The 264,927-nt window shown below is 44.9% G+C and overlaps 2 protein-coding genes across 4 annotated transcripts; one reads left to right on the top strand and one right to left on the bottom strand.

Annotated features, from left to right (window-relative positions):
• The first annotated feature begins 1,312 nt into the window (after positions 1 to 1,312).
• On the top strand, positions 1,313 to 4,557 carry LOC115098139. Its single transcript, XM_029614502.1, has 2 exons — positions 1,313 to 1,673; positions 3,892 to 4,557. The coding sequence occupies exons 1-2, from the start codon at positions 1,445 to 1,447 to the stop codon at positions 4,359 to 4,361; spliced, it is 699 nt and encodes a 232-aa protein (XP_029470362.1). The 5' UTR covers positions 1,313 to 1,444; the 3' UTR covers positions 4,362 to 4,557.
• Positions 4,558 to 37,773: 33,216 nt separating this feature from the next.
• Positions 37,774 to 260,256, bottom strand: SUSD1 (sushi domain containing 1). 3 transcript variants are annotated; one of them, XM_029614437.1, is made up of 20 exons: positions 259,842 to 260,255; positions 247,973 to 248,086; positions 240,043 to 240,165; positions 233,914 to 234,069; positions 231,570 to 231,722; positions 230,576 to 230,755; positions 222,330 to 222,506; positions 221,047 to 221,223; positions 217,484 to 217,663; positions 203,183 to 203,356; positions 171,392 to 171,492; positions 147,433 to 147,622; positions 132,084 to 132,175; positions 126,901 to 127,087; positions 117,480 to 117,573; positions 114,986 to 115,241; positions 93,740 to 93,779; positions 83,019 to 83,112; positions 77,781 to 77,848; positions 37,774 to 38,119 (listed from the first exon to the last, which is right to left on the bottom strand). In XM_029614437.1, exons 1-19 carry the CDS (start codon positions 259,927 to 259,929, stop codon positions 77,830 to 77,832), a joined length of 2,595 nt encoding a protein of 864 aa, XP_029470297.1. In that variant the 5' UTR covers positions 259,930 to 260,255; the 3' UTR covers positions 37,774 to 38,119; positions 77,781 to 77,829. The 3 variants fall into 3 exon arrangements, with proteins under 3 accessions (XP_029470297.1, XP_029470311.1, XP_029470305.1); XM_029614451.1 differs by lacking the exon at positions 230,576 to 230,755 and having other exon boundaries at positions 259,842 to 260,256; XM_029614445.1 differs by lacking the exon at positions 247,973 to 248,086 and having other exon boundaries at positions 259,842 to 260,254.
• Positions 260,257 to 264,927: the final 4,671 nt, after the last annotated feature.

Below are 264,927 nucleotides of genomic sequence, written 5' to 3'. Positions count from 1 at the left end.
GAAACTCGGTGCAAAGTCTACAGGCAAAATGTACTTTGCCCCAAAGCAGAGTTTGAAAATTGGCTCCTAAAACTGTTTGCCATTGTCTGATATAGTTGAATGGATTTTGCTGTTCCTTGCTATTTTTTCAGACCGGGCTCCACAGTCAGAGCCTGAAGAATGTAGAATCCTGACAAAAAGACAGCAGCGCCAGCACGTCTGGTGCTGCGACTATAACATGGGGGAATCGGCATGACAGGCGCAGTTAGTAAGCAGGGGGGGGGGGGGGGTGGTGGTGGGTTGCTCAGGCGAGGCGGGAATCACCAGCCAATCAAAATTGGACACGGCTGCCAAGACAGCATTCAAATTTAGCCAGCAGAGGGTGTTTTAGCCACTAGCCAGATAGCAGCAAGGTTAGCAGGGGCCTGACTTGTTGTGGCCGGTGGCGGTTCGGTTACTCGAGCGATATAGCCAGTGAATCCTGTTAAGGTGCATATCCCAGCGGTCTGGTCATGCCGAGGGGAAAGGAAAAGGGGGCTAGTGCAGCCCCAGTGCAAATTTTTCCTAAAAAAGGGCAAAGGGGGTCAGACGCTTTAAAGTATATGGAGCACCCCCAGACCACGGTGGCGTGAGCACCCTTAGGCCCAGCACACCACTGCGGGCAGATGTTAGTTCGGGGGGAAAGCGGGCCTGAGGTCTACCTGCCTGAGGAAATTGAGGCGGGCCAAAAGTCCAGCGGGGGTCCGGAACGACCTCCTGCAGTCAATTCGTGTTGCCGTACGGCCGGCGCCATTTTGCAGGAGTTCGTTCCGGACCCCCGCTGGACTTTTGGCAAGTCTTGTGGGGGTCAGGAGGCCCCCCCAAGCTGGCCAAAAGTCCCTGGGGGTCCAGCGGGGGTCCGGAACGACCTCCTGCAGCCGAATCGTTTTTCCTTACGGAAAAACGATTCGCGGTAGGAGATCGTTCCGGACCCCCGCTGGACTTTTGGCAAGTCTTGTGGGGGTCAGCAGGCCCCCCCAAGCTGGCCAAAAGTCCCTGGGGGTCCAGCGGGGGTCCGGGAGCGATCTCCTACGCTCCTGACGTCGGGGGACAAAAAAACAAAATGGCGCCTGCGCTACCTTTGACCTGTCATATGACAGGTCAAAGGTAGCGCCGGCGCCATTTCTACAATGCACGGAGGTCCGAGAGTAAAAGATCACACCGGGACCCTTCCTCTGGACCCCAGGTAATTTAAGGCATTTTGGGGGGGTTCGGGAGGGTGGGGGATTTATTTTAAAGGGTTGGGGTGGGTTTTAGGGTTGTTTTAGTGTGCCGGTTTTCCCGCCCTCCCCCTTCCCCTCCCCCTTCCCCCGATTTACGATATTTTGACGATAAATCGGTGGAATTGTTATTGTATCGCGGCTCTAATGATTTTTGACGATTTAAAATATATCGGACGATATTTTCAGCAGGGTGGGTTTCCCAAATGGAATACAGGAGCCAGTCCGAGAGAGCTGGGTCCGGACGAGATACTGCTGCTGTTCCTTCTGTTTTTTCAGGATACGAGGATGAGGAGATGCCACACACATCACGTATGGAGAGTTGGAGAAGTCAAGCCGAAGGGAGCCTCGGGGCCAGGACGGCACAGACGGGAGAGCCATGGGAAAAGGGAGCAGGAGAACCCATTTTGGGAGCATTGCGTAGAGCAGGAGAAGGTAACGATGGTGCTGGACCTTGCCCGAATATAATTACCAAGCACAGGAAGAGTGAGAGGAGTCACAAAGATAGTTCCACGGCTAGTTCAGACTCATCCACCATGTCCTCTTCAGACAGCAGTGCCTTGGGAAAGATTAATCGTTCCTCGGGAGCGGGTCCCAGTCAGGATAGGGTCACCCAGCACTAGCGTCTTTGACGGAACTATGGGAGGGAGTACCTAGGTGTGTGTGTCACAGAATAAAGAAAAGAAGATAAGTTAATATCTTCCGCTTATTAGCAGGCAGACAAGGGGACAAGAAAGAATGCAGAAAGAGTAAGAAGAATAAAAGTGGAGAATACACGGAGCCCAAAGTTGCCAAGAACATAATTAACTGGGTGAGAGGTTTCTTTAGGATAGCGAGCGTGGTCAGCCATTACCAGCCAGATCAGCATGGGGCATTACTAGCTTATGGGGATAGCATTCTGGGTCCATACAAGGATTACGAAGGTAGGGATTAGCTCAACTGTGATGAAAGGTTCAGGGAAAAAATGGCAGGGTATAGGTTCATGTCATGGAGAACACAGGACATAAACCTGTGGCTCACGCAAATGACAAACAAAAGTGCAGGGGCAAGCAAGTTCGACCAGGGCACTACAGGAGGTAGCGGGAGTGCGGGTGTAGCAGGCAGTGGGAAATTAGGTGTGGTACGGGGCCCAGTTTCCACAGTGAAGAGGCATGAAGTCAGAGTTGCCCTGAGCAGATTTGACATATGCTGGCGTTTCAACAGGGCAACTTGTTTATTCCCTAAGTGTAAATTCAGGCATGCGTGTTCCTCCTGCAGCGGGGCGCATCCAGTGTCCAAGTGTAATCTGGCCACACAGTCAGCAGTTTCGAAAGGAGTTAGCCAGGTAAAGCACCCGCAGTAAAGATTAGCGACGCGCTAAGCACAAAAAAAAAAATGTTTTTAAATTATATATATATATATATATATATATATATATATATATAAAACTAACAGGGGTGCACATATTCTGAGGGTGAGGTATCAGGGTTTCAAAGGGAATGGTATAAGTTCAGGGAGTTACTAGGGGAAGTGGGATAGATGGGGGAGAGGGGAAACGAAGGGAGGGGGTACACTGCAATTCTCGTTCTAATGATGTTCCGGCAGAGCGCTACATGAGGAGGTCATATGGAGAGGGATACTCGGGATATGGCAAGACACGAGGGGAGGAAGAGGAAGGGGAGATGATTCACAGCTCGGTCGTGCCATCAACTTGGAAGGCTTACACCACAGGACTAGTGGCAGTGTCAGGTTTCTTGCGAACTAAGGGGTTGAGCGAAAGGGAGGCGTTGGAGCACAAGATTATCCAGTTCATATTAGAAGCCAAATCCAAGGGATATTCGATAGCTACAGTACGGTCGCATTTGGCTGGTTTTACCTTTTTCCAAAAGTTGGGAGGGAGGACTAATCCCTTGAGCAGTTTCCAAGTGAGGAAAGTTCTGGGTGGCTGGCAGCGTGGGACTGGGTCCCCAGGGGATACCTGACGGCCAATTTGTTACTGTGATTTGGCGCAACTAGTTGAAATTTTGCTGCTAGTATGTTGATCTGCCTTCGAGGTAGTTTTGATTCGGGTGGCCTTTTTGTGGGTATTCTTTGGTGCCATGAGAATCAGTAAGCTAGTAGCCAAGTCGAGACAGGACGACGGAAATGGTGGATTAACCAAGCAGTGTGTACAAATTTTTGATTCTATGGTTAGATTGTTTATTCCTCGATCCAAAGTGGACCAGACAGGGAAGGGGGCTTTCGTTACCTTAATGTGGACAGATAGGATGACGACATGTCCAGTCCAGCTGGCTCAGGAGTACATTGTCTTGCAGCCGGCAATGAATGGAACGTTCTTGGTTCACGAGGACACCACACCTCTGACACGTTACTAGTTTGCGAAAGTCCTGAGTTTGGCGGTCAGAAAGGCAGGTGGTGATCCAAGTTATTATAGTTTGCATTCATTCCGGATCGGGGCAGCTACCTCAGCAGCCGAGGCAGGCATGTCAGATGTAGGCATAAAAGGGCTGGGGCGTTGGAAGTCCAATGCTTTTCAATTGTATTTTCAGCATTAGCATATCCATGGATAAGGGAGTTATCCCGGATGGGTTGCGGAAGGTATGGAGCCCTGGGAACAAAGGGGGAGTGGGGGGTGGCAGGTGAATCTTGCTAATTTTGTATATTTCTGTTGCAGAGCGCGTGGGGGTACGGCATTTCCAAGGATGTGCCTGGATTAGTGGGTCATTCTTACATTCATCGAGCGCAGAGAAGAGCGCTGAAGCATCCATACGGGAACATTTGGACACTGATCGGGCGGGATGGTGCCTATCATGGTTCAGCATGGGTTGGGATGAACTCTTGCCTTTTCTGTCAGAGAGAATCCAGATGTGGGGGGAACTGAATATACTAATCATTCACTTGGGAGGCAATGATATCGGTTCTAAATCATGTAAGGAGCTTCTTACTTGCATGAAAAAGGACCTTTCCCAAGTAATGATTAGATGGCCACAAATCTTATTAGGATGGTCTGATATGATTGTGCTCTTAAGAAACACAGATGAGATGATCTGGAAATCGGGGTTCAAAAAACTCAATAGGCAGCTGGGAAAATGGATGGGATGGAGGGGGATTTTGGATTCCGCAGCCTTGGTCCCGGGCGGGTGAACCAGGGTTATTTAGTGGGGTTGGAATCCACCTATCAGAAGTAGGAATGGATCTATTCAATAACTCCGTAGAGGAAGGGTTGGAGAGGGCAATTGGAAGTGGTAGGAGGCCGCAGTTTTTTTTGAGGGAAATAGCTGATAAATCAGCTTGCCTGTGGCGGTAAACCCGAGCCCAAAGAATCTGTGGAAAGGGGCAGGGATATGGTGGTGGGGGATGGGGGGATCCTCATGTAGTTGGGGGGGCTGCTCCATGGGAGGACCGGGGAACTATGGGGCCAAAGTTCTCGGTTTGAGCTTACTCTCGCTGTTTTGAGGCGGAGTAGGCGGGGTTGGGGGAGGGGAAGTTCTACTTCACCACTGGGGGACAAGGTGGTGGAGACACGGAGGGTGGAAATTGGGTGGGGGGAGCGTTTGGGGTTGTTATGGTCGTAAGGGCTCGGGTTAAAGTTGTTGCAATAAACTGCGGCCAATTTAAATGCCAAAAGGTTTCTTGTGTTTATTGGGGGATGGGATCGCAGGGTCACGCAGTATTCATCCCTATGTTAAACATCTGCATGCATGCCTGTAAAGGCAACTTGTTTTGGAGTACTTCTTCTACCTCCTGGCTCCCGCCTAGGTACACCGACTAGGTCACAATAGGAAGTCACGTTAAAAACGTTATTACACAGCTCCCGTCTTCATTGCTATCCTGGGAGACTCATCCGTTATCCCTCAAAGGAAATACCTAATCCTCTATAGAATTTATATCACCTGAATTTAAACTGCTGTAGAAGTCTTTGAAGTCTTTATCAGGGGCTGTCTCAGTGCTGTCAACCTTCTGTGATGTCTTCAGCCCTCAGCACTTCCTGTTGCGATCTTCCTGGTTTGGACTCTTGTGCTCATAGTTTTGTACATGATTGTAACCCTTTGCAGGGTGTTTAATGTCCCAGGGCACACAAACTACTTTATACTTCTTCGGGGCTGCTCCAGCTAGCATTTCTCCCATGTCTTGAGCTCTCTATCCCAGAGGTGGCTTCTTTTTATAGGGGGAGCCTCTCGTCTATGGTCTAGACAGTGGTGTGAACATCCTGTGTGTGTTGAATAGCTGTGGCATCCCCTGGTGGTAGGAGCACAAGATGGTGGTAGGAGCACCAGATGGCTCCGGCCGTCCATTGCTCCTACCATGTGACGAGGGCCGACCAATGGCACCGGTAGCCTCTGTGACATAGTAAGGGCAAAGGCTATTGGCGCCATTTTGAATACCGGCAGCTGGCGGCCCGAGTGCAGGAGATCGCTCCAGGACCCCCGCTGGACCACCAGGGATTTTTGGTAAGTCTTGGGGGGGGGGGGTCAGGAGGGTGGGGGGTTGTAGTTAATTAAATTTAAAGGGTTGGGATGGGTTTTTTTTCCAACTTTAATGGGAAACGAATACCATATGTAACTAATGGACGAATCGGGGTCCCCTGAAAACGGATGCAACGGATTTGGGTCCCAACGAATACGAATACCGAATCGGACGAATCCATTCCTGCTGCACATCCCTAGGACTCACTGGTCTTCAGTCCTGGAGTGGGAGTTTGGCAAAAAAGACCTTCCTCACTGCAACTAAACACTGAGAAACCCTCTAGCAGGGTGTGTACAGAGCGGGTTCCCTTCAAAAAAGCGAAAACCTGATGAGGCAGGGAGGCCTCATCAGGGAGGGAGAAAACAAACATCCTTCCTGTTCTGTGTCTCTCCTGAACTAACTGAAGCCACAACTTAAAATATAAAATGGCTGGGTTATAAATCCCAGAGCAACCAATCCCAGCATTCCAAGGGGGAGGAGGGCAAGGGGGACTGGAAACTAATGAGCTGTTAACTAACTGGAATGGAAGTAAGGGCATATAGTGGCGGGCTGAAGGGTCCTGCCACATGAACATTATGGGTATCTGTCTCATAAGTGGCAGGTGACTGGTATTAAGCATCTCTCTTCGGTTAGCAATGTCAGAGACACCTGTTTGACTGGCATCTTATGGCCAGGCCTTTCAGATAAGGGATTGAATATGACTGTCACACTGTGATTGATTCCTTCCGACCAAGGGGACACCTTGCTTCTCAGAGGTCATTGTAAGTTGGATAGAGTTAAATTTCAAGACTAGATGGCAAAGACATTTTGCTTACAGAGTCAGTTCAGTGTCAGACCATATGTGATCTTTATGGCCATTGTTCAGCATCTGCGATTAATTGTTCAGATGTCTTCTTGCAAAGTGCTGAGCTCGGTCTACCAAAGGTCCAGCCCCTCATTGTGGCGACTCACATCCTGCTTTAATATTTTGGTATGACATTTTAAAGCCCGTACTGCTCCTACATTCTCCCCTTTCACCAGACTCTTCCTGCTCTGGTTTCTAACTTTTGCAAAGACAGGAAATGACTATTTGCTGCTAGAAACAAAAAGAAAGAGAAAAACACCACTGACTTTTGTGGTTTAAATTCTACATGAAAAGTGGCTAAAATATCTAAGACTGACTGCTATTAACTATTAAAATGCCTACATGTGGAAATTGCCATAGAACAGTGATTCAGGCTGGGCATGAATTGTAGAAGTACCCCAAATGGGAAAGGAAATGTGTAAGTGATAATATCTACAAAGTAGGAAATAGTCTGTTAGCCTAGGACCAAGGTGTTTAGTGTGAGTAATATGGGGAATGTAAAACACCATGCTGTGAAAAAAACAATTTTTAAAATGGCCTTACTGTGAGGTGATCAAATTTGCAGACAACACAAAATTATTCAGAGTAGATAAATCACATGTAGATTGTATTAAATTGCAGGAGGACATCACGAGACTGGAAGACTGGGCATCCAAATGTCAGATGAAAATTAATGTGGACAAGTGCAAGGTGTTGCATATAGGGAAAAATAAGCCACGCTGTAATTACATGATGTTAGGTTTCATATTAGGAGTTTCCACCCAGGAAAGAGATCTAAGCATCATAGTGGATAATACATTGAAATTGTCGGCTCAGTGTGCTGCAGCTGTCAAGAAAGCAAACAGAATGTTAGGAATTATTAGAAAGGGAATGGTGAATAAAACAGAGAATATCATAATGTCTCTGTATCGCTCCATGGTGAGACCTCATCTTGATCCTTGAATGCTGTGTGTAATTCTGGCTACCGGACATCAAAAAAGATATGGTTATACTGGGGAAGGTACAGAGAAAGGCAACCAAAATGATAAAAGGCATGGAACGGCTCCCCTGTGAGGAAAGACTAAAGAGGTTAGGGCTGCTCAGCTTGGAGAAGAGACGGTTGAGGGGGGAAATGAAAGAAGTCTCTAAGAGCATCAAAGGACTTGAACAGGTAAATATGAATTGGTTATTTATTCTTTCTGATAATACAAGGACTTGGGGGCACTCCATGAAGTTACCAAGTATCACAAAACAAATCGGAGAAAATTCTTTTTCACTCAACACGCAATTAAGCTCTGGCATTCATTACCAGAGGCTGTGGTTAAGGCAGTTAGTGCAGCTGGGTTTGAAAAACATTTGGATACATCCCTGGAGGAAAAGTCTATAAATTGCTATTAATCAAGCTGACTTGGGGAATAGCCACTGCTTATTACTGCCTTTAATAGAATGGGATCTATTTAATGTTTGGTTATTTGTCAGGTACATGTAACCTGGATTGGCCATTGTTAGAAACAGGATGCTGGGCTTGATGGACCCTTGGTCTGATCCAGTATAGCAACTTCTTATGTTTTTATAATATGCATTAATATCAAAGCAAAACTAGGCAAGTCATTTTGCTTTGATTATTACCCCCGGAAAAATTACGTGCAGAGATTTGCACCAGTTTTTCTCTGTGGGAAATGTTTGGATTTTTTAAATCAGAAACAATGCACATAGTTTTGATCTTTGCAACACTATGCATGCTGTGACATAGCCTGCCCTCAGGAATGCCTCAGAACAATGCAAGCAAAATGACCTGCGTTGTGGAACAATATGGGTAATTTTGCCCACATTTAGACAAGCAATTTTCAAAACTCCATTTGCGCGTGCCAATTTTTAATTAAATTTAATTTACATATTTATATTCCACTTTACATCACCTCCAGGGCACATCAAAGTGGATTACAATATAATAAAAAGCATAAAAATGCTTTTTTACTCACAGAAATGGTTTTGAATATTGCCCTCCCTGAGTCCACTAGCTTTATTTATTTATTTACAATATTTTTGTGTCAACTTATCTGGATGTCTTAAAAGAAGAAAAAGAAGAGAAAAGCAAAGAATGGAGATGTTTTAACTCCTCTGCCCCCCCATCACCACCCCACCAAACAAAAAATTCACTTGCCTAGGCTAGTGTGAACCTGTGCCTCTTTACTGTATTTCTGAAGATAGTAAGGGAATTTGCTTTTTTTTTATGCATAAAAATGAGACGTCTTTATTGTTTTTGAAAACTCTGCCTCAGCCACTCCCACCATGATAAAGCAGAATAAATCAGGATACTGCTGCACTGAGCCTCATAACTTTGGCACAAATTGACAGGGTCATTCATCAAAATGCATGAATGGCATGATTGTACTTAGTGCCTACTCCTCTTCTGTCAACCTTCCCTCAACCTTTACCTTGCCATGTTGTTGACTGTATAATCTGGCATGTTTGTATATAGTGCCTACTCTTCCACCCTTAACCCCCAACCCTACCCTCCCTCTTCCCTCCCCTTTTCCCTCCCTCTTTTTCACCTGTATGCACCTCTGTAGCATTGTATATATTTCTCCTTCCCCCTGCCCTAGTCCCCTTACCTCCTTTGACTGCATAATTTGCAATGTTGTATATAGTGCTTATCAGACGGCTCATTCATCTCTGTACCTGTTCCCTGCCAGGTACTGTTCCTATATTATTTCCATCTGTCCTTTTTTCACCCCTTTACTCGGTCCTTCTCTCTTCCTAGCTGCTCCCCTCTCCCCTCCCTGTTTTCTGTATTTTCCTCCTTCAGTTATATGTAAACCGGCATGATGTACCCACGAATGTCGGTATAAAAAGCTAATAAATAAAAATAAATAAAATAAATAATGCCATAACACATGCGTTATTGTTCATAAGATGGCGCGAATGCAAATTTTTTGGAGGGGTGGGATCAGGGAGGAGTTTGGGCGGGATTACCATCAAGCTAGGGTGAGAGAACATAGTACAACATGTCATCTTTGTGACACTTTCCTCACTCCAAATGTTGTCAAATCTTCACCAAGGTGTACTGTGCTGTTCGTACGTCTCATTCTACATGCAAAACTGGCCCCTAAACCAACACCTCACTTCCACCTACTATGAGGGCCTTATAGATAGGTGCGCTCTCTCTCTGTTACACCCGGTTGCAGACAGCTTGCGACCACTAATGCTCACCTCTTTCTTTGCTGCTTTGTCATTTCTTGGAAGAATGGCGGCCTCCGCCAGCCACTGCCGACCTGCCTGGCGTTCCCGGGATGGCGTGGGCGCTGCCGACCGCCATTTTGATTCAGGAATTACCTAGTCGCGCGCACACATGGGCCACCCTTTGTATACGTCATGGAACCTCGGGGGTGTCCCCTCCGGATGACATCATTTATCTGCTGTACTTAAGCTGGCTGGCCCTATGCTTTGACGAGTTAGCAAGGAGTTCCCTCGTTGCTGAATTCCGCTCCATTCTAGGACTTCTGGTTCCGGACTCTACACTTGGCGTGAGATGCTCCGTCTCTGGCTATCCACTCCTCAGAGGGTCTTCTGCCTTGGACTTCTTTCTATCCCGCTCCCCGGGATCTCTCCTGGAACTGTCTACTGTGAGTACCTTACTGCTACGAACTTCAACTATACCAAGCCTCATTGAGGGATCTTCTGTGTACCCCGTGCCTTGGGCCACTACCGCATCATCCCTAGTAGGAACCACTCCAGTATAGCCTGCGCTGCAGGCCATTACCGCACCATCACTACAGGATCCTCTTTGGGGTTCCTGCACCTCAGACTACCATCTCATTACTACTGCTACGGTAGTGGCTTGCAGCGTACCCCACTCTGCAAGCCACTACCGGATCTACACGTCTGAGCTACAGCTTCACTACTGAGAGACTTCCCGGCGCACCCTGCTCCACGGGCCACTACCGGATCTTCACATTGGAGGGATCATCCCTGGGGTATACCCCTCTGCTCTGAACTGTACTTACTGCACCTCCCGCTCTGCAGGTTGTGCCTTTCCTCTTTCTTAATAAAGACTCTATTCCACAGCTGTGTCTGACACCATTGAGACCACACCTACCAACGGTGAGGCTCACAGGACTCCCTCCCTGTGGGCGGAGACACCTCTCACCTCGGCCCAGGGTTCACACTCTTACAAGTTATAACACTCTCTCTCTGCAAGATATGAAAAATAGAGATTATTGTAGGGTGCGCTAAGTTCACCACACAATACTAACCAATGCGAAGTGGTAAGTTACTGCATTATGCAGTAATTCTAAAATTTCCCTAAACATGCCCCTTTTTCTTAAAAGCGAGCATTATTGACACATTTTGATGAATCTAGGGGTAAGTTATGCTTCATGGTGAATACTTTCTGCTAATAGAGAGCACAAGGCATAAATGTGATCCCTGTTCCACTGGCTACTAGAACTGTGGGGCACATTCAGCATTGATGAGACAAGCAGACACACCTTGCTTCCTTGGTGGGGGGGGGATTTATTTATTTATTTATTTTTAATTTTTATATACCGAAGTTCTTGTGAGAACTACAATCTTTTCGAAACCTTGGGCTCTTTGGGGGTCTTCTGTAAGAGTAACAGACTACCTCATGGTCTAGTTTTTAAAAATAAATTATTTACTGGAATAATGTATGCACATGAATAAAATTAGTAGGGAATATCAAGGAACATAGTGCAATCCATACAGAAAAGAATGGTCCAAACACTTACAGTCACTTCAAATATTCACACACTAAAGATTTTCTTTCTCTACTGTCCATTAGCTCTGAGGTGTTCCTAGGAGATTGGTATCCTCCCTGGGCTTTCCCCTTCATGGTACCTACCTGGGTCCAGGGTGCAGAACTCTGCAGTCCAATAACTTGAAGAGAACAGACTTCTGAACAGATGAACTTCTACCCAACTCCCGACAAGCAGCAATTCTTAAAGTCGATCTTTCAGTCTGGCAGTCCTCGCTCTGACTCCGTCCAAAAATGTATTCTGCAGACCTTAAGGCAAAGCAGCGAAATGCAAAGAACATGGGACTAACTCCTTTTTCATTATTCTTCACATCTTTGGTTCTCGCAATCTCAGGATCTTCCTTTTCCAGGAAAGCCTAAGGGCACCAACCCTGAGCCTCAGCTACCACACCAGGATGGAAGAACATGAGCCACATTGGGCTTATATTCTGTGAAATCACACCCTTTGGCAAGACACCTCCTAAAAGACAGGAAACAGAGAGTAGGATTAAATGGACAATTTTCTCAGTGGAAGGGAGTGGACAGTGGAGTGCCTCAGGGATCTGTATTGGGACCCTTACTGTTCAATATATTTATAAATGATCTGGAAAGAAATACGAGTGAGGTAATCAAATTTGCAGATGATACAAAATTATTCAGAGTAGTTAAATCACAAGCGGATTGTGATAAATTGCAGGAAGACCTTGTGAGACTGGAAAATTGGGCATCCAAATGGCAGATGAAATTTAATGTGGATAAGTGCTAGGGATGTGTATTCATTGTGAATGAATGCGCAATCCGCAACGTATAGGTCCCTATTCGTTGCATTCGTGGGTTTGCGAAACATATGGCGAACCCCCACGAATGCAACAAATCCTGAACGAATAAGCCCCCCCACCCTCCTGACCCCCCCCCCAAAGACTTGCCTAAAGTCCCTGGTAGTCCAGCGGGGGTCCTGGATCACCTCATGCACTCGTGCCATCGGCTGCCGGTATTCAAAATTGCGCCGATAGCCTTTGACCTTACTATGTCACAGGGGCTACCGGTGCCATTGGTTGGCCCCTGTCACATGGTAGGAGCAATGGACGGCTGGCGCATTCTGGTGCTCCTACCATGTGACAGGGGCTGACCAATGGCACCGGTATCCCCTGTGACATAATACGGGCAAAGGCTATCGGTGCCATTTTGAATACCGGCAGCCAACGGCGTGAGTGCAGGAGATGATCCAGGACCCCCGTTGGCCCACCAGGGACTTTAGGCAAGTCTTGGGGGGGGGGGGGGGTTGTAGTTAATTAAATTTAAAGGGAACGAATGCCGAATTCAACGTGTTAATGGATTGGGCTTTCCCCCCCTTGACCGAATGCAACGTACCTGGGCCCCGACAAATACATATCCCGAATCCAACGTATACATTCCAGATGCACATCCCTAATAAGTGCAAGGTGATGCATACAGGGAAAAATAACCCATGCAATAGTTACACAATGTTAGGTTCCATATTAGGAGCTACCACCCAAGAAAGATCTAGGCGTCATTAAAATCATCAGTTCAGTGTGCTGCGGCAGTCAAAAAAGCAAACAGAATGTTGGGAATTATTAGAAAGGAAATGGTGAATAAAACGAAAAATGTGAGGGGGCCAAGATGGCGGCGTGTGCAGTCGCATAGAAAGACGCTCCCAATTTGTTCCTACCTTGATTGAAGATGCTGGCGAAAAGAAAAGGCAAGGTGCGGGTATTCCCCTCTGACCCTCCTTTGCCTGAAGCTCAGAAGCGGATTACTGACTTTGCGACTGCAGTAGTGGTGAAAACGGGTGACGAAGTCCCCGCTGCGGCGTTTGGAGAGGGAGCTCCAGCGCTGCCTGGGGAGGTCAGCCTCAGTCCCCCGGATTATCGACCTCCACCGGCGCCTGTGCAATGGGCAGATCCCCAGCATGAGGCGCCCTTTGATGATATCATCCACTCGCTGGAGGGGGGGACGCCAAGTAGATGAAGTGGTGTTACCCTCGAGACTCTCTTCTAGCCTGCTGGGAGCAGCAGCTATGCTGGGTCTGGAAGATCCGGAGCCATCAATGTCTCCAGTTGACCCGAGTGAAGAGGAGAAGAGCCTGCTGGAGGTTTTATCGGTGGGAATTTCAGCGTCATCGATGGAACGGGAAAGGGGTGACTTTCTAATTCCCCCTAAACAGGCTACGGTGACCCTGGACTTGCTGTGGGACTTGATGGCCAATATTGGCCAGTTTGTTAAAGAAGCAGATGATAGATATAAGAAAGTGGATGCAGAAATGCAAGCCTTGAATCTTAAGGCGGAGGGCCACTTTAAAGATTTTGGGAAAAGGCTGAAAGAAGTTGAGAAAACAACTGCACAAGCTCAAATGGTGAATGTCAAAATGATTAAAGATCTGGGATCCCAGTCCAAAAGACTGGAGTCATTGGAAAATTACAGCAGACATTTGAACTTGAGATTCTTGAACTTTCCACGTGCTTTAGGGGAAGATATCCAAAGCACATTAAAAAAGTTTTTCCTAGAGAATTTAAAGTTTGAAGAATCTAAATTGCCAGTTATGAATAAAGCTTATTTCCTGACTAAGATGGATAGGAGAATCGTAGGAAATCAATTGGGAATGTTAGAGAATCTTACTCAGTTTATAGAAAGTTCGGCGATTGAGATATTGGGCAGGGGTACTCTGTTAGTATCCTTTGTCATAGAAAAAGATATTAGCAATGTGATGAGGGTGTACTTTCAAAATTCGTCTGAAAATTTCTATGGTCAATTGGTTAAGATTTTCCCAGACTTTGCTAGACCCACTCAATTAAGAAGACAGGAATTTATTAAATTAAGATCTCAAGTGGTGGCTTTAGGCTACACTTTGTATTAAGATATCCTTGTAGATGTCTTATTAAAGGAAAAGGAGAAAATTTTGCATTTACTGCTGTAGAACAACTTAAATCCACAACAAGAAAATTTAGGTAATCATTAAAAGTACAACACTTCTACAACGTTAAGCCAGTTATACCTTGTTAGTTTTTTGCAAATACTCCCTTTGGATTCTGGCCTCACTCCAATAATTTTTGTTTCCTAAAATGGTATATATGTGCTTAGATGTAATTTTTTCAAGGTGTAGAAATGAATCTTTAATTTCTTATGCTTTTCTGTATTATTTTCCTGTAAAGTATGATTTATAAATACTTTATGAAAAAATTAATAAATTGTGAATTGAAAAAACGAAAAATGTCATAATGCCTCTGTATCGCTCCATGGTGAGACCGCACCTTGAATACTGTGTACAATTCTGGTTGCCGCATCTCAAAAAAGATATAGTTGCGATGGAGAAGATACAGAGAAGGGCGACCAAAATGATAAGAGGAATGGAACAGCTCCCCTATGAGGAAAGACTAAAGAAGTTAGGACTTTTCAGCTTGGAGAAGAGACGGCTGAGGGGGGATATGATAGAGGTGTTTAAAACCATGAGCGGTCTAGAACGGGTAAATGTGAATCGGTTATTTACTCTTTCGGATAATAGAAAGACTAGGGGGCACTCCATGAAGTTAGCATGTGGCACATTTAAAACTAATCGGAGAAAGTTCTTTTTTACTCAATGCACAATTAAACTCTGGAATTTGTTGCCAGGGGATGTGGTTAGTGCAGTTAGTGTAGCTGCGTTTAAAAAAAGGTTTAGATTAGTTCTTGGAGGAGAAGTCCATTACCTGCTATTAATTAAGTTGACTTAGAGAAAAGCCACTGCTATTACTAGGAGCAGTAAATGGGATAGCCTTAGTTTTTGGGTACTTGCCAGGTTTGGCCACTGTTGGAGACAGGATGCTGGGCTTGATGGACCCTTGGTCTGACCCAGTATGGCATGTTCTTATGTTCTTATAGTAAAGGACACGTTGGTGACATCTTTATATAAAATTTGTAGTAGGGCCCTATTGGATCCCTGTTAAGTTTTCTTTCTTACAAAGATCAGGCAAACAGTATAAGGATTAGAGGAGCATACCTCCTATTCCTCAGCTCCCCTTTCTGGGGCTGTTTCAGTGGTTGCTGCCTATTTCTATGAAGGACAAAGACTCCTAGTGAGGGTGTAGGATTTTGATTTGGCTTTGAAAGAAGAAGGAGGGTTGCTTTTGAGTTCTTTTCCCTTTTCCTTGTTATTTTCATTTTGGTCAAAGAACTTCTAAACCCTACACATTAGTGTCTAGAATGATTATGGAGAAAAGTAAAAAAGCTGTAAGTTTAATTTTCAAAACATTACACATATAAGTAGTCTCCATTCACAGATTCTGTATTATAAAAGTCCATAATATGCGCCTATGTTCACGTTTGCATGAACTTATATGCATGTAAAAACATGAGGCCAACAGTTACATGTACAAGTTGCTATTTTAAAAGGCAATTACACACATACATTTTCCAAATTACCTGTATATTTTTATACTTGCTAATTATCTGGCATAATATTAAACATGTTTATTTTGTAGTACTGATTGGGTGGAAGGTCTGGGTGAACTGATGGGAGTTCAGACTGAAGAACCAGCAGAGTCTTGATGAGCTGCAGAAGGACTGCGCAAACTGGTGGACTATTTTGTAAAAAATGGTAATTTAATTGATGCCTACATGTTATAAAATATACATACTTACACAAGATGTTTACTTTACTTTCACATGTAAAATGTACGCATGTATATTTTTAAAATAGGTGGTTAAAGTACATATGTTCAATACATTGATATATGTGGTTTCAATACATTGCATGCATTCATGCATAAGCCTACACACACATTTAAAGTCTGTTGCGGGGTAGAGATACGTGTATTTTATATATCATGTGTATATATCATAAGCACATTTTATAAAATACTATAGTAAATCTATGCACGGCCACATACACATGTATGTGCTGCCATGCACAGTTGTTTGAAAGTTATCCTCACTGTATATTGTTCCCCTTTTAGAGGAGGAAGGTATTTTCCACCTTTGGACTCAGCTGAAGGAAGTTTTCCTTTTCTTTAGAATTGTTTGACTGATTTTATGCAATTGTTTTATCTGAGCCTCTGCACATGAAAAAGTTCACCCACTCAGAGTGTGGAAGGAGGTCTGGACATCTATTCAGTCTCTAGAAAGAGAACATGGTTGAAGAATGGCATCCCACCAGGGTAGATTCCACTACAGATGTTTAAGCAGATATTGAGAAAAGGAATTGGAAGGTACCCTTCAGGTACAACAAGGAGGAACCACTGGGGTGTGAAACTTTAATACTGTACATCGAGAATTGATTTCGAGCCACCATCCTACAGTGGAGAAATCCCTTAGGAGGAAGCTCTAAAACTGCCCATAAGCAGGAAGGGATCCTAGTTGTAAAAATCCATTGTTGAAAGAAACTGCCGAGTCACAGATTTACAATCTCTACATTTGTGTTATGGATGCTATTGAGGAAGAACTTGTAAATAGTACTATATTTCACTTATTTATTTATAAAATTGACACCCTGCCCCTCCAAACCAATTGTTCAGGGTGGGTTACAGTACAACATTCATAAAATACAATACAAAGACAAATTACATAATCATAATCAATTAAAAGTATCTTGGAACAATATGGCTTTGTGACCCTTTCTAAACATTTTGATATCCTTATCTTTCTTCGGCTGCACTGGGAGTGCGTTCCATATTATGGGAGCAGCATATGAAAAAGCTCTTTTACTTATAAACTGTGAATAGTAGTCACGATTTGAAGGTAGTGCTAGCATTTCTGTTCCTTCAGATCTTAAGGAATGCTCTGGCACGTCCTGCCAGAATATATTTCCCAATATATGATTATCTGAATAAAGTAACCTATGCACGGTTATAAATAATTAGAATTGTGTCCGATACGTGACCAAAAGCCAGTGGGGATCTCGCATCACTGGAGAGATATGATCATACTTACTGACTCTATTAATGACCCATACTACAGCATATTGTATCAGTTGTAACGCATGAAAAACTGTTTCCGGTTATCCAGTTAGTAAACTATTGCAATAAACAATATGACTCAATACTAGAGCTTGTAACGGTTCTTTTTTTTTTATATATAATTTTTTATTTTAAGCATTTTCAAATATAACAACAAGAAACCACTTGTGGAAATACAGATAGGCTACAAAAATCTAAACAAATACAGATAATAATCAAATACAATATTTATCTGTAAATTAAGTAAATTGGAAGGAGGCAGATGCATACAGAGCAATATATAAAAAAGAAAACATTCACTTAAGGAAACTTAGAGAATCCACCAGATAAACATAATCATTCCCCCAAACCTAACATAGGATATCCTTGGGTATGAGTATCCAGAAAAACTCGGAGTTGTGTTGGCTCGAAGAAAACATAATTGAAATTGGAATGATTCACTATACACTTACAAGGATATTAAAAAAAAAACGTATCCCCTCTGGATAATACCTCTGGATGCATATTAAGAAATTTCTTCCTTCGGTCTTGAGACACTCTGGATATATCTGGATACATCCAAATTTTGTCACCGTGGAACAACAGTGAGTGATTGCGCATGAAATGTCATAGTATCAAATTTCTATCGGATGGAAAAGCGAAAGATACTAAGAGAGTTGCCCTTTTTGATATAATAGTCTCTATAGACGACTCTAAAAATCATGTCAAATTCGGTGAAACATCCACAGGTTGCTCCCCAGAACCAACTTCCTCCTTAGAAGGGAGATAGTATACCTTAGATATCACTGGTAACACTTCAGAAGATATTTTCAAATTATGTAAAAGATAGGCCTTGAACATCTCATAAGGTGATATCAACTTTCACATAAGGGAAGTTAAGAACACTTAAATTTAGAGATTTCAGGGAGTTCTCAATATTTTCCAGTTTTTTTACATGCACTGTTTCCGATTGAACAAATTAAGGCCTGGATTTATCAAAATGTACTAAGTATCGCATGTGATAGAAAAAGGGGCATGTTTTATGGTAATAGGCAGTTTATTGCAATTTCCTATATGAAGTGCTAAGAGATAAGTACCAGAATTGTGTTATTTCCTATATACAACCACTGGGGGGGAGATGTTTACTATGAGAGAGAGAGAGAGAGAGAGAGCGAGAGAGAAAGAGAGCACCTAGCTGTAATGCCCTAACCCTAGATAGGTATTTATATCTCTATGGGAGGCCCACCTAGTAACTCGAGGTGAGGTTTAGGTATTAATGTAGGGGTTAGGGGCCACTTTGACATTCAAAGTGAGACATACGAACAGAACAGTGCTCTCTTGTGAAGATTTGATGACCCTCGGAGTGAGGAATCTCACTCAAAGATGGAACATCAAGCTAGGTTGAGAGAACATTGCATAAATATCATCTTTGAGTGAGTTTCCTCACTCCGAGGGTCATCAAATCTTCATAAGAGAGCACTATCTTTTCGTACTTTGAATGTCAACGTGGCCCCTAACCCCTACACTATTACCTAAACCTCACCTCGAGTTACTAGGTGGGCCTCCCATAGAGATATAAATACCTATCTAGGGTTAGGGCATTAGGGCTAGTCTCTCTCTCTCTCTCCCTCCCTCCCTCCACACAGCTTATCAGTGCTGAAAAAGGTATAGTTAAAGCCATGCAATAGGGCTACAGTAAACTCCTCCTCTTTTTCAGATTTGCATCGCACTATACATTATGGTGCTATCGCATGCATTAACGGCACTTTTCGAATGCAATAAGCCCTCAACACATGCGAAAACACCTTATAGCATTTTAATAAATGACCCTATTAGGTTGAAAAGATTCTAAAGTTGAAACTCGAGATTCCAAATGTTCCAGCTTTGTAGAATGAGAAATAATTGTACTTTCAGTAGTAAGAACATGGTGATTTGTATCCAAAGTAATCTTAGTCAAATTAGATTTTGTGGATTCCAAAGATATCAGATCAGTCCAAAGCTATTACCGCAGGCTTTACCAGGGGGAAGAAACAACCGGCCCTATCCTGGGCTCTACATAACCCACTCCTATCTGGCTCGTACCTCTCTTCTCGGGACCAATGGCTCCAGTTAAGGAAGAAGGGTCTCCTGGTTGTATAGGGGAAATAGACTTCAACTGCAGCGGGAGCATGGCACTCCCTACTGCGCCTACCTCGCTTCTCTCACTGGCGTTTTCGGTCTGCCGCTCTTCAGTCTCCTCAACTCGGAGTCCAAGGCAGGCTGCTTGTGTGATCAAGAAAGCAGCACGAGGAGGAGAGGGAGTTTTTGGGGCACTGGGACTTAAAGATATCCCTTCAGCCAGCAGTGACACCTGCTCCGTGTCAGTGTCTACAGCGGCCCTCTCTACCGGTGCAGATTCTGGTGTTGCTGCGAAGAATGACTCAATTCTTGGCAGATGGCATTCCGGTAAGGGAGAAGAGGTGGAAATCTCCCTCAATCTAGCTTTACATTTGGTACGAGGCATTTTCTTTCAAGAAAGTAATTAGGAAAAGTGCAGTCGGAGAGAGCCTCTTCAGCGTGTGTCTCTAATGGCGGCCTTCTTGCCTCCCCTCTGTAACACAATTCTAAAACGTTATGATAGTATTAGTACTTTCAATGGTTTAAACAATTTAACTTTATAAAATGCAAGTTTAGAAACCTTCTTCACATGGGGAAACAGAGATATTTTTCAGTCTAAAAACACAACCAAATCATGAGCTTCCAATAGTATAGGCAAAGAAACCCCATCAAGATTAATCTGCAAGTCTTCCGTTGGGAATGATTTACCTAACCATAATAAGTTTGTCTTGGCTATGTTCAAAGCAAAACCCTTTTCCTCCAACCAGATCTTAATGTTGTTCATGCAATGATAAAACTGGGATATGGAGAAATTACTCATAATACAAGGAAAAATAATTGAACATCATCAGCATAGAAAAAATAAGATGATCCTAATTATTTAAAAAATGGACAAATCGAAGACAAATAAATATTACAAAGTGTTGAATAGAGCACTGTCCTGGGGGTCTCCTGACTGCAAATTGTGCCAAGAGGAATGTACTGCTCCCAACTGGACTCTTTGCTTCCTCCCATTTAAAAAGAGCCAAACCATTTTAAAACAGCTCCACCTATGCTGATTAAACTAAGCTGTTGCAGCAGTAGGTTATGTTCCACCGTATCAAAGGCCCGTTTAAATCAAGTTGTACTAAAATACCATTTTCACCCTGCTTTAGATATCTATGCAATTCATCCATCATCGCAAGCAATACAACTCCATGTTATTCTGCTTTGGAAAACCAAATTGGCGTTCATCCAATATACTTTCTGTTTTATATAATTATACAGCTGTAATAACAGGCTGGTTTTCAAGAATTTTATCCAAAATAGGCAAATTGGAAGCTGGGCGAAAGTTTAAACGATCATCTGAAAAGGAATTATCATTTTTTCTTACCAAGCTATCAGAAAAGTTATATTGGAACCTCACCATTGAATCTAGCATAATTATTGGGACCAACTTAATCTGGTAGATATCAATGTCCAGGGCTTAGGGCTTAGCTGTTTGACAAAGTCCCTCATGAGAGGCTTCTAAGAAAACTAAAAAAGTCATGAGATATGAGACGATGTCCTTTTGTGGATGACAGGAAACAGAGAGTAGGATTAAATGGTTAATTTTCTCAGTGGAAAAGGGTAAACAGTGGAGTGCCTCAGGGATCTGTACTTGGACTGGTGCTTTTCAATATATATATATATATATATAAATGATCTGGAAAGGACTATGATGGAGTGAGGTTATCAAATTTGCAGATGATACAAAATTATTCAGAGTAGTTAAATCGCAAGCGGATTGTGCTATGTTAAAGGAGGACCTTGCAAGACTGGAAGATTGGGCATTCAAATGGCAGATGAAATTTAATGTGGACAAGTGCAAGGTGTTGCATATAGGGACGTGCAAGGTGTTGCATATAGGGAAAAATAACCCTTGCTATAGTTACACGATGTTAGGTTCCATATTAGGAGCTACCACCCAGGAAAAAGATCTAGGCAAAGTAGTGAATAATACTTTAAAATCATCGGCTCAGTGTGCTGCAGCAGTCAAAAAAGCAAACAGAATTTTAGGAATTATTAGGAAGGAAATGGTTAATATAACACAAAATGTCATAATGCCTCTGTATCGCTCCATGGTGAGACTGCACCTTGAATACTGGGTACAATTCTGGTTGCCATATCTAAAAAAAGATATAGTTGCAATGGAGAAGGTACAGAGAAGCAGTGGCGTAGCCACGGGTGGGCCTGGGTGGGCAGCTGCCCACCCAATTTAGACCCAGGCCCACCCAACTGACACCAGAACTGCAAGGCTGTCGCGGGATCCCATCCCCGCGACAGTGAAGAGGGGAACCCATGCTTGGCGCACCATCACGGCACACGTGGGGAAGCGTCCTACAACCATATGGCCGACCGATCTTCCTGTTTGGGGGGGGGGGGGGGAGGAGAGCGGAAGTGCCGTGCACAGTTTCCGCTTCCTCCCCCCAGAGCAGGAAGATCAGCTGACCTCTCCTGCTGCCACTGGCCTCCTGCGTACAGCCGACCGATCTTCCTGTTAGGGGGGGGGGGGAGAAGAGCGGAAGCGCCGTGCACAGCTTCCGCTCCCCCCCAGCAGGAAGATCAGTCGGCCATACGGCCCGAAGATAGCAGGAGAGGTCAGCTGATCTTCCTGCTCTGGGGGGAGGAAGCGGAAACTGTGCGCGGCGCTTCCGCTCTCCTCCCCCCCCCCCCCAAACAGGAAGATCGGTCGGCCATACGGCCCGAAGATAGCAGGAGGCCAGTGGCAGCAGGAGAGGCCAGCTGATCTTCCTGCTCTAGGGGGAAGAAGCGGAAACTGTGCACAGGCTTGAATGTGTATGTGAGGATGAGAATGGGAGCCTTGTTGTGTGTGTGTGGGTGAAAATCGGACCCTGGGTGTGTATGGGAGTGAGAATGGAGTCTTGAATGTGTGTGGGTGATAATGGAAGCTTGAATATGTGGGTGAGGTTGGAAGCTTGAATATGTGGGTGAGGTTGGAAGCTTGAATGTGTGTATATATGGGTGAGGATGGAAGCTTGAATGTGTGTATATATGGGTGAGAATGGGAGCCTGGGTTTGTGTGTGTGGGTGAGAATGGAAGCTTGAATATGTGGGTAAGAATGGGTGCTTGAAAGTGTGTATGTGTGGGTGAGAATGGGACCTTAAATGTGTGTATGTGTGGGTGACAATGGGAGAATGGGTTTGTGTGTGTGGGTGAGAATGGGTGCCTGGATGTGCGTCTGTGTGTGCATAAGAATATAAGCCTGGGGAGGGGTGAGAAAGTGAGAGCTTGTATGTGTGTCTGCAGAGAATGTGAGCTGGGGGGGGGGGGGGAGGGGAGAGCATATGAGACTGAGAGCCTGAGTGTGTGAGGGAGTCTGTGAGAGAAAGCATTTATGTATATATGTGTGTGTGTATGGAAGGGAAGAAGACAGTAGTAGAAAAGACACTGAAGAGGAATTAGGAAATGAGCGACAAGGGAAAAAATGGGAAAGAGAGACCAGGACCAACTGATTAGAAAAATACAAAGATCAGACAACAAAGGTAAAAAAAAATATATATATAGAGAGAGAGAGAGAGAGAGGGAGATGTTAGCAATTTAAATATGTCATCTTTGGGAATGTGCATTCTTATATTTTTGTATTTTGCTCTTTCTTAAGTATTCCACTGTTCAAACATTTTAGTTTCTCAGGCTTTCTATTTTGGCTTTATCTACATGTTTCTGTTTCTAATTTATAGTCTCTTATTTCTATATTAGGTAAGGGTCGGTCTCAGTTTTGCCTGTTTGTGACAGAAATGAGTATTTCTAGCATATAGTTTCTCTGTAGTAGTAGTCCAGCCTGTTCTGTTATTCCTGTAGGTGATGTATTAATGTTCTAGGGCCTGGTGTAGTATTTGCATTGCTGCTTTTTCATAAGGTTGCTGTTTGAATCCTGAGAGTCAGTGCTGTGATTGTTTGGCAAGGTTCCAGATGCCTCTTTCTTTGCAAGAGTTTGTTACTTCACAAAATAGCAGTGGAGGGTTATTTTTTGCTGAGATTACACCAGAATTTGAATTTATTTTTTCATGTTACTTGTAATGTGAATTGCCCTAGCTCTGCGCTGCACCTGTTCTGATGATTAATTATATTTTATTGTATTTATGAAGATTTCTGGGTTTCTGCAAAGATGGTTCATGAAAGAATACATTAATTTTTGTTTTATTATATGATTGGATTTGATTGTTTTCTATACTTGAAATAATTGAAGTAAATTATTTTAAAGTTTCATACATGACACATAATGGCTGTTGCAAACTACTTAGAAAGCCATTCTAGGGTGCAGTATATGGCATTATTTATCAGTAAGAAAACAACTAGTAGACCTGCATGCCTTGTGCCCACCTATGTTAACCTTGTGCCCACCCAAAAAATCAATTCTGGCTACGCCACTGCAGAGAAGGGCAACCAAAATGAAAAAGGGGATGGAACAGCTCCCCTATGAGGAAAGGCTGAAGAGGTTAGGGCTGTTCAGCTTGGAGAAGAGACGGCTGAGGAGGGATATGATAGAGGTCTTTAAGATCATGAGAGGTCTTGAATGAGTAGATGTGAATCGGTTATTTACACTTTTGAATAATAGAAGGACTAGGGGGGCATTCCATGAAGTTAGCAATAAGCACATTTAAGACTAATCGGAGAAAATTCTTTTTCACTCAACGCACAATAATGCTCTGGAATTTATTGCCAGAGGATGTGGTTAGTGCAGTTAGTGTTGCTGGGTTCAAAAAAGGTTTAGATAAGTTCTTGAAGGAAAAGTCCATTAATGGCTATTAATCAAGTTTACTTAGGGAATAGCCACTGCTATTAATTGCATCAGTAGCATGGGAATCTTCTTAGTGTTTGGGTAATTGCCAGGTTCTTGTGGCCTGGTTTGGCCGCTGTTGGAAACAAGATGCTGGGCTTGATGGACCCTTGGACTGACCCAGCATGGCAATTTCTTATGTTCTTATATGGAAGGCAACATTCACCCCCATTATCCATGCCATTGGCCGTTCGCTCACTGGTGGCTCAACTAACTGCCCAGGAGCTCCAAGAACTCTGGGTACAAACTAATAACATGCTCCAAAGGGAGGCTGAAAGGGCAAAGAAAGCTACGGATAGGCATTGCAGACCAGCACCACAGTTCAAATTAGGGGACAAGGTCTGGCTCAGCATGTGGCACATCTGTCTCTGGATGCCTTCCATGCAGCTTGCGCCTAGATATATTGGACCATTCCTGATCCAACGCCAACTTGGTCCAGTAACATACCAAATACGCTTATCCGCTAGTCTTGGAATCCATAACGCATTCCATGTTTCATTTTTAAAACTTCTAAGCCTCACTTGGGGCTCCAGGAAGGTACCTGAGCCTCAAAAGGCATTCTCAAAAGATGATGTTACCCAGGGGCAGATTGGCCTTTCGGGGGATTGGGCATCCCCCGGTGGGCCGATCGCTCCAGTCACGTGGTCTGCCGTGCGCGGCCATGACGGAGCCATGCTCGGCAGACCACATGATGTGTCCTGGGCCGGCCTGGGCGGCGAATACCCGGGCCGGTCCGACATCGTGAATCCACCGCTGATGTTACCAATCAAGTAAAGGAAATTCTGGACATCAGATGATGAGCCAAAAGATGGGAGTACCTTATCTCATGAGAACAATATGGCCCGGCAGAAAATACATGGGAGTCTGCCTCTAATATTCTGGATAAAAACCTTTTGCGAGAATTCCATGCCACACACACCAGGAAAACTAAACCCTCAGGAGAGGATTTAGGGGAAGGAGTACAGTTGCGATCAGTGGTTCACAATCCCGTCCCATGGACCACCGCTCTTACCTCCAGCTTGGGCCTCCCTGGACGCTGCTCCAACATCACGGCCGTACTGCCCAGCCCAAGCATGTCAGGCCACCGCAGCGTGGCTAGGCCAACGCCATTGCTGCCTCTCTACCCAGCAGGAGCTCCTTAGGCATGCACATGCCCTTTCAAGGGTCTGCAGTGGGAACTCCTCCATGGTGCCCTCGGATGACATCGCTGAACCCACAGTATATGTAGCAGGCAGAACACCCCACCAACACCTCAGCAATAGGTCCTTAAAGAAGTGCATTGCCTCAGTGTTCCTGGTTCTTGACTTCTGTTCCTGGCTCCTGATTCCTGCTGTGTTCCTGAGTCTTGTTCTATTGGCAGTCTGGTTCATCTTGAGTTCTTGTCTTCCTGGTCAGTTTTCCCTCATATGTCTTCAGTGTCTCTTCCTGCTCCTGCGGTCCCTCATCTTTCTCTTCGTTCCTTTTCTCTATGGATTGCACTTCTGGCTTTGACCTCAGATCAGACTATGTGTGAGTGTGCTGTCCAGCTGTTCAGGAAAACAAAGAAAACTGTGACTGATGCCTGCCTCGGAGACCTTACATTGGAAATTTAACTTGAGGTTTCTGTCCAGAATGGATTCAGTTTGCATGATAACTTGCTTTCCAAACATTTCTCTTGCTATTAAAAATGTTTCCTGGGTATTTTAAAATGATTAACATGCACACAATTGGTTTTGCCATTTATTTTGCCTCATTTTGTATAAAAAATCCAGTGGCATTACTAGGAACATTCTCTTAATGCATGGAATATGTCTGGTCTGCACTTCTAAGATGGTATTTTTCAACAAAGTCCACACCTGTTGTACTTTTTTAACCTTTGCAGCTGCACCTTACATTTTTCTAATTATTTTCCTCATTTTATCAAAGTTTCACTTTTGAAAATGTAGTATTAGAGCTGTAGATTGACATATTGTCCCCCTTCCAGTCATTAGTTCAAATTTGATCATGTTATGATCACTCTTGCCAAGTGGCCCTACTACCATTATCTCTCTCACCAAATCCCGCATTCCACTAAGAATTAGATCTAAAATAGCTCCCTCTTTCTTCAGTTCCTGAACCAATTGCTCCATGAAGCAGTCATTTAGAATCAGCAGTGCAGGCCTGTACTGCGCCGGCGAAGGTAACATGGGAAGAGGGTGCGCAGGGGATCGGGCAAGAGGGTGGGGGAGGGGGGGTGTAAGGGGAGCACGGAAAAATTACGGGACGGTACGGGGGGGGGGGGGGGGAACCAGTGGCCAGAGGGACCTGGGGTTTGAATCCAGGTGCCTGATTGGCTGTGTCAGTCACCTACTGGTGCCGTACATGCTGCAGGCTCACTTGATGGGCGTTTGTAGAGGTGGTAGGGTGTGTGGGCTTTGGTGGCTGGGTTGGCGGGTTTTGGGAGAGTTTGCTCCTCATAGCTTTCAGCGCGGTCTCAGTTTTATTTTAAAAAAAACCAAAAGCTTCCTAACCCCCTCCCACCCATCTGGTCCCTGCCCTTCCGTGCAGGCAGTAGTTTGCCAGCCATGCTCCGATGCAGCAGGGAGCGTGTGTCCAGGCCTGGTCATGGTGCGAGCGCTTCCCAACCGGGCAGCAGATGACAAAGTGTCTGAGAGAGGATCAGCAGCCCTGGTGTCAGCAGTGGCAGAGGATCACGTGAGTGTATTGGGCCGGGGTTACTCCAGGGCCAGGTTCTGGAGAGAGCGGTCCCAAAGCGGAGTCCTTCTCCTGGTCCTCCCCTTACCCCCCGGGCTCTCTCTTTCAATTCACCTAGGGAGCTGCCAGTTTCTCCGGGTCCTGGGCCCAGGCCCATGCGTTCGGCAGTCAGGCAGCATGAGGATCGCAGGCCAGGAGGTGGCCTGGTCAGGGGTAAGGTCCTGATTGCACATCCCAGCCATCGTGGACGGGGTGCCCCTACACCTGTGGCAACGGGCCATAGAGTGGGTAGGGTGGCTGCTCGCAAGCATGAGTGGGTGGGCGGGTTGGGGGATCAGGATGGCAGGCGGTATGGATAACGTGGCTCGGGGTCATAGGGAGGTGGGGGAGGCGGGAGGGAATGCAGTACTAGGAGCCTCCTTGAGTGGCCTTTCCTCGGGGTTCGAAGGAAGGGGCAGGGCCCCTGTACGTCGATGGCCCAGCGACTTTGCTGGAGGGCGCCGCGTGGGCTGGCAGGGGAGAGGAGGATGGGGGGTGGTGCCAGCGGGAGCATGGATTTTGGGGGTTTGACGGCATGGGAGGACGAGGGTGGCATTCATGCGGCCTGTGACATGGGTATTGGAGGGGGGGTGACTACAGGGGGATAGGTGGAGCAGGAGTGATGGGGTGTGATCTCAGAGGAGGGGAGCAGTAGTCATGATAATAGGGGCAGTTTGGGTTACGGGCAGAAGGTTTTTCCTGGGGATTATGTTTTTGTCCCTGCAGAGCCGACGGCGAGTGACAGCCCCAGTACTTCGAGGCATGAAGCTTGGAGGGAGCGGCAAGAAGAGGAGCCGCTTGAACGGAAAATGGGACGTGGTTGGACTGTGGTGCACTCAGTGGAAGAAGGGGCTGGTCGCTCCATGGGGAGAATGGAACAGGGTGAGTGTGGATGGGAGGCAGGGGATAAGGAGGTGACGACTGTTAGTAAGAGAAAAAAGTCTCATTCCCACCGGGCAGGGTTGGATTCATCTTCATCCACGTCTTCCTCATCCAGTGAGTCTAGTGAGAGTAGGCTGGGACCTGGTGCTGAGCCAGTGCAGGATATGGGGCACCCGGCCCTTGCCTCGTTGACTGAGTTGTGGGAGGAGGTTCCCAGTCGGTTGAGAAGGAGGATCTACAAAAGGAAGTACGTGAATATATTTAAGCTATTGGAGGGCAAAAGGGGTGGTAGGAAGGACAAGAAGAGAGGTAAGAAGAAGCGGCGAGGGAGCGAAAAGGGGCCAAAAATTTCTAAGAACAACCTCAATTGAATGAGAGGGTTCATGCGGTTGGCTAGCATGGTTGGGCACTTCGAGCCCCCCCAATACGGGGCACTCCTGGCTTATGGAGACAGTATTTTAGGAGCATACCAGAATTATGAAGGTTGGGCTTGGCTCAACTATGACAAGAAATTCCGTGACAAAATGGAAGGTAATTGGTTTATGTCTTGGGGTACACATGACATCAATTTATGGTTGACTCAAATGACAAATAAAGGGACGGGGAATACTAAAAGGCTGGAAGGGGGGGCGGAAGGAGTGCAAGCAGGGTGGGCAGGAGCAGCTGGCTTGGGGGCCAATGGTAGCTCCTTTCAAGGAGCTGGGGCTAGTGGAAAGATCGGGCTTGGGGGCAAGGGGACGTGTGCTGGCGATATAAAAAAGCGACTTGCTTATTCCCTGATTGCAAATTTAGGCACACTTGCACCACTTGCAATGGGGCCCACCCAGCTAGCAAGTGTGGACAAAATCAAGGTGCAGTCCCCGCTAATGGGGGCAAACAATGATTTGCGGAAGAAAGTGGAATCGCCGATAGTGCTTCAGGAACTGCTCGAGTGGCTGGAACACTATCCACATTGGAATATGGCTCATTTCCTTGGTGCAGGTTTCCAGGAGGGTTTCCATATAGCATATGTGGGGCCTGGGAAGGGGGGAAGGGTAAGGAACACCAGGGTCTGTTGTCCAGTTAGCCCATATTGTGCAGGCAAAACTAGAGGTGGAATCAAAGGCAAGCAGAATTGCAGGCCCCTTCATCGAGCCTCCGTTTGCTGCGATGCACCTTTCGCCATTAGCGGTTATCCCCAAGAAAGAGCCGGGACGATTTCGATTGATACTTAATCTTTTGTACCCAAAAGGGGAATCCATGAACGACTTTATTCCACAGGAATGATGTGCTGTGCGATATGCATCTTTTGATGAGGCATTAGCCTTAGTGAGGGGAATTGGTCCGGGTACGTTGATGGCGAAGGCTGATATCGAATTCGTGTTCTGGTTGTTGCCGATACATCCGGATAGCATTCCGTTGCTGGGGTTTTCTTTCCAGGGTATGTATTATATTGATCGTTGTTTGCCGATGGGATGCGCCGTGCCCTGTGCTTTCTTCGAGGCATTTAGTTCGTTCTTGCAATGGGTCACAGAGCAGTACACGGGTTGTACACAAATGTTGCATTATTTGGATGATTTTGTTTTTGTGGGAGGGAGTGGTTCGGAGCTGTGGCAGGCGCAGTTGGACAGTTTTTGGAAATTTCCAGAAGGTTAGGGGTACCGATTGTGGCAGGCAAGACGGATGGGCCAGCTACCAGGATAACATTTTTAAGCATAGAATTGGATTCGGTAGCAATGGTTTCTCGGTTACCAGAAGACAAAGTAGGATTTAGTACAGGCGGTGGAGCAGTCCAGTAAATTGCGTCAAATGCAATCACTTATTGGCTCGTTGAACTTTACCTGCAGGGTTAGGTTATCTTTGTCCACAGTAGGTGTCAGGGCAGGTCATCATCATTTTAGGGTGACTCGTCGGATCATGGAGGAATTGCGGGTTTGGAAGATATTCCTGGACTCGTTTAATGGGGTGATGTTGATACCTGGGGATGATGCTTCCAACCAAGATTTGGAGCTTTTTTCGGATGTAGCGGGAGCTTCTGGTTTTGGGGTGTATTTCCAGGGCCAGTGGTGTGCGCAGCCATGGCCGGAGGATTGGGTGGAAAGCGGTTTGACCCGAAATATAACTTTTCTGGAATTATTCCCCATGGTGGTGGCTTTGTCATTATGGGAGGAGCAGTTACGTATCAGAAGGGTGTATTTTGGTGTGATAATCTGGGCGTGGATCAGGTGCTCAACTGGTTGTCCGCTCACTATCCTAGGGTTTCAGAGTTGTTAAGGGAACTGGTAGGTAGGTGTTTACAGGGGAATGTACATGTGCGGGCTAAGCATGTCCCAGGGTGCACAATGTTATAGCTGATGTCTTTCTCATTTCCAATGGAAGGTGTTCCTCGAAGTGGCGCCAGGAGCAAAGTGGGCAGCGGAACATTTTCCGGAGCACTTATGAAACCTTGGGAGAAGGAAGAATGGCGATTGATACAGCAGTCAGTGGCGCCGGCCACTTGGGCAGCATACACTGCGGGCCATAAACAGTTTTCGTGTACCTAACGGAGGCGGGATGGTGGGGAGGGCCTGCTGAGGAAGGGCTATTGGTTCAGTTCATACTTTGGGCAAAGCGTCATGGGTTTTCTGCGGCGTCTGTCAAGGCACAGGTTGCGGAGTTTTCCTTTTTTCAGAAGTTACGGGGTTGGGGGAACCCGATGGTAAGTTTCCTGGTGAAAAGGGTGTTGGGCGGGTGGCAGAGGGGTGGCATGGCAGTTGGTGACACTAGGAAGCCTATTCGATATGAGGATTTGATTGTCTTGACAGACCAACTACCGTCGGTCTGTTGGTCAAGTTATGAGGCTTTATTGTTCAGGACGGCTTTCTTGTTGGCCTTTTTCGGGGCACTGAGAGTCAGTGAATTAGTGGTCAAATCCAAGGTAGCAAAAGGTGATTGCGGGTTACAGGTTCAAAATGTGAGGGTGGGTAAGGGGAACGTGTCTTTATTCTTGCAGAAGTCTAAAACGGATCAGAAAGTTCATTACCCTGCTCCCGGCGGTGTGCCAGAAGGGTATGCCCAGTGCAGGCAACACGAGAGTATTGGTTTCAGCGACAGATAGTAGCGGGAGTGTTCTTAGTCCATGAGGCTGGGATACCATTAACCAGATTCCAATTTGTGCGAGTTTTACGCTTGGCGGTTAATAAATTGGGATGGGCGGTGAATGATTATAGTTCTCATTCTTTCCAGATAGGGGCGGCCACTTCTGCAGCAGAATATGGATATGGGCAGAAGGGATCCAGGGGATCGGGAGATGGAAATCTCGGGCGTTTCAGTCTTATGTGCGGACTTAGAGAGTCCGGGCTTCAAAAGTAAACAAAAAAAAAAGAAACAACCAACCTGGCAGGAGAAATTATCGGGAAAACGGACAGTGAAGGGACAGGGGGACGGAGGGAGGGTCTTTTCTGCGGGAAGTATTAACGATATTTTCTTGTTTTGCAGAATTATGGGGGGCCTTTACTGCTTGTGGGTGTGCCTGGATCATGGGCTACTCGTTCATACACTATGCGCAAAGGCGGGCGATGAGGCTGCCTTACAGAGAGCACTTGCAATTGGAACGATGGAACTGGACACTAGCCTGGTTCAGCAAAAGGGAGATGATGGGGATGATTTGGGATGAATTGTTGCCCTTCCTGCAGCAGCGTATTAGTCTGAGGGTGGGGGGGTGCCAAGGATCTTGTTAATACATTTGGGCAGAGACCATATTGGGAAAAGGTCCTGTAGAGAGTTGCTTACGTGTATTAAGAAAGACTTGGCGCAAGTAATGATCAGGTGGCCGAGCATACGGGTGGGATGGGCTGATATTATAGTACGATTAAACTGTAAGGAATTGGCGTTGTGGAAACGAGGGGTTAAAACGTTTAATAAGCAAACGGGGAAGTGGATGGGGTGGGAAGGGGGGGGTTTCCATATAGCATGACTGGGTTTGGGAAGTCAGGGAGGGGCTCTTTCGTGGGGACGGAGTGCATGTATCTGAAGTGGAGATGGACCTCTTTAATAATGTACTGCAGGAAGGTATCGAAAGAGAAATAGTGCAATTATAAACAACCGCAGTGGGGGAACAAGGACTAGCAGGCTGTCCTTGTTTTGTGGCAGAAACCCGAGCCCAAGATGTTATTGGTGAATACGTTAAGGTGGAGTGGGGGAGGGGGGGTTCGTGTAGTTTGGGGGGGCTGCTACACGGAAGGGCCAAACGTGCTGGGGGGGGGGGGGGGGGGGCTAATGCTCGAGGCCGAAGGTTGCCCTCGCTGGGAGCGAGGCGGGGTAAGCAAATAGGGAGGGAGCTAGATCGCTTTACCACTGGACCGAGGTGGTAGACGCATGGGGAGGGGGGGAAGGGGGGGATATAAGGGGAGGCGCTTGTTGGCTTTGTTAAAGGTTATCATGTGTTTTATTAAGAGTTCGGGTTAATTAATAAACTGCAGCCTGTTTATAATGCCATATATGTGTACTGGTTTATTTGGGGGGGCTAGGGAGAGCCAAGCGCAAGTTTCGCCTCCCTGTGTTAAGAATCGGCGGTGCAGGCCTGTACTGCACCAGCGAAGGTAACACGAGAAGAGGGCGCGCAGGGGATCGGGCAAGAGGATGGGGCAGTGTAAGGTGAGTGCGGGAAAATTCGGGATGGTATGGGAGGGACCAATGGCCAGAGGAACCTGGGGTTTGAATCCAGGTGCCTGATTGGCTGCGTCAGTCACCTACTGGCACCGTACATGCTGCAGGCTCACTTGATGGGTGTTTGCAGAGGTGGTAGGGTGCGCGGGCTTTCCCTCCCTCCCTCCCAGGTATTGTAGTTGTATTGTATTTGGAGGGGTGCATGAGTTGTCGCAGTGGTGGTGGAAACCCGAGCCCAAGATGTTATTGGTGAATATGTTAAGGTGGAGTAGGGGGTGGGGTGTTTTGAGTAGTTTTGGGGGGGGGGGGCTGCTACACGGAAGGGCCAAATGATCTGGGGGGGCTAATGCTCGAGACCGAAGCTTGCCCTTGCTTGGGGGCAAGGCGGCGTAAGCAAACAGGGAGGGAGCTAGATCCCTCCCTGGACAAAGGGGTAGAGGCACGAGGAGGGGAAGGGGAAAGGGGGGGATATAAGGGGAGGGGCCTGTTGGCTTTGTTAAAGGTTATCATGTGTTTTATTGTTGTGAGGGCTCGGGTTAATTAATAAACTGCGGCCTGTTTATAGTGCCATATATGTTTACTGGTTTATTTGGGGGGATAGGGAGAGCCAAGCGCAAGTCTCGCCTCCCTGTATTAATTCCATCCAGGAACTTTACGTCTCTAGTATGTCCTGATATTACATTTACCCAGTCAATCAGGCCGATACAGTACAGTGTGCTCCGATGGAGCGCACTGTACTGTATCGGCACCTAATAGTGCCCTCAACATGCAAATGCATGTTGATGGTCCTATTAGGTATGCGTGCGGGATACAGAAAGTAAAATGTACGGCCAAGCCGCACATTTAACTTTCAGAAATTAGCGCCGACCTTTGGGTCGGCGTTAATTTCTTCCGGCACCAGGAAAGTGCACAGAAAAGCAGTAAAAACTGCTTTTCTGTGCACCCTCCGACTTAATATCATAGTGATATATCATAGCGATATTAAGTCAGAGGTCCCGAAGAGTAAAAAAAAGTTAAAAAAAAAAAATTGAATTTGGCCCGCAGCTGTCGGGCCGAAAACCGGACGCTCAATTTTGCCGGCGTCCGGTTTCCGAGCCCGTGGCTGTCAGCGGGCTTGAGAACCGACGCCGGCAAAATTGAGCGTCGGCTGTCAAACCCGCTGACAGCCGCCGCTCCTGTCAAAAAGGAGGCGCTAGAGACGCGCTAGTGTCCCTAGCGCCTCCTTTTGCCCGGATCTACCGCCGGGCCTAATTTAAATACTGCATCGCGCGCACCAGCGAGTGGCCGGTGAGCGCGCCGGGAGAGCGGGCATTCGCCCGCTCTCCCGCAGACTTTACTGTATCGGCCCGAATGTTAGGGTAATTGAAATCTCCCATTATTACTGCACTACCAAATTGGTTGGCTTCCCTGATTTCTCTTAGCATTTCATCATCTGTCTGACCATTTTGGCCAGGTGGACGGTAGTATACTCCTATCACTATACTCTTCCCCCAACACACATGGGATTTCTATCCATATAGATTCTATTGAGCATTTAGTCTCTTGTATGATCTTTATCCTGTTGGACTCTATGCCCTCCTGGACATAAAACGCCACATCTATCCTCCCTATTATTGTAATCCTCTCTATCATTGTGTATAATTTGTATCCTGATATAGTACTGTCCCATTGGTTATCCTGTTTCCACCATGTCTCTGAGATGCCAATTAAGTCTATGTCATCATTCACTGCTAGTCACTCTAACTCTCCCATCTTACTTCTTAGACTTCTGCAATTAGCATACAAACATTCCAAAGTGTGTTTTTTGTTTGTATTAACATTCTGCTTTTCAGTTGACAGGGATAATTAGGAATCTTTTAGCTTAGGTGATTACTTATAGGCACATTCTTTACTTATAGGCACTTTTGCTTTTATTGGAACCTCTCTGTTGGAATGCCCTAACTCTAATGCATGATTAGTATCCTTCGAAGATATCTCCCTCCGAACCATGCATTGCTGGGTGATTGTTGGCTTTCCCCTTTATTCTAGTTTAAAAGTTGCTCTGTCTCCTTTATAAAGAGGAGTGCCAGCAGCCTGCTTCCACCCTGGTTAAGGTGGAGCCCATCCTTTCGGAAGAGACTCCCCCGTTCACCAAAAGGTTCCCCAGTTCCTAACAAAACTGAATCCCTCTTCCTTGACCATTGTCTCATCTGCGCCTTGAGACTCCGGAGCTCTGCTTGCCTCTGGGGACAAGTGTGTAGAACAGGGAGTATTTCAGAAAATGCTGCCCTTGAGGTTGTAGATTTCAGCTTTCTACTAATAGCGTAAATTTAGCTTCTAGAAACTTCTCCCCACATTTTCCTATGTTGTTGGTGCCCACATGTACTAACAGGTGCTTAAGAATCAGTGCTCTAAGCAAGATCACATTGGTGGCCAATTTCAGTGGGATCTGGTCAGTGAATGAAGGAGTTAGCCACCTGCATCCCATGGGATGAACATTTCATCCTGTTGAGTGAATAAATCTAGTTTCCCAATTTCATTAGGTAGCCGCATTTAGCCACTCAAAACCTAGCTAGCCAAGTAGGGAGGAAGGAAGACTTAGCTGGCTAGTGCTGATTTTTAGCCATAGCTAACTAAGCCTAGCTGCCTAACCCTGAGTGTGCAAATAGAAAGCCTGAATAGCTGGCTAGATTTAGCATCATTTTCGGTCACCAATTAGATGGCTACTTTGGAGCTGAAAATTTGCTTAACTTAATCAACTTAAACTTAGGTAAAATCAGGCACCCAGTATCCACCCCAATAGCCTTTAGTACCGATAAATTTACAATATAAAAAATACTAGGACAGCACATAATGCTAGAAAACAAGTGCATTCCTCATTAAACAGTGGCTAAGCCATAGCCGACTTAAACTTAATACAAAAAAAACAGAACTTCTTTTTCTGAGTGTCCTAGATGACTCTCCAAATGGTCCTCCTTCATTGATCACTCTGGGCAATGAGACAATTAAAGTTAAGAAAGTTACCCGCAATTTGGGAATTCAAATGAATACAAATCTATCTTTATCCTATCACGTTTCCAATCTGGTAAAAAATTCATTCTTTAAGCTGCATACTTTAAAAAGATTAAAACCTTTACTTTTCAAAAACGATTTTCAAACTGTACTTCAGTCTCTTCTGTTCTCGGGTTTAGACTACTGTAACAGTTTGTTTCTGGGTCTTCCAGACTCTGCGATAAAACCATTACAACAAATACAGAATTCAGCAGCTCGTCTCTTAGTAGGATTACCTATGAGACATCATATTTCCCCTATCTTGTATAAGCTTCATTGGCTCCCAATTAAATATCGAGTAAAATATAAGGTTCTCTCTATAATTCATTCATTGATTCATGATCATGATTCCACATGGCTTTGTACATCTCTACGGTTGTATAAACCAATGAGACACCTTCGATCAACATCTCAATATCTGCTCGATGTCCCCACAGTTAGAATAGCAAGACTTAATATGACCAGGGAGAGGGCCTTTTCAGTGGCAGGACCGCTGTTGAGGAATTCTCTCCCTAACACCTTAAGGCAAATTATTAGTCATAGTGAATTTAAGAAGGCAGTTAAAACTTATTTATTCAAGATTGCATATGCTCATCTTGAAAATTGACTATTTCACGTTTTAAGCCACATTTTTTGTAGCAATTTACTATTCGATTACACATTTTGAAGGAATATGGTTTATATGAGTTATATTTTTAGATTTACTATTTCCTTTCTATCTTTGACTATTTTTGTTAAAAAATTAGTATATTTATTTTATGAGTAGGGATTATGACAATACATTGTATTTTTATTCTTTCTATATCTTATCTACATTTTTTAAATTTGATGTTTTATTTTATTTTATTTTTAATTTTTATTTTCCTTTGGTTAATTGGCTCTATATAATTGAAATATGTAAACCGTCTTGATCAAACTAGTTTGAAAAGACGGTATAGAAATATTTTTAAATAAATAAATAAATAAATTATTTTTTTTTTTTTTTTTTACCTAAACAATAAAGGGCAACCAAAATTAATGTAATAAGTAAAAATAAAATTTCTTGTGATTTGTAAGTAGCCATATTTCTCTTTTATCCTGCAGAATTTTTTCTAACTTTCTTTATAACTCCCAAATATGTTTGAAAGCTGAGGTCGGCAACCCTTGGCACGTGTGCCACTTGTTGGCATGTAAGCTCATTTTTCTCGGCATGCCATTCACGGATGGGTGTAGATGCCAGCTCCATGAGCATTTTTTAAAAATTTGTTGGCCAGATGTGCTGATGTTCCAAGAATGAAAAATGCTGGTACGACAGTTAGGGACCAACGTGCTGAGTGGAGGTAGGATTCGTCTAGTCACAGCCTTCATTAAAGCACGTTTCCTTTATGTATTCATTTGTTTGAATTGGAGGGCGGTGATTTCTTCATTCTGCCAAAAACTATGCCAAACCCTGTTTTAAAGTAAATTAATTCAAAACCTGTTAGACCAGCAGAAATGATTCCATTATAAGATGGTATGAATTAAGAGGGTAAACTTACAAAAAAAAAAAAAGATCTGTACTAGGTATAAGGGGGTGCAGCTTGCTGTGGTAAGCATGCAATTTCTATTTTTTACTATAAACATTTTATTCAGAGGTTTGTAGGAATATTGAAATATTGTTGAATATTGAAATATTGCAATTGCTTTTCTCCAATCTCCCCCCATTTACTCTTCTTCTTTCTCTATCTGTCTTGCTCAGCATTAGGTTATTCCTTTCGTATCACTTTCCCTTCTAAGACATCCTTATTTGCTGAACAGAGTACAGCATCAGGCCTGGATAGGAATGGGTTAGATATGCCAGCAGCCCATACTGGGAAAGATCCTTTCTAAGCTGCACCAGCAATAGTATGGACGACTGTGAGAACAATGCAGGGTGCAATCAGACATTGAGAGCTTGGTAGATGATGAAAGATGTTTTAGGTGAAAAGTTGCATAGAAGAAAAGTTGAAATGGGAAGATATCAAGAGAGGACAGACAAGAGAAAAAGCAGAAAACAGAGTAAGAACAGTATAAGGAGGGGAAAAACTGTAGTCAACAAAGGTACATATATGATTTTTGAAAGGATTCCCTTGTTATATGTTGGATGAATTATTTGTTTCAATCATATGCTTGATTACCCATTTGTATTGTGTAAACACCCCCGGCCCCCTCTCACTTCTCAATCAAAGTTCTCCAGATGAAAATAGGGAGTTACAGGAAGAAGGAAAAAAAAATAACATCAAACAGCAACTTCCTTTCTGTTTACCAGGGTTCCTCATGCTGGAATTTGGCTGCATATTTCTGCACTTTTGAATAGGAAAACAAATTCAATTTCTCCTGTGTGCTTGCTACTACTGAGCATGCAATAATTAGGGCAGTTGGTAACAATCAACCATTCAATATAGTAAAGGAATTGCCACAAATAAGTTTTTACTGAAGCAATCGGATAAGAAAAAGTAACCTTCCCATCAGCATAAATATACATGAATTAACATAACCATTCACAAAATATAATGTAGAAAACTCTGCTAGCATTAGATTCTTTAAACTTTCAGTCCTGTAATATTGCCGAGGCCCAGTTCCTTGGCTCTGTAGGTGAATAACAGTTCAGATTGGGTATGTGTATATCTGCATAAGTTCTGGCAAATGCAGTCCTGCTGTCTCCAGATGGAATTGCTTCCTGCAGGGCTGAAACTTCAAACAGCAGGGGAGATGGGCATTTGCTCCTCTTGCAGCTTGCTTGCTTCTCAGCAACTCCAGGATTACCCCTTTTTTTCAAGCAAATAACAAGATTAGGGACCTTCCACAGTCTTTTAATCAGAGCTCAGTTAACTCTAGAAATGAGTTCCACTGCAGTTCCCTGCTATGCAACTCACTCTCTAGACATGCAAGTTAAATCATTTTACATTTTAATGTAACACACTATGCATTTCAACCCATATTTTACTTACAAAGAGCAATGCAAGGCAATACCAATAAAGAATTGCCAAAGTTTCAAATTACAGTTTAACAAAGCTTCATGTTACTTCAATGGAAAACATAGCAATGGAAAGAACCTCTACCACTGAAACCTAATCACAATAAATGCTCTTGATTGGTCGAGCAAGTACCATCAAGTCTTAATCTAAACTGCTCACCTTTTTTTTCAAACAAATAATATTAGGATCTTTCTCATGGTCTTTTATTCAGAGATCAGTTAGCTGTGGAAATGACTTCCACAGCAGTCCTTTGCTTGTCTTCTATGCAACTAACTCGAAGGCAGAGAAAGAGACCTCTAGTGATGACTTGTGTTGTATCGCGAGGGATTCTCCAGTTAGAGCGCTTTTAGTGATGCAACGTGACTGGTTCATGGAGTTCGTTTAATACGAGGCATGCCGCACGGCAACATCCAAAACCTGTCCCCCTGAAACCAATCCTTGGTGTTTTAAACTGCTAAATAGTACCACACCCACGACAAACCTGCTGAATTCTTCTGATGATTACCCTTTGTGCCACAATATCGTTTAAAACTACCTGAATGGAAGCTATATACTCCCTTCTGGATGGATGAAGTATACTGCTATTATAAATGATCCACCTCATCAACGAATTCGATGTCAAATAAATTACACCATTATAATAGGTGTCAACAAAGTAAATGTAATTAAACATTTCATCAATCTTCAGCCTTATATATAATCATAGGTCTATAGCAGTGTCCCAAATATTTTTCAGTATTTTTTGTTTTTTTGCAAATAAAATATATTTTTTAACCCAAAAGACTTATCTTAAAAAGTGTTGCACACAGCAGGAAATGCTTAACTATGCACTGAGTGAAAAATAATTTTCTTTGATTTGTTTTAAATGAGCTACTTGCTAACTCCATGGAGTGTCCCCTAGTCCTTCTATTATCTGAGAGAGCAAATAACTGATTTACTTTAACTTTTTCAAATCCTATCATGATTTTGTAGACCTCTATCATATCCCCCCCTCAGTCGTCTCTTCTCCAAACTGAACAGTCCTAACTTCTTTAGCCTTTCCATGCCCCTTATCATTTTGGTCACCCTTCTCTGCACTTTCTCCAGTGCAGCTATATTCTTTTTGAGATGCGGTGACTAGAACTGCACACAGGATTCAAGGTGCGGTCTCACCTTGGAGCAATACAGAGGCATTATGACATCCAGCATTTTATTTTCCATTCCCTTCTTAATAATTCCTAACATTCTGTTTGCTTTTTTGATCGCCATAGCACACTGGGCCGATGATTTCAATGTATTATTCACTATGACACCTAGATCTCTTTCCTGGGTGCTAACTCCTAAGATAGAACCTAACACCATGTAACTATAGCAGGATTATTTTTCCCTATATGCATCACTTTGCACTTGTCCACATTAAATTTCTTCTGCCATTTGGAAGCCCAATCATCCAGTCTCACAATGTCCTCCTGCAATTTATCACAATTCACTTCAGATTTAACTATTCTGCATAATTTTGTGTCATCTGCAAATTTGATCACCTCACTTGTCATACCCCTTTCTAGATCATTTATAAAGATATTAAAAAGCACTTGTCCAAGTACAGATCCCTAGGGCCCTCCACTTTTTACCTTTTTCCACTGTGAAAACTGACCATTTAATCTCCAACCTCTCTTTTCTTTTCTGGGCCTCTGGGTCCACATGCATCTCACAGACAGACCTTTTAAAGAGCATCAAAAGGCTAGAATTGGATATGGTGTAAAAGCAATATATCCTAAGGTATGCGAAGAATGGACAACCCAATGGCAGTATCCCAGTTTCTTTTATGTGACTGTACATCATGTCTATGTTTATACTAACATGACTTCCAAATTTACATTTAGCTATGCCCTGCCTCGTTTTCCTATCCACTTTGTCAACGAAATCCAGACTAATTCTCGCCATTTAGATATCCATCCCCAGTGTCGAATTAAAAGAGGTACACTGACTCTTTTGAATCAAAATGGATTCCATAAATTTATGTGCCACCTCATTCCAGGTCTTGGTGTGAATGAGCTTGAGACTTTTGTACTAAACGTATCCTCTATCATCAAGAATATTGGTATTGAAACTACTTTTGCCATTAAAATTCTACAGCCTGAGATTGCTTCATTATCTGGGGGAGTTATACAAAATTGTATGGCTCTTGATCTCTTATTCGCCAAAGAAGGAGTCTGTCACATTATTAATACTTCCTGCTGCATCTGTTATAACCTGGAGAGATGTGAACCCTTGTTATGGATTTTGAGTGACTGTGGTAGTTGAAGCTGATAGTACACCGCACCAATCCGACGGAGGATGGGAAATGGCCCAATGAACTGAGGAGCAAGTCACGCCAATGGTAATTTTAGCCGGATGAATTGTGTACTCAGCCATACCTTCTGACCGGTGGTCAGAATATTTCTTCGCCATTTGATTGGCTTTGAGCAGGGCATGCCAGGTGGAGATCCAGAGTCGATGTAGTTCATCCGTGGAGAGTTGGGCCACCGAGGATGTCACGGTAATAGGAACAGGCAGTAGCAGATGAGGTTGCTTCCCATAGACCAACTGGAATGGGGATGAACCGGTGGCGGTGGAAGGGTGCACTTTGAGGGCAAACTCGGCCCACGGGAGCAGGTTTGCCCAGTCATCTTGTTTATTATTGACGTAGATGCGAAGGAACTGCTTGAGCGTTTGATTTGTTCTCTCCGCCAGACCATTGGTTTGCGGATGGTATGCGGATGCATAATCCAGGGTAACATCGAATTTCTGGCAGAGTGCTCTCCAGAACCTCGCAGTAAATTGGGGTCCTCGGTCGGACAGGATGCTTTTGGGTAATCCATGGAGTTTGAAAATATGCTGGACAAGTAACTGGGCTAGCTGGAGTGCGGAAGGCAACCTTGGGAGTGGTAGAAAATGTGCCATTTTGCTGAATCGGTCGACGACTACCCAGATGACAGTATTGCCACAGGACGAGGGTAGGTCGACCTCGAAATTCGTCGAGATGTGAATCCAGGGTTCGGTAGGCACTGGCAGGGGCTGGAGCAGGCCTGGTGACGATCCTGGGGCTCTCTTATGATGGGCACACATGTGACATGATTCCACATATGATCGAACATCTTTATTGACCTTGGGCCACCAATAATATCGGCAAAGGGCGTTCAAGGTCTGCTGTTGTCGTGGATGACCCAAACAGCGGGAGTCATGGGCCCACGCCAGAACCTGTTTCCTCAGGTGAGGTGGTACAAAGATCTTTCCAGGGGGAATGGTCGTGGTAGCGGATAGCAGGACTCGCGATGGTTTGATTATGAATTGGGAGGAGTCAGGAGTATCCGCAGTCTCGAAGACTCGAGACAGTGTGTCGGCCTTTAGGTTCTTGGTGGCTGGCCGATAACGCAGGACGAAATTGAATCTAGTAAAGAATAGTGCCCATCGAGCCTGTCGAGGGTTGAGGCGTTGAGCCCGATGCAGATATTCTAGGTTTTTATGGTCTGTATAGACTGTGATCTGATGTTGGGCTCCTTCCAACCAAGGGTGCCATTCTTCGAAGGCCATTTTGATGGCCAGGAGCTCCTTATCACCGATGGCATAATTTCATTCTGCGGGGGAGAATTGGTGAGAGAGGAAGGAGCAAGGGTGTAACGTGTGATAGGCTGAGTTCTGACAAAAACGGCTCCTATGCCTTCGAAGGATGCATCCACCTCAATAATGAATGGGCGTTGAGGATCAGGATGATGAAGGCACGGCTGGTGAAGGAATGCCTCTTTAAGACGGAGGAAGGCGGCTACATCTCCGGGCGGCCAGTGCTTGGAGTCAGTGCCTTTCCAGGTTAAGGCCATTAGGGGTGCAACAATAGAAGCATAGTTGGAGATGAATGACCGGTAATAATTAGCGAAACCCAAAAATCACTGAAGCAGTTTCAAGCCAGATGGTTGGGGCCATTCTCAAATAGCCCTCAGTTTCTGGGGGCCCATGCTGAAACCCTTGCTGGAGACGATGTATCCCAAGAATGGGAGAGCTTCCCGCTCGAAGAGGCACTTCTCGAGCTTGGCGTAGAGTTGGTTTTCTCTTAATCGCTGTAGTACCTGGGTGACGTGTTGACGGTGAGCAGAGAGGGATTTGGAGAATATTATCGTCGAGGTACACAACCACACAGTGGTATAGCAAGTCTCGGAAGATTTCTTTCATGGTATTTTGGAACACCGCTGGGGCATTGCAGGTACACAACCACCGCTGGGGCATTGCAGGTACACAACCACACAGTGGTATAGCAAGTCTCGGAAGATTTCGTTCATGGTATTTTGGAACACCGCTGGGGCGTTGCAGAGCCCAAATGGCATCACTAGGTACTCGTAGTGGCCGTCTCTGGTATTGAAGGCCGTTTTCCATTCGCCCCCCTCCTTGATATGGATCAGGTTGTAGGCTCCCCAGAGGTCCAGTTTGGTGAATATTCTAGCGCCTTGAAGGCGGTCAAAAAGCTCAGAAATTAGGGGAAGTGGATACCGGTCCTTAACCATTATGGCATTCAGGCCCTGGTAGTCGATGCAAGGACGGAGGGTTCTATCCTTCTTTGCTACGAAGAAAAAGCCAGCCCCCGCTGGGATGTTGATTTGCGGATGAATCCCCTATCCAGATTTTCCTTGATGTAGCGAGACACGGCTTGAGTCTCCGAGGGTGAGAGGGCATAGGTGCGTCCCCGAGGGGGTTCTGCGCCGGGAAGGAGTTTAATGGCACAGTCAAAGGCCGATGAGGCGGGACCATCTCTGCCATTTGCTTGGAAAAGACATCAGTGTAAGTTGTGTAGGGCGTCGGCAGGCCCTGAAGGCTCGCGATGGTGGTCGAGCATTGCACCGGAACTACTGGTCGGAGACAAGTGCCTTGACAAGTCGGCTCCCATTGGGCCAGTTGTAAGGTTTTCCAGTCGAACTGGGGACAATGTTTTTGAAGCCAGGGGAGCCCCAGGATGATGGGGTGTATAGAACGTTCCAGAATGTGAAAGGAAATCCATTCAATGTGAAGAAGTCCGGTATGAACTTGGATGGCTTCAGTGAGGTGTGTCACCCGCCCCAGGAGGGGCTCGCCCTGGATGGACGAAAGGACCAATGGAGCCTGGGCGCAAAGGTGTGGAATCTTTAAATGGTCCACTAAACTCCTCATGATAAAATTTCCCCCGGCTCCCGAGTCCACCAGGGCTAAAGTGTGGAATTTGCGATCCCCTGACGTTAATGCGACTGGTAGAGTTAGTGGAGGTGCAGGTGATGTTAGGCCCAGGAAGAGTCCTCCTTCAGATCCTAGGCCCGGAAGTTTCCCGGCTGCATTGGGCATGTGGCTAGTCGGTGACCCGCAGTGCCGCAGTAGAGGCAGAGTCCATCCCTCATTCGTTTTCCTGGGTACTAAGTCCTAAGATAGAACATAACACCGTGTAACTATAGCATGGGTTATTTTTCCCTATATGCATCACTTTGCACTTGTCCACATTAAATTTCATCTGCCATTTGAAAGCCCAATCATCAAATCTTGCAAGATCCTCCTGCAATTCATCACAATCTGCTTGAAATTTAACTACTTTGCATAATTTTGTGTCATCTGCAAATTTGATCACCTCCAAGTCTCTATATAACTCCTTCTCCCTACTGGATAGCTTAAATCTCTGAGGTCTAGGCTCCTGAGTGTGAGGACAAACAATAGCTCTTATACCCTGCTTCTTTGCTATCAAGCCCTGTCTCTGTCCTTTACTTCACAGCTCCACCACACTGTCTTTGCATCCAATAAACACACAGGAGAAGAATGGTGGTTTCCAACTTCTTTACTGAGACTTTGATCAGATGACTGAATAATATTTACACTTCCTTATTTGATTGAGTAGCAACAATAAATAATACAGCAGACAGAATAAACTTGTGACTTCACATCTTCTAACAAAGTCTCTTAATCACTTTGAAAGCAAACCTTATTTACACTGTTATTTCTTCTTCTCCCAATTAATCAAATTTCTCAGATTATGTAGATTGAAATTTGTTCAATTCTCCTTCACCTCCCAATTTGATTCTTAAATCTTCCCACAGAAATTGGTTAGAAAGTACACAGTCCCAATATGTAATCAGAACTTAGTCCCAGATTTAATATCTTCCAAGAAATCCTTTAGACATCTTTTAATTCCTCAAACAGCACCAGAAGGGTACTTCACTCTTTCTTGAACTGTTAATTCTATAGGCATCGCCTGGTGGGCACTTCTCACCCCTTATGTAAAACTTCCCTCAATACAAACAAAGTTCTTGTTTCCTTTGTGTTGCATCTTTTATTTCTCCTGGTAATGCACTTTACTGAGATCCCTTCTTTTAGATGGAATCTAAAACACCTCTGCATCTTCTTGGATGAAAGACTTCCCTCTTCCAAAGGTTTGGTATACTGATTCCCAGGTACCATGGCAAAAAAAGGTATCATGGAAAAAATATTAGTTGAACCAAAAAGGGGAAAAATTAAGCAAGAAGCAGGAAGGGTGGAATAAAACTTCTATGCTGCCAACATAAGAGATAGCTCAAAACAGTTAATGCAAAAATATTCTTCTTCTGCAGCAGGTCACTCTCACTGTATATGCTCCTTAGGAGACATAGCACAAGCAGGTCTTCCTTACCCCACATCCAGCCTTGAATACAGGGATGCCCCAATCCACAGCGACAAGGGGTTTGGGCTCTCACAGGGAATCCTCACAAACAGGCTTAACAGAGTCCAAACCAATCTTTAAAGGTAGGAAGATGAGTCAACCGGCAGCTGACTCCTAAAAAGGGAACTTCCTTATTCCTTTCCCTTAAATTAGAAGAAACTACACAGCAGAAGCTCCTGACTGCTTGAAAGTCTAACTAAAAATCCACAAGGATAGCAGGTGTGTTGGAATGATAAACAGCTAGGCCACACCATCTCCATGTTGCCACAAGGGGGAGCAAAAAACAAACTTCTCTCAATTAGCTCTGCACAGAACTTCCCCAACTTAATAGTTGTTGCATTCGTGCCTATTCTCGCCCTTGCTCCACCCTTTCTACCTTTGTGGCGACTCCCTTCGGCTCTGATGGACAGATGCTGCCGCGGCTTCTCCCTGCCTCTGAGTCCTGAAGTCCCTGGGCTGGCTTGACGCTACAGATCCGCCATGTTCCTGATGACGTAAGGGCGCGCTCCAGACTTTTACCGGCAAGGGCGTGAACCTCGGGGGCGTTCCCCCGTAGTGACGTCATCTGCTTCCAACATAAAAGGTCTTTGCTTGCAACTACAAATCGAGTTAGCAATGAGGAATCTTTCTCCTCTGCTCTGCCTCTACAAACTTACCTAGGGGTACCCGCTCCTCGGGGGCCCCGCTCTCTCTCTTCTTGATTTCAGATACAGGACGGGATCCGGTACTCGCTCCACGAGGGCCTACGTTCCTGAAGACTCAGAAGACTCCTATTGCCTGGAAACGATTGCAGACGTGAACACTGTGAGTTCTATTCAGATAGGAACCGGTACTCGCTCCACGAGGGCCCTTGTTCCTAATCCCAAACACTCCTTTCTGTCTAAGACGTTATCGCAGGTACGGAGATTGTGAGTTATTGAAAATTGCAGATAGGAACCGGTACTCGCTCCACGAGGGCCCATGTTCCTAAAACTCTTCACAAACTCTCTTCTTTCTCAGAAGATATCGCATACCTATATCTTATGGATTGCTATTGCAGATAGGAACCGGTACTCGCTCCATGAGGGCCTATGTTCCTCAACTCTCCTCAACTCTCTTCTATTCCAGAAGCCATCTCATACACAGTTATTGTGAATTCCTATTTCAGACTGTTTACAGAAACCAGTACGCGCCTGTGGCTCCTGTTCCTGAATACTGAAGACTCTCTGTTGCATAAGAGGACCTTACAGACATCTACAATTGTGAGTATATCATCTACCACTGGTTATATGTCCAGCATACCCTGTCTACTCACTACCCATAGTCTCTCTCTACAGCTCAGCAACTCAGAAATCCAGTATCTGAAGGACTTCAGCCCTGCCGGGCACATCAGCTCACTACTGCTACCTCTGGTGGTTCTACTTCCAGTCTAATAAAGAACTATCTGTGTTTGTCTCAATGCTCCAGCCTAGCCAGTGGTTCCTATCAGGATCTCCTCTTGGGGGCGCTGTCATCTGCCTTCGGCCCAGGGATTCACCATTTTTACTAAGTGTTCATTCCTTACACTAATAGAGCGGTATTATATCATCTACCACTCTGTGGGAGCCAAACCACATTAGTTCACTATTCTGCCTACGGAGTATCATAACTGTTACTCCTTCTTCAAGGGAACAGATCCATAACAGATTGCTACTTCAGTAGAGAGATTATATTAAGTGCTAATTCCCTAGCAGATCTGTCTCAGATTGCTCAACTCCAAAGCAGAATTATAACAGAGTACTAACTCTTTCATTCTACGGGAACCAGCGCATACCAGGTTGCCAACTCTGCCCTCCTGCTGGGGTTAGCCATATCAGACTGCCAACTCCTCCCCTCGGAGGAGCTGGTCGATACAGACTGCTAACTCCACCCTCCTGGCAGGTTGAGCCACAACAGTTTGCTAACTTCTCCTCCCAGAGGAGCTGGAACCTAATAGATTGCTAACTCCGCCCTCCTGGCGGGGTGAGCATTAACAATAGTACACACCTTTAATAAGGGGAAACCAAAGGTCCCTTACAGGAGCAAAATTTATTAGACTGACAAACAGAGGAAAAATTATGGCTCCCAAATCTATTGAATTTTAGAGACTCCGGCTCCATTTTGGTGGAAGTAATTTTCAAAAGGATTTTTGTGCATAAATCCCAATTTATGCATGTACACTGAATTTTGAAAATTATCTGGTGGGTTGTGTGTGGGGAAACGCATGTGCATAACATGATTACATACATACACTCCCAGTAGGCATTCCAGGCGGTGGAGTTGGGACAGGGAAAGCACTTGCATGCATGCTTTCAATTTTCGAACACACTGGGGTAGATTTTCAGACCGCGCGAATAGGCGTACTTTTGCTGGCACATCAGGCGCAAGCAAAAGTACGCGGGATTTTAGTAGATACACGCGTAGCCGCGCGTATCCGCTAAAATCCTGGATCGGCGCGCGCAAGGCTATGGATTCTGTATGGCCGGCGCGCGCCGAGCCGCGCAGCCTACCCCCGTTCTCTCCGAGGCCGCTCCGAAATCGGAGCGGCCTCGGAGGGAACGGGGGTAGGCTGCGCGTTAGAGGCTGGCGTTAGAGGATTCCCTCCGAGGCCGCTCCGAAATCGGAGCGGCCTCGGAGGGAATCCTCTAACGCCCTCCCCTCACCTTCCCCTCCCTTCCTCTACTTAACCCACCCGCCCGGCCCTGTCTAAACCCCCTCCTTACCTTTGTCGGGGGATTTACGCCTCCCAGAGGGAGGCGTAAATCCCCATGCGCCAGCGGGCCGCTAGCGCGCCGGGACGCGACCTGGGGTGGGTCCGGAGGGCGCGGCCACGCCCCCGGACCGCCCCGGGCCGTAACCATGCCCCCGGGCCCGCCCCCGGAACGCTCCTGACACGCCCCGAAAACGCCACGCAGTTCGGGCCCGCCCCCCGACACGCCCCCGACATGCCCCCCTCAGAAAACCCCGGGACTTACGCGAGTCCCGGGGCTCTGCGCGCGCCGGTAGGCCTATGTAAAATAGGCTCACCGGCGCGCAGGGCCCTGCTCGCCTAAATCCGCCCGGATTTGGGCTGATTTAGGCGAGCAGGGCTCTTAAAATCCGCCCCCCTGTGTGCACATAAATGAATATGGAGCAAATTATAACTGCTTGGGAGCAGGTGTAACTTCCTGCGTGTATGTGTACTTATGTCCTAGGACAACGCGCAGATTTTCAAAGCTGAATTTAAGCAAATGCAGGCTGTTGAAAATTACCCTCAGTATGTCCAGGGACGTGCTAAGTGAAGTACAAAAATCCAAACAAAAATGTATATAATACAAAACATCATTCAACAGAATATATACAAACATAAAACACAATTCCAGCTAACCAATATAGTGACTATCAAACTCTGCCCAACATTTCCTGCTACACTGACAGCCCCAGATAGGTTTTACCAAAAACCTCTTTAAATAAATGGCATTTCAAATGCTTACAAAAATTAGGAATATCATCAATGGTGGGTAAAGACTCCAGCAGGGCATTCCAGAGTAGTCTGCTTGTGGGGATGGGGCGATGAATAGATGGTGTTGGTGGAGAGGAGTTTGGGAGTTAGGAGAGGCACTGCTGGGCAGGGTTTGGGGATGTGAGAGAGAGGGGGATGATAGACAAGGAGAGACGTAGAAACAGGAATGCTGCTGGGAAGGAGAGAAAGGGGATAAGAGAGGGGGGGGGGGGGGGGTGTCTCACACTGGTTTATTTTCCGCAGGCCCTGCCTCCCCCTAGGGTGAGTCTTGGACTGGAGGGAGAAGTGGTGGAAGGAGAGAAAACAAAAAATGGGGTGGAGGTGCAGGAGCTAGAGGAATTGGAGAGAAACCAAAAACTTGGTAAGGGAAGGAACTTAAACAGGGGAAAAGAAGAAGAAAAGAAGAGCTTGACTAAGGGAGGGTAAAAAATACGAATGCAAAAGATGGGAGGGGAGGGTAGGATCCTGAAAGGATGGACATATGATGAGAGAAGACGGTGGGACCCTGAGGGTGGCAAAGAACGTATGGGGCTGAGAGAAGGGCAAGGTAAAGGAAGAATAGAGACAGGTAGAGGGGCAGAAAGTGACTACCCTCCTCCAAAAGAAAACAACCCGCACCTATATTTTTCTTACAGTTTACACTCAGTTACAGCACTGCCACTTTTGGTGATAAATACAATAGTTCTGCTTTACAGTAAACTTTAAATATTCGAAACCAAAGTCATCTCACCCCTCAGATACCTGTCCTACAGTATTTATTTTTTAGGCAGTCGCATTCTTCTGTAACACGCCCTCTATTAAAAAGGTACATTTGCTGCCCTTGTCCATTAGCTAAACAAAGAACACTCTATGTCTGCTTTTATGCAATATGAATCAGAGTTTATTTCAAGATTAGACTACTGACAGTATCAGATTAAATTCAGAAGACAGAGTGTTAGAACTAGAGTTACCAGAAGGCTCAAGGTCATTAGGACAGGCTGTCCCTAGTTATCATTTTACTCTATTCCAGATACGGACCTGACACTAAAAGAGTTGACTTGGCTCAACTTTGCCACTTGAGACTTCAACCCTGGCTACAGGTGGGTAGGTGACTGTGATTGTCCAGCATTGGGAGGGAAGGAGGCACATTTTAAAATTTAAAACAATGGCTGAGGTGCTGACCTGGCGACTAGACTAAAAGCACAAGATTCATTCGTTACCACACTGATTCTGCTACAATCCTTATCCCCTTCTTATATACATTTCAAAACTTTTGAAATCCCTTTTTAGACTTTTTGACTCTCTGATTTAAAATAGAGTACTCCTGGCACACTCAGTCTCACAGGGGATCCCATTTTCTTGTATGTGTAGAGTTTCCTTTACAATTAGATATATTTTTTCAGATGATTGCCTTATGAATGTATGTGAAAGTTGCACAAATGGACAGTAGCCAGGGTTAAAGTCTTGATGATTGGCATGTCTGCTTACAAGTTTCAAACTTGTGCTAACTCAACACTATTTTGGGTCTAATACCTGTATATTATGAGGTACATTTTGAAAGCCCGGCGTGCACCAAAATCAGGAGATGCAAGTTCAAGTCAAGCTCATGAGCGCCCACCAAATTTTAAAAGCTGCCTAGATGCACGCATCTCCCGTTGCATGCACATCTCCCTCGATTTCAAAAAGGGGCGAGGTCTGGATGGAGGGTGGCGAAGAGTTGCGTACGTAAATACTTGCGCGCCCCGGCACGTGCGCAGAGCCACTGCCATGTAAGTTTATTTCTGCTATGGAGGAGGTGTAAGTTGTTTAAAAAAACCCAAAAAAACCCAGCCATTTTGGAGGGGTTTAAAAGGTCTGGAGTAACTGGGGGGCATGCAGGATATTAAACCAGGGTGGTTTGGAGGACATAGCTCAAGACTGGGCAAACAGGTGAATGAACCAGTGAAACTGGTCAAGGCCTGGATGCACACCGGTTTTAAAATACCCCGACTTACGTGGTAGAAACGGGATTTATGCGCCTAGGCGCACCCCCCCTTAAAATTAGGTCCACATGTGCAGACACTCATGCTATTTTATAACATGCATGCATATGTGTGCGCAAGTTATAAAATCACCGTGTCCTTGGGCGTGAGCCGCTTTGAAAGTTACTGTCCTTCTGTACAACGTGCATGCACACGTTTTCCTGTGTAACCATGGGCCTCCAATTCTGGTTTCTGTAAGAAAAGCACAACTAACAATCCATAAATGCAATGGCCCAAAAGCAGGAGTGACTCAGCCTGACTCAGACAGCATGACCTCACACGATCTTTTTCCTGTGATGAAAAATGAACAAAATACTGACATGCCCTTCACCTTTATTGTGGCCTTGTATCTGACTTACCCTAGCCATGTGCAATACAAAGGCATTGAGATAGTCTTTGAAGTGCCACAGTCAGGTGCAGTATCAGTTTTGATACCAGAAAAGACTGCATTTAATTTTATCATCAAGCCTTCAGTCAGTGAACTAAAGCAGCCTCTTAAAGGAGAGATGCAACTCCCATACGCTGGCGGGGGTGGGGTGGGGGGGATTTCCATGTGCAAATGATGTGCACCAGGATTTATTTATCAGCGAGTGCACTGTGATGATGTACCACAATTCAATGAACACATACCACCACTATAAACCAGCAGCAACGTCTGGCATGCATTAGGAGACTGCCAATCAAGTCTCTACTGCAGTAGGGAACTCTGAGGCTGATATTCTGCGCTGATTGCCCGGCTGAGTTTGGATTTAGTCAAACAAATGGCGGAAATTGACAATCCCAACACGCTGATAGGCAGATGGGGGCAGGATGGAGGTGTTCCGGGGCAGCTCGAGGGCAGGATGGAGGTGTTCCGGGGCAGTGCTGGCTATCCGTTCGTGGATTGCAAACTGGCTAAAAGACAGGAAACAGAGCATAGGACTAAATGGACAATTTTCTCAGTGGAAGGGAGTGGACAGTGGAGTGCCTCAGGGATCTGTATTGGGACCCTTACTTTTCAATATATTTATAAATGATCTGGAAAGAAATACGACAAGTGAGGTAATCAAATTTGCAGATGAATCAAAATTGTTCAGAGTAGTTAAATCACAAGCAGATTGTGATAAATTGCAGGAAGACCTTTGTAAGACTGGAAATTTGGGCATCCAAATGGCAGATGAAATTTAATGTGGATAAGTGCAAGGTGATGCATATAGGGAAAAATAACCCATGCTATAGTTACACATTGTTAGGTTCCATATTAGGTGCTACAACCCAAGAAAGAGATCTAGGTGTCATAGTGGATAACACATTGAAATTGTCGGTTCAGTGTGCTGCGGTAGTCAAAAAAAGCAAACAGAATGTTGGGAATTATTAGAAAGGGAATGGTGAATAAAACGGAAAATGTCATAATGCCTCTGTATCACTCCATAGTGAGACTGCACCTGGAATACTGTGTACAATTCTGGTCGCCGCATCTCAAAAAAGATATAATTGCGATGGAGAAGGTACAGAGAAGGGCAACCAAAATGATAAAGGGGATGGAACAGCTCCCCTATGAGGAAAGACTGAAGAGGTTAGGACTTTTCAGCTTGGAGAAGAGACGGCTGAGGTGGGATATGATAGAGGTGTTTAAAATCATGAGAGATCTAGAACGGGTAGATGTGAATCGGTTATTTACTCTTTCGGATAATAGAAAGACTAGGGAGCACTCCATGAAGTTAGCATGTGGCACATTTAAAACTAATCTGAGAAAGTTCTTTTTTACTCAACGCACAATTAAACTCTGGAATTTGTTGCCAGAGGATGTGGTTAGTGCAGTTAGTATAGCTGTGTTTAAAAAAGGATTGGATAAGTTCTTGGAGGAGAAGTCCATTACCTGCTATTAATTAAGTTGACTTAGAAAATAGCCACTGCTATTACTAGCAACAGTAACATGGAATAGACAGTTTTTGGGTACTTGCCAGGTTCTTATGGCCTGGATTGGCCACTGTTGGAAACAGGATGCTGGGCTTGATGGACCCTTGGTCTGACCCAGATTGGCATGTTCTTATCCAATGAAATTAAGGCAGCTAAACGCCAATTTTCAGCACTACCCGGCTAACATAGCTGGATAATGTCAGGTCTGCCAAATAGCAGTCCTAAATTTTGCTAGTAAATTTATCTGGCTAATGTTAAGACAGATGGACATATTCAGGGGTGCAGATGTGCCACTGAATATCCCGAAAGGGTTAGCCAGTTAAGTTTATCCAGTTAACTTTGCTGACCAGACAGCGACTGAAGATGGACTCACTGTGTCTTCAATCAAGAAATGACATCTAATCTTCTTAATAAAGTAAAACCAAAAACTCTCCCGTTTACAGCTGGGCAGCTGCTACAATAAACCAACAGAGAAACTGCAGCCCAACAGTACCACAAACCTCTGTGATAGGTCTCTTATGTAGGGAATCATGAAATCAGATGTTCCATTGAATATATTTATGGACTTGGCTATTGCACAGGAACTAGTTGCAAGCAATTTGAAATGCAGCAGGATAATAAATTGTATTAAAATGCAAGGGGTGCTCACAGCCAGGGCACTATGAAGGTAATAGGTAATTTTCAAAATAAATGGACTTTTGAAAACTGCTACTTTTGCACTCCGTAATTCACTCCATAGGGCTGAATTTTCATAAGGTTTTATGCATGATAATGGGCTTTTGAAAATTGCTAATGTAGCGGACCCTATGATCACGCTACAAGTAAGCCATGGGTGTTAAGATCAGCTAGTTAGTGTAGGATGGTTTTGTGGGGAGGTTCTATTCAGATGCATCCCCTCCCTTCTGTGGGGGTCTGGATTGGCCATCCCCCTGGGTAGGATATATATATAACCGATCCCTTGACAGAGATTGGGAGGCAGTCCCTTTTGGTTTGCACAAGTGTAGGAGGTAGATAGATAGAAAAAACAAGTGCAAATCTCTGTCTGTTTTCAAAGGGAAAGTGCATGTGCACTTTCCTCCTGAATATTGATGCAAAGCCTGTGGGTAAAAGTATTCAGAGACTTTTCAACAATTTGCAGTTTTGAACATTGCACCCTGAATGACAAGATTCATCATGAGCTGATGTGCCACCCTCACTCATAGGAATTGTTCTACAGGAAATGCGAACTTTGTGGGACAAAGATGTGGAGGAATGCACTTTTGAGTTACAGTACAATTAGGAATGAATTTTCAATGGAGTTAGGCACATTAGTGTAACCCCATTCCCGGGTGTGGATTGCTACCCGAAGAGACCATAAAAGTATTTGTATAATTCTTTGGGGCTGGTACCTTCCAAGGCTAGCTTGGCACAGTCTTATTTTCAAGGCCTGGATTATTTTTCAAGTGTGTGTGTGTGTGGGGGGGGGGGGGGGGGGGGGGGGGGGGGGGGGGGGGGGGGGGGGGGGAGGTAACTCCCAAGGCCCCGGGTGCTAAGGGTGACCCTGCTTGTCCTTTGTTCTTGTCCCAGGGGAAGAGGGTAGTCCTGAGTTCCAGTGTGTGTTGGAAGTGCCAAATAAAGTCAATGGAGCCACCGTGTCAGTGTCCAAATAAATCTTTACTGTTGCAAATGAGTGAAAATGACACAACACTGATTCACAGCACCACAGATTATGTTCCTTACAGTCTCTTCCTCAGTCTGTGAGGAAATATTGGCTGCCAGAGCCAGAAGAACTTCTATCCTCCAGGGTTTGGGGAAAATAGAGTTCCCAGGTGGGTGGGGCCTTTTCCGTACGGAAAAACGATTCGCGTGCAGGAAGTCGTTCCCGGACCCCCGCTGGACTTTTGGCAAGTCTTGTGGGGGGTCAGGAGGCCCCCCCAAGCTGGCCAAAAGTCCCTGGGGGTCCAGTGGGGGTCCGGGAACAATCTCCTACGCTCCTGACGTCGGGGGACAAAAAACAAAATGGCGCCGGCGCTACCTTTGACCTGTCATATGACAAGGCAAAGGTAGCGCCGGCGCCATTTCTACAACACACCCGGAGGTCCGAGAGTAAAAGATCACAACGGGACCCTTCCTCTGGACCCCAGGTAATTTAAGGCATTTTGGGGGGGTTCGGGAAGGTGGGGGATTTATTGTAAAGGGTCTGGGTGGGTTTTAGGTTTGTTTTACTGTGCCGGTTTTCCTGCCCTCCCCCTTCCCCTCCCCCCCACTGGACCCCAGGTAATTTAAGGCATTTTGGGGGGTTTGGGAGGGTGGGGGATTTATTTTAAAGGGTCGGGTGGGTTTTAGGGATGTTTTAGTGTGCCGGTTTTCGATTTACACGATTTACACGATATTTAAAAAACCCAAACTGCGACGATCCGATTCCCTCCCCCTCCCAGCCGAAATCGATCGTTAAGACGATCGATCACACGATTCACATCTCTAGAGCCTGGCATGCGGCCTGCTCCAAGAGGACCACCTCCACCTGCTCAAATGCAAGGTTCTCCACCTACTCAAGCCCCATTTCCTGGACCACATCACCCAGATCAAGCACGATATAGACCATACTATCAATGACATCCTATGTAACTTGAACATGGTATGCTATGGGGCTGGATACAGCTGCAGCTTCATGTGTAGCCCTATAGTCAGCCTTTTGAGTAATAAGTCCCTTTCCAAAAAGTTATTCAGCTTATATGTAACAGGGCATCAAATTCTGCCCTGTTACATTTTGGTCTCATTAGGTCACTGTTGTGTCCGTCGGTTCCCGATGCCCTCTCTTCAGCCTCCTTACGTCTTTGGCGCCTCCCTCTTCGCCCGCGGGAAGATTGGCTGCCGTGGCGGCCTTCTGCTGAAGGCCTCCGGCGTCCCCAGACCAGCTAGACGCTGCAACCCGCCATGTTTCCTGGAGGCCTAAGGGAGCGCGTGGCGCGGCCCCGACTGAAGTACCGGCGATGGCGCAAATCTCAGGGGCGTCCCCCTGAGATGACGTCACCCGCAACGGATATATAAGGTCTTAGAATTTGCTCACAGATTGAGTTAGCAAGGAACGGACTCGCTACGGTTTCCAAGCTACTCTGCCTCCTCGGACTTACCAGAGGTACCCGTTCTTCGGGGCCTCGCTCTCTCCTTTGTTTTTCAGGTGACAGTCTGGAACTGGTACTCGCTCCTCGAGGGCCCTCGTTCCCAGACTTGCTCCGTATTCTCTTCTGCCTGGAAGTCATCACTGCCAACTACATCAGTGAGTTACCATCGCTCTCTCAGAGCTTCCCCTGGAACCAGGTACTCACTCCTCGAGGGCCTATACATTCCAGCACCTGGGCTTCTATGAGACATTGTGTGAGTGTTACCATCAGGTTCGGTACATGAACTCTGCATACCCTGCCTACTCACTACATTTCAGTTTCTCTACAGCTTAGCCTCCAGGGATCGCTGTTCCAGTATCTGAGGGACTACAACCCAGCCGGGCATTCCAGCTCACTACTGCCACCTCTGATGGTTCAGTATACTGCCTAATAAAAGAACTAGTGTGTGTCTGTCTCCTAACTCTCGGGCCGATACAGTACAGTGTGCTCCGACGAAGCGCACTGTTAACCCTCTATTGGACGTGCGTTTTCGACGCGCTAGCATTACCCCTTCTTCAGTAAGGGGCCGAAAATGCGCGTCCAACCCTCCAAACCTAATAGCGCCCGCAACATGCAAATGCATGTTGTTGGCCCTATTAGGTATTCCTGCGCGATTCAGAAAACAAAATGTGCGGCCAAGCCGCACATTTTGCTTTCAGAAATTAGCACCTACCCAAAGGTAGGCGCTAATTTCTTCAGGCACCGGGAAAGTGCACAGAAAAGCAGTAAAAACTGCTTTTCTGTGCACACTCCAACTTAATATCATGGCGATTTTAAGTCGGAGGTCCCGAAAGTTACCAAAAGTAAAAAAAAAAAAAAAATTTGAAGTCGGCCCGCGGCTCGAAAACCGGACGCTCAATTTTGCCGGAATCCGGTTTTCGAACCCGTGGCTGTCAGCGGGCTCGAGAACCGATGCTGGCAAAATTGAGCATCGGCTGTCAAACCCGCTGACAGCCGCCGCTCCTGTCCAAAAGGAGGCGCTAGAGACGCGCTAGTGTCCCTAGCGCCTCCTTTTGCCTGTTTTTACCGCCGGGCCTAATTTGCATAGTGAATCGCGTGCACAGGAGAGTGGCCTGTGTGTTCACCCGCTCTCCCGCGGACTTTACTGTATTGGCCCATCTGAGCCTGACCGGTGATCCCTCTCGGGATCTTCCCCCGGGGGCATGGTCATCTGCCACCAATCCAAGGATCCACCCACAACTCTCCTAAATAACAACAGATTGCTAACTCCCTAGCAGACTGCTAATTCCGAACAGAACAGTAACCCTGCCTGCAGTATGAGTCAGAAGTCTACATCCAGACCCTGCCCCCTATGTGTGAGGTCAGAGTACTGTAGGTGTGTTGGTGTTGTGTACAATTTCCCATTGGGAAGGGTCTGTGTGTTAACAAAACTCCTGTGCCCATGTGACATAAGGAGAATCACAAATCAGCTTTAGCTCAGGGCTGAGGAAGCTGGTGTTTCTCCTCATGGAGAGCATCAGATGGGTCTTATCCCTCCACAGGATTTTGAGTACTGGAGTCCAATGGGAGTGGAGGAAGAGGATTTGAGGAGAGAAATTCCTGTTACGCATCCCGGCCGCAGTAGGCCCATGCCTGGGCCTACTCACCCCAGGAATCCAGCTGTCAGTCCTGGTTCACCTTCGCTCGCGGCGGTGAGCAGCCATCTCCGTCCCTGAGGGCCTGCATCCTCCTCTGCCGCTTCCGACTCCTCTGCGGTTCCTCCCTGCACCTGGCGGGCCTCCCCACGTGGGCCGCAGAGTGACACCACCATCCTGCTTCCTCCTGGCCCTGGCTTAGGTGCATGCGCGACCCTCGCACTCTTATAAAGGGGCCATGGCAGGAAAATAGCCTGTGGCTCCGGATGATGACATCACCGGGCCTCTTTATAAAAGACAGGGCCTAGCCACTCATTCCCTGCCTTGGCAACAGGTCTCCATGATTGCTTGTGTGCTTGTTGCTCCTCGCTCCTCATTCCTGGTTCCTGTCATCGTTCCTAGTTCCTGTTCCTGCTTGTTCCTTCGTCTCCTCCTTGCTCCCTTGGACTGATCCTCTGATTCTGATCCCTGCTTCATTTGGACTATGCTTGGAATGATCTTCTGGTACTGACTCCTGAGTCATTTGGACTACGCTTGGACTGATCCTCTGGTATTGACCCCTGCTTCTCTAGACTACGCTTGAACTGATCTCTTGGCTCTGACCCTTGCTCTGCTTCCTGGCACCTTGCTTGTTTGCTGTCTGCCCTGACTTCAGCTTGCCTTGAACTCTCCTTCAGTATCCTATGGACTTGGCCTCTCAGGCTTCAGCCTATCTTTACCTGGACGCCTTCTGCTCTTCTCCGTTCCTGTCGGCATCCGGGTCTCTGGAACCCTGCCCCATCTGGACCATCCTCAGTGCTCTGATACCTCTGCTGGTCCCTGGTGTACCCTTGTCAACACCAAATGGGAGTCGTCACATGGAGGCCTGCCTAAGATCAGCTGGCCCCGGCACCCAAGGGCTCAACCTGTGGGGAACGTGGGCTGGTATTGGCGAAGCTCCAGTCGGCCTCTGTCTCCTAGCCTGCTCCGCCTCCCGACGGTGAGGACCCATAAGGCTTGCCCTGTGGGTAGCGTCAACCCCACCTCTGGCCAAGGGTCCACCACCAGCACAACAGTTCCTGGAAGTCCTAAAGTGGGTTCTGAAAACTGGAGACAAGTGTTTTAGGAGATAGAAGAAGGACAGCCTGCCTGGGAAAATCTACCAGAGTGAAGCTGGGAGTCCTGAGGAGCTGAGGATTTCCCTGGAGACTAAGTAGACCAGTGTACTGGGAGGTGCCAGAGACTCATTCTGTCATAATCAGTCTGAAACTCACAGGAGAGAGAGGGAGAGCATGAAGGACTTTGAAGAAAAGATTACAACTATCAGATACTGGAAGGGCCCAGGGTGGATGTAATACCCCTCCCAAGAGCTGACCTGTTTTGGGGAAGAAGTGTGAAGGGGAGAAAGAGAATGTATTTTTTGTAACTATTTTCTGGATTGATTTGCTGCTCTGGTGCACTGCCCTAAGTATATCTATTTTTGGATTTTGTGATTTTTGGTTTTTTAAAGATTCTTATTTTGAACAACAGAGCTGGCGTGGACGTGGTCTTTGTGGAGTGTGTGACTGGTGTGCAGGAAGAGGCCCCCGTGGGCAAAAAAAAAACCCAAAAAAACCTTAAGGGCCTTGGTGAACTTCCCACCCTCTGCTGGAACCCCAAGAGATCATGCGGCTTTATATGGTCTGTGACCCTCCCCATGAGCCCAAGAGCTGACTGAGACAGGGATTATAATATAAACTATCAAATATACTTAGCTTAATGTCCTCTGACAACATTAAGCTAAGTTAAGTATATTTGATATTTCATTTACAATTTCACCAAAAGGGTTTGATATTTTTTGCCAATGGACATGAAAGGAGGATCTGCAGTTTTCTATTGTTTTGTTTTTTTTATTTAAGTTAGAGTTCTGACTCATAGGTCCTTTTTATGTTAATCGTTCTTATATGAAACCACCTATGAATCATATTTTCATTGCCAGGGTTATAATACAGCACCCTCTCGACTTTGTGTTTGAAGGTCTGACATTTCTTCTTTTTCAGGTTCTGGATACAAGTCTTTCAGTTATATAAAAAGGGATATATTTTGTACATGTAAACTATTATTAACATTATGATCTCATTGCTCAATCCATAAGTACTGCTGAAGTCAATGGAGCTCTTACCAAGCCACATGCACATATGTAAAGAGGAAAGTCAATATTTTCCTTGCCATTTTATTCAGACCTACTGACACAATGCTGCACTGTTGTATGAATAAACATTGTAAATAGTGATCATGCTGTACTTTATTAAACTGGTCAAAATATGCTTTGATGTAATCAGTAACTGGAAAGACAAAAAGGAAAAAAGGGACTAGTGTGAGTCACCAAACAGTCGAAAAAGTTCCATTGCCATGCACCATACTATGCTATAGAGGAAAGGACTTCAGTGCAGATTTTTAAACTAATTTGGGAACTACACTCTATAATTTGGGAACTACACTCTAAAGAGTCTTGTGATCTCAATAATGGGTCCAAAAACCTCCACCCTCCCTATTATTTTTTTAAATTGTATTTTTATCCAAATTTAATTTTTTTATTTTTTAAGGTTTCATTAAAAATTGCAAAACTGCATGTCCAGCTCAATGTCCATTCCTTATCATTAATATTGTAAAACCATTTAGCCCTCAATCTTCTAACAATCCAACTGACTCCTTCCACAGGTTTCCTGCTTTGAATGTATTTGAAAAACTTGCTATTTATGAGTTTTGGCTCCTACAAGAAGCTTCCTTTCAAATTCTCTTTTTGCTTGCCTCATTAATGTTTTGCATCTAACTTGTATTCCCTGCAACAATGGATACAATATGGAGCACTGATGATTTCAAAAGAATCTGGATAAGATTTGGAACCTTTGAAAATTGCTACAATATATACTATTGAATTGTTAAATAGGTTTTACACGCATTAAGGGCCTCATTTTCCAATATCGCATTAAGGGGCGTTTCCCATGCAAATGAGGCTTTTTTCGTGCAGCGGGGAAACTTCGCGTGCCGCGATGTTCGCAAACATCTTCGTGGTGCACGATAAAACAACCAAAGAATCATTGCATGAACAGCCTGAGAGAGAGAGAGACTTGCTATAATGTCTACTCCCTAGACAGGTATTTGTATCCCTATGAGAGGCCCATCTAGTAACTCGAGGTGGGGATTAGGTATGAGTGTAGGGGGTTGGGGGCCGCTTTCACATTCAACGTGAGACGTACGAACAGAACAGTGGTCTCTTGTGAAGATTTGATGGCCTTCGGAGTAAGGAAACTCACTCCAAGATGAGATTTGGGCAATGTTCTCTCAAACTAGCTTGTTGTGTCCATCAAGCTAGTTTGAGAGAACATTGCCCAAATCTCATCTTGGAGTGAGTTTCCTTACTCCGAAGGCCATCAAATCTTCACAAGAGACCACTGTTCTGTTCGTACGTCTCACGTTGAATGTGAAAGCGGCCCCCAACCCCCTACACTCATACCTAATCCCCACCTCGAGTTACTAGGTGAGCCTCTCATAGGGATACAAATACCTGTCTAGGGAGTAGACATTATAGCAAGTCTCTCTCTCTCTCTCTCTCTCTCTCTCTCTCTCTCTCTCTCTCTCTCTCTCTCTCTCTCTCTCTCTCTCTCTCTCTAACAGGCTGTCTGGAACTGTGATTAGTGCACAACATACCACACATGAAAGGGTTGTAGCTATTGGCCACGTTAACACTGCAGCTGTTTTGCCGCACACGATAACTCTTTCCTACTTTACAAATGCTCCACCCCAACTCCGCCCCTGAATACAAAATTAAAAAAATCACGAAATGACCCCCTAAGTGCACTAAACTCAGGTAAATGAGTTTTTGAAAATTGCTTTTATAGTATGTTACATTTATATTTTATTTTGAAAATTACGCTGTAAATGAATTCTTTCTTCATGGTTTATGGAGGAGGATGTTGGGGAGATACCCTTGCCCGAAATGGTGTTTAATGATGATGATTCAGAGGAACTGAAACAAATCATGGTAAACCTGGATAATGTAATAGGGCAAATTGACAAATTAAAGGCTAGCAAATCACGCAGACCAGATGGTATACATCCCAGAGTTCTGAAAGAACTAAAACATGAAATTGCAGACCTATTGCTAATAATTTACAACCTATCATTAAAATCATCTACTGTATCTGAAGATTGGAGGGTGGCCAATTTAATGCTGATCTTTAAAAAGAGTTCCAGGGGTGATTTGGGAAACTATAGACTGGTGGTCATGCCAGTACCAGGAAAAATCATAGAAACTATTCTAAAAAACAAAATTACAGAGCATATAGATAGGCATATTTCAATGGAACACAGCCAATATGGATTTACCAAGGGAAGTCTTGCATCACCAATCTGCTACATTTTTTAAGGGATTAATAAACATGTGGATAATGGTGAGCCTGTGGATATAGAATATTTGGATTTTCAAAATAAGACCCTGAAAAAATTTAAAAATCATGTGATAAGAGGCAATGTCCTGTTGTGGATTGCAAACTAGTTAAAAGACAGGAAACAGAGAGTAGGACTAACAGGTCAGTTTTCTCAATAGAAAAATGCAAATAGTGGAGTGCCCCAGGAATCTGCTCTGGGACTGGCACTTTTTAATATATTTATAAATAATCTGGAAAAGGGAACAAGTGAGGTTAACAAATTTGCAGATGACACAAAATGATTCCAAAGTTGTGAAATCAGAAGCAGACTGTGAAAAACTGCAGGAACAAAATATGAGACTGAGAGACTGGGCATCCAAATGGCAAATGAAATTTAATATGGGCAGATGCAAAGTGATTCACACAGGGAAAATGTTGCGCACTCCAGCCACGCCAGGGCCGCACCCGGGCCTGATCACCTTCTTCCTAGCTCCACGGGTTCTGGAATCACCTCCCCTGCTGCCGTGGCAAACCGGCTACATCCTTGGCCTCAGGCAGCGGCGTCCCCGGCTCTCTCCAGCGCTTCGGAGTCCCAGGCCTCGCTCTCCGCCCTACACCGGGGCTCGGCGTCCTCCGCTGCTTTGGCTCTGCCTCTAAGCGAGCGCGGACTGGCCAGCCCTTTAAAGGGCCAGGGGCGGGAAACCGCTCCGCGGCGCGTCCTGATGATGTCATGTAAACACAGTATTTAAGCGAGGGCCTGCACTTCAGTCCCTCGCCTTGGCAAACGGATCTTCACATTCGGTGTGAAGTTGCCGTCCTCATGCTTATTCCTGCGTACCTGTGCTTGTTCCAGTGTTCCTGCGTTCTCGTGCTTGTTCCCGTATTCCTAAGTTCCTTCATTGTTCCGGTGGCCCTTCCTGAGTTCCAGCGCCTGTTCCTGTGTTCCTTCGCTCCTGAGTTTTGTTCCACGTCCTGCAACCCTGATTGTACCTTCTCGGACTGATACCCGGTACTGACCTCGGTTTGTCTCTGACCTCGCTTGGACTGATACCTGGAACTGACCTCTGCTTGCCTTTAACCATGCTTGGACTGATACTTGGAACAGACCCTTGCTTTGGCTGACCATCCTCGGACGATACCCTGGCTTTGACCCTTGAGCTCCATTCGGATACTCTCTTCGCTTCTCCTGTGACCACCAGGCCCACCTGCCTTGACACTGTCTGGGTCCTTCCTTGAGCTAGACCACTAGGCGCTGCCTACCTGCCCGGAGGACCTTCAGTTCCTGCCTTGTACCAGTGGTCTCCGGGACTCTCTGTTCCGGTCTAGCTCCTCTGTTCACCATCAGCCACGTACCTCTACTCCTTGTGGGCACACCTCTCCACCATCTCTCCGGGAGATCCCCAGAGGCCCACCTAAGCCCAGGCAGCCCGGGAATCCAAGGGCTCAACCTGCGTAGCCCCCGGGCTGTGATTGGTGAAGCTCCAGCTTGCCTCTGTCTCGTAGTGTGCTCTGCCTCCTGGCGGCAGGCGCCCTCTGGGATCCCTCAGAGGGCCATACCAATCCTGTGCCAGGCCAAGGGTCCACCCTCCAGCGCAACAGGTTGCCAAGGCCATGGACTCGGCGGAGTCCTCTGCCTTGCAGGCTATTCCGGGCCTGGCTACACGTGTCCAGGAGCAGCAGCAATACCTCGAGGCATTGGCCACCTCGGTGGAAAATCTACTGTCACAACTTGAAGAGTCTGCCATGGCCAACCCTGGGACTCTTGCTAATAGCACTTCCTCTGGTTCATTGCCCTCATGGGCACTGCTAGCCCTCCCTGCTCCTCCCCGATTCAATAGGGACCCTCGTCTCTGCTGAGGCTTCATTAACCAGTGCTACATGCAATTTGTGCTACAACCATCTCTGTTTCTGGATGAAGTGACAAAAATCACTTTTATCCTCTTGCGTTTGGAGGGGAAGGCCCTGGCATGGGCCTCCTCGCTTTGGGAGCATTCTGACTCTTTACTACAACAGCTCCCTCACTTCATTTTTACGTTCCAACACACCTTTGATGACCCACACTGACAGGCGGTCGCCGGACACCATCTCCTCCACCTCCACCAGGGGTCCCATTCCCTCACAGAATACACCGTGGAATTCCGAATCCTGGCAACAGAATTGGGTTGGCAGGACGACTGCCTGCGGGCACTCTATCTTGAAGGACTGTCTTCCGGTCTAAAAGACGAACTGGCAGCCCGAGAGATTCCTGCATCGATGGAGGACCTCATCTCCTTGGTCGAGCAGATTGACCACCGTCTCCAGGAACGGCATCGGGAAGTAAGGTCCATACGACAAGCGGCCCTGGAACCACCTCTGTCCGCTAACCCCAGACCAAGGGCACCACCGGCGGTTTTTCCCATCAAAGGAAGAACCGATGCAGATCAACCGCGGTCTTCTTACTCCCGAGGAATGGCTAAGAAGGCGGAAGTCTGGTCTCTGCCTCTACTGTGGGGGTCCAGGCCACCATATCCAGACCTGTCTGGTGCATCCGGGAAACTCCAAAGCCTAAGCCCAGTGGGGTTCCCGAGCTTGGGCACTACTATTACAGGCCCTCAACTACTGCTTCCCGTCTCCCTCTTCAGGGAGACACATTCGTTTTCCACCATCGCCCTCGTGGATACTGGGGCCGGTGGGAATTTTATTCTTGAAGAGTTAGTCACATTTCTCCAGATTCCTACTCAACCCCTTGAGATTCCGCTGTGAATAGCCTCCATCCATGGAGAACCCTTACCCAACCATATCACCCATCGCACCCCAGCCATCCAACTGATTGTAGGGACTCTCCACAATGAAGAGATTCCTCTCTTGGTCCTGAAACGGTCAGTACACCCCATCATCTTCGGCCTACCCTGGCTACAACTACACTCCACACACTTCGACTGGGAGTCGCTCCAGCTCACCGAGTGGGGTCCTCGGTGCCAGATGCTTTGCGTACCTGTGTTAACGTCCACAACCCTTCCTGGGCTTCCTACGCCATACAAGCAACAAGCTGACATATTACCACTTCTCCGGAAGTTCAACTGCCCAATCGAGCTGTTACCCAGTACCACGCCTCCCAAAGGGAGAACATACCCACTCTCACTTCCCGAGACCCAGGCCATGTCAACCAACATCAAAGAGAACCTGGTCAAAGGATTCATCAGGCCCTCTACATCCCCTGCAGGCGCTGGATTCTTTTTCGCAAAAAAGGACGGTACTTTAAGGCCGTGTATTGACTATCGCAGCCTGCACACCATCACCCACAAGGATCAGTACCCACTTCTGCTCATCAGTGAGCTATTCGATCGGCTCCAAGGGGACTGGATTTTTACCAAGTTGGACCTGCATGGGGCCTATAAATTGGTCCACATTCAACCCGAAGACATCTGGAAGATGGCGTTCAATACGTGAGATGGACACTACGAGCACGTAGTGATGCCCTTTTAGGCTATGCAACGCCCCGGCCATCTTCCAGAGAATGATGATTGAGATCTTCCGAGACCTCCCATACTCCTTTGTCATAGTCTATTTGAATGACATCTTGATCTTTTCTAAAGACTTGGAATCCCATCGCTCTCATGTCTGGACCATCCTCCAGCAGCTTAGGGACCACCATCTCTACACCAAACATGAGAAATGCCTTTTTGAACAGTCCAGTCTCCCATTCCTGGGCTACATCATCTCCAGCCAGGGATTCACCATGGACCCAGACAAACTCCAAGATATTCGCGACTGGCCCCAGCCTGTTGGTCTACAGGCTCTGCAAAGTTTCTTGGGGTTCACGAACTATTACCATCATTTTATCGCAGACTACTTCACGCTAGCCGCTGCACTCACCACATGACTAGGAAAGGATGTAACCTCCGGGAGTGGAGTCCCAAAGCCCAGTCTGCATTCCAGGCCCTTATGGAGGCCTTCTGTACTGGCCCCTGTGTCCGCCATCCGGACCCGAACCACTCCTTCATCGTAGAGGTTGACGCATCCACCATTGGCACAGGGGTGGTCCTCAGCCAGTACTCCATGAAGGGAGCCCTAGTCCCGTGCTCCTTTTACTCCCACAAGTTCTCACCCACAGAACGCAATCATATTATTGGGGACCGCGAACTCCTGGCCGTGAAGCTGGCTCTCCAGGAGTGGCCCCTGGCTTGAGGAGGCTCAGAACAAGTTTACCATCTACACAGACCACAAAAATCTAGAACACCTTAAAGAAGCCCAGCTACTGAACGCACGGCAGGCCCGATGGGCCCTCTTCTTTGCGCGGTTCATGCAACCGCGCCGATGCACTCTCATGCTCGGTAGAGCCAGAGGATACCCCCGAAGGTCCGACCCACATCATTGATCCCGCATGCATTTCCCTCACATCTACTACTACGGTGCCACCCGATAAGACGGTGGTGCCTCGTCACCTCCGAGAGCGAGTATTAAGCTGGGCCCATGACTCCAGACTCACCGGCCATCCAGGTCAGACACAGACCCGGACCCTAGAGATGCTTTGTCGCCATTACTGGTGGCCTTCAATGGTCAATGACTCGCGTGATTACATCGGCTCCTGTCCCACCTGTGCCCAGCAGAAGCCATCCACAGGGCACCGGTGGGGTCTTCTGCAACCCTTACCAGCTCCTACCGAACTGTGGTCCCATTTGGCCACGGATTTCATAGTGGACCTGCCCCCTTCCAAGGGCAACACTGTCATATGGGTCATCATCGACAGTTTCTCAAAAATGGCCCATTTTGTCCCGCTACCAGGCCTACCTTCAGCACCAGAACTCGCCTGATTCTTCCTGCTGCACATCTTCTGTCTCCACGGCCTGCCCCAGGAGATTGTGTCTGACCAGGGCCCACAGTTCACCGCCTACTACTGGAAAGCATTATGTAAGAAGTTCAATATCTCGCATAACCTCACCTCAGCCTACCACCCTCAGACCAATGGGCAGGCTGTACGGACCAACCAGTCATTAAAGATGTTCCTTAGAGCTTATGTAAATGATCAACAAGATAATTGGGTGGACCTACTTCCGTGGGCTGAGTTTTCCCACAATAGTCATTTGTCAGCAGCTTGGGATAGTGTCTAACGATCTATAATGCAACAAAATAAATGAATAAACTCCCTGTGGATTGACTGTGTGTGTGTATACAAGGGTGCATGAGTATGTGTGTGTTGCGGGGGGGTGGGGGGGGGGAGGGATTGAAAAATTGTCTCATTTATTTTCCGTCTCTATCTCTCTCTGCCTGTGTAACTATAGAGAAAGTTCTGGAAGGGGGAGGAAGATAGGGTTGCCAACCGGTTTCAGATTTTCAGGACAGATTGATCCAGTCCTGGTTTTACCCAACTGTATGCATGAACTTGCAATCTTGATATTCTTACAGAATACAATGGGGGAACAAGAACTAATGGATCTAGTTGGAAACCCTACAAGGGGGTAGCATTAGCAATGGAGCACTGGTCAGCATTCTAACAGTTCAAACAGGGATATTTTTGCAGACTTGAGTCTGGTTTTTAAATTCACTTGAGATATTCACATACTGGTAAATGTTAAAAGAAACGCATGTATTACAATGCGCGCAAACATAACCCCTCATTTTATAAAGAATGCACGTAGCATTTAAAATACTCATAGCGCGAATATGCAAACAGCCTTTACACGCATATCTTACGCACTCGCACAAGGACAGAGATGTATAGGGCCAATCTGATACTCTATATATAGGGACCACTGAAAAGGGGCACTAATCGGGGTGGGTGGTGTTACAGATATTCTTTAGTGATGTCAATTTTACAATGAATACCTCTGAATGTGTCTGTAACACTACTCACCCTAACCCCAACCCACCTCCCAAAATCCCACCCTGATTCAAAGTGCCTCTATAGAGTGGTACCTATATACAGAGTATCAGACTGACCCTATAAAGAATGTGTGTGTGTCCCTCTCTCTCTCGATTCCTGTGCCTCATGAGAACCTGTAGCAAAGTTATGCAGGTAATATATGGACATTGCCTTTGCAAAATTCATGGTTACATGTGTCAGTCTTGGCCCTGCGCCTTTTCCACCTCCTTATTCTAGACACACGTACAGGCATGAACACACGTCCTTCCCAGCTTCTTAACATTTACATTGCTTGCGCGCGGTCCGCGTATGTGGCCGTTTTTGCAAAATCAACTCTTTAAAAATCTACCTCATATTCTTCTTGCATGATATATTTACTTAATTTCCATCCTTTTTTTTTTTTGGAGAGCTATTGTGCCTACGGCCAAATGGGCAGACCTACATCGAGCCCGTTCCCATAACTAATTCATTTTTTTACACTTGATTCCCGCCTCTTTATCAGAGACCCCAGAACAGTTTACAATAGATCATAGATATAAATGTTCATAAATACCACCCTCTTCACAGAATAAAACAATGCATCAATAACATCTTAATAGTATTCCAGTGCGATCCATCGCCTTCTCTCACCCTCCCGCCTCAAAAACTAACAAACATCTCAGCAACTCCATAAAAATAACACCATCCAACCACCTTGACCTTAACCCATCACCTCATCAACTAAAGTTCTTAGAACCCCACCCAAACAATATTCTTCAATCTCAAAATCTTGACCCACATTAAAATAACAGAGTGGCTGGTCATTAATCAACCAACCCAGCTTCATGTCAGACCCTTCTTCAACCTTTTCCAAAAACTTATTCAGACAACCAGGCCTTTGTTTCCAAAATGATAGATAATTAAATTAAGAACAGTCTCCGAGGGGATTGCATTCCATTAAAATTGAACCACAGCACGCAAAAGAATTCTGCTTAGTTAAGTAATCTCAACATACGGGGTATGTTGAGATTAACAAGAGAGACTATTGTGATGATTTCAGGGCTTTTGGGGGAATGTATTGATGCAACAGTTTAGTCAAATAATGTCTCAATGAAGACATCTGAAAACAGCAGAGAATTCCTTAAATTGGACACTGTCCCACTAGTAGTCTAAGCAAGCCTCAAAGAACAGGGGTAGTATGATTGTCAACTCTTTTCCTTTCAATCATCATTCTAGCATTCTGTATATTGGAAACATAAAAAGTCTTGTCACCTCACTTAACCTATTCGGCTATCTTTTATGCACTCGTGCCTTTGCCATTTGACTGCTTCCCCCATTTCTTTTACTTTTACTAGATATTCTCTCTGCTCCTCTTTCTAAGGTTCTTTGTATGCGCTGAATGTTAATATTTTTGCCCTTACTTTCTCATCCACCTCTTTTGAAAACCATTTCAGCCTCTATTTTCTCTTACTTTTATTTACTTTCCCAACATAAACATTTGTGGCTTTTTTTTTTTCTTTTAGATCTGCGCACTGCAATTCCACTTTACCTACATCCTCACACCCTGCCCACACCTTCTTAAGGTACTGCTCCATTTTACAAAAGTAGGCATTTTTTGAAATCCAGGACTTGGAATTTTGTGTGACGCCTCTCTGCCTTGCCCATTATATCACACCGCTCAATCTAATGATCACTGAGGCTCAGAAACGCTTTCTATGTTCATAAGCACCAGGTCCGGTATTGCCCCTTCCCCTCATGGGTTCTGTTACCATTTGTCCAAGGAGAGCCCCTTGAAGGGAGTCCAGGATCTCTCTATTTCTAACCGATTCTGCAGATAAAATATGCCAAGCCACATCCAGCAAGTCAAAGTCTCTCATCAACAACACCTCCCCTTTCACTTCCTCCTAAATATACATGCAACCATATATAAAATTAATCTAGGTTAGCCAAGTCCAAATAATCCTGATTTGTCAGCTTCAACATCATCTGACACCAGATGTGACAATCTTCTTTCGCAATGCTCTCGCATATCAAATGAATTTTTGTGTACACTGTAAAAGCTTCAACATGTCACTTAAATGTTTAACATCTATCATTAATGCTGGGTATTTCAGAAGCTATTCTCCTGCTGTAGGTAATGTTTCAGCTTTATAACTGGTATAAACAAATAAATGAAACGGCTATGTTCTCAAACAATTCTCTACTTTGACATTACTGTCAGGGCTGATTTTAGGCAAGCGTGAATGATTTAATTTCACCAGGCCCCACAGCTGGATGGAACCCATGGCAGTCAGGCAGTGCAGTCCTCAAGACGACCCTGCAGCACAAGTTTGGCAGGAGCCGAAGCGATATGGAAAAACTGGTTTGCATCTGGGACCAGCAGGAAGAGGGTCATGATGATGAATTAGCTCCCACGTGGGGCCGGCAGGAGGGTCACACTTAAGAACGAGTTCCCATGTGAAGTCATCAAAAGGAGGAGCAGTAGAAGAAAGAGAAGGAGAAAGGGAGGGTTGAGGAAAAAGAATGGAGAGGAGGAGGAGGAGGAAGGTAAGGGGAATAAGAGTTGAGAGAGGAAGGGAGGAGCACAGAGAGAGAGAGAGAGACAAGGGGAGGACAGGAGAAAGGGAAGGAAAAAAGGAAAGGTGGACAGAGGGAGGGAAGGGAGAGGACGTGAAGAAAAGGAGAGTCAGAAAGAGAAAAGATGAGTGGGGAAGAGAGAGAGAGAAAGGGATGGGAGGGAAGAGAAAAGATGAGGGGGAGAGAGAAGTGGTAAGTAGGTAGGGTAGAGATAAGGATGAAAGTGAGAGATGCTGGCAAAGATAGCAGGGGTAAGAATATGGAAAAAGAAGAACAAGACAAAAGCTATAAATGGGCCACAGGAATTGGCCATGTTGAGGGAGAAAAAGAGGTGTGAACGCCAAGAGCAAGAGGTAAAAAAAGAAAAAAAAAGGCAAATATAATTATGAAGAAAGAGGAGTCAAGACACTAGAGGAGCTAAAAATTTAGAAATAAAAGGAGAAAACAAAGAATGAACAGAAAAGCTGAAGAAATTTGAAAAAAGTACATCAAAGAATAGAGAAACAGAGGGAAAGATGGCATGAAAGGAGAGTGGACGAGGATAGCAGATGAAGAAGCTTAAAGCTTGGAACATACTGTAATTAACACATTAATGTGAGGGGACCTCCTATTGTGTTCCTTCCTCGTTTAGTGGTGCAAGATATTTAGGGTGGGAGAGACCCTGGGATTTGTCATTTTTTGAAGTGTTATGGAAAATGTTTGAATGTTTGAACCTGTGGTCCTGCTAAGTGTTCTCTGGATGGCATTTGGTTTGATAAGGGATCAGTGGGATGTGGTTTCTGGGATAATTTTAAGGCAACATAGTTTAAGGGGGTTTGTTGAACTTGTCCCCTTAAGAATAATGGGAGGACATGACTGGTGGGGATGTGACCCAAGAAGGTATAAATTCTGGGTCAAACTGGCAGGAGTTGCCCTTTCCAGGTTGGAGCTTGGGAAGAGAAGGACCTCCAGGATGTACTGGAGTAGCTGGTGAAGCCGGAGTGGGCCCTGCAGGGGCTCCCCCCCCCCCAAGAGAATAGGACCAATGCTGAGGACTGGCGAGCAGGCAAATCCTCTCCCTAAGGGAAAAAGCCTGGAGGAGGAGGAGGTGAAGGGATGGCCTATATGGAGGAGAGCCCAAGGAGAACCGGAGTGTGGAGGAAACTGGGGAAGCCCGCGCATTGCCAGAGGGCAAGAGGTGCAGGATGGAGAGATACAAGTGCCTGAGGTCGAAAGGTTGTGAGCAGCTCATGAGGTCGGATGTGAATGGCCTCAGGAGGTAATTGGGGGGGGATTTTAGCTCCATGTCCCCCAGAGAGAGAAAGTGAAGGAGAGACTTGGAGGATGAAAGGGGTGTCTGTGATAAGGAGAGTGGGTTGACAGATCTAAATTCTGTTCAAGTATTGTATTCCAAACCTTGGGTGTACTTGGTATGGTTTACTCCGATTGCATACCCCATGAACTCTGATAATTCAGTATAAGCTATTTACCCTCTCCTAAAATGTACCTAGTCGCTGGCTGCAAAGGTCAGAAAAATAAAGTTAGGAGTTTGATTAAGCCTGTGAGTGGTATGATTTTGTTCGTATGCCAGCACTAATTGAGAAAAGGGGAGGGGGGGGGGGGGGAGGGGAGGACCAGGTTCATGAAGGAGAAGATAAGCAATGCTGTCCCTGTACTAACCAGAAAAAAAAGTATTCTGCCGCACTGCGTCTAAACAGGGCCCACTTCACTATCTGCCTGACCCAGACTGTCGAACCCACAAAATAAATTAGGCAGATTGACCCGCAACATACAAGGATAGATTCTCTCAGTACTTTATATGTCCAGTTGGTGGGGGGTTATATTAACAATTGCCAATAAGATAGTATCATGAGCAAGTGACAGAGGAGGAGTGAAGCGAAGGACCAGGCAGAGATGGCTCTTCCATCAGGATGACTAGACGAACGCCCAGAGCACAGCGCTTTTGGGGATGGCACCAAGGGCTTTGTATGCATGAGCACAGAAGGCTCTGCCCAGTGACTCTACTGGCCAGTGCCCTAAATCTCGGGCAGCAGAGAGCAGCCCTCTGCTCCCTGCTCCTGTCCTCCCAGGCAGGGTGCAAAGAAAAGGAAGCTAGAATGGACAGAGCAGAAGGAGGAAGAGCCACTCCCCTCCCTAATCCAGCCCCCTCCCCTCCTGTAATTCCCCCTTCTCCTCACCCCTTCCCCTCTTTTTCAGGGAACAAGAGGGGAGGGGATGAGGTTAGAGTGCACAGAGCAGAGCAGGCTCAGATTGGTTTATCGGCATGACAATGTATACATGCCTTGCCAAAGCAATACATAGAGGACAATTTTCAATGTAATTTCCACAGTCAAAAGCAGAGCTTTATCCCTCAAGCAAACATTCACATGACCCTCAACTACCTTATCCCCCTTCGACCCCTCCCACCCTTCCCCTGCTGCCTGTACCCCGCTGCTACCCTCCCTCTTCCACCCACAGCTTCTACGTCTCGTCCACCCCCCCAATTTGACCCCCCTCAGCCCCTGTCCCACCCTATCTTCCCCCATTCCTGCGCCCTCCCTTCTCTTCCCCCCCCCCACCCTCGTACCTTCCAATTGTAAATATTCCACGAACCTCACCTGTAACACCTGTAACTATGTCATGTACATTTGACCTTATCCTATTACCTCTGTACATTTGTCATGTAGATTTGACTTTATCCAATTGTTAACTTTGAACTTATCCTATAGATAATCTTGACTTTGACTTTCCTTTAGTTAATTATGATTTTCCTTTAGTTAACTATGATTATAATTTTACCCATAGTTAATTCCTCCCCTTGCTCTTTTTCTTCTCGCATTTATATTATTATCCAATGTTCGATGTTTTTTGTAAAGCCTGTTGCTACATTACATTTTCTGTAAACCGATTAGATGTTCCAAACGATTATCGGTATATAAAAACTCTAAATAAATAAATGTGTAGCTCCACCTGTACATTGAAAAGGCATTCTCAGGACAGCGCTGGGGAGGGGTTTGCATTTATGCGCAAAATTTAGAAATTTCAAATGTATGTGCGTATTTCTTCTTATTTATTTATTTATTTATGGTTTTTATATACCGGAGTTCCTGTATACAATACATATCACTCCGGTTCACAGTAAACAGTAATAACTACTGCCGGGTGGCAGTTTACATGGAACAAATCTTGGAACAGAAAACAGAAAAATTTGGTCTAAGTAAATAAGAAAAAACAAACTAGCTAGGTTCAACTATAAACATATAAATAAGGCAATTTATAATCTTGGATAAATAAAGCATAAGGATAAATACATTAGAACAAAAGGACAGGGATTGTTTTGTTTTGGATCTTAGCTCTCTGGGAATGCTTGCAGGAAGAGCCAAGTCTTTAGTTTTGCCTTAAAAGTAGAATGGCACGGCTCAAGGCGGAGGTCTGGTGGAAGGGAATTCCAGAGGGACGGGCCCGCCGTTGATAGAGCGCGTTTTCTCAGGGAGGATTTTGCGGGTTGGGTAATCAATCTGTTTTGGTATGCTCTTCTAGTTGGTTTATCGGAAGTATGTAGTTGCAGCTTGAAGGTTAAGTTGAGTGGGGATATGCTATGAAGGGCCTTATGCATCATCATGCTGCTTTTGAACTGTATCCTGTATTTAATGGGAAGCCAATGAAGGTGCTGGAGGATCGGGGTGATGTGGTCTTTTTTTTTTGGCGTTGGTGAGAATTCTTGCTGTGGCATTTAGTACCATCTGGAGGGGTTTGGTGGAGCAGGCGGGAAGTCCCAGCAGAAGCGAATTACAATAGTCTAGTTTCGGGAGAATGATGGCTTGGAGCACTGTGCGGAAATCTCTGTAGCGAAGAAGTGGCTTTAGTTTCTTTAAGACTTGTAATTTAAAGAAGCATTCTTTAGTGGTATTGTTGATGAATTTATTGAGGCTGAATCTGTCGTCTAGTATAACACCCAGATCTCTGACTTGCGGTGAGGTGGTGAATCCTGAGGTGTCTGGAGACTTGCTGGAGGCCAGCAGGGTAGATTTTTCCGGTGCTATTATAAGGATTTCCGTTTTGTTGGTATTTAGAACCAGGTTGATGCTGGTTAGAAGGTCGTTGATGGTTGTGAGGCATTTATTCCAGAAGGCCGTGGTCTTGTGTAAGGTGTCCGTTATGGGGATGATGATTTGTATGTCATCTGCGTATAGGAAATGGGTAAGCTTGAGGTCGGTGAGAAGTTGACAGAGTGGGAGAAGATATATGTTGAAAAGGGTGGGGGAGAGTGAGGATCCTTGTGGTACCCCCATTTTGGCTTGGATGGGATGAGATTCCTTGTTATTTATTTTGACTCTGTATGTTCTGTTTTCTAGGAAGGATTTAAACCAGTTGAGCGCTGCTCCTGTGATGCCGATATCAGTGAGTCGTTGTAGTAAGCTAGTGTGATTCACGGTGTCAAACGCTGCTGACAGATCTAGGAGTGCGAGAAGGCAAGGATGTCCTTTTTCAAGATTGAAGATAATGGTGTCAGCTAGAGTAGCTAATAGTGATTCTTAGGGCAACTACTCGCACAATTTAGCAGGTGTGAATGTGAATGTGTGCAGGTAGGTTTCCTGGGTAATTTTCAAAATGAAAATACACATGGAATTTTATTTTGAAACTTAGTGTAAGGTCCACAGATAAAAGACACCCGGGGGACTTTGCACCAATGCGAGCAGTTACAAAATTACCCCCAAGGTGGTTAAAATAAAAGGGAAAACATTTACAAAATAGTGATCATAACAGTAAGATAAAACTACGGGACACTGAAAGTATAACAACAAGGACAATTTCCATGTTCTGTTGCTGGTCTATATTGACCCTGCTCAGATTACATTTGGGCCTGGTGGCAGGATACAACATATTTTGCAGCTAAAGTTCTTGCTTCTCCTATTATATAGAGCTTTTACTGCTCGCTCTTTTGTGGGAAGTCTGACTTTCTCTGTCAGCTTTGGGACAGAGAAATGTGCATCTCGAATAACTTTGTACTATATTTTGACAATATAGAAGGAAATACATTCCTGTTCCTATACCTTTGGTGTTGCGTTGCATCCAGTCTTTCTTCTTGGAGTTGCCAGTACAGTTTTGTCTGCATTTTTCTATTTATAGTTTGTGGTCTCTTACTCTGAGGGTCTGTGTGATGAGGGTGACATATTCTACTAGTGCAATGTTTTCCAAGCAGTCCTGCCTTCAGACCTGGTCAGGTGTGCCCTGGAAAAGTCTCCTGGCTCTGTGCTCAGCACCTCGCAGTAACACGAAGCACCAGCGGTGGAGCTTCATTGGGCAGGAGCTCCTGTCTGAGGACACGTGTAATCGGGCACGCCTCTTTTTCCTAGCCGCAGCATGCGCCCCAGAATGTGGTAATTAACAGGCAGCTTGCAGGGCAATGATAGCTGCGCTCTACTTTATTCAGCATGCACACCCTGCACACAGCACTTCCATCATCGTTTCCTTCCCAAACCTCCTCCCTTGAAGCCTTCCAGCCTTCCAAGCCTTCATGCTCCCCTCCTGTCACTCACCAGGCTGAGGGGAGCATGCATGGGGCAGCTGCAGTGGAGGAGCTCTGCAGCCACATGCAAGAGTTAAGGTAACTTAACTGTGCCCACACCACATTGATTTCTCCCTTCTCCTGCACTTGTATATAGAGGGAGCTGGCCCATTGTAATGGGTTCATGCGTATCTTCATCTTTCTTTCTCTTTGTTTTAAAATTTGGAAGAGACTGCTGGGGCTTTCAGTGCTTCCCTAGCTCTTCATTTGTCCAAAGGAGTCCTCTCCATGTCTGCACTGCCTGCTCCGTGGAGGCTGGCGTGCTACACAATATTTTCATTAACAAGAAGTGTGCCTTGGGCTTGAAAAGGTTGGGAAACGTTGCACTAGCGTGTAGTTTCTGCTTAGGGATCTGCAGTAGTCCAGCTTGTTCTGTTTTCTAACTTGCAATCCAATTTCTGAATCTTCATCCTCCCTTTCTCCCTCCCCTTCTCTCTCAAAACTCTTATCTCCCTTCCCTTTCTCTCTCCTCCCCAGCTTGTTCTGTTTTCCCAGTCAAGGTGTATTGCTAACGAACAAACATTAATTTTTAGCCAGCCTTTTCAAATAACACTCAAGGGAGCTTACAGCAGTTTTAGAATTCAGGTTCAATAAATCCCTGTCCCAAAGAGCTTACAATCTAAAAGGTGAAATTTAAAAGCCCGACACGCGCATCAATCAGGGGATGCGTGAATAAGTTGGGCTGGCACTCGACAAGTGGATTTTTAAAGGCGCCCAGATATGCCCTCATCTCCCGCTGCACGCACAAATGAAAAGTTTCCAGAAAGGGGCAAGGTGTGGGTGTGGTGTTGGCATCGTATTGGGCGTTCCGGGATTTTAACCTGAAATTTGCACGTAAATACTTATGCAACCCTGCACGCACCAGGGACGCTTGCTGCGTAACTTTGCTGCTGCCATGGATGACATGTAAGTTATGAAACAAAATTCTAGGCAGATCAGCGGGATTTAAAGGTTGGGGCTAACGAGGAGGAAGGAAGGCTATTAAACTGGGGGGGAGGGGGGGTTGGAAGACCTATTCCTTAACTGGACGAACTGGGATCAAACTGGGAAAACTAGCAATGGCGTCTGTGCGCGTTCCTATTAAAATGCCCCCACTTACGTGGTAGAACTGGGATTTGCACGCACAGGCGCACGCCCATTTAAAATTGAGTGCACATGTGCGCACGGCCAGGTAATTTTATAACATACGCGCATCTACGTGCATGTGTTAGCCGTGCCCCCTTGGCATGGGCCGATGAATGTGCGCACAGGTGCACCTGCTTGAAAAGTTAGCGTCCCTGTGGATACCTGAAGCAATGGCCAATAAAGCAGCTTACCCAAGGCCACAAGGAATGTCAGTGAGGGAAGCAGGATTTGAACCTGGGCTTCCCCAACTCTCAGTCCATTGCTTTTAACCACCAAGCCAGTTCTTTTCCCAGCTGGGAAGAATAGCAATGCTGTTTTAAGAAGCTGGTGTAATATTTGCAGTGCTGCTTTTTTTTTTTTTCTTTCTTGGTAGGGTTGTTGCTGTTTGAGTTCTGGAGTTAGTGCTGTTTTGTATGCGGGTTCTTTTCCCCATGGGCTTTGCACCAGTGCTTAATTTTAGACATTTTTAGGGTAAGCAATTTTCAAAACACCCTTTTACGCAGGTAAATTTATATTTACCCGCGTAAATGGCTTTTGAAAACTGTCCTAAGCACAGGAGTGTTTTGGGAGGGGTGGAGTGGAGTGATTGTGATTCTTGAAATTAATTATAAAAATCTAGAGATTTGAAAGTTAGTCGTGGGTGGGAAACTCAAAGCTGAAGGTTCACCTAGGTTGCCTAATACCCTTGCACTGGCCCTGGGACCAGAGGGTCACAGCTCTTGGGTTTCAGGGCATTTTGAGTGGCATGCGAGGATGGGGATGGATGAATGTGCTGAGAATTAAGAATCGGGCTTCAGTGAAATGGGTTTTAAACAAACAAAAAAAAAAAATCTAGGATAACTTCCTTTCCATATGGATTATTCTCACGTGTGTGTGTGTGCGCGCGCGTGTGCGTGTTTATATGTGTCTGTGTGTGAGAGAGAATGAATAAGTTGTCTTGCATTTCATTACCTCACCGAGCCCCACTCTAGCATAAACACAGCTCTGATTTCTACATACCTATCTAGCTGTTTTCTGAGCTGAACTCTGATGACCTAGGTGAGGCCATTAAATGAACAACAGTAACATAAACTACATTCCAGGACTAAATACTTTGAAAATAAACACCTATCTGTCCAGATGTCAGATCCAAATCTTTTAACAGAAACAAAAAGAGGACAAGACCAAATCTCATTTCTCTTTCTTCAGAACTTACTCTTTTGTTTGTCAGCGACCCAAGTGCCTCCACCTCCTTTGCTTTCATGTCACCTCCTCTTACAATACCTGCAAAACAAGATTTTTACTGGCACTGGCAGCTGATACAAGCCAATGAAAGAATCGAGAATGGACCAACGAGGTGAGAAATATGGTACGCCAGCCCCAGCGCCATGTCACAGGAGGGGGGGGGGGGGGGGGAGAAGAACCCATCGTGCAAGATACGGCACTTTGGGGCGCGAAGAGATGGACGTTGTGCTGAGCCCAAGCATTTCATTGGCCTGCTCCTGGAAGCCGATGCCTTCTCCTAGTGAGGCCTGGCGTCCCCGCCTCCACCCCCCTCCCGCCGATGTCACTATGGGCCGACTTTAAGCCAAAGCCTGCCACAGGGGAACGTCACCACTAGGCAGGTCACTTCCAAACGGATGAACCAAAATGGGGGTTGCTCTTTGGGGGGCTCTGTCGGGAACAACTGGGAGGCTTGGCTTTCAGGATAGGATATTGAGGGTTTTTTGGGGGTCTGTGACAGGATGTCCAATTCGGCCCCTTACTAGCAGTGATTGCCTTAATTATTTGGTATTAGTGACCTTATTAGGTCTGCTTGCCAGCAGTGTGGGTCAGAGGGCTCCACACAGACCCTGCCCCTGTGTGTGAGGTCAGTATAGTGAGGCATGTTAATGTAGTGTGCCACTCCCCACTGGGAGGGTTTTGAGTGTTAACAAAACTCCTGTATGCCCCAGTGACACGGGGGGAGTCGACAACCATCCTGAGCACAGGACTGAGGGAGCAGGCGTCACTCCTTGCAGCGGATACTTCCTGGGTCTGCCCCTCCACAGGGACCAGGCCTTATGGACTGAGAGCCATTTGGGCATAGGGGCACCTTAAAGGAGAAAGAAGTTCCCGGGTCCAGGAGAGGGAACTCCTGGGAGTCCAGAATTGCAGAAGAATAGCTCCTAAAAAGTATCAGATTCTGAGAAGACCCAAGAGAGAAGGGGGCTTCTGTAGAGTCCTGGATGAGTGTACCAGGGAGTTCTAAGAACAGACTGCCTGGGAAAATGCATGCAGGTGAATTGTCAAAGGAGCTATGCATGTAAATGTAACATACTATCGGAGCAACTTTCAAAAGCCACTTATGCAGTTACAGTGCACTTATGCAGGTAAATCATGGGGACAGTTCAATGGCATATGTTGTAGCAATTTTCAAAAGCCCACTTACACTGTGTGGGAAACCAAGTGGTGTTTCCCAGGCAGGAGGCACAAAGCCACACAGACTCCAGCCTTTTCAAAGCACTTCTTACTTTATTCAAGTTCACAGCACTTCAAAAATAATCAGGACTGCCTACGCTGCAGTACATTCCCCACTCCCTGGGGTCTGGGTCAGCATAAAACAGGAGCTGTCTCTCCTGGAGATAGCAGAGTTGCTTACCTGTAACAGGTGTTCTCCCAGGACAGCCAGTATGTTAGTCCTCACATACGGGTGACATCACCAGATGGAGCCCTGTCTCGGAACACTTTTGTCAAAGTTTCTAGAACTTTGACTGGCACACTGAGCATGCCCAGCATGCCACTAACCCTGTGGCCACATGGGGTCCCCCTTCAGTCTCGTTTGTAGCAAAACGTATGAGCGAAAACTAACATAAGGAAATGTAGGTGAACCCAACTCCGCGGGGTGGCGGGCGGGTTTCATGAGGACTAACATCCTGCTGTCCTGGAAGAACACCTGTTACAGGTAAGCAACTCTGCTTTCTCCCAGGACAAGCAGGATGGTAGTCCTCACATATGGGTGAATAGCGAGCTACAGGATGCCCGAAATAGAGTTAACCAAGCAGCACCGAAAATGTGCAACAGGCACAACAACAGGGGTGCTGTTGGGTATGGAGGGTAGCCTGAAATTCACAGTGGGCTGTAGGTAGGAAGAGTTGGGTTCCTAAACTGGAAACAAATTATACAGTACAGACTGGCCAAAGACGCTGTCCTGCCTGCCAGTTTTGTCCAGACAGTAATGAGCTGCGAAGATATGGAGAGAGCTCCAAGTTGCAGCTCTACAGATGTCGGCAATGGGGACCGAACGGAACTGGGCTATTGACGTTTCCATGGCTCTGACTGAATTCACTTTCACTCGTCCCTCTAGCGGAAGGGCTGCTTGCCGGAAGTAAAAGAAAATACACAGTCCGCTAACCAGGTGGACAGGGTCTGCTTGCCCACCGCAACTCCGAGTCTATTTTTATCAAAGGAGACAAAGAGTTGGATGGACTGCCTATGGGCTGCAGTGCGGTCTAAATAAAACGTGAGCACATGTTTACGTCCAAGGAATGAAGGGCCCGCTCACCAGGGTGTGAGTGAGGCCTCGCAAAAAAGATGGGCAGTATTTTGGATTGATTCAAGTGGAAAACAGACACTACCTTTGGCAAGAATTTAGGGTGAGTGTGAAGAACTACCCAGTCGTGGAGAAATCTTGTATAAGGTGGGTATGTCACTAGTGCCTGGAGCTCACTGACTCTGTGAGCTGATGTTATAGCCACTAGAAAAATAACTTTCCAAGTGAGATGTCGTAGCTCGCAGGAATGTAGGGGCTCGAACGGAGACCGCATGAGCCTCGCCAGGACTACATTCAGGTCCCAGGCTGCAACTGGGGGATGCAGTGGAGGCTTAATCTGTAGTAAGCCTCTCATAAAGCACCCTACTGTTATGATCCTGCCTGCGGACCCCATCCCACGGACAGGCCCCTCACCTTTCCTCCATGCAGCCGGTGTGCTGCAGCCTTCTCTGCAACCTGGACTGTCGCTGAGCTGCGCTCCCTTTGGCTTTTCGGCCTGCTGCCACTTCTCTCCTGCGCGGCTGGAGCCGCGTCGCCGAGTCCTAGTGAGGGAGAATCCCCTCGCCGGGATTCCCTCCTCCTCCGCGGCCCGTGTGCCGCCGGAGTCCTCTTCATCGGGGCCAGACTCTGCCCCAGCATGGCACCTCTTCAGCAGCAGAAGCTGCCTCGGCCTACTCACTCCTTCTCCATGTGGCAGGACACCACTATAGGCCTCGGCTCCATCCACCTGCCTTTGGGGCTTCCTCTAGGCGCGGGCGCGCACCTCTCTCCTCTTCTTAAAGGGCCAGAGACAGGAAGTACTCCTGTGTCCTCCAGATGACCCCTTCAGGGCTCTTCCTGGTCCTGCCCTATATAAAGGCACTGCTTCAGTTCCTCAGAGCCTTCGGATGGAGTTACACACTCCATGGAGCTTCTCCTTCATCCATGGAGTTCCACTGCTTCCATTCATGGTCCATCTTGCTGCTCCTGTCCGGAAGACTTCATGTTCCATGTCTTCTTGTTCCTGATGACTCCGTCCGACACTCCAGGTTTCATTCCCCGTCAGATCGTCCTTGTGGTATGTTCCAGCCCTTGGCTTCCCTTCTCATAAGCCTCGGGGTTCCTTGTCCGTACCTAGATGTCTCAGACATCCCTGACACCCAGTCTTGCTGCCATATCCCAGACTCTACACCTTGGGCATCTTTCTGTCACTCTGCCTTGCTTACATACCCTGGACTCTACACATTGAGGTGTTCTTGCCATTATGGGTGGCTGCTTTGCATCTCTCATGGTGCTTCATGCCACTCTTTGTGCTGCTTTGCCTCTCTGTCAATAACTGGCGTTATTTTCTGACACCTTTGCTGTTTTGTTCCTCCTTCAAGGTGCAGAGAAGGGCAACCAAAATGATAAAGGGAATGTAACGATGAGGAAAGGCTAAAGAAATTAGATCCCTTCAGCTTGGAGAAGAGATGACTGAAGGGAAACATGATAGAGGTCTATAAAATAATGAGTGGAGTAGAACAAGTATACGTGAATTGGTTGTTTACTCTTTCAAAAAGTACAAAGACACCATGAAGTTACTAAGGTGTACATTTAAAACTAATAAGAGAAAATATGTTTTTACTCAATGCAAAATTAAGCTATGGAGTTTGTTGCTAGAGGAAGTGGTGAACTCTATTAATGTAGCTTCATTTAAAAAAGGTGTGGCTAAGTTCCTGGAGGAAAAATCCATAAACCATTATTAAGATGGAGTTGCAGAAATCCACTGCTTATCCCTGGGATAAGCAGCATGGAATATATCTACCCTTTGGGATCCTGCCAGGTATTTGACCTGTACTAGCCACTGTTGGAAACAGGATACTGGGCTTGATGGACCTTTGAGCTGACCCAGTATGGCAATCTTCATTTCTATGTTCATGATGGCTTAGGATGTTCATGTCACTCTGAGAGCTTTTTTGCCCCTCTTGTGCTACCTTTGGGGGTTCATGCCACTGTTATTGGTGCCTTTTTTTGAAGCCTTGGGGTAGTCTTGCCATTCTTGATGCTTCTTTATCATCTGACAGTACCTTGTAGAACTCGTGCCACTGCTGGTAACCTTTTGCCTTAGGCTATTCATGCATTTTTTGGTGCCACTTTTCCCACAGTCTTAGTACCTTGGAGTTCTCTTCCCTTCTTCTGATGTCTACCCACTAGTTTCACTAGAACTAATTAGAAAATTCCAACAAAATTTTTTTTTTGTTTGAAATGAACCAAACGAATGGAGGTGATCTATGAAACATACAAACCAAAATTAACATTTTGTTTCTGCATATCCCAATAACATACCAGGCAGACTATGAGGATAGGACGAAATTGATTACAACATCTAATGATAACATGCAGAGAAGACTGAAATAATCTAAACATCAGGATTTAGAAATGATTTTAAAACCAAAGACAAGTGTCTATGGAAGTTATGCTGAGCAGTAAAAAAAAGCAGGTTGGACATTGCTTTATTGATTTACACCAACTAAAGAGGACAACAGCTTCTGGGCCCATCATATGACCCGTAAGCAGCGGTCATTGCTGAAAGGAGAATGGCAAAGCATCTGCTATGAGCAAAGCTAGGTTACTGTTGTGGCATCCCAATGACACAAAGATCAGTTGGCCTATTGAATACTCTTGGCCTTTCACTACTGACTACATGAAATCTGACAGTCTTTTAAAACTAGGTGCCAAGATATTTTTGATCCACTGAATTTAAACCAACCATAAATGCTGAAATATCCAGGTCCTACCCAGTCCGCTTGGACTGGAACAACACTGGATTACACTGGTGGCTTGATAGGACACCAGATAAAAGGTTAAACAAAGTTTAATAATACATTTTAAAAAATTCTTCTGATGCACAATGTATTACCGAAAGATAAACAATATTATTTTTAGTGTTTACCATTTACCTACCATGCAGCTGAGAAGGATAAAAATAGAAAAAAGCAGACGGCAGTAACTGATCCAAAGCCGACTGCAGTCGCCCACGACAGAGTTGGCGATAAACCTGAAAGAAAATGTCAACAATTATTATTCTGGACAGGTATCAAGTGGTGCAGCTCTCAGTTCCATAATTTAGCAGACAAAGTTGAAAAAGGTAGAACACTGACGGAAAAACCCTTGTATTGGATTTATTTTATATCATGCAGCTGTGCAGAGTGCCAGCCACATGGCAACAAATCAGAGATTGACGAACAAGAGTGTAGTTACTTAACAAATATCCGGCATTTCTATTGGGCAACTAGCTTTTTGGATATTCTACAGCCTCAAGGTCTTTTCTTTTTCTGTTTTATGACCTTTAGCCTTACATGTCAAATTATTATGGCCATAAAGCAATATGGCTGCAAAACAAGCTTTATGCCCATATTATTTCATCGGCGTAAAACATGGTACCAACCAGTGCCATTTTTAAAAAGGATCAAGCAGAGCAGGAGTGACTGGGGGAACACTTCTGCCCCTTTCAGCCTTCCCGCACCACTATGGAAGGGGTAAAAGGGGTGGCTGGGGCATTTGTTTTTTCTGTTTAATGTTATTTCTGTTCAGCAAATGAACCAAGCCAAAATAAACATTAAGCTAATCAAATCCCCCAAAACACTCCCCAACCAAAATGAAAATCTTGCCTTTGCACATCCCTATTGCATTTGGCACCACATTCTCAGAGAGGTTTCATATCCTGCTTTAAAATGTACTTGCAATGAAAAAAGCAGTGAAAACACAGGGCAGAAGATGGACAGGAAGCAGGCAGATATGAGCCTGGTCTTTTGAAGAACAGACTGAGAAAGAGAGAAGGTTTAGATGCCCAGCAGATCCATGGCCCTCAGGGTTGACCAGGGTAGGAGACAAGAATAGAAAGGATCAGTGAGAGGAGGAGACAGAAACAGAGAACAAAACAGCAAGAGAGAATCAGAGAAAAAGAAGGTAAGGGTGTCAAAGTAATACAGGAAGGAAAAAACTGAAAGAGTCTAGCAGGAAGAGAATTCCTTGGCATATATGAGCATGATGTACAGGACACAGAAGGCCAGAGTTAAGTTCCAGGAAAATCACCATGGAAGATACTTTCCTGGCCTAATGCTGAAATGGAACATCTTTGGGCAAAAGATGATATTTTCTACAAATTCAAAAAAGAGGGGGAAAAAAAGCATCTAGAGAAAAAACAAAATTTGCAAAATGCATTATGGAACTTTCGCTCCTTTGTTCAAATTGTACTGGATATCAAAGAAATTAATTAAATCCAAAGAAAACCTTCCCAAACAAAGCCAGTCTCAAACTGTTAGTATGTTTATGTTATCACTGTCCTTAAGAAGATCAGGGAGCATACAGCTGGCCACTATCCTAGAGTAAAACAAGCCCTACAATCTATGCAATTTGATAAATAAGCTGAGGCCAATATTTAAAAAAAGAAACCAAACAAACAAAAAAAGGATAACTGACCCGGCTAAAGTTAGCCAGATAAATTGTCTGGGATATTCATCGGGATAAACATTCTGTTGAGTATTGAAAACATTATCTGGGAACACATTCCTGGATAACTTTGAAACCTAACCTGCTGTCTTTGAATATTGCTGGTTAGATTTCAAAGTTATCCAGAAAAGTGTTCACTGATAACTTGACTTTACCAAGTATATTCAAAAGAGAGCTGGTTAAGCAACATTATGGGGAAAAAAATTCAAGTGACAGGGACTCCTGGCCCAATCACTCACCCCCCACCCCAGCGAAAACAAGGCCGGCCCACAATCCCCTCTCCCACCCCCCATGCTGCACCAAAAATTTAAGAATTGTTGGGCACCTATAAACTGAAAAGCTTCCCTCCCCACTCCCCCCTCCCCCCCCACCCACAATGCCAAAAATCAATAAATAAGATAAGCCAAAGTTCCCATCAGAAGTGCAGTAGAGCACCTTTCCCCTCCCCCCAACCCATTACCCCACTCCGATCCTTCTGCCACACCCCAGCTGATCTGAGTCCATGAGCTATGCTGGAGAGGCACCAGCGTCAACAGAAGCGGGTTACAACTCTGCTTTCCTGCCAGCTGGGCTGGGTCAAATTGGGCAGGGCTGTGGGAGAAGGGGAGAGAGTGTGATGCTAGCACTGGGGGGGGGGGGCATTGGGAAAGTCCACCCCATGATGGAAGAGGGGCCCCGGTTGCTAGATCCTTGCGGCCTCAGGCACGACTGAGAGAGTTCCTCCCAAGCCCCGAGGTGAGGTGAGCAGGCAGCAGTGGGAGCAGTCGGGATTGGCACCAGGCAGAAAGAGTACTAACAAACAGCTTTTATGCTTGCAGTTTTGAACTTGTGCCGGCAGCCAGCCCTGCCAGATAAGCTACAGCTAGGCTGGCAAATGCACTTCCTGTGCGGAACTCCTAAAATGAAGGCGATGACTGAGGTGAAGGGTGCAGCAAAGGCACAGGCAAGAATGGAAATTTGGACTTCATTAACCACATTATGATAACACTTTTGGATGTTGTACTGAAGAGTTATGGAGTGTAGGTAAAATCCATTTGAAGGCGTCATCATGCCAAGTCAGAAAGTCTGAGCTATTGCTTCCTTCCATTCCCTGACAAATAAACACGTTGAGACCCACACACCAGAGGCTCTCACACACATGCGCACAGACACCCAGCCAACACAATAAAATACTTTTCAAACCTTTTACATATGGTTCCTTTCATCTCTTTTTATTGTGTTTTCTCATCCCATTTCATTTTCCCTCTCCTTCCTTGCATTTCCTATTACTGTATTTTAAGTCCTCCATCGTTTTGTCACTCTTTAATTTTTCTCACTCTCCCATATTCACACTGCCTCCATATCTCTGTTGTTCTCCCTGTCTTTCCTTTCCCTGATCTTTTCCATTTGTCTCCATCTCGCCCCACTCTCTTCAAACCTTCTCCTCCAGTTCTCTTGCTTCCTACTATCTCCCCATCACTCCCAACTATCCCTATTCCAGGGGTAGATAACTTCCAGTCCTCATGGACATCAAACTGCTCGGGTTTTCAGGATAACCTTAAGGAATGTGCATGAGATAGGTCTGCATACAGCCGAAGCAGTGTGCATGCAAATCTATTTCATGCATATTCATTAGGGATATCCTGAAAATCGAAGCAGATTGGTGTCCATGGTGACCTGGAATTGCCTGCCACCCCCCCCCCCCCCTATATCTTGTGTCTTCCACCCCCTTCTTGCTGTATCTTCTCCCTATATCACCCCAAGATTCAGTCTGGTATCTTTCTTTAGTGTCGCCCCATCGACCAGTTGAATCTTTCCCTTATGTATCCACATCTCTCCTAGCAGTCTCTCACCTTACTATTTTCTTATCCCTCCTCCCAATGAGTTTCTCTCCTCTCCCTGTCCCCTCCCACATTATCCGCTTCTGTCCCTCATTCTCTACTTCTCAACTACCAACTGTGCTTTCCCCTCTTCTATGTATGCTCCTGTCTCTCTTCTCTCTCATACAAGCTGCAGCTTTTCTTTTGCACTGTGCAGGCTAATCATTGGCTTTCTCCTCTTGGGATCTACAGGTATAGAGGGAATGGGCAATATGTGAGATAATGTCTGTACTCCTCATCCCACTACCTATCAAGATCCACTCTCAAAATTATAATTCAGAGATCACTTTTTTTCTATGACCTTTGACCCACAGCAGAATTCAGTGAGAACTCAATTACAACCCACAAGTAGTTCTTTGATTGCACTTTTCTCCTAGTCAGAAATGTCAGAACAGTGAAAAACAAAAAAATAAAGAAGAAGAAAAAGGCCAATTCTGGCTCAGGAGTGACAATCATAGCTCTCATGAGAGAGAGGTGTGTTTTAATAGTGTATGTAGAACCCCAACGGGTTCCCTACTGAAATATAGCTTAGTAGCCCCACTTGGAAGATAGAGTAGTTTTAGAGGAACACACCGTTTATTATACAGAACCCTCTTGTGAGGTTGCTGTAGTGGTGGATGCCTGCTCCTATACAGGGGCAATTCCCTTTGTGGATTGTTAATTGGATATCAGACAGGAAATTGCGTTTTCTGCTGAGCTCCTGATTTTGGAGTTGAGAAAAAATCCTAGGCCCCAACGCTGTGGGTCTGAATTAGAAGAAGCACTGAAAGACTTCCTCTTTTGAGGAGGACAGACTTATTTATTCTGGACTTTCCAGCCTAAGACTGGATGAATCAAGCCCATAATGATGTCTATATATTGCACAGTTCACCAAATTCAATTCCATGATATTAATGTCTTGTATGCTCAAAAACACTTATGCTACTAAAAGAAAAAGTTCAAAATAAAGGGCCATAAAACTGTCCATGCTTATCATCATAATAGCATTTAGTAACATTCAGGAGATCCTCAATTGCTTTTCATATTTAAAAGGCAAGAAGTGTTTTGCTCCAGCCCCTCCCCATCAGGCAGCTGGCAGGGAAGAGGAGAGGAGGGGGTGAACCTGGAGCAGACAGAACACAGAACAAGCCACTCTGCTCGCTAATCCAGTGGACCACGTAAACTGCCACACAGGCTGCAGGAAATATTTTTTTCCCATTGACAGAGGCTACACTGGAACGCGCTGGGAGCGGGTAAGTGCCTATCTCACTCCTTGCAGGGTTTCCATGGCTCGGGGGGGGGGGGGGGTGCAAGCAAGGTGTGTGTGTGTGTGTGTGGGGGGGGGGTTAGACATGACACAACCAAATCTTATGAGTGTGGGGGGAAGGGGGAAGAGACAAGAGGCAAAAGGTTTTCTTTCTGTTTGTTTCGGAGAAGGGATTCGGGGGGGGGGGGGATGGAGTAGACGAAACTACATTTACAGAAGAAAATATATGGGAGGAGCTAGGCAAACTGAAAGTGGACAAGGGCATGAAAGAGCTCAGAGATGTGCAGGCGGATCCACTGAAGGACCTGTTCAGTAGATCCCTGGAAACGGGAGTGGTGCCACAGGCTTGGTGAAGAGCAGTGGTGGTCCCACTTTACAAGAATAGTAGCAGAGAGGAGGCTGGAAACTACAGGCCAGTTAGCCTCACCTCAATGATGGGAAAATTAATGGAGACTGCCGAAGGAAAGGATAGTGAACTATCTTCAATCCGGTGGGTTGCTGGAGCTGAGGCAGCATGGATTCACCAGGAGAAGGTCCTGTCAGACAAATCTGATTGATTTTTTTCTGGATCAAGAAGAGCACTCAATGTGATCTACTTGGATTGCAGCAAAGCTTTTTTTTACGGTCCCACATAGGAGGCTTGTGAATAAAATGAGAAGCTTGAGAATGAGAGCAGAGGTGATGGCATGGATTACAAACTGGTTAACTAATAGGAAACAGCATGTAATGGTAAATGGAATCTACTTTGAAGAGAGAACCTTGTTAAGTGGAGTGCCAAAGGGATTGGTGTTGGGACCAGTTCTGTTCAATATCTTTGTGAGTGACATTGCGGAAAGGATAGAAGGTATAGTTTGTCTATTTGTGGATGATACTAAGATCTCCAACAGAGTGGACATGCCTGAAGGAGTAGAGAAAATGAAAAGAGATTTAAGAAAGCTTGAAGAATGGGATTCAATACCAAGAAGTGCAGAGTCATGCATTTGGGGTGCAGTAATCCAAAAGAACTATATGTGTTGGGGGGTGAAAGACTGATGTGCACGGACCAAGAGAGGATCTTGGGGTAATAGTATCTGGAGATCTGAAGATGGCAAAGCAACGTGACAAGGCAATAGCTAAAGCCAGAAGAATGCTGGACTACATATTGAGAGGAATAACCATGAAAAAGGAGGTGATAATACCCTTGTATAGGTCCTTAGTGAGGCATCTCTTAGAGTACTGTGTTCAGTTCTGGAGTCCGTATCTCAAAAGAGATAGGGACAGGATGAAGGCGGTCCAGAGACGGTGACCAAAATGGTATGGGGTCTGTATAGGAAGACATATGAGGAGAGGCTGAAGGAAGTGCAGGGGTGATATGATATAGACCTTCAAATACCTTAAATGTTTTAATGACCTTTTCTGTTGGAAAGAAAACAATAGAACTAGGGGTCACAAACTGAAACTCCAGGGCGGATGACTCAGAATCAACGTCAGGAAATATTTCTTCATGGAGAGAGTGGTGGATACCTGGAATGCCCGTCCGGAGTAGGTAGTGAAGATGAAAACAATCAAACAATTCAAAGGAGCATGGGATAAACACTGTGGATCTCTAAAGGCTAAAGGACGGAAATGAGAAAAGCATGCAGAGTGGTAACTTGCTGGTGCGGTGATTACTAACCTTAACAGAAGGCATGGAGATCACTAATCCTTAACCAATATGCCTTGATGATTCTAATGCAACTGCAACATTGCTCCCCACTTTAACGGCAGGGGAAAAGGGGAATAGGATACAGACAACAACCAAGAGGGCCTGACTTCTACAGTCTGGGTAGTGATATGCAGACATAAGGGAAAAAGCACAGGACTGCTTCCATAGCCAAGTCCATAAACAAAGCTTGTTAATCAACCCTGTCTGATTTTTATTTATTTATTTAAAGGATTTATATACCGGAGGTTCCTGTATAATATACATATCACCCCGGTTTACAATGAACAGTAAATATCGCTTCAAGTTAGAGGCTTACAATGAACAATTTTTCAAGAAAGCTCATCACCCAGTAAAAAATCTTGCGAGCTGCAATTTTTATGGTTATCATAAGGTTTGGGGAGAACTCACAGGGCGACAGTTACTACCCTTAAGAGAAACATGGGAGTAACCTGCACAGAGTGGCAGTTACTACCTTAAGAAGCTTGCTGGGCAGACTGGATGGACCATTTGGTCCTTTTCTGCCATAATTTCTATTTTCTATGTTTGTATGTAAATAGCTTTTAAATATTGATCTCGCTGTTGTCATACTTTTATTCTGCAGTTTCCTTATTTGCTGTTATTCTGCTAACTGCCTGCACATTCTGCTATATTTAGTGCAGCTGGTTCTAAAGGATTAACCTCAGATTTGGAAGCATGGGTTCCTGGATGTTATTCCTTGTGGTTTTCAGTCAGCTCTGGTTAGCACTGGCGAGGGCTGTTTGATTCAACAGCTAATCTGGCAGTCTCTGCAGAATTATCCTTATTTTACCTATCTGTTTCTGTGGCCCAGATTACACTGGTCAATATTATCTCCAGTTTATACACAGTAAAACTCAATTTACTTGTTTGACCTGTTAATAAAGTTTTGGAATTGAAGAAGCTGCCTTCTCTGTCTACGAGTAAAGACCGAGGTAAGCTATCTGTTAAGCTGCACATAGGAAATGTGTAGCAGAGACAGAATAAAAGCAACTCAGCTCAAACTTAGAAACACAAAACCCAATTAAAAACAACACATTCCAAAACTATATAGAAATTTGCCGTACCAAAACACCACTATTTCCCAGGACTCAAACAGCAAAAATCCTACCTATGAAAGGCAGCAATGTGCACATTAAGCTAGGCACTAGGAGACCAATATGCTTCCTACTAGAAAAGCAGAAGTCAGACTGCCACAGATCCCTTCACAGAAACTAAATACTAATAAAATACCTCACTTCTGTCATATATGCAAAAGGACTCTCACCTAACATAGAATAAGGGACCACAAATTTAGAATTAGAAATATGTTAACAGAAACTGAACTGGAAACACCAAGAAGCCAGACTCTGCATGCAGTGCAACACTAGAGAAAGAGAGAAATGTACTTTTCTATTGTGCAAACTTCAAAGACATCAGAGTGGCACATTTCCCAAAGCTGTCATATTCCAATCAATAAACTTAAAATGTTTCTACCTTTGTTATCAGAGCATTTTCTTTTTCCTAATCAGGTTGGCCCTGGTCATTTCTTTCTATGTTCAGTGCCTTCTTCTCCTCCATTTTTATTTTCTAGTCTCCTTTCTCCTCCCATTTGCTTCACTTTCTCCTCTACTTCTGTCTGACATTTATCTTTTCCTTCCATCTCATTTCTTTGCTTCTCTGCTAACTCAAAGCTAACTTTCACCCCATTTCTCTCTCTCCAATTCTCTCTGCTACACTTTTCACTTCCTAATTCTCCCTTCCACTGCCCCTTCTCATCCCTCTGATTCTATTGTCCTTATCCCTAAGCTGTGCCTCCATTCTAGCTCTTTCAACCACTGCCAGCCCCAAGCTGAGTCTCTCCAGCCATCACCCTTCAAGCTCTTCAATATCCATCTCTTTCCTCTCTCTCTCTCCTTGCCATTTGTTTTGCATCATTTCTCATCTCTTATCTCCATTGCCCTCTCCAGTCCTCACAATCTCCCTGAGGTCCATATGCATTAGGCCTGTTAGTGGACAAGTTATCCGGCTAAAGTTAGCTGGATAACGTGCCCCATATATTCAGCGGGATACACTGAATGCACCAGCCTAAAGTTTTCTGGCTACATATAGCCGGATAGCTTAAAAAAAAAAACCTAACCAGCTTTGTTTGAATATAGATGGGTAGATTTTTAGTTATCTGGCCTTGTGCGGCCGGACAACATGCTACTTATCCAGATATCTTTAAAGATATCCAACTAAATTGCCCTGCTATCACTAAACAAAATAAAGAAAAGGATCAGCGGGCCAATCTCCTCCCTCCCCTCCCCCCAAAGGGTAATACAAATGGCCTGTCAGGCTGGGCTATCCTAACACCCCCCCCCCCCCCCCCCAAACCTTCTTAAAGACTTGCAAAGTGCCCAGCACTGTATGCCAGCCTCCACCCCGATTTTAACTTAAAAACATGATTGGCCTGCCACCCCCTTCCCCTCCCCACCTACTTTCAACAGTAAGGTTACACTTCCAGTGCTGCTTCTATCAGAGCAGCGCTGGAGGCGGCGGGAGCAGCACAGAGAGTCCCGGGGGGGGGGGATGGAGAGGCAGGCAGCTATAATTTAAATGGATATGTGGCTTAATATGCTACATTTGCCATTTAAATGGATACCTTTTGAGTTGTCCATATAAATGGCTTTTGAATATTGACCTCAATATGTTTATATCTATCACCTACCTCGAACTTATCTCAAAATTTCATCCCCTTTCCTAGCTATTTTTCTCCTCTCTCACACCTCCTCTCCATTTCCCTGTCCTCGCTCATTCCTCAGTCTCCTGATCCCCCAAATATTTCACCCACTTCCTAGTCCCACAATTCTACCCTCTGTACTCACCCCATCCCCAACCCTCATCAACTTTTTTCTGCCTCTCTGCCCCTCACCAGGTCAGTCTACTTCTCTTTCGTTTACCTTCTTCTCTGGCTCCAGCCATTTCTTCTGCATGCTGGGTCCCTCTTCATCTTCTTATCCCTAATCCCCTCTAGAGTTCCTTCCATTCCCACATCTTCACTCGTTCTATCTCTGTCCCTCATTCCTTCATAGATTTGGTCTGCCCCACCCTGACCCTCTCCCCCTACGAGGACGTGCTTCCCTTCTAGCTGCAAGCACAAACACATATGCATTGCTGTGCAATAAAACAGGGCCACAGCATTACTTGAGCTTTCAATCTTTCTTCCACCCAAATGTGGTCCTCTCTGTTCCATCAGTCTCAGTTCTGTCCACTCCTCTTTCCTTCCATTTGTGGTCCTTTCTCTCTCTTTCCTTCCCCATCTCTATCCTGGATTTTTTCTCCCACTTCATGGCTCCATCCAGAGTCCTCTTACCCTGTCCCCACCACACAATGTCCAGTCTCCCTTTCCCCCCTATTACTCCATAAAAGGTAAGTCTCTCATTCCATGCCAATTCCTGGTACTATCTCTCCCACCCCCCTGCGTCTGTATCCCCAGTTCTTCTCTGGGGATACAGACGCAGGGGGGTATCAGCACTCAATAGTGAGTGAGCTTCCTTTACCACAAGGGAACAGTCCCATGGTGGAGCTGCAAGATCCCATAATCTCATGGCTCGTAGCATGGCAGAAGAAGCTGGGGTTCTGTTAAGCGCCACTCCTCTTGCCAGCCATATACATGGGTGCCTATGACCATTTGGGCTACCCGGCATGCCAGTTGATCAGCCCAATGGGAAATGTTGGCAGTACCCAATGCATCCCTCATTTTAAGGTACCCCGGACGACTACTAAGCTCACTCTACCCCAAGGCCAACCCTGCTCCTGAACATCTCTTATGAATTATCAGAGGCCACATTCAGCTGCACATATTACAGTAATCCTCTGGTGCAGAAAGCAGAAGACAGACACAAAGGATTGATTCCATTCCCTTCAAACATGAATCATTAGGCGGAAGTGTGAATAAATCAAGCATTTCTCAAAGCATAAAGTGTTAAACTGTCAGTTATGGTTGCCATTGTGCTATGTCAAGCCATTCAAGTTGCCACAGCTATGCCTGACTTCAGAAGGGCCTGATGGGAACTTGCCAATAGACTGCATGCAGCAATTCTGACACTTCCTGAGGTAGGCACAGGATTGCGTTACATCGTACACCCAACCAACTGCACAATCACAAATCTGCATAAATGGCAGCACTGCATGAAAAAGTTAAATAGAAAAATAAAGATCTGGTATCAAAATTTAATCCAACATATTGCCCAGAAATGTTTAACTAAATAAAAATTTTCATAAGAAATTTCTGTTTCACTTATCCTTGTACATTTTCTCCGGTTTCACAAAATATAATTAAGCAAAGCAGGAATATCTGTTGTACAGTGCACCCACAGTAACCTTAGACATAACTCATTCTGCTTACCTTTTATCTGTGCCCAACTTACACAAGTCTGTGCTCTGACCTAAATAGAAAAACAAGACCAGTCAAGATCATTATTTGCCCAATATTCACCATACAAAACTACTCTGTAAAAAAAAGAAAGAAAGAAAGCTTTCACATATGAAAGACAGGAAATGATTTATTCTGTTTTCACAACCAGTGGTGAAGGTACATTCACTCTAAACTCACTGCTGCTTGTAGTCACCCTTGAAGGAGACTTAATCCCACCTAGGGAAGTATTTCACCTTTGTTATTCCAGGAATACCTAACGCTTGCCATATTTAATCCTGGATTACTTCCACATACCCTTGGCAGCCGGAGCACTTCCTCTCCCCTACGAGGACGTGCGTCCCTTCTAGCTGCAAGCACAAACACATATGCATTGCTGTGCAATAAAACAGGGCCACAGCATTACTTGAAACAAACATAGGGAAAGTAATATTCAAAGGCACAGCCGTGGCCCATGAAAATGGCTCGTTATAAAACGGTTTACAAGAAATTGTACATCAAATGCTTGTATGTATTAGAAAAATTTGATTAAGAGTAAAAAGACCTCAGAAATGCATTGATGCGTCGCCATACACAAAGGTGGTAGAGGCATATGCTCGTTTGCAATCGCCAGTCTGAAAGAACCTCCATCCAACCTATTCATTTTTGAAAAAACTTTCACTTATAAAAAAAACTGCCATGCCCTTAGCGCAGATTTCTTATATTTCTTCTGCTCACCAAGGACTGCTCGAGGTTTTTAATATATTTTATAATTTTTTAAATTTTCTTTTTCCTTTTTTTCTTTAAAACCTTGCTTGGTGCAAGGTTGTTATGAGGCAAGCCGATTGGTATAATCTGTTGTGAAACAAACAAATCTTCAGAATGAGGTTTCCCCCCTTCTTTGAGAATCGTTGCTGCTTTTTGCAAAAAACACAGAATGCCGCAACTTGTCTTATATGAGATTTACTTTCTTATATAATTAATCACTATTTCTTTATGTGATAAACAAGAGAATGACATGATTTGTCTTATAAGAAGTACAGCAAGTTTTGAGGCAAAATTGCTCTTCTCTTCTGTCACTGCTTCTTTAGTGGACCCCAAGATAACCTTTGGCGGACATCAAGAAAATGGAGGGTGGCCAGCGTTTTGCAATTGCGCTTCAGGGTGAAATAGCATTATACTTGTTCAAACTGTGTTAACATTCTGTCGGAGCAAACTGCTCAAAGTGGAAATCTGGTGTGAAACAGAGCAGTTTGCTCCACAAGTAGACACCTTTGATTTCCAGTCACCCTGAGACTGACATGGATTAAGGGGAATGGGGTGCACAAACTTTCTCCTCTCATATAGATATATATATATATATATATATATATATACACACACACTCATATGCTCACACACACACTGATGCTCCCTCTCTCACACACATGTTTGCACACACACACACACACACTGACACTCCTCTATTCACATGCTCACACACACACACATATACTCCTTCACTGATGCGCCCTCTCTCACATACTCACATATACACACACAGGCTCCCTCTCACACATACATGCTCACAATCACACAGACACTCCCGCTCACACACATGCCCACACGCACACACACAGGCGCCCCTCTCACTCACATGCTTGCACACACACACACACACACACACACACACACGTCTCCTCTTTCACACACATGCTCACACACACACACACACACACACACACACACACACACACACACACGTCTCCTCTTTCACACACATGCTCACACAGACACAGATGATCCCTCTTTCACACACATGCTCACACAAACACACTCCCCCTCACATACACTCACATGCTCACACACACACAAATGCTCCCTCACACATATGCTTACACACCCACACAACTGACACTCCCTCTCAGACACATGCTCACACACACAGATATACTCTCCCTATTTCACATACATGCTCGCACACATACATGCTCCCTCTCTCACACACATACAAGTTCCATCTCTTACATACATGCTCACACACACAGTCTTCATCTCTCAAACACATGTTCACACACACAGGCTCCCTTTTCTCTTTCAACACACAGGCTCCCTCTCTCACACACACATCCTCAGCATCTCCAGCTCTTCTTTGGTTGGGATCCATAGGCAGCCCTGGACCCTCCTCTTCACTTTGTCCACATGGCAGGTTGAGAACTGCCAGCTGGCTGCAGGCTCTCTCTCATCATGACTTCTGGCAGATTGGGGTCTATCAGGTGGCCTTGCAGCCTCCTCGGAACTTCAGCCACTGGCAGGTTGGGGTCCACCACATGACCCTGCCTTCTTCTTGGATCTTTAGCTACTAGTAGGTCAGGGTCTGCTGGGAGACCCTGCAGCCTCCTCGGATCTTCACTTGTTGGATCTTCCATGATGAAGGGGCTGGAGGGAGGCAACCAGCATGGCAGAGAAATGGCGAGTTTTCAGTGCCCTATTGGTTGGTGCCAGATGATTGCCCACTTGGCCCACCCCTTAATCCGGCCCTGCATATTTGCTGACTTTCTTGATGTGGCCTGTTACAATATTACTCTCTATGAGTACAATTGTTTTTTAACTATTTATAATCAAGTATTTGACATATAACCAGAAACACAATTTGGCGCTACCTTTGCCCTGTCATATGACAGGGCAAAGGTAGCGCCGGCGCCATTTTCTATCAATGCGCTTGACGCCTGAGAGTGGAAGATCACAATGGGACCCCCCCACTGGACCCCAGGTAATTTAATACATTTTGGGGGGGTTCGGGAGGGTGGGGGATTTATTTTAAAGGGTCAGGGTGGGTTTTAGGGATGTTTTAGTTTGCCGGTTTTCCCGCCCTCCCCCTTCCCCTCCCCCTTCCCCCGATTTACGATTTTTGACGATAAATCGGGGGAATTCCTATTAAATATCGCCTCTAATGATTTTTGACGATTTAAAATATATCGGACGATATTTTAAATCGTCAAAAAAACGATTCACATCCCTAGTATTTGAGGTGGAGGATCTGCCCTTCATAATGCCTGTTTGGTCACTCTGTACCAAAGCAGGCAAAAAGGAGCTTTAAGTGCAATTGCAGCACCTCAGTGAGAATTTTTGATGTCTGAATTCAATAGGGATATGGGACTATATGAACAATCCATTTCATCCCACCTTTTTTATGAATCAAAGAAATGACAGCAATTGCTATGTCTACCGATGAGGCTGCCCAGGCCCTGTCGTATGGAATAAATACAGAAGGAAGGGTGCCAGTGAAATCCATCTGGACCAGGGTTCTATGCTGCAGGCAGGGTTTTCTTCACATTTTGAATCTCAGACAACCTTACAGGATCAGCAAGGTTGTCTATCTGTGCATCCTGAAGGTATTTATTTATTTATTTATTTATTTATTTATTTAAATTCTTTTAATATACCGATTCTCAAGACGAGGTCTTATCGTACCGGTTTACAATGAACTAGGGGTAACCAGTTAACAAAGAAAGCAAAAAAGTTACATTAAAACAGGGAAAGTTGAACTAGGCTGTTAGAAGAGGATAGGTTAAACAATTTCTAACTGGAGAGAATGGCATATAAGCAGGAGAGATTGCTTACAAGGTAGTAATTATATACAAATTTACATTGTGTCTACGAATTAGTCAAATTTTATCAAAGTGCAATAAGGCGAAAAAACAGTTCCTTTGCGTTGCGGAAAGGGACGCAACCGTATGTGACTGTGTGGGTGACCCTGAGGCTTCTTCATGGGTATGCTTGGGCGAACAGCCAAGTTTTTAATTTTTTTCTGAAAGTGATATGGCAATGTTCCTGGCGGAGATCTGGCGGTAGAGAGTTCTAGTGATGTGGCCTGGCAGTTGAAATTGCTCGTTTTTGAATAGTGTTGTGCAGAACGGATTTTTTGGGGGGAACCTGGATGGAATCTCTGTATGCAGATCTGGTGGGTCTTGCAGAGGAATGTGGTTTGAGAGGTATAGTATTGTTTTATGTCTGAAAGATGGAATCTCTGTATGCAGATCTGGTGGGTCTTGCAGAGGAATGTGGTTTGAGAGGTATAGTATTGTTTTATGTCTGAAATAGGCCTAGTGTCCGGTCAAGAAAAGAGTTCAGAGAAGCAATTCACAAATGCCTTCTCAAATTCAAGAGGTTCACTAACAGTGTTACCCAACTTATTTTTAACCCTTAATATAGCAAATCTCCTTGCTCAACTGCTAATAGCCCTAGCTAAAAGTCCCATTGCTTGCTCCCATGTTCATAAAGTTTAGAATATTTCAGGGCCTTTTCAATATTAATAACTCCAAGGTCTTCAGCTCTTATGTGCTCTTTTCTAGCAAACCCAATGTGTGAGTTGAGCAGTCTTTTTTGTGCTGGCTCTCATGTTCTTTAATCCCGCACAACAGCATTTCAATTCTCTGTTTATGCTTTCTGTTCTTATAACTCACATATGAAATTATCCTATCTCTGAAATAAGCTTTTTATTATTATTTATTTATAGGTTTATTAAATTTACAACAAAGCAAAAGCTTTGTTCAGAAACACACATTGCTAAGGTTTAATTAATAACAATTAACACCTAGTTATGCATTAGTCCACATTATGGGGAGATTAAGATGCCACTAAAAAGAAACTAGCAGCAATTAAATAATTACAGATCACAATTATGATTCATGTCAGAGTACAAGTCAAGTTACATTCTGTTGATTTTCTCTATTTTGTAAAAAAAAACCTTCTAGTTGCACAGGATCACAAAATGCATATCTATTTCCTTGGAATTTAATTAAACATGTACATGGAAACTTCAGAAGAAACACTGCCCCAAGGGCAAGTACTCTCTGCTACTTCAAAAGAAAATTTCTGTGTCTCTAAGCTGGGTCTCTCTTACAACATCTGGAAAAACTGCAATTTTACGCTCTAGAAAAGGCACATCTTTGAGCCTAAAAAAAGAGTCTTAGTGTCATATGTTTATCATCTTCAGATTAACAAGAGTACCTCTATCATTAATGATGTACTGAGACAGTTCTATTTCTGAAATAATTAAACTTTTATTCAATGGCTCAGTTCTATCTATATTTTGGGAAACCATATTATCAGAAGGAAAAGGTAAATAATATACTTTAGAAAAAACTGATATATGTTCTTTAGGAATGTTCAAAAATTCTAAATAAATTTTTGTACCATCTCCAAAGGTGGAATTAAGGAACATCTTGGAAATTTTAAGAATCTCAAATTTAAATTGTTACCCAATTTTTCAATTTTTTGTGAAAGAACCTTATTTTCATTAATCTAAGATATCCGAGATTCATGTATGGTAGAACACCTAGCAGAAATCTCAATTAATTTGTCAGAATGTTCCTTCAAAGTCACAGTGTTCTGCTACTTAGGAAGATAAATTTCCAAGGGATGTGAGTACAGAATCTATATGAGAAGACAGTGAGTTTTCAGGACGAGTAATTGCTGACCAAACCATGTCAATCGTTACAGCAGAAGGTGGAACACTGTTGACACGTGATCTTAAGGGTGAACAAAATTGAGGCAATATCTTTTCTATTCCTGGAATTTCCCCCACTGGAGCTGAAACAGGTGTAGAGATTCGCATCAACCCAGTATCCCCTTGTGATCAGAAAATGTTATATCCGATGGCTGTAGCAGTTAAGGACCTTCTTGACTCAACAACTCAAGTGGATTGAGAGGAGTGGAGGAAAAACCTCCGTACTGAATTTTACACTGAAAATTGAACATCTCTACAGTGGGTAGAGAAGAAGGATTGGGCACTGAAGGTTCAATGGGGAAAGCTTGAAGATATCCTCTCCTCTTTTTCCCCCGTTCTTAGGGAAGGAAACTTGTGGGAAACACCAAAATTTCCTCTAAGGGGCGCGCCCCCTAGGTGCGCGGCTTTGGTGTGCTGGAGGCAGCACATCGAAGGGCATGGGCTTTTGAAGGGAATGGAGTCTCCTTCCAATGTTGTCCTCTGCCTCGGAGAAAGCTGTGGTGATATATTTGGTGTTAATGTGACTTCTATGTTCTCTTAATCTGATCTTGACTTGTCTGCTAGTACGTCCGATATATATCAGAGGACAAGAACATTGTATTATGTAAATCACATTGGTAGATGTACAATTGGTTATACTTCTTTTTTTATATATTTTTCCCGTGGTGGGATGTTGCCAATAGAGGCCAGTGATAGCTTGAGCACACATGTCGCATCCATCGCATTTGTTATGGGACCCTATGGTTCTGTCATCTCTTCTCAAATTAGATGTTGCATGTACTACCCGATCACGAAAATTTTTACCTCTCTTGTAAGAAATTAATGGTAAATCTGAGAAAATATTTTTATGTAGCTGTAAAACATGCCAATGTTGTCTAATACTTGTTGCAATTAAATGGGACTTGTCAGAATGTTGTAAAACGCAGACTTCTGTTGAAAGCTGTTGTTAGGTCTGATATTCTAATAATGCTGAACGGGGCGAATATTTTGCCCGCGAGCCTCCCAGCCCGATGCCCACCCTCCTTCTACACATGTTTGTGCTATCTCCCCCCTTGGAGGTCGCCACAAGCTGGCCCAAACCTTTTAAATTTGAAAAGTTTAAAAGTTTCATCTGACAATCATCAGCATGGGCCACCACACTCCCTCCCCATTAAAAATACTTTAATTGTTCCTCCTCTGTCCCCCCTCCCCTGGTCATCCCCTCTCCCCCATCCACCTGTTAACCTCCAAAACTGGTTCCTCTGTGCTGGGATCGCTGTTCTCAGCAATCCCGGCCACTTGTAGCGTAACGTCATCTATTTCCTACGCAACGCTGAAAGCATACAGTTTAGCATAAAAATATGCTTCCAGCTCAGGAGTTAAAGTGCCACATAGTATTAGAAGAAAACAACAAAATGGGGCACTGCAGAGCCAGTGCACACCTTCTGCACTCGAGTGTCACATGCAGCTGTTTCTGCTGCTTCTCTCCCAGGTCTCTGTACATTAAGAAAATAATTCTGCTGCTGCCTGATGCAGTGTAGTCAAGGAAGTATAGGGGATAATTGAGGTTGGGAGTGCACTGAGGGGGGACAGTTGAGGTCAGTGGGCAGTGAGAGGGATGACTGAAGTAGGAATGGACTTCCCTCTGGAGAGACCTGCTCTCAGTCCTGAGAAACCACGGTGCTAAGCACTCTGGGCATGTGCAAGCTCCCTTTTTGCTTTAAAAAAAAAAAAAAAAAAGAGTCTATTTTATCATTACAAAGACTGCTGCTCCACCATCAGGGCAACCACAGTAATAACAGCTTTGTGCCTGAGAAAGTGGGATGTTATGGGACAAAGTTTAACAAAGAGGATCATGTGCCCTTTTTATGATCTCACTGCTGAGTCAAGCGGGCAATGATTGCAGACCATGAGCCGTCCCCAGCGACCCCAATGATCTAAATCAAACTGCTGCAACAGACTCTCTCACGGGAAAGTCACACTGCGCACAACTGACTGACTGCGCTATCTCGGGGCACAGCTCACATGCTCGAGAAATGCACTGTGCAATGAAAAAAAAAAAAGCAAAGCCTTCTTAGGAGGAAGACTTTTGCCAGGAAGGAAACTAGCGTATTTAAAATAGGGTAAGATCTTTAATTGAAAATAAGGATTTTTCCTGATGTGGCTAAAGCCACTCAGAGGAAATGAAGATTATTTCTTCAGTTGAGGCCTAAAGTAGGAGAACCTGGAGCCTTTAATACACTACAATCTAGCTGGATAAGTGCCCCAGTATTCAAAAAGTTGTCATGTAGCCAGATAGCCTGTGAGTTATCCAGCTAAATGCCTTTGAATAATGGTCTCTAAAAGGTTAATAGAATTACTGTGTTAGATTTTGTAACACCCTCCGTTCCCTCTAACTGTGACCAATCTGCTATTTAGAGAGCCCAAATGCATTTCTTTTTTTTTTTTGTCAAAATACTTTTTACTAACAGGGAAAAGCATCACACATGTACATGTGAAAGTCAGTAGAGTAATAAAGGATAACAGCAACATAGTCTGTACTACAAGAAAAAAACTGACAGCAGGCAGAACTCCCGCAGTTGGTGCCGATCCCTGGCATTTATAATGTTTTAAAGCCCCCCCCCCCGCATCCCTCCCCCCGCCCAATCCGTACCACGGCAGCCCGCTAGTATGAATTCACTGTCATACCTCACACATACCTCATTCATACTCTACCCTTCCCCTTCTCCCCATGCCATTTAAGTAAATTGCAGCAGAACAAGAGAGGGAAATGCAGCTAGGTAACATGAGCCGCCAGCCCAGGAAAACCAGAGTGAGATTGAAAAGGTTGCCAGACCCCCCCTTACTCTGAAGGTGCTTAACAGGTCCATATCCAGACACAGGCCCGGCTAGCAAAGTTAGCCAGATAAACGTACCTGGCTAACTTTGGAGATATATTCAATAGTGAAATTGCACTATTGAATGTAGCCGGCTATCTTAAAGTTAGCTGGCTAACTATAGCTGCTTAACTTTAGGACAACTCTTTAGCTCGACCAGACCTGGCTGGCTAACGTATTTGGCTAACTCTGAATATCGGAGTTATCTGGCTATCTTACCAGCTCACTCAACTCCTCCTGATTATGCCCTGGAATGCTCCTAACTCCCACCAGCTAAATTCTAGCAGATTATCTTATTAACCAGCCAGAATTTAGCTGGATAAGTGCCCAAATATTCATTTAGCTGGCTAAATGCTTTTGAATATGAACCGCTAAATGACTATTGAATAGATGAGTCAGAGACTCAGGTAGGGCATTTGTATGTCACAAACCCCTTGACTACTACTACGGTAGTAACCTGTACTGAAACATCACTTTGTAAAAAAAAAAAAAAAAAAAAAAAAAGATGGCAAAATCCTAAATTACAGAACTTTGACTGAAGAACTCTTACATTGCAGAATTTTGATTGAGAGGGGGATTTGTGGGAGAAATGTACTGAAAAACAGTGCTAGGAAACAAACAGATTCTCACCCTGACTAACAAGGCGAGTCAGAACCCTTGGGTGTCTAGTTCTCAGACAACAGGAGAAAAGAGTGCAGACAAGCAAAATGTATGCAATGCCCCCATGACTGCTTACCTCGCAGGACCAACCTAGCAGGTGGCTCAGCCTAGAGAAGAAGGTGTTAGTGGGTGGGATTTCCCTCCCTTCACCCCAGGAAAACAAATAGGATTGTGAACAAGGCTGGCAGTATTTACAAATATCCACAGGTTTATTAAACTATATAATTATATACACTTTTACATGACTATTTATATCTCTAATAGGATATCAAGCAGCACACTTGTCCACTCATGGTTATTAGTCTCAGGCCATGCAACTATATACATTTCTACAAGATAGAAAGGACATTTAATGTTTGGCTATTTGGGGTTGTTGATCCCTACAGTATACCACCATACAGAATAGGAGGGATCTCTTGCGTTCCCACTTAAGTATTATTATTATCTTTCCTCTTTATCCCAAGTATCACCCATGTGAAAAGATACAACTTGGCTGGTGGACAGTGCTGATCTGGGGGGTTCCATTGTATCTAAACCACTGCCATCTCCTTTGTGCTACTTCACTCCGCTGACAGGTCTGTGCCCTCTTTAGCGGACTTGACTCTGCCTCCCGGTCCAACACTGGGGTCCCCACCCTCCTGGGGGACCCTACTCTGCCTCCTGGTTCATCACTGGGATCCCCTTCCTTGTGGAGAACCCAGGGTCACCTCCCAATCTGCTGCCTGGGGGTCCCCTTCCTGCTGTGGGATCTGGGGTCATCTCCCGATCCATTGTTAGGATCGGCTTCCTCCTGGGGAACCCAACTCTACCTCAGGAACTGCCTGTCCTTAGGTACTTCTTCCTTGGTAGTAAGGTTTCCCCTTATGTGGGTTTATAGCTCCACTAGGCTCATAGCTTACTTAGTGCTAACTGATGCAGGCCTTCAGCAATCTCAGCTTTTAGTGATTCTAGTTCAGCTAAGCTCATGAATAGTCATTTCCTGTTCCCCAGCCTGGAGGAATCACCTCCTCTCAGCCAAAAGGTTGAGACCCAGGCAGGACTATGGAAAGAGACTATGTGCAAGTGTAGCGACCGTCGCTGCTCGACATCTCCTCTCCGCCCTCCTTACCTCCTTGGCGACTCCCTCTTGCTCAAGTGGAAGGTTAGCTGCCACGGTGTCATTCTGCCGACTCCTCCCAGCATCCCCAGAGCAGCTCGACACTGCAATCCGCCATGATTCACAAGAGCCTAAGGGTGCGCGCACGGCGCGGCCCCAACTGATGTACCAGCAGTGGCGCGAACCTCTGAGGCGTCCCCCTGAGATGACGTCATCCGTACCAGATATATAAGATCTCAGAAATCACTAACTAATCGAGTTAGCAAAGGAAGGAGTTGGACCAAGGAGTTGGACCAGTTTCGCACTCTCCTAGCTACTCTGCCTCCTCGGACTTACCAGGGGTACCTGCTCCTCGGGGGCCTCGCTCTCTCTTTGTTTTTCAGGTCACAGTCAGGAACCGGTACTCGCTCCTCGAGGGCCCATGTTCCCGGACTGGTTGCTGAATACTTATTCTGCCTGGAAGTCATCGCTGCCTACTACACCAGTGAGTTACCATCTCTCTCTCAGAGCTTTCCCTGGAACCAGGTACTCGCTCCTCAAGGGCCTATACATTCCAACACCTGGACTACTTCTAGAGACTATTGTGTGAGTGTTACCATCAAGGTTCTGTTCCTGAACTCTGCATACCCTGCCTACTCACTATATTCAGTTTCTCTACAGCTCAGTTATCCAGGATCGCTGTTCCAGTACCTGAGGGACTACAGCCCTGCCGGGCACTTCCAGCTCACTACTGCCACCTCTGGTGGTTCAATAGACTGTTTAATAAAAGAACTAGTGTGTGTCTGTCCCCATACTCTGAGCCTAACCGGTGGTCCCTCTCGGGATCTTCCCCCAGGGGCGTGTTCATCTGCTACCAGCCCAAGGATCCACCCACAACTACCTCAAACACCAACAGATTGCTAACTCCATGGATCCAGCACAACTTAATGCCTTGCAGGCCATACCAGGCCTGGCCCAGCGCATTGTGGAGCAGCAAGATGCCTTGGAGAAACTTACTTCAGCGTTTCATCAGCTACACACACAGAAGGTTCAAGGCACGGCTTCGAACCAAGAAGGTCTGTTACCGGAGGTAACTTTAAAAACTGCTGTACCACTGGCGGCTCCAATTCGCTTTTCTGGTGAAATTCAGAAGGCCCGGGGCTTCTTAAACCAGTGCTGCATGCACTTTGCCTTATAGCCAACTTTATTTCCTACGGCTCTTTCCAAGACTACCTACATCCTTTCATACCTGGATGGTAGGGCCTTGTCTTGGGCATCTACCTTGAGGGAGCACAAGGACCCCATTTTGCAGGACATAGAAGGATTTATGGACTTGTTTAAATCCATTTTTAATGACCCTGCTCAAACTGCTGTAGCTGGTTCTGCTTTGGTGGAATTGAAGCAAGGCAGCAGATCATTGGCTGAATTTGCCATTGAGTTCAAAACTCTTGCGGCAGAACTTCGCTGGGACCCCAAATGTCTCAAGACACTCTTTTGCAGAGGCCTGGATACCCATTTAAAAGACGAGCTGGCTGCTCGCGAAACACCTGACTTGCTGGACGAATTAGTAGCCTTGGCTGCTCGGATTGATCACAGGCTCCGGGACAAGGTGAAGGAACTCCAGCCTAAGATGATACCGGGGTTAAAACAGGCTAGTTCTATATCCGCACCTCGGATGGTTCCAGTAATTCTTGCTGCTGATAAAGAGGAACCGATGCAACTTGGTCATGAACATTTATCTTCCAAAGGAAGAAATCTTCGGAAAAAGCACAGCCTTTGCATGTACAGTGGTCAGTCCGACCATAATGTCTCTACATGCCCCATTTGTCTAGAAAACGGATGGGCCCAAGTCCTGCAGGAGGACTGTTCTTAGGCCATACCGCACCCACTCCTCCGCTTTCTCTTCCAGTCTCTTTGACTCACGGACCGGTCACGGTTCAGACTCCTGCCCCGATGGACTCAGGGGCAGAAGGCAACTTCATTCTCAGACATCTAGTAGAAGACGTGAGGAGTCCCTCCATCAAGCTGGAAGATCCACTACTGTGTCATCTTTTGAAGTGGTCTATGGACATTCCCCAACACCGCCACTTCCACTGAAGCTCAGTGACGTCCCAGCAGCTCAATCCACTGCTGCTGACATACTTATACTCAGCGAATTTTCTTCCAAACCTCAAGATCCACTTGTCATCAATGCAGAAGACAACTTAGAATTCATGGTCGAAGAGGTCCTGGATGTTCGTAAAAGAGGCAATACTTTTGAATACCTTCTGAAGTGGAAGGTTTCAGCCCCAAAGAAGATCTTGGTAGCCTCAAGCCTATATCCTGGACAAGGAGATGCTTCATCAGTTCCACCTTGTGCATCCTTCAAGATCCAAGTCTGGTACCCAAAGAGGAAATCACCCTTTGAAGGGGGGTACTGTTGCGACTGTCGCTGCTCAACGTCTCCTCTCCACCCTCCTTACCTCCTTGGCAACTCCCTCTTGCTTAAGTGGAAGGTTGGCTGCCGCGGCGTCATTCTGCCGACTCCTCCCGGCGTCCCCGGAGCAGCTCGACACTGCAATCCGCCATGATTCACAAGAGCTTAAGGGCGCGCGCACGGCGCAGCCCCGACTGATGTACCAGCAGTGGCGCGAACCTCAGGGCGTCCCCCTGAGATGACATCATCCGTACCGGATATACAAGGTCTCAGAAATCGCTAACTAATCGAGTTAGCAAAGGAAGGAGTTGGACCAAGGAGTTGGACCAGTTTCACACTCTCCTAGCTACTCTGCCTCCTTGGACTTACCAGGGGTACTCGCTCCTCGAGGGCCCATGTTCCCGGACTGGTTGCTGAATACTTAGTCTGCCTGGAAGTCATCGCTGCCTACTACACTAGTGAGTTACCATCTCTCTCTCTCTCAGAGCTTTCCCTGGAACCAGGTACTCGCTCCTCTAGGGCAGACTGGCTAAACACAGCCTTACGAGTACACGTTCCACAAAGAAACCTCCGCTCAGCAAACAAAGCACTACTAACAATCCCTTCAATAAAGTCAGCAAAATTAACCCAAGTGAGAGAAAGGGCTTTATCATTGGCTGGGCCCATACTATGGAACACGATGCCACCCGAACTCAGATTACAGAATAATCTCAAAACTTTTAAGAAAAATCTAAAAACATGGCTCTTTAAAAAAGCCTTCACTAAAGAGTGTGGAGGGTAGAGAATGAAAGTACAAGGTAATGCAGATGAGAATGAATTTAATCAATCCTACTTTTAAGAAGTAATATTTCAAAGCGATAGTCACTCAATAATACACCTGGACTTGACCAACATTACTCAAATAATGATTTTATTTATGAAATTGTAACCGAACTTTATTGGCACCTGTTAGAATGTAAGATACCCTACATTTACTTACCTTAGTCTATGTGCCCATTTGTAAACCGTTGCGATGGTATATAACTTAGCGACGGTATAGAAAAGTTTTTAAATAAATAAATAAATAACTCATTCCAACACCTGGACTACTTCTAGAGACTATTGTGTCTCCTGAACTCTGCATACCCTGCCTACTCACTATATTCAGTTTCTCTACAGCTCAGTTATCCAGGATCGCTATTCCAGTACCTGAGGGACTACAGCCCTGCCGGGCACTTCCAGCTCACTACTGCCACCTCTGGTGGTTCAATAGACTGTTTAATAAAAGAACTAGTGTGTGTCTGTCTCCATACTCTGAGCCTAACCGGTGGTCCCTCTTGGGATCTTCCCCCGGGGGCGTGGTCATCTGCCACCGGCCCAAGGATCCACCCACAACTACCTCAAACACCAACAGCAAGCCATTTCATTCTGCCTAGTTCCTTTTTTTTTCCTGTTGTCTGAGAACTAGGTACTCAATAATGTGTCCCCTTTGAAGACATATTTTGATACAGTAAAGAGTAGGTATGATTCATTAAAAACACCACTTTGGGAGGTTGTCAGAAAGAAATATGGGGAACCTTAGAATTTCTAGAAGTCAGTGAGTGAAAACATCTTTACTCTTTCTGAAGTTAGTGTATGCAGGGAGGTGCACAGGCAGCATGGATGTACAGAGCAGTGGACAAAACAAAAAGGAGATATATGGGCAACTAACCTTTTTGTTAGAAAAGTAAAGAGGAAAAAGTTTGCTATGGTTTTCTAAAGAAGTAGCTGAAAATGTAAGGAAGAAAGGGTTGATATATTAATCACACCACAGAAGTCGAACTCCTCTCCCAATATATAGCAATCTAATATGGAGCGTTGTGGCGCCATTGTTAAAACCGTGTTGGTAAGAATACCCTGTTTTTGAGAACAGCGTTGTTTCATAGAAGGGTGTGGAAATATGAAGAGCTTGCAACGTGCTGATCATGTTTGAATAAAAGAAAAAATCCCCTGATGAAGGCTAATTTAGCCGAAACATTGTCCGTGTTCAGAACAACTTATGATTTATTGAAATGATACAGCATTAGCAAAATATATCGATACGCCAGTGACTGAGCTAAGTATTTTCTGAACCAAGATATTAATGGTTAAAATTGAGATATATCTATAGTATTGTTGTTTTAGAGATTTGATAAATAAAGTAATTGCAGATACAATTTAAAAACATATATATGTATAAGAGAGTGGGTACGTGATTATAATTTATGGTGCCATAAGAGCTAATACCGCCTGTGGCCCTGTAAGGGTGGGAGACGGTGGATTGACACCAATAGGCACTTTAATTTTATGATACCTTTCTCTTCATTTACATATATTGAATAAGTATTTTAATATTTTTGGGAATATATATTTTCCCTCTCCATATTAGATTGCTAGGAAGAAAGGGTTACCATTCATAAATTATAAGAGATCACAGAAAGAAGAAGACAGTAACAATATGTGGAAAAGCTAAGAGAAGCTGGAAAGGTAGTCAGGAATGCAAAAATTCAAATGGAATAAAAAATAGCAAATATAAACAAGGGGTCCAAGATTCTTTTTTTTAGTTATATTAGTGATAGAAGGAAGTGCAAAAGTGGTGTTGCAAGACTCAGAGGTGAAGAGGAGGAATTTGTAGAAGCTGGTGAGGAAAAAGCAAAGTTGCATTACAAACATTTCTGTTCAGTGTTCACAGTGGAAGGGCCAGGGGCAGGCCCACATAAAACAAACACAAAATAAGATTGGAAGTGAAGTAAATATCAGTTGATTTTCAGAAAAGGGTGCTTGTGAGGAGCTAAATAAACTTAAAGTAGATAAGGCGATGGGGCAGGATGGGTTACAACTGAGGATACTAAGGGAGCATACAGAAGTTCTGGCAGCTTCATTGGCTAACCTTTTCAATGCTTCTTTAAAGTCAGAAGTAGTTCCAGAGGACTGGAAACAGAAGGTTATAGTTCATATTCATAAAAGTGGAAGTAAGGAAAAGGCTGGAAATAAAAGACTGGTTAGTCTGACTTCTGTGGTGGGCAAATTAATGGAACACTAGTATAACAAAGGACAGTGCAGTTTTTGGAACCCAATTAATTGAAAGATATGAGGCAATATGCTTTTACTAGATGTAGATCATGTCAGATGACTCTGATCAATTTCTTTGACTGGGTAACCAGAGATTTGTATCAAGGGAGAGCGCTAGATATAGTGGTCTTGGATTTCAGTAAGGCCTTTGACACTGTTCCACATAGGTGACGTAGAAATAAATTATGTACTCTTAGGGGTAGATTTTATAAATGTACGCGCGGGCGTACTTTTCTTCGTGCACCAGGCGCGAACAAAAGTACGCTGGATTTTATAAGATACGCGCGTATCTTATAAAATCCGGGGTCGGCGCGCGCAAGGGGGTGCACATTTGTGTAACCTGCGCGCGCTGAGCCAAGCACGCGCTGCCTGTTCCCTCCGAGGCCGCTCCGAAATCGGAGCGGCCTCGGAGGGAACTTTCCATCCGCCTCCCCTCACCTTCCCCTCCCTTCCCCTACCTAACCCACCCCCCGGCCCTATCTAAACCCCCCCTACTTTTGTTGGCAGATTTACGCCTGCGGAAAGCAGGTGTAAATCTGTGCGCGCCAGCAGGCTGCTGGCGCGCCATCACCCGACCCGGGGGCTGGTCCGGAGGCCTCAACCACGCCCCCGGGCCGGCGCCACACCCCCGGGCCTGCCCCCGAAACGCCGCGTCACACCCCTCCATGCAAGCCCCGGGACTTGCGCGTGCCGCCGAGCCTATGCAAAATAGGCTCGGCGCGCGCAGGGGGGGTTTGGGGTAGGTTTTCGGGGGGGGGGTACGCGCGTACCCCTTTGAAAATCTACTCCTTAGTATGGATCCTAGAGTTAGTGACTGGACTAGAAACTGGTTGAGTATGAGGTGAAAAATGGAGTTCACTTCAAGTGGGGCACTACTAGTGATGTGCCTCAGAGATCGGACCTTGGGCCAGTTCTTTTCAACATTTTCATCAGCGAAATCGCAGGAGGGTTGTTAGGAAAGGTTTGAATTTTTGCCAGCGATACCAAAACCTGCAACAGAGTAGACAGCCAGGAAGATGTGGAAAATATGAGGAGGGATGTAGTGAAACTCTAGGAATGATCTAAGGTCTGGCAGCTGAGATATAATGTTAAAAAAAATGAAGAGTTATGCATTTACAGGTAGATTTTAAAAGTGTTGCTCATGCAAAAACAGCACCATACATGCGCGTATGTGGGCCGAGCGCGAACAATGCGAATTTTAAGAAGCCACGAAGTATGCGTGTACATACCCATGCACACATGAAGAACAAGAGGGTGGAAGAGAGACAGGGCATGGGTGTTCCCAAGAGTTGTGCACATATCTCTGAATTTTATAAAAGCTGACCATGGTATGCATCAATGTGTTATCCGCGTAACTTTACTGCTAGTCCTAATGAGGAGTAAGTCGGGAGATCTCAAGTTTTAGGGATTTCAGCACAGTGGCTTACAGGCTGAAGAACCAAAGGTGTCTTCAAGACTGCTGAACTAACATATATGAGGGGAGGCGGGAGAGAGTGAGAAGAGAGAGAAAGACACTATATATATATATATATATATACACACACACCACTGTAAGAGGGGCACTCTCAGCTCAGGGTGGCTTTGAATCATAAGAAACTTATCCAAACCTTTTGTAAACCCAGTTACATTAACTTCCATAACCACATCCTCTGGCATGAATTCCAGAGCTTAATTATGTTTTGAGTAAAAAAGACATTTCTCCAATTTGTTTCACATGAGCTCCTTGCTAACTTCATGGAGTGGCCCCTAGTCCATCTATTGTCTGAGAGAGTAAATAACCAATTTACATTTATCTGTTCAAGACCTTCATTCCCTCCCTCGTGGCCAGGGTGCATGGGTCTGTAGCGCATGAATGTAACACCACACACCCCCAAACCCACCCTGAGTTGAACGTGTCCCTCTTACAGTGGTAGATATATGTAGTGTCATATTGTCTGTCTGTCTATCTCTCTCTCCCCCTCCCTCTCCCCTCCTCCGCCCCTGGTAAGGACATGAAAAAACTGGTTCTCTCCTTGTGCGAGCATACACGTATAAAAACCGCTAAAACTCTGGTGGCAATATGTGCGGGACGTTTACTCGAGCCACCTTTTAAGATCAAGTACACACGCACGCACGCACGCGCGTGGAAGGGGTATTTTAAATATGTGAGAATGTGCTCACACGATATAAAATTGCAGCGTATCTCTACTCGCATGAAGATATGCGCGTTTATGGGCGCACGTGTGTTCTTTTTAAAATTAGCCAGTTAGGGTGCAAAAACCCAAAGGAGAGGTTCAGTATTAAGGGTGAAATTCTTTTAAACATGAAAGAAAAGTTGGTTCTAGGGGTGATTGTATACGATGATCTTAAGGTGGCCTAAAAGGTGGATAAAGCCATGGCAAAAGCTAGAAAGATGTGTGGATGCATAAGGAGAGAAATGATCAGCAGAGAAAGGAATGAGATATTGCCCCTGTATAGGTCCCTGGTGAGACCGCATTTTGAATACTGTATACAATTTTGGAGCCCATACCTAGAAAAGGATATAAACTAGATGGTGTTGGTCCAGAGGGTGGCTACTAAAATGGTCAGTGGTCTTCATTCTAAAGCATATGGGGGACAGATTTAAAGATCTAAACATGTACATCCTAGAGGAAAGGTGAGAGAGGGAATATATTATACAGACATTTGAATCCTCCAAGGTTTACATGCAGAAGAGGCAGACTTCCTTCAAAGGGCAAAAGGGCTCTAGAGTGAGAGGTTATGGGATGAAGGTGAAAGGGGCCAGACTCAGAAGTAATCTCAGGAAATATTTCTTTACAGAGAGGGTATTGGATGCATGAAACACACTCCTAGTAGAGGTGATAGAGACAAAAACAGTATCTGACTTCAAAAACTCATGGGGAGCTGATATTAAAAAAAAACAAAAAAAAACAAACTGAGCCGGATAACTCAGGAGCGAGGAATGGATGAATCGGGGAGCAGTCGAGTTAGCTATAAGTTAGCTAACTCATATTGTCAGAGTTAACCGGATAACTAGCCAGCTAACTCTGGTTGTGCCACAGGGATGTTCTAAAGTTAGCCGGATAAGCTTATCTGGCTAACTTTAAGATAGCCAGGTATATTCAGTAGCGCACACTGCCGCATCCAGAGAGCGTACAAGGAGGAAAGTGAGCACAGAGCTGTTGTCTGGGTTTGCTGAGTGGTACTAACTGAGAGATATCTGCAAGTGCAGGCCACGATATCAGGCTTAGGGCTATATTCATCAGACTATCGCCTGCGATAGGAAGAGGGGCATGTTTTATAGTCATAGCCTATTTATCGCAATGTGCGCTCTCTTAGCGCTTCGCATAGGTATTACTCTCTCTCTCTCTCTCCTCTCCCCTTCCCTCTCTTCTCTCAGGCCCTCCCCCAATCCTCCCCCCCATCTCAGGGCCCTTCCTCAATCATCCCCACCATCTCAGGCCTTTCCCCAGCCTAAAAATGCCCAAAACTTAATTTGCGAAAAAAAATCGCAATTTGCGTTATGGGCATATTGCACAGCTTAACGCCAATGAAAAAGGTGTAGTTATTTTCGGCGTTAAAACTGTGCAATATGGCGTCGCAAAGTGGAAAGCCAGCCTACTTTTCCAAAAATCCCACCCCCAACTCCTCCCCATGCGTTATAGTGCTTTTCGCATGCGAAAACACCATAATGCGACTTGGAAAATAACCTCCTTAGAGACTTGCTGTCATCCAGATAATACAATCCTTCCCGGTGGTGGGAAAGCCAGACAAGAGGCCAGACTGTGACCTTTACCATGTGAATTGGCATGGGAGATTGCATTCAAGCATTGTGTTCCATGAGGGAAAGGAAGGAAAAAAAAAAAAAAGAGTCAGTGATCATTTTCTTCAGACCAATAAGACATGCCATGGCTGTTCCTGGAGAACAGGTGATGGCTTATCATGTGCAAGGCCAAGTGTGGTTGGGCTGGAAGATGTTTTCACATGTAATCCACTTTATACAATCTTATTCAGAAAGATGGAATTGAAAGATTTAAATAAAGATGCCATCACCTAAATCTCCTATGAATGTGCTGACTACATCTGTCGGAAGTGGGTGCTCTTGGTTCTCCATTGTGATGAATGCCAGGAAAGGCTCTTTAAATGAGAGTCAGGAGTCCAGGCATTGCTTCCTTCTAGAGCATTTATGGTCAAGGGATCATTGTCTGAAGCTACTGAATCGACCCAAGAGCTTGCCGCATAGTCCTCTCTAGCACATGTAGCAGCAGAAGAAAATCCAGCATGGGTAAGGGAAATCTGGGGAAGGAGGTTGCCACAGTGTTGCAAGAGTTTTAAGCTTTAAGCCGTAAGTAAGAGCAATAGTGAAAGCCGGCTAATTCAACTAAGAATGGTAAGACATTTTAAATATTTGCTTCCTGTCACCAACTTTAAAATATTGGTTCAGATGTCGATTTTCCCTACGTTGGATTATTACAATTCAATTTATACTGGCCTGCCAAAACAACAGCAAAGAGCTCTACAAGCAGTTCAAAACTCTGTTGCCCACGTGATTACAGATCTTTCCAAAGATGAGCGTGTTATGCCACGTCTGTAAGAAAGCATTTTCTGCATTTACTCCCACACTGTGGAATGCTCTTCCATTAATATTAAGGGCTGAACAAGATTTGTTGTGATTCAGAAAGCTTTTAAAAACACATTTGTTTGTTTTGGCTTTTCCTTCTGTGAGTTAATAAATTTGATTTAAGCCTGAAATGCTATCATTATATATTTATTGTATACATTTTATCTGATAGTTTTATTGTCTGTATTTATGTTTGTAAGTCATTTTATAACTGTTTATATATATTATTTCGTTTTCCACCTTAAAACATGCTGCAGAATATAAATTAATAAATACCACTACTAATGAGTGCCCATATTCAGCTTGAAAAAAATTCAAGTAAGGGGAGAGAATGGGACCTGCTGTGCCTTCCCTGCCTATGTCAGCCAACCCATTTAATTCCTCCAGACTTGTTAGTCCCCTCTGAAATAGTTTGACTCAAGGAATCAGCCTCAGATCGGGGCCCACCACCATATCAAAACCATGCTTCAATGAAAGCAGTCATGGCATACATAATGCAAGCTGTCTATGAAGCAGAAAAGGGCCATGGTGTATTTGCTGCTCCTGTACTCTAGAGCTGAGCAATCCAACAATGGGCGTTTACTCTTGAAAACTGGGGCATCATGTAGAAGGCAGTTGATCAATTGGATGACGAGGAAATACAGAAATGCAACACTAACAGACTACGAAGTCTATCTGGATCTAGCTTGGGAAGTTAACTGCCCTTCCTCATTATTAAGAGTTAGTCCTGTGAGTACTGGAAGAGCTTATAGTTTTGCTTTTGGTTTCCCTCTCTCACCATGGAAATCCTTGTCAACTGTTGACTATCTCCCAGGCCAAGCCTTCCCCACCCCCTGCCCCAGTTCCACATAATTTTCCAAGAATGACCCCTCCCCTCTGCCTTCGTCCCTGCCCCCACCCTCCCGGTTGTTTTTGGCAATTTCTGCCTTCTGCCAGGATCATGGTACGCTGCTACCGCAATCCCGGCCAGTGCTTTCAGTGTTGCTATACCAACCACGCTGGAAGCATAAGCTACCAGCGCTGCTCTTCATTGTCACCCCTTTCTGCAAAGGACCAGAAAAATAAGCACCTTACCTCATCCCACTCGCTTACAATCCTCAGGATTACGTGGTAATCTTTCCCTCGTCTCAAGGGAGCATTGTAAAACACCCCGTAGTACTGCCTGTCCCCAAGAGAGAACTCCATGTTATCGGCCACGACTTCAGGCTGGAACTCTGCTGCCACGTATCCCCCAGCGCCGGGGACACTGCCGAAGAAAGACACGTCCGTCAGGGAGTTGCACATGAACATACTCGGTGAGCCCCAGGGCAGTACGAGAACCTGGTAAGAACTGGATTGAAATGGAAATACAATCAGGTTCAAATCCAACTGAACCGTGAACTTTTTTCACTTTTTTTTTTTTTTTTTTTTTTAAAGCAGGTGCAAATAACCCAGATAGTTAAATTAAAATGAACTACATGTACCTTGCGACACTATGGACCTCTTCACAAAATTGCTCCTAATATGTCAAATTTGTGTTTAAAAACCATTATGGAAGACATCTTAACTAGATATTGTTTCATTTTATTTTTCCATGAATCTCCTCTTGCCCTTTGGGTTTCCAAAGCCACTCGCTGTCGTTTACAACAAGAGGGATTTCCACAGCTGAGACACCAGGGGCCTTCACACTCTTAACCAACCAGAGATTTTTCCCCATTTTTTTAAAAATCACCTTCTGCCTGGCCCAGCCATCACAGCAGCAGTCCTGCTGCCGAGAGGCGCATGTCACCATTACATCCAGAGCCCGGCACAGATGCACCCTTTAGTCAGCCAGTAGGTGTCACTGTTGAACAATATCTGAGTCTCTTTCCCCCTAAGGTCTGTGCTCAGTGCCCCCATAGCACTCCCAGCTCTTGCAGTACAAGAAGCAGGAGCTGAGTCCAGGAGTCAAACTTGGGTCTTCGGCAAGGCAGCGTACAGTGGTGCTGCTAAGCCACAAATCCAGTCCCTTTCATTGGCTTTAAAGTAAAATTAACCTTCATTACTTTCATCTGATGTCCTTTTCACTATTGTTTTCAACTATGTGGAACACTTTCTTCTGTAAATCTACATATGGGTCCTCTTAAATATTTCGACAATATTGTCCTATCCTCCTTTTTGCCGCAGGTCACTAACAGAGGGGACAATAATCAAACTTACCCTGTTGGTGCAAGCCCTGTGGATACTTTTTATCCACAGGGTTTGCACCAATAATCAAAGCTAAAATACGTGGGCAGTTTTGCTTTGTTCGTTTCCCCTGGAAAAATTACTGGCAGAGATTTGCTCCTGTTTTCTCTGTGGGTAATTTTTCTCCCCGGAAACCGCGCACATAGTTTTGATTAATCAAAACTAAGCACCTGGTCGTGTAGCCCACCCTCTCCCCATCCCGGGGTCACCTCCCAACAATGCAGGCAATTTTCAAAGCTCCCCTTTTTTTTAACTTTTAGTATCTCTTGATAAGCATAACAGGCAGCTCCCTCATAAACTCATTAGGAGAACCACCAAACCAATTCTGTGATATTCTGCACACTAGTGGAGGACTATTCTATTTTGGCCAAGAGCAGAGTAGTTGACCCAGGATTCTTAAAATCATCTTCTCTGCCCTATCTCTTGATAGGCAAAGCTTCCAGCTGCTTGAAGTGCTCTGGTATTAATGGGATGCAAATCATAATTACATAGTAACATGGTGGATTGCTGGTAGATAAAGTCCAAAATGACCCCATTTTAGTACTTACGAATTCACATGACCCCAAATTAGCATGGGTGTGGACCTCTCCAACAAACACTCCATTTTCACCTTCCCCATATTCCAGCTCATCCTCTCCAGGTGATCCTCTTTCTTAACCTTCTCCCTCAGCTCCTCTCACTTCCCTGTCCATCCCCTTTTTTTCACCTCCTCCAGTCCTTTTTGCATCCCCATAGCTGATGCTCTCTCACCTCAAGCCCTTCTTATAACCCCCAACTGATCCACTGTCATCTCCTCTCACCCCATCCCCTCCTCACTTTCATCTCCCATTCCCTCTCTCACACACCTCCCAGCCTCGCCTCTTCCCCTACAATCCTTCTTTCACATCCCTTCTCACTCTCACCTCCCCTTTTACATCATTCCCCTCTCTCACCGTACTCAACCAATCCCTCTCTCCATCTGATCCAACCCTCAAACCCCTCCTGCATCTGATCCCTACCTTCAAAAAGCCCCTCCCCTCCAAAACACCCCCTGGCCAGGGTCAACAGCAACATTTTCCTTTGGGCCCCCAGGCCAAAGGTGGATGAGAATTAGCGAGACGAAAAGGTAGACTGAGGACAGGTGCAACATTTTTCTCATTCTTCCTCTTTGATCGTGCCATCTAGTCCCTTTTCTCATTCCCGGGTCATCTATTTTTCCTTTCTTAAAAGTAACCTCTTCTCTCCGTGTGCCCATCTCTCATCACTGCCCATGTTTTGTCCCTCCTAGATTTAATGAAGCCATCACTAAGCCAGGCATATTAGCTTAGCTTCATAGAGGCATTCTCTCCTCCATCCTGAGCGTATAACAATAAATGTCTCAGACCTGATGGGTCCATTTTTGGCTTCGGCTCTCCGCAAGCTTAGTCTTGGTGAAGGACCTTGAACCGATACAAATCCTACTTCTGGAATTGGAGGATCTAAACCATGGCGGGGAAAAAAAGTAAAAAAGGGGCAAAACGTTAAAAGAAATCAACTCGAGTTTATGGTGCTTTTACAACGAACACTTTAGCATAAACTCAAAAGCAAACACCATGGGATAGATTTTAAAAGTTTAGCCTCTGGGTATGCGTTTATGTTGGTTTTCAACCACCTAAAAATATTCATGAGTGCTCACAATGTGCATAAATGTTGCTACATAAAAGAGAGCGACACTCTGGGGAGCATATTAGGCATTCCCTCGCAGAACTTACATTTTTCCAAAGTTACGCACCTAATACCCTCTTTTAAAACAAAGTTATGCACTTAACACCCTCTTTTAAAAACTGCCCACACAAGTTTAGCCACACAACAACCTGAATACCCAATCCCAGTTTATGTGAGAAACCTTCTTCTTCAAAATCTTGTCGTTCTGTACCTGCTCAGATTTGCTCACGCGTAACTTTATAGGAAGGAGCGCCGCTGACCATGTCCGTGGGCAATGGCCATCATTCAAATTACAGGCATATGTGAACACTAGCTGGGCATATCACTATGTACAGAGGGGGTGAAGGAAGGATTGAACTGGTGCCCAGAGCACTGGGCTGGGAACTAGGAAGTAAGGGCTCAAAGTCCTGCCTCTCCCCGACACCTACTGCAACAATAACCCTGGACAAATACAATGCTGTGAAAACAAGAGCACCACACATGGCTTTCAAGAAAGTTAACATGAGCCAAATCAAAAACAAACAAAAAAAAAAAAGCTTTTACAAAGTTCAAGAATTCAGGTTTATGTATATTATGGGCTCTGTTTTAATACAGACATAGAGGTCAATATTCAGTAAGCCAGAGGGTGGCAAAAATATCCAAGGAAATGTTATGCGTGTAACTTTTCACGAACATTCAGAGGGACTTACGCACACAAGTCTGCCACTGAATATACTTGGATAAAGATAAATGCCCATATATTTATTTGGGTATGGTTAGGACAGCCACTTTTTGTACCAGACTTGTGCACGTAACTTTAGACAGAGTGTTGAATAAGCGAGCTCACCAGGTGAAAATTTAGCTTCACCCCAGAACGCCTCTATTGACGCCCCTTTTTGCCTGAATTATTTTTGTGCGCACCAAACGTTGTGAGCACAAAATGTATGTGGTCAGTGAGTGATTGAAAAGTTACATACACAAAGGCTTCGAGTATCAGCCTCATGATGGCTAGAGCCCACCATCTGACAATTCAATTCTAAGCATTACCTCTTCAATACAAAACCAGTGTAATCAGCAACAAGAACAAGCATCAGGAAAAGAAATTAATATTTCAATTGAAAAACAAGTCCCCTATTAAGAGTCACAGACTAATATAACACATGGGAACTTGAACCACTGTGTTACAGCTGTGGAAGCTGGTTAAAGGTATTTCCCAAGCAGGGAGCAGCACAGGGCTCAAGAGAAGAGCAGGGCAGGATCTTCTGTCTGTCCAACACCCACCCCCTTGGACTGAGTCCGCAGGTTCTGGTGGCCGACAGGACCTCTCTGGCAGGATTACTTGGAGCAGGGATCCGGGCAGAGACAAGGCAGGCTGAGGTTAGGGCAGGCCACGAACTAAACCTCAAGGAACACATTTCCACAGTGATCAAAGACTGATGCTTTAAACTACAAACTTTGAAAAAACTCAGACCCCTCCTTCACGCCCAAGACTATCGAACCGTCCTCCAAACACTACTCTTTTCTAAGCTCGACTATTGCAACTCACTCCTCCTCGGCCTCCCCAAGTCCACCCTCGGACCTCTGCAGGTACTGCAAAACGCCACCACCAGATCCATCACAAACAACAAAAAATGCGACCACGTTACCCCCATCCTCAAAGACCTGAACTGGCTACCCATCATCCATAGAATCCAATACAAAACCCTAACCCTGATACATAAAAAAATGATTATCAATAAGATGGACTGGCTGAACACAGCACTAGTCTCCTACACCCTACAAAGAAGCCTCTAATCCACTGACTCTGGCCTCCTCATCACTTCCACCCCCAAAGCAGTAGACCTTTCCTCAATCAGAAAACGAGCCATATCAGTAGTCGGCCCCACTTTATGGAACTCCCTTCCACCACATCTCCAAACAGAACCCTCGACTCAAACCTTCAAAAAACACCTCAAAACATGGCTATTCCTGAAAGCCTTCCCGCCAGAAACTTAAACACCTCCCCCCCCTCTATTCCAAGAATCCTTGCCCAGGCCCACCTATTGCCTATAAGCGAACCCTCTTTCTTCCGAGCTGTCCTTCTCACAACAGCCCCATTCCATGAACGTTTCTCCCATCTAAGCCTTGTTCCCCACACGCAAGCCACCCGTCTTCCTTGGCACATGTGTAACGCTTAGTTCCCTGTTAACTGTTCTATATGTTCCAAATCAAACTGTAAATAGTTAAATGTTCCAAATCATATTGTAAAATGTTATCCGTTCCTAAGTTATACTGTAAAAATAAGCTGCCCATGCTTTATTTACTGTTCAGTTTATATGTGAACCAATGTGCTATCTCGATCGAATGTCGGTATACAAAAAGCAAATAAATAAAGGCAATTTTCAGGCAGAGATGAAGGCAGGCTGTGGTCAGAGCATGCAGAGGCAACGTTGCAGGTCATGCTGGTTCAGGAACGAGAAGTCAGTCCGAGGGCAAGGAGATGCAAAGCAAGCAGGAACCAGGACAGGCAAGGAGTCAGGGGCAGAGCAAGGTAGGAAACAGAGCAGACAATGAGACAGGAAATTTATTTATTTATTTATTTATTTATTTAGAAGCTTTTATATACCGAGGAACGTTGGGAACATCTCGTCGGTTCACATAAAAAATAGAACAAAGCAGAGACAGAATACAAAGCAAAGCAAACCTGGAACAGGATGCAAGGCAAGGCAGGGACAGGACAAAACAGAAACAAAATGCAGGACAAGACAGGGAACAGAGAATGAAGGACACAAACAGGCAAGAGGGGCAATGGGAGACCACACAGGAGACAGGGATTATTAGCCGGCAGGAGGGGGTGCTGTAAGGCCCCACAGGAACAAGGGCAAGGATCAGGCAGGAGGGCCACTAAAAGGCACACAGGAGAAAGGGAAACAAAGAGACAGGCTAAGGAACAAGCAAGCAGAAAGGCTAAGGTATAAGGAACAAGCAAGCAAGAACCTAGACAAGGCAAGGTAAAGCGCTCAGATGGCCACAGCAGGGAGTAAAGGAGACTTGATGATGAGGCGGGGTTGTGGGTGAGGTAAGCTTTTAAGATGTGGCAGGGCTGCCTCATGGGCCTCTAAAGCACATCCTCACAGCTCAGACTGCAGCCCCGCTGAGGGCTCCTGCAGGCCAGAGGGTCTTACAGCAGCCAAGATCATTGCACAATGTCTGCCGGGTGCCTGTCCTATTTATGAAAACGAAAGTTGGGACCTATGCCTCTTTATGGCCTACTGAGCCCTAAACATGATTACAGTCCTAAACCAGTATCCACTGTCCTTGAAACCAGAACTATTACTTCAGATTCAGGAAGCATATTTTTTCAAAAATGGATCTACAGGAGGCCTACAATCTCATCAGTATTAGAGTGGGGTATGAGTAGAAAACAGCATTCTGAACGCACCATGGGCATTTTGAATACCTGGTTATGCCTTTTTGACTTGCAAAAGCCTCTGCTACATTTCAAATGCTGGTCATTGATATTTTCAAGTATGTTTTAGACCGGTTTATGGCAGTATGATGTTATCCTGATCTATTCGGACAACCCCAAGTTCCATGAACCATTACAATGCTTCTGAGAGCATGAACTCTATGCTAAAGCTGAGAAGTGTTTGTTTGACATATTCCTAAACTATATACTGTCCTACCGGGGAGTGGAGATGGATCCCCAGGAGGTGGAAGCAGTTCATCATTGGAAGGTCCTACAGAGTATCAGAGACATTCAGTGTTTTATCGGATTTACTAATTTCTACCGTTGTTTAATCAGAACTTCTCTAAGATCATTTATTTATTTATTTATTTAAAAGATTTTATATACCGTCTTTTGCGTTTACATCACAACGGTTTACAAAAACCTTAAAACATTCAAAGAAATACATCACTATGAAGAACAAACAATAAACTTTAAAAGACGTATAAAGCAATTAACAATAAAAGATATATACATTGTGGCAAATCAAGTATAGTTAACTCTAGAAGTTAATAACTAGTCATGGCACCTTTGACCTCCTTGCTCAACCAACTGTATTCCATTGGCTCCTGAAAGCATAAGAATGCCTTTACATCTGCTCTCCTGCTGATTCACCTTGATCCCACACAACTATTTGTGGTGGAATTGGATGAGTATAATGTGGCTTTTGGAGGCGTTCTGTTTGTTGCGTCCATCGGTCCTCGACGGCTTCACCCAGTTTGCCTCACCTTATTCACGGCTCCTCCCGCTTACCTGAGAAAGATGGCTATCGCCATGTCTACAAGCCGACCTCTCTGGCATCCCCGGAACGGCTATGGTGCAGCCTCTAGCCATTGCTCCTCAGGTACTTACTAGGGTGCGCGCGCAACCCATGTCTTTGTACCACCCACGTCTTTGAACACCCTTGGCGCGAACCTTGAGGGCGTTCCCTCATGCTGATGTCATGCCATCCAGATATATATTATCTTCACTAGTTTGCTAGCTCAGTGAGTTAGCAATGACTCGAATCCGTTCTTGTCTACGCTACTCTGCCGCTTCCGTGCTGCTGCAGGAAGCTCTCTCTCTGCCCTTCGGGATAACTGCTAACCTGGGTACCCGCTCCTCGGGGGCCCTCTGCTTTATTTCAGGTGCCTTACAGGGAACAGGTACTCGCTCCTCGAGGGCCTGCTCTCCCTGCCTCGGTGCCTGTACCATCTATAACAAACTTGGTGGAATCGCATACCAACAGTGAGTACCCTAACTCTCAGTCTATCTCATCCACAATATCTCCTCGCTGGGAGACCTGCTGCGGAACCTCCTGACATCATCAAGGAGAGAAGGGCTCCCTCTGCCGAGGTCCCTGAGACTGCAACTATGAGACTGCCTCACTACTGCCCCCTCTGGTGGCTTTCTTCAAGCTGTATAATAAAGAACTATTGTGTGTTTGTGTAGTACGAGTCTAGCCCAGTGCTGTGGCTCCTCCCGGGGCTCCTCCCCGTGGGCATGGTCATCTCCACAGCACCCAAGGATCCACCAAAACCACAACACTGTTAGAAAGCCAGGTCGCTCACCAAGACTTACATCCTTGTGTATTTCTCTCCTGCAAGCTATCACTCATCAGTATAACTATGTCATCCTAGATATGGAACTCCTGGCTATAAAGGTCGCTTTAGAGGAATGGAGGCTTTACCTTCAGGGAGCTCCTCACCCAGTCCAAGCCCTTACTAATCTCCATTAACTTGGAACAGCTCCAATCTGTTAAGACCCCAAACCCCCAACAGTTACAATGGGCACGGTTCCTTACTCATTTCAACTTCCAAATTACATACCATCCAGGAACCCAGAATGAGAAAGCTGACACCCTATCTCAGAAGGGCGAATATTATCATGACCTATCAGAGCAAAAGGCTCCCTACCAAGTATTATTGACCTACAGTGGATCATGGGAACTATCCTTTCCCCAAATTTGTTGGCCCTGAGCCAGGCAATGGAAAGCAAGACCTTAGGGTTCAAGAAGAACTAGGAAAATACCAAGCATTGGATGACTCCCTGCAGTTTCAAGAGCATGATAGTTTGCTGTATAACCAGCACCAGTTATATGTGCCACCTGCATCTCCCAGGTTAGATGGACTTTGTGGCTGCCTTGACTTCTGATTGGCTGTGTACTTTGGATGAATCAAGACCTTTAGATTGGTGTCTAGAAACTTATAGTCGTCTATGTTGGATCCAGATGTGATGAGATATGTTCAGTCATGTGGAACCTGCACCTGGACAAAAGTTCCCTGAACAAAGCTAATGGCTGAAACTTGTGCTCAATCATGGGAGGCAATAAGCCTCGAGTATATCACCAATCTGCCACTGTCAGAGAATAACACAGTAATCCTTGTGGCAGTGGACCAATTTACAAAGATGGCTCACTTTATTATCTGCCCAAGTCTTCCTACCACTGAAGACATTCAAGCACTCTTTCAGCACATCTTTTGACTCCATGGACTCCCTGATCATATTGTGTGAGACTGAAGAACCCAGTTTACCTCTTGCTTCTGAAAAACAATGTGTAAACTGCTAGATATAAATCCATGTGTCTCTATGGCTTACCATCTATAGACCAAGAGAGTCATCCAGACACTTAGATGATTCTTGAATTACTACCAAGATGATTGGGTCCAGTTGTTACTTTATGCTCTTTATAACAAGGCTGAGCATACTTCCACTTGCCAGACCCCTTTCTTTTCCAATTATGGACTTTTACCCTGCAGTGCCTCCAGATTCACCAATTCCAGCAGCCACTATGGTTGCTCAGACACTACAGCAGATCCAGGAGTAACTGAAAGGACAGCTGAAAGCCAAAAATAGGTCCTAAAAAGCTCAAGCTGACCATAAAAGACAAGAGAATCTGGTATATGTGGTGAGTCAGAAAGTATATTTAGCAGTGAAGAATCTGAAGTCCATATGCCCATGTTGCAAACTAGACCACTAATACCTTGGACCATATACTATCACATGCCAGATCAATCTAGTTATCTTTGAATTAAAGGCTACCCCAGGCTCTCCAATACATCCGGTTTACCCTGTATCTCTGTTACAACCCTTCACAGAAAATATTTTTCCAGACTGGACTCAGATACTTCTGCCTTCAATCCAAGTCCAGGGGCATAAGAAGTACACAGTGAATGCTATTCTGGATTTCAAAAAAGAATTTGGAATAAATTGATTTACCTTGCAGACTAAAAAGGTCATGGCTATAAAATGCTCCTGGGAACTAGCAAAGAATACCAATGCCCCAGCAAAGTTATATGAGCTCCACAGGCAATACCTCCACAAACCAGGCCTCTGGCACCCACAGGCCATCCCTGGAACCCCCCCCCCCCCCTCCTGATGTCAAGTCAAGACCCTAACAGAGGCTTGAGCTGGTGTCAGTACCAGAGTTCAACAGAGGAATCTTAACCTGTAGACCAACTGGGAACCTGGATCAAACAGTAGGAAAAAAAAGACTAGATCAGAAAGCCCTTCAGACCACATCTCTGGGCCTCAAAGATTGGCTGGGGCTCAGCTAAAAGAAGTTGCTGGGAAGCAGGAAGAGGTTCGCAGCAACCTGATGGCTGACCTGATTCCAGCTCCTACCCTGCAAATCCAGCTTCTTGCTGTAACAATTTTTCTCTTTTTCGTGCTGCCTGTTACTCGGCAGAAATAAGATGCACACACAGAGTACTGTGTGTATGTATGTGTGTATATATATATATATATATATATATATATATATATACGTGTGAATTTTTCTACACACATATATTCTGGTAAAAAAAATGGTTATAATAAATCAACATAAGCAAAGGTAATATTCTGATAAATGTACTTATGGTTATATAGGGCCACATGAGAATGGGTCAAAGAGAAAGACAGAGAAACAAAACAGAGAGAAAATATTTACAAGGATATATGTTTGGTGATTGCTTTGCAAGTGATGAGGTGAGTTCCAGTACCCTTGACAGTGTGATGTTTGGGATTATTTTTCAAACGACATTTAACTACCAAATAACATACACACACACACACACGCTTCCTAAATGCTGATGCTGCTGAATTCAAACCAACCCTAAGAGGAAGTGACATGAGTTATCGAGTTTAAAATATTAGAAGTATCGCAGCTGTAGCAGACGATTTAAAATCTGTTGTCAGGTGAACTCTAAAATATTATTTATCAATAAAATTATAACTACTATGGCACAGACCTGTATGTCAAGTGCCCACACATATTAACCTTGGGCCCAGACAAAAAATTAGTTCTGGCTATGTCACTGGCATGAGCGTGTACCCCTTTTAAACCTCCCCACCCCCCAATTCACACGGAAGAAGTGGGAATTGTGCACATGTGTGCGCATCCAGTTAAAATTTGTTGCACATGTGCATGCGGCCAGACTATTTTATAACATGCGCACATATGTTATAAAATGGCTGCGTCCCTGGGCGCGAGCAGACGTATGCGTGCATGTGTGTGCCCGCAAGCTGATCTGAAAGTTACCATCTTTATCTATATCTTCTCCACACGATGAGACAGTCTTTGTTCACATAAAGTAGTTTAACAAGGGACTCCCCTCCTCCCACCCCTGCCCAGCTCACATCACATGCAATGCATATATCGTAGGATCTTCTTGGGTTTTCCCCTCTTGGATTTTAACTGTGCATCAGATTGGATTGTCTGGTGATCTGGTGGGGCTTGAGCAGAATTTCTATGTGCCTTTTGGCAGCAGATGAGTATTTGGCTCACTAGCATTCCTTCCTTATGTTTGTGAGTTGGGTCATAAGTGACTGAGTTCACCTTGGACTTGATTTTGGTGAACATGGTTCAGCTGAATGGGATTTAATCTGAGCTACTTCAGGAATCAGGTGGGTATGACTCGGATCATTTGAAAGGGATCAGAACCCACCTACCCTCAGGTTTGGAAGATGCTTGAAATATTTTCTTCAATTTCTCTTTTTTGTTTTTTTTAGCCTGGTAATTCTTCTTTTTTCATTTTTCTTCCAGCTTAATTGGAACCAGTGCTAGGATTCTGGCAACATGAGCCTTCATTCACAACTACCCCAGGGGGGGGGGGTGCAATCCTGTATTAGGGTCTCTAAATCTGAATACCAGATGTCACTCTTAATGACAGGGACTGTAAATGCTGCCTCCGGGATGTGATCTGGGGTGCAGAAGACCTAACTCGGTGATGGAATCAAGGACTTTTCCCATGTATTTCCACTGCATCACCAGGCCAGCATGGGATACGCACAAAGGATTCCTGGTGGCTAAATCATGGAGATGAAGAAAAGGGTAACCCATGTGGTCTAGGATAACCTGCACAGAGCAACAATTACCCTAAGAATAAAAAAATAAAATATTGCTGAGCAGACTGGATGGGCCACATGGGAATTTTTCTGCTGACGTTTACCATGCTACTATCCGCTTCAGTGATGTGAAAATCTCTCAGGATCCACCAAAGTCTCTAGAAGAGATTACACCCCCACCAATCTTTACAGCTTGGTTCATATACTAACTGTGACTGAGTCGGGCGTCATACAAGTCCTACAGATACCTTGAAAAGCCAGCAGTAACAATGGTGAATAAGATGCCGTACAGTAAAAGTACTTCATGCATTCCAGGTTGACGTCTTACCTTTTATCTGAGTAGTCATGCAGATCTGTGCAGACAGTGCAGGAAAGGATCCCGTAACATTCACTGTGTAGTTAGTGCCAGGGTTAAGGTCCAAACACAACAGTGGAGCCTCTTCAGAAGTGGTAAAATTAAATACCTTTTCATGAAAAAATTCCTTCTGGTACCCTCTTTCTCCCTGGACATGAAACTGAACAGAAAGATTTGCCATTGTTTACAACACTATTTTAACCTTGGCTTATTATACAGTGCATTAATGAAGGTGAATAGTGCTACAAATTAACCTGACCTGAGAACCATGAAGCAAAGGTCAGCACTCCTGAGCAGGGCTGGATTTATATTCTGGCTGCCCACAGGCAGCAGGGGCAGGGGGCAGACAAGATGTTTCCTCCTTCTGAGGAGGGGCTCCATTACCATCCCACCCCCTCAAAGTCATCAGAAGTGAGGAGGGGTAAGGGGAGGGGGGAGAGAGAGGGACCCCCATATTGCTCCCTGTCCATACCCTCCCCTCGCCGGTCCTCCTACTCACCTCCCTGTTACCTAAGTGGCAGCATCCCAACCCGGCAGGAAGACCAGCAGCAGCAACTCTGAGAAAGAAATTCAGTGTGGGGCCTCCAGGCGCCCATCACAGGGTCAAGGACCTTCTCCTCCCACATGGGCTTCCTGTTGCAATTGAAATTCGTGCAAGCAGCAGGGCCCAGGGCTGGTGCTAGCTTCTTTGCTGCCCTGGGCGAAAAATTACTGTGCTGCCTCCCCTTGCCCCCAATTCATGCAGTGTCTATCCCAGGCCTATCAAACAAAGCCCAGCTCCATCCTGCAATCCATATTTTTAAAAACTGACACTCACACCCCCACCCCAGAACTCATGGATAGGGAAGGTATGAGGTATCCTAGGCAAACCTTACAGCCTTGCAATGCACACACGCACACACACACACTCCCACATCTTTTACAGCCACACACAATTAAATTATCCACTTATAACAAATTTTACATGAAAAAGAACATTCAAAAGTAGAGTCTTCTGAGGCAATACATTTGCAACATGCATATTATATTTACATGCACTTCTGTGGTACGAACCAGGAAACTCTGCCCTTGGAACGCCTATGAAATTAGACTTTTTGTAATGTGCATTGGGTGTGAGCTTGGCCCTCAGAAAGCCATGAATAAACAGAATTACCATTACAATATAGTAAACCTCCCATACCAAAACAATCCTAGCAACCTTATCTATGAAAAGGCAACACTGCACATATTACACCAGGCCCTAGAACACCAATAAAACTCTTAATAGGAAACCAGGCTGCTATAGATCCCCCTACACAGAAATTACATGCCAGCAATATAACACACCTAAATATCTCATCTCAGTCACAAATGCAAAACACAGACCGACCCTCACCACATATAGAATAAAGAAATCAAAAAGTATAAACAGAAACGGACTGAGAAGAAATGAACTGGAACCTGCCTTTATATGCAGAGCAACAATGGAAAAACAGAAACATTACTATTCTTCATAAAACATTAAATAATAAAATCTAGAAATATAAAACAATCATAATAGTAAAATCATATTCATAAAATAATAAATATTTCAAACCTGTCAATGAATAGAATAGCCAAAATTTTCCAATCACCAATAAAATATTTTGAAACGTCTAATGAATAAAAAATCCAATAATTTTTAAAATATTCTGTTTGCCCCCAAAAAATTAAATATTTCGAAAGAGCAGAATCATCAAATTACACCCAACACTTAAAAATAATAAGGATTTTAAAATGTTCTGCTCTCCATACCTGTGATCTTTTGATTTTTAGTCACCCTGAGATTGTCGTGGATTGGGGGAGGTAAGGCTGCACAAATTGTATCTACTCTGTCACACGCACGCATAATAAAACATTCATTCTCTCACACAATCCCTCTCTCTAATATATACAGGCTCCTTCTCCCTCATAGATACATTATGTGTGTGTGTGTGTGTGTGTGTGTGTGTGTGTGTGTGTGTATATGCCTGTGAGAGCCTACATGTGACACATGGGCTCTCACAGGCACGCAAATATACACAAACACACAAGCACAAAAGGTTCTCACACAGAGACACACACAGGTTCTCAGTCACTTACACACACATACAAGCTCACACACATACACACATGGTCTCCTGTTGTCATCACACAAGATGGGATAAGCTCCACCATGGCCCAGCAGGCTTCCTGTTGTCTGTGGGCCATGATGGGATGAGCTCCACCATGGCTTACTGACCTTTCTGCTTGGGGGGAGGAGGGAGCAGAAGCTGTGCTCGGGCACCTGCGCACGCACACACACACACAGACAAACAGAAGATCCGGGCCTCTCATTTTTAGCTGCCAGTGGATTGAGTGCTGGCAGCCTGCGGCGTCTCTCATTTTTTTAGCCGTCAATGGGTTGAGCACCGGTGCCCTGCAGCCTCTTTCCTTCTTCGGCAGCTGGTGGGTTAGGCTCCACCAGTGGCCCTGTGGTCTCTCTTGCTGCCTACTGGACGCCACCCCTTCCCGGGTGTACCGTCCTGTGTAAATGCATGGTACGCACACCCAGTCACGTTGGGCTTGGCAGGTGGGAAGCTAAATGCTGAATTTCTTTTTCAAAGATATTGTTGCTGCTGCTGGTCTGGGATGCTGCTGCCACTTTAGCTAACAAGTGGCTCACAGGCAGGCCCAGATAGAGGCATGACAGCAGTATCAAAATTTGGCCCCAGCGGTAGTTGCTTATAATGTCTATGCCTAAATCCAGGCCTTCTCTTAACAGCAAAAGGGAACTAATGCTGCTTTTATCAGGATCACAGACTCACACAGAAATCTATTCAAATATTAATTGTTTATTTTATGGCATTTATTACCCTCTAGTCCAGGGAAAACAATGCCCATAGCAGCTTACAAAATATAAAAATATAAAATACAATAATGGGCATACTATGCAAAAGTGACACACCAATGACAAGCCATATCAGCAAAACCATAGCAAACAACATAAAATCCTAAACACAGTAATGACTCTTACCATACAACTATCTAATAAAGATAAATTCCAGCCTGCAAACTTGGCCCAAATTACCTCCCCTCTGTAAGCCCTCTGGAGACTGGAAAATACCTACAGTACTTGAATACAACTTGCCTTAAGCTACCAGTGAAAGGCATGAGCAATGCAAGCAGATAGGAGAGATTCCAGAAAGGAAAGGTATTCTTATTCACTGCAGACAGCGTGTGTCAGTGAAGTATAACTTTAGCCTGCCTGTCTACGGATAGTTCAAGGATATGGATAAATTTTTAAAACTCTTATCAAGGTTGGGGAAACATTACCCCACAGAAGCCCAACTAAACACGGATGGAAGGATATTTGGTATTCATAGAGATTATAGCAATCTAAGGAGTATTGAAAGGCTGAATGGAATGTACTAACTGTGAATTTAATTTACTTGATTTTATTGTCTTCCATTGCGTTAACACAAATACTGCCTTACTTCATAGAAATATGAAGCCAAAGTGATTTTCATCCAAGTAGAAATTCAAAAATAAAGCACAATTATTTATTTCTTTTATTTACTTGCAAGATTTTTATTCCGCTATCTCTCAGAGATTTTGTCCCATGTGGAGTACAACATAATAAAAACAATTTAAAAATACATACTTTAAAAACACAATGCTTAGAACTGCAATACGCAATTAAAAAAACAAACCCCAAAGCATTCCCTAATATATGGACAAGCTTCACTGTTCAGTTACATTAATCCTTGTGCAACCAAGGATAGGAAACGGGTTTTCAATGGACAGTGAAATGACTTAGGATTTAAGGCACCAGTATAAACAGCAGAATGCATTTAAGCCTGACTCTGATTTTGTGTCAGGGTTCAACATTTTTATAAAATCTAAACGTGAGAAGTCCCATGGCTAAGAATAATTGCATTTTTATGTATTTAACTGCTGACAAAAAGAGTTTTAACAATGCAAATGACATTGCATCTTTTGACCTTAACAAAAATATATTTTTAAGCATATAAGATTTTTTTTAAATGAATGTTTTTTTAATTATCCAATTCAATTACAAAATACACCAACGTTCAAAGTTAGTGCTAAAAATTCAAATAAGGCCATGCTAAATCACATTTTTAACAGCAAGGTTTAAAAAAAAAAAAAAAAAGAATCTGCATAATGAAAATATGCTTCCTTTAATTTGGCGAGATCAAAACTGCTCCTAAGAAAAAATGTAAAAGAGGTTGCTATAAGAGCACGTCATTAAAAGAACACATTTCATGTTCCGGGACCTTTCAGACTTGGTCGTCTAGATTTCATTTGGCTAGTGAATGTCGGGGCCCCCTGATCTAGAAAAATAAATTATGCAGAATAGTTGGTTCAAGACAACCACCGCCTTTGCTCTACGGCTGAATCAATACTCCTGTGGCCGAGTTCCGGTAAAGTCATGTTCCCTTTGCTGCTGTATACAAAGTACATGCTATTTGCATGACTGAGCAGCTTAGACTGTGCTGATAGGACCAATGCTGAGAAACAGCAGGTGGTTAACTGTAAAATGAATGGGAATGCTGGCCGTCATGCCCACAGCTGTCCACCACCATCCAGTGAATAGCACGGTAACTATGCACTGATTTCCCAAGAGGACCCCCCCCCCTAACAAGAGAGATGAGTCATGTGAGGGACCATGAGAATGTCCTGTGCCTGCTGTTCTATGACTAAACGTGGCTAACATTAATTTTCATATTTCGTACTATTTGCTTACTACATACATGGAGTGCTCCCACCAGAAAGCCTTTTAAATCGGAACTTCCTTATAGATTTTCCCCAATATTCTTTTTTTATTCTGGCAAACATTTGGTAAGCATTTAACTAGTCCGTGCCCAAGCATAGGAAAGAGAATTTTAAGACAAACCGCCTTCTGTTAGCATATTATTCTGAAACAGCAAGCCTGGTAAAATTACAGACCTTTTTTTTTAATCAAGAATGATTTCTGAATCGGAAAAGTGCAACCTCCTGGTGAGGCAGTGCTGCACAGTCATTAATATATTTCCCTAACAGACGCCAAAAAGCACAAAACAGAATCAGGTGATTCTAGCATCTATTACTAAAGAAATATCATTCATATTTAGAACAAAGAGACACCCACTTTCCAATATGTCATTTACCTTACTTACCAAGTAAGTCTCCCTTGCTTTTTCTGCACTTCTGTTCCATGTCAAGCAAGTCTCATTGACTATATTTATGTCACTCATGGAGCTTTCCATTTCTGCAAGATAAGGAAAGAAAACATCTCTACAAGTATTACAAACCCCCAAATTTATTTATTTATTTTTTTACCTCCGTTTACGTGACAGATGAAGTAAACACCCAAAGCTAGTGCTTGCTACTTATTTCTAAGGTACCTACTCTGTTGAAAGAGGGATGAACCATGCCTTCTAGTTTTCAGCGTTAGGAAAACAGTATTTCAAATATCGTATACTATATATTAATCTTGCCCACCCCTCAAATTTAAAATGTCATGCAGGTTACAGCTAAGAAGTAGAGTAATTTCAGAATTCTCTTTTTTTTTGTTTTGTCTCTGCACGGGGCCGGATTTACCATGTCAGCGTCCATAGGCAATGGAGGAGGGGGACAGAGGGGATGGGAGGTATTGCCCCCATCCCTCATTACTGATCATCCTTGTACAGATCCTCCTCTCTCCTGGTGACCTCCCTCCACCTTGATCCTGGAGGTAGCACCGCCGCAAACTACTGTCCTCCATACAGGCGCTGGCCACGCAGCAGAAGCAACTTCAGGTAGGGAATTCAGCGCGCAGGCCCTGCAATTCCTCACGTGCTCAGAGGCCATGAGGTGCCCTGCCCCCCCCCCCCCCCCCAAAATGGGCTTTCTGTTACCATGGAAACCCCTACAGGGGGCAGCGCACCACAAGGCCTCTGAGCGAGTGAACGCTTGCAGGACCTGCACTGAATTCTTTACCCGAAGTTGTAGGGGGGCCAAGCACCTGTATTGCGGTCAGTGGTGCACCTGTAGGCCAGGACTGCTAGGGAGGCAGCGATGATCTGGTGTCTTATGAAAATTTGGCACCTACAGCAGTTGCCTATGGCTATTATTTGGGCCTGCCTCATGCACCATCCAGTTCAGGCATTTAAAGATGGAGTTTGTAGAATCCCAATGGGCCTTAAATGACCTATAGACCCAGGTCTATGGGAGGAGAAGGAGGAAAGGAGTTGCTATTTTCTAATTTCTTAATAAAATGAGTGCTTATGGAATTGAGAGGACTGGAAACGGAACTCCTCCATTCACCCACAGAACAGGTACAGCATGGGCAGTGGCAGTGCAAAATTTCCCACGCTGTCCTGCCAATGTACTTCAACCCTTTTCTTCAGGAACCACGTCTGGGGCTGAGAAGATGATTCAAGCTCCATAACTGTGCAACCTTTGGCCCTCTTGGCAGAAGCTTGCCAACAAGTGTGTCGATGCCAAATTGTGATGAAGGTTAATTTTACCCAGGGCAGGAATTTCAAATCTCAGGGTCTGTCTGGGTAACTTAAAAGGTACCTGGACAAATCCTTTGGAATATCAACTTATATGCATTATAGATATAACGTGACAATGATCTGGTGAATGAATAGTTATCACAACTGAAAAGTCTCCCTCCCTATCTCTTATAAAGCTATGCATAACCATACTAGCAGTGAAAACACAACTTCATATATTATAAAACTAGCCGTTAAGCCCGTAACAACAGGCTACATTTAAAAAAAAAAATTTCGGTCCATTTCCTTCCCACTCCCTCCCTCCCTCTATTCTCCCTCCCTCCCTCTATTCTCCCTCCCTCTCACCTTCCCCCTCTATTCTCCCTCCCTCTCACCTTCCCCCCTCCCCCTCTATTCTCCCTCCCTCTCCTCCCTCTTCTCACCCTCTATTCTCCCTCCCTCAATTCTCCCTCTCTCCTCCCTCTCCCAATGCCCTCCCCTTTCAGCTCATCGGCAGACGGAAGATCTCCGGGGGGGAGGGGGTGTTCCTCCCACGCGCACGGCGCCGCTCCTGCTCGTCGCCGCCGCCACCGCTCCTGCTTCTCACCGCCGCCGTCGCTCCTGTGCCCCAGCGCCATTTTTTTTTTTTCGGGCATGCTCGGCTCTGACCGACGTGCTCGCCCGCGCATGCGCGGTAGAGCTGCGCTCTACTGCCCATTTGCGGGCCATCGGTCAGAGCCCATTTATAAGGTAGATCCCTCCTTTCTAGACGTTTGAGTTTTAAATGTGATTTTATAGGACATGCTGCCTCAGAAAAAGAGAGTCATCAGAACGGGCCAGACATTTATTAAGCAATAGGTGGCGATTATACAAACACCATTTAAAATACTAAAAATACCATGATGAGCCAGAAGCATGCAGGCTGACATTCAACGGATGCTCAGCACCTGATTTAAGAGCCTGTGTTTTAGACTCCTAGAGTTTAGCAAAACTCCAGCCGAAAGAAGGCACCTAAGTTTTCAGCTGAAAATGTGTGTAACTGAGGTGCCTAATTTAAGGCCCTGCTCATTCACTTACCTAAACGGAGGTGTTTAAGTTAGGCGCCTAGTCCTGAATAGCAGCATGGAGTCCCTTACTTCCTTTCCCCGCCTATAGCCCCATCCACTTTGTAAGCATCTAAATTTCAGTGCATGTAAATATAGGCGCGCAGTCCTAGTCAGTTTCTAAGCAGCAAAATTAGGCACCTCTCTCTCAAAGCTACATGCATAAACTATTTGAAAATTGATCTCACAGTGTTGCCAGTGATTAAAAGTGCCATTTTGGTTAGTTATCTTTCACGTATGACCTCACTGATTTTAAAGAGTAGAGAAGAAGATAATTAAATTGTTCTTCTCGATCTTACAGCATTTATTTACCAAACTAATAGTGTCATTTTCCAACTCGCATTATGGTGTTTTCGCATGCGTTATGGCGTTCTCACATGCGAAAAATGCCTTAACACATGCGAAAAGCACCATAACGCATGGTGTGATGCTAATTTTTAAAAGGGGAGGGATTGGGGAGGAGTCGGGGTGGGAATTTTGTAAAAGTGGGCTGGCTTCACAAAGCCATAACGCATATCACACAGTTTTAATGCCGAAAATAACTGCACCTTTTTCATTAATTATAAGCTGTACAATATGGCCATATCGCAATTTGTTTGCAAATTCTGTTTTGAGCATTTTTAGGCTGGGGAAGGGCCTGAGATGGGGGGGAGAGGGAGAGAGAGAGGGGGGGGGGGGAGAGAGAGCGCCTCTGGGAGTGCCACCATAGTAAGCAGCTATTTATGCTACTATAGGAGGCCCACCTAGTAACTCGAGGGAGGTTTAGGTAGTAGTGTAGGGGTTAGGGGCCATTTTTACATGCAGAGTGAGACGTACGAACAGAACAGTGCATTCTTGTGAAGATTTGATGTCCTTCGGAGTGAGGAAACTCACACAACGATGAGATTTATACAATGTTCTCTCAACCTAGCTTGATGTTACCCAAGAAGAGAGTCCATCAATCTAGGTTGAGAGAACATTGTAGAAATCTCATCGTTGTGTGAGTTTCCTCACTCCGAAAAGACATCAAATCTTCACAAGAGTGCACTGTTTTGTTCGTACGTCTCACTCTGCATGTAAAAGTGGCCCCTAGCCCCTCACTACTACCTAAACCTCACCTCGACTTACTAGGTGGGCCTCCCATAGCAGCATAAATAGCTGCTTACTATGGTGGCACTCCTAGAGGCTGAGTCTCTCTCTCTCTCTCTCTCTCTCTCTCTCTCTCTCTCTCTCTCTCTCTCTCTCTCTCTCTCTCTCTCTCTCTCTCTCTCTCTCGTGGTGAAATGAGCACTTTGCAGGTAGGAAAATGCAATTATGTAGGTATTACCATTGCAATAAATGGGCTATTACCATAAAACACACTCCTATTGCATGTGATATTTTGATAAATCTAGCCCTAAGTAACCATGATTTGTAAAACAAATAAATTACACTGATAGTAGTGTATAGATATTTCCCTCCATGACTGTTCTGCCATAATTTCTTCTGTAATAGCCCAACTGCAAAGTCAGCCTGGCTGGGAAAAATTAAGCAGCAGTTTTTCAGTTTCAGGATCATCCATCAGCAGAAAAAAAAAAATCAAATTTTCAAGTTTAGAATTCTTCTATTTAATTGAAGTAGGTCAATAATTTTGCTATGGAAAATATCGGGCAAAATCATAAATCAATCATGGCAGAAGTGTGAGTAGTTAAGAAAAAGCACTGTTAATATTTGGAATAATCACAAATGGCTTTCTCAAAGAGAAAACCACTTTTATGTTTGGCACTACTGTAGGATGCATAGGAAACCCTTTCAAGGACATCAAAATTCAAGACAGCATGGAGCAAGCAGTGGAGATGCGAAAGTGCATTCTGACACCAAGTAGACACCATAGTATTGCATTAGGCAAGGAAAATGAGCAAACTAGATGGACCATACAGTCTTTATCTGCCACTGGAGTAGTCTCTGCTTCTCTTCAGTGAATAGTTTCTTTTATATAGGTTTGCCCACCTGTACTCTTTTCTTAGAATGGTTGCTCTGGATGATCCTGGCTGCACTTCTCGGTTGAGGACAGAAGGGTTTGTGTGCCAGCAGGGGCTTGTCTTGCAGTAGACTATTCACTCATCCCCAGTGGCTGAATCCCCAACCTCAACTTTTTGGGAAGATATGGGTGCACTATAGACTCAGACACTGGTCCTTTTCACAGTATTGCAGTATATGGACACCAGGCCATGGGACTGATCCAAATCAAGAGCATATTCATAAATTATAAACATATATTTTTTGTTTGGCCTGGCAGTCCCCTTTTACTTCTTTAGACTTCCAGTTCAATCATAAAGCCTTTGCTGGGCTATGAAATTTCATTTGCAACTACAAGGGGATTTTGTTTCCTTATTATTATTTTTCTTTTTTAATGCTTCTTGCCCAACTTAGCCCAGCCATCATAGCAACAGCATTAAGATTTCGCCTGCTACGCAGCCTTATCCTACCGTCATGATGCCTCCCCACCAGCAGAGGTCCTCAGTATGCCTCATAACTAGTCTTGTCAAGCTATTCCTCACTGCCCTTGCCAAGCCCAAATCCCAGCCCTATGTAACCCTGCCTTGCCAGAAGCTCCTTGTCTTCTCATGGTATCACTTCAGGGTCTACAAACTGACCCTTATTCTGTCTTGCCTTGCGGCCCTCAGGCCTAAATTGCCTTATTCCCTGTCTTGAGGCCCTTGGCCTATTCTCGCTTGTATCTTGCCTTGGAACCTCTAAGCCTGTTCTAACTGTTCCAAGCCTTGTTGCCTTTGGGTTTCAGTGTTCTTTATTTGGTGTTTCCTTTGTCGCCTTGTCTAAGTCCTGCCCTAGTCTGCCTTGTTGGTCTTAGCCTGTCTGTTCCCATATCCCGTCCAGTCCTGCTTGTATTAAAATCTTGTCCTTGCCTTATCTCACCCTTTTCTTGTCTAGCTTCAGGTCCTGCTTAGAATCCAGCCTTGCCTTGCCCTGCCTGCCAAGCCTGTCTGCTGTGGCCAAGCCTTGGCTCCAGCCTGCCATGACCAAGTCTTGTCTGTCCAACCTAGTCGTGCCTGTGTGGACTCACAACTATGATGTATTGCCACTGCAGAGACCTTCTGGCCCCCTGAACCCAAGGGCTCAGCCTGCAGGGGAGTGGGCTGGCTAGGTGGAAGACTGGTCCTTGTCTTGTCCCAAGTCCTCCCTTGCAGTACAGTGCTGCTTCCCAGACTCCGGGGCCTGTAATAAACAAGCCAGCCATCAGTTAATGTCTGGTTATTAGGTGTTGCCATTTCAATAATGGGCGAGTCTCCTTTGCGCCAGGTTGCCTCTGCAGCCTCCTCAGTTCCAGTCAAGAGAGCAGACACCTGGCCAAAGAACTAAGTCTGGTTCTCCTGCATGGCGATGCGCAGCACTACCCATGAGCCAACAGCTGGCCCTTATGAGTTCTGACCAAGCAATCGGCAACTAAAAAGACAGCTGGCTACTTCCACTAGTATAAATGATACAGAATCACAGGAAAAAAAGAAGCTAAAATCACTATAAAATCCGGGGTCGGCATGTGCAAGGAGGTGCACACTTGTGCACCTTGCACGTGCCGAGTCCTAGGGGAGCCCAGATGGCTTTTCCTGTTCCCTCTGAGGCCGTACTGACACAGTACTGCGGATGAGGTATTTCTGTGAAATTTTGTGAAAGTGGATCCAACTAACCAAGGCTTAGAATAACTGCAGAAAAATGAAAGTCATGGGGGAATTCATACATCCTTTTAAATAATACAATTGTCTTTTCTTTTACAGGTCAATCTGTTCTGTGGGAAGGACAGTTTAGAAAGGCTTCTTTTTGTCTGTGCCTATGAGAAAAATACTGTATAAGACCGGGCCATTATCTGTCTTTGTGCAGTTTTAAACTTGATTCATGGCTGTTGTTGCTCCTTGTGAATGGCGCTGTACTGTCAAGCTGACACAGCTGAGAGGCACCGATAAGAATCAGCGTCCTAACACATAGAGCAGAGTGCTATCAGGAAGAGGACACTCAGCAAAGCCAAGGTTTATGATAAGTGGTAGATTCAAGCTGCAACACAGTATGTTAATTGCATAGGCTTCTCCGAGCTGTAACCAGCAGCACCTTTAGGCCCAGTTTTACATTGCTTTGGTCACATAGTAGCAAACTGTAAAATTATTTTGTAAACTGAGCTCTTCCCTTTTCTCTGTGGATAATGTATTGCTATTTCGTTGTACAGAGAATGCCACTGTACAGTACACAGCAATCGCTTTGTAGCCTCCTTGGGAGAAGCAGTTGATAGATTTGAAATACAATATACTGTATAGCATTAGCCTAGAGAGGACACTGATCTTGTTATGTGGTGATGTTACAGAAGAGAATTTCTTTAAAAAAAAAAAAAAAAAAAGTCGTATCAGGTTCCACACTGTTAAAATACTAACTAATTTTTAAAAGAGAATAACAACCCAAGGGCCTGACACAAACTGGCTGAATGTAAAGCTCTTCCTGAAACTAACGGAGTCGACTTGAAGCATGCGAGCAGGCCACAGGCCACGCAGGAACAAGGCCTCCTCAGACTCAGATGCGGAGAGCCCTGATGGAAAAAAGAGCAGCGGGAGGACACAGGATATCACTCGGGCAGAGCTTAAACAATAGTTTTTTGAAAAAATGCTATTATAAAAGTGAACTTGTGGAAACAATGGCAGTTTTGAACAGTGGATTGAGGATCACGAGGAGCACTTGGAGGAGATGAGAGCTGCTGCCTTGGGGAGCTTACAGGCCAACATCTTAAATAAGCTTGAGGATATGGAAAATAGATTTCAGCGAAGCAACTTGAGGCAGAGAGGTCTCATGGAAACTAGCGAGTTTGAGGATGCAGTTTCAGTAATACAAAAAGTCATCAAGGCCTTGCTAACGGACAATGTGGATGAGTCAATGGAGTTAGAGCAGGAGCCTGTACACATCAAGCAGGCTCAAAGAGCCTTGGGGCCCCAGCAGGGCATCCTCTCTAGAGATACAGTTGCATGTTTTAGAGAATACAGTAAAAGAGATTTTGGCTAAAGCAAGAAATAAAGGCACTTTTCTCTGGGAGGATCATAAGCTATCTACTGTATATACAGCGATCTCACTCTGACGACTCTATGACAATAAGGAGAGCTGAGAGAAATCACTGCCAAGCTCTGTAGTAATAATGTGCGTTATCGTTGGTTGCCCCTTTTGGACTTCTATTCAGTGTGAGTGGTACGAGCTACAAAGTTAAAGGCAGAGAGGCGACCAGCACGGTGATGCAAAAAGGGGGGGGGGGGGCTGGAGGAAGTGAATCTGTTGCCGGAGGATACTAATCTCCCTCAATCCAGCAAGTGCTCTGGAAAGCGCTCTGCAAAAACTTGAAATAGGCTGCATAGTCGGCCAGGAGGCTGGGAAAAGTCTCCCCTTTTCACTAAGTTACCACGTCCGAGATGAAGATCAGACTGGTTTTTCAGTTGGTGAGAAGAACGCTACAGTCTTGCTGATAAGCCTTGCTTAGTCATGTTATCCTGCAGTAATATTTTTTCAGGTCTTTCTTGGTCTCTGTTTCATGTTCTGTGATGTGTGATTGTTTGGGATTGGGGGGGGGGGGTCCATTGGGGAGTGGAGTTGCTCCTCCATAGTTTTTTCGTCTTTATGACGGTTCTGGAAGGGATAACTGGGGTGTTTAGAGGGAGAGGGTGGGAAGGAAAGTGGGATATTGGGGGATGGGGGATTTAGGAGGGAGGAAAGTTGGCAATCAGTGGATAAAGGGAGGGGGAGGTGGGAAAGGGGGAGGGGGTAGGGGGTAGGGGGACAACCAGGGGTTGTTTCCATATATTTGGGTTTATTGGGTTAATGGTAAACAAGAAAATAGTATCTTTAAATGTCTGAGTGTTAAATATTCCAGTTAAGCAGCAGCTGTTATTTCAAGAATTAGGATAAAAAGCAGATATTGCTTTTATTCAGTAATCCCACTTTAGGAAGCAGGAGGAAAAACTCCTTTGGGACAAGGGTTATGAACATATATTTCTAGCTTCCAATTCTCAAAACAAAAAGAAGGGTGGAGTGGGTATTTTGCTCCATAAATCACTACAATTCTTTATTAAGGATGTGAAAAGGGATACAGAAGGCGGGTTTATATTCCTTAATGCAGAGAAGTTAGCCACTCTGTATGCCTCTAATTCAGAACAGGGGATATTTTTTTTGATAGTCGAACTGGTGGGCTTTGCTAAGGGTCCCTTAATATTAGGGGGCGATTATAATCTAACTATCCATCCTGAACTGGACAATACCAGGCACTCCCTTAATTTTCCTTGCGTTCATCAGAGGAAATTGATTACTATTACAGAAACCCTGAGGTTCTTAGATGTCTGGAGAGTTTTGTACCCCAAGCAGTATAGATTTCACTTTTTACTCGGTTCCCCATTAATAGTTCTTATTATGGTGGCCTCTGCTTTGATGGAGCAAGTTGTGGATTCGCAAACTGAGAGTTTTCTATGGAGAGATCATGCTCCAGTTTGGGTGGACCTTAAAGAGCTTTCTCCAGCGCATACCACAGAAACATTGGAAACTTAAAGATAATCTTCCCCAAAATGAAGAGATACGTGGAAAATTCCAAAGGGTTATTAGAGATTATTTGCGGCTGAACGACTCTTTGAGACGCATTAAAGTACGTTATTAGAGGCAAATTGATCATGTGGGCATCACAAATTTAAAAAGATTTTTTTTGTAATTTTTTTATTTATACTTTTCAGAAACAAAAAGAATGGGAGTTGAGAGATTTTATTGTGGAGCTTGAAAAATGGCATAAAGAAACAGGATCCAGTCAGGTCTTATGACAGTTGGAGCGATCCTGGGTATATTTGAAAATGCTGACCATTGATCGGATTCACTTTCAAATGCTGCAGGTGAAGCAAACTCATTTTGAATGGCGAAATAAGGCATCCAAACTGCTGGCATAAAAAAGGAGTAAACGGGAGGCTCAAGCTACCATCTACATACGGTATTAGGGATCGGGAAGGAAAACTTCTGTATGAGTCCAATCAGATTCTGGGGAAGTTTTTGGAATTTTATCAGGATTTATACTCTGCCAATGTGTTTATAAGTGATACTGACATTTATTCTTTCTTATTGGATCTACAATTGCCTAGCTTAACCCCTGAACAACAGGAAGGTTTAAACAAGGGGGTGATATAGCTTTTGAGATCCACGACGCGATTAAGGGCTTAAAAGCTAATAAATCTCCCGGACTAGATAGATTTCTGGCCCGAATCTATAACAATTTGCCAGGCTATTAGTATAACCCTTGAAGGAGATGTTTAATTCCCTGCTAGGGGAGGCTCAGTTGCCTCCTTCCATGGAGCTGGCAGGAGTAACAATTTTCATAAGGAAGGCAGGATAAAACTAATTGTGCGTCTTATCGACCAATATCATTACTAAATATTGATGTTAAAATTCTAGCAAATATTCTGGTGGACAGGCTGGCCAAAGTGATGCCAATGATGATATATGAAAATCAACTGGGCTTCATTATGGGTAGAGGTAGATTTGACAATATTCACTGAGGGCCGGATTTTAAAAGGGTTACGCGCATAAGTTATGCGCGTAACCCTTTTAAAAGCCCCCTGCGTGCGCCGAGCCTATTTTGCATAGGCTCGGCAGCACACGCAAGCCCCGGGGCGCGCTTAAGTCCTGGGGCTTCGCAAGGGGGGGCGTGTCAGGGGCGTGCCGGGTGGGCGGTGTGAATTTCGGGGCGGGACGGAAGGCATGTCAGGGGCGTGGCCTCTGGGCCTTCTCACTCCTTGCCTTGCCTTGGTCTCTGGGCCTTCCAACCTCAGACTTGCCTTGCCTTACCTTGTGGCCTCCAAGCCTTCTGACCTTTTCTTTGCCTTGCCTTGCTTTGTGGCCCCTGGGCCTTCTGAGCCTTGCCTTGTGCCCTTTGGGCCTTCTTGCCACTTGCCCTGCCTTCTGGCTTATATAGGCCTTGCCTTGCTCTGTGGCCTTCCTCTATCACTGATTTTGGGTCTGTATGTTCCATGTTCTGCCTTGTCCTTGTCTGTCCTGTCTTAGTCTATAACTGTCCAAGCCTCAGTTCCAGTCTTACCTGTATGCTGTTGCTATCTAAGCCACAGTTCCAGCCTCACCTGCACGCTGTTCCTGTCCAATTCTTGCTTCAGCCTCACCAGCCTGCACAAGTCTTGTCCCAGCCTTACCAGCCTTGCTCCAGACTCACCATGTTGGCCTGCCACTGTAGAAACCTGCTGGCCCCAGAACCCAAGGGCTCAACCTGAGGAGGAGGGGGCTGGTTAGGCAGATGACCGACCCTGACTTTGTCCTGTCATCCTGCCCCACTCTGAGCGTGGTGTCCCCTACACTCCGCTTGGACTGGAACCATAAAAGTATGAGAAGGTGGCAGGTTTCAAGGTGAACATGAGCAAGTCTGAAATCTTAAACATTAATACCCTTGAATCTTTGGCTGTTACCATAAAGAGTTACTTTCCTTTCAAATAGACTCATCAATTTATAAAATATCTAGGGGTGAAAATCACTAGGCATCATTGTCTCTTTGATGCAAACTGTTTTCTCAGGTTTTCAGTGGTGGGGTAATGCCAACATTTCCATAGGTGGCGAGAATAGCTGCCATTAAGATGAATGCTTTACCTCACTTCTGCTATATGTTTCAGACGCTGCCAATAGCAATCCCTAATTATGCTGAATAAGATTCAGAAGAAATCTGTGGAATTTATTTAGAGGCAGAAATCTCCCAAGAGTGGCTAGATCAATTGTATACTTACCAAAAGGGCAAAGGAGTCTAGGGGCACCAAAAATTGATAGTTATTATAAAGTAGCACAGTTGAGGGCTATGTTGGAGTGGCATAGGGGACCATAAGTTTAGGTATGGATACAAAATGTAGGAGAAATATCTGGGTGAAACTCCTCTTCAGTTTTAGCTAGGGATATGAATCGGGTGCCCAATTGTTCCCACTTTCGGGTTCGTCTGGCCATGGGAAAATCTCGTTTTCCCGTGTATCGACGTTTATTTTTTGTGAAAAATCGGTTTTCGGCTTAGTGCGCTCTAACGGGAGTTAGCGCGCACTAACAAAAAATAGCAAAAAGTAACCAAAAATAGTAACGGGAGGTAGTGCGCGCTAATTCCCGTTAGCGCGCACTAACCCGAAAAACGATCTAAGCAGGCTAACAAAACATCATTGCCTGTACCCTCCTCTAAAAGGATGTTGTTCTCTAGAGCTGTGAGTGCTGTCTCAGATCCAGGTCCACACCTAAACCCAAACTGAAATGGATTTAGATATTCTTTCTCCTGCAAAACATCTTTTAACTGTATCTCTACTGCCATTCCAATTTGCTCAGATATGCAATGCTGGACACGGGTGACATTTGTTAAAATCTAACACTTCTAAGTTTGGTTTCTTTACTACTGACCAAACTATTGCCTATTGTAATGGTTCTAGGAGATAGTCTTCCTGCACTGAGACATTTATGATTGGCTTAATGCCCTCTTTCAGCTCATTAGTAGCTGCCTTACCTTAACTAACCATGCAGGGCGTACTTGTGAATTCTGTAAATTCAGTCTCACTTCTCTGCCAGAATTCAGTCCAATCATTCTTCTGATTTTTCTCCAGGAGGCCAACTTCTACCACCTCAACTTGTTTAACCAAGTTGAGGTTTTCTAATTCCAGTCTAATCAACTCAATCCTCTGCACAAAGATACAAATTCTGCAAAACCTTCTCTGGATGAAGACAATGTTTTTCTGTGATCCTTTGGATTTAAATAACCCTTTTAACACCTCAAAAAGTAATTTTGATCTATTACATGTTTGCCCTAATACGATAACATTCAATAAGTACCTCAGTAAAGTCTTTTATTTTTTAAACAACCCAAACTGTTGTGGATGTTTCTTTATTCTTGGACAAGCCGTTAAGCCCGTTAAAACGGGCTACATTAACATTTTTTTTGGATCATTTCCTTCCCCCTCATTCTCCCTCCCACCTCCCCCACTCTCTCCCCTTAGTCACTCCTCTCTCCCCCCTCCCTACCTCCCTCCCTCAGTCCACTCCTATCTCCCCCTCCCCCAGTCACTCCCCTCAGTCACTCCCCCCTCCCCCCAGTTACTCCTCCCTCCCCCTCCCCTCAGTCACTCCTCCCCCCTCCCTCCCTCCCTCCTCCCCTGAGTCACTCCTCCCTCCTCCCCTCAGTCACTCCCCCTTCCCTCCTCCTCCCTCCCCCAGTCACTCCTCTCTCCCTCCTCCCTTCAGTCGATCTCCGCCGAAGACCCGGAGCGGCGGCGGCGGCATGCGCGCGAGGGCAGGAAGTCTGTCCCTCCCTCGCGCGCATGCCGCCGCCGCCGCCGCTCCGGGTCTTCGGGCCGCGGCTCCTGCCGCTCCGGGCCGCCGCTCTTGCCCGGGTCTTCGGGCCGGGGCCGCCGCCGCCGCTCCGGGTCTTCGGGCCGCTGCTCCTGCCGCTCCAGGTCTTCGGGCCGCCGCTCCGGGTCTTCGGGCCGCCGCTCCTGCCGCTCCAGGTCTTCGGGCCGCCGCTCCGGGTCTTCGGGCCGGTGCCGCCGCCGCTTCGGGTCTTCGGGCCGCCGCTCCTGCCGCTCCGGGTCTTTGGGCCGGTGCCGCCGCCGCTCCGGGTCTTCGGGCCGCCGCCGCTCCGGGTCTTCGGGCCGGTGCCGCGGCCGCCGCTCCGGGTCTTCGGGCCGCCGCTCCTACAGCGCCATTTTTATTTTTACGAGGCACACTGTGACCGACGTGCTCGCATGCGTGGTAGAGCTGCTCTCTACTGCGCATTTGCGGCACGTCGGTCAAGCTTCGTTTATTAGGTAGGATTCCCAGAGAGTATCTCAAGTCCTAAGGGCCTGGAAACAAGATTTGGCCCGTGTCAGAAGAAATACTAGGAGCCCCACTGTATGCACAATGGCCCCACAGCTCCCAAATGTGCCTTTTTGTCCAGATATGGAAAGGGGGGGGGGGAGGCCTGCATATATGATTGAGGTCCTGAACCTCTATAAGAAATAGCAAGGTCTGTGATCTTAGCCTTATGCATGAAATAGAGACCACAATGATATAAAGGAATATGTTTAGGGTTTTTTTTAATGTCTTCCTTCTGCCAAATTCATTGTTTAAAAATAGCAATACCGTATTGATCATTTAGTGTGTGATCATATTCTTAAAAATTAACTGTTTTAAAAATTGTTTGCAAATAGAAAGCTCTAAACAATGATCTATATTTGTCAGAGACTACTTTGTTTATTAAATTTACTGTACATCTTTGATTTATATATGCTGGATTTTTTCCCCATGTTTTCTTTTATTACATCTCTATTTTTGTGTCTTTTTTTTATTACTCAATATGTACAAATTGCCCACAGAGACAAAGTTAGACCATGCAGGTAAATCTCACAGTGGATAGCTCTCTCACACACACACACACACACATGTACAAACTCTTGTTTACACACCATCACTGAGAGGCCAATATTCAAAGAAACAGAAAACAGATAGCTTATCTGGCTAAAGTTAGCCAATTAAGTTATCTGGGATATTTAGGGAGATAAATGTCCGCCTGAATATCCCTGAATAAAATTATCCAGCTAACCGTAGCCGGATAATTCTAAACCTAACTGGCTATTTTTTAATAACACCGGTTAGATTTAAAGTTATCCACCTATGGATAGCCAGTTAACTTTAGACTTAAAAAGCTATATTCAAAAGAATATAGCTGAGCTACAGAGTTTAAAAAAAAACCCATATATATCATGGGCCTAGAGCCCTATTACAAGTCTGCTCACCGCTCTCCCGAGCTCCAAATATCTGCCCTCTGGGGCCCAACCTGCAATCTCCTCCCAAACTCCCCCCCCCCCCATTTCTCCAGTACATTTTAAAAAATGGTACCAGTGTCCCATGCCTCCAGCGCCCCACCCGCTCCCAGGTCAAGTAATTTCTTTTTATAAAATTACCTCCAGGACCCCCAAACCCTCTCCTTCCCACCCTCCTGCTACATTCTAGTTCTTCAGCCCAGGTTGCGCTAGAAGCCTGCTGGGGCCGCTATGGGAAGTACGATGGAAGAATATGCTTCTACAGTGACTCCTCTAGCAAGACTAGAAGTGATAATCTGGAAGCATATTTCCCATGGCAACTGCAGAAGAGTGGCAACCAGGTTGCAGTAGGCTGCTTCTAGGATCAGGGCTGAAGAACTTCCATCCAGAAGGTACCAGGAGGGTGGGAAAGAAAGGGTGAGGGTGAGGGATGGAAGGGGGAGGGGTCCCTGGAAACAACTTTTAGAAAAAGAAATTGCTTGACCTGGGAGCAGGGGGAAGCTAGAGATATGGAAGATGGGTACCTTTTTTTTTTTTTTTTTTTTTTTTTAATCAGAGAAAAAGGGGGTTTGGGGAGTAGTTGCAGGTTCAGCCCTGCAGGGCCAATCTTTTGGAGCGAGGGGGGGGGCAAGGGGGCTTGTAATAGAGCACTAGGCCCGCAATCTTGGGGGTTTTTTTTGTTTTTTTTAACCTTGCAACTTATATGTTCCTGGATAACTGCTCTCAGGCAATTCTAGTTAGCCAAATAACTTATCTGACTAACTCCAAATTCAGAGTTAGCCAGATAAGTTGTTTGGCTAATTCAACCCCACCCGGAATGCCCCCAACTTGACTCTTTCTTATGTGGCTAAATCTTTAGCTAGATAGCTAAATGTTAGCCAGGTAAACAAGAGAAATATTCAAACTAGCCATTTAAAGGGATAATGTGAGTTATCCCTCTAAATGGCTTTGAATATTGACCTCTGAATGACTAGTCTATTTGTCAATAGCTTTGGATAAGAAAAATAATTGCTATGCATTCTAGCAATTATTCACCAATTTGGTAATGAAGGCCATGCATGCATTAGCCAGGAAGATATTTTTTTAAACTCCCCAGCTCTCCTCTAATTCCTAACAAGTTATATTATCCATCAGGTCACTACCTACCAGCCATGTGTATGGTAAGATTGATTTGCATCAGGGAGCGTGCAGGAGATGTTGCAGTCATGTCCACTGTGTAGTTAGTGCCTGGATGAAGGTCTAAACACACTACTGGTGTTTCTTCTTCACTGGTGAAATTTAAGATCATTTCATGGAAGAATTCTTTCTGGTGCACCCTCCGTCCCTGGATGTGAAACTATTTTTTTGTAGTTGTTAAGGAAAGACAAAACAGAAGAGCTTACTATAATTTGCCATATATCTGAGAAGCTGTCAATGCATTGGAAAGGTACTACAGCTCATCATTAGATCATCTGTCAGCGTTACAGTTTGTTTTTGGGGAGGGTGGGGATTGTTGCTCTACTGACTGTGAGGTCAGTTCTTGCCTTTTCGTCACTGATTTCATGACATTCCTCATGGGTTGCCATTCATTGTGGATTACCACTTACGAGGATACGCCGCAAGTTGCTGTGTTCCTATGACACACAAATGAAGAATGTAATATTGATGATGAAGTGTATTTTAGTGATATGGACATTTGAGAGCACCAACTAATTTCACAAAGGCCACTGAATGTGTTTTGGGTAGCAATATCTTTCAGTCACTACTGATATTAGCTGGATTGGAAACAGAAACTTAGAGGTAAATGATCCCTACAACTATCAATCCATTGAGTTGTCCAGTTGCCCAATCGTTTTTCAGCACTCCTCTGAAAATCTGCAATGAATTTTAACTCTCTTCTTTCCATTCAGCTGAAGTACAAATTCCAGAATTGACTGAGATGGGCGATAAATACCGTGACTGGGCCTTTATAAAGACTCAAGGGTAAGTAGTCACTCTATGTCCACTTCCACCACTTTTTCAATGCTACTCAAAAATAACAACCCCAAGAAACTGCATTATATCTATTGTGACCATGTGCCAAGGTAAGGTGGCGTGCCCTGGCTAATGTGTGGGTCCCCACAGTAAACAGGTCCTCTGGTGTTATCTTTCAGTAAAATGTTTTATTCTTTGTCTCATTAACTGGGAAGCCAGGAGAATATGTTTCCCTTTCGCATAACTCTACAATATCAGTTAAAAAAAAAAGTAAAACAAAAACTTAACCCTTTTCTGGGTCATAACCTATACTTTCCATAACAATTCCCTTTCACTAGCAATGTAATCACATCCAGACTACTTATTAGGAAAACTCTTAGGGGGAACATTTCTAAAGAATTTCCGTGCATAAAATGTGGTTTTCTATGCATCAACGGGCTTTTGAAAATTACCCTGGAAATTGTGCGCGTGAAAGTATATAGGGAAGCAATTTCATGCATACTTTTGTGTCTATTCGAAAGAAGCATTTATGGGACAAAATTGGGGATAGGGGAACCATTTATACTCATACTTTCAATTTTCCAAAGTGTGCATACACATTTATGCCTGCTCACAGACAGACGCAAATATGCACCACATCCTCTGCCAACAAATTCCAGAGCTTAATTGTGCGTTGAGTAAAAAATAAATTTCTCCAATTAGCCTTAAATGTGCTACTTGCTAACTTCATGGAGTGCCCCCTAGTCCTTCTATTATCCGAAAGTGTAAATAACCGATTCACATCTACTCGTTCAAGACCTCTCAAGATTTTAAAGACCTCTATCATATCCCCCCTCAGCCGTCTCTTCTCCAAGCTGAACAGCCCTAACCTCTTCAGCCTTTCCTCATAGGGGAGCTGTTCCATCCCCTTTATCATTCTGGTCGCCCTTCTCTGTACCTTCTCCATCTCAACTATATCATTTTTGAGATGCGGCGACCAGAATTGCACACAGTATTCATGTTTAAGTGTGCCTTCAGTTTGGACAATTTATTTCTTATATCTTTAGGCTTCATTTAATTTCACCAATGGATATCCATTTTTTGTAGGGCTAGGCAAATTTTGATTCCATGGGAAAACATGATGAATGAGTCAATTCCCAGTTTGGTTCAGAGCAAGAAAAGTGAATAGCTGCAGTCCATGAAAAATATGAATCTTTTTCAGCTCCTTTAGTTTTATCCCATTAAAGACTATGGAGGAAGCAAAGCTAGACATAGCAGAGCCAGTTAGGGATATGACAAGGAAGAAGCAAAACCAATCAGGTTTCAGCACTATTTCAACTAGCCTATCCCAGCTGGCAGTTGAATGTCATGACTTTATTAATTTTTTAATTAAAAATTAAACTACGAGCATTATGAACAGTGAACATTTTATCTGTTGGATCTCAGAGAAAGAAGGAAGTGAAGGAGTAGCCTAGTGCAATGGCTCTCAACAGGTGTGTCTGGACACACTAGTGTTTCGTAAAGTCCTGGGAAGTGTGTAGCAGAGCAAGCAGAAGACTGATCTTTCCTCATCAGTCTGGGCAGGAGTTGGCTGACTTCTCTTTTATTGAGTATAACAGGAACCTGCTTTTGCTTCCTTCTCCTCCTTCCTGGACAGTGGGAGGTTGTTCCTTCCTCCTTCACAGAGATCAGAGTGTGATATCACAAACTCCTGTTAATATGGGCCCAGCAGGACACCAACTTTATCTTCCTCTGCCTGGCCTGGCAGTGAGGCTGCTGATGCTTTCTTCACCCCATGTGGCCTTGATGTGAAAACAGGAGCATAAGGGAGAAAGGTGCGTGCCCTGTAGATCCACTGCTGCTGCCTCTTCTTCCTCTCCTCATGTTTCTTGCCCTCATCTGCTGCTGATAAAGAGGAAGGGAGATTCTGGATTGGACTGAAGTCTTTTGTGCTAGTTGGGAACCAGGAGGGGAAAATGTGCTGGGAAGGAAGGTATAGGGAAATAGGGAGTCAGGAGTCTGCTGGATTGGAAGGCATGGGGAAAAAGAGGTTGGGGTTGCTGGGTAGGGAGAGGTGGAGGAGGGAGGGGTTGGGGGCCGCTGGACAGGGAAGAGAGATGGAAGTAGAGAAAGATGGAAGTCTGGGGCTGCTCGGTTGGGGGAGAGGGCAGCGGTGAGTGGGGAATGGGGGATACTGAGCAGGAAGGGGTAGGAAAGAGTTGGTCAAAGGTATTCTAGGTAGGGAAGGAGAGAGGGAAGGGCAGGGAGACTTGAGCAGAGGAGAGAGGGAGTATGGAAAGAGGATGCAGGATGGGGGGTGTCAGGAATGTTGGACGGGGAAATGAGCATGTGAAGAGATGATTGAGTAGCTGGGAGAACTGAGGGGTGATGGGGGCATGGAAGGGAGTAACTGAGTAAGAGGGCCATACTATGTCAGTTTTGAGAATATGCATTTCTTCTCTCTTTGAAATTTGCTTAGTGGAGGAGGAAATATATTTCTGTTTCTAATCTCCAGTTTTGTACTGCATGCAGAAGGTGGACTTGGGGTTTCCATTCCAGGTTTTGTTTCTACATTTTTAATTTGTGGTCTTTTATTCTATATTTGGTGAAGGCAGGTCTGTCTGTGTTCTGTGAGTGACTGAGATGAGCTACTTTACTAGAGGTTTGCATCATCCTTATTTGCTGTATTTTCTCAATATTATAATCACTGGTGGTGAACTGCTGCCTTATGTTGGTATATAGGACTAATGCAGTAAATAGATTTTCTCCGGCTTCTTTGGAGGTATGTAAGACGAATGATATGGTATATATCTTTTAACTGAAACATGGACCCGTGACGGGCTATGTGGGCAACTTTAGGAGCCGATACCCAGTTCGGTCTGAAAGTGGATAAAATAAAGATAAGTACTGATTTTTGGATTTTCAGAAAATATCAAGCATGGAAAACATTGGAATTTATAATTCAAGACACGGATTGTTTTCATTGCAAAAAAATTTAATAAAATATATCACATTGGGGGGGAAAAAACAACATAAGAACTTGCCATACTGGGTCAGACCAAGGGACCATAAAGCCCAGCATCCTGTTTCCATCAGAGGCCAAACTAGGCCTCAAGAACCTGGCAATTACCCAAACACTAAGAAGATCCCATGCTACTGATGCAATTAATAGCAATGGCTATTCCCTAAGTAAACTTGATTATTAGCCATTAATGGACTTCTCCTCCAAGAACTTATCCAAACTTTTTTTGAACCCAGCTACACTGGCAACAAATTCCAGAGCTTTATTCTTTGTACCTTCTCCATCACAACTATATCTTTTTTGAGATGCAGCGACCAGCCAGAATTGTACACAGTATTCAAGGTGTGGTCTCACCATGAAGCGATATAGAGGCATTATGACATTTTCTGTTTTATTCACCATTCCATTCCTAATAATTCCTAACATTCTATTTGCTTTTTTTTTACACTGAGCCTAAGATTTCAATGTATTATCCACCATGACGCCTAGATCTCTTTCCTGGGTAGTAGCTCCTAATATGGAACCTACATCGTGCAACTAAAGCATGGGTGATTTTTCCCTATATGCATCACTTTGCACTTATCCACATTAAATTTCATCTGCCATTTGGATGCCCAATTTTCCTCCAAGGACCTCCTGCAATTTATCACAATCTGCTTGTGATTTAATTACTCTGAATAATTTTGTATCTTCTGCAAATTTGATTACCTCACTCGTCGTATTCCTTTCCAGATCATTTATAAATATTTTGAAAAGCACTGATCCCAGTACAGATCCCTGAGGCACTCCACTGCCCACCCCCCTCCACTGAGAAAATTCTTCATTCTCCTACTCTGTTTCCTGTCTTTTAACCAGTTTGTAATCCACGAAAGGACATCACCACCTATCTCAAGACTTTTTACTTTTCGTAGAAGCCTCTCATGCCTTCTGAAAATCCAAATACACTACATCTACCGGATCAACTTTATCTACATGTTTATTAACCCCTTCAAAAAAGTGAAGCAGATTTGTGAAGCAAAACTTGTCTTCGGTATAGCCATGCTGACTTTGTTCCATTAAACCATGCCTTTCTATATATTCTGAGATTCTGATCTTTAGAACACATTTCACTATTTTTCCTGGCACTGAAGTCAGACTAACTGGTCTGTAGTTTCCCAGATTGGCCCTGGAGCCCTTTTAAAATATTGGTGTTACTTTAGCCACCCTCCAGTCTTCAGGTAAAATGGATGATTTTAGTCATAGGTTACAAATTTTTACTAATAGATCTGAAATTTAATTCTTGAGTTCCTTCAGATCCCTGGGGTGTATACCATCCGGTCCAGGTGATTTGCTACTCATCGGTTTGTCAATCAGGCCTATCACAACTTCTATGTTTACCATGATTTGGTAAAGTCCATCTGAATCATTACCCATGAAAACCTTCTCTGGAACGGGTATCTCCCCAACATCCTCTTCAGTAAACACCAAAGCAAAGAAATTGTTTAACCTTTCCGCGATGGCCTTATCTTCTCTAAGTGCCCCTTTAACCCCTCGATCATCTAACTGTCCAATAGACTCCCTTGCAGGCTTTCTGCTTTGGATATATTTTTTTTAAGTTTTTACTTTATTTTTTTTTTTTAATTTAAAAACTCTTCTATACCATTGTTTAGTTAGATAACCATCACAACGGTTTACAGTAAGGCACGATGATAAAAAATGGGTGGTATAGATTACAACTTAATCATGTGCCATCATAGTACGGTAACAATTTAATATAATAAACTATATGTGTTTTTGCCTCTATGGCCAACTTCTTTTCAAATTTTCTCTTAGCCTGTCTTATCAATGTTTTACACTTAACTTGACAATGTTTATGCTTTATCCTATTTTCTTCTGTTGGATCCTTCTTCCAATTTTTGAATGAAGATCTTTTGCTAAAATAGCCTTTCACCTCACCTTTTAACCGTGCCGGTAATTGTTTTGCCTTCATTCCACCTTTCTTAATGTATGAAATACATCTGGACCTAACCCTTCCCTCCTGGGCAGTAACTCTGGGAGACACAGGTCCTTGCTACAGGATCCTTTCCTGCTGCACCAGGTTGATGCTCTCCGATCATGAGACCTTCTTCCTCCAAAGCAGCACCAGGGCTGCCAGTCTGAAGTTAGGACTTAGCTACCTTCAGGGTCTCATCTATATACCTCTGTTTGCCTTAGCTCCTCCAGGTCTGCCACTCTAGCCTCCAGAGATCGGACTCATTCTCTGAGAAACAGGAGTTCTTTGCATTGGATGCACACGTATAACTTCTCACCGGCGGGTTAAAAAATCATACATGTGACACTCTATGCAAAAGACTGGGAGGCCCCTCTTGCTGCTGGACTGCTGCCTTCATCTTAAATTTGTTCAGTTCCTAGTTATGTTTCAGATTGCTATGGGAGTAGGAATGTGTCTAATTAGCATATTTTAAATGTATTAGTGTATTCACTATATGTCTGGTAGTGGCCTACAGGGGAATGATCAAACTCTCAATAAGGTATGGGGAGTTTGTGAAGCAACATTAAAAGGCTGATTTTTTTAGTGTGAAAGTGGCACCTGCCTATAAATTAAAGGATGAGTTAGGGGTGAATGAGTTAGGGGTGGATGGGTTGGGAAAAACAAACACACTAACTTCTGTTTATTAGCAGCCTTACTGACTATTAAAAGAAGAAAAACACTAAATAATATACCCCAATAGTTTATTTCTCCCCAGTACTTTAAAAAAAAAATTCCCAAGCAAAACTTACTGATTCCTTTCAGCCATCAGCAAGGTGATCCTCTCCTCTCAGTGCTCCTACAGCCTCTCCAGCAACTGAAGCTCTTCCAATCTAGCACACCAATACCAACACAAAAAGGCCCACTCCTGGTACTGAGTGGGAGAGCCTCAAGTGCTGGGGTGGGGAGATGTACACTACAGGCAGATATCTACTCGTCCAAAGTGACACAGCATATCTAAGCTCTAACACTGCCAATTTTCACACCCCCTCACAACTGAATGAATAAACAATCTCAGGCCAATGTGGAATGTTTGGTAACAAGATGTGAGGCCATTTTCTCCCCATCTACACATTACCATAACTGTAGCATCCGTATAAAAGTGGTAAGCACAGGATTGCTTGTGTCCAAAGACAGTGTGTGCTAATTGGGTGCACATACACTGCATGCTCTGGTGTATGCATTGGTATGGTAAGGAAGATAACAATGAGCCCAACATCACCTCTAGATACAGATATAGACAGAGGTTAATACAGCACATCACTCACCCATACACACAAAGACACACGTCGGTTAGGACATTGTTTACAGACCACCTCTAGCACTTTGGTTATCTACTGAGGCCCAATTTTGCTGTTTCTGGCCTGTTCATTATCAACCATCAATGATGTCTGTGCCAAGCTTGTCCCTACCTGCTAATGAGGTAATCAGAATAATTACTCCTCACAGAAGATTGTCTACATCTCGCAGTCTGACAGGCATCTGTCAGAAGCATGTATGCTCACTGATTTGTCCTTGTTACAGGCATGGACACCACGCCTCAGGTGCCTCTAAATGCTGGTCTTTCTACATAAGAAAACAGAGTGCAGAAGACATCATGCTTACCACCTGATACCTCTGGCAACCTCTGTTAGCCTATACATTTTATACAGTGGCAGGCTTCTGAAAGCAGTTTGTTGTTGGCCAAAGAGATCATCAAATGACAAAAACTTCTCTAGCCTTAATACTATGCACAGAGCTTATGACTGAGAGTCTATCAGCACACCTGCCTTGGTCTTGGTATCCACTAAGTCCAAAATGCTCAAACAGCAGAAGACACCAATCCTATAGGACAGCAACTCTGCTATGTTGGCCACAAGTTATGGCATGCAGACAAGCAAGAGCCTCAAACCTGAAAAGATCTGAAAGGTCACAACTCAGCATGGAAAAGTACCATTTTGCTAGCTTGTGTCATCACAAAATAAACTCGGACCTATACATTTCAGAAGTGACTTGAAAGTGTCATGCTCTTACAACATGTAAGGGCATGACACTACGTGGCTCGGCACGCGCAGGCTGCCGATTTTGCGCAGCCTTGCGCGTGCCAACCCCAGATTTTAAAAGATACACGCGTATCTATTAAAATCCAGCGTACTTTTGTTTGCGCCTGGTGTGCAAACAAAAGTACGTGCGGGAGTACTTTTATAAAATCTACCCCAATGTGTCCATTGCTACCCATTTCTAGCACTTCTCTAACACTGAAACTGTACATCACAGCTGCCACACATTTCATTGCTGAAAAACATCAATCTCGTGGTAGGATTGTGCATGCTCCTGGCTGTTCTGCAGTATATCCTCCAGAGATAAACATTTGTCTGACATGACTTAGTAACTAGGATCGGGTCAAAATGCACAGCCTCCAGCTTCAAATAGAACTCATGTACCCTCATAATGGTCAAGACAAACTGCGGCTGACATCTTGGCTGACAGCATTAACAGAGCACACCTGACCTGGAAGTCCATGCACTATGGACACAAAAAGGTTTGAACAGCTCCAAGAAAGAGGAAATGAACAGCTACTTGCTTAAAGTTAACAAGCAGAAAGTCTGTGGTGCTTGGTCACACTCAGAGCTTTGCAGCAAGTGTATTACTTGGGCACCCAACATTAGCATGCCTCTCCAGCATGGAGAAAGCAAGCTGGGTCCTGGCACTATGGCTTGTATACCTAACTGCAGAAGGCACTTGTCGTGTAACTGATACAGTCACATCCCCAACAGCCCCCCCCCCCCCCCCAAGTCGGTGCCATTTGCTGTAAAGACATAGCCAGAGAGGGAGTATAGAAACAAGCACCAATCTTACCTACAAGGCAACCGTCACCATAGAGGCCATCTTCAAAATTTTCAAACAGGCAAGATTGCCTAAGTATAATGGAATGTTCGCAGCTCCTGGGTACCTGGCGACTACATCAAGGATGCACAATCGAGCAACACAGACCATTTGCACATTGATAGAGTGGAAGAGCTTTCTGTTGTGGTAGATCTTCTCCCTGCCATGGGGTGGGATGACGGCTACGTGAGTGCAGCCAATAGCTCACAGAACATTAGGAAAGTTGGCAAAGGCATAAAACCCTCTCTTCAAGTCCAGGAAGTCCTGCCTTTCATGAGGAAGTCTTATGTAATGTGGTTATGTACAGCTGTTAGGACATGGTCCAGACAGCAGGAAAAAGAGACTTGAGACATTTGCCCGACAACTCCAACTGTTTGGAAGGAGCCAGATGCCACAAAATGAGGGTGCACAGTAGTATGGTGAAGCCTGGTATAGAGCGGGACCTTTCCATGACCGGATCCAGAACCCCTCTGAGTTCTTGATACAAATCCATGATAGCCTGAGAGCTGAGGCGATACCTGGTAACCGCATTTTCCTCTTCTATGCCCAGCAATGTAGTTCATGGATGAAAGATGCGCTCCTTGAACTGCCTGTATTCTCTCCTGTATGGCAAGCCCTGCCATGGGCCAGGGCGCTCCACCAGTGGGGCTTGCAGCTCTGGCTCCAGTGCGGGTACTTCCCTAGGAGGCAGTTGAACCTGCCTTGCCTGTTATAGTTGTTGTTCAGCAACCCGAAGCAGCCAGTATCCTACTACTAGTACACTTCCCCCTGACACTGTAGCTTTAGGAAGACAGGGCAGGTAACAAAAGGTATTTTTATTGGGCCAGCAATGTGTCTGATGTGTAGATGTGTCTGAGAGAAGGCCTTTTTTTTCTTTTTGCCACACACGATAACAGCTGCGATCCATGATAACGGCCACTATGGCACAGATAAAATGTTTTTCTTCCCTCTACTGCCAAAAAAAAGATGTTATTTCACGTTAAAACCTGCATTATTGTGCATTATTTTACTTCTAAAAGCGGTAGTAGTCCCTTATTTTCATAGTTTTCTAGCTTTTGCGTACTCATCATATTTGGATACTAACTCACGACGCAATAAAAATCACACGCTTACAGGTAGATTTTTAAAACGTTGCTCGAACAAAAAACAGCCCCATTACATACATGTATGGGCCACGCACAAAAGAAGCCGGGAAGTACGGGTGTCAAGAATAAAGAGTCAGAAAAGGGGTGTACCAGGGCCAAGATCTATATCTGTAACCCCCTAATTTTGCAAGGCTGACCATGGCAATGTGTGCCACGTTATTTGCACACCTTATTACTGGTCCTGATGAGGCACAAATCTGGAGATTTTGGTCTCTAGATCATGATCCCTGGGGGGGGAGGAGGGAGAGAGAGAGAGAGAGACTCTTAAAGAGACAATCTGACACTCTCTCTATATATCCCATTGTAAGAGGGGAACTTTCAACTCAAGGTGGGTTTTGGGGAGGGGGGAGCAGTGTTACATTGGTCTGCCTAGGGCGCAAGGGTCTGTAGACCCTTGTAACATGGTCTCTGAGTGGAGCGACCCTGTGTGGAGGCGAATTGGTTGAGTAGAATATGTGATCTCTCCAGGCAGCGGTTTGCCGTGTATAGATGATAACATCAGTGGCGTAGGTGTCCGCACGGTGGGAATCCACAGGTGCTCTACGAGTTGTCTAAGTATGAAGTTTCCCCCAGCACTGGAGTCCACTAAGGCAAGTGTGTGAAATTTGAGTGTATTCGAAAAGATGGAGACTGGAAGAGTCAGTGGAGGAGAAGGAGCAGTTAGACCTAGGAGTCCTCCTCCGTCAGATCCTAGGTCTGCGGGTTTCCCGGACAAATAGGGCAGGAGGGAACTGCATGGCCAGGTTGTCCACAATACATGCAGAGGCCTAATCGTTTATGATAATGCCTCTCCTTGGCTGTTAGGTGGCTGCGGCCTAGTTGCATGGGTTCTTCCTCCTCGGTATTGGGTGTAGGTGTGGTCTGTGCAACTGGTGTAGGATGAGAGCGTGGAACTCCCGGTGTCGTCTTCTTGGAACCCTTGATCTCTTACGATTGCTTATGCAGACTACGATCAATCTGTCCTGCAAGATCAATTAGGGAATCCAAGGCATTAGGAAGTTCACGTGCAGCTAATTAATCTTTGATAAGATAATTGAGACCTTCCAGAAAATTAGTCCGCAGGCAACCCAAGTCCCAAAGTAACTCAGAAGACAAGGTTTTAAACTCAATAACATAGTCAGTCAGGGTTTTGGAACCTTGTTGAAGGTGTAGGAGTGCAGATCCAGCAACGGTCTTACGAGCAGGGTCGTCAAACACTGAAAGAAATAGGGTAAGGAATCCCATCAAATCACTGAGGATTGGATCATTACGCTCTCAGAGAGGTGAAGCCCAGGTCATGGCTTTCCCATCTAAAAGAGACAGGATGTATGTAGTTTTAGACAGCACATCTGGAAAATAGGTAGGCTGTAAGCCTACCTACAGCACTGGTTAAGAAAGCCTCTGCATAAAATGGGATCACCTGTAAAACGAGTGGGTGCAGGCAAGGGCACAGAAAGTCTTACGGATCCAGCAGGTGCAGAGGCGGTAGCCTTATCAGGCAGAGTAGCAGCGTTCAGTCAAGAACTGAGTTGATTGAAGGCATTAGTCAGTGTCTCCAATGTCCTTTGCTGGTCAGCCAGAGCTGAGCCGGGTCCATGGAGATAGCAATCTGTTATGGTTATGAGAGAATGTGAACCCTGGGCTGAGGTGAGAGGTGAAACAGGGAGGAGCCCTGTGAGCCTCACCATCAGCAGGCTAGTCTCAGTGACGTGGGACACAGCTGGAAATAGAGTTTTATTATGAGGAAGGAAAGGTAATGTCCACAAACTCACAGATGACATAGTACAGTTCTGGGTTAAGGAATACCCAGAGAGAACCACAACTGAGAAGACCCGGTAGTGGCCCGTGGAGCGGGGTATGATGGGGAACCCCTAAGACGAGAGCAGACAACTTCAGGGATACAGATCAGGCAGTGTCCCGCGGAGCGGGGTATGCCAAGGAACTCTGTATAAGATGTTGTGAAGTAGCAGGGATGCCAGAACCCAGATGTAGTGCTTGGTAGCTTGTACTGTAGATATTCTGTAAAGTAGGAAACTGAATGGCTTCTACTGCTGAGCGACGGTAGTGGCCCGGGATCGGGGTACACTGCGTGGAATCCACAAGCAGTTCGAGTAGTACAAGTCAGTGGTACTCACAGTAGATGATTCCTGGTGTGAGAGAGACACCTGAGGAGCAGGTCTAGATGCAGTCAGGTGGAAGGCCCTCAGAGGAGTGGATAGCCGAGAACGCAGGGAAGCCTCCGAGGAGCGGGTACTCAGAGCATCCAATAGCCAAGACTGAGACAGGAACTGGAAGTCCTTAAGAGCGGAGAAATCAGCAAGATGGAAGTCCTTGCTAACTCAAAGAAGGCAAGGGCCGATCGGGTTAAATGCTGAAGTGGGTTGACGTCATCGGAAGGGGATGCCCCCAAGTTTCCTGCCATGACATCTTCAAAGGAGGCCTTGCACACACCTAGGTAATTCCAGGTCCAAGATGGTCAGCAGCATCCATGCTGCGCCAAGAATGCTGGAGAGGTCGACGGGGACTGGCAGAGACCGCCACTCTTCCCAGACTTGATGGAGCGGGGAAAAAGGAGGTGTGCATGTTAAACTGCCCCCTAAAACCCAACTCTCAACACAAACCTCACCCCGAGCTGCTAGTTGCCCCTCTTACAGTGGTATAAATAGTTTATTATACAAGAGCCTTATAAAGAGTCTCTCTCTCTCTCCAGAGCTAAAATAGCTTTGCGATGCAGTATCTGGAAAATTACCCTAGCCATGCCCCTTTTATTTTACCGCAGGTGCTATTCTTGCAAAATTTATAGTAAATGATAAATCTAGGTCTAAGTTTCTACTACCACAGGCATAGTATTGCCGTTTACTGCTAAAGTGCTCCTCTTTGATTTCGCTCAGATTATATTATATTTGTAAATCGGTATCAGAAGTTGTGGGTTCGTAAAATACTCTTAATTACAAAAAAAATGTATGCTGCAATGTTGGCTTGCACCGGATTCTCCAACAGTGAATCTTTGGCAGAATCGAGTTCATCCAATTTGTATCTATAAAAAGTAAATTGAAAAAATGGATGTTATCAAGAAACGCGAGGATTTTTTGCACATATGGGACTCATATATACAAGCTTTACCCCCGTGAGCGTGCAGTGGGATTTTGAACAATTTCTAACTTCTGGGACATTTGGATTTTGGAGGAGTTTAAATTGTTTACTGTCGTTAACTGGTTTATGGGGTGGGTGGGGAGGAGGGATATTTGGTTTACCCTGTTGTTTGCTGTTTGTGCTGGACGCTGTACAGAGTACATCAGAATCCCAGTGCTGTGTATTATATTTGAAAATCAATAAAAAATGATTTAACTATAAAGTAGCTGACCATGGCATGCATTGGCTTGTTATCCGCGTAACTTTACTTTTAGTCCTGATAAGGAGTAAGTCTGGGGATCTCTAATTTTAGGGCATTTAGCACACTGTGAGGGTTCAGGATCAAGTGGGGAGCTTGCAGGATTAAGAACCTGAAGACCTCGATATGAACTCTGCAAACTGGTGGACTATTTGGAAAAACTGTTTTTTCCCTCGGAAGAGCATGTTTTAAAATCCACCTGCATATGCCCTAATAGCCACTAAAGCCCTAGCCGAATTATGCGCAGGTGGGGTACTTTAAATATGTGCGTTCTTGTGAGTACAATTAAACTTTCAGAGTCTTTCCGCTCACACACTGTATGTACTGAACCCCAATGATGTTGGAGGGTGGGGAGGGTGCACTATACCCCATTTTTTTTTTTCACAAGTGGGGTGGGGAGGACTGGATTTTATTGAACACAGGATTGGGGGCCCATTGCCGCATGTGCAGTAACAACTTTTTTTTTTCCATTGGGGTGTCGGGGCTGCTTCCAGTGGTGGCCTGGGTTGAGCAGGAGGTCAGCCCTGACCCCTGCTCAAGTTTTTGCCATGGCATGGCCCTTTAAATGTAATGCAGGAACCTCGGGACTCATGTTAAGGTTCCTGAGCTCCTGCAGTTATGATTCCTGCCCGCGGAGCTACTCCCCCACGAGCAGGCCTCTCACCTTCGTTCTTCTGCGCTGTTTTCGTGGCTGATGCCGCCAACTTCCGCGGCCTGGAGCCCTTCCTAACGCAGCCGGAAGCCGCTATCGGTCCGCCCACCTTCCACCATGTGGCCAGGAGGCCGCTGTTACTGCCGCTTCCGCACGGTCCAATGCCGCACTGCCGACCACCTATGCGACCCGGAGCTGGCCACCATAATAACCGTGTTCTGTGGCAGTAAGGGCCTACCTTTTGTTCCTCGCGGCAGGGAGTCACAAGTCTTCAGCTGTTCTAAACGGCAAGGAGCCGCCAGCACCTGCCTGAGGCCTGTCCTGCGGCCGCCCTTGAATGATTCTTCGCGGCAAGGATGCCGCCGACAGGCTTTTCCTGCTCCAGCCTGCCTCTAGGCACGTGGCCGCGCCTCTCATCAAGATTTAAAGGACTCGCGGCCGGATATGCCCCGGGCCCCACCTGATGACTGTTTCCTGTCTTAGCCCTATAAAAGGGCTTCTCCTGCACTCCTGTATTCTTTGCATTGGAGTTTCCTGCTCCTGGAAGTCTCGTCTTCCAGCGCTCCATCAGGTCTTCGTTCTTCATTGGAGCTCCATGTCTCGTCTTGGTTCCTGAGTCTTCATCTCCGTGGTTTCCTGATGTTCCATGTCTTCATGTTCCGAGGTTCCTAGTCCAGGCTCCCTCATGTTTCACTTCCTGATGTTCCGAGGTTCCATCCTCCTTCGCTTGTTCCGAGTCCTCTTGACCCTCCAAGCTCCTTGGTTCTCCAGATGACACTTTGCCTCGTCATTGGTGTTTTGTCTCGGCTGTATTTCCCCTCCTGCACTAGCCCTGTTCGCCGCATGGTCCATGACCAGCCTTTCCAGGTTGTGTAGGGCCCGCACAGGGACAGGGTGGTCCATGACTAGCCCATGGGGTCCGCCCGTGTCAGTGGGTTGTGTAGGGCGCCCTGAGAGACAGTGCCACTATCTGAATCTTCCAAGCTCCTCGTCTCGTCCAGTCTTACAAGCTCCTCATCCACATCCAGAGTCTTCTCGTCCACGTCTTGAGTCTTCTGTGTCACAAGGCCTCCGTCTGCCCTCATCCTCAGTCCGGCCTGCTACTTCTTGCCGATACCTAGCAGCAGGTCCGAAAGGGCTGGGAACGGTCGGTTCACTAACCAACATAATGTTAGCTTTCCAGAAGCATACAGGTCCGGCAGAGGGTTAGACTTTGTCTTCATCCATGCTGGGACACGCCTTGCCAACCCTCGGTGCTGTCTTGGATTTTTCTGGGATCATGCCGAGGCCCAAGGGCACACAATCCCCTCAAATGGGATCGCTCGCCTAGCGTTCCCGAAACACAACAGAATGCAAGGCCTTTCAAGGCCTCCTGAAATATAACACCCACGATAAAATATTTACATCAGATTGCATAATAACGACCTGTTTTGCATGCATTTGCATTATCTATGCATGCAAGCAGGTCGCTGTAATAGGGGAAGGAACCAGGGCAAGTCCATGCAAATTATTGCTTATATTGTGTGATATCACATGATATATGCTGGGTTAACACATGTTAGAGCACTACTGTGGCCTCTCCCAATTAGACTGTAAGCCTGCTGGGGGTAGGGAAATACCTACAGTACTGGAATGTAACCCACTTTCAAGTGGCAAAAAGAAGACTATAAAAAAAACAAACTAGGGCATTTAATTTATTTGAAAAAAATCTGCACATTTTCTCTCATTACCAAAATTCATATATTAATGAAAAAAATATTTTCATACAAAAATCTTAATTATAATGCATGAAGCTAAATGATTTAATTTTAATTTTGAAGTTTGAATTAGGTTATAGCTAGGGACCTTTGTTTTCAGTTTTTATTTTATTTTTCCTTGGAATTTATCGGTTTTTATTATAACCAATAAAAACAGGAATAAATCTAAGGAAAAATAAGAGCAATTTCTTTCTACTGATTTTGTGCCATTTTTGTTGGTTATTACAAACAGTGATAAATTCTTGAGGAAAATAAAATAAAAACTGAAAATGAAGGTCCCTAGGAATAGTGAACTAATTCTGAAGTTACTAAGAATAGCTTTGTCATTTTCTGAATCGAAAGATGAAGTGGCATCATTCTGGCACTCACAGCATGCATTTATATTATGATATAATAATACAGCTATGCCCTGCCAACTCACTGCCAATTGGGTGACAACTAATTGACTTCTGCCATAACTAATACTGTACCAATTAATCTATAGGAGGGGTGGGCACAAACAGGTCTGGTTTTCAGGATATCCAAAGTGAATATGCATTTATTTATTTATTTATCTGATTTATATTCTGCTTTTTGGCACTTTAAAGCGGATTTACATTCAGGAACAATGGAGGCAGCGCATGCAAATATATCTCACGCATATTCATTATGGATATCCTGACAACCAGCACTCGAGGACCAGAGTTGTCTATCGGTCTTGCTTCTGTACACGTAATTTAGATTTAATTACTTGCCTTTCCAAATCTGAGATTCAAGGCGAGGTACACTTCATGTATAGTAGGTTGGTCCCTGCTCAAGAGGGCTTACAATCGAACAAGTACATTTTAAAAGGAGAACACGTGCACCCATAAACGCGTGAGCAAAAATAAGCTCAATTTTAAATCGTGCAAATGCAGTCCATTTTAAATCAAGCAGATGGACCAAGATAAGTGGTGGAGACAAAAACAGTATCTGAATGCAAGAAAGCATGGGAAAAATAAAGGAGATCTCTAAAGAAGTGATGAGAATTATAATGCTGAATTAATTGGATGGATAGGCAGTCTGGATGAGCCATACAGCATTTTTCTGCCATCATGTTTCTATTTCTCTATTTTCCACAAAGCTTTCAGCATTAAAGAATGTCAAGTATTTGCTACAGACAAAGTAAGCGTGAGCCCCTTTTGCCGCGGCACAGTTGGCGCAACCTTGCGGGCAAAGCCCCAAGGTCTATGCTGACAGCTGGTTAAAGAGTCTTTATGTGGTCCAGGCTAAGGCAGAGTCCAAGCCAGTCCAAGAGTCAGGACAGGCAGCTGGCAAGACGCGGTCTGAGTCCTAGGCTAGGGTCGGATCCCAGCAGCAAGCAAGGAACAGAGAAGGTTCAGAGCAAGAGAGACTACACAGAGGAACAGGAAGGACATGACAAGAGACAAATCAGGACAAGGATCCAGGACACGGATAAGACAAACTGAAGAAGACAGAAAGGGCCAGGCAGGAAAAAGGACAGGGCAAGACTGAAGGCAAGGTCGGAGCAAGGCAAGGCTTAAGACCAGGCTGGAGCAACAAGAGGCTGAGGACCAGGCAAGCTGATGAGGCAGGGCAACAAGGCAAGGCTGAAGATAAAGGGGCCTGTTTGCTGAGGCGCCAGTCAGCAGCTCGGCTGGGGTTTAAGTACCCAGCCCTGGGGAACCTGCTTCGAGGGTTCCTACCATGAGGCCCACATAGGAATGTGCACACTGCCTGCACGCACCTGGGGGGGGGGGGGGGAGCTCCTGAAGATGGTGGCAGTGTCTGGGTCGCGTGGCAGTTCCAGGCGGCAGCAGTGAGTAAAACTGCTCGCTAAGCCTTCTGACGAGCAGAGAACATAACTGTACCCCCCCACACACACTTCTAAACCCCCTCCCCAGGGCTCCTGTCTTTGACTCCTGGGGAGACAGGCATGGGTCACAGGCTCCAGGATCATTGTGTTGAATAAGGACAGCCCCTGCCATCTCAGTAGTGGTTTCTACCTCCACAATGATGGATTTCCAAGGTCTTGAATGGTTAGCACATTTGCAGGATGCTAATAATCTGGGATGATGTTCAAAACTAGGTCAGTCAATGAAGTGTGCCAGAGGGGCAGATCCGAAACTTCAGTCAAGGTGGTCCGGAAAGAAATGGCTGAAGAACAAGATGAGGTAGCACAGTGCTCCTGACAGGATGGGCCCCAATGGTTGGTGGAAGCTGAACCAGGGTAATCCAAGTACAAAAGGATTGGTTACCTTCAGTAACACATGAAACTGAAGGTTTTGATGAGAACCAATTTGCAAGGTGGGCAAGGAGACCATAGTCAAACAACCAGGCAAAAGTTCACCATAGATGGAAGAGATAACACAGGGTATGGTCAAGCTGGTAGTAGGACAGCCATGTTGGCGTAACAGCGATTCCTGAATAAAACTGCCCCGCCTTCAGAGTCTAATATAGCTTCGGTTTGAACAGAGTGCTCTCCAAAGATGAGACACACTGGTATCACCAAATGTGGAGAGGAAGCTGAATGGTCAAAAACTGTCTTTCCGACTATGCTTCTGTTCACAGCATTGTCTGGTTTTCTCTCGGGACAATGGTTAGTGAAATGTCCCTGAGCAGCACAATACAGACAGAGTTTATGCAATCTTCGTCTCTGTTTCTCTTCTACAGAGAGCTGTGTGGTGCCCAATTACATGGGTTCTTTGAAGGAGACAATCCTCCAGATTGGCTCCCGAGGATTCAGAAACTTAGTAGCCACGCAACTAGAATGATGAAAAATCTTCTTTTCTCAAGTTTGCTCCTGGAATCTTAGATCAACCCGGAAAGCCAAGGCAATAAGTGCTTCGAGAGACGAAGGAAGATCCCAAGCTGCCAATCTATCCTTTATTCTTCCAGATAATCCTTGCCAGAAAATGGCAGTTTGGCTGTCTTCACCCCAATCAAGTTCGGATGCTAGGGTATGAAATTCCACTGCATATTCCCCAACAGTGCAAGTGCTTGACGAATGCAAAGAAGTTCTGTGGCAGGGAAAGAAATGTGCCCCAGTCGGTCAAAATTCAGGCAGAACTGTCATGTGAAGTTATCCAAATTTCTAAAAAGTAAATCATCTTGTTCCCATAAGGGAGAAGCCCAGGCACGGTCAGGACCATCCAACAAGGAAAGGATGTATTTTATTTTGACACAATCAAAAAAAAAAAAAAAAAAGAGCCGGCTGTAGCTCAAATTGCATCCTGCAGATATTGAGGAATCCTCTGCACCCTTTAGGATCACTCCTATACCTAGTAGATGGCAGAACTGAATCATAGGTTCCAAGGTCCGGGTGGGCGCAGATGCAGAGTTATCCAGGGCTGGTACTGGGACTGGACCTGGAAGCTAAGCTTGTACTGTATCCATATGCTGAGACAAAGTCTGAAGTATACCAGTCATTTGGTCAAGTTGCTGCTGGGCCTGTTGCATAAACCTATAAGAACATAAGACTTGCCATACTGGGTCAAACCAAAGGTCCATCAAGCCCAGTATCCTGTTTCCAACAGTGGCCAAGCCAGGTCACAAGAACCTGGCAGGATCCCAAGGCGTAGATAGAATCCAAGCTGCTTATCCCAGAAGTAGAGTTCTGCAAATCTACCTTAATAATGGTTAAAGGACTTTTCCTCCAGGAACCTGTCCAAACTTTTTTTAAATACAGCTATACTAATAGCTTTCACCAGATCCTCTGGGAACAAGTTCCAGAGCTTAATTATGCATTGAGTAAAAAAGTTTTTCTCTTATTAGTTTTAAATGTATTACCTAGTAACTTCATTTTGTGTCTCTTGGTCTTTGTACTTTTCAAAAAAGTAAATAACTGATTCATGTTTACTCGTTCCATTCCACTCATTATTTTATAGACCTCTATTATATCTCCCCTCAGCCGTCTCTTCTCCAAGCTGAAGAGTCCTAACCTCTTTAGCCTTTCTTCAGAGGGGAACTGAGATGTGGTGGACCAGAACTGCACACAATACTCAAGATGAAGTCGCACCACAGAGCGATACAGAGACATTATGTTATTCTCTGTTTTATTCTCCATTCCTTTCCTAATAATCCCTAGTATTCTATTTTGGCTTCTGCTGCACACTGAGCAGAACATTTCAACGTATTTTCAACGATGACACCTAGATCCTTTTCCTGCGTGGTGACTCCTAATATGAAACCTTGCATTATGTGGCTATAATTTGGCTTACTCTTCCCTAAGTGCATCACTTTGCACGTCCACATTAAATTTAATTTGCCATTTGCATGCCCAGTCTCTCAGTTTTGCAAGGTCTCTGGTGGGGCCTTCCCATGAGCAGAGAACATAACACTATTTTGTAAATGAATGAACACTAAGTAGCTGACAGTGCGTAAATATCATGGAAGTCTAATTGATAATTGATTTTGTGTGATCAGTGTGTGGGAACTGCCTATGGAAGATGTTACTGTATTTGTGTAAGGGGCATGGAGCTCCCTACCCCGCCTTCAGCAATCCCCTGGGCTTATCCCATGCTTTCTTGAATTCAGATACTGTCTCTATCTCTATCTATTTTCACAGGGAGGCTGTTTCATGCACATCTTCTCTGTAAAGAAATATTTCCTAGGATTTCTCCGGAGTATATGCCTTTTCACCATCATCCCATGCGTTTTTAGAGGAAGCCTCCATGCTGGCTTTTTAAGCAGGAGACAATTCAAGGACTCCAGTTCAGTCTTTTGTTCCTGCACCTGGATAGTCAAGGCAGCAATGGCCCTTCATGGGGATGCATTCAGTGAGCTTATGGCCTCAGCAATATGTTGCGGACAACGTGAGTGAGAACCCCTTTTGCCTGGGCACACAGTTGGCACAACCTTGCACAACCTAGCCAACAGCTAGTGAAAGAGTCTTTCTGCAGACCAGGCTAGGGCAGAGTCCAGAACGGTCCAAGAGTCAGGACAGGTGGCTAGCAAGGCTTAGTCTGAGTCCAAAGCTAAAGTCGGATCCAGGCAGCAAGCAAGGAACAGATAAGGTTCAGAGCAAGAGAGACTAGGCAGGAGGTGGTACACAGAGGAACAGAAAGGACAAGACCAGAGATTCAGGACAAGGATCCAGGATACAGGTAAATAAGCATGAGAAAACAAATAGGGCCAGGCAGGAAACAGGACGGGGCAAGACTGAAGGCAAGACCAGAGAGAGGCAAGGCTGAAGACCAGGCTGAAGCGAGGCAAGGCTGGGGAGCAGGCTGGAGCGAGGCAAGGTTGAGGACCATGCATGCCGAAGAGACAAGGCTGAAGACAAAGGGACCTGTTTGCTGAGGCGCCTGTGATAGCACAGCTGTGATGTCATCTGCCAGTGTCTACTGCAAGGGTTTCCGCCCTGGGGCCCACATAGGAAGGCATGCACCGCGTGCATGCGACTAGGGGAAAGCCATCCTAGCCATGCGGTAGCTCCGGGCTGCGGCGCTGAATGAAACCGCTCATGGGGTCTTCCCGTGAGTGGAGAACAAAACACTATTTTGTAAATGAATGAACACTAAGTAGTTGACAGTGCATATATTGTATATATCATGGAAGCCTACTCTAATTGATACATCAAAATCAGTTTTTCTATATTTTGTGTGATCAGTGTGTGGGAGCTGCCTATGGAAGATGATACAGTATTTCTGTAAGGGGCATGGAGCACCCTACCATGCCTTCAGCAATCCTCTGCGCTTTTCCCATGCTTTCTTGAATTCAGATAATGAATTCCACTACTTTCACAGGGAGGCTGTTCCATGCACATCTTCCCTGTAAAGAAATATTTCCTTAGATTTCTCCTGCGTCTACCCCCCTTTCACTGTCATCCCATGCATTTTTAAATGAAGCTTCCAAGCTGGCTTTTTAAGCAAGTGTAGCTGAGTAGAGTGATGTCATCAGTAGGCAACAGGAAGTATCAGTACAAGCCACCAAACAATGATTTATGCCTTTTCAAGCCCAAGGTACACCTACATTAACAAAAATGTTGCATACACACCAGCCTCCAAGGAGCAGCCAGTGCAGACATGGAGAAGACTCATGTGGCTAAAGGAAGAGCTAGGGAAGCATTGAAAGCGCACCAGTTTCCTTCCAAATTTTAAAACAAAGTAAGAGAGGGGGCAGAGACACAAATGATCCCATTATGATGGATCAGGCTCCCTCTATATACAAGGCAGAATAAGGGAGAAGTTGCTGAGGTACAGGCAACCAGCTAAGATAGTTACCTTAGCTCAGCATGTGGCTTCCAGAATTCCTTAATTGTTGGTACTACCAACACTCAGAGTAAGCTACAACCAGTGCTCAGTGCACATTCTCTCAGTCTTACTCAAGATGACAGAGGCTGGAAGGAGGATGTTCAGGTTGGGGGAGGTGCTATATGCAGTGTGCGCTACACTGGGGCCCAGCAATCTACACCTTGTATGCTGCCCATTAGTTACCACACTACAGGGCTCATGCTGTAGGAAGAAACATGCATGATTACACTGTTCTCAGAAAGGAGCTCCTACTATTGGGATGCTTTGAAAAGGTTTCCTATGAAGCTATCATTACTGCACTGTGAAATTGCATTGATCAGATTTGTAAAACTATTCAAGGTTGCTGACATGCCAGAATATGCTGAAATGCTAGAATGTATGCTAGAAGAAACAAAATATGTCAAAGTTCAGCCTTAAGTTTTGTTCCTGACTTCTAGGCTCAATTTACAAGAAATCATTTGACTTACAAGAATCTCAGCTCATTAACATACTTAAAATAAAATTATATTGCCAACCAATTAAGAAAATGTTATGCAAACAAACTAGGTCACTGGTGTGTAAATTGGAGGTGGTAAACTAATTTATTGTGTCAACAATATTCTCTGAGACTGCTTCTGAATTGCCTTGCATCTCCTGGATTATTTCATACTTTAAATAAAGATCTTTTTTTTAAGTTGCCAGTATTAAATGTTTAATTTTATAAACACGCAACACTACATGTTTAAAAGCCACCACTGGTGTCTCTTGTTTCTGCAAGATGCTAAGAGTAGAGACCTGGTACTTGCCTGGAACTGAGCATGAGGCAGTGGTGAATTTTCTGTGGCACTCTTATTCTGGTTTGTAGGCACACTGTTTGGGAAACACTGATTTAAGTTGTAAAAATCATAAGCTGGAGATCACCAGAAGTGGTAAGAGTAGCAGCAGACAGCATTAAGGGCACAAGTGACCTGAGAAAACTTAGAGTGGTCTTACAATTGGTAAGTATGATTTCAATGCAAAGACATGGAGAGTCATGCATTTGGGATGCAGACATCCCAGACAGCCTTAGATGATAGCAGATGAGATATTATCTAACAGCCAGGAGATAGATGATTATAACTGATGATCTCAAAATAATGAAATGCATGGCAAGGCAGTGGCTAGAGCCAGTGGAAGAGCAGGATACATAGAGAAAGACGTGATCAGTAGAATAAGGGCAGTGATAATGTACAGGTAATCAGTAAGATCTATCTGGTATATTGTATTCAATGTGTGTGACTGTACCTCCAAAAGGAGAGGAGACAGTTCAGAGTAAAATTACAAAAATCAGTGTAAGGTCTGCACCAAAAGCTCTAAGAGATGACTGTATACTCTATAAGAGAAAAAGGTGAAAAATTATAAGATATAAAACCTCAAAAATATCAATAATGCACAAAAAAACAAACCTTTTCCAGTGAATTAGATGTTCTAGAATGAGAGATGATGATATGGAACTCCAAGGGGAGATAGGCTCTGGAGTAACATCATTATTTCATAGAGAGGGTGGTGGATACATGGAATTGTCTTCCGGAGAAAGCAGTAGAGGCCAAAACAATAGCAGAGCTTAAGAAAAGAAGGTATAAACTCAGGAAGTCCCTCACCATGGAGAAATGAAGCAAAGCCTGAGATCATCTTGGGTCTAATACACGCAACTGGAAGTCATTTAGGCAAACTAGCTGGGTCCTGAATGGGCAGTTCTTATCTTCCATCAGATTCTATATTTCTATGAGTTAAACAACCTGGAATTTGCATACTCACAAAGTTTTTGAACCATGCACATTTTCTATTTTAATTCTTAAAAATACTGTTAGACAAATATTCATTTAAACTTTAAATTCTGTAGGATGAAGGCACAGAATTTTGAAAAAAAACCAAACCAGCATACCTTTATATATTTGCATGGTCTCATTTGCCACAATGATGTAATTAAATTTCTACCTTGATCGCGTCATAGCAGTTTTCTTTGATGGAATGTAAATGTGGGACATTTATTGTATAATTTAATCCATCACGCACAGTAAGCTCTATTTTTCTAAAGGTTTTGTCACATTCTGTGGCCATGAGAAACTGCTGCTGAAAACTAGGAACCTTTGTCTTACTTACCACATAAAATATCCTCCATTGAGTCCTTCTGGGAACCTTGATCCATTTTACACAGGTTTCACCATAGACAGTCACATTGGTGATGAAATCTCCTTTTGCAGCTAATACAGTACAAATAATATCAATCAGGCATACAATATACACAGAAAGAACAAAATGAAAACAAGAACAATATTGGTATCCCATGAGGACAAGGGACAGAAACCAAGCAGTCAAGTGACATTGATATAGCAACAAAAAGGACCTCTGCGGGGATCAATTCAGGGGAGCAGAAGTAAACTGCAACACTAGTTCATAGAAACAAGACGGCAGAAGAAGCCCATATGGCCCATCTAGTCTGCCCATCTGTCTAATTTATGTAGCCCTTACAATTCCCATCACTCTCCCAGAGATCCCCTGTATTTATCCCATACTTTCTTGAATTCAGATACCATTTTCATCTCCACCACCTCCACTGGGAGGCTATTCCATGCATCCACTACTCCCTCTATAAAGTTTCATCCTCATTCCATGACCCTTTGTTTTAGAGCTTTCTTTCAGTTGAAAGAGGCTAGCCTCCTACACATGGAAACCTTTGTATCTATCATATCTCCCCTATCTCGCCTTTCCTCTAGGGTGCACATGTTTAGATCTTTAAGTCTATCCCCATATGCTTTAGAACAAATACCACTGACCATTTTAGTAGCCACTATTTGGACTGACTCCATCCTGTTTATATCCTTCTGAGGGTGCGGTCTCCAGAATTGTACACAGTATTCCAAGCGAGGTCTCACCAGGGACCTATACAGGGACAATATCACCTCCGTTTTTCTTCTGACCATTCCTCTCCCTGTGCAGCCAAGCATCTTTCTGACTTTTGCCATTGCTTTATCTACCTATTTGGTCATTTTAGGATCATCAGATACAATCACCCCCAGATCTCACTCTTCTTTTGTGTTAGAAGAATTTCACCTCTAATATTGTACATCTCCCTTGGGTTTTTGTATCCTAAATGCATTACTCTGCATTTTGTTTAACATTAAATCTTAGCTGTCAGTCTCTAGACCATTCCTCGAGCTTCGTTAGATCCCTCCTCATGTTTTCCATTTCTTCCTGGCTGTCTAACCTGTTGCAGATTTTTATATCATTGGCAAAAAGGCAAACCTTTCTTGACAATCCTTCTACTATGTCACTCGTGAAAATGTTGAAAAGAACCCGCCCAAGTACCAATTCCTGAGGTACACAGATAGTAACGTCCCCCTCCTCCGAGTAAACTCCATTTACCACTACCCTTTGTTACTCCCACTCAGCCAGTTTCTAACTCAGTCAGTCACTATAGGTTCCATACCAAGAATGCTCAATTTATTTATAAATGCCCTGTATGGAATCGTGTCAAAGGCCTTACTGAAATCCAAGATGTCAAGTGCTCTCCCATAATCTGGTCACCCAATCAAAGAAAGCATCAGATTCATCTGACAAGATTTACTTCTGGTAAAACCATGCTGTTTGGATCTTGCAATACATTGGATTTCAGAAACTGCACTATCCTCTGTTTTAGCAGTGATTCCCTTAATTTGCTCACCACAGAGGTCAGACTAACCAGCCTGTACTTCTCAGCCTTCTTCTTTGTATGAGGGCTCAAACAACATATAGATGCACTATGATACAGTAACATAATAACAAAGTAGATGACCAATTGTCCTATTCAGTCTGCCCAGTTATTCCTGGTTATATTGCTAAGAATATATATTCAGCTGTCCAGTTATAGAAGTTTAACTGCTTGTAATGATATCAAACCTTATCTAAGTCATCTTTTGTTGTCTTCCTCTTTGGAGCTCTACCATCCTTCAAAGATAAGTAAATTTTTATTTGTAAAAGCGGTATACAAACACTTTTAAATAAACAAATAAATAAATAAATAAATAAATAAATAAATAAATACAACACCCAGCAGCCCACTTCTTCCTATGCTTGCCCATGGAGATTTGCAATAATCTAAATAGCTACCAAACTAGTGGCGGGTGTTGTCGAACATCTGGCTACCTAGGTTCCTGTGGCCTTACTAGACAGTACCCAACTGCCAACAACCTGCCAGCATCAAACCAGTTGGATTTTTGGGGAATTATGGTCTGCTGGTTCCAGCCTGCCTACCCCATATCCTGAAATGTTGCTAGGGTGTGCTTCTTTTATCTGACCCTTATTTTCTTCTTCTCACCTTTCCCCTTGTCTCTGCTCTCGAGAGGAGGAGGAGTGTGTTTGCTATAATGCAGCGTCCCAAGCCCTAGTCCTATCACTGTCCTCTTTTCTGTCCATGTTTGAATTCTCTCACAGCATAGGTTTCTACCACCTCTACAGGCAGGTTATTCTAGTCATCTACCACCCTCTTTTAGTAAAGAAGCATTTTCTCTTTTCTCTCTAAACCATATCATTACCCATTGTCCTTGAAATTACTTTTCTATGAACAATTTCACCTTCCTGTAATTTATTAAAGTCTGTCAAATATTTGAATATTTCTATCAATTTCCCCCTTTATGTTCTTTCATCCAGTGAGCACATTTTCGATGTCTAAGGATTTCCTTTTTTAGAGTTTGGGTTATAGGCCCTGCATGATTTTGGTAGCTCTTCTGTGAACTTCTTCCATCTTATCACTGCCCTTACAAAAGGTTTGGACTCCAGATATGTACACTCAAACTGATGATACCTCTAATTATGCAATCAAATTTACTTAGCTAACAGTAGTAAGCTTTCTCTCTACTTTCTTGCAATGACTGGCTAACTTTAGATCATCTGAGATGATTACACCTAGAGCTCTTTCTTGTTTTATAGTTTACAATTTTATTCTTCTAAATGATAGTCGATTTTTTGCACTCCAACTGTTGCGCTCGGGGGTGGACCCTTGTCCTGGAGTAGTGGAGAACGGCTCCCTGGTAGGGACTAGGAAGCACCTGCCCCCAGGGGGGCAGAGCACTGGAGAAGTCAGAGGCTAGGATGAGCTTCACCACTGGAAGCCCTAGCTCCCCCCAGGAGGAGCCCGTAGGGACCTGGGCCTCTTGGACTTAGGTGGGCCTCGCAGGGTCTCCTGGATGAAGTCCGGCATGCCCACAGACAGAAGGAGAGTGCGGTCAGGTTCGAGACTGGAGGTCAGATGGAGCAAGGAGGACCAGAATAACGTAGGTGATGACAAGGCTAGGAACAGAGCCAGAATCTAGAGACGTGGTCAAGCAGGCAAAAGTCAAAGTCCGGTGGTCAGTCCGAGGAGTGGTCAGCAAAGCAGGGGTCAGGTTCTGGAGGTCAGACGAGGTCACAGGCAGGCCAAGGTCAGAAGGCAGACAAGTCCAGGAACAAGCTGAAGTCAGAAGGCAGTCAGCAGGCAGGCAGGTCGAGGAACAGACTGGAGTCAGAAGGCAGGCAGCAGGCAGGCAGGTCAAGGAACAGGCTGAAGTCAGAAGGCAGGCAGCAGGCAGGCAGGTCGAGGAACAGACTGGAGTCAGAAGGCAGGCAGCAGGCAGGCAGGTCGAGGAACAGGCTGAAGTCAGAAGGCAGGCAGCAGACAGACAGGTCGAAGAACAAGCCAAGGTTAGCACCAGTGAGACAGTTCAGAGGTACTACCTGGGGATACGGACAGACGAACAGGAACAGGAGGACGCTGGAGAACTAGGAAGCAGGAACAAGGCAGGAACAGAACTGGAACAGAAGGATCCTGGAACAAGGTACAAATGCAGTGACAATCTAGCATACAAGCCGACCCGATTGCCAAGGCAAGGAAGTACAAGCAGGGACTTCCTTATATCAGGGAATTAATCTGGGTGCGCCGCGGAGCTAGGACCCGCCCTTGGTCCTAAAAGATGCCAGGCGGTCCGTGCACACGTAGGGGCGTGGCCAACGCCACCGAGGATGTTGAGCTCCGGCCTGAGCCCTGGTACGCAGTGGAAGGCCCGCCGACCGCCACCGTGGGACGCCGAGGCTTGGAAGAGCTCGTAGCTGCCGCTAGGGAGGCCGACCCGGGACCTGCCGTGGAACCATGGAGGTGAGCAGGCCCGGGCGCATAACACCAACTGCATGATTTTACACTTTTTAGTACTGAAGCTTTCCAAACCCTTAAATCATTCTTCCAGGTTTTTCCAGTTCCCTTGTATGTTTTCACCCCTTTTGTTATGTTTACTCTCTTACAGATTTTTGTATCAGCTACAAACATTTATTTCCCTCAAATCCCTCTGCAATGCTACTAATAAAGATATTGAAAAGAACTGGTTCTAGTTCAAGCCCTGGGATGCTTCACTTGTCACTTTACCTTCCCCAGAATGGACTCCATTGACCATCACTCTGTGTTCTGTTGCTCAACCAGTTACTCGTTCAATTTATAACTTTCTGTCCTACTCATAAATCATCTTCGGGCCGATACAATAAAAATGGCCTGTGCATGTGCCCGCTCTCCCAGCACGTGCACAGGCCACTCTCCTGGGCACGCGATTCAGTAAATTAATTTATTTAAATTAATTTATTTAAATTAGGGCCCACGGTAAAAAGAGGTGCTAGGGACACTAGCGCATCCCTAGCGCCTCTTTTTTGACAGGAGCGGCGGCTGTCAGCGAGTTTGACAGCAGACGCTCAATTTTGCCGGCGTCGGTTCTCAAACCCGCTGACAACCATGGGCTCGGAAACCGGACGCCAGCAAAATTGAGCGTCCGGTTTTCAACCTGCGAGCCACAGGCTCATTTTACTTTTTTTTTTTTTTTAATTTTTAACTATTTGTAACTTTTTGGACCTCTGACTTGCATGTACTGTATCGGCCTGCTAGTTTGCTTCTCAGTCTTCTATGTGAAACTGTGGCAAAAACCTTTCAGGCTAATTTTAAAATGAGTGTGCGTGTCTCCATAAACACGCATATTGGTGTGAGAGCGGAAATACACTGGAATTTAAATTCATGCATGCATTTGTGTGCGTATAATTTAAAATATGCCTACCAAGCGTATGTTCCTAATTTTAAGAGGTTACTCAAGCAATGTTCCTAATTTTAAGAAGTTAATGTGTATATCTTGCTTAGTACTTTGCTGGCTTTAATGAGTGTATGTAAGCAGATTTTTAAAAAATGTTTGTGAGAAGGACATTCCAACTTTCTCCAATTGGTCCACCAGCTTGCCCAGTCAATCTGGAGGTCATCCATAGCCCTCTGGTTCTTCATCCTACACACTCCCCCTTGTTGACCTGGACCTCTCACCCTTGTGTGAGCCCTGAAATGCAAGAACTGCACAATTGCTCCCCATCAGGGGCAGTAAATTTACATGACTAACAAGCCGCCGCGCGCTGCAGCCTCCGATTTTAAATTACGGAGTTATGTGCATAATGGTTGGACTCGCCCCAGAACACCAACGCCCCGCCCCCTTATTTTTTTGCTTGCGCACGTACATATATGCACATAAATCACGCTTTTAAAATCCGTGTTGCTCGCGTAAGGCCTACGTACTTGTATGCATTGGCATTTTAGCACAAGCAATGCTTTCAAAATCTACCCCTAAATGAAGTACAGATAGGCATTGTCTACTACACCACCCTAATCCACTAAGTTTATCACCCACTTAAATAGTTTAATCGAGTCTGACAGGATCATTGGACCAGCTACTTTAATGCTTACAGTGGGTTTCTAAGTTGGGTTTTGTATAAGAACCCAGTGTGAACATTGTTAGAAAATCATGGTGCGGTTCATTACTTTTTCCACCCCTCTTCCTCCTTCTCCCTTCCCATTCAAACCCTTTCGTTGGATTATTGGTATGTGAGTGATCTGTCCCCATATTTTATGAAGTAAAATTACCTCAAACAGAAATCAAGAAGTCTTAGGTCTAGATTTAAGCTTCAGACAAATGCAGAGTAAAAAAGTGCAAAAAAGTCTGCAAATCATTTTACATTTCCCCCCCCAAGGATTCAATTTTTCTGCAGCTCAGGAAGGAAAAACATTTCACAGATAAAATTTGCAAGGAAAATCCTGTGCAAAAATGGCTCTCGAGATTTTTTTTTCCCAAAAAAGTTAAATTCAGTGTTCAGGATTTAGTCTCACAATGCTTTTTACACAAATGTATGCATGCACAATTTTTTTTCTGTGAAATGTGTTTGTTGCCAGAGGTTGTAGGAAATTAACTCCTTGCACAAAAGAAGCATCATTTCAGAGCCATGCAAGCAAAGGGACTTCCATACTTTTACACTTTTTTTTGGATCTAATTTTGCCCGATCCATACATCTGATCCTTGTTATCTTTCAGACTGCCAGGCTTTCTGATTTGAAACAGTAACATTAAGAGACACAGGGTACTCTAAGATTTAAGACTCCCAATAAGAAAGCATTATATTTCTTATCAGCCTTTCTAACAATAGAAATGGTTAAGGTGAGGGGGTGTTGCATCTTATTTGGGCAGGTTCAAAAACTATATCATTCATAAATTTAAAAAAAATCAAAATAGGCTCTTCAGAAGAAATCATAATACTGATAACATATGGTTTGGTTGACTCTTCAGAGAGCCAAACTGAAAGATGCAATCATAGATTTTAATATAAAAAGGAAAGATTGCTCATTCATCTAGGAGGTCCCTCCAGCATCTGTAGAAGATTACTAAGCAGATTCCATGGGCAATCCCCAATACAAATGAAAGATTCCTATCCCAAGAGACCTCAGAAGAAGTTTCAAAGGATTAAGTGGATTTTTCCCCCTTTATTTGTGTGGAGACCCCTCAGGTCTCCACGAGATGGCCCTAGATCCCGGCCCTGATAATAGAGCTAGAGGGGCAGACCATTCCTTGCAGCACATCCCTCTAAGGCTGTCTGGGTTGGTTTGATCTCTGCCACTCAGGGGAGGTTAGGAGTAGAGTAAGTGTGGTCAGTCTGAGTTAGCTCTTGAGAGGGAAGGAGCTATTCTGTAGTGCTCTTAATTTGAACTCGGCCCTTCTTGCCTAGCTTTCCATTGAGACGGGAAGCTTCTGCAGTGCACCCCTTGACTGCCAGGAACTGTCTCTAGTTTTGTAGAAAGACTTTTCAGTGAATTTGAAGAAGTTTTTAGTTGCCCCTGAAGGTGAAACCCTGGCAGCTCTGGTGAGGAATGAATCCCAGACCTGGAGGCCAGGGGTGAGATTTTAGTTTATTTAATGATATTTATATATCGCTTCACTGATTAAAAATCACTCAAAGCGATGTACAACATAATACATCACAATGCAATTAAAAAAAAACTCTTGCATAAATAAAACTTAATAAAACAAAATTATTTTTTTAAATAATTTACAAACATTATATAACCCAATGCCTTCTTCTTAGCAGACCCAAACTATCCCCAATGATACAATGGTCAGATAGTAATTAAACGAGACAATGAGCCCAATACCTACAGATCTGAATATTCCATCCTGCTCAATAAGGGGTAGATTTTAAAATGTTACGCGTGATTTTATAACATGCCGGGTTGGCGCGCGCAAGGGGGGTACAGATATGCAATTTCACGAAGCGACACATCGGGGCCTTCCCCAGTTCCCTCCCAGTCCACTCCAATTAAGGAGAAGACTGGGAGGGAACTTCCCAACCCCCTAGTCTAACTTTCCTTCCCCTATCCTGCTCTCTCCCAATCCCTATCCTAAATACCCCCAATTTTGTTATCTTACCGTTTGCTCCTGCTTCCGAGCAGGAACTAGTTGCCCGCGTCGGCGCCCTACCGGTGCGCGATCCCCTGGCACAGTAGCAAATGGAAGCTGTGCCGGACGCCTCTAGCCCCACCCCCCCAGACTGCCCCTTTGGTTAGCCCCGGGACTTACACGCGACCCAGGGGTTTACGCACGTGGCCGAGCCCTTTGAAAATTGGCCCAGCGTGTGTAAGGCCCAGATATTACACACGTAAGGTTTTTAAATCCGGCCCTAAGTACATTAGATGTTTAAAAAGATTGAAACATAAACCAAGTTTTCAACCTTCTTCTAAACTTTTTCAAATCAATTTTCTCCCTTAACTCAAGGGGAAGATCATTCAAGAGTACTGGAGCACTACCTTCAAATGATCTTTTCGACAATCTGTGCACTCTCCTCCCATGAAGGGAAACAGTGACTCATCACCTGAAAGGAAGAATTTTTGGCCTTGAAAAGTGCTTTGCCCTTTTGGTTGGTGAGGAGGTTAGACCCACCTCTCCTCACCATGAAGCTGGGCTTTTATTAGTCTGTTTCAATGGAAGACCTTTCCCTCTAAGAGGTCACAGCAGGAGGAGTCCAGAAAGAAGAGGAGTCTCACAGCTGGATCTCCACCCTTGGAACACAGGACACAGGCTGGGGAGACAGAACAGGATTCTGGTGGACCCTCAGATGCTATTTTACTACTAAGGGGATTTTCCACACACCTAGGGATCTCCCTGTCAGTGGAATGTCTTGTTCACCCATGTACTGAGGGGATAAACTCTAACCCAAGCTCTGGTTCTGAGGACACATACACTGAGGAATAGAGACAGTTTACGGTGTGAACCCCAGAGTTGAGCACAGATGTAACAAGAACATCTGTAACAATTGTAAAAATTGTAACAGATGTAACAAGAACAAGTGAAAACAATTGAAAATAAAATCCAAAGCTTAAACCAAAATAATTGCAAAGCAGCATTTGACTCCTGGGAAAAACATAAAGAATGAAATAGCAGAAGAACTTTGACTGATACAGAGAAAAACTATCAATAAAGAAAAACACAACCACAAGAAGTCTAACCCATGGTATAATGAAGAACTTAGAAACTAAAAAAAAACAAACAAACCCCAAAACTTAAGAAAACTAGAAAAGGTATGGCAGAAATGCCCCACAGATGTAGCGCTAAGAAGATATAAAACCTCACTTGCAATATACCGCAAACTGACCAACAAAACAAAAAAAACAGTACTAAGCAAATCAGATTCACGGAGAGGAAACAAGATGGCTGCCAGAGAGGTTGCATGTTGAACTGCTCCGTCTCTTTTCTTCTTTTCATGGTTTCCACAATATAAAAATGCCTCACAAAAGAAAAGGGAAGATTCGTGTTTTTCCTCCTGTACCGGAGAATCCCGAGGGGCAGCGATTGATATCACAATATGCGACTCAAATCTCAGTAACGAGGACGTCTAGCCCCATTGGAGAGGAAGGGAAAGGAGCCCTTTACTCACCCGGGGAAATTTTTCTGACGCCTCCGGAGCCCAGGACACTGCTGAAAGCTGTTCCACTGACCGGGTCAACGGCTGCTGAGATGCAGACGGGAGAGAGCGTCGTGTGGGCTCAGACGGGAGGCGACGCTGACATCGGAGCAGAGGGAGGAGCTAGCCAAGCCCAAGCGGAGGCTTCGGAGACAGAGTTCGACAAGGAGGGCCTCAGGAGCTCGGTAACATCGAGCGGCAGTAATGCCGGAGAAGGGCAGCGGTCTAGCTCCTTTATCCCGCGGAAAATTGTAAGACCAGCGGTGGTAACACTTGAGTCCCTTTGGGACCTGGTTGCAGGGAATGCAACGAAACTAGATGAACAAGCCTTTAGGGTGGAGACAGTTACAAAACAAATGGACAAATTCGAATCAGACCATTACCAAGAGAAGTTGGATCAAAAGAACGTCATGGAGAAGGTAACCAAAGAAGTTAAGAAACTGCAAGATTTAAGTGCGATTACTGTGAATGAAAGACTATCATCAATGAGAAGGCTTGATTCTGTTGAAAATTATTTAAGACACTTAAATCTGAGAATCCTCAATTTTCCTAAGGTGATGGGAGAGTTACCATTACAGACTTTTAAAAAATATGTGATTGAGATCCTTAAATTACCCCCAGACAAAGTTCCTCCATTAAAGAAAATATTCTTCCTACCTCAAAAAAGCACTCCTATATTGCCTAGTTTAGGGTTAGATTTATCTAATCTTTCCAATTTCCTTGAAACTTCTGGGGTTGAAATAATTGAGAGGTCTGCTTTGTTTATTACTTTTTTCTCTGAATACGATTTAGGGTTAATTATGAAGAATTATTTCAAAAATATTAAGTCTTTATTCTTGGGACGTGAGGTTTGGCTTTTTCCGGATTTAGCTAAATCCACGCAGACGCAGAGGAAAAGATTTATTGCTATGCATGCAGAGGTTTTGGCATTAGGGGGTACCTATGTGTTAAGATACCCCTGTAAATGCATCATAAAACTTTCTGGGAACACGTATATATTCTTCAGCCCAGAACAGCTACAGGCTTTTCTTCAGTCACGATCGCAAGAACCTGCATGATATGTGGGGGGGTTTAAAAATTAAATATCTGAGAATTCAGACAGCCATATGTTAATTGCATTAGTTTATTTTTTCCTATGTTCTCCTAATTTTCTTCCTCTCCATTTTGCCTTCGTAAGAGAGATATAGAGACAGGATTAAAAATTCCTCTTTTGAGTTGCTTGTGATGTAATTTGGAAATGCAATTATGGAATTCTGTCATGTATATCTTGAATTGCTATGCAAACGTTTTTCTTTTGTATTTATGTACAAATTATGATAAATTAAAAATTTAAAAAAAAGCAAAAAAAAAACTTAAGAAAACTAGAAAAAGTATGGCAGAAATGCCCCACAGATGTAGCGCTAAGAAAATATAAAACCTCACTTGCAATATACTGCAAACTGACCAACAAAACCAAGAAAACAGTACTAAGCAAATCAGATTCACAGGTTGATGTTCAATTCAAAACTATCATTTGAAACTGTCAAAAATCTCATAAAGGACCCAACATCAAATACAGCAAGGAACCATTGCGTCACAAAAAACATCTTGCAATGAATATGCAGCAGCACTAACTGAGAAAATCAATTTGATAAAAAAAACAATTCCCTATCAGCGACATACCAGTTATTGACGAAAACATAAATAACAAATGCATGTGGACAACATTCGATAGAGAATCCAAAATGGAAATAAACAAAATCATAACTAATCTAAAGCCTGCTTTACATCCACATGACCCGATACCAGCTAAGTCACTAAAGCTAATACTCCATGAACTAACACCTATAATCTCAACTCTGGTAAACCTCTCTTTATCTGAAGGATACATAACACATGGACTGAAGCAAGCGGTGACAAAACCAACCATCAAAAACAAATCTGGTAGATTCAATGATTGGGATAACTATAGACCAATATCAAATATACAATTCTTAGCAAAAGTAACTGAAAAAGCAGTGCTCACACAACTTATTGATTACTTAGATGATAAAAATATTCTTTATCCAAATCAATTTGGATTTAGGAAAAAACATTCTACGGAAACTCAATTACTTTCATTAACAGACTCGGTACTAAGAGGGTTTGATACTAACGAAACAAACTGCCTGGTTCTAATTGATTTAAAAGCTGCATTCGATACAGTTGACCACGCAATCCTTTGCCAGCAGATAAAAAATATAGGGATAGATGGAATAGTGCTAAAATGGTTTACATCATTCCTAGATAATAGAACATTCATAACAGCTTTCCCTCCCACTCTAGTCCATTGATCTTCTTACTTATGCTGCTTGTAATTTAAGTTATTTAATTATTTTTGTAATTAGACATTCTTCCTGTAAATAGTTTCTCTTTGAGTCCTCTTATCTTGCAATTTGTTGTTTAACAATATTATGTGCATTTTTCCATGTTCAATGTAACTATTAATGTAATTATTAGAAAGGGAATGGTGAATAAAACGGAAAGTGTCATAATGCCTCTGTATCGCTCCATGGTGAGACCGCACCTTGAATACTATGTACAATTCTGGTCGCCGCATCTCAAAAAAGATATAATTGCGATGGAGAAGGTACAGAGAAGGGCTACCAAAATGATAAGGGGAATGGAGCAGCTCCCCTATGAGGAAAGTAAAGAGGTTAGGACTTTTCAGCTTGGAGAAGACACGGCTGAGGGGGGATATGATAGAGATGTTTAAAATTATGAGAGATCTAGAATAGGTAGATGTGAATCGGTTATTTCCTCTTTCAGATAATAGAAAGACTAGGGGGCACTCCATGAAGTTAGCATGGGGCACATTTAAAACTGATCGGAGAAAGTTCTTTTTTACTCAACGCACAATTAAACTCTGGAATTTGTTGCCAGAGGATGTGGTTAGTGCAGTTAGTATAGCTGTGTTTAAAAAAGGATTGGATAAGTTCTTGGAGGAGAAGTCCATTACCTGCTGTTAAGTTCACTTAGAGAATAGCCACTGCCATTAGCAATGGTAACATAGAATAGACTTAGCTTTTGGGTACTTGCCAGGTTCTTATGGCCTGGATTGGCCACTGTTGGAAACAGGATGCTGGGCTTGATGGACCCTTGGTCTGACCCAGTATGGCATTTTCTTATGTTCTTAACCTCGTTCAGCCACAACTTTGTTACTTGTTTCACTGTAAAGCTCGTTTAGCTGCAATTTTTGTATAATTTAAACCGATGAGATGTTCCCAACGTTCATCGGTATATAAAAATCTTCTAAATAAACAAATAAATACATAAATAAATAGAAGTTAACTATCTGTCAGATACCTTTCAATGTAATACTGGTGTACCACAAGGATCTGCTCTATCATCTACACTAATATTTATATGTTACCTATATGCAAATAACTCTGTTAATGAAGTAAAATTCTTTCTATATCCTGACGACTTACAATTATATAATCCCCCTAACTAAATCATTGGATAACACATCTATACTAAAAAACTATATGATAACAATTCAAGAAAAATTATCACAACTTAAACTTGTATTAAATACCAAAAAAGATGGAAATCATCTGGCTAAACAGAAAACCTCCTGCTTTTGAAATGGAAAACTACCAGATTAATTCATCAAACCAAGTAAGAAACCTGGGAGTACATCTGGATGAAAACTTAAGCATGAAAACTCATAAGTAATATGATTAGATCTGGCTACAACACACTAAGGATTCTGAGCCAATTGAAACCATCACTAATGAGAACAGACTTCCACACGGTAATACAAACCTTAATATTTTCTAACCTTGATTATTGCAATTCATTACTGCCAGGGCTTCCAGCCAGTAACATAAAACCACTACAACTACTTCAAAACACTGCTGCAAGACTTTTAAACAGGAACTAAGAAATATGATCGTATCTCACCAATATTAATGGCACTGCACTGGCTACCTATCCAATCACGAATACACTCTAAAGTATTAACAACAATATTCAACAGCTTAAATCCTGACAATAATGGATTACTGGAAGTGACCCTCCAACAATACAACCCCATTCCACCGCTGAGATCTCAAAAAAAGGCCTCTTAAAGATCCCTACAATAAGAGACACTCATTTGACTCAAACAAGAGACAGGCTGTTATCTGTCGCTGGCCCCAAATTCTGGAACTCCATGCCTGAAGAACTAAGAACAACAGCGGATAGAATTTCCAGCATGACCTGAAAACTTGGCTCTTTAAAAATACCCACAACTTAACATAGCCTTTAGCATTCGAATTACCTAATTAATAAATAAGATGCTCTGAAAAATAACCTTCTGGAATTGTTTATATGTTATTAATAATCCTTTATTTTATTTGTGAGTTTATGTAGTATGTTATTTTTATCTATGAATGTTTTATATAAACTGTTATGATCTTGTGAACCTCACATGGAATGATGGCATATAAAACATTTAAAGGAATAAAGAAAAGAACAGTATTTACTTGACTGGATATTTATTTCCTTTTGACTAATCATCAGTAAATGTATTTTGAACACCCAAACTGTGTCCTGTTTGGTTCCTGCAGCACCATCACACCGTGCAACTCCCCTTACCTTCATTCACTCTAGCATAGTGTCCTGCCCGGTGCCTCTCCAAGGCCTGTGGTCAGCACTTCCTGTCACCTGGACATCCTCTTATAGGCCCGGATACCAGAACTCCCTGGGAGCACTGGCTGATGACAGCTCATCCTGTCCTAGTATATAAGGAAGCCTTCTGCTACCAGCCACTGCCTCAACAACAGGTCTCTTGCTGTGCTCTTGCCTGCAGTGTGTGTCACTGTGTTTCAGCCCTCGTCTCCAAGCTCCTGCCTTCGCTTCCTGTTCCTGCCTCATTCTAGCCTTGCCTTCCTGCCCATTCCCATTTTCTGTCAGTCTCTTCAGATTGTCTTCTCAGTGCTGACTTGGAATGGATCCTAATCTTGCTTGATTGTTGCCTACCCTGACCTTTGCTTGTTTCCTGAACCTTGTGTGTTCACCGCTGGCCTCGACCTTGACCTGGAACTAGACTTCTCTGCTAGCTGCCTACCCTGGCCTGGGACTGTCCCTGGTCTTTGCTCTTGCCTCATCTTGTTTCAGCTGCCGCCTGCTGGGACTGAGCTGTGTTTGCACCACTCAGGTAGCATCAACCCTGCAACAGCTCACCCCTCCAGCTCATGACACACTGTGAAATAAAGACACACCATCAACTGGGCCTAGAAGGATATCCTTCTCCACATAGAAAGGACCCACTCCTTGGGAATAACAGAGGGGAGAATCTGCCTGCAGAAATAGCCCCAGAAACAAATTATTTTATGGACCCTCAGGATAGAGTTACATCCTCCAAAAATGGGTTGGAATGACTCTGCACCATTGCAACTTGATGCTATGGACGATAGCACTGAGAAAGCCAATGCTGATGAATCTTTCAGTCATGTGAAATGATCTTGGAGATGACAGCTAGTGTAATTCCAAGTCATGAGTGATGCACTGAGCTAGTTCTGGATTTGTAACCATCCTTAAGGAATATACAATTTCATGTTTTGTTTGTACAAATGTCTAGAGGTGGGAGGTTAGAAAATCAGGTTTTAATAAGAATAGGAATGGGGGAATGAGGACATCCACAACTGGATGACCAGCCTGGGTGACAACAGAACGCAGTCCCATGGGATGAGAACAATACTCTGGAATGATAAAAGACAAGCGGATTAACACTCACTAAGGGCCAGAAATGCAGACCTGATACGTGCATCAAGACTGCCCTGAGAAAGATCACTTTACAGACTGCACTGTCAAGAAGCAATGCACTGTTGTCTGAAGGAACAAGACTATGGATTCTAAGAACCCATTACTGGGATGAGCTGCTCTAATCAGTATTATGGCATCTTTGTTGGCAGGAAATGGTGTCTAATTCAAAATAGAAACTCCTCTGACAAGTCGGTGGTGAAGTGTCAGGGTTAACCATCCATGCTAGGGTTGCTTCTATCTAAACAGGAAATGTATGGAGGAGGGGGGGGGGGGGGGGGCAGGGCAGGCACAGGGACCGAAAGTGAACTCTCACAGACTATTCAAGTTTGCAGTGTGAAGTCAGAAAAATTGGGGTTGATAGGAACTGGAAAAAATTGTGAAAAGTAGCAGATAGTGTTTGTACGATATGTATCCAATACAAAGCACAAGAGAGAATCCTAAACAGGAACATAAGAACATGCCATACTGGGTCAGACCACGCCACCTGTTGGTTTCTCAACAAGGAAACTGATAAATGGTCAAACAGTCCCACACTGTCTAATTCCTCTTAAGAACATAAGAACATGCCATACTGGGTCAGACCAAGGGTCCATCAAGCCCAGCATCCTGTTTCCAACAGTGGCCAATCCAGTGCCATTTGTTAATTCTTACAGAAATAATAAAAAATGTTAAAATAAACTGTACTTAGAAATATGGTTAATCTCCATATATTGCAATAACAAAAAATAAAATGTCTTTTCTACCATGGTTGTTGAGTATTTTTGAGGGATTTTTTTTTTTTTGGCTCTTCTCTGCTGTCATCTTGTCTGTCTTGTTAACCCCCTTTGCCTGGACCTAATATCTTCATTTATTTCTCCATCTGTCTTTCTGTCAGGTTCACCTTTTCTATTTCTCTCCTCTCCACATCTCACTCCTCATGTCATGCTCTCTCCTCTCCTCTCCACTCACTCACCCTTCCACCTCCCTATCTTTAAATTTCACTCATTTCCTCTTCTCCCTCCCCCTTATCTCTTTCACTACCTTTTTTTTTTTTTCACTTTCCCATCTTTCATCCCAATTTCCTCAACCCCTTTCTGCTTTTAATCCCCCCCCCCAACCCCTTGCCCTCTCCTCCGTCCTTTTCTTTAGCCCATCCCTTTCTTCTCTTCAACCCTCTCTCCCCTCCCCCTCTCCTCTCAGCATACCCTGACCCCGGCAGCTGCTCCTCTTGCTCTCAGGCAGTCCCATTTCCTCCCTCCCCTACAAGATTTCTGCTCAGGGCTGGAAGCGTGCAGGGAGGAAAGGAGGTGGGGCTGCGCCACACGGCAGAAATCCTATTAAATAAATACCCAAAATATAGCATGAAATCAAAAACTCAACATAAATCAAACTTGCTATAAAGAGGACATATCTAATGTATCAGTGACCTTCATATAGTGCCACTTAAGGCTTTTTGGCTTGTGTCAGTGGTAAGCCCTGAGAAAGCACTGGGGCTTTATAATCATGAGCTCACTAACAATGCAAAATTCTTTAAAGGTATAGCACCTTAACCGCCACAGGTAGCTTCATAGCACCGAAAATCAATTTATGTTTAGCGTTCGCTGACCGCACCGCCAGAGTCTTGTCATCAGATGCACCGCGTGCTATTCACTAGCATCGTTCGACAAGACTATCACACAACAAGAAAACAGTCCACCATTGTCCACGCACATAAACGCCGAGTCACCCTGAAGAAGGGGCTTCCAGCTCCGAAACATTGCCGTGTCGGCTTGACTGCGGACCGTTAAGAAAGAATTTGTGGACTCTGTTTGAAAGATAAGTGCGTTTGATAACTTCATTTCGAAGGATCTCAGAATTTTGCATTGTTAGTGAGCTCATCATTATAAAGCCCTAGTGCATTCTCAGGGCTTACCACTGACACAAGCCAAAAAGCCTTAAGTGGCACTATATGAAGGTCACTGATACATTAGATATGTCCTCTTTATAGCAAGTTTGATTTATGTTGAGCACGGCAGAAATCAGCAGGAAAAGCAAGTCCAGGAAGTTGGGTTTTTTCCCCCCTTAGTCTTCGCCTGCTCCTCATGCCAAGCCGATGCTGCATATCTCTGCCCCACAGTAGCAGTAGTAATGCCTCCCGGGGTCCGGAAATGCACAGGGAATCCATTAGGTGGAGGGGGGGTCCTGCCGTACTCCCTTACTACCAGCCTGCTGCTGCTGCTGCTCCGACTCCGGCAGCCTCAGAGTAGGAGAGTGAATTATATTCAGTGATAGGCAAACCAAAGGCGTGACTTTTCCTCCGGTGGCTGGCATGTCATCCCCCCCCCACCCCACCACCCCCCAGGGTGGCAACCATCTGGTTTTAGAGCGGGAAGTAAGCTTTGTGGATATTTAGTACAGTGTCCAGTTACGACAGTAACTGGAATCTTTAGCAATCCAGTTCGGCTGAGCCTGCCAGACATCCCTGGAAGAGGCTCCATCTCCCCCTGCCTCCAAAATATTAATGGTCAATCAGTGCCTACAAGAAAGTGGGGAGAAAGGAAGACCCCCACCCACAGGATGAACTATAGGGTGGGAAGAGCCTAATCTGCAGCAATACAGCTCATCTTTGCTGGGAGCGGAGAGAAGGAAGAGGCTGGAACTAGGAGCAGCCGTGGACCAAAATAAGGGCTGTCCCCCCATGGCAGCAGCTCCTCGTCCCCTCCCGATGTTTGTCATATAGCAGTAATCCAAAACACAAAGAAAGGAGCAGAGAATTGCACTCCAAATATTAGAGCATCAACACCCAAGGAGATGCAAACAAAGTAATTCAGTCCCAAACTTTAAAGGTAATTCGTAAAGCAGATAATTTTTAATTTCACATTCGAAACATTGACTGTTCGAATGTAACAGCGTATATAAGTTGTTAAGAATTCCATCAAAAAAAATTCATTGTCCCTCCCGACGCAGCCGAGTTCGGCGAAACACGGGTCCGTGTTGGGGGACCCTTTTGAGAACTATGTTGCTCTGACAGATGAGCAATGGAGTTGCCGTTTCGAATGTGAAATTAAAAATTATCTTCTTTACAAATTACTTTAAAGTTTGGGACTGAATTACTTTGCTTGCATCTCCTTGGATGTTGATGATGTCATCTAGCAGTGCCATCTCTTTCCCTTCCCGGCATGCACGTCCCAGTTAAGAGTGAAGCAGGAGGGGTCTTCATGTGACAGTGCACACACCGGGAGAGGGAGTGCAGCTGGGGTGGGGGTAGCAGGTGCAGCTTTTATGCTGGTCCCCTCATCAGGTGTGGGGGACTGAAAGGCGAGTGGAGAAGGGAATGAAGACCCGGGGGCGGGGATGATCAGAGAGGGCTGAAGGAGAGCCAGAGAGGGGGACAGGACTGACCAAACAGAGAAGACGGGAAAGTTGAAGAAAGGATATGGGGAGCTGAGGGAGAATGGTGAACTGAAGGGAGGAGTGGGAGACAGTGAGGGGGGGGGGGGAATGGAAAGTATGGGAGGAAAGCAAGATGGAAAATTGAAAGGGGGAAGCCACAGAGGGGAGTTGATGGAGGGCCAGTGGGGGTGAAATAAGAAGATAGAGATAGAGGGTAGAAGATAGAAAGAGAAGAGGAGGTGGTAGGTTAAGGGAGAGAAAGGACTGATACTAAAGACAGGGAGGTAGAAGGAAGAGTGATTATAGGGATGTAAAGAAGTGGTGATGGAGGAGAGAGCAGCAAAGAAAAGAAAAATGAGAAGAAAGCTACTGGAGATCCTATTGGAATTGCTCCTGTGTCAAGTATTTCATTAACAAAAGCAATGGGTTTTTTATGCCTAAATGATCTACTGTAACACTTTTTTTTTTCATTTCATTGAGAATATTTCTGAAACCTTCTTTCATTATTGCTAGGCCTTGCATATTTATTTAGGTGTTTTATATACCATCACTTCAAAAGAAGATCACAGTGGTTTACAATATCAGCATTCTTATTCTTGGTTAACAATCACATACCGAGTGTCAACATTCACATCCTAGGTCAACACCACAGCTCCCTGATGTGCTCCTATGATCTGGGCCTGCTTTTCCTTCCATTATATGTTCTCCTTTTATGCAATCTGTTAAAGTATAACTTATCTTTCTTATGATTTCTCATATTCTTGAATAAACATTAACAGCACATGCTCTGGACACCCGCCTGTGATTCATGTTTAAGGACACTAGAGGGCACAACAGTTCCATTTAACAACAAAAAACCCCTTCAAAACGCTTTTGAAAACTGGAACTAGGGCTTCTCAAATTTTAGCCAATGTGACTCCATATTAGCATTTGAAATTTTACATTACCCAGATGACAATCAAAACAAATTAGCGGGTAGGGAGTGGAGGTAGTCCTTCTCCAACTATCAGTTCACCCCTCACCCTCCCTGCCTTCCAGCTGACCCTCTCTCTCCACCTCCACCCCCCTCCAGAGCAGAGCCATCCAGCCAGGCAAGTGAAAAACTACACCCTCTCCCACTGTACAACACGACACCACAGCCTGGGAACCTCTGTTAAATGTATGTTTCTATTTTTAATTAGAAAACAAAATACTACTGAAGACCATATTCAAAAGCTATTTAGACGAATAATATAAAAGTTATCCATCTAAATGGCAAAACTAGCATTTTCAGCCACTTCTCCAGCCGGGGGCATTCTGGAGGCAGGTAGGAGGCATTCAGGGAAGATGAGAGCAAGCCAGATCTGGCTACCTCTGACTGTGCCACTGCCCTGTCCGAAAGTTAAAATGTATCAACACAACCAAAAACAGTGATTTAATAATTAAATATTAGTCATTTGAACAGTATCCAAGGCTGTTCTGTTCACTGTATATGTGTACTATTTATTTCAAACAATTTTATATAGAAGCATTTATTTTTTTCTATTATATGTGAATACTTCATATATAATCTCACTACCTACACAACATGTGGAATTGATTTTTTCTTTTGTTTTTAAAATGTTCTTTTATTTTAAAACAAGCCATTAAGCCCGTTAAAACAGGCTACATTACATTTTGTTTTCAGTCCATTTTCTAACACAGCACCCTTCTACACTTTTTCTCCCTCTCTCCCCCTTCCCCTCGTTCACTCCTCCCCTTTCCTCCACTCAGTCTTACTCACCCTCTATCTCCCACTGCCTTCTTCCCCTCACTCTCACCTCCCTCCCCTTCCCTCAGTCACTCCCACCTCTCTCCCCTTCCCTCAGTCACTCCCCACCCTCTCTCAATCCCATCCCCTCCCCCTCAGCCCTCCTCCACTCCCTTTTCTCTGCTCCACAACTTCTTACCCTTCCACTTACTCACATCCCTGTCTCTCACCTCTCCCTCATTCTCCCTCTCCCCTCACTCTTCCCCACCCCCTCCCTCCCTCCCACACACTCACCCACTCCTCCCTCACTCTCACTCAGTCCCTCCCCCTCCCTCACTCTCACTCAGTCCCTCCCTCCCACTCAGTCCCTCCCCCTCACTCAATCCCTCCCTCCCTCCCACTCAGTCCCTCCCTCAGTCATTCCCACTCCCTCCCTCCCTCTCACTCTCTCCCTCCCTCCCTCGCTACTGGCCGCCGCTGCTGCCGCTTGCTGCCGCCGCCGCCCGCTGCCGCCGCCGCCACCCGCCGCCATGTTTTTTTTTTCTGACGCTGGCTAAGACCGACGTGCTCGCCCGCACATGCGCAGTAGAGCTGCTCTCTACTGCGCATTTGCGGCACGTCGGTCAACCTTCATTTATTAGGTTAATTAATTAAATTTTGGAGATAGAGGAAAGTTTCATACATTGTGTAGGCGTCCCTGCATCATTTTTGCATAGTAATCATTAACTTCCCTCCACCTCCTTTGTTTTTATTTTGATGTATGCTTAAATTACTAAATTTAAATATATTAAAGTCTCGTCATTTCGTGACATCCATGATACAATAACACTCCGTGAGACTTAACTCTAGTTGTATTAAAACAATTCTACCTTGTTTCCAAATGAATACCCTCCAATTCCTGCTTGTTGTGAATCATACGCTCGATTCCCGTCCCAACACGTGTTTCAAACTGCCGCCTCTGAGGGTCTGGCCTGGGGAGGATGGGGTAGGAAGGGGAATAAGCAGTGGATTTTCCCAAATCAACCTTAATAATGGTTTATGGACTTTTCCTCCAGGAACTTGTCCAAACCTTTTTAAACAGCTTTCATCACATCTTCTGGCAACAAATTCCAGGGTTAAATTATTTGTTGAGTAAAAAAATATTTTCTCCTATTTGTCTTAAATGTATCACCTAGTAACTTCATTGTGTGTCCTTTAATCTTTGTACTATTTCAAAGAGTAAAAACTGATTCACTTTATTCGTTCTACTCCACTCATTTTATAGATGTCTCTTCTCCAGAGCCATATTGTAGGAAAATATCAGCCCTGGGGATTTTTTTCAAAACCGGCCCATAGGGTATCTGTCTGACTCCCTTGTGTGTTTTAAGCAGTTCCCAAAAACACGACAAACTGACCCTTCATAGATACATCATGTGACCTGTAGCCTGGCAGAATTGAGCCAAAAAATCTCCAACATAAATTTCACATTCTTCCTAAATAACTCAGGGGTGAGCAAACAGATCTGTGAGCCCTCTTCCAATCGGTTGTCTGTTTACCAAGTCTGGTTACATCTCTCATAATTATATCTTGGATTCCTGGTCTGGTATTAAAGTGTCTTGTCAACCAATGAGCTCTTGAATCAGTTGCCAAGAAATTTTATTTATTTAAAAATATTTATATTTTGCCTATAGTGACACAATCGTGCTACATGAAGAACAAATTAAAACACTATAATAAATATATAATATAAAACAATGTAACCAGCTAGTGTCAGATACACACACAGGGGCAGATTTTAAAAGGGTTACGCGCGTATACCCTTTAAAACCTGCTCCTGCGCGTGCCAAGCCTATTTTGCATAGGCCCGGTGATGCACGCAAGCCCCGGGACGCGCGTATGTCCCGGGGCTTTGAAAAAGGGGCGGGAAGGGGGCGGGGACGGGATGCCGGTCCGGGGGCGGGGCTGTGCCAGGGGGATCGCGCGCCAGCAGCTGGCCAGTGCGCGCAAGTTACCCCTGCCATAGGCAGGCCTAAATAGAAAAATAAAGGTGGGGGGATTTATGTAGGGCTGGGGGGCGGGTTAGATAGGGTAAAGGAGGGGAAGGTGGGAGGGAGCGGAGGGAACGGGGAAAGCCATCGGGGCTCCCCTAGGGCTCGGTGTGCACAAGGTGCACCCCCTTGCGCGCGCCGACCCCAGATTTTATAACATGTGCAAGGCTGCACGTGCATGCTATAAAATCGGGCGTAGATTTGTGCGCGCCGGATTGCGTGCACAAATCTACGCCCGCGCGTAGATATTAAAATCCGGCCCACAGTCTCTCAGACACAAACCCCACACACACACTTTAAAATTCCCACTTTGTGTCCAAGAGAGGGTGTGTGTGGATCTCTCTCTCTCACTACCACAAAAACACCTACACACACACTCTCACTCTCAGTGTATGGGTGTGTCATAAGAAAGTGTGTGTATGGGTGTCACAGAGAAAGACACACACACATGCACTCTCTTTCTTACTCACATTCCATGATTGTGTTACTGCTCATATCCTCACACAGTGTGTGCCCCCGCTCCAGTACTGCCACATCAATATCTAAAACGTTTCTACTTGCTGCCAGCCCTTCCCCAGCTTGCAGCAGCCCTCTCATGCTCACTTTCCCAGTCCCACCCCTACTTCAAGAGACTCACTGGTTCCACAGCCTGATGTCCCTCTCAGGAGGAATATTCATGCCTCCCCAACATTGCATAGGCTCTTCCTCTTGGCTCACCCCATCCCTTTTTCTGACTGTAGTTTGCCTCCACTTCACTGTAATCTCCCCTGCCCCTCACCAATCCAGTGTATTCCCATTGGCCTAGTGCTACAGAGTCTGCTGCTTTTATGGTTCCCCAGGCTCTGCACTGCCTACCTACTCTAAAGGAAGGATGGAATGATGCTTCTCCAGGGCTTAAAAAGAAAAATGAAGCCTTGGCAGACACTGGAAAGAGCCATATGACCCAAAGTAGCACAGCTCCAAAATCCTGCTTTCCCACGGTGGATCTAGTGCAGCCAAGGCTGGTGGAAGGGTATTAGGCGTCATAGGTAAAGCTTATAGCCTTGTACCCCCAGCCCCTCCCTCCTCACACACAATTTAAAATTATGCATTTAGAATAGTTTTTACATTTAAAAAAGCAATTCAAAGTACAGTCCTATGAGGTAAAAGTATCACTAACAGCATGCAGTTCTGTGGTGCCAACCAGAAAACCCTGCAGAATAAAAAATAGTGAGACACTTGGATCCCATATTGCATTAAGCCTATTGTAACACATGTTGGTTGTGAGTTCAGCTCTCAGAAAGCCTTGGATAAACTGAATTACAACTAAAATATAGTAAAACTCCAATACCAAAACAGCAATAACAACCAGTACTCAAACATGACAACTCTACCTTTGAAAAGGCAATATTGCAAATATTACACCAGGCCCTAAAACACCAGTTTGTAAACCAGAGCAAGCTAAACTGCTTTAGATCCCTACACAAACTACACGCTAGCAGAATACCTCACCTCTGTCATACATGCAGAATACAGATTGATCCTCAACAAATACAGAATAAAGAGACCATAAAGTATAAATAGAAATGTGCAGACAAAAACTGAATTGGAAACCACTAGATACTGTACACAGTGCAACAATGGAAAAAGAGAAACATTGATATTTTATGAGGAATGGTAAACAATTAAATCAAGAAATATAAGTCAGCAAAGGTAAAGCCATTTAAACAAAAAGGATAAATATCATAAAACAGCTGAACATCCTATAATTAAACTCATAAAACTTTAAAAATGTCCCCAAAACCAATTTTAAAAGAGCAGACACATCAGATTAACACCCAATAATTAAAACCAATAAGAATTAAAAAATTGCACGCTTTCTATACTTTCCAGTCACTCTGAGATTGTTCTGGATTAGTGGGGGTTAGGGTATGCACAGACTTTCTCTTCCCTCATACACATACGCACCCTTGCACCTGCTGACACATACACACCCACAAGCTCCCTCACACACAGTGACACATATACACATATGCTCCCTCTCACCCACTGTCAACTACATGCACACAAACCCTCACTCCCTCGTACCTAGTGACACCTATACACCTACACTCCCTCACACCTACTGACACATATATACACCCCCACACACTCCCTTGAGCCCACTGACACATACACACATGCTCCCTCGCACCCATTGACACCTACCCACTCCCTCTCTCACACCCAACACCTAGACACACGCTCTCTTACACCCATTGACACCTACACACACGTTCCCTTGTGCCCACTGACACCAAAACACACGTGCTCCCTCACACCCGACACCTACAGACATATGCTCCCTCGCACCCTGATACCTACACACTCACTTGCTCCCACTGACACCTATACACACATGCTCCCTTGCACCCGACATATACATACACACGCTCCCTCATTAACACCCACACACATATGCTCCCTCACACCCACTGACACCTACACACTCACTTCTTTGCACTCAGTGAGACCTATATACACCCCCTCACGCCCACTGACACATACACACATGCACCCGATACCTACATACACGTGCTTCCTCAGACGCACTAACACCTACATACTCCCTCGCTCCTACTGACACCTATAGACACTTTCTCCCTTGCACCCACTGACACCTACACACACTCCCTCGCTCCAGTTGTCACCAACACACACATGCATGCTCCCTTGCAACTCCCAATCTCTCTCTTCTCCCCTGCTGCTTCTGAATATGTAAAAAAAAAATAAGTGTATATTTACATTGGTGGTCAGGAGGGACCAGGCAGGGCTATAAGCTGATGACCCTGGTGTGGGATTAGGTAGGCAGGCCAATGCAGCGGGGCTGGGACTATTCATTGCCACAGCCTCAATATAAAGGGGCTGTCAGCAAAAATATCGGTGAGAGGCATTCTGCTGTGGTGAAGCAGCAGCGAGATGTCTGCTGGCTCCTTCCGCGGCAAAGAGAGACGAGGTCAGTTGAGGGAAGACCGGGGAGCATTTCCACCACAGCGGTAGTGAGGGCGTCATCCCACAGAGATCAGTAAAGCTGCAGGAAAAGGATATAAAAAAAAATGCAGGCCCATAGAGCCGCAGCTGCGGGGACAAAATAAAATAAAAGAGAAGAATAGGCCCTTGGAAGCGCGGCTGCAGCCATAGGAAAAGCAAAAAAAAAACCCCAAAAAACAGAAATGAGCAGAGCGCCTTAGTAGAGGTTCCCATTCTGCCAGAACCGATGCTGTGGGGCCTGGGATTAATTGCAGTGGCTCCGCAGACATGGGGGCCACTGCAAGCAACACAGGTGTCACTTAACTGCCCTGACAGGCCCACCGGGGCACGCCCAAAGCCCCAATGGGCCAATCCGCCTCTGCCCTTCACAAAACTGAAGAGTCCTAACCTCTTTAGTGTTTCTTCATAGGGGAATCGTTCCACTGCTTTATCATTCTCCTTCTTGTGCCTCCTGTTCCACCAGTTCCCAAACTTATCACTGTTTGCAAAAGAGCCCTCTCCATCAAAAGAGAGACAGCTCAGCCCCCCCCTCTCTTTTTTCATGTGACCACTTCTCTGCTTTCCAGTCCTTGAGTAAAACTTAAGCTTCCTCCCGTAGACTTTTATTCTCTTTCGTCCTGTAATATACTCTGATCAGAATATATGCACAGTCTGGGAGAGGAAGTGACATCACTTCCCATGCTGGAAGCCTAAAGCGGAGCTCTCCATGCCGCGGGGCTATTTCAGGGTAAAACAGCGGAAAAACTAAGCGGATCCGAAAACAGGTGACCAGCGCTGGAAATGGACCCTGTGAGGCATATGGCGGCGAAAAAAAAAAAAGTGGTGGACTTTAAAAAATTCTCTTATAATAAGAGCGGAGAAGACGCGGACCTGGAAGGAAACAAAATGGCGGTGGAGGACGGTGCCGGGGAAAGCCGGAGGAGACACGCGGCTCATGGAAGCTGAACCACCCTCTCGAGCTGAGATGAGAACCTGGTTCAGGGAGCTGAGGCAGGACATCAAAAACTATAAGTGGGAAGTCTCACAAACGCTGCAGGAAATCAGAGATGAATTCGCTGAGCTGGGCCGCAGAGTGGATGACGCAGACATGCGCCTGGACTCCCATGAGGAGCGGTGGCGAAATCTTCAACAAAGTACTAAAGACCTCCAGGCCAGTAATAGCTCTATGGCTGATAAATTAGAAGACCTCGAGAATAGGTCTCGGCGATGGAACCTGCGTTTTAAAGGAATACCTGAGAAAGAAGAATATGCAGACGGCTATCAGGTAGTAAACAAAATCTGCATGCTATTACTGGGTGAAACAGAGGCCCAAAGCAATTAAGAAAGGTGCAGTCCCAACATAGAGAGAGGCCCATAGATCTCTGGGTCCCAAAGTGGGAAATAAGCCACGAGATATAATTGCCTGTTTTCACTCCTATGCTTATAAGGAGCAAATTACCACTGCAGCTAGGAAGCAGAGTGTGGAACTGGGATGGCAACGAAGTGGCATTATACACAGATCTGGCAGCTTCTACCCTTAGGAAGAGGCTAGATTTCAAAACCGTGACGGCGGCGTTGACTACAACGAAGACCCAATACTGCTGGCTCTTCCCGTTCGGCTTATGGTTTCAGCTAGGAGGTATCTCACACCATGTCCGAACACTGGAAGAAGCAGCAGACATCCTAAAGACAGCGGGAATGGTGGTGGATATGCCAACTGCAGCCAACAAGACATCCTCAGGGAAGAGAGGGGAAATGCCCAGATGGCAGCGGATTACCAAGGGAGGTCGCCGTCTCCAGAGGAATACTGAGGGTAAAAATAATGAACCCACATCCACCTGATAGACCTTTCAAATAAGAGATTGACACTATATCATATTTACTACAAGGTGAGGGCTCTCACCCATTGGATATTTACCCTCAACAATTGGAACTTTCACTCTGCTACTCACAAGGAGCTCCCAATTATCGAGGATTCCCTTATTGACTAATTGAAAGTACAGCCCAGGCATGGGGTTGTCACGCTACCCAGCATGGACTCTTCTTCCATTAGACACTGGGAAGGGAGGAGAGCTTCCCAGGCACTCAGGGGGGGTTGGAAGGGGGGAGGGGGGATGGGAACACCATACACGCTCAAGACAGAATCTAGTATTAGGCAAACGATTGGAGGGACTGGATACTATCCAGTGGAACAATGCTTTGTCAAAGCTATGGGAACTGAACTTTATGGTCGGAGGAGTTTGGTCTGTGAATAGCTTGCTGGTACACCGAAAAGCCAATAGCGCTGCACCATATGGGCAAATGAGAGGGGAGTACATCGGATGGCATCCATGACTGCGTTTAAATTTGTAACACTTAATATTAAGGGGGTAAATTCTGGGCGCAAGAGACAGCTCCTATTTAAAGAGCTGGACCATTTGCAAGCAGATGTGATATATCTCCAGGAAACACATCTCAAGAAATGATACGAGGGGCTGATTCGGTCCAATAGATATCCTCATCAGTATTAGGCAGCAGCGACAGCCTCCACCAAATATATTGGGGTGGGCTAATAATGCATAAGGATTTACATCATGAGGTACTTAGCGCCCACTATGACATCAAGGGTCAATATGTGTTGCTCGTGGTAAAAATGGGGGGGGGGGGGGGGAGACTAACTCTCCTTAACATTTACGAACCTAATTTACAGAAAGAGGAGTTTTACGCTACATTATATTCCACAGTAGCTACCAAAATGAGGGGAGTGTAATTATGGGAGGAGACTTCAATGTTACAATTAATCCCACCTTAGATACGTCTACCGGGCTGAGCGTGGATTCCAAGCGTACCAGGCAGGCCCTAAAAAATCTAATGGAACTTGTGTCAGGGGTGGAGATCTGGAGGTATCGGTATCTCTCCTCGAGACGTTTTACCTTTTACTCCCATCCCCATGACAGCTACTCTAGAATCGACATGTTTATGATTGATAAGACAATGTTACATGCAGTTAGCGCAATGGAAATTGAACCTATAGTGTGGTCAGACCATGCGCCCACCTGGTTCCAATTGAAGCTGCAGAATTATGACAGAGGTCAAAGATACTGGAGGCTCAATGATTCGCTATTGGAAGATGGGGAGTTTACGACTGAGATTGTGAAAGAGATCCAAGACTACCTCAAACTTAAATGACACAGGGGACACCGATCCGGGGACAGTGTGGGAATGCTTAAAAGTAGTATTGCGTGAGACATTTATTGCTAGAGGCTCCCACCTTAAGAAACAAATGGGAGAGGGCACATACTGAGCTACTCGGACAATTAAAACATCCTACTAGCTTACACCATCATGATAGCTCACGGAACCAGATTGGCCAAACAATACAGGATGTTCATAATCAGATAGCTGACTTGGACTCCACTGTAATTGCTCACCAAATAGAAAGAGCGCAGCAGAGGTTCTTTGAGGGGGGAAACAAAGCGGAGAAATATTTAGCACAAACTTTAAAACACAGACAAGCCCAATCAACCATATTAAAGATTAAATCCCCAGAGGGCACTTTGCTGATGGATAAAACATCCATCCGTAGCCGATTCCATCAGTTTTATTCTCTTCTCTTTAGCATGGATCAGTCGATTGAGGGTAGCGAGATAGATCGCTATCTAGACGATATCCCCTTACCTGAGGTGACATCCTCTCAAAGGCAATTTCTGGATAAAGAAATCACAATCAGGGAAATTCAAGAGGCTATTAAAACACTGAAACTTAGTACCGGTAAGTCTCCAAGACTCGATGGTTACACTCCTAAGTTTTATAAATGTTATGCCACGCAGCTGGCACTGATATTAGGTAACTATTTCAACTCCCTGCGATCGGGGAAAACATTGTCTGCGCAGGCTAATACGGCAGGAATCACAATCCTAGCAAAACTAGGAAGGGACCTGGCAGTATGTGGGTCCTGTCGGCTGATTTCGCTTTTAAATATTGAGTCACTTTACCCTCCATTGCCTCAGGTACAAAACTTAGATTGTAAACCCTCTGGGGATAGAGAAATACCTACAGTACCTGAATGTAAACCAACGTGATATCTCAGATCGAATGTCGGTATATAAAAATAATAAATAAATGTTAAACTTTTAGCAAAAATATTAGCGAACAGGTTAAACTGTTTCATAGCACAATTGGTTCACCCAGACCAAGCGGGGTTCATCCCTGGGAAGGACTGCGGCGGACAATGTCCATAAAATATTAGATAACATATGGTTCGTGAAAAAAACCCAATATACCTACATTAGCATTGTCGGCAGATGCCGAGAAGGCTTTTGATATGGTGCACAGGTCATACCTGTTTAAAACCCTGGAGAGGATGGGCTTTGGGGGACATTTTCTTCAATGGCTGCGGCAGTTGTACAATGCACCCAGAGCTTATATTAAAATAAATGGGGGATATTCACCTACTTTTACGGTGGGGAGAGAGACCAGACAGGGCTGCCCTCTGTCGCCCCTGCTATTCTCCCTGTTCTTGGAGCCTTTTGCGATATGTGTTCGGCGTAATGCAGATATTACTGGAATAACGGTAGGACAAGTGACATCGAAAATCTCCTTATTTGCTGACGATATCCTGATCACACTGACTAATCCGTTTAAATATCTTACACAACTCACCCGAGAACTAGAGGCCTTTGGTGGGGTATCGGGTTTACGTATTAACTGGGAGAAATCAGAGATTCTCAACATCAGCATCCCCCCACAGAGAGGAAAAACATCTACAACCACAGTTCCAATATCAATGGGCAAAGAAACAGATTAAATATCTGGGAGTGATAAGCGCGATCCAGGATCTGTTCCACATAAATTACCGCCCTTTGTGGACCAAAATTATCAAGGCAATGGAAGAATGGAATCGATATCACATATCGTGGCTGGGCCGCATTGCAGTGGTAAAAATGATACTGATCCCTAAATTTTTATATCTCTTTCAAACATTACCCATTAAGAGTCCTCTGACCCAATTGAAACTGTGGCAGAAGAGATGCATGTCCTTTATATGGGCCAGACAGCGACCATGGGTGGCAAGGAGGATCCTGTGCCAATCCAGGGCACATGGGGGGTTAAATGTCCCAGAGATAGGGAGATATTTAGCGGCACAATTTAAAAAACTAGTGGATTGGCACAGGTGCCAACACCCTAAGCAGTGGCTCCAGACTAGCCAAGAAATTCTTGGGCAGGTATCGTCAAAAGCTTGCTGTGGCAGCCACGAAAGACGTGGATTAAAGATACCAAGACATTACTACCCCCCATCTATGAATATATCACTAGAGCTTTGGATACAGCACAGGTCTTGCTTAAGGGGGACGAGGGAAAACCATGCAAGTACCAACCTATATACCAACCACACCTTTAAGCTGGGCTACGAGAACCTGGATTTTCAAGAATGGAAGGATAGGGGGATTGGGACATGGGCACAAGTCTGGAGTAAACAAGGGCTACGACGACAATATGACCTACCGGCTTCTGCAATTTTTCCATATGCCCAATTGCGTCATTTTGCCCTTACCTCCATGATTGGAATTCACCTACAGCAGGAACCATCTGATTTTGAAGTATTATGCAGAAATGCAGGTAAGACATCAAAATTACTCTCTGTCCTTTACAAACAGCTGGGGCAAAAAGAGGACTCGAAAGCCACACATGTTAGAGCCTGGGAGAAAGACCTCAACCTCGATATGACAGTCCAGCAATGGAAGGGAATTTTTCAGGGTATAGGGAAGGGATACATAGCTGCTCACCTGATAGAAAATTCTCTCAAGCTTCTACACTGGTGATACATGTATCCACAAATATTACACCGCATCCAACCTTCTATCTCTAGCAAATGCTGGAGGAATTGCAATGAGGAAGGCACATATATACACATGTGGTGGGATTGCTTGGTTATTAAAGGAGTATGGGGAGAGATATTCAAATGGTTGGGAGAAATGGTGGAGGGGACGCCTCAGATCATCCCTGCCCAAGCACTTTTAGCCGTTACGATTAAGAAATGTTCGCCAGACGATAATAGAATGGTACACCAAATTTTCACCGCTACAAGATGTGAAATAGCCAGAGCAATGAAAGCCCCCAGAGTACCAACTCAAAAAGAAATACAACAAAGAGTTGACAAAATCTATTTATTATCCAAAATAACAGCACATAAAAATAAAAATATACATAAGTTTGAACTTACTTGGCGGGCATATCACACATGGAAGAATAATCTTACTAATCAGCAGCGAGCAGATAACGATTTACATTCAGGAACATAATACAATGGTATTAGGCTACCCAGAGTTGAATGAGCGTAAGTACTGGATCCTTCATCCCATGTGTAAAATAGTACTACTTTTGCAGACTGGAGCGTGGGGGGGAGTTATACAGTTTGAATAACTATTAAGCAAACTTGACATGATTCAGTTGCACTTGTTCTACATGGGTATATGGATATTTATGTTGCTTCTACTTTGCTGTTTTCTGATACACCACATGTACCATAATCAGTTTTGATTGTTGAGTGGTTCATTGTACAAATGTATTATGCTTAATAAAAAAACTTTAAATTTAAAAAAAATGAATATATGCACCATCAGGTACATCACATCTCTTCCCTCCCTCTTCCTGAAATTTGTTGCATTCTGTTGTACTTTTTATGGTGACTGTAAAGCGTTTAGGGAAATATTGGTATTAAATACAGTAGTATATTTCTCTTTGCTTTCCTTCTGTGCAGTAATTCAAGTCAAAGTCCCTGAGGCTGCTCAGACTTTACCTGTGCATGTGCTCTCTTCCCAAAGGCCATCCTCTCTGCACACAGAAATATTCTTCCCGCTGGTAGCCTCAAAGCCCTCTTTACATTCATAATACACCACGCTTCCTAGACTGGAGTTCCCGCTCCATACCAGGTCAGCATGTTGGATTCCCGGAGGGGTGCCACACTCAATTTCTGCAGCAAGAGAGAAGAGAGACATGTGTACTTCTAAGGAAGAGAGGTGATTTCCAACAACGTAATGAAGACATGAGTTGGCAAATGCCAGCCTGCCTGTACCAGAGAACCAACTAATATGGTAATACTTGCACATAATTGTATTGCAATTTAGAAAATCTTCTGTGTGGTCTAGCAGGCATTACCAAACATTACAAGGCCTGCTGTGTAGCAGTCTGAATGCAATTAAATATATTTTTTTTATAATTCAGGGCAGAGGGGGAATGAACATCTCTCTCTTGAATTCCATTCTGTAATAGTGATAGTAATCCTATCAGTGGGCTTCATTTCCAGCTAGTTGTCCTTCAGGCACCAGAAATATGAAGATACTAGTCTGATCGCTATTGGTCTGATTTCTTGCTTTAACATCATATTATGCATTTTCATCACATTATGCATTAACTTTTCCATTTTATGGAAGAAGTAATTTGTTAGTTATAATATACTATATAAATTATATATATATATTGTGTGTTGATTGTTTTTATGTATTCTTGGTATATGGTAAATAATAAACTATTGACTTGGGGTTTTTTCTTATATTTATCGCTATTTATCTCTGTTCACAGCTTTGGTATTTGGGATGAATTGCAGTCTATTAAATAATAAACTAAACTGAACTAGAGCCCGCTATAATGAGCACTATTACTTAACTGATATGTGTTAAAAAAAAAAAATTATATATATCTATATATAGATATATATAGATATATATATAGATAGATAGATAGATAGATATAGATATATAGATAGATATATAGATAGATATATTTATTATATGTTGGCTCTAGATGTGGGCACATCACAGAAATTGTGTGCCAGAGTTTCAGGAGAGAGGAAAGGAAGCCGCAGTTACTATGGTGACCCCTGTGGGTGCAGCGCTTAGTGGTTCAGTTTTGCATAAGGTATTCTTCCAGCCCTCAGCCAGCGAGGGATTCAGAACTTACTCTACATGCTAGTCGGTGATGGGTGATTAAAATGAGAAAAACTGTATGAGAGAAGATTTGACTGTTCATGTTACTCAATAAGAACATAAGAACATGCCATACTGGGTCAGACCAAGGGCCCATCAAGCCCAGCATCTTGTTTCCAACAGTGGCCAATCCACTAAAGAGGTTAGGACTTTTCAGCTTGGAGAAGAGACGGCTGAGGGGGGATATGATAGAGGTGTTTAAAATCATGAGAGGTCTAGAACGGATAGATGTGAATCGGTTATTTACTCTTTCGGATAATAGAAAGACTAGGGGCACTCCATGAAGTTAGCATGTGGCACATTTAAAACTAATCTGAGAAAGTTCTTTTTCACTCAACGCACAATTAAACTCTGGAATTTGTTGCCAGAGGATGTGGTTAGTGCAGTTAGTATAGCTGTGTTAAAAAAAGGATTGGATAAGTTCTTGGAGGAGGAGTCCATTACCTGCTATTAATTAAGTTGACTTAAAAAATAGCCACTGCTATTACTAGCAACAGTAACATGGAATATACTTAGTTTTTGGGTACTTGCCAGCCTGCAAGAACACTGTGTCAGCTGCTGTGTGACAACTGTGGAGTAACTGAAGTATGGAGGATAAAGATCCTCCACTGCCCAAGAGCCGACAGTGATGAGGCCTGATGTTGCTTGGGACCAGGCAGACATCACCAGACTGGCTCCCACCCCTGCACTGCCTTGGGTTGCTGATCTTATATACCAGTTATCTAAGGATGATCTCACATATCTTAGCTTCATTAGAACCCAGGTACCCCAAGACAAACCGTGGCTGATATCCTGGCTCAGAGCACACCTGACCTGGGAGTCACTGCACTGTGGTCACAGAAAAGGTTTGTTTCTCAAGTGACATTTCAACAAGAGGGAGGATTTGAACAGCTACTTGCTTAAAGTTAACAAGTTGAAAGTCTGTAGTGCTCGGTCACACACAGAGCTTTGCAGCAAGTGTCTTGTATGGGCATCCAACATTAGCAGGCCTCTCCAGCATAGAGAGAGAAAGCTAGGCCCTGGCACTATGGCTTATAGACCTAACAGTCCAAGCCACTTATCATGAGCCAACGCTGTCACATCCCCGACAGCCCCCTTTGTCAGTGGTGTTTGCTATAAACACAAAGCCAGAAAGGGACTATAAAAAGAAGCAGCACTCATACCTATGAGCCAACTGCCAAATTGGGTAAGTATAAACGAATCATGTGCAGCTTCTGGGTATCTGGCAACCACGTCAAGGATGTGCAGTCGAGCATCACAGACCACTTGCACACTGATGGAGTAGAAGATCTTTCTGTTGCGATAGATCTCCTCCCTTCCATGAGGTGGGATGATGGCTACGTGAGTGCAGTCAATATCTCCCAGAACATTAGGAAATGTGGCAACAGCTTAAAACCCTCTCCCAGTATAGAAAGTCCTGCTATTCACGAGGGAATCTTATGTAATGATTAATGCGGTCAACTACAGCTGTTATGATCTGGTCCAAACAGCAGGAAAAAGAGGTTTCGGACATTCCCCAACAAGCCTGACTATTGTTTGGAAGGAGCCAGATGTCATAAAATGCAGGGCACACAATAGTTTGGTGAAGTCTGGTACAGCACAGGACCTTTCCATGACCAGATCCAGAACACCTCTGAGTTCTTGATACAAATCCATGATAGCCTGAGAGCTGAGGCAAAACCTGGTAACCACTCGTTCCTCTGGCATCCCCAGCAATGCGGTTCATGCATGAAAGATGCGCTCCCTGTACCGCCTGTGTGCCCTCCTGCGTGGCAAGGCCTGCCGTCAGCCAGGGCACTCCAGTGGCAGGGCTTGCGGCTCTGGCTCCTGTGCAGTTACTTCCCTAGGAGGCATTTGAACCTCTCTTTCCTGTTGTAGTTCTTATTGTTGCTGTTGAGCAGCCCAAAGGAGCTAGTATCCTAATACTGTAGCTTTCTGAAGACAGGGCTGGTAAGAAAAGGTGTTTTTATTGTCCCAGAAGGGCTGTGCAGGTGTGTCAGAGAGAAGGCCTCATTTTATCGCACGTGATAATAGCAGCAATAATTGCCTCGATCTGTGATAATGGCCATTATGGCACGATAAAAACTTTTTTCCCCCACCACAAAAAAAAAGGTATTGTAATTTCCCACATTAAATCCAGTATTAATCTGCATTATTTTACTGTGAAATGTGGTAGGAGTCCCTCATTTGCATAATTTTCTAGCTTTTCCATGCTCAATATCATATTTGCATGATAATGCGTGACCCGATAAACATCACACGTCTATCGCACATTAGACCCTGTTTATCGCGCCATACTGCTCTAATGCGGCTTATTGAATGACCCTAATTAGTTTGTGCCTGAGGCTCTGGAGGATAAAGTTACATGCCCAAGGTCACAAGGAACAGCAGCAGGTTTTGAACCCTGGCTTTCTTGGTTCAAACTACTAGTCTACTCCTCTAGGCCACTTGTTTGCATGGTCCTTCCTTTGGACATTTTTTTCTTGCAGAAGTTGCTGGAAATTCATTCCTTGGGCAAAGGATGAGCTGCTTTCAAAGTATTCAAAATCATCAGATCTGTAGTCTTTTTGTAACCGTTTGGCCCTAATTTGGTCCAAAACTTAAATCTGGCCCATAGCCTGGCACATGTAGGAGTGAATTTTCAAAGGAGTTATGAGTGTAAAGTAAGATATATCTATAGGGAGACCCCCATTTATGCATGTCCCTTGGTAAGACAGGGGTGTACAGAAGGCTCTGGGTGGAGGAGACCCTGGAAGTTACTAAGGTATCTGGTTAGTAATAATGTTTAACCACTGGATGACACTGGTGATAGTATTTATTACCTTATATAATGTGATTTGAGAAAATGTGTGTATAGTTCTTTAAAGGTTTGGGTTTCTCCTATGGGATGGTAGAAAAGAAGAAGTGGGCAGTATAAAGGGGGAAGGTTTTGCCCTTTCCCTGCCCTTGCTCATATAGGACGGGGATTAGAGACCTCCCATTATGTAACTGACTGTAGTACCCAACCTGTGGGCTGGGAGTCCCAAGGAACTTCCAAGGGGAGTGGGGCCCTACAGGGGATCTTTCCCTTAAGGGGAGAGGCCAAGGCCAAGAAGAAGTGGAGTGGAGTCTGCCTCCTTTATGGGGTTTGGACTGGAATGGAGGAGCATGAGCCGGAGGCTGCATAGTGGCAAGGAGTGGGTCTTTTCTTCCCCCCCCCCCCCCCTAGGAGAACTACCATGCAGCCAGGAGGAGAGGTGAGGAGATGGGTAAGTCACAAACACCAGATCTGCCTAGGGTGTCCTTTAATGTGCTGAGGTCCAGAGAACCAGTGTAGTGAGAAAGTAGAGGTTTTCTCCTCCCCCATCAAGGAGCTTTCCATAGTGGCGAAACAGAGAGGCCAGGGGCTTGTGGGTGTGGCGTGGTGTTTTCCTCCTGCAGAGGAATTATCCAGGAGAGGTGCAGAGCAGGAGCACATATGGGCTGAGCTCATGTGAGGGTATGCCCAAGAGGTCCTTGATGCGCAGTGTCCGAGAAAACTTGCACTAAGTTCTGGGAGGTGAAGAGTTGGAAAAAGGTCCAAGACCCCTGGAGGAATGAGTAATGTTTTGGGAATTGTGATTATGTATTTGATGCCCACTGGATCTATTATGAAGTGGACCCTTGGCTGGCTAAGAGACATTGAGAAGCCGCTGGGGGAAGGCCTACAGCGGAGTCCGTAGCCGGGAGGCAGATCAAGACCAGGAGACCAACTGGAGCTTTACCACTGGAAGCCCAAGGTCCCCCCCGGGAGGAGTCCTTGGGACCCGAGCTGCTTGGACTTAGGTGTGGACTCCTGGCGAAGCAAGGAACAAGGAGAAGTCCGGGTCGAGGCAGGCAGGAGAGAAGCATAGTCAGAGGAAATCCAGAGGTCGTGGCGGGCGGCAGTGAGACTTGAAGAAGAGACTGACCAGTAGTCAAGGCAGTCAGCGGAACAGCGAAGACCGGAGACGAACCAGGAATCAAGGCAGGCAGCAGACATGGAGTACCAGAAGCGAAGCTGAAGTCAGGAAGCAAGAAGACAAGCCAAGAGTAAGCCGGGACTGGAGCGGAATCAGGAACAGTAGGATCAGGGTCAGGAAGAGCAGGACCAGGACCAGGAACAGGAACGCAGCAACTAGTGACTCCAGAGAGTGAACCACGTTGCAAGGCAAAGCATGAAGGGCTGCAGTGGCCTATATATATAGGCCAGAGATGCTGACGTCTTGTTGGGGGCCAAGGTTTCCTGCCGCGGCCCCTTTAAATTCAGTGCCATCGCGCGCACGCGCACCTAGGGGCAGAGTCCCCCATCTGGTTCGGCGGCGTTTCCCTCGTGGCAAGAGAACGCCGCCAGGAAGCCTTGCCGCAGGGAGACAGAGCAGGGAAGAGCCGGACAGCAGCCCCAACTTCCATGGATAAGAGAGAGGGGGGCCCGGTGACGGGTTTCCCAACAGGATGTAAGTTTTGATATGGCTGTGTGAACACCTCAGCTCTCTCTTACAGCTGAGGGAGAGAAAATATAGTGTATGAGCATAAAGGTAGAGCACTGGGCTCAGCAAAAAACTGTACTATTCACTGTTATGGAAGCCCATGAATTTCTGACTCGTTCAGTATCTACGCGAAAGACCTCCTCGCTCATGTTTATAGTTTTGACTGGCTGGATATTCCAGAAAACGAAGTTCCTGTTGTATTTGGAATTGGATGCAATGTGTCAGTCTCCACTGTTTTGCCAGCCTATTCCTATGGATGGAGTCAGAGATCATGGAGGGGAGTGAGGGTTTTTTTCTGTCACTGTCTTTACAGTACAAATGTAAAAGTAGAGTACTGGTAGACTGCAGCTGCCCGCTACCCCCCCCCCCCCCCAACCCTCCCTAATAAATGGAGAACAAAGACCTTAGGCTGGTGACCCTCCCTCATCTCCCATTCCCTCCCACAGATATCTGTCTCACTGCTGCAGATCCAGGCTGGCAGAAGGAGGAGGAGGAGAGCTGCGCTTACTCAGGCTGTATCTTCTTCTCCCTTTCCTTTATCCCAGAACCTCCCTCTCTCTTCCTCTTCCCCGATCCTCTTCCTTTCACCTCCCTCCATCCCCAGTCCCGTCTTCCTCCCCCATCCTTGAACTCCCCACCCTGCGCCAATCATCAACATCCTTTCCTCCAGCCCAGAAAGAACACAATTTATTATACAAACACCAAAGCAAAGCTGGAAACTACTTTTGTTTTTAAAATGTCAAATAAAACGATGATGTGACAGGGCTGCGCCAGCCACTACCATTGCTCCCAGGTAATTTTCCAGCAATGGGCGGTGGATGGGGGTTTTGATACTTTTTCAATCCTTCCCTTGCCATAACCCCACCTTTTTGGGGGGAGGCTCATGTGGGATACAAAATTCCCCATGAGCATGTTCAGTTTTCTGCAGGTTGGTGGATTGGATGAGCTACAGATCATCCCTGCATTTTAGGCAACTAAGAGCGACTTGAAGGCGCTTAGAGATCATTTTTCCATCTTGACCAGCTTATGCTGGAGCTGCACTCTAGCTATCCTACCGTCACTGGGGAGGATACATTTTGCTATGGATGAAGGTGCAAGAGAAGGGAGAGTAGTGAGAAGATCTAATATTTTTATTGTATTCATATTTTTAATGTTATATTTGATCTTTGTGATTTTTGGCCTGGATAACTTCTATTTAAGTTACAGCAAACTGGTGGTTTTGATCACCACTCTGGACTTTGGATTTTTTTTTGTCTTTTGCCTGGGGCACTGACAGAATGGATGGACACGGGTGTGATTTTTTTTTTTTCTTTTTACCCATTCTATTAATTTGGGCTTCCTTGCTGTTATATTGGACACTCTTGCACATGGTGGTGGATCATTGAGCTGCAGTGTGAGCCTTTGACTAATTGTAGTGACTGTCCACGCCAGGAGCCCAGGAAAATAGCTTCCCCGGACCCGTGGCATCTCTGGTTGATGCTTAAACTGCACAAACGGAAGATTCAAATTTTGCCCAATGTACTGCAAAATTGCCAAAGAATTTCAGAAACTCTGCCACGGAATTTTCTGACTCTTGCAGCAAAATCTACCCCAAGCTGCCGCAGAAAACTGCAGACTGTGTCTGAGACCTGCTGCTCCCTGTTTTCCAATCTTCCTGGGATGAGAAGGGCGACACCACCCAACATAGTCTTAGGGATGGCAGAAACCTGAATCCATTATTGATCATCCCTTCCAAACGTGGCTGATGCAATTGTAAAGTAGACTGGGAAGCTGTTTGGATGAATGAAGCTATATAAAGACTGCTATTATTATAAAGAGAAAGGAGGAAATGAGGCATGAAAATAGATAGCAATTTCAATGTTCGTTCATCTATTCTGCAGCAGTTCCTAGAAAAATCTTTCATTTCTTTGGAAAGTTGTGCAATTACCCTTATTACATACTGTAAATGCAGAATATTCTAAGAATTTAGCATTTAAGTTTTTCAAACCACAGGTTGAACACCCCTTACTGTGGTTTGCCTAATAAAGCAATTCAGGAGAAGTACTGGAGTTTTGGTTTCTGAATTCAGCTCCCTTCTCTGGGACAACAGAAGCTGGGGGCTCAAGAGAAGCAGCGAACAAAGCCTCCAGGAAGCACCAATTGCTTAACAGCGATAGCTGCGGGCTGTTTAAGTGCAGAGCTATAGAGGGCTCCATAGTCCATGCCATTCAGCTGGATGACTGCCACTGTGATGGCAGGGGAAAGGTGCCCAGCCTGATGGCTCAGTGGCAATGCTGCATGCTAAAATGCAGGAGACCCACGTTTCATTCCTGAGCTCCTTAGGCCGGCTGGAGCTGGAGATGCTGAAGAAATAAATGGCATTCGCAGTCCTTGTGGAGTTAGGGTGGCCAAGCCACTGCACAATGGTGACACCTAGTGGCCAGAATCAAGTTGCACACATACCAAGTTCCAGAGAAAGCCACGATCTGTAACCTCTGGCTAAGGACTGTCATTGCAATGGTTGGACTAGATGTGAGGGGGGGGGAAGGGTTAAAAATGGGGGTACAACAGACAGCGGGGCACTAGAGAACATGCTGCCAGATGTGCGTAGGGGGTTGTAGCCACAATAGTGGGCCCCTTCCCTGAAAAAACGTCACGGCTTGATGAATCCAGGCCTTCAATTGTGAGCCCACTGGGGACAGGGAAGTACCCACAGTATCTGATTGTAATCTGCCTTGAAGGGCCTGAAAAGTGGAATATAAAAATTAAAATAAATAAAAATATGGAAGAGATACAAAAGTGGCTGTGGCAATGACAATGATTCCAGTAAAATGCTGAAAAAGGGAAAGATTAGGAAACACAGGGAAGACATAACAAAAGCAAATAAGCAAAGTAATCAAAAATCCCTAAGAGAATGTCCCCAACCACACCCAAATACCCTGGGAGATGAGACTGATGTACTGCACCAGCCACACGACATCAGGATGTAATCCAAAGTCAGGAAGCACCCAGAGTTCTCTCCCCCGACCCACACCAACTCTCAAAGGAATAGAACCAGACCACCACAACCTTAAAAGAGGGGAGAGGCTGAAAAAGAGACAAAGAGGACTCAACCAAGATAAAGAACAACAAAGGTAGGAGAAAAAAGAAAGAAAGTACCCTGAACTTTACCCTCCCCCCAGGCCAACCCACAAAAAATAAGCAGATCATATGAGAAGGGAGAAAAATGATGACCGAAATGAATAAAGATTTCTAAAACGTGTAACACCCATTCTCTACAAAAGCAAATGAATAGAAAAGAGGATATGCATAAGTATAAAAGAGAAAAATGGAAGTATTCATACATGCACACCGGACAAGGAAAGATTCTCCCAACTATGTGGTCCTGACCCCACCAGTAAGTGTAAATATAGCTCAATGCAGAACACTGGCCTAAGACACTTAAAGTCATAATACACCAAAAAAGCAGACAGCACAATAGTACTGAAGAAGAAAATTCAATCAGGTGTGGATTGGTCCATGTTTCCCTCCAAGTGATTGGAGGAGGAAAGCAGCATCTTCTTCCTGAAACTATGATGAGAGCATCTTCTGTCAGAGACCTCTGACCACTTCAAAGCCGAAGGAGACGAGAGATCAATTTCATTCTGCCAGCTAGCTAACTGATCCAACACTTTCCCCCCTTCAGTCATCCAGATCCACAATGCCATAGTCTTTACCAAGATGTGAGAACTGTAAGTTAAAAGGGAATCCCCAGCGATATCCGATGCCTTTATCTCTGAGTAATGAAGTGGATGGAAACTCTTCCATCGTTCCAGGGTATAGTGGGAGAGGGCCTGGAAAATGTTATTCTTCTCTCCCTCGAAAAACAATTCTTCATGATTGTGCACCATGCTGAGAAGCGCTTGCTTGTCTTCAAAATAATGTAGACAAGCAACAATGATTCTAGGAAATTTATGACCTTCCTCCAGTAGTCTTCTAACTCTGTGAGTCCTGTCGAATTTCACAGGACATTCAGTAAAACCCACGACACAAACACAAAGCAGTTCATTAGGCAGTTTAGCAGTCTCTTCTTGGGCCTTCCCTTCTGAGACGCTCTGATATTACTCCTTCACTGGCAGTTCTCCAAGTCATCCTGATGTTCCTTAAGCTCCATAGTAGTTTTCTCAGCCACCTTCGTTCTTTTATAAAAATCCACTGTCAAATCAATCTGCTCCCCGAGATGGACTTCATTCAAAGCAACTCTCTCAGACCTTTAATCTCTTCCTCGAGATCAGAGATAGCATTGTTAACACCGGATCTAAGGAATATGATTTCCCCTCACTAATTCCGAATCTTGGATTCAACAACTGTGATTTCTGGGCCCTGTTTTGATTCTGTCACCATTTTAGCAATTGCCATTTCAGCAGGGCCTTCAGATGGTACAGTGGATACCTCAGAAGATCTGCTATATTTAGCTAACATAGCTGATTGCAGAAAAAGAGCAGAAAAATGAAAACCAGTCCAGTTAAAAAAAATATCCTGCTATCATAAAAAGAGACAAAGGGACACAACATGACTGTGGATCCAAAGAACCTTGAGAACCACAAACAGGCCAGGTTTTCATTGTATGCAAATCTATCCCATGCTTATTCATTGCGGGTATCCTGAAAATCTGGCTTTTCTGTGCCACTTTAGGACTGGAGTTGGCCACCACTGATCTAAGCCAATCATTAAGAGGCCCTGGGTGAAAAGTCAGAGTCCAGCACATAAAAAACAGATTGGAAAATAGCACAGAGAATCATGTGGTGCAAAAAAAAAGAAAGAGAGATGACAGTCATGGAGACCAACGTATGAGACAGTACTTGCAGTATAGCAGTTCAGCAGCTCCTCAAACAATCAGGATTGTTTCTAGGATCGGGGCCTCCGACTCAGGCCTAACACTCTGGGCCCAAGCAAGGAGTACACACAGACAACCGTGCAGGACAGAAGCGCTCCAGGTAAAGTACAGCCTCAGTCATGAGCCTTTGGACAGGAGAAACCTAATTGTGCCTCAGGGCAGACGGCCTGGCCCACACAGCTAAAGGCATTTACCGTATTTATTTGAAAATTTTTATATACCAACATTAGTAGAGGAACATCACATCGGTTTCCATATAACCGTAAATTTACAAAAAAACTCTGAACTGGATTAATAATAGTTTAAAATAGGGTAAAGGAAGGGGAGGAAGGGGAGGGTTGTCAGGAAGAACATTGGTAATAAATAACTGCTTATATTATAACAAAAGCGCGAACTAAGATAAACAAAAGGATCAGGGAATATGAACATAAGGGCAGGAAAAATATACAGGGAATAATATCTAGTAATAAGTATTAATGAGGGATAAAGAGACTAACAAAAGATCAAGGCCTGAAAAGTCTATACAGTGTAGCATGGTATAATGCGGTATAGTAATTACAATCAGATTGCTGTGAAAGGCAAAATTTACAATCTGAAAAAAAAAAGGTGTAGGGTGGAAGGAGAGATTAGAGGTGTAGGGGATGGTGTGATAGAGGGAAAGGGGCTGACTAAAATTGCAGAGGTGGAGGATACTGGGAAGGTATTGAGATAGAGCATGGGAAGGGCAGGGAGGGTAGAATGAGCTGTGCTTCCTGAAAGAGGAGCAGATCTAGTATAAGCTTGTTTGAAAAGTCAAGTCTTTAGGTTTTGCTTAAGTGGGCTTGGTATTCCATATTGTGGGAACAGCAATGGAGAGCACACAGCTTTTGGTGGAGGAAAGGTTGGTAAGTTTAGACGATGGGGTGTGAAGGGCTGCCAAGTATTGGTTTCTGGTGGGTTTAGGAGAGGTGCAAAATAGTAGAGAGTCACTGAACCAGAGCATGTTTCGATTGTGTAGGGATTTATGGATGAGTGTAAGGGTCTTGTAGAGGATCTGGGATGTGATGGGGAGCCAGTGTAACTCCTTGAGTACAGGCGTAATATGGTTATTTCTGCGGGTGTTAGTGAGGATATGGGCAGCAGCATTCTGGAGCTTTTGTAGGGGTTGTATGGTATTTTTGGGAAGGCCTAGCATGATAGCATTGCAGTACTCAAGTTTCGATAGTATGGTGGATTGCAGCACGAAAGTCGTTGAGGTGTAGTAAAGGTTTCAGGGTTTTTAGGGTGTGAAGCTTGAAGAAGCCGTCTTTTATGGTAGAGTTAATGAACTTTTTTAGGTTGATTTGATTGTCTAACAACGCCCAGATTGCGTACATGTTGTGAGAAAGTAAAGTTAGGGGGTGGGGTGAAGATTGTGGGGCAATTGGTGTTTTGGTGCAAGATTGCTAAGAGCTCAGTTTTAGAGGGGTTGAGAGCGAGGTTAGTGTTGGAAAGAAGATTGCTGATTGCATGGAGGGCAGATTCCCAGGTCTTAATGGCGTTGGGGAAGGTGTTGGTCACAGGTATAAGGATCTGCACATCGTCCGCATATATGAAATGTGGAAGACCGAGTTCAAAGAGGAGGTAGCAGAGGGGAAGGAGGTAAATGTTGAATAGGGTAGAGGACAGGGAGGATCCTTGTGGATCACTTTGCGTTAGATTGATTGGATTGGATTCCTTGTTTCCAATTTTAATTTTGTTCTGCCAGTTGCTTAGGTAGGATGTAAACCAACGAAGTGGAACTCCAGAGGGGCTTTTACCATCACAATTGAACACCTAATTGAACACCTCGAATTTCTTCGAGGTGTTCAATTAGGATGCTGTGGTTGACAGTGTCAAAGGCAGATGAAATATCTAGGAGGGCCAGGATGAATGATTGCCCTTTGTCAAGGCCTTTCAATATGGTTTCTGTGCTGTGGTATTTTCGGAATCCAAATTGTGATGGTAAAAGGATGTGATGTTCTTCTAAATACTCTGTTAATTGCCGATTAACTGTTTTTCCTAAGATTTTTGCTATGAATGGTAGGTTTGAGATGGGGCGATAATGCCGAGAAGAGGACCTAATGCAGCTCAGGCACCATTCGTGCTCATTATGGGCCCAGGGTAGGCCTCACTGAGGCAGGGAGAGGTTCAATAGTGACAGGACTGCAGGAACAAAGGTCTCCAAGAAGATCAGCAAAAGGTGAGCACATTAAATACATGTCGATCAGGGACGGGTTTACAATTTTGCCACCTCTAGGTACTTTTGGTGCTTTCACACCCCCCACCTCCCATAAGAATCTCTTACGGAGTAGCCGAGGGCTGTTCTCAACTGAATAAGATTCAGCAGAGCTGGAAGGCAGCAAATCATAGCCAGCCTACTGCCCCTAAATGTCTGCTGCCCTAGGGACAGACATAATTGGTGCCTACTGACAAATCCAGGGCTGATGTCAATGCCCCCATCAAAACAGAATGAACAGCAGCAGGGGCAGATTTTAAATGCCATGGATGCTATCCGATACTCTTTGGTTAGGGCATGCATTTCAGATGTGCTAATCTCCTTGCTGCACTGGATGCCCAACAGTGAGTAAAACCATGTGCTAGGCTGGGCGCACCTTATTGCACTGGCCTTTCAATTTGTTAGGAAAAATGTGAAATTTATGTTGGAGATTTTTTTTTCTCAATTCTGCCAGGCTCCAATCACATAATATACCTTTCAATGATTAGTTCGGTGTGTTTTTGGGAGTTGTTAAAAGTACATGCCACACAGCGTACCAATGGGTCACAGATACCCTGTGGGCCGGTTTTTGAAAAAATCCCCCCGGAGCTGTTATTTGCCTGCAATCCGTCCCGGACCAACAGAAAGAAAAAACAAACACTGGCCATAGGAAGGAGGAGAAATAGGAATGAGCAGCCATTTTAGCAGCCGCCCTCTAACGCACCCCCCCCCCCAGAGTTTTAAATATCTTGCCCTGCTGAAACACTCTCAGCCAGATATGTCATTACCCAGCTGAAACGTAAATGGATAAAAAAGCAAGGGCAGGGCATTCTGGAAGAGGGGCTTAAACTTACCCAGCTAACTCTATTAGTGCCAGCTGGATAACGTTATCCTGTTATCTTGTTAACAGTTAACTCTGCTCAGAGAAATGCACTCCTAAAGTTAGGCGGATAGCTAAAAAAAAAAAAAAAAAAAAAGAAAACTAGCATTGTCAAACAGGTACTGATCCCTCTCCTCTACTCTGATTCCCTTATCCAAATTCTCACTTCCCTAATCCCCCAAAGTGTACTGCTGGTGTGAATAGAAAGTGCAGTAGAGTTGATAACTCCCGGCATATTCTTATAAATGCTATCCGCTTCGCTCCAGGTGAAAAGACCAATAATTAGTCCCTTCGCTGCCAGCTCACAGGGGCACCAATCCTGTTTCGGAACTGAGTAACTTTATCTGCCTAACTTCAGCCAGATAATTTTATTGAATGCTGGCAGTGAAGGGACCAATCAGTGGGTATTTTCACCTGGAGTGAAGTGAATACATTTATCCTAATTTGCCGGGAGCTGTCAGCCTATTGCATTTAGAGGCCCATATTCAGCTACTAGACAGCTAACAAAGATAGCCAGATAAACGTATCCAGTCAACTTCAGTGAGAAACTCATCAGTGCAGCCATGCTGCTAACTATACCTGCTTATATTTAAGTTAGCCAGGTAAATTTTAAATTTCTCCTTAAGCGGATATGACACTTAACAATACAAATTCTGTGCCAGCTCTCTGCTTCTGTACCTTTGCAAAAGAAAGCAATGGCTTCCCAGGTCTGGTTTCGTGTGCACTGTGAGTGATTCTTGCTCCCAACATCATAGAACCCATCTCTGCATCTGTAGTGCACTACACTTCCTAGTCTTGTGCTGTTATTCCAGATCATCTCTGTGTTGGGGATTATTATTGGCTTGCCACAGTCTATTTCTGAAAAAAACAACAGTGCACTTCTCAGTGATAACAACATATAAAAGTAGAGTGAAAAGCAATTCATGAGAAAATTAAAAAAAAACAAAACAACATTCTAACACAGAGCAACTTCTCTGATGAGACACAGATATCGATTCCCAGTTATATTTAGTTATCAAGCTTTGCTTTTTGGTGTATAGCTGCCTCCCATGGAAGAATTCCTGGTAAATGAGCAAAAACAAACAAAACATCTGAATTAAAAAAAAAAAAACTCGCTCAGACAAATATGCTGGCGTTTTCCAGGTCATATCTAATGGTGGGCTAAATTTTCAAAAAAGGCTAATGCACCTAACACAAGAGCTCCATTAGTCCCCCTGATCCTTCAAATGTAAAAAGAAACAGCTAGGTCAGCTCCTGCCCCCAATCCCCCTCCCACCACTCAAGAATCCACCCAAAATTTACTAATGTTGACCGGCTGGCAGGACACCACCTTACCTCCTACCAGTAAGCCCCACGTGTAAGATCCCTCCCTAATTTTAACCGCACTCACTTTTTACAGTGAGTAAAAATAATTTTCTGTGCAGTAAGGGTGGGCAATATTCAAAATGTATTTTTATCTATTGATTATTGCACCCACTGAGAGGAATTTTGAAAGCCATTTCCATGGGTAAAACAGTTCATTACCAGTGAAACCAGGCTTTTAGAGAAATGCCTGCCTGATATGGGGATAGAAGTGCACACATGGGATTCCTGTGCACGTTAGGGATGTGAATCGTTTTTCTGACGATTGAAAATATCGGACGATATTTTCAAACTCGTCAAATATCGGGGAGTTCCCGAAAGCGATAGGAAAACCCCACAAAATTTTCATGTGGTTCTCTTATCATTTTGGGGGGGACGGGAAGAAAGGGCACACAAAAACAACCATTTTTAAAGATGGCGCCAGCCGTCCATTACTCCTACCATGTGACAGGGGCCGGCCAATGGCAATAGCCCCTGTCACATGGTAAGGGCAAAGGGCCATTGGCGCCATTTTGATTAGTGGCAGCCGACGGCCCGAGAGTAGGAGATCACTCCCGGGACCCCCGCTGGACCACCAGGTACTTTAGAAAAGTTTTTTTTGGGGGGGGGAAGGGGGGGTCGGGAGGGTGGGGGATTCTAAATAATTTGATTTAAAGGGTCGGGGTGGGTTTTTTGTTTTTCGGCTCGGGTGCAGCCAATAAAAAATAAAATGTTCGGACCACGGGAAACAGAATTTCCCGATGGTCCACGAAACCGAAACAGATTCTGGCACCAATTCACAATCCTATTGCACGTGCTATTACTTGCAGTAAGACGAAGCAGTCTCTGGAGGGCAGAGATGGCTGATAGAGCAGTTTGTACTAACGCACATGCTTTGTAATTTTCAAAAGTATACATGGACTTTTTCCCAGAAAAACTACCTGCACAAATTGGGAGCTGAGAATGAGTGCACATAGTTTTCTTGAGATAATTTTAAAAGTGAAAGGAGGCATATATCTTCACTTTGAAAATCTGGTGCAAAATCCACAAGATAATTAACTTTGCAGTAATGTGGGCAGTTTCAAAATTAGGGGTAATATTTTACTTTAAATACACACATACACATGCTTATTTAAAAGTACATTTTCTTTCCTTCATAATTTCTTTTATTAGATATAAAGGGCCCGATATTCAAAGTGCATTCAGTGCTATTTTGCCAGATAAGCGGGACTTATACAGCTAAGTAGAGTATGCTGAATATGCGCCTACGTTCAGTGGCCACCGCCTAGGAGTATAAGTCCCTCATATGATTAAAAGTTACATGCACAGAAAGTAGGCGTGTATTGGGCAGAGCAAGTTAGCCGTATAAGAAATAAGGCTAACTATCAATATTCGGAATTATGACATATATATGTGTAAATTTAGATGCCCCATAGAGCAGATCTAAACTTAACCAAGTAGACTTATCTGGCTAAGGGGCCCATGCAATACACTGTGCTCAGCTGAGCGCACTGTATAACCCGCAGTCGGACGCAGATTAAATAGGCACTAATCCACCCCTTAATGCAATAGGGGGATTAGCGCCTATTTAACACGCGTCCGACGCGGAGTGAATGCGATAGCGCTCAACACATTAATTTGCATGTGAATGAGGCTATTACTCATTCACTCCGCATTAAAAAAAAATAGTGTGTCTCAGACGCACATTTAGCTCTCAGGTATTAACGCCTGCCTGGAGCAGGTGTTAATAGCTGAGCACATGTAAAAGTACAGAAAAGCAGAAAAAAATGCTTTTCTGTACTTAAGTAAAAAAAAAATAAAGAAAAAAATATCTTGGCAGATCGCCGAGTTATGAAGACAGACACCGGTAAACTCGGCATCAGTTTTCTTAACCAGCCGTCTGCCAGTAATGAAAACGGACGCCGCAGGTTCGTGTCAGCTAGCACGACCCCCTAATTTGCATATAGCATGGCACCCCCTCCTTGCGGAAGCCATGCACACATTAAGAAAGTGGGCGCAGACATTTCAGCGCCAGCTCTCCGTGCTTTTTTTTTGCATTGGCCCCTAAGTGTGTGTATATATGCATATATTTGTCAGCTTCGCTACATCACTGAATATACTTGTACATCGTAACTTAGCCGGATTAGTTACTTATTCGGCCAGTTTTGAATGTCTACCCCACAAAGAAAAGAGTGAGTAGCATTTCAAAGCATAACGGACTCCAAATTCTATTCATCAGTCCATAAATTTTCTGAAATATCTAACCACTAAAAACCAAAGGACGTTTTAACATGCTAAAAAAAAAGATCAAACTATTGCCCTACCTGGAAAAGGTTTTAATGGAATGGGAATAAAATATATTGCTGTGTTTAGGTTCTATTAAGGATTAAAATATATCTGGAGGAAACACCCCTTCCCCTTTCTCCCTACCACCATGAAGGACTATGAAATTCAGCCTAGTTGTTTAAAAATAAAAAGTTAAATGCAGTGTTCATATTGAAAAGTGGCTCTGAAAGGTGAAATACTCCCCCATAAATAAATGACACTTAAAAAAAATAGCACTACATATCTTATGCAGGAGAAAGTACTATCCTTTTTAAAATTCTATCATTTTGCCTTTGCATTCTGCCTAGGGTGATAATCTAACACTCTACTTGCCTGCCAGGGAGCCTGTACTTCTGGACATGATCCCTGCTAAACTGAGCAGAGGATAAAAGGACAACCTAGCGAGTGTCACCCAACAGCATCCAAACCTAAGGAGAAAGCTTTTAAGCAATAGTCTCTTGCCTTTGTACGTTCTGAAATGCAGAGAGGTGAAAGGACACACATGTCTTTCAGTCACTTCATTAAAAACTCTGTACCCATTGGGCTTATTATTATTATTATTATTTCTTTTTTACCTGTGCAGTCAATAACTCCTTCCCATTCTCCTTTGGCATTACAAATAACAGTTTGTTTCCTATCTTCAGCGACATAACCATAATGGCATTCATAGAAAACTGTGCTTCCATAGGTTGTGTTGCTGCTTGGTCTTGGTGTTGCATTTGAGACAGAAGGTGGAGCTCCACAATCTACAGCTAAAAAAAAAAAACCCCCAAAAAAAACAGCAACGCATATAAATCATGCAAAGGCAGATGATGGCGCATACCTTAAGAATCAGGACCGGATAGGCTAACTGTAGGTCATTTCGCATGAAATGAGTTTTAATTCATACAACATACGTTAAATGTGTGGAGTATCCAGCTATACCATATGAAGTTGGGTTTTTTTTAAAGATTTTATTGTACTTTTGGTGCACTGTGCTTGGTTGAATTCTTTGGTGCGCTCTGCTGCCTGCAGTAGTTACCATGTCAGTATCTGTCTACCCAGCAGCCATGAACCAAGTGCCTCACCTTGGTGTTGCATGCTGTCTGCACTCCATTCTCTCTATCTAATGCTTTTCATAAGTTTACATGCTCTTCCCCTGACAGCATCTGCAGCTTATTTGATGGGATAATAATACAGACATTTAAAAAAAGAACCTGCAATGTACTGTGCACAGTTTCTAGCCTCTCCATTCTTGGCAATTAGTAACACACACTTTGATTTTATTGAAAAGATTATGAAGTCATTTAAGTTTTTTTTAAACAGCTCGTCTGTAATTTCAAGGCTCTTCCGAGGCCCCTAATGTTTACAGAAGTGTCACACCGCACTTCTTACTTTGCTGGATCTAATTCGCCCAGGTTGGCTAAGAGATCATAAACTATATCAGTTCCAGTAGTTGTGTCAGTCCTGGAGAAAACTGGAACCTTTGCTGGCTTCATGATTTCTTTCATAAATTCAACAAAAGAACTATCATGCTGTACATGAACTTTCAAGGTCACGCAGGTCCCTTCTTCAGAGAGGGGCATGAGGCAGCCGCATGTCCAGCATGCGCTATAATGTTTCATTGTGCATGCGGTGTGATTTCTGATGCTCTCCCGAGGGATGCAGCAAATTGCAAAGGGACCCGCATAAACAATTTCAAATACAACAGCTTCAAAGTAATATACTTAAGTGATGCACGGTGCATGCTAATTGCTTGGCATATGAACTTCTGAAATATGGACACTGCATGGTGTGTTTGATATTTTACATTCCATCGGTGTAGACGAAATGAAGAGTAACTGCCAAAGCAAACAAGATATCGTGCAATTTCTTTTACCTTTACAATGTAGTGTAGGGACTTCCCAAGCTCCATTTTCTGTGCAGACCACACTATTTCCCCTTTCACTATAAAATCCTTCCTTACATTCATAAAGAACCTCACTTCCAAACACTGTTGTGTAGTTTCCTGTAATGAAGCTGTGAAGGATCTCTGGAGGATCCCCACAGTCTATCGCTGCAGAATACATAAAAAAAAAATCCACCAATTAAAACAAAATCACCTTCATCTATTGCCATCTTTATAAAACAGAAAATCACTTACACACACACACACACACACTTTGGGTCATATTTAACACAGGACATAAAACAATTAGTACTAACAGAAGTCCTCTGTGACCATCAGGAAAAGAATGAAAAAATTAATGAGTGGACTTAATAGCAATCTACCACCAGCAATAAAAACACACAGCAACTTTGCTCATGATGATGAAGTCCAAAGAATGACTAAAGCCATTCCTGAATAGTTTGTACACCTAGGAAGTCCCACTCAAAAGCAGTAGGTCTCGTCAGTTTAATGGCAATGCTATTTCCTTGTTGACTGGGCTTGTACACTTTAGTGGACTTTTACTCATTACATTAGGCTTTCAGAAGCAATCAATTATGTCATTTCTTAGTGAAATTTTAGTTACATTACCTATCGGGACCTTACTCACTAGGGATTCCATTAAGCTTCCTGGTGAATGCTTTTAAAGAAAGAACTGTCTATCGTACACCCAGCAGTGCCTGCAAATTAGGGGCGTGCAGGGATTAAAAACTGTGGCTGTGTTTTTCAATTCATTTTCAGGAGGTTTTTTTCCCCACGAATTTCGGTTCATGGAATGTTTGATTCATTTCATTCATGTGAAAAACACGAATCAAGCATTAAAAAAATTACCCCCCCCCCCCCCCAAAAAAAAACAAAAAAAAAAAACAAGACCTCCCATCCCCCACCACCCTCATACCTTCAAAAATGCTGGGACCAGGATCCCCCCACCCCCAATTTAACTGGGTCAGGTGGGGGTGCACCTGCAATGCCTAGGAGGATGGGTCCCGACACCAAGACCTCGACCCAGACCTGATACTGGGGCCTAAACTGGAGGCCGGGTTCCGACACCAGAGTCCAGGTCCTGACACTGGGGCTTTAGCCCAGACCCTGGCCCGAGGCCAGGTTCTGACACTTGAACCTCAGCCAAGGATCTAGCCCAGGCTTGGAGCCCAGGCCTCACAGCTCTGATGGTGGTGTTCTCTTCTTTCTTCATAAACTGATGCCGTCCACTGGGGTCACACCAGAGTCAATTAACTCTGGTGCATTCACCCCAGCAGACAGTGCCATTTTGATATACGGCACTGTATGGCATCGGGACCTGACCAGGTCCTGGCCTAGGCTGAGGCCCAGGCATCAGGATCCAGCCTCTGGGCTGGGCCCCATGTTAAGCCATCGGCACCATCTTGTGCTCTTACCATGTGACAGGGGCTGACCTATGGCACCGCTAGCCCCTGTGACATAGTAGGTCAAAGGCTATCGGCGCCATTTTGATGCGAGGCAGGCCACACAGCCCAACGGCACGGAGGGACAAATCGCTTGTGGGATCCCCGCTGGACCACCAGGGATGTTAGTAAGTCTTGGGGAGGGATCGGGATGGTGGGCGGGGGGGGGGGGGGGGTTGTATTTAATGTATTATTGTAAATTTTAATGCTTGGGATGGGTTTTTTTGAGCTTCGTTTTCCCGCGTTGTTTTTTGGGCCCGTTTCGTTTTTCCCCGTTTAGTTTTTTGTTCGTTTTTCCAAAAAACTAACAGAGGAAAAAAGAACTTTACCCCAAAGCGTCCGACTCAAAAAACGACCCAGTAGAAAAAAGCGAAGCTCATCTCTAATGCACAGTTCTAAGACCTTTTAACCCTAATCACATCAAGAGAGTCTATTTAGATATGCTAAGTAACACACGGGTAGCAAGCACTGTGATGCGTGTGCCTCAGGAAGCAGGATTATAGAACAAAGAAAGAACAGGAAGTAATACCATATAAGGACAAGGAGGGAATATTGGTGTGAGAAAGATAAGAACTGTACAAAGCTGTGCTCATCTGGCTGGCATCTTTTTTCCGCTACTTTGCTAGCAGCAGGCAGAGACTAGATCCCAGGACCTACAGAACTCTTGGTACTTTATTTGCTTTTAAACAAGGCTTCTGTAGTTTTAACTTTTACTCCTCTCGATAATAAAAGTTCTTTACTTGTAAGAAGACTGCCTAAGTTGTTTATTTAAGAAAAAACAATATTAACAGGCCCCAATGTTGGGACCCAGCCTGACGGGCTTCTTTGGATACCCAATGGATCAGGTAAGTACATTTTTTCGGGGGGGGGGGGGGGGGGGGAGGGGAGGGCGCTCAGGTCTCAGCCAAGGCCCTGGTGACGCACTTGAGCCTAGCCCATGGCCCCTGCTTTGAGCCTCAGGCCGTGCTCTAGGTAAGGCTTCGGCTTTGGGCCTAGGCCTCAGTGCCGTCATCGTGCTGGGGCATAGGTCACAGCCCCTTCTTTGGGCCGTGGCCTATGCCCAGGCCTGATGCATTCTTTTTAAACGAATACAACGAATAAGGTTTCTTTCATTCAGGGGGCCCTCAATTCATTTTGGGAGCCCCCTGAATGAAACAAAAACTCCTTATTCATCGCGTTTTGCACATTTGTTTAAAACGAATGCACATCCCTAATGCAAATCTCGCTCATGCAAATTCACTGTGGAAATCCTGAAAAGCAGACTGGCCGAGTGTGTCCTAAGGGCTGGATTGAGAACCATCGCCTTAGTAAAATGAGCCACAAGAGTTGATTAGAAAGAAGTTAAAGAGAATCTGGATGCAGAGGAAAGGGAAAGCAGAGGGTGAGACAGACAGACCTAAAGAGGCTGAGCGGGAAAAAAAAAAAAGTGGGGGTGAGGTGAAAAACAGTTCAGGCTAGAGTGGAAGAAAAAGACAAAAGGAGAGTAGGTGCCCAGAAAGAGGAGGAAGCAGGCATGCGGCAAAGCAGAGACTGTGCGAGAGCATGCTCAGACACACATACACACGCAGCCTGATCCAGGGCTGCCCAGAGTGGATCTAAGACGCCGGGAAGCACCACAGAGGAGAGCAGCAGTGGTAAAGATCAAGACAATGTAGGCAGCTAGTTGTGACAGAAGAGGCCCAAGAAGACTTTTTTTTTTACCGTTTTAGGCAGCGGTCTATATTGCAAGTTGATTTCAATTTTTACTGGCATTTTATTAACTCTAACACCAACTCTACCTTCTCACAAAGCAAAGATAATTTTATAACTGTGAGGGTAGGACAAAATTCTGCATATAACCTGTATTCCCCCCCCCCCCCCCTCCATGGACTTCAACCAATATTTTCAAAGCAAATTTATGCATATAAAGTTATACCTCCTCTTCAGTGGGCGCAACTTGTGCATGTTAACTTATGTGCATGCTTTTTAAAATCAAAACGTATGAATGAAAATTCCAGCTCAATCTCCAATTTTGTCCCAGAGAATAACTTTCTCAAATTTGTATAAAAGTTCATATGTAACCGGGTGATGCAAGTACTTTTACACATCCTGAGCCCTGGCTAATTTTCTAACACCAATTTTCAATCATCTACGTAAATCACCAAATGCATGTGTAAGTGGGCTTGTCCTTTGCCCCTATTTTCAAAATGGCTACCGTCAGGCCAAGAGAATAGAGAGCACTCTGGGCCCCCACTGGACCATCGGGGACTCATTTGTGAGTAAGTGAGGGATGCTAGAGTGGGGTCCTGGCCTCCAAGGGCTAGATTATTTTATTGAAGGGGAGGAGTTGGGGGATGAAGCCCGGAGCTGACCTTAAAACATGTTTTTTTATCTTCAAACATTGGCCACTCCAAAGGCATTAGGGGGGCTCGGTTAGAGGGTCTATGCAGAATTTTCTGGAGGGTTCCTTGGGGCTAAGCAACCCCTTTAAGACACAGTCCTAGGGTCGCCATCAAACATTCTCTGGAGGCATTCACTGCCATGGTATTTTTCCCTATGGTATTTTACTGTGGGGAAAAATTCTGCAGGTGTCATTCACCATGGTTTTGCCGACTCCCACAGTATTTTTTCCTGTAAGGATTGTGAAACTTTGTGCTGTGGCGTGGTTGATGTTGCCTAGTAAGTGAGCTCACTAGGCCCACGCTGCCAGCTGGTGAACACTGTCTGGTTTGCCTGAACCAGCCCCATTCCCCACAGGTTGAGCCTTTGGGTTCCAGGGGCTGGCAGGACTTAGGTGAGTCCCAAGGGAAATTCAAGAAAGAGTCCAAAGATGTGCCAGGAATCAGGGCAGGCAGCGGATGGGGCGTAGTCAGGGGTAAGAGGCAAGGTCCAGTTCAGGCAGCAAGCATGTTATGATTTTGTCTGCTGTGCATCCTCTTATTATTCTGATTACGACACCTCCCCATCTGCAGAGACTTCCAGTGAGCTCTGTTCAGAGCTATCTGAGCCATCTCCTCAATGGCCTCCTGATTCAGTCTGTCTTACAGCCTCTGCTCTACCAGGAATCCTCAGCGAGCTTGGCCTCCAGCCTTGCCATGCTCCTCCTCACTGCTTGCACCACATCTAAGCTCCTGCCCTATGTAACTCAGCCCTGCCATTATATCCTTGCTTCTTCATGGAGTCATCCTTGGCTCTTTCTGGCTGCTGTTCCTTATTTTATAACTTATGGCCTTTGGCCTTCTTTCTCCTTGCCTTGGGTCCTCCAGGCCTTCTAAGCTCCTTGTCTTGCGGCCTATCCAGGTCTTGCCTTGTGGCTTCTGGGACTTCTTGCTCTTTGCCTTGCGACATCTGGACCTTCTTGGTCCATGCTCCTTGCCTTGTGGCCTCCAGGCCTTCTTGCTCCTTGCCTTGTGGTCCTTGGACTTTCTGCTCTCTTGTACCCTACTCTGTGGCCTCTGGGCCTGTTTTTACTTCATACCTTGCTCTGTGGCTTTCTCTAGGTCTCACCTTACCCTTTGGCCTTCAAATCTGTCCTTACCTTGCATCTTGCTCTCTGGCCTCTCCAAGTCTCTCCTTCCTTACTGACCTCCAGGCCTAATGCCTAGCACCCTACAGGCCTTCTACACTGATGCCTTTGGGCCTTTATATTCTTTGTTCTGTGTTGTCTTGTCTAGTCCTTGTCCAGTTCTGCTCTTATCTTCTGTTGCGTTCGTGCCTATTCTCGCCCTCGTTCCAACCTCTCTACCTTTGTGGCGACTCCCTTCGGCTCAGATAGACAGATGCAGCCGCAGCTTCTCTCCACTTCTTGGTCCCGGTGTCTCCGGGCTGGCTTGATGCTACGGATCTTGATGCCCCCGGATCTTGATGCCCCCGGATCTTAGAATGGAACCCAGCATCTCAACATTCAAGAAAAGACTCAAGACGTGGCTGTTCACGCAGGCCTTTCCTAACTCCAACATTACTTAACCTCCTCCAATCAACATTCTTCGCTAGTTATAGCATTAATAACCACCTCTTATAATGTTATTATATATATATATATAATTATCTGATCTTCATTTTCCTTCTTACTCCTAGTTATTGATTCCCTGTTACATGTAACTGCTTTTCTGCACCTTTGTTCAAATTGTAAAGTTTATTGCACCCCTGTTTCTTGTGAACCAGCATGATGGGACTACTGTCTTGAATGTTGGTATATAAAAAAACTTAAATAAATAAAAATAAAATAAATGTTCCTGATGATGTAAGGGTGCGCGCGCGCTCCAGACTTTGTACCAGCAAGGGCGTGTACCTCGGGGGCGTCCCCCCATACTGACGTCATCCATTTTCAATTTAAAAGGTCTTTGTTTGCTAACTACAAACAAGTTAGCAAGGAACTCCAACGGGGCTTGCTTTGGCAGTCCACGCTACTTGCAACTACACTCCGAGTCAGCAAGGGGAATTCTTCTCCACTGCTCGGCCTTTTCAAACTTACCAGGAGTACCCACTCCTCGGGGGCTCCACTCTCTCTATTTTTGATTTCAGATTGTTGGACGGGATCCGGTACTCGCTCCTCGAGGGCCTATGTTCCCGAAAGACTCAGAAGACTCCTACTGCCTGGAGGCGATCGCAGACATGAACACTGTGAGTCCTATTACAGACAGGAACTGGTACTCGTTCCACGAGGGCCATTGTTCCTAATCGCTAAGGCTCCCTTCAGTCTAAGACGTTATCGCAGGTATGGAGATCTTGATTTACCATTGCAGATTACGGGTAGGAATCGATACTCGCTCCACGAGGGCCTATGTTCCTAATTCCTTTCTCATGCTCTCTTCTTCCTCAGAAGATATTGCATACCTATATCTTATGGATTATTATTACAGATTAACAGATAGGAACCGGTACGCGCTCCACGAGGGCCTACGTTCCTAAATCTCTCCTAGCCTCTCTTCTATTCCAGAAGCCATCTCATACACAGTTATTGTGAGTTCTATTTCAGACTGCCTATAGGAACCAGTACTCGCCTGCGGCTCCTGTTCCTGAATACTGAAGACTCTCTGTTGCATATAGAAGACACTACAGAGATCTACTATTGTGAGTGTATCATCTATCATTGGTTATGCCCAGCATACCCTGTCTACTCACTACTTATATTCTCTCCTTACAGCTCAACAACTCAGAGATCGTGGTTCCAGTATCAGAGGGACTTCAGCCCTGCCAGGCACATCAACTCACTATTGCCACCTCTGGTGGTTCTACTTCCAGTCTAATAAAGAACTATCTGTGTTTGTCTCAATACTCCAGCCTAGCCGGTGGTCCCTCTCAGGATCTCCATTTGAGGGCGCTGTCATCTGCCATCGGCCCAGGGATTCACTATTTCTACTAAGTGTTACTCCTTATACTAATAGAGCGGTATCATCTGCCACTCTGTGGGAGCCAACCCACATCAGACCATCACTCCTCTCTCTGAGGAAGCTGACCCATATCAGATAGCTATCTCCCCATGGGAATCATACAGGTTGCTGTTCGTCTTCTACAGGAACAAAGCATAGCAGTTGCTACTCCTTCCCTCTGGAAGAGCAGAGCACTAACAGATTGCTACTCCTTAGTAAGATCCGTACAGAGTGCTACTTCGCCCCCTGGCGGGGTGATCGCTTATAGCTTGTTAACTCCTCCTTCTACGGAGGTAGCCAGCATCCAGATTCATAACAGATTGCTAACGCCTCCCCTCTGGGGAGCTGGCCTCTATCAGATTGCTAACTCCTCCCCTTTGGGGAGCTGGTCTCGAACATCTGCCTTGTCTTGTCCTGCCCAGTCCTGGTTGTAGTATCCTTTCCCTGCCTTTCCAGAGTCTAGTCTCACCCTAGCCTGTACCTGGTCCCAGTCCTTATCCAGTTCCAGCCTGCCTGTTGCTGTGTTTTATCTCAGTCCCAGCTCTGTGTCCTGCCCCTGTATCCTTTCCTCAGGCTCAGTCTTTTTTTGTGATCTGAACAAGATGACAAGCTATGTGACTAAGAGAATGGACTACGATTCAAAACCTATGCTTTGGCTACCTACAGTACCTGAATGTAATCCACTTTGAAGCGCTGAAAAAGTGCGAAAAGCGAAATATAAATCTAAATAAATAATAAATAAATACTGTTATTTTTGTGTGTTACAATATCCATTATTTTTTAGAGCACAAAAGACTTGTGGACATTAGAATTTCTTTGGAAGTGTCTTCAGCCATTTTGGCCTAATAGGAGATCCTGTGTCCAGCCTGCCCCCTGAGAGACAGTATACCCCAGAGTACATGCAACACTCCCCAGGGGCTGGGAAGATGGCCCCTTGGCATAAGGGCTACAAAATTAAAAAAGACAAGTACAATTTTATTTCCAGGACGTAATTAGCAGGTATAAAGTCTTATGGGTAAGTTCGGTAATGATTGTAAGAATTCTGCATACTGCTTACAAAACAGCATCATGTGCAGGTACTTCCAAACCCCACCCCAGATCACTCCTAAACCACCCATTTTTTCCCTGTTAATATTTACATGCGACACTGCAAGTATACGCATGCTCGAGTACAGTATATGTGAATTTTACCCAGTTTTGAAAGTTAACCTCATAAAACATGGGTTTTGAAAACTCCGCCCAACATGCTCCATGGTCTTTAACTCCATAGGTACATCAGTTGAAAGTCATTCAAACACCTTACTCAGTTAGTCAATTTAATAAAGTAGTTTTGCTTGATTTTTTAAAACAGCAGTGGGAAACTTAAGTTGTCGTGTCTCCAATCTGTTAGCTGTTTCGTTTTGTGCTTAAGCTCTTGATCTACCTTTGCAGGTCAGGCTGGCTCCTTCCCATGTCCCCTCCGCAGTGCAGATCGAGGCGCCATTGCCGCTTTCAGGCACGAAGCCTTTCTGGCACTTGTAAATCACTTCACTTCCAAATGTTGTATTTGTTTGTAACTCAAAGAGTGAATTAGGCAAAGACAATGGAAATCCACAGTCAATAACTGGAAATGAAAGGAATGTTTTCCATTGATTTTTTTTTTTTTTTGTTATTCAATACATCTATAGTGACATTTGCAAATGGTAGACTTATAATTTATTCATTCACACAATATAACTCATAGCTAATGCCTGATTTTATTTATTTAGTTAGTCATATCCCTAAGCGCTGCCACCTGTAACAAGAACTCATAAGGGAAGGGAAACAAATAACCAGGAAAAATGAAGAAGCATCCTGTACTGATTTGGATAAGGAAGTTACTCCTTTAGCTCAAAAGGTGAAGTCTGCTATAGAGGTTTAAGGATGAAAGTTCAGAACCTGAGATGCTTGTGTTGTGGGTTTGCTGCTATGATTGCAGTGAACATCTGAAACCTTTGAAGTCAGTGCCCCGTAATTCGGCAAATTTAAGCTCTTTTCAGAAACTGTGCTTGTTAAGTGAATTTCTATAGTAAAAGAAAATGCCCACATGACTTTAAACACTTGCATGCATATTGTTTTATGCTAGTCAAACTGAAACATAGTACTATGAAAAGTATGAATAGTTGATCTGCCTCTCTTTTCAAAAGCATGCCCTGCAATGTGATGTTCTCCGTCAGCATGCTCTCATAAATCGGGTGTTTGCAGCCACAGTCTTTGTCTTCCCACTGAAGATTTTGAAGCTTCTCTTGGATCCCGAAATGTTTGGCACCTCAGTGGTGTTTTTATCACTAACGCCTCAAAATCTCACAAATACAGGTCGCAACAAAAGAGTTTTGCAGCATGATAAACCAATCTTTATTCTTTCTTGCTGCATGCTAAATGCTCTAAGGACATCGTACCTTTACAAGGGGATGGGTCTTCAGCTGGCTGAAATGGTGCTGTACCATTTTCTGACCTAAATCCCTTCATACAGGTGCACTCAAAACTTCCGGGGAGGTTCCTGCACAGTCCTCCATGTCCACACAAGCCAGAGATCTCACATTCATCTATATCTAAAATTAAAAAAAAAAAATTAAATCTCTAGAATCCTTTTAATTTCTTACAATTGAAACCAAACTCTTTCCACAAGTGACAATGTGAAACTCATGCAGAAAAGATTATTCTTTCTTTTTACAAAGACTAAGAGGCTGATATTGCAAAAAAAGCTGAGTCTCTAAATATAGACATTCAAGTTAGGTTCAGTTCAGACAGGAAACACAGGCTGTTCATGTGCCTCTAGACAATATTTACAAATGCCACCCATTTATTATCACCACCTAAAGATATCAATAAGGATCTACAAGCTCCATTTACTGTGGATGAAGCCCTTCAAAATATTCACCATGCTACTTATAACAGTCTACAACCTTCATTCCCATCTCTCCCACTCATCCCATCTAGAACAAACTACTATCTAACCCAGCAGCTGGACCAAGAGGTCCTCTGCTTTGCCACAAGAGGAACTGAAAGACCTGCAAGCATATATAAATGACCATTCCCATAGGAAATAACAAACCCACAGAAGGACATGGATCAGTTACCACTGTTATAAATACTCCCTAATGCTATATGGGACATACCAGATATGCCCTCCAAATCAGGATGGCCCCGCTACCAATAAACTTTAATCTGACCACAGCATAACCAGGATACTCATTCGCTAATTTATCTTTTATTAGTTTTTAAAGGCAACTTTGCAAACAGTTAGGGAAGGAAAACATTCTATTAAATTCTAAAAATAAAACACTGAATCAACACATTGGATTTACAATTCATTACAGTAAATTAGCACCTTCTGCTCACAGGCCTAATGATGTTTTACTTTGTACATTTTCCCCTCCACACAATGCATCTGACATATCCAGTGCCTAAGCTCCTACTAATTCATGCTAAACCCATCAGCACTTGGCACTTCCTGCAATCCCCAGAGCATTCATTTCTGCTTTAGATCACCCTCCCAATATACAGAATACATGCTCTCTTCCTTGAGCCTTGCTGCCACATCCGAGATAAATACTTAACGTGGTCTCCATAGCTCATGTACACTGACTTGGATAATTAAGCTACTGGACCAGTGAAACGTTTGGAAAGAATCTAGTATTTTCGCCCAGTACAAGATCACAGGGGTGGCCAACTCCAGTGCTCAAAAGACACAAAAGAGGGCCTAATTTTCAGGATCTCCACCATGAATATGCATGAGATATATTTGCATGCAATGGGGGCAGCACATGCAAATTCATGGTGGAGATCCTGAAAAACCCGACCTGCTTTTGACTCTTCAGGACCAGAACTGGCCCTTCTTGCATTATCCACAATGGAGGAGGAATGCTCAACAATTGTGATAGCCACAAATTTTAGAGCAAACTCAACATGCATATTTATTGATTTTGACACATTATAACAAGCAATAAATACTCATTTAGTGGTTTAGTAGGCCCCTATATTTTTCCAGTACATTAGTGTTTCAGTTAATCAAAGTACCTGAACAGAAAGTAGCAATAAGATCACTTAGAAACCAAATTGGAAAAATGTGAGCCACCTTTCTATGTATATAAAAATATTTCAAAATGCTAGAATTATTGTGAGAGAAAAGGAGGAAATACTGATAAACGAAGTACCGTCTGTGTGACTGACAGCGCACTCACTCATGATTCGGAAGGGACGTCAGACGCCAACAGTCTCAGCATTTGACAGCGACGAGTTATGGATGCAAATACCATAAGGGCCATGTAAGTGACAGCGTATACAAAAGAGCGACGCACCCCTAAAGAAGAAATGCTCTGGCTTTAAGTACACTGGACTCTTGATTATTATACGTCACTCGCATTACAGATTTTACATAAATGTGTTGAGCATGTCACAGAGAACTGAAATTGTTAGGCATTTGTTTATTCGAAAAGAAACATTTAACAGATATTTTATTATATCTAAAAGGAAATATATTTTTTTAATTGCATAAAAAAATGGTTTTTTTTAAATGAACTGTTAAAAGGAGTTGGACGGAGGAGAAGTATTTATGATTATGAGATAGCGTACTATCACACAGTCGGTACTCTGTTTCTAAGTATTTCCCTCTTTTCTCTCAATATTTTTAACCTTTTGGAATGTTTTTTTTTTTGTATATATGTAGAAAGATGGTTCACATTTTCCAAATGATCTTACTGCTGTTTTTGTATGGTTTCACTTAGGAGGTGGTTTCTATACCTGCACAGAAAGTGCCATCATTGGGAATAAATGTCTCATTGTTGTTGGATGGGCGATAGCCTTCAAGACATATGCAATAAAAACTTCCATACGTGTTGTGGCATGCAGTGTGCTCTCCACAGATTTTGCTGGCTCCAATCTGGCACTCATCTTTATCTGATGGGATATAACGCAAATAAATCACTGGCATTGCAACTTCTAGACAACACAATGTCCCCGCCAACAAGCCATTTCTCATTTCATCAGTACAGTTTTTCCCTCACACAGGGACCATCATTCCGAAATAATTCCATCTTGCAATTTTTGTTTTCCATGGCTTAACTGCAACAGTCCCCTTCACATTGACACCTTTTCTGCATATTTCAAAATCTCAAGTGAGTAATATTTAAAAGCAACGTCTTGCTTTAATCTGTAAATTGTTTTAGTTATATAATTCTGTCTTAAGATTTATTTTTGTAATATTTATGTATGTTATTTATGTATATCGCTTAGGGCCTAGTCATAAGCGATTAAGAAATTTTAATAAATACAAATACTAACAATAAGATGTGATCAGGATTGTGCAGTTATGAAAGATAGCCTACTATGTTTCGAGTGAATTTGTGTTTTTTTATGTGAGGAACAGTCATTCTCAAACTTGTACGATTCTGGTATTTATTATTACAATTATGAAATGGCACGAAATTACTTTATTCGCTAACAGCAATCGTACTGGCACAGCAATGATTGGTTTACACGAAAGGGCGCATTCATCAGGTATCACTGGAGGTTTTGTAGGCTGTGACAGCTTTTAAAAGACCAACAAAAGGGATGTTGTACATTAGGGATGTGAATCGTTTTTGAACGATTAAAATTATCGTCAGATAATTTTAAAATCGTCCAAAATCGTTAGAGTGCACGATACAATACAAATGCCCCCGATTTATCGTCAGGGGCATTTGTATTGTATCGTTAAATAGGGCGCGGGAAAACCGGCACACCAAAAAAACCCTAAAACCCACCCCGAACCTTTAAAACAAATCCCCCACCCTCCTGAACCCCCCCCAAATGTTTTAAATTACCTGGGGTCCAGTGGGGGGGTCCCGACGCGATCTCCAGCTCTCTGGCCACGGCTGCGTTGAGAAATGGCGCCGGTGGCCCTTTGCCCTTATCATGTGACAGGGCAAAGGTAGCGCCGGCGCCATTTTGGTTTCTGGCTCCCGACATCACACGTGCAGGAGATCGCCCCCGGACTCCCGCTGGATCCCCAGGAACTTTTGGCCAGCTTGGGGGGGGCCTCCTGACCCCCACAAGACCTGCCAAAAGTCCAGCGGGGGTCTGGGAGCGACCTCCTGCACGCGGGCCGTATTGCCAATCTTCAAAATGGCGCCGGCGCTACCTTTGCCCTCACTATGTCATACGGGTGTGCAGGAGGTCGCTCCCGGACCCCCGCTGGACTTTTGGCAAGTCTTGTGGGGGTCAAGAGGCCCCCCCAAGCTGGCCAAAAGGTCCTGGGGGTCCAGCGGGGGTCCGGGGGCGATCTCCTGCACGCGTGATGTCGGGAGCCAGGAACCAAAATGGCGCCGGCGCTACCTTTGCCCTGTCACATGATAAGGGCAAAGGGCCACCGACACCATTTCTCTTAACGCAGTCGTGGCCAGAGAGAGGGAGATCGCGCCGGGACCACCCCACTGGACCCCAGGTAATTTAAAACATTTGGGGGGGGGTTCGGGAGGGTGGGGGGATTTGTTTTAAAGGTTCGGGGTGGGTTTTAGTGTTTTTTTGGTGTGCCGGTTTTCCCGCCCTCCCCCGAGTTACGATTTTTAACGATTTTTAAAAAAATAAAAACACGACGATCAGATTTCCCTCCCCCCCAGCCAAAATCGATCGTTAAGACGATCGATCACACAATTCACACCCCTATTGTACATGAGCTTTCAAGATCTCAGAGGCATATGGAAAAGAGGTCTGTCCAGTTTCAAATCCCATGAACTGCCACATCTTTTTAATGGGTCCTTTGAACAGTATCACAGCCTACAAAGACTCCTGTTATCTCCAGGGCCAAGATGGTTATTAGACCTCTGTACTCAGGGATCATGGATATTCCACTATGATTGCCATTAGAAAAGAAAGCTAATTCTATTTTTGTACTTTTTCAACAAATCAGATCAAATGTTTGTACTTGGCAATACTCTTGTGTTGTAGCTAATAGTTGAAAAACAATGCTTTTTGTTAATTTTCAAGCAAATTAATGCAAGGACAGAATGTAAAATAAAAATAATAATCTGCAGGTATTGTTTTCAGAGTTATTATGGTAACACATTACACAATATTGAGTAAATTTTCAAAGGGGTTCTGAACATAAAAATAGCAAATATGCACATAAGTAGCATGTATTCAAATATATGCAGTAAGGGAAGTAGATTTTTGTGCTGTGGCATGGTTGGCACAGCCTAGTAGGTGAATCCACTAGGCCCATGCCAACAGCTGGCGGACAAGCCCTGCACTGGGACAGAGTTAACCTGTACCAGCCCCGGTCCCCGCAGGTTGAACCCTTAGTTTCCAGGGGCCAGCAGAACTTAGGCAATGGTCCCACAAGGCAAAGACAAGGAGAGAGTCTGGGGCCAAGCTGAGGTCAGGGCAGGCAGCAAACGAAGAATCACCAAGCACAGGCCAAAGGCTGGGGTAGGCAGCGAGTAGAGAATAATCCAGGTCCAGAGCAGAGATTGGTGGCAGGCGGCAGGCAAGACAGTGGTCCAAGTTAATGGTCAATGGTAGGCAACAGGCAAGAGAGAAATCCAAGTCCAATACTGGGAAGCAGACCGAGACAAAGAGAACTGAAAAGACAGGACATGGAGGACAATGGTAAGGCAGATGGACAAGGCAAGACAAGCGAACAGGGTATCAGAGGCAACACAGCAAGACAAGACGACAAGACAAGGAGCAAGTCTATTTAGACGACAGCCTCATTTTCTCACAATCATTGGTTCACCACTGAGAGCTGGCCAGGCAAGTGTTACAAAGACTGCGGGAACAACACCTATACATGAAGCTGGAAAAATGCACATTTGAACAAGAAAAACTCCCAATTTTGAGTTACATCTCCCGATAGAAATTTCTTTTGAACCCCGCTAAGGTAAAAGCCATCCTGGATGGGTCCCAACCCGTGGGACTGAAGGCCTTGCAACATTGTTGGCAGGCCATGCTAGCGAACCAGGGGCTCTTCTATAAAATTCCCACCTAGCCCAGAGTCCAAGAAAGCCTCAGTGTGGATCAGTGACTTCACCGGGAACAGGCAGACGGGTACCAGCATCTATGGAGAGAGAGGTATCCGACCTAGGGTTGCCTTTCTGACCAACCCTAGGTGTGAGAGTTGCTGACTTCTCAGGGCAGCGACTATCAAAGTGCTCCCATTTAGCACAATACAAGCACAGCCTGAGTTATCTCTGCCTCTGTTTTTCCTCCTGGGATAGTCTTGAATGGGAAAATTGCATGGGTTCCTCAGCAGAAGGTGTCAGTTCCAAGCTGGGCGTGGGCGCTAGAGGGGGTTGGAATTCCAGGCCAGATGGATAGGTCACCAAGAGACCTTGTATTCCTGGTTTCGTTCACGGATAGCCAGAGCAATTAGGCCATCCAATGTGGGTGGAACATCATGGCCAGCCAGCTCCTGCTTGATCCGACCAGACAGCACCTGCCAGAAGATGACTGTCTGGCTATCTTCATCCCACTGTAGCTCCAAAGCCAGAGTGCGGAATTGTATTGCATACTCTCCGATCGTGCATGTGCCCTGACGGATCCAAAGAAGCTCAGCTGCTGTGGAGGAGGCACAGCCAGGTTCATCAAAGATGAGGTCTTCAAGAATCAGGTCTTCATGCTCCCACAAAGAAGATGCCCAGGCAAGAGCTGTACCACCCAATAATGAGAATATATATGTTACCTTGGCTCAGTCAGTAGGGAACAGGGTTGATTGGAGCTCAAAGTTCATTCCGCACTGGTTCAGAATACTCCTGCATTCTTTAGGGTCCCTGAGGTAGCGGGGAGACAGTGGTAGGTGTGGAATGTGTCTCGAGAGATGAGCCAGTTCCAGTGGTGGCAGGACCACAGGAGGTGGAACCGGTATTGGCAGTGGGGGGCTGCTTGGCATCCATCCTTATTGCAAGTCCCTCAAGCACTCCAGTCACCAGATCCAGGATCCCTTGCTGCTGTTAGATGCATTGTCAAGTTCCGAAATAGCCTGGAGGGCAGCCAGGTCCACTGGGTCCATAGCCTCAGCAATCTTGTAAGGGTAGTGGACTCTTGTGCTGTGGCGAGGTTGGCTCAACCTAGTAGGTAACTCACCATGCTGACAGCTGGTGATTGCACCCTGGGCTGGGACAGAGCTGGGGCTTCACCTGTACCAGCCCCGCAGGTTGAGCCCTTGGGTTCCAGAGACCGGCAGGATTTAGACGATGGTCCCACAGAACAAAGACAAGGAGAGAGTCCAGGGCCAAGCCAAAAGTTAGGGCAGGCAGTGAACAGAGGATCAGGGCAGGAAGTGAGCAGAGCATAATCCAGGTCCAGAGCAGAGGTTGGAGGCAGGTAGCAGGCAAGAGAGAAATCCACGTCCAAGGCAGAGGTCAATACCGGGAAGCAGATCGAGACAGAGAGGACCAGGAAGACAGGACACGGACTATGGCAAGGCAGATGGACAACAAGGCAAGGAGCAAGGGAAGACAACGAGGCAAGGCACAGGAAAGACACAGGAGAAGCACACACACTGCTAGGCAGGGGAACTGTTACTGAGGCAAAATCCCATTGCTGGGATCATCCTTAAATAAACCAGCAGGACTGACATCATGAAGAAGCACCAGAGTTCCCGCCGTGGGACCTTGATAAGCAGTGTAGGGGCACATGCCTAAGAAGGGAGCCAGTGGCGGCATTCCAATGACAGCGTGGGAGCCGAAAGGAGTCTTGGCGTCCAGTGACTGGGCCTCCCCACAGCTAGCCAAACGTTGCATATGCTATAATATAAACATCGATAGCACAAGTGTATTTTCGGTTTTATGTGTACATTTTACAGGTGCAAAAAAAATGGTGGTCTAGGTGTATTCTGGGTCGGAGTCAAGAAGTACACAAGGTAGTTGCAATTTTATAAGAGATATACACATATAAATTATCACTTATTTGTATGCTTTTACACCTGACTGACTAGCATAAGCAAAATCGGACTTGTCTATTGTCTGCAGTTTTTGGGTGAGAGGTCTGGGTAAATTGGTGGGAGTTCAGGGTGAAGAGCTAGAGGGTCTATGTGAACTGGGGAAGGACTGCATGAATTGGCGGAGGTATTGGCAAATTGTTGATTTCAAGTACCCACACAAGTATTTCTAAAACAGTATAAAATACCTACCTCCACATATAAATCAGGGTTATCATCAAACAGTATAAAATACCTGCCTCCACATATAAATCAGGGTTATTATCCATAGATGTTATATTTTTTCACACCCAAATTATGCACGCATATGTTTATAAAATAGGTAGAGAAAATATGCATTTTCTTGCATTGGTGTTGTTCACGCAATCTAAGAGATACATGCGTTCTTTCAGAGCAGAACTACTTGGAATTTTATAAACTGGGCAGCTCCTGCACAAGCAAATGAAGTATTATGAATAGGTTTGAAAGTTAGACTCTAAGAGGTTGATATTCAGCACCACTTAGCCAGATACATTGTGACTTATCAGACTAAGTGACAGTGTTTGAATATCCAACTGTTTTCAGTGGCTACCACTTAGCCAGATAACTATTTATCTGGCTACCTGTTAGCCGGCTATATGATGGGCAGGACGGGGGCATAATGGTAAGTAGCAACATTGAGACATCTGCCTAAGTCAGCCAGATAAGTTAGACCTGCAATAGCAGATCTAAAGTCAGCCAGAGACACTTATCCAGCTAACAAAGGTTATCTGGGCATACTCAATGGCGTGGCCATGGAAGGAATATCCTGGCTAAGGATGCTAGATAAGTTTATCTGACTAACTTTCCTAGCCAGCTGGTGTTTGAATACCTACCTGTAAGTGCTTAGGTTCCTTTTTAAAGATTTTCACTGGTTCAACAACAAAAATGGTAAAACTGTTACAAATATGTACAGTGACTACAGTAATTTAACTTACCCTGACAGAAAGTCCTTCCATTTCCAACAAATCCATAATTGCAGATACAGACATTTTTGCCGTCCTTTTGCTGACATGTGGCGTTCTTATGGCACGTGGTACATACGTCAACCTGTAACGTGGCTATTTGGACAAGAAGTTTTAAGATTGTGACATTTTTAATCAATTTAGCTATCCATTTCCTGCTTTAGGAAATAACATATACTGACAATTGTGCAACAAGTAATGTATACTGCATTATTGCTTTTGATCTTATTTATTTATCTATATAAAATTTTATATACCGTCATTTACAAGGTTCCATCACAACGGTTTACAAAAATACAAGATAATAGACATAAGATCAATAATACAAATAAAATCAATAAAAAGGCAATTAAGAGCTAATACAGTATGCATAAAATCAATAATAAAACAGTAAAAGGCTAATTATTGAAGCTGAAATACAATCACAATTGCTTAACTTGGTCACAGTTATTGATACATCGGGCAAAAAGGTCAGACTTTAAAAGTTGGGAAGAGGTTACCAGCAGGTAAACACATGGGCTCAATTCACCCTTTTCAGCAGCAATTTTCAAAACTATACAGGGCCGGTACCCAGTCTGTAAGTACTTTTTCACCACGGTTTTTGCACCAATGCTCAAAAAGAAAGTTTGCACATGCTTTCCAGGGATGTGCACAAAAAACAATTTTGTTTTATTTCATTTTTTTCATTTTGCTTCTTTTTTATTCAGATTTCATTTGATTGATGTTTCTTTCAGTTTGCTTTGTTTTTTCCAATGAAAATCACATGAACAGAAAATGTGAAAAACAAAAAAACATAAGAGAAAGAGGCTAGGTTCCCTTGTTGCCCTGCCAAATCTCCTTCCACAACTGCAGAAATTAAACTTCAGCCTCTGCTGTAGCCACTAATGCCCCCACCCCCCAAGCACAGAAAATATGGAATTCTATTCCTTACGCGGATTAACCAGAGTTGTTTACCAGTAACAGGTGTTCTCCTAGGACAGCAGGATGTTAGTCTTCACACATGGGTGACATCATCAGGTGAAGCCCGGCACAGAAAGCTTCTGTCAAAGTTTCTAGAACTTTGACTGGCACAATGAGCATGCCCAACATGCCTTAATCAATGCGTCCACATGAGGTCCCTCTTCAGTCTCATAACACAGAATTATGAAAAAATAAAACAACAACATAGCAGAAAACCCAACTCCATGGGGTGGTGAGTGGGTTTCGTGAGGACTAACATCCTGCTGTCCTAGAAGAACACCTGTTACAGGTAAGCAACTCTGCTTTCTCTTAGGACAAGCAGGATGGTAGACCTCGCACATGGGTGAATCCCTAGCTACAGGCTGTCTCCTAAAACAAAGGGACCTACAGACACCTAACCAAGTGCCAATGGGCACAACAACACCGGTGCTGTTGGTAACAAAGAGAGACAGCCTGAACCAGAAAAAAGGGTCCTAGGCAGGACAAGCTGGGTTTACAACTGAAAGAGATTCCTGAGGATGGACTGACCGAATCTACTGTCACGTCGGCCATCCCTATCCAGACAATAGTGAGAAGCAAACATGTGGAGGGAAATCCACATCGCAGCCTAGCAAATCTCCTCCATAGGAATTGCCCACAAGTGGGCCACCAAAGTCACCATAACTCTGACAGAATGAGCCTTGACATGACCCTCAAGCTGCAGTCCTGCCTGCGTATAACAGAGAGATGCAATCTGCTACCCAACTGGACAGTGTCTGCGTGTCAACGGCAACTCCCAATCTATTCCTGTCAAGAGAGATGAAGAGATGAATTGCCTATGACCTTCTGCCCACTCCAGATAGAAGGCTTACAATCCAGACTGTGCAAGGCCTGCTCGCCTTGGTGCGAGTGAGGCTTGGGAAAGAAGGTAGGGAGGAAGACTGACTGGTTAAGATGAAACTCAGTCACCACCTTGGGCAGGAACATAGGGTACGTGCAGAGAACCACCCAGTCACGAAAGAACTTCATGTATGGAGGCTAAGTCACCAATGTCTGAAACTCACTGATTCTGTGCGCTGAAGTGTCTGCCACCAAAAAGATGACCTTCCAGGTCAGGTATTTCAGGTCCAAGGAGTTCAGCAGTTTGAAAGGAGCCTTCAACAGCTGAGCCAACACCACACTGAGGTCCCAAGACACAGCGGGAGGTTTCAACTGAATCAGGCCTTGCATAATACATCCCACTAAAGGCTGCATGGAAATGGGTTAACCATCCACACCCTGGTGGTAAGCTCCGATCGTGCTCAAGTGCACCCTAATGGTGTTGGTTTTCAACCCAGACTCCGAGAGGTGGAAGAGGTAATCAAGCAGTTTGTGAGTGGAGCAAGAAAAGAGTTCCAGGCCATGTTGCTCACACCACACCGAAAACCTCCTCCGCTTCAGCCCATAAGACTTCCTAGTGGAAGGCTTTCTGAAAGCCACCAGGACCCATCTGAGAAGTCAAAGGGCCACGGAATCAACCTCTTAACATGCAGGCTGTAAGAGACAGGGTCTGGAGGCTGGGATACCGCAGCCTGCCCTGATCCTGAGTGATGAGGTCTGGGGAAGTCCCCAGGCTGATTGGTTCCTGGAGGGAGAGATCCCGCAGGAGCGGGAACCAGACCTGCCTTGACCAATGAGGGGCTATGAGGATCATAGTTTCCTGGTCCTAGCAAAGCTTCAAGAGAGTCCTCATCACTAGAGGGATCGGAGGATAGGCATACAGGAGGCCCTGGCCCCAGTTGCAGGCAAAGGCAACCGAGGCCAGAGCATGGTCTGACCTGTACAGGGAGCAAAACTGAGCCACCTTGCTGCTGCAAGGGGATGCAAACAGATCCATGTCCGTGGTTCCCCAGAGATGAAAGATCCGATCCACCACCACCTGGCTCAGGAACCACTTGTGGGGCTTGAAGGCTCGACTCAATCGGTACACTATCACATTATCCATTCCGGCCGGGTACATAGCTCAAAGCACCAGATCTGGACCACTTCCTGACACAGGAGGAACGATCTTGTGCCCCCCTGTTTGTTGATATACCACATCACGACCTGGTTGTCAGTCTGGATCAGGACCATCTTGCCGGCTAGCTGATCTTTGAAAGCCCAGAAAACATACCTGATCACCCAGAGTTCCAGGAAGCTGATTTGACTTTGTGTTTCCTGGGTGGACCACAGGCCTTGAGTGTGGAGCCCTTCCACATGGGCTCCCCAACCCAGGTTGGACGCATTTGTGGTGAGGACAACCTGAACAGGGGGAGATTGAAATGATACCCCTCACTTCAAATCTGACAGGTTCCCCCACCAGGGCAAAGAGTCCCGGAGAGACAGCATAACCCGGATGTGGACCCTGGGTGGCCGGATTCCATGGGGACCTCAGGGTCCATTAGATCCTGTGCATGTGCAAGCGCGCAAAGGGAGTAACATGGATGGTGGTGGCCTTGTGCCCTAATAGCCTTGCATTTGCCTCGCGGAGACCAGCTGGCTCCACTGTACTATCCCCGCAAGGGACACCAAGGTCAACGCCCTGCCATGGGGTAGAAAAGCTTTCGCCTGAGCCGTGTCCAGCAGGGCTCTGATGAAGTCCAGCTGAGGTGAAAATTGAGATAAAATTCTTTTTCACTCAACGCACAATAAAGCTCTGGAATTTGTTGCCAGAGGATGTGGTTAGTGCAGTTAGTGTAGCTGGGTTCAAAAAAGGTTTGGATAAGTTCTTGGAGGAGAAGTCCATTAATGGCTATTAATCAAGTTTACTTAGGGAATAGCCACTGCTATTAATTGCATCAGTAGCATGGGATCTTCTTAGTGTTTGGGTAATTGCCAGGTTCTTGTGGCCTGGTTTGGCCTCTGTTGGAAACAGGATGCTGGGTTTGATGGACCCTTGGTCTGACCCAGCATGGCAATTTCTTATGTTCTTATGTTATTATGTGACAGGCTCAGATGAGAAAATGAACCCCACGATTCCAGCACCCAGATGGTCAAGCGCAGGGAACACGTCACTCCCACCTGGGCAGTGCTTTTGACCAGCCAATCGACCAGGTAGGGGAAAACCTGCACGTCCAACCTGTGTAGGTGTGCCTCTACCATGGCCAGGCACTTGGTAAAGACGCGTGGTGCAGAGGCCAGACCGAACGGTAACACCCTGTACTGAAAGTGGTATTTGCCCACCACAAACCTGAAATACTTACTGTGACCTCAGAAGATCTCGATGTGGGTATAGGCGTCTTTCAAATCGAGGAAACACAGCTAGTTCCCTTTTTGCAGGAGGGGAATCAAGGTGCCTAGATAGCCCATCTTGAACCTTTCTCTTTTTAGAAATCTGTTCAAGGCCCTCAGATCCAGGATGGGACGGAAACCCCCAGTATTCTTTTGAATCAGAAAATACTGGGAGTAGAAACACCGTCCCCATTGTCCTGGTGGAACAGGCTTACTAAGGTGGAGAGCTCCACCAAGAGGATCTCCTGACAAGCTGTTGGCCCCCCAAAAAGGGTTCGGAGGAGAATCTGGCAGATCACCAACAGATTCAGCCTCTTTTCCAGTCATACAATGGACAGAACCCACTGGTCTGAGGTGACCCCCGGTCCATCGATCAGCGAAAAGTCATAGTCAACCTCCTACCAGGGGATCTCTCTTCACAGGGACGGGCGGCTGGCTGTTGCTCCCTCCCCTCCAGTCAAAACTCCATAGTGGGGCTTGGCTAGGGTGCTGGTTGTGGCTTGGGAGCTCTCTGTTGTTGGGAGTGGCCCAGAGAGCTCACCCTCCTCTATGGGTGGGAGCGAGACACAGGCGGGTAATACTTCCACTGGAAAGAGCGCCTTGGGCCTTGCTGCACCGACCTCCTGGCCAAAGACAGCAGGTCAGAAATACTGGCGGAAAGGTGCTGGAGGGTCTCATGGTGGTCTCGAAACTGAGCCACCGCATCTCTCATCTTATCGCCAAAGAGATTTTCGCCAGTGCAGGAGACCCTCCTGCATCTCAGGCCAGAGGTCCAAGGCCCGAAGCCAAGCAATCCTGCGGGTGCCAATCCCAGCAGCTGCAACTCTTGACACCATCTCAAATGCATTGTAGGTGGAGCGCACCTCATGCTCCCGCACTGAAGACCCTGATGCGCAACCGCCAGCAAAGCCTCTTGCTGCTATTGGGGCAATCGGTAAGCCACCTCCTGAACCTGCTTCCAGAGGTTACAGGAGTACTGAGTCATATAGAGCTGGTAGGAGGCATTCTGGGCTATCAGCATGTCGCCCTGAAAGACCTTCTTACCCAGCACATCCAGCGCCCCATTTTCCCTCCGCAGGGGAGCCGAGGCATGGGTCCAGAAGCACTTGGCCTTCTTAAGTGCAGACTCGACCACAACCGACCGGTGGGGGAGCTGATGTTTCTCCAAGCCAGTGGCATGCTGGACCAGGTACACCCCCATCTGTCTTCCTATTTACAGGCGGCACCGTGAGGGGATGTTCTCAAATTTTCAGGAGCAGCTCCCTGAAGATTTTGTGGACTGGGACAGCCAGTGTCTCCTTTGGAGCATTCACAAACTGGAGGACCTCCAGCAACTTGTGCCTGGCATCCTCCTCCGTCATCAGCTGGAATGGAATGGCTTCCGCCATGGCTCTCACAAATCCTGCAAAGGTTACGTCCTCGGGCGGGGACCTCAGTCTTTCCTCTGGGGGAGACGGGTCCAAGGGAAGGCCCTCGGAATCCTCCGAGTAAGAATTGGAGCTGTTGTCTCCCCAGGGGTCATAAGGGGCATCTGACCTCACTGAAATCAGCCAGGGAGGAAGGCCTAGGTGTGCCTGAGGTCTAGGCACTGCAGGCACTGACTGACCCAAAGGCGATGATGGTCAAAGGGTAGACCAGGTAGGGCCGGCCGGGGAGCAGGAGGGCGCAGCAGCGCCGCTGGCCTCGAAGGGCTTTCCTCATCTGAGGAGCCATGAACAAGGACGGCATCGAGCTGAGAGAGCAACAGTGCCCCACAAGGCATCGATGGCTCACAGGGCACCAGAGCCAGCTGAGTAGGGAGGATGGCGAGGAGGACATTGAGGCGCTCCAACAGTGGCTCCAGCAGGCACATCATGTCACCAGTGCCAGCAGAAGCACCAGCTCGATGCCCAGCAGAGCTTGATCCACCGCCAGCTGCACCCTATGCTTCACAGCTCCTCCTCGAAGGTTACTGATGACAGGACCAGCTGAGAGGAAGGAGGGGTGACACGATCTTCCGTGGAGCCTCGAGGAAAGTCAGTACCCCGCACCAGAATTGGTGGAGACCACCTCAGAGCCCTGGCATCGATGAAGAGTACAACATCCTCACCTCAGGGGCATTACAGCAAGAACTTCTGCCAGCCCGAGCCCGGTTCCCTGCTTCAACGGCAACTGGTGTCGATACTTTTGTGACTTCTCATAGTGCTCAGCCCGGTCTTTCCCCAGTGCCAAGGTGAAAGGGGAAGATCCAGAAACCCTCGACCTAGAAGCGACCAAGAAGGGCCATTCCCCAGCCCCCCTGCTCCTCCGGTGTTACTGGTGGAGAGTCCGATGGTGAGGGATCGGTGCCCATCGATTCCCCACGGACCTTTGGTGTCGAAGACACTGACGTCAAAGGCTCAGGCCTCCTAAGAGCCAAAAGGTTTCTCCATCTTGTCGAGGCGGGTCCGCCGGTCCTTGGGGGTCATCTGATCACAAAGCCAGCACCCCCAAACATAGTGGGATGCCCCCAGGCAGAAGATTCACACATCATGTGGATCCATGATGGACACAGTCCAAGGGCACTGAGGGCACTGACAAAAATCTGATGACGCCATATCGAAAAATCAAGGCCAGCGAATGGTTGATGGCCTGCAAACCCCTGGACACTGCTATGGGGAACCAACCGCGCAACGAAGATTTACTGCACCGCAGGACTGACTAAGGAATGGGGAACCGAGAGGGACCCAGTGCAGGAAAAAAGGCAAAAATTTGCCGAAAAGTGGATGTTTTCCAGAAGAAAAGAGCATGAGTTCCAATACCACGAGATGACAGCTCTGCAGAAAAAGAGAGACCGAAGAGGGACCCCACGTAAATGCTTGGATTAAGGCATGCTCAGTATACCAGTCAAAGTTCTAGAAACTTTGACAGACGTTTCCGTGCCGGGCTCCATCTGATGATGTCACGTAGGTGTGAGGACTACCATTTTGCTTGTCCTAGGAGAACGTAGCTTACCCCATCCATGGGGTTCTGGTAGTCCAATTGGGGTAGAAGCGATCCCCAGGCACTCATGCTCCATTGGGTCCTGACTTCAAAATGGTGCCAGACAGCCTCAGGTCCAGCTGGCATTATTTTAAATACAGGACTCAGGGCAGTAGCAGCTGGAGATCTATGTGTGTGTGTGTGTGGGGGGGGGGGGGGGGGGGCAGAAATGAGGAGTAAGAATGGAATTCCCTTTTTTTTTTTTTTTTTTACTTTCTGCACACTGGGTTTTGTTTGTGGCGGCAGCAGCATTGGCATTCTGAAACGAAAAGAAAAACCCAACAAATGTTATTGGGTTTTTATTTTCATTTTCTTTTCTAACAAAGCGAAACAATGTTGTGTTTTTTTGTGCTTTTCATTTTGTCAGAAAACGACTGCACAGCCCCAGTACTTTCCCTTTTAAAACTACTCAAAGAGAAAAATACCTTCTTTTCCTGTAGTTACTTTTTCTAGCAGAAGTAGCACACCTGAGAACACTTCCAGAGCGTGGACAGAGCTGTGTGTGTCGTGGAACAAAACACATACTTTTACCCGCATGCAGGGTGGGCAATTATGAAACAGCCCTTTTACCCCAGTAAATGGCTTTGAAAATTGCCCTCTTTGTATCCAGAAAGGAGGCTGAGGTGAACAGCTTTTCTAACAGGCCAAAGAATACTTGTTATTCAAAGCTGGAGCAGAGGCTGCACCAGAAGCTGACTATGGTAAAAATGAGCACCTTCAGGCCTGCCTTGCTTCAAGTCACAGAATGCATCCGCTGCCTCATTCCCCAACGCACGAACCTCGTTATCCCATGCTGGAAATGCAAAGTTACTCCGATGAAAGTGGCCCTCTATAGAAAAAGGTGAGGAAACCGGGATGAGCACGCTTGGGCCATGCTGCCAGCGCAATCTAAAGACAAAGAAGCCAAAAATGCCTGCCCACACAGCTTTCTCCACACTGCCTCATTTGCATGCTTTTTGAAATGCTTAATTTGTTTATGGTATCACAGGATCGAACAGATATATAAACAAAATAAATAAAAAGGGCTTATTATAGGGCAAACATTACCATCAGGGATTTGGGAAGGTGCTGAAATCTGTGAAAGTTTAACCTGCATGCAAACCCCCCCATCCCTGGTCAACATTGCATGAAAAGCCATTCTGATCATGAAGTGTTAGCATTACCACCCTTTTCCGAGAGATGGACTGAAAAGAAGCAGCACACCACTTTTCCAAGGCTAGGGTAGCCCAGACAGTTCAGAGATGCCTGAACAGTGCAAGAGAGAATTAGAAAAGTAGGGGCAAAGTGAAAAGGTGCCCTCTCTGCACACCCTGAAGAACCTTTAACAAAGAAGCTCCTCATAACGAGGACAACGACGACCAGTGCCGGCCGGGTAACATCGGAGATACTCTTAGCATCAGCTATAGCATAACAGCATTTACACCTCATACACCTTCCAAAGAGAGTCTTAGGTGAAATAATGGCACACTATGGACCCCGGTTTACCAAGGTTTCTCCCTGCAGCAGTCTTTCCCAACCAGCAAGCCTTTAGACCTGATTGGGTGCCCGGCTCTACTCTCAGCAACAAGAATTATCCCAGTATATTTTAAAACGCTCCTGCTAGCTGAGCCTGTTGACAACCCCCCCCCCCCCCCCCCCCCCCCCCCCATCATCTGCAAAGAAAAATATAAAAATTAAAATGATTTCTCGGCGCAGCCCTCCCCGGTAAATGCAATTTAAAAACAGGTCTCCTTTTTCCCCCAACCCTAACAACCTCACCCATCCAGTACCTGTTAGAAAACGTGGAGGGAGTGTTTAAAATTTAGAAGGGGAAACCATGCTCGTATAAAATACTGAATTAACACAAGGAGGGACATTTTCAAACAATCTGCATAGGCTAAAGTCTGCAAATTCTCACTTTAGCCAGAATTTTCAGAGTGAGTGCAGTACCCTCTGCACCATAAACAGACAAAGCTGAACCCTCTCAAGAGCAGGCGCAGCTGAGCGCATGTAGATTTACACACGCATAAATGCTTTCCCTCACCACCAGTTCCGCCCCCTGGAAGGCCTATTTACTGTGCATGCAAAAGTGCACACAGAGTCGTGTTCCGCATGCACTTTCACATTCATACACCCCAAACTGATTTTCAAAATGGGCTTCTGCACGTAAATCCTTTTGAAAATTACCCCCCACCCCCAAATGATCAAGAGAAGGAAATACCATATTCATATCGAAAGAGATAAGAGCATACTTCCCCCCACCATCAGTCTCAATCTGAATTTCACTGATCACTGCAAGCAATGCAGATTTGGTACCATGTCCTTGACAAAAGTCTGATTGTCTGGGACGAAAACCATTTATTTTTCTTCCACATAACCTTGAATTTGCTGAAATACTTTCTTTGTTTCATCACCTTAGCAATGAAAGGTAAATCTGAAAGACCGGAATTCAAGCCCTCTTAGAACCGTGAACCTTTGCATCTTTTGGGATAGATGGGGGGTTAAACCCTGTCCCAAGCCATTAATGATAATAGAGCAAAGATATGCGGCAAGACTTAGCTCCTGATTCTTAAACCAGCCTAGAGGGAAGAACATCCAATAGCTGGTAAAATTCTCCCTAAACCTAGCTCTGAAATGTTAATAAATGTATAATATTTACTGAATCAGCTAATTTTACAATCTCTGATTCAGGCTGATGGAATTGCAAATTCTTTTTGAAGATTTTATTGTCAAAATGAATTACAAGCAAATCTGCTGTTAAACCCTCAGATTCTCCTTCAGATAGATCATTTTTTTCTGTTTGATAAATCTGACAGAATTTTAAAAAGCTGCCTAGGATGATTCTCTGCCACCAGGGCCAGTGCAAGGGGATTTGGCGCCCTAGGCGAGCCTTCTCCCTTGCGCCCCCCCACCCCGTCTCAGCCCCGATTCCTACCTCATTCTCGATCACGCCCGTTGACTGTGTGGTTTTCCGGTCACAAGCAGGTTGGGCACTGCTTGCGGCCCGCCAAATCTCCACTCCTCTTTGCCACCGCTTGCGGCCCCATATGGCTCGCACCCAGTGGAGCACCAAGGGTCTCCGGCACCCAGGGGCCAATGCATTTGTGTGACTCTCCAGCATCGCCCCCTTAATCCTTCTTGTACTAATGCTTAAGGTCACAGAAAATCAGTGGCATCTCTAGACAGAAGAATTGTTGGGGGGGGGGGGAGAACCAAAATGACATTTCTTCATCACACCCACCTCTATAGCATGGATCATGCTTTCAAATTGGTTATTAAAAAAAGTGTTAATAAAAAAGTCCAAAGGCTCTTCTGGGTAACTTTAAAAAGCTGGCCAGTTTCACACTATAAAATTATTTGATAGCCTCATTCAACTAATTCTACAGGGCTATGAGAGTGAAGTCAGGAATATATAGGAAGGAACAGAATGTCAATACAAATCCTGCATCTTCAGTTCTCTAACTCTGTGCATCCACTGAAATTCCCCTAAACAATGGAGCTTGGATGTTTCCCTTACAGTTCGTCATACTAAAAGATATTTTCAAATTCTGGTGTCACCTCACAGTAACAGCAGCACAAACACCTTCCACTGCCAGGCACATTGTGAACTAACACAAAACCCCGCAAAAAAGACACTCAAAATCTATACTGCAATCCCATCGTAACATAACAGTAATAACACCAAGGACTCAAACAACAATAACCCTACCTTTGAAAAAGCAAGGGTAAATATTACACTGGGTCCTAGAATACCAATACACCACCTACTGAGGAAACAAAACAAACCCGATTGCTAATGATCCCTATACAGACACTATATGCAAGCAGAATCTCTCATCATGGTCACACATACTGAGCAGAGATAGACCTCTCATCAAATACAGAATAAAGCCACAAACTATAAACAGAAATGTGCAGACAAAAACTGAACTGTAAAACGCATCACGCCAGACTCTATACAGTGTAACAATGGAAAAACAAAAATTTCACCATTCCTTGTGAAACAAATCAATAATATAAAGATATATAAATCATTAATCATAATTATAAAACCATACAAATAAGATAATTTCAAAACAGCTGATGAATAGAATATCCAATAATTAAAGATTAATGCAAATTTTGAAAGCTTTACCAAACACCAATAAAATATTTCAAACAGCAGACATCACATACTACCCAATAATTAAAATGGTAGTCAATCAAGAAAAATGAACTTAAAAAGCCACCTTTACTTACCCTCTCCAGCAGTTCTCCTACTCCTTTCCCTTGCAGGCCATACCAGAAGCAGCAGTAGCTGCTGAAGCTGTCCTCACAGTCCTCTTCCTTAGGGACCAAAACCAGTCTCTTCTCTCTCTCTCACACACACACACACACAAGTCACACCCTCAGGACCAGTTTCTGTCTCTCACACATCACTCATCTCCCCAACCAGTCTCTCTCTCTCTCTCTCACTCACTCACACACACACATACCAGTCACCTCTCTGGCCAGTCTCTCTCAATCACACAATGCTCTCGCTCTCTCTTACTAACACACAGGCTTTCAATCACACACATGCTCTCTCTATTTCACTTACACACAAGCTCTCAATCACACACGTTCTCACTTACAAACAGGCTCAATCACACACATGCCCTCTCTCACAGCCACAAGCCAGCCAAAAACATGCTCCATCTCTCTTGCACACACACACTGACACACACAAGCACCCTCCCTGACTCACATATACACCACACACATACAGAAGCACTCTCCCTGTCTCACATACACATTATACTCACAGAAGCACCTTGCTTTCAGACTTACAGCATTTTTCACTTTTACTAAAAGTGAAGGTGATACTCCCAACCATTAAATAAGAAAACCACATTCCTATCAGAAGGCAAAATGACACCCTTCCTTCAGGTTCTGTCCTCCCAAGGGACAGCCACCTACACCTTCTCTTGTTTTATGCTTTCAGGCAATAAAGCAAGTGTGTTTCTTCAAACTATCAGTCGTATGATTATTCATGTGGGAGATATAGAACAGAAAGACATCCTTAGTGAGCTTCCCTTTTAAATGGAAGACTCCAGTCTTAGTCATTTAAAAATATACATTTTCTAAAGGCTTAAAAAATAAAAGCAAAACAGTTTCAGATTGGAACTATTCTAGTCTTCATGCTTAAATTATGCTTCAAAAAAAACCAACAAAACCCCACCTGGCATCAGTATCTTAAATTTGTGATTTTGCTGAGATGAACATTTTAAATACTTTAATTTTTTTTTTACTTTAGTATTTGTCTCTACCCACTTTAGTATTTGTCTCTACCCACTTTGTTAAATTTTATTTTCCAGCAGAGGGATTCTTAAAATTTAGTAATTTCATCTTTCATCCAACTTTTCAACAAAATCAGCACAAAAGTTGAGGTATATGTATTATCACACTTCATTTTTTTAAACTGGCAGATTCCTTTCTCACATACACATCACATACACACACACACAGAAGCTCCATTCCTTTCTTACATATACATCACATCACATATACACACACACACACACACAGAAAGAATATCGGCGCAGCCGGTCTAGCTGATCACGTGGCTGAAGAAAGGAAGATCGGTGCAGCCGGAGACCAGCCGCCGAGACTTAAGGGGCGCCGCGGCAGGCAGCCATCCCCCGACTCTCCCTGCCTCCCCCCCCCCCCGGTGGTCCAGCAGAGGGCCCGGGAGCGATCTGCCATACCTGGGGCCTCGGCTGCCACTAAGCAAAATGGCGCCGGTGGCCTTCAGCCCCTGTCACATGGTAGGGGCTAAATGTCACCGGCGCCATTTTGCTTAGTGGCAGTGGAGGCCCCGGGAGCGGCAGATTGCTCCCGGGACCTCCGCTGGACCACTAGGGGGGCGTCGGGAGGGTGGCACTGGGGGGGGAGGCAGGGAGAGTCGGAGGGCTGGCTGCCTGCCGCAGCGCCCCCTAAATCTCAATGCTTGGTCTCCATCTAGGCGAGTCAAAGGCTGGCAGAATTTTGAAAGGGCACTTTTTGCCCTTTCAAAATTCTGCTGCCTGCCGCGGCGCCCCCTAAGTCTCGGCGCCCTAGGCACAGGCCTAGCTCGCCTAGTGGTTCCGCCGGCCCTGGTGAGGGGATCAATAGAAGGGAGAGTTGGGGAGGTGTAGGGTTGGGACACAGAACTGGAGGGGAAGAAGGAGAGATGAAATCTAGATATGAGTTTATAGTGAGACAGAAAAAGAGAGAAATGGAGAAAATGGGATGAAGGGAAGGATCAACATCAGATAGTGCAGAAGAACGGAAGATAGGAGGAAGAAGAAACAAAAAATGGAAAAGAAACCCTGGGAAACGAATTAGGAGACCAACAAGAAGAATTCAGAAAAAAAGAGATGAAGAACAAAGTGATTAGTAATATGTTGAGACAACAAAGATAGAACAAAAATATTTTTAGTCTAGTGAATGAAATACATCAATTTTGGGAATGCATGTCTCACGATATCTTTGGTATTTTTCACAATATTTGCATTTCAATTTCTTTTTCTCCGGTATTACACTGCATGCACAGTCTGGCTTCTTGGGGTTTCCAGTACAGTTTTTGTTTACATGTTTTTATTTCTAAGTTGTGGTCACCTATTCTGTATTTATGGAGGGTCTGTCTGTGAAAGACATCATCATGGATTAAAGGCACGCACTCCTTTTTAACCCCTACTGTTTAACAAAGTAGAGATTACTAATCTGCTAAGTAGAGGTTACGGGTAGGTTCTGGTAGAGGTAAAGGATTACATCCATACAGACTTAAGGGACCAAGTTCACACTTATGCCCATTTATAGATTAAAAATAATAGTGTAACATTTTAAATTTTAAAATATTAAACAGTCTTCTCGTTCATAGTGTCATGTATAGGGTGAAGGCAACTTTTTGTTTGGCCATAGATGCCAAATTGCATAGCAATGGCACCAGATAAGGGTAAACTGGCTGAAATAGTTATTTTGATTTTCAGACGGTATTTGATAAAATACCTCATGAGAAATAACTCACAAAACTAAAAAGTCATGGGATAGGATAAAGTGCCTTATTAAGTACATACTCCATCCCGCTTAACTTGCATATAAACCTACCTCTCCCCTTGCCTACCTAATTCCCCTCCCCTCTGATTTTGTAGATAATCCTGTTCAGTAAGTACCCTCTGCTACATAACTGACTGTATATAAACCTGGTATATAATCCATTGTATATAAACCTGGTGTATAAACCTTGTATTTAATCCCTTTCAGACCAATACAGTACAGTGTGCTCCATCGGAGCGCATTGTTAGCCCGCGATTGGCCACGCATTTTTGATGTGCTATTCTTACCCCTTATACAGTAAGGGGTAATAGCGCGTCAAAAATGAGCAGCCAACCTCCCTCCGAAACTAATAGCGCCCGCAACATGCAAATGCATGTTGATGGTCCTATTAGTTATTCCCACGCAATACAGAAAGTAAAATGTGCAGCCAAGCCGCACATTTTACTTTCAGAAATTAATGCCTGCTCAAAGGCTGGCATTAATTTCTGCCGGCACCAGGAAAGTGTACAGAAAAGCAGAAAAAAATGCTTTTCTGTACACCCTCTGACTTAATATCATAGCGATATTAAGTCGGAGACCCCAAAATTTAAAAAAAATTTAAACATTTTTTAAAAAAAATTTTTAAATCGTCCGGCGGCCCGCGGGTCGGAAGACATATGCTCAATTATGCCGGCGTCCGTTTTACGAACCTGTGGCTGTCAGCGGGTTTGAGAACAGATGCCGGCAAAATTGAGTGTCGGCTGTCAAACCCACTGACAGCCGCCGCTCCTTTTACCGCGGGCCCTCATTTAAATACTGGATCGCGTGCCCAGGAGAGTGGGCGCTCGCCTCGGAGCGCCGGCTCTCCCGCCAATTTTACTGTATCGGCCTGTTTGTTATATAACCCATTGTATATAATCCACTGTACCATGAGGCCAACAGTTGATCTGACCTCCTTTTCCCTCTAATTAATCGAATTATGTCCTAGTGAGTCATTTCCTACCGTATACCACTTTATCTCAATCTATTTCCGATTCCTCCCACTTCCAAGTTATTTCACCCTGTTCATTGTAACTTTGCCTCTGCTTCCGTGTTAAGTTACCCGAGTTCCATGTAAACAGATATGATATTTATATATAGAAAAGTTTTAAATAAATAAATAACATAAGACTTGCCTTACTGGTCAAACCAGAGGTCCATCAAGCCCAGTATCCTGTTTTTCAACAGTAGCCAATACAGGTCACAAGTATCTGACAGGCTCCCAAAAGGCTGTTAGATTCCATGCTGCTTATCCCATGGATAAGCAGTGGATTTCTCCAAAGTCCACCTTAATAATGGTTTATAGACTTTTCCTCCAATGAAACCCTCAGCTCAGCATGTAGCAGAGGACAAAAAAGCAAATAGAATATTAGGAATTATTTGGAAAGGATAGAGTAGTGTGTAAAGCATGGGGTGGATGTCAGCCCTTGGTGCTGCGGTGTAGATGAAGCAGCCTCATAGGCAAACCTGTAAGGACTATGCCGGCAGCTGGCGAAAGCATCCAGTAGTGGGACAGACCGGAGCTTCATCTATACCGGCCACCATCCCCACAGGTTGAGCCTTTGAGCTCTGGTGACCAGTAGGTTTTAGATAGGTCCCTAGGGTGGTGGATAGGGAAAGAGTTGAAAGGTACGTTGGGGGTCAGAGTTGGCAACAGACAGATGGAAATGGAGGCAGGCTAAGGTCAGGGCAGGAAGCAGACAAGAGTGGTCAAGTCTAGGCAAGAGGTCAGGTCAAGGCGGCAGGCAAAATGTGGTCAGGTCCAGGCAAGAGGACAGAATCCGGAAATCCTGCCAAGGGTGGACAGAAATACACTGAAGACACTGGATGAGACAGACAAGGAAGGCTGGACTAGGCAGGCAAGGCTGGACAACCCTGGAGAAGACAAGGGAGGCTGGACGAGATGGGCTCGGAAATAGATGGGCTGGACGAGATGGAATCGGAAATAGATGGGCTGGACGAGATGGAATCGGAAATAGATGGGCTGGACGAGATAGAATCGGAAATAGATGGGCTGGAGAAGACATGGAAGGCTAAATGAGGCAGGCAAGGCTGGACAAGGCAAGGCTAATGAACACAAGACAAAGCAGGAGAAGATGACACTGAAGACACAGGAACTCGGGAACACTAGCAACACACACTGCAAGACATGAGACCTGTTGCTGAGGCGAGGGTGACCTGTCTGTTGAGCCCTTAAGGAGGGAGAGCTGGTCAACAGAGGACATAGCAGGGATTTTCCCGGCAAGGGCCCTTTAAGGGCTGACACCGCATGTGCCATAGGAGGGACCAGGTCACGAGGCGGCATGACTGAGCAGCGGTCGGGGCCTTCCGGCAGCCAGCCAGAATGAAATTTGACTGGCTGGAGGTACCCCAGGGCAGGTTTGGGAACCACTGGGATAGAGAAAAAAGTGAAGAATATCACAGTGCCACCATATAAATCTATAGTGTGACCACATCAAGCATTGTGTGCTGTTTTCGTCGGTCCATCTAAAAAATGATTGAGAATTACAAATGGGATAGAGATTGGCAACAAAGATGATAAAGGGGATGGAACGGCTCCCTTATGAAGAAAGGCTCACAGGCTAAGGCTTTTCAACTTGGAGAAGAGATGACTGAATGGAGGGATATGACAGACAGAGTATAAAATCATGAGTAATATGGAACAAGTTAGTAGAAAATAGTTATTTACCCTTTCAAATAATACTAGTACTGGGGGCCATCTCATGAAATCTATTGGTAGCAAACTTAAAACTAATTTAAGAAAGTATTCTTTCAGCCAACACACAATTATGCTATGGAATGTATTGCTGGACGATGTGGTTAAGGTTAATAGTGTAGCTGGGCTTAAAAAGTGTTTGGACATTAACAATTATTAGCAAGTCAGACGTGGGGCTCGTCATCACTTACTTCTGGGCCTGAGCTGCAAGAAATGAACTTCCCCATTAAGATCTGTCAGGTACTTGCTAGGGACCCGGAATAGCCACTGAAGGAGCCAAGACGCTGGGCTGGATGGACCACTGGTCTGACCCAACATGGCACTTCTTATGTTCTTATCTCAAAGCACTATAGTAAATACAATGCCTGTAAATACAGAGCAAAGTCTCATCATGTTTATTTTCATACAGCATGACGACAGTTCAGACTCCATCCCAAATGCAATTAGCATACTGTCAAACACTTTTTTAAACTGCCCCCAGGTAATTGCCAGAGTCCGGAAACATAAGACTGTAGCATAAATTGTAAGTACTTGGAAACAACTTGCTTCAAAGATTCTGCTCAGGAACGGCGCAAAGCGCTGTTTATACAACGCCTCTAATATTAGAGCACGTTGGCACTTGGCGGCACCCCTCCTTGGCCCCTTGGGAGGTCAAAATGCAAATAAGCAGCACAGTCACGCAGCACAATATCGGGCTGCAACCCAGTAGAGGGAAAAAAGAGAGAAAAATACGGCCAAAATATGACTTTTTCTAGATGTTTGCACTGCAAACAGGCCGCTGGCCCTATAAACACATAATGTGCACTGCACCGCTGTGGCCTTTGTCCTGTGCTGCTCCCCAAAATGGCTGCTGCCATGTGCTGCCATCCCAGCATACCAAGACATGCACTTCAAACAGGCCGCTGGCCCTTTAAACACACAATGTGTACTGCTGTGGCCTTTGTTCTTTTAGGACGCTAGTAATTATAATGTAAATGATACCTCATACAACAGAGGGGGGGGGGGAATCGGTATATGCTATATATGCGATATATGAGATGGCTATTTAATAATCTCAGATGGCTATTTAATAATACCTTTAAACATATATTGCTAATGCTTAAAATACCAAACATATCTACATATGCAAATACCCATTACACCAGGACCCTTGGCCTTAAAAGAATAAACAGGCCACTAGCCTTTTTAGCTGCCCTAAATACTGATTAGTAATGTAACAGGGGACATTACCATGGGGCCACTGGCCCTATAACAAAACACCTCTAGCTGAAATAAATTTAAGTACATATGGCCCTTTGCAAGGGGCAACAGCAATTTAAAATTACCTGGCTTTAACATAACCTGGTTGAATGGTAGACATATATATTGCCACTAGTCTTTAATTACCCGATTCTATATAGAATTAAATACCTCACGAGCAAGCTGCAGGCTCCAGCTAAAGCGGAAGTAAGGAGGAAAGAACACCACGCCTGGCTACCTGATTTCGAAAGTGAAACTAAAGGGAAAAATTCTGCCGGCTGTGCTTAGTGGACTGGCTGCACCCCATGCTGTGCCCAGCAGAAAGAAAGGGAGTGCCCTGTTTTTCCAACCCTGATTCAGGAAAGACTGAGCCCTAACACAAAAGGAAAAAGCTGAAATGCTGTACCGATTGCTCCCAGCCCTGCCGTGCCTGCCAGGAACATTATTTATTTATTTATTTATTTATTTAAGGCTTTTATATATCGATGTTCCTGTACTAGTGCATATCACGTCGGTTTACATAGAACCAAAGTTGGAAATTACATCAAACAAGAGGGTACAGATAACAGGGCTAACGTCGTATGAACTTATAGATAAAGCAGCGAACAACTTTAAAATAAAATTTAATGATTATAAATATAAGTATAAATATACAAAAAATAAATAAACATAAACATTCAACAAACTTGACTTGAAAAGCACGAATGCATTATAAAATACAGCTAGCGGGGGAAATAATGAGATTAACTTATAAGATGAAATGGTTACGGCGTCTGACATCTCGCATCATCCTGAATCTGACCCTGAGGGAGAGACCTTTAAGTGAAGGCTTTTGTGAAAAGCCAAGTTTTGAGCTTCTTTTTGAACTTCCCACTACATTAACCTTTACAATGCTGAAATGCTGCCTAAGCTCCTGAAACGTATTCAATGTTGCTTCTGCAGAACTCCCCCCCACCCCTCCCCTCCTGAGTCTTAAGCTTCCTCCTTCACATGAACTGCAAAAACGCTACAATTGTTTCTAATGCTGCCCCAGCCTGGCAGAAAAATGCAGAGCCCCAGCTGTACCGGTTGCTCCCAAATGCACAGCCCCAGCATGGGCCTGGCCAGCACAGAACCTCAGCCACCTGAACCGCAAAACGCTACTATGTTTTCAATGTTGCACAAGGGAAGATGAAGCCCTGCTGATGAAGCTGCTCTGTGCCTGGCCGAAAAGGGAGGGCTGCCCACGCTGGCTCTCCCTTTTCTACCCGCCCGCCCTGCCTACCTTGCCTTCCACGCCCCCATTGTGTCCTGCTTCCTTAGCTTTGAGTCGCAGGCTCTAAATGCAAATAAGCAGCACAGTCACGCAGCACAATATCGGGCTGCAAAACAGTAGAGGGGAAAAAAAAAAGAGAGAAAAATATGGCCAAAATATGACTTTTTCTAGATTTTTTGGGAGAGGAAATAATGTAACCGCAGCTGAACAGCAACAAAATAAGGCAAACCCGGAAGAAGTGGCAGGGAGGCTGGATTGTGCCTCTTCCTCGTGTGTTTACGGTCGCCTTACATTGCCAAGGATGACGGGGAAGGTACTCACCGCGCAGCCCCCGGAAGGATCCCTGCAGGAGCAGCAGCAGCAGCGTGGCCGAGCCCAGGCTCCGCGGGACCGGAGAGTGTCCTTCCATCAGCACCGCCGCCTGCGCCGGAGTCCTTTTGAATTACTTTGGGAAGCGGTTTCGCAAAACTCTTCTGCCCCCACCCCCCAGCCCCACACACGCTGTTTCAGAGAGCGGAGGGGGCGGGGAGGGGGAGTGTGGTGGAGAAGCGAGGAGCCAGCACGGCTGGGGCTCCCCCCCCCTGTTTCACCAGACCCGGCCCAGCAGCAGTCCAGGGCAGCTCTGCTGGTGCCTGGCAATGCGCAGCTCATATTTACTGGCTTCAGCCACAAGCAGCAGATTACTGCTGGGGGAGGTGGAACAAGGAAGCACGCCAGCAGCAATGGGGAAGGGTTAAGGAGGCCCTTCCATGTTCCCCCCTCTCTCACTAGCCCTCCGCCCTGGGTGGAGGAACCCTCTTTACCAAAACATTTTTTTGGAAGACCTGTTCTCTTTCCTCCCAAATACCTCTATTCCAGCTATGCAGTTTTCTAATACGGAAGAAAGGTTCCTTATGCTTTCTTAACCGAACATAAGAAGTGCCCTGCTGGGTCAGAGCAAGGTGCATGAAGTCCAGCATCCTGTCTCCTACGGTGGCCAGTCCCAGGGCACAAGTACTCGGCCAGTCCCCTAAAGTAGACCTGCCTCCTGTTACTTCCAGGGACAACAAAAGCTTTCTTTAGGCCGCCCGGCTAGTAATGCTATATAATATTAAATATTAGGGACCCAAATTATCGCATCTGCAAGATGAACTGCTGCGAAGGAAAACAGACACCACAAAAAAGTCAAATCAACGCATCAAACTGAGCTTTCCTTCAGAACATAAATCCCTTCTCTATGGGCCACACATGTAAACAATGTTTTGAACTGGGGGCCCAAGACGCTTTATGATTATGAAACTTGTACAAATCTTTATGATTTGTTAATACTCTCTTTCAGAAAACAAGTTTCCCAACCTTTGGTGTGTCCGGTTTGGTATTTTGCTCTGTTTCTTCCTCTCCCTCTGCTTTCTCATCCTGTATTCCAGGTCTCCCTGCTTCATTATTATTATTTTTTTTGTCTGACTTTTGTTAGTTCATCTTCCTTTTCCGTTGCTTTTTTTTTTTTTTTTAATTGTCTTTTTCTTTAGGTATATTCTTTTTCTCCGTTGTCTCTCTTCTTTCTTTGTTCTCTAACTGTACCTCTTTCTCCTCAACCCCTTGCAGTACACCTTGTCCAACAACCAGCATGTGAGGTACACAAACTCTAGGAACCACCAGATCTTTACAGGGAGGACTAGGCCCACTGAGGGGTAAGGGGGCAATTGGCAGATGAGGATTCTGGGGGTTTTTTGTTGGGTTCAATTTGGTGTTTATTGCAAATTAATTTGGGGAAATTTTGTGTTATGTATTATTAATTTGTATTTATGTATTGTAAACTACTTTGAACAATTTATTCAGGAAGGTGGTATTGAAATATTTTTAATAAAAATATATAAATCACTTCATTACGAACATGTGCAAATAAGAAACCACAGCAAGTATTGCTTGTGAACATGGTGTGATTTTTGTATTTTAGGCTTCGGGGAGGACCATTTGCAAGTAGTGTTGCCTGGGTAACACAGCAGTCATCTGGGTGAACTTAGCAGGCCCAACTACTGTAATATCCTAAGTCAGTCCCTGAAGCTTGGAGAGGAATGTCATGCTAGCTTCTGCCAGAAATGTCAGAAAATATTTTATTTTGTGTTTATTGATAATTACCTATATTCAGTGTAGTCAATAATCAATAGGCCATAAGAAGCATTAATACCCATATGCCTTTTCTCCTTTAAAAACTATAGCACTAGACAAAGCCCCTGCTGGATACATTCCAGCCCCCCCTTTACAGACCTTGAGAAGAGCTGCTTGAAGCTAACTTCTTATCTCAGTGTCCGGTTGTAAAAGAAGAGAGGGTTTTCACAAGTTAGTCAAACTTTTGATTAAACATTTGGTTCTCAGGAAGAGCTTTGAAAAAAATGAATCTTTATCTGTCTAGTTGAAAGGGGCCCCCTTTCAATTTAATTAAAATGCACATGAAGCTTCCTAGGATAGAAAGGAATAGAGATGTGGTTCGTTTATCACGAATTAGGCAAGTTCAAAGAGGGGGAGGGGCACATTTTATTTTTTTAAATAAAAAACCACCCCAAGCATTAAAATGTACTGTAATACAACACCCCCCCCCCATCCCGATCCCTCCCCAAGACTTACTAACATTCCTGGTGGTCTGCCGGGGTCCCGCGAGGGATTTCTCCCTCTGTGCTGTCGGGCTTTCTGGCCTGCCTCGCATCAAAATGGCGCCGATAGCCTTTGACCTACTATGTCACAGAAGGTACCGGTGCCATTGGTCAACCCCTGTCACATGGCAATCGGCGCCATCTTGTGCTCCTACCATGTGACGGGGCTGACCAATGGCACCGGTAGCCCCTGTGACATAGTAAGGGCAAAGGCTATTGGCGCCATTTTGATTACTGGCAGCCGACGGCCCGAGTACAGGAGATCGCTCCCGGACCCCCGCTGGACCACCAGGGACTTTTGGCAAGCCTGCAATAGCTAGCAATAGCTAGCCTGCGATAGCTAGCGAAGGTAGCGCACGCCTGCGCTACCTACATCGGGGCAGAGTCGGGCCCGGAAGAGGAGGAGTCGGGGCGTCACTGGGGCCGACTCTGCGAGGACGGCGCGGACAGTGAAAAGGTAAGGGCCTTTTCGCTGCCTATTTTGTGCCCAATAACTACACCTTCCATGATGTAGTTATTGGGCACAATGCCGGCAGCGATCGCACTGCGGAGGTGCAATCGCTGCCGGCTAGCGCAGGACCGCCCCCCCCCCCCCCCCCCCCATTTCGGCCCCCCGCCCCTCATTACCGCATTTTTCTAAAGTACCACAGGCCTGCCATACTTTAGAAAATGAGGCCCAAAGAGCGGGACTGCTTCAGATTTCTGGTAGATATTATTTTCATTCTTAGCACATGAGAACCTGTATTCAACTAATTGCTATTGTTTCTAAATTGGCAGATCTATTAGAAATGCATTAGATAAATAATTGTTGTGTTCCGCTCCCACGGCCATCCGCGGGCGCGGCCCCCTACCTCCTCCAACGACCAGGGCAGCGTCGGGACCGACTGCCCTGCTCCGAGCTCCGCGCAGCGGCACGGGCCTTCGGGCTGGCCGCCGGGATCAGAGCCGTCCCTGCTCCTCCCGCGCAGCCACTGCTGCCTCTCCTCCGCGGCCCGGATCCAAGATGGCCACTGCCATGCTTGGACGTGAGGCCACGCCCCCTTTTCAGAGTTAAAGGGACCTCGCCCCTTTAATTGCCTGCAGCTGGTTCTTACCTCTAGGGCCAGAGGAAGTATATAAGGAGACTTCCTCTGACCATTCCTCGACTTGGCACCGTCCTTCAACGCTGTCTAGGCTGCTTGCTTTGGTGAGTTCCCTGCGCTTGGACGCTGGTTCCTCTTTTGTCTTGGTGTTCCTGGTTCCTGACTTTGGATTGGCTTACGGTGATTCTCTGGTTCCTGACTTCAGATTGGCAAGTGGTGATTCTCTGGTTCCTGACTTCGGATCGGCAAGCAGTGACTCTCTGGTACACGACCTCGGACTGGTGAGCGTGATCCTCCGGCACTCGACCCAGGACTCCTTCAAGACTACCATCTCCAAGGGCCCACCTACGTCCCAGCGGCCCGGGTCCCTACGGGCTCCTCCCGGGGGGACCGCAGACCACCAGTGGTGAAGACCTTCCTTCTGCTCATCTCCTTGTCCATCTCCACAGTAGCTTCTGTCTTCAGTGCCAAGGGTCAGCTGCTCTCCTCCTCTGTCCTGCCTTGCCACCCGACGAGAGAACCTACGGATCCTCCGCAAGGTGTAACATCCCCTCGTCGGCCCAAGGGTCCACATACCTGAGCATAACAGATTGCTAAGTCCATGGACCCGGCAGAGGCATCTGCCTGCCAGGCCATTCCCGGAATGGCCCAGCGACTGAAGGAGCAACAACAGACCCTCGATGCCCTGGTATCTGCGGTACAGGGCCTGACCCAGCGCCTCGAGGCATTAGGGCCCATGAACCCTATGCTGTCGTCTCCGCCTGGGGCTCAAGGAGGCCGTCCTACTCAGCCGCACACCGTCCAGGCCTCCGGGGGCCACCCGGGACAAGGAAGCCCCACTCAACTCCCGGCACCCTCTCGATACGCCGGAGATGCAATATACCACCAAAACAGAGAGGGAAATAGAATATAATCCTATTACCATAAATTCATTCAAAGCAAGAGACAATATCATCAGCATATGCTCAAGAAATTGTAATCTGCTGTCTCTCGCCCGCAATGGGCCACAGGCAGTAGTCAGCCTTCTGAGCAGTTTTTTATTTAATCATTTATTGTCTCTAGCTCCAACTAATGCAGAAATTTTTTTTTAATTTTAATTTTTAAAGTGCTTATATTATTTATTATAGCATCTTCTAATGCAAAGTGTAAATAAGTCAAATAACCATTAAAATGAATACTTAGCCGAACTGAACCGACCCAGTATTTTATAAGATATGCGCGTATCTTATAAAATCCGGCGTACTTTTGTTTGCGTCTGGTGCGCGAACAAAAGTACGCGCTTGCGCTTTTTTATAAAATGTACCCCTCTATGTTTATTACCGTGTTTTAAGGAGTCTAATATTTGGACATCATATGTACGATCCAAAAATCTAAAAAATTGTGAGTCCATCTTTCTTGGCAGATAAAAAGAAAAATACCACCAATACTATTAGTGGCAAGAGCCCTAAAGGACATCATAAATGTGGAAAATGCTCCTTTTGTTCAATCATGTTGCAAGGAGAGGTTTTTGTCAATCCGACCGATTCAAAGAAATATTTTCTAAGAGATTTTACTAACCGAAACTCTGGATTTGTGGTCCATGTTTTACATTGTCCATGTAAGTTGTTATATGTTGGCAAAACGAATAGACCATTATGGTTTAGACTTGCAGAACATAAAAGTTGCCTTAAAACAATGAAAATTGAAGCACCGTTG

This window comes from Rhinatrema bivittatum, chromosome 1, assembly GCF_901001135.1.
Source record: "Rhinatrema bivittatum chromosome 1, aRhiBiv1.1, whole genome shotgun sequence".
NCBI classification, from domain to species: domain Eukaryota; kingdom Metazoa; phylum Chordata; class Amphibia; order Gymnophiona; family Rhinatrematidae; genus Rhinatrema; species Rhinatrema bivittatum.
This window is presented reverse-complemented; position numbering and strand designations above follow the sequence as displayed.

Coding starts and splice junctions, on each gene's coding strand:
- SUSD1 (XM_029614437.1), bottom strand. CDS start 259,929: ATGGAAGGACACTCTCCGGTCCCGCGGAGCCTGGGCTCGGCCACGCTG. Junction 221,224..222,329: donor CCCTACACTACATTGTAAAG/GTAAAAGAAATT, acceptor TTTTTTTTTTAG/CTGTAGATTGTGGAGCTCCA. Junction 83,113..93,739: donor AAGTTGGGCACAGATAAAAG/GTAAGCAGAATG, acceptor ATTTTCTTTCAG/GTTTATCGCCAACTCTGTCG.
- LOC115098139 (XM_029614502.1), top strand. CDS start 1,445: ATGGAATACAGGAGCCAGTCCGAGAGAGCTGGGTCCGGACGAGATACT. Junction 1,674..3,891: donor ATTGCGTAGAGCAGGAGAAG/GTAACGATGGTG, acceptor TTTCTGTTGCAG/AGCGCGTGGGGGTACGGCAT.